This window comes from Antechinus flavipes, chromosome 4, assembly GCF_016432865.1.
Source record: "Antechinus flavipes isolate AdamAnt ecotype Samford, QLD, Australia chromosome 4, AdamAnt_v2, whole genome shotgun sequence".
Taxonomy (NCBI): domain Eukaryota; kingdom Metazoa; phylum Chordata; class Mammalia; order Dasyuromorphia; family Dasyuridae; genus Antechinus; species Antechinus flavipes.
This window is the reverse complement of record NC_067401.1, coordinates 414,390,716-414,634,508: the sequence shown is the minus strand read 5'-3', so window position 1 is coordinate 414,634,508 and position 243,793 is coordinate 414,390,716. Positions and strand designations below refer to the sequence as shown.

At 39.6% G+C, this 243,793-nt stretch overlaps 4 protein-coding genes and 1 long non-coding RNA gene across 6 annotated transcripts; 4 read left to right on the top strand and 1 right to left on the bottom strand.

Moving 5' to 3' along the window:
* Window positions 1–6,131: 6,131 nt before the first annotated feature.
* On the top strand, window positions 6,132–56,306 carry KIAA1614 (KIAA1614 ortholog). Its single transcript, XM_051998837.1, is given in 11 exon segments — window positions 6,132–6,294; window positions 14,013–14,969; window positions 15,884–15,947; window positions 26,653–26,802; window positions 29,477–30,414; window positions 30,417–31,046; window positions 35,957–36,113; window positions 36,440–36,710; window positions 43,739–43,863; window positions 44,740–44,924; window positions 55,668–56,306. Coding segments are annotated over 11 exon segments (3,795 nt in total). The 5' UTR covers window positions 6,132–6,170; the 3' UTR covers window positions 55,862–56,306.
* Window positions 56,307–71,298: 14,992 nt separating this feature from the next.
* STX6 (syntaxin 6) lies at window positions 71,299–126,925 on the bottom strand. Of its 2 annotated transcripts, none has more exons than XM_051998834.1 (8): window positions 126,702–126,908; window positions 111,110–111,279; window positions 105,611–105,705; window positions 102,395–102,457; window positions 96,387–96,509; window positions 95,097–95,203; window positions 81,970–82,064; window positions 71,299–78,158 (listed from the first exon to the last, which is right to left on the bottom strand). In XM_051998834.1, exons 1-8 carry the CDS (start codon window positions 126,734–126,736, stop codon window positions 78,082–78,084), a joined length of 765 nt encoding a protein of 254 aa, XP_051854794.1. In that variant the 5' UTR covers window positions 126,737–126,908; the 3' UTR covers window positions 71,299–78,081. The 2 variants fall into 2 exon arrangements, with proteins under 2 accessions (XP_051854794.1, XP_051854795.1); XM_051998835.1 differs by lacking the exon at window positions 71,299–78,158 and adding an exon at window positions 78,924–79,797 and having other exon boundaries at window positions 126,702–126,925.
* Window positions 126,926–127,108: 183 nt separating this feature from the next.
* On the top strand, window positions 127,109–137,891 carry LOC127562835 (uncharacterized). Its single transcript, XR_007953831.1, has 3 exons — window positions 127,109–127,189; window positions 136,264–136,359; window positions 137,443–137,891. It is a non-coding gene; the product is annotated as an uncharacterized LOC127562835 (long non-coding RNA).
* Window positions 137,892–143,042: 5,151 nt separating this feature from the next.
* Window positions 143,043–191,799, top strand: LOC127562831 (major histocompatibility complex class I-related gene protein). Its single transcript, XM_051998832.1, has 6 exons — window positions 143,043–143,317; window positions 162,628–162,891; window positions 170,454–170,729; window positions 185,863–186,138; window positions 186,374–186,478; window positions 188,994–191,799. Exons 1-6 carry the CDS (start codon window positions 143,263–143,265, stop codon window positions 189,032–189,034), a joined length of 1,017 nt encoding a protein of 338 aa, XP_051854792.1. The 5' UTR covers window positions 143,043–143,262; the 3' UTR covers window positions 189,035–191,799.
* A 29,851-nt stretch (window positions 191,800–221,650) lies between these two features.
* On the top strand, window positions 221,651–227,175 carry IER5 (immediate early response 5). The gene has a single exon (XM_051998833.1). The coding sequence runs from the start codon at window positions 225,420–225,422 to the stop codon at window positions 226,326–226,328; it is 909 nt and encodes a 302-aa protein (XP_051854793.1). The 5' UTR covers window positions 221,651–225,419; the 3' UTR covers window positions 226,329–227,175.
* The last annotated feature ends 16,618 nt before the right edge of the window (window positions 227,176–243,793 follow it).

The following is a 243,793-nucleotide window of genomic DNA, read 5'->3' as shown; positions in this document are numbered from 1 at the left end:
AGAATTATGCTTTTGGTTGTCCTTGGATACATGATAAAACCTCTCCCCCTTCCTTTATTTGCCTTTCCATAGGGGAACCTGTGTAACATTGTCCAACTTTCAATTTCTGGTTTGATTTATAGCAAGAGAGTCAAAATAAATTAAATTCCTCCAGTATAATGTCCAGTCACTGGATGAAGATCTCACACTAAGAATACTAACAGCTGAGTTAATGTGTATGGATAGCCTAAGAATGCATCCTTTGCTCTATACCAGTTCAAAACTGACCCTAAACTGAAGGATATGAGGACTAGACTTCCCTCTACCTGCTTGCTAGCTTATTGTCCTTATTCATTCTCTGAGACAATCAAGGAATATGTTTTGACATTAATTACTAAAGCTGCAAAATTCATTCATTAATTAGCTCATCCCTAAAACTAATTTATTGAATATTACTTATTGATGCCCTGGAGAACCTCTTTTCCCCAAAACTTTCTAACTCTATTTTGCTTTTTCTCTCCCTTTCTCTCTTTCTTTCTGTTTTTCTCTTTCCCTCTCCATCCCTTTCCTTTTTCTCTAATGATGTATGGTATCAAACTGCCTAATATTGTAGATGCAAATAAGCGTAATTTTTTATTATACTATTTATTAACAACATAACCAACAATAAAAAGATATTAATGATTGTTTACAATATACCAGTGTGAGAAGGATCACTGACAAAATCATCTTTAATCATTAACTGCAATTACTGACATTTCAACATTGGATTGTTGAAACATCCCTGCCTCACCATTTAATTGTTTTAAAATACTAATTGAAGTCTCTTCTCAATAATACTTATTTTTCTTGAAAATAAGAGTTAAATTTAGTTCTCCTAAGAAATAAATTTCTTGGTCTATTTCCTTTGACTTTTCTTTGGTTATCACAGTTAACAGTATCTCTCATACAACAATTAAAATCTGTCTTCTCATCTAATGAGTTAAATTGTCAGTCCAAGATGCCATAACTTTTTAAATGTGCAGTAACAGTACCCAAAGTGTTTGTGGGAAGGACTACTGAAACTAGTGTAACAGCTCTCCTTTCTACTACTATGTCATTGACACTATAAAAGCAGAAAGGACCGAGGGACACATGAATTTATTTCATGCAAAGCCATAGTTAAAGAAGTCATGACCTCATGGCCAACCTACTGATAATGGGCTTCTTCATACTTGGCTAGGCTGGCCCTCATGAAGCAGAAATAATCTGTTTTCCAGACCATCCATCCAGTATTCAGGATCATTTATATTCCATATCGGAATATGAGTTTATTTTGCGGTTTTCTAGTGTGCATGAGAAAGTGATTTCATAATTATAAATTGCTGTCTCAGTTTCCTCATCCATAAAATGAGGAATGAAAAATGAAGTTGAATTAAATAATTTCTAAAGTTCCTTTCAGATCTAAAAATCTAGGGAATCATAGATTCTCAGAGCTGGAAAAGGAACTCAGGCCTGAATGGATATCATCACATATCATCCCCAGAAAGAGGTCACCTACTGTACCTGAAAACTGCCAGTGATAGGAAACTCATCCATCATGAAATAGTCTAATCTTGTAAAAAAAAAAAAAAAAAGACTTTGACATATATCCCAGTCTTTAAAAATTATGAAGCTAAACTCCTGGGAAGGGAAGTGACCTGTTCAAAGTTTGATGGCTTGTTGGTGGCAAAACTGAGGTTCAAATTTTTGCTTCCAAGTTATTTTAACTGCACCAAATCGTTTCTATTTCTTGTAGTGTTAGTGCTCATATGCCCCTCTGGATCTTAATGAAGCTAGAATTCTGCTTGTTTGATATGAAATAGGGAATTCCAAAGAGATCCTATGAATTTTTGACACCAGGCAAGAAATTTCCTATCATAACAACAAGAGACAAAAGTGAGAATATAGATCAGTCACCTAAGGGCACTACTCATTACGATGCTTCTGGAAGTGATCTTGGATCCGTTTAACAATTGGACTCCTCCCTCCTTGCCTTCTGGGCTTTCACCTGATAGACAGATGGATGAGTTGGAATCTTGGTCTGGAAAAATTCCTGCTTAAAAAAATAAGCTCTTTTTAAAGTTGGCCCAAAAGAATAGGATGTTATTATTAACCCCGCAGGGAATGTTATCCTAGAGGGTAATTCCTAATGCCTTTGATATTTTGAAAGATCCTGGATTTTTGTAGATCAAAACCTCTCCCTCCTGCCTCCACCAAGCTAGTTGCTATTGTTCTTGTTTCCCCTCTTAAATCCTCCTTAGAGGAATGGGCAAATCTTAATCCCTACAATGGAAAATGTGTGGGAGGAGAGAATGGAGAAAAGGGGAGTGTTAGAAGTGGGCAAAAAGATCTGCATTTAGGGACCCTTGTGTTTAATTGAATGCACTGCTGTGGGCACTAAAATAAATGTGGGATTCAAAGTTTCGTGGCCGTACAATATCAAAAGGATGCCTCCCAGGTCTTGAGAGGGAATGCTTTGCAATGCCTGCCTTTAATATTCCTTTATAAAAGCTAACCCCCCACTTATAAAACACCCCACTTTAGCTTTTATAAAGGAATATTTGTGTGTGTGTGAGAGAGAGAGAGACAGAAAAGAGAGAGAAAGAGGGACACACACACAGAGAAAGAGAGAGAATGAGTTAAGGATAAGGAAAGAAATGTTGCAGGAAATGTATGAAGAAAGGCATTTCTTTCCAAATAGCTCTGACCTGTAGATTCTGCTAATCCCTCTCTCACACAGCCTTCTGTCACTAGATAGGACCATTGTTGAAATCTCTCCTTTGGAGAAGTAGTCAGTTCCTTCCTTCATTCACTCCCTCCCTTCTTCCCTCTCTTCTTCCCTTCCTCCCTTCCTTTCTTCCTTCCATTTTCTTCCTTCCTTTCTTTTTCTTCCTCCCTTCCTTCCTTATTCCTTCTTTCCTTCCTTCATTCCCTTCCTTCCTCCCTCCTTCCCATCTTCCCTCTCTCTCCCTCTCCAATCCTTCACAGGTTAAGTCAGTTTCTAGCTCAGGAAGCTCCAATGACTCACTCTTGCCTCTGGATAAAACAGCAAACTCCTCTGACGTTTAAAGCCCTCTAGAGATTGGCTCTAGCCTAGTTTCCAGATTTATTGAAACTCTCCCTCATATACTCTATGTACCTTCCAGCCAAATTAGCCTTGCTCACTTTCTTCCTCCTAAACACAGGATTCTCTCTCCTATTGCTGTAGGGATCCCTTGCCTGGCATTCACTCCCTCCTTACCTCCAATCTCATTTAAAAAAAAAAATCATCCTTCAAAATATAGGATTATTTCCTACAGGAAACCTTAATTGATTCCCCTCCCTCCCCCTTCTATCCCTGGAAATTACTTTGTATTCCTTCCCTGCCCATGGAACTTTGTTACCCACTAGAACCTATGGATCTGGATAGATGTGGCTTGAAGGGAGGCAAGAATAGATCTCTTCAGAGTCTCTTCTTCCCACCCTCTTCCAGTGGTTCCTGCCAGGAAAAGAAATAGGAATTTGAGATCCAAAACTGATCCCTCCGCTCACCCCAGAGAGAGGACGTCTCTGTTAGAATCACATCTATTTGCTCCCTTTAATATTATTAATATATATTAATGATATAATTTAGGTTCAATCTGAGCTTCTAATTGCTTTCCTTAATGGGGAAACAGAGCCTGGAGCTATATATCCAAGTTTTAACTGCACCAGAAGAGCAATGATTGATCGTTGTCCTTTCCTTGAAGAGGACCAAAATGACACTACTATTTAGGAATCGAGTTACAGTGTGTCCGATTGCGGCTGATCAGACCAGTACGAGCTCTGAACGTTCTGCAGCAGATCGGACACAGAGTCCTTGGGAACATTTGGGGTGCTTCTCTAACTTGCATCTCGAATGTTTCTTTCTGAGTTACTTCCCTTCTGCTTTGCTCATAGAGCACACACAGCACCTTCTCTGATGAGGGCACTCCATGCTGGGCAGTCCTGTGCCAGTGTCTCCCATGTCATACAATGAATTCTCAAGTTTTTAGGACAGACCTTGAGAATGTACTTGTATCACTTTTTCTGACCATCTTGTGAGCGCTAACTCTGTGTGAGTTCTTCCATAAAATAATCTGCTTGGCAAGCGTGCATTTGGCATTGGAACAACGTGGCCAGGCCAGGAATTGTGCTCTCTGCAGTAGAGTTGGAATGCTTGGCAGCTGAATTCGAGAAAGGACCTCAGTGTCTGGTATCTTATCCTGCCAGGTGATCTGCAGAAGCTTCCTAAGACAGTTCACTAAGACTCCCCACCAGATGCATAATGAACACGCCAGCAAAAGGGAAATAAATTCATTTATTCAAACATTCCTTTTCTAAAAAATTTCAATAGTATTTTATTTTTCCAAATATATTTTCCAAATAGTTTCTAACATTCATTTTTGTAAGACTTTGTGTTCTAAATTTTTCTCCCTCCCTTCCTTACGTCCCCCCTTTATCCCCCCTCATCAAGCAATCTGATATAAGTTAAATATGTGCAATTCTTTTAAACACTTCCATATTTGTCATGTTGTGCAAGAACAATCAAACCAAAAGGGGAAAAACCATGAGAAAGAAAAAAAAAAAAAAGGTGAAAATACTATGCTTTGATCTGCATTCAGTCTCCATAGTTCTCTCTCTGGATGTGGATGGCATTTTCCATCCCAAGCATATTTATCCAAACAGATATAAGAGAAGATATATAGGAGAATATGTATCACATAATACGGAGTTGTATCTCTTAGGGAGAGCTAACTCAGCTCAACCAAGAGAGAAGGTCCTAGGTCTCCACCTCCCATCCCCCACATTCCTGGGGCAGGGAGGGAGATGGAGAGGAAGTGGGGGAGGGGACAGAGATTCCCTGAAGTCTCTAATGTAGTCGGCAAGGAGGGACATGACAGAGAGAGTGGGCTCTTCTCATGTGGCCTTCTTCCTGGTCTTTCTCCCATCAGAGACTTGAAAAGACTGAAATGGCACATCTCTCAAAGCTGGAAGCCAAAAGGTTCTTTCCAGCTTTCCCCAAACTCCGCCCTTCACACAGGTGCAGAGCATTAAGTAATGAACCTCCATCAATGAAAAAAATAGTTTTAAGCAAATAGTCCTTGGAGCCAAAGGTTTTCTATATATATATATATATATATATATATATAAAACACTTAATTTTCTATGTACATCATACTTCTTCCCCTTGAGGACAGGGACTGTTGTCTTTGTACTCTTAGCACCTAAATTAATAGACAATAAAAATAAACAATAAGTGCTTGTTGAATTTAATGGGATTGAATTGAATTCTTTCCTTCCACAAAAACTATGTTGATAAGCACTCTGAAGGAAATAAATATAACACTAAAATAGCTACACAAAAATAATTTCTACAATAAATTAGCTGATCTGCATGTCACATTTAAAAGTTATAAACTGTTTTGCATCCATCAAATACATTAATTTGGTACAAGGATGTGTGATATCATAATAATCCCTCATTTTATGGCTGAGAAAACTGAGCCACAGAGAAGTGATGTGATTGATCCATGTTCTTACAATTTATAAGAGGTAGAACTAGGACAAAAATCTACTGCTCTACTCAGATGCCTTTCAAAGTCTTAAGTCCCAGTCCCTGTCTTCAGCTGGCTTGCATAACAATCAATATAAGAGAGTGAATGATTCAGCTCTGCATTCGTGTCCCTAGGACCCTCTTTGGAAGTGTACTAAGGGGGAAAAAAGAGACTCAGTTGGGCAGTGAAAAGAAGATATGTCCCTGGACAATGAGGGGCAAAAGAGTCCACAGCTTCTCCTAATGGTCCTGCCACTAGTTGATGGGACAAGTACAACTTGTGCTGAGTCACTGGGATTAGATTGTTCCGGAAATAAAGTGAGAGAAGAATGAGTCTTTCTGAGAAATCTCAGCCTCCAGTCTGGAAGAACTCAATGCAATTCTGGTTGATATTTTCGTTAGTTTTGCTTAATTGTGTTTCCTTCCTCCCCTCCGACTTTTTGGTCTTTGTTTCAATCTAAGGGATGATTCTCTGTAGAGTTGGCAGTTAGGTGTTGACGTGTCTGGAGTGCCAGATCTGAAGTCAGAAAGATTCATCTTCCTGAGTTCAAATCTTACCAGCTGTATGTCTGGGCAAGTCACTTAACCTGGTTGCTTCAGTTCCTTCATCTGTAGAATGAGCAAAACACTCCTGTACATTTGCCAAGAAAACCCCAAATGTGGTCAGGAAGAACTAGGCGCCACTGAACAACAAAATTTCTGTGCAGGGCAGAGGGAAAAGGATTTATTTGGAAATCAAGGTGAGTGAAATATTACTTATCAAGCACCTACTTTGTGCCAGAAATTGTTCTTAGGGATATAAGAACTTGTTGATATAGTCCCTGTTCTGAAGGGACTTTCTCTAATGAACACATAGGAATGGGGGGTTGGAATGGCAATGTCACCGAGTCATATATATTATAAGCCTAGTGAAGTCACAGAATTTTAGAGCTTCTAGTCCAACCCCTTTATGTTATAGGAGACTGGGATCTGGAGAAGTAAACGCAACATGAAAGCTAGTTTACAATCAGAATGAAGATCCACTTCAATGCTATTTTTACACTATGTGTCTGTATGAGGCTGAAATGTATATTGAAGAGAAGTGAGGGCTGAAACTTTGTGTTCAGTATATATGGGATTTATGGATATCTGACTGTCTTCCTTCCAGTAAATCAGTAAACAAGTATTTATTAAGCTATTATATTGAACTATACTATACTATACTATACTATACTATACTATACTATACTATACTATACTATACTATACTATACTATACTATACTATTATACTATTAAGCTATAGTAGGCTATGGGTTAGGCACTGGGCATTTAAATTCAAAGAACAACAGTCTCTGCCCTTAAGAAGCTTACATTCAATCCAGGAAAAGTCAGAACAGATTTCTCAAACATACAGTATGAATGACAGAGCTAGAAGACATCTAGAACAACTCTCTTTTTAGAAATGTGGAAACTAAGATTAGATGTCTTGTTCAAGGTAATACAGTAATAAGCTTCCAAAGCAAATTTGAATCCAAGTCTTCTGGTTCTAGAGCCAGTGCTGCTCTTTTCATTGTATGGCAAAGAGGGGCTTATCGTTTTAATGTTATTTATATTCTTCTTTCATCACTTCAAGACTCAGTTCTAGAGTCACAACCTCTGGAAGATGTTCTTCCTCCCCTCCCTTAATGCTCTTCTTCTTACTGAAAATAATGTTTTATTTGAATTGCATGTTTTTTGTCATGTGCTTAAGTGTACTTTTGTGCTGTTTCCTTAGCCCTTCCTCCACAGAATGAGAGCTCCTGGAGAGTTTTAATTGAATGATATAAATGTAAGCTATTATTATTGCTACATTCCTCAAATGATTTTCTGAAGGTACACAGTAATGATTGTGGAAATAATGTTTTAATAATCCATTATTATCACATATGACATATCATAATGATATAATCAACTTATAATAATCAATTATGGCATACACATTGATCTATATATATGATCAATGGAAAACAAATCATTATTACATATGATTGATATGTCATATGTGATACAATCAACTTATAAGTACCAATTATCATGTTAGTATATGGTGTGTTATATCATTAATGGATGACAATCAATTAGCACATGACATTGATGTGCCATATATGATCAATGATAACAAATTATCACATATGGCATTGATACAGCATCTGTTATAAATGATAATAATCGGTTTGTCAATATAACATTTCTATATTATATGACATAACTGATCATCAATTGTTATCATACATGGCATATGATAAAGCAAATTGACATAAATGGAGAATGGTCTATTTTATCCTTTATGACAAGATATATCATATAATATAATCAGTTATAATTATCCCATGTGACATGTGATACTTCATATATAAAAAAAACCCTTGATAATAATCAATTATTCCCATCCCCTATGAGTTAGGGAATGCCAGTGTTATCATCCCCATTTTATCGATGGGCAAACTAAGACTCTTTGGGATTACAAAGCTATCCTGTGTCAGAGGTGGACTTCGGATCCTGGCTAAAAGCTTCATAGAGTTGCATGAGGAAAGTACTCTGCAGCCTGACATAAATGTGCATAGCTGCTAGGAAGGACGCCAGAACAGTCAGCTTGCCCTCCCCGACTTCGGGCCTGTGGCTAGAAGGGAACGATCCCCACCCAAGAGGCCGGCTGCGTTCCTCGGAACAGGCTTCTTTCTCCCCGTACTTTCACTGCCAGACGGACATAGAGTTTAATTTTAGCTCTGGCTCTGATTATGCTCCAGGAACAGTCTGTTGTCTGGTTAGTCTACGGTGAGGTACTGGGGAGCCCCAAAATGCAGCCGCTTGGCAGCTGGGGAGACCCTAGCCGCCACCCTGACTTTAATGCGTGACCACGGAGGCAGGCGGGACCGGCGCTTGTGCTGGAGCTGGCTTCGGTCCTCCCTGCCTGCCACTTAGGAGCTTTGGTCCCGGGCCAGGCCAGTCCTTTCACTTGGAGGAGCCCGACCCGGTGACCAAAACGAGGTCCCTTCCAGGTCTAGCGCGTGGACGGGAAGTCCAGTAAAGTGGGGAGTGCCGGGGGATCCTCCGAGGGAGAAAAAGGAAGAAGGGGGCCGGAACAAAGGACATTCCTTAGCCACGGCCACAGAGGGACACGTTTCCCTCCCTCGAAGGCTCCCTCCGAGGCCCCGGTGTTTGGTTACAAAGAAGCCCCAGGAAGCTTCCTCCGCCCGCTCCTCCACAGATGTGCTGTTTGCTTAGCATTTGTTCCAGTGGAGCTCAGGGTCTCTCTGCCCAGTCATTCTGTGTCCCGGACATCTCCTCGTTTCTGCAGACGCTCAGTCTACCTTAGGGGAAAGGGGGTGTTGGAGGAAGAGGCGGAGGAGAAAGAGAAAGAGAAGGAGGAGGAAGAGGAGGAGGAGGAGGAGGAGGGTGGGAAATGATGAAGGCTATGATTTGGTAACCATAGTGACCTCCGGGTCTCTCCAAACACGTGCCTTCCCTTTTATAGTCAGCTGTTTCTGCTGGGAGGGGTCTGTTTTTGGTTGGATGCTCTGGTATGTAAGTGTGTTCAGCTTCCAACCTGGCCATCGGCTGCGGTGACTCTCCCGCTCACTTCTGGGGAGCCCTCGGACCCGACCGTGCAAAGAGTGAAAGCAAGGAGAGGGGAGTTGGGAGGGGAAGGGAAGAGTCAAGGATAAGGGGAGAGGGAGGGAGGGGGAGAGAAAAGGAAGGAAGGGAAGGAGGGAAAAGGAAGAGGAGGGAGGGAAGAAAAGTGTTGGGGGAGGGAGAGAGAGCAGGGGAGGAAGGGAGGGAGGCCAGGACAAGTCAGAGTGCGGAAGCCAGCAGCAGCAGCAGCTCCAGCCTTCCCAAACTTTGGGTCCTTTCATAATTTTTCTCTCTCCCGCCCCTCCCAGTGTCCCAACCCCCTTTGACGTTTCCGTCTAACTTTCTGGGGCCGCTGCTGCCGGGGCAAAGCCTCTTGGCTTTGGGAGCCCGCCGCAGACAGAGCTGGCTGGGAAGGCTCAGCGGAGCCCCAGCTGGGGAGGGAAGGAAGGGGGGACTTCCTGAAGGCTGGCCCCTTTATCTCGCCCTCCCCTCTCCTCCCATTACTCTCCCTTCTCCCATGCTGTTTCTCTACTCCCCTTTCTTCACCTCTTTCCCTTCTTCTAAGCTCTTCCCTTCACCCCATCTCCTTGACCTCTCCCCTCCCCCGTGGTTGGAAATGCAGCATGAAAAGATTGGGGTTTTGGCCTCTTCCCCTTAATGACGGAACCATGAGCTACAGGGGGATGGCATTTCCTTCTCCACCAGCACCCTCCCCACAAGCCTGACCCCCTTCCCAGCTGGGCCGGGAGCAGCCCCCTCATGTTGTCGCTGCTGCTGAAAACCCAGACCGAAGCCAACCGGGTGGAGCTGGTCCAGAGAGGAGCCGAGCTGTGCCCTCCACCATGGCCCCCTTCCCCTCCCCTTCTCCGGGTTCCTGAGTGAGAGTGGGGGCAGGCCTGCGGGACCCAGCCTGACCAGCGCTGGGCTCATGGGCTAGGTCTGCTCCCAAAGACTTTGGAGGCCTGGAATTCCAGGCCTGAACTCTCTTAGGTTTACTAGGGAGACAAAAGGTGTCCTCCTCCTCCTCTTCCTCCGCCCCTTTGAAGAAGGGGTCACTATTCCGCTGCGACTCTGAGTAAGTATTGAAGTAGGTCCATGCTTAGGGTGGGTGGAAGAGTTCTACGGTTTGTCAAGGGACTGCCAGAGGGAGTGTTGGGAACAGAGCCTCGGAAGGAGCTGGGAGGAGGCTGAATCCTGAGCCTGGGTCCCCTCTGGGGCTTTCTAGAGGCTGGGATGATAATAATGGCCTCTGGGGATTGAAGTGCTACTTTCTCAAGGACCAATAACTTTGCAAGTTGATTTCATTTTATTTCATGTGTATAAGAACAAATACAGGACTTTGTTTATAGAAACAAAAAATTATTCAGGGTGCTGTGTAAGCCATGCAGAGGGTCTGTCCCATCCTTAAAGATCTCTAGAGATGTGGAATCTAACACATTTCCTGATGACCTGAGTTCAAATGCAACTTTAGACACTTACTGGCTGTGTGAACCTGGGCAAGTCACTTATCACTATCTACCTTGGTTTCCTCTACTGAAAATGGGGTAATAATAGCATTTACCTCTCAGGTTGCTCACCAAATGAGATAATAGTTATGAAGTGCTTAAACTGTGTCTGACACATAGTAGGAGCTTTTGTTTCTTTCCTCCTCTCCTCTCTCTTTCCTTCTCTTCCTCCCTCCCTTATTTTTCAATCCCTTCCTTCCTTCCTTCTTTTCCTCCATCCTTCTCTTCCTCCCTTCCTCTCCCCTTTCTTCCTTTCATCCTTTCTTCCCTCCCTCCATCTATTTCTTCCTCCCTTCCTTTTTTCCTCCCTACCTTCCCTACTCCCTTCTTTCCTTCCTTTGTTCATTCATTTGTTTGTACCTTCCTTCCTCCTTTACTTCCTTCCTTCCTCCATTCTTCCCTCCCTCCCTTCCTCTTTTCTTTCTTTCTTTCTTTCATCCTTCCTTCCTTTTTCCTTTCCTTCCTTCCCTCCCTCAATCTATCTCTTCCTCCCTTCCTTTTTTCCTTCTTCCCTTCCTTCCTTCCTCCTTTCCTTCCTTTGTTCGCTCATTCATTCATTTGTTCCTTCCTTCCCTCCCTCCACCCACTTCTTCTTTCCTCCCCTCTTTCCTCTTAATGCCTTGATTCTAAAGATTCCACAATCAGGAATCTTTTTTTTTTTCTTTTTAAAATCTAATCTGTGTTTCAGCAGTGGAGAAAGCAGAAGACATGGAGTTGGAAGACCCCCATTTCAAATCATGGCTGTACTGTTTATTAACCCTGTGACTGGTGCAAAGTGTTATGGCACTTTTAGTTCTACCTTCACAGGGTTGTTGTGAATGTCAAATGAGATGCTATATATAAAATGCTTAGTGAGAAACTTAGAGCACCATGTAGCACCAGTTATTATTATTAATTTATAAGAGGGAGACTTAAGGGATAGAACTGGGATTCTTACCCAAGATCCACAAATTTCAGGGAATCTATGAAAATGGAAAAAATACATCCTTATTTCAACATAATTGATTTTCTTTGAAATTATGAATACTCTCTTTTATGCATTTAAAAACATGATTCTGAGAAGGGGCCCATTGGCTCCACTGGACTGCCGAAGGGATCTATGACACCAGCAAAGTTAAGAACTCCTAGACCCAAAGAGTAGTACTGATGGGTTACTGTCAGTCTGGAAGGAAGTATTTTTAGTTCAAAGCTTCTTAGACTGTGGGTCCCAACCCCATATGGGGTCATGTAACCAGATGTGGGTGTTGTGAAATTATGATTTATTATGTCTGATTTGTATACCTATATACCTGAGGTCACATGAAAATTTCTCGAGTGAAAAGAGATCACAAGTGGGAAAAGTTTAAGAATCCCTGCTCTAATCAGCAAACATTTATTAAGCACCTACTGTATGCCAGGCACTATGCTAGGTGCTGGGGATGCAAAGGTAAGAAAATAAAATCCCTGCCCTCAAGGCCTCTTGCTTGTGTCCTCAGCATAATGATCTATATCCTCATTTTATCATCAGTATCAGCACAGCTGTTTCCTCAGTGTGCTTTCAACACACTCACCAATCTCCTAAATCCTTAACTCACTAGCTGTCGATGAGTGTCCTGTCAGATCAGTTCTGTTCAACATTTCTGTCGATGACTTTCATGAAAATATAGATGAACTGCTTGTCAAATTGCAAATGGCACAAAGGCCAAAGGGATATTTAATGTTAAATAACAGAATCAGGATCCAAAAGGATCTGGGACAGGCTAGAACAATAGACCAAGCCTAAGGAAATGAAGTTTAAAAGGCAGACATAATTATCAAGTCGTATACCTTGGTTTCCAAAAATTACCTGACCATTTATGGAATAGGAAGGGTCAGCTAAATATAGGATTATAAGATTAGAAGTGGGAAGAAAGAGCTTTAGAGAGCATCGAATCACAAATCCTCAGTTTACAGATAAGTACACTGAAGCTCAGAAGAATTATGGCCAAGATCACGCATGCAGTAAGTCTCAGTGAGAAAGATTAGACAGCAGGTCCTCCAAATGTAGTATTCTTTCCATCACTTAAAGATAATATGAATGCAGTGTAATAGGACAAAAGAAATGATGAAGGGGATAAAGTTTTAGAGAAACCTGGGAAGACTTGTATGAACTGATGCAAAGTAAAGAGAAGCAAAACAGGACCCCAATTTATACTCTAATAAATACTATTATAAAAACAAGCAATTCTTGAAATTTGAGAATTCACTATGAATCCAGAGGATTCACGAATCCTTCTGATGAATGATGATTGATGTGACCCACCTTCTGGCAGAGAGGTGATAGACTCAAGGTGCAGAATTAGGCATACATTTTTGGAGATAATTTTGCTTGACTATGCACATTTATTACAAGATTATTGTGGTTTTTTAAAATCACAATAGGGATAGATATGGTAATATGGTGAGAAAATGAATGATTGTTATTTTTAAAAAGAAAAGTATTATGGGATTGTGGTTAGTATCCCAGATTTAGAATCAGGAAACCTGGTTTTGATAGAAAGTCACAATCTCCCAGATTTTTTCCATCTGCAAAATGGGGGGTCATAATAATTGTGTTTCTTATCTCAAAGGATTTTCATGAGAAAAGTAATTTGAAAACTTTATGTATATATCTATATGATTTCACATAAATATGAATAATTTTTAAATGAGTTATCAGGGTTTCTTATACCATTCCTCTTTATTAATGGTCCATTTGAAAAAAGGATTCGGGAATTTAGGAAACAAGTTCATTAATAATCATTGTCATTTAAATAATTGTATTTTTCAACACTTTAAGCTTTACAAACTGATCTCCTCACAACTAACCTATGAAGCAGATAGTGGAAAATGCTATTGTCCTAGTTTTATGGAATATTATACTACTCACACTATCCCAAGCTAGGAGTGAATAAAAGCAGTAATTTGTTTATTCTTTTTTCCCCCAAGTGTTTTTTACATACATTATTTGAAAAATTCCCTTGTGTGCAATACTTTTTTTGAGATCGTCTCCTAGAATGCAGGGCTCATACAAAGGAAAGAAAGGAAAGAGAGAAAGGAAGGAAGGAAAGAAAAAAATATTTGCTAAGTGCCTACTATGTGCCAGATACTGTGCTAAGTCCTTTATAAATATTGTTTTGTCCCCACCACAGTCTGAGAGGTAGGTACTATCATTATCTGTATTTTATAGTTGAGGAAACTGAAGCAAACAGAAGTTAAGTGATTTTCCCATGATAGTTCCATGGACAAGGAAGACCTGGGGCTTGTGGCTGGCTACCAGTAAGGTGTGAACTCCAGAAGGTTAATGCAGCTTGGGCTGAATCTCAGTGGTGATTCTTGCTCTTTCTATGATCTTTCTTCCAGGCTTGGGAACAGAACCAACCATCAGCTCCATGGAAGCAGTGACACCTGTAGAGAGGAGGTGGTCTGGAAAGGGCCTGAAGGAACACGGGGGCCAAAAATCTCATAGATCCCCACTTCGCCCCCAGGAAAATAAAGAGCCTGGTGCAATGGCCGCAGAACCTATTGGGGGGTGGGCAGGCCAGCCCCATGGGCCCTCTGTGCTGGAATGTAAAGTAAGAGCCCTGAAGGAGAAGAGGATGTTGTCAGAGAAACAGGCCCTAAGTGCTGGCCTTGTTTCCCAAGAGCGACCCTCCCAGAAGAAGTCCAAGAACCGGAGGAGTAAGCCGGCTGCGGGCCCGCTGAGTGCTCCTTCTCAGGACCACGTGGTGGCCCCCCAGGCTCAGATGCGCACTTACCTGACAGACAGATTGTTGGACAGTAGTGATGACCTGGAGCAGGGGCCAGTGCACAGCCCCCCTGCAAGCCCCAAAGGCACCCAGTTTCCAAATCAGCTCAGTTTAGGGAAGGAAAGCCAGAGGTTCCCAGAAGGGGTATGGAGGCCTCCTGACTCAGGTCTATTGCAAGAGGCCAGTTTTTTCCAAGAAAGCCCAATTCAGACTGCTGGTCTGAACAGGTCAGAGATCCCAGGGCCTTGCAGGGATGTGGCCCAAATGCTTTCCCTGGACAATGGGAAGTCGGGAGCCCTTGTGGAACATCAGGTCCAAGTGGGAGTCCTGGACGAGAGGTCTCTGGCCGTAGAGGGAGAAGACCCCATTTGTGCAGCCACCTTGCAGGGACACTTGTGGAAAGCGGACAGTTGGGATAGTTTGAGGAATGGCAGCCATTCCTTGTCTTTAGCTGACCGGGTGGAGAGGAACCGCCTTCTTCTGCAGGAGAGGAGAGGCCTGTCTGAACCCAGCTGTTCTCAGCACCACCAAGAAGGACCCCCAGCCAGAGCCCCGCGGGGGACCACACCAGGTGAGAGCAGTAGATAGGAGGCGCAAAGTCTGCTCTGGATCAGCTCTTCTCTGTGGCAGATATAGGAAGGCTCTGACAAGAGGCTTTGGGTCCGAATCTTTCGGTGTTGAATTTTCTCCCCAAACATCAGAGAATTCCCCAGCACCATCATTTGCTGCAGTCCTAATGTGAGCTGTAACCAGCTGTATCACAACCAAAAAGCCTCACGTGGTTGATTAAAGGGGAACAGCAGATCTGTCAGCAGTGTCCCTTCTTAAGCATTACTATGGCCATATCCCTGTTTGAAATATCCATGAGCCTCAAGCTGCTGTGAAAATCCACAGCCCAGGCCAGTACTTGATCAATTTTGCTGTCTCGAATAAAGAGAAAGCAGCTCCAACCCATAAAAAAGTCCCAGGGGAACCCTTGTCCTTTCTTGTATATTGTACATTGCTTGTATATTGCTGCTTCCCTATTACCTTAGGAACAGGGTAAAGAGGGTAGGACCTCTTTACCTCTCTCCTTCCTCCCCTTCCTATCTTTATAGATCTGTCTTCTCTGAAAGTCAGTTATCTTTGTGATCCTTAAAAAAACAACATCCTTAAAAACTTACTTTTACTTCAGTATCATTAGTACTGAGTCTCTGCCCTAAGCAATCTCTTTTTCAGGCTACACAACATGGGAGCGCAGCCCGTTGGCGTTCTCTGCAGGGAGATAATTGTTTCAGAGGGCATTGTTTTCCTTCCTTCTCCAAATGGCAGCTGAGGATGCTCCAGATTGTCCCACTGGTGGCAAGGAGAAGAGTTTAAGTGGGAAAATGTAGTCACACAAAAGGGAATGTGTCATGCGCTCTAAGCAGATTAGTGACCAGGAGACCTTAGGCTCCTGGGTTTTGCAATGTTGTCCCTGACCTCTTCCTCTGTTCTGGATTCCAGAGTTGCCAGGGGGAGACCTAGATTGGGACTCAGGAGTATCCTTGCAGGACTCTGATGGGTGCAGGTAAGAATTCAGAGCTCATTTTTTCTTTTCTCCTTAGCTCCCTATTCCCTGTCCTCTTCCTCCCCCACCCCCATCTCACATCACAATTAGCACTGGTTTAAATTACCAGTATTAAAAATGAAAAGGGTGAAATTACCATCAGTGAAAAGGAAATTGAAGCAATTAGGAACTATTTTTCCCAATAGTATGCCAATAAATCTGACAATCTAAGTGAAATAGATGAATGTTTACAAAAACATAAATTATTTCAGATTAACAGAAGAAGAAATAAAATATTTAAATAGCCCCATTTTAGAAAAAAAATTGAATAAGTCATCAGTGAACTTTCTAAGAAATAATCTCCAGGGCCAGATGGATTTTATAAGTGAATTCTATTAAACATTTAAAGAACAACTAATTCCAATACTATATAAACTATTTGGAAAAATAGGCAATCCCAAAGAAATCATAAAAAAGAAAAAAGGACCCACATATGCAAAAATGTTAGTAGCTGACTTTTTTATGGTGGTAAAGAATTGGACAACGGGCAAATACCCATCAGTTGGGGAATGGTTGAATAAGTAATGGCTGAATAAGTTATGGAATAGGAAAAATAAGTGAATCCTACCAGATTCCTTTTATGACATGAATATGGTGTGGATACCTAAATCAGGAAAATCTAAAATAGAGAAAGAAAATTATAGATCACTTTCCCTAGTGAATCTTGATGAAAAATCTTAAATAAAATATTAGCAAAGAGATTATATGAACTTATCACCAGGATAATACACTATGACCAACTAGGATTTATACTCAGAATGCAGGGCTGATTCAATTTCAGGAAAACCATCAGCATAATTGACCCTATTAATAACAAAACTAACAGAAATCATGATTATCTCAGTAGATGTTAAAAAAGCATTTGACAAAATATAACACCAATTTCTTATAAAAACACTAGAGAACATAAGAATAGATGGAAGTTTTCCTTAAAATGATAAGTAGCATCTACCTGAAGCCATCAGCAAGCATTATATGTATTGGGAATAAAATCTAGAAGCATTCTCAGTAAGATTAGGAATGAAACAAGGATGCTTATTATCACATTATTATTAAATATCATCCTAGAAATGTTGGCGTTAGCAATAAAAGAAGAAAAAGAAATGGAAGGAATTACAGTAGGCAAGTAAAATTATCATTCTTTGCAGAAGATATGATGGGATATTTAGAGTATCCTAGAGAATCAACTAAAAATCTACTTGTGAAATAATGAACAACTTTAGCAAAGTTGCAGGATATAAAATAAATCCACATACATCATCAGCATTTCTATATATCGCAAAGAATAGCAGCAAGAGACAGAGAAATTCTATTTAAAATAACTGTAGACAACATAAAATATTTGGGAATCTACTTGACAAGACAAATCCAGAACCTATATGAACACTAAAATGAATTACAAAACACTTTTGACATAAAGTCAGATCTAAACAATTGGAAAAATATCAATTACTCATGAGTAGATCAAAGTAATATAATAAAAATGACAGCTTTACCTAAATTAAACTACTTATTCAGTACCAATCAAACTGCCCAAAAATTACTTTATAGAGCTAGAAAAATAAACAAAATTCATCTGGAAGAACAAAAGATTGAGAATATCAAGGGAACTAATGGAAAAAAATGCCAAGGAGGGTGGCCTAGCTGTACCAATTTAAAATATATATAAAGTGATGAGGAAGGAAGGAAAGAAAGAAAGAAAGAAAGAAGGGTCGAGGAAGGAAAGAAAGAGTCTGCTTCAGTCTACATTCAAACTCCGTCAATTCTTTCTCTAGAGACAGATAACATTTTTCATTGTGAGTCATTTGGGATTGTCTTGTATCATTGTACTGCTGAGAAGAACATAATCATTCACCATTGTTCTTTGTGTAATGTTGCTATCATTGTGTACAATGTTCTCTGGACACATTTTAAAGTTTAATCTTCATTATTAACATTTTCTCCCAACACTTTCTTAAGATGAAGCAATCAACAAGATAATAAATCAAGTCCTAATCTGTAATATAAATGTCACACTGAAAATTTAGCAGTTGGCTCTTAGAAAGGCGCTGGAGCTTGGCTCCCACACACCTCTTGAGATAGGATTCTCAGACTGGATTTACCACTTCTCTTATGAGTGTATAGCTTTGAGCTAATCATTTAACTTCTGTAGGTATTTGTTTCCCCATCTATAAGACAATAACCATTGTAAAGTAATGAAAAATCACTGAACTTGGAGTCAGCAGTCCTGGCTTTTCCATTTACTAACTGTATGACTTAACAAGTCAATTATTTTTCTGGACTCAGGTTTCATAGGGTCATAGCTTCTCAGAATTGGAAGCGCTTCAGAAATTATCATCTACTTAAATCTGTTTCTGAGCAAGCATGTCTTCTTGAATATCCCTAAGCCTGGTCTCCACTTGAATTTCTCCATAGGAGACTTGGCCCATTCCACTTTGGGGCAGCTCTAATTGTTAGAATATTCTGAAATCAAGCTGAAATTCGCCTCTCCTAGTTCTGCCCTCTAGAGCCAAGCAAAAATAAGTGCATTTTTATTTTGACAGCTCTTCACATTCAGAAAGAAAAATTCACATTCTCGCCATCTCCCCAGTAAGCCTTTGCTTCTTTAAGCCAAATAGCCCCGATTCCCTCAACCAACATTCATGTAGCACAGTTCCTAAGCCAGCAAATGAACAGATCCCCAGAATAGAACAAAGTACTCCACTTGTGGTCTCACCAAGTGTGAGGACAATGGGATTACAGCCTCCCTCTGTTAACGCAGCCACTCCCTACACATATTCATTTGGCTTCCATAGACACCATTGACTCATATTGAGCCGGCGTTCTGCTAAAACCCCAGAATATTTTTCCATGTCCTTGTGAAATTGATTTTTTGGACACCAAATAGAGAGATCTTTTGGGATTCTGATTCTGGGTTTCCTGTTATTTCTTCTAGTTTCATGTCATTAATAAGCACTGAACCGTCATTCAGCTCAGTTCCACATTTAAGCACTCACTATGTAAACAATCTCTTGTGAAAAAGAAAAAAAAAAAATCTTTGCTAAAAAATTTTGAACGGGATATAGCCCATGACACCTCTGAGGCACCTTGGCAGACATCTCCCTTCAGGTAGAATTGGCTCATTAATGACTATTTTTTGTTTCTAGTCACTCAGCTAAATGATCAGTGAATCATCAAGCATTTGTTTAAGCCCTTAGCATATTCCAGCACTGTGATAAGCACAGTGGGTCCAACAGCCCTTGTTCTAGGCTACCTGAAGGGAGAGTCTGCGCTCAGGTGCGCTTTCCAGGTCAAAGCTGTTCTGCTTGCAAACTAGGTCATCCCCAGCCCACCGGTGAGTAATTGCAGGCTGAAGAGTAGTTCCATGCCAGATACCTCACAGCTCCCCGGGTCCAGACCGAGAATTCTCTGTGGAGGCGGAAGCTGCCAGATCTGTTTGCAGAGATGTGCAGAGGCAGGAGCTCCTTCCACATCTCAGCAAAGGAGTGCCTGGAGGCTGTGTGTAGATCTGAGCTGATATCCCCGTGGGGAGAGGAGGCAGAAGCTGGTTTGCCTTCCTGTGGGTCCCAGGACAGCTGTGGGCCGGGTCTGGCCCACCTGGAGGGGTGAGAGCACAGCAGCATCCATCACCACCCCCACGGGACAGCACGTACCCCACCTGTTTCCGCAGGAGCTGCTTCCATTTTTCCAGCTGTGCAGTGGTCTCACCCCTCCTCGGTGTCCTGTGGTTTGTGCTGAGGGCTAAGGTCGACATTACTGGCTTCCATTGTCCTCCATTCAATATGAAACCTGATCTTTCCTCACACCCTTTGTCTCTACAGACAAAGAGCAGGTTCTCCACCCCAACATCCCAGACTTGGCAAAGATTTATGTGCAGAAGAATAACATGAGGAATATCATTCTGGCCAGGATTGGGATGGGGGGACAAGGAGGGGAAACAGAAGTGGGGAAGGTACAATGGTCCAGATCCATTTAGTGAGACACTGTACTAGGGGCAGAGCTGGGGTAGGGAGGAGAGAAGGGGAGAGACAGGGGAGATGTTAGTGGGGTAGAATTGATAGGACTTGGTAACCGATTGGATGTCTGAATGAAGGCAGAAGGCAGAGTCAAAGATAAACCAGTGGGACAGCTAGGTGGTGCAAACCCTAAAGTCAGGAAGATCTGAGTTCAAATCTGGCCTCAAACACTTCACTCTTCCTAGCTGTGTGACCCTGGGCAAGTCACTTAGCCCCAATTGCCTAAGTAAGAAAAAAAGATAAACCAATGGCTTTGAACCCAGAAGTCTGGATGAGGAAATAGTGATGGCAAGAGGAAGACCAAGTTTAGGGGGGTAAAATAAACAGATTGGTGGGTAGGAAGTGTTGGTAGGGGGATCTATGAGAAGGACAGGGCTGGCTTAGAATCACGAATCTCAAAGTTGGAAATGACTTTATAGATCTTTGAGTCAAATGAAGTCAACAAGCTTTATTAAATACATTTATTTTATTAATTGTATAATATTACTTAATATTAAATATGCCAAGTTCTGAAGATATGAATAAAGGCAAAAATAGTTCCTTCTCTCAAGTAGCTCACAGTACTGGGGAAATGACATGCAAATGATCACATACAAACAAGATAAATTGGAGGTAATGAATAGAGAAAAGGCACAAGAATTAAGAGGGATTGATAAAGAGGCGTTCTGTAGAAGGAGAGATTTTAGTTGGGACATGAAGAAAACTGGAGAAGGGGATGAGGAGGGAGAACATTCCAGGTAGAGGTAGACCACCAGAAAAAATGCCTAGAGTCCAGCCCATATCTAAGCAATAATCTCTTCATCATTAAACTAAGGAGACAGAAAGAATCAATAGAGAGAAGGTGGATGGAGAATCAGGAAGATGTGTTGTCTCTGAAGAGATGGAATGATATTTGTCATAGATTGCTTTGATTCCATGTGACTCCATGTCCTCTCTTCCTTCCTTCTTGTCTTCCTTTCTTTACTCCTCCTTTCCTTCTTCCCTCTTCCCCTCTTTCCTTATTTTCCTTCTTTCTCTTTTCCTCTCTCCCTCCCTCCTTCCCTTCTTTTTCTTCCTTGATTTCCTTCTTCCTTCCTTCCTTTTTCCTTTCCCTCCTTCCCTTATTTCTTTTCCTCCTTCCTTTCCTTTTCTTCTTTATTCTTCTGATAAGCTGTTTGTTTATACCTCTCTTGGGCCACCCTAGACCTTCTTTGATTCAGAACCAAATCCAATAAGGCTTTCCTTAGATTATAAAGGTAGATAGGACAACAGCGCTAGGAGACTGAAGTGCAGATGGTCACAACTGAAAGATGTCAGGAGGCAGTAGGAGGGCATGTAGCCTCCCATCCCATCTACTCAGCAAGGAGGGAAGGTGTCCTGATGATGGCAGGTCTTTCTTCCACCTGACTCACCTGGAGGGAATATAGGATTGCTCTTGTATGGGGTGTGTGATGGCTTCTGGATGAGAGATGGAATAACTCCTGCATGGGATGTGAGATAGATCCTGGATGGGGTGTGGAATGGTTCCTGTAATGGGGTACAGAATAGCTCTTGCATGGGATGTGTGATGGTTCCCAGATAGAAAAGGAGGTGAATGGGAGGAAGGTAAAAAGAAGTGTGGTGGTGGCAGATTATTGAAGCACAATTGGACTGGCCGTAAATAGCATTTTGTTGTTGTGGTTGAGTTGTTTTAGTTGTGTCCTACTCTTTGTGACTCCATATGGCATTTTCTTGGCAAAAATACTAGAGTGGTTGGCCATTTCCTTCTTCAACTCATTTTACAGATGAGAAAACTGAGGCAAACAGTTTTGCTGTGGCTTGCTCAGGGTCATCCAGATAGTAAGAGTCTGAGGCTGCATTGAACTCAGGGAGATGAGTATTCCTGACTCCAGACCCAGTGCTCTGGCACTCCTTGTGGCTCCAAAAAATTAGCATGGTCTTGGGTAAATAGCATGGCAAAAGTAAATAACAGGTCCCCTCTCTCCAAGACAGAAAGACCATTCCATAGACAGCAGATATTTCCTCCATTCCCACAGAGGTGGCTGCCCTCAGGGCTACAGTATGAACCATTTATTCATGGGACCCTTAAAGCTTCCATTATCCCAAAAGATGCTAGAGACACTACTAAGCAGGAAGCCTTAAATATTTAATAAATGGGCTATTTTTCCCTCCAGGATGCTGTAGTTGTTGAAAATCTGGAAGGTATTAAGTTTTCTCCTCTTTAATCTTCCCTTGGAACTGAAAGAGTTAAAGTCTAGTCTCATTTAAGCTGATTATTTTCACTGGCAGGAGGAACGCAGCTGCCCAAGTATACCAGTGGGCTGTCTGCCCCCTTCCTGGAGGGCAGCAAGGTCTGAGGTGGGTTTGGGCAGTTTCCTATGTGAGACCCGACTTTCGCGACTTTGGGAAGATGCTGAGGCTAAAGAATGAGCTGTTCAGTCCTGGCTTCTGGAGGCTGGGGAGGAAATCCAACCCTGGCTAAAAATCCACGTAGTAAAGCAGCTTAAGGTGATGGAGGAAGAGGAAGGGAAGGAAGGAAAGAAGGAAGGGGAAAATGCGGGTGAGCAAGAACCAGCCCATAGTTATTCTCAGAGGATTTGAGACTGAGGCATCTGGAGCTCAGACACCCGGGAAGCTGGAATGTTGTGCTCCCAGGAGTCTGGGATCCATATTTAGAATAAACTCCTCTTAAAAGGAAGACTGCACCTAATTTAATTTTGTATCTCTTTCCCCATCTCACTGTGCTCAATATATTTTTAACCGAAGTGATTTGAAAGAAATTAGGATTAGATATGGACTGGAACACACAGCTACCACATAAACTTACATGTACACCAGACACACACCCACAAAGGGACTCTGCATGCACATGCACACACGACCACCACACTGCTCCAATGCGCACAGGTCTATGTGCACAGTATGTGCCATGTGTATGCACAGGTGACCCACAAATACACACATCGGTACCATGCACCACACACACCATGTGTACACACCCACTCCTCACACCCATACACGTCCCTCACATATACGTGGTACACATTTACACGACACACACTGTGCACACACACACAGAACACATCACACACAGCCGCTCCCTCTGAGAACCCCCCCCCCCCCCAGCCTCTGTCTTTCCCTTCTGGAAACTCTCTAGATTTCTTTTTCCTTTTCCCCTTTTTGGGGCAGCAAACAGGCCCCAAGGATGGGCTTGCTGCTTTTTAAGGGTGACTGGCCCCTCGTCCCCCTGAGTCGCATCATTGAATCCCCTTTTCTTTTAATTGCTTTTCTCAAGCACGATTTTTTTCATCCTTGTCATTATAACTTGCCTGCAGGCTGCACAGAAAAAAGGGGGAAAAATACTTTCCTAATCAATTGAGAGCCTGGCTTTGTTCACGGCTGATGAAAGGCTCGCCAGCATGTTGCAAGCGGAGCGGGCAGAATGGTGATTACAGAGCAGGGCAGGCAGGAGGCTGAGCAAAGCGGAGCCGGCTGCCGGCCCGGCAGCATCAGGGGCACCAAGGCCCGTGTCTTCACCAGCGGGCTGTGTGATGAATGCCCCAGACGGCGGGGCTCCTTGGGGCTCTCGATTGCCTCGGCTGGCTGCCAAAGGCCGAAAGCTGGACGCGGCATCTCCCCGGGCTGGCTGTCCTGTCGGAGCTCGTCCCCTGGGGCACGCAGCTGTCCTTGGCAGAGCTGGGGAGAAGCTGATTGGCACGGAGGAGAGAAAGCCAAGGATGGGGAGGGCTGGGGGGCTCCTGCAGAAAGCATCGGTGCTGGCGGCAGACCCGGGGCTTTCATTTTCACACCCACGCAATCTCCTGCCTGCCAGGCTCCCAATTAAAAGCCTGCCTGCCTAGAAGGCACCCCCCAGAAAGCAGCATGTATTGACAGGAACAGAGCCATAGGCCCAGAAGCTGCCTCTCTCCCTCTTCTATGAGCTCATGGAGCAAGAATAGAAATATAGTATAGGGAAGTTTACTCTTTCCAAAGCACCAACCTCAGCACTGTTATATTTAATCCTCAAACAACCCTGGGGAGGGACAGGAGAGCAAGAGATATCCAATTAAAAAAAAAAAAAACCTGGGCCTCAGAGAACTAATGTGACTTTTCCAAGATCATAGAGTCAGGAAATAATAACAGCGCTGGGAATAGATTCTTAGTCTTCTGGTTCAGTCTATGAATGGATAGAGGGAATAAAAAAGGTTTTATTTGGCATTCACTATATGCAGGACAAAAGATGCACCAACAGGAAAGCAGACCCTGCCTTCAAAAGGCTCCCATTCTAATAAAGGGAGACCACCCAGAAAAGGGAGTTGAGGACCGCAGGGACAGAAGAAACAGAGACAGAAGCAGAAGGCAAGTGATGGACAGCTCCTTTCCAAGAATTGTCTCCTCACTGACGGCTGCTCTCAGAGCTAGAATTGAAAGATGATCAGTGTGAGGGACTGGGAATCGGTGAGGGTGAGAGAAAGTGAGCCCAAGCCACTGAGCTTGAATTCTGAGTCTGAAAAGTAGGCTGGCAACAGGCACCAAGGCATGGAAATGGCTGGAAAACCTCAAGAGTCCTGGGGTCCTCAAACTTTTTAAATAGGAGGCCAGTTCGCTATCCCCCAGACTGTTGGAGAGCCGGACTATAGTAAAAGCAAAAACTTTGTTTTGTGGGTCTTTAAATAAAGAAACTTCATAGCCCTGGGTGAGGGGGATAAACACTCAGGTGCCATATCTGGCCCGCGGGCTGTAGTTTGAGGACCCCTATGTCAAGACCTTCCCTTAGGACCTTTGCAAATGGACCACTTGCTAGGAGGGACTGACTCTCCCTCCAGTACCAACCCCCTACTCTGTGTGCTCTGGGGAACTGTCTTGGTGCTTGTAGCAATAAGAGGCCCTCGTTGGTCCAAGAGCAATATCTGGCGTAGAGTAGGTGCCTAAATGCTTGTTGTATTTAATTGTACCATAGAGATAAGTCTTTTATTTTTCTTCCTGGGAAAGGTGAGCTCAAACCAGGACTGTTAATACAGCATGAGGGTATGAGAGCAAAGAGGGAAAAAATCGGAAATCTGTGGTGAGCTATGGCCAGTCATCTCTCCAAACTCCTCCTGATTGCCTTCCTTGGACTCTCAGACCCACAAGAAGCAGAGCTCAGTCAGCAGAGCCAAGATCTGGCCAGAGGGACTCTGAGGTCACTCTCCAGCAGTTGACCATCACACACAACCCCCAGCAGTCAGTGAAAAGGGCCTTTCATCTGTAGCTTCCTATTGTACCTAGAATTAATCCTGGTTCTTACCTTGCTTGCATTTTATAGCCCCTTACTTCATTCACTTGTTCCTGATCTTCCCAGTTGTAATTCAGATTCTTAGATCTATACTTACCTCTTAACTTATATGTTTGTGGCAAAATGTAAGCTTCTTGGGAGCAGGGACTAGTGTGTGTTATTTGTCTCTGTATCCACATACATCTGGCACATGATAGGTGTTTAATCCATGCTTGTATAGGGAATGGAACTGGAATGGTGCAGGAAAAGGGGGCAGGAGAGCTGTCCTGATTCACCTTAACCTGCTGCATCTTCTTCAGCTGCTAAATGAGGAAGGCCCCCTGATTGCCAAGTTTGAGACCTTGAACTGGAAAATGTTAGGAAAGAAAAAGGTAGTCAATCTCTGAATATCTCTATTTAAGTCCCACCTAAAAGGTGGACCTTATACAGGAAGCCTTCCCCCACATTCTGAATTCTATTGCCTTTCCTCTTTTAATTATTTCCTTTCTATTCTGTGTATAGCTTATTGGTAGATGTGTTTGTGTGTTGTCTCCCCCATTAAATGGTAAACTCCTTGAGGGCAAGGACTGGCTTTGGCCTGTTCATTTATACTCCTATTTTTGTAGCCACAAGACCTGGCATATAGTAAATGCTTAATAAGTGTTTACTGATTGATTATTATCTGTTATCACTGTTACATAGGCTATGCTGATAATCCAAAATCATTTCCAGCATCTCTTTAGTAGGGAGTCAGTGAGTGAGCACCTAGGTGCTTAATAAGTGTCTGTTATCACTGTTACATAGGCTATGTTAATTATCCCAGAGCATTTCCAGCATCTCTTTACTAGGGAGTCAGTGAGTGAGCACCTAGGTGCTTAATAAGTGTTTACTGATTAATTATTATCTGTTATCACTGTTACCTAGGCTATGCTGATAATCCAAAATCATTTCCAGCATCTCTTTAGTAGGGAGTCGGTGAGTGCCCTCCTAGGTGCTTAATAAGTGTCTGTTATCACTGTTACATAGGCTATGTTAATTATCCCAGAGCATTTCCAGCATCTCTTTACTAGGGAGTCAGTGAGTGAGCACCTAGGTGCTTAATAAGTGTTTACTGATTGATTGAAAACTACTCGGGGTTCTGCTCCTGGCCCCAGCGGACCGTCACAAGGCTTCCCAGTGCACCGGCTGCAAGGAGCCCAGGGTCACCCACCCGGCCGATCTCCCCTTCCCGAGTGACCCTGTTCCCGGTTCCTCAGGCGCGTGTGCCCTCTAGTGAGGGCTCCCAGGAGCACAGCAGCTTGGGAAACACGCAGGACCTGCGCCCAGCCAGGACCTTGTCATTGTTAAACCACTTCTAATCCTTGTTATTTTCCTCTAATCCCTCCGGCCCCCTCCCGCGGCTCGCTGCCTGCTCCAGGGCCTTTGTTCCCAGCCAGGAGCTGCTGCTGAGCCCCAGGCATGAGCAGGCCCAGCGGCTCCTGCATCAGGCCCGAATGAAGGCCAGGACCAGCCCTCTCCGGGCCAGCCATGACATCGTTCCGGCCGTGGCCGCGCGGCTCCCTGGCAGGTGAGTGGGGACGGAGGGGCCGGCGCTGGCCCTCGGGAGGGCGGGGACGGGCGCTGGGCGGCTGCCTTCTCCTGGGCTCCCTGTCTCTCATTGTGCCTCATCTACACATGGAAACCGGCCTGTGGCGTCCTTGCGTCCCCCCTTCACAGCCCCGCCTTCGCTGGAAGCCCCCTCGCTGTCCCGGCAGCCCCTCCCTGACGGCGCGTGCTCCTGGGGGATAATACGAGATCCCTTCCCAACACGAGCGTCCACAACCAGGACCCCGAGAGGACGTGGCTCCCAACCTGAATGAGATTGACTTGGGTTTTTTCTCCTGATAAATAAACCCACTGCAGGGCCATCGATTTGGAGATGGAAAGCCCTTCCAGGCGAGTCCCTTCAGTGCACATTGAGGAACCAGGATTAAGTGGCTTGTCCAGGTTGTCCAGGCCAGCGTCCACGCTGGGCTTCTCTCCTTTCAGGCAGTCTCAGAGGAAATAGCCAACTGTTAGAGAATTCCCCACTTGGGGGATTTTCCCCAAAAGGTCCACACTCAGTTCTTCCCTGGAACAGTTCGTGAAATCACCAGGGATGCTGAGCCACGCTTGACAAGGACTGACCGAACACCTGCGGTATCCAGCCCTTTTCCTTCTTCCCTTATATCCCTATATATCCCTATATAACCAGAGAAGGAGGAAAACAAGCCTGCCCTTTCCTGAAATCCCCGGCCTTCTGGGTGTCCCAGAATCTAAGCTGATCCTTTTCCCTCCTCCAGGACAGGCTCAGGGCTTACTTAGTGCAGTGTCTTAGGAAGTAAATTTAAGAGCACTTGTTAATTTGTTGACTTGGCTGGATACAGAGATCTGCTTATTTTTCCTGAAGAGCAGTCTCAGATTCTGATGTTTCTTTTCCTCACCCTCCTGGAATGGGGACAGAAGGGGAGATGCCCTCTTTTTATTTAAGGACCTCAAAGACACCCCTCCTTTTTAATCCCACTCCTTGAGGGTCAAAGGCCCCCTTGGAATGAAGCTTTCCTTGGTGCTCTCAGCCAAATGGAAGGTCAGCTCCTTGACCCTTCTTTTGTCCTGCTGGGGATGCTCCTGGGCTTTGGCTCATAGCTCCTGCCCTTGTTCACTTGCCTTGTTTTCCCTGTTAGGGCGCAAGTGCTTGTATTTATCCTAGATTTCCCATGCTGCTCCTCAACCATACTAAATGTGTTGGGTTAAATTGTTCTTTTGGGGAAGATACCACAGCTACATATATCAATATACTATAAAGTAATGGACAATGGGGTCATCATCAGAAGAGCCAGACATACGAGATATGATGGTCTCGGGCAGCCGTGTAAATTCACACAGGCTCTTGTTGACAACCAAGGGCTTCACTGTCTCTTTGAACCCCAATTTCCCCATCTGTAAAATGGAGATAACAATACTCGATTTACCAGTCTCATAGGTCCAGACGTGCTTGTGAACCCCAAGTATTCTAGTAATTGAACAGCTAGTAACAGTTCCAGTGCACATGACAGACGTCTAATGTTGGCTGAACTGAATCGAATTGAATTGAATCAGACATTAGTAAAGTTTTCTGCACACAGTCAGATGCTCCCCCCACACACACACTATACATTGACATGCATTTTTGCACCCTTTTCTAACAAGTGCACACATATGCATCGGCACAAATACACAGGTTGTCTTTCATTTCCACTTCTGGGCAATCATCCAGATGCAGAAAGAAATGTCCTAATGACTGCATCTCCAGCTTTTTTCAGCAGAATCAGATGGAGGAAGGGTGGATGAAGAGGAGGATGTTGTAAGAATAAGAGGAAATAGGATTATATGTACAAGTTCAGTAGTATATATGTTATCCTAGATGGAATAGAGAGTCTGTATATTGGGGCTAAGGCTGGACAAGTAGATTGAGGCAAATTATGGAGGCTCTTAAATGCCAAACTAAGGAGCATGTACTTGATCCTATTGATAGTGGCGGGAGCCACTGGAGCCTCCTTCAAGTGCTGGATTTAAATTCTGACTGTCACTTACTTAACGTCATCTTGGGCAAGCAACTTTGTCTCTCCTCACCACAGTTTCCTCAACTACAGACTAAATCAAAGCTTCTTAAACTGTGGGTCAAGATTCCCTATGGGGTCAAGTAACTGAATGTCAGGGTGTGAAAAACGTGGCAACAGTAAAAGGTTTCTGAATGCAACGGCTAAAAATTAATTTAAATCAAACTCACAATGCGTCTGAGAGTTTTCTGGCAGTTCTTGGAGTACTTGGCAGTACAGCACGCACACTTTGCACTGCACGTGCACAAACACTGCCAGAAGTATCTCGGATCAGATTCGAGACGGGGTCGCTGGAAAAATTTCTGGGGCAGAAAGGGGCTGCGAGTGGAAAAAAGCTTAAGAAGCCCTGGATGGGATGAGCTGTAAAGTCCTTCTGGCTTTATATGTTTATTGATCCTATGATCAATGTCATGACATTTCAGATTAAGCCAATTTGAGCCAGAAGGACTTCCATCTTGTCCAGTTTGGGGTCCCTCTGTGGTTTGGTGTGAAGTCACTTAGCCACTTTGTGGAACAAAGCCCCACTTTGGGAGAGTGAGCTTGTGGTCCTAATGATCTCCCCCCAGTTTGCTCCATCACCTTCCCTGTGACCCTCATCTCTTCTTTGTTTTGTCTCTAATCCAGCGATGCTGCATGTGGGGTGGGCCAGAACCCCAGGCTGACCCTCGCCCCCCGAGACGGAGACGCTCCTTATGGGGGGAGCCTGAGTGACTCTTCCAGTGGGGAGTCCAGCTGTGGCCAGAGAAGGAAACGAGGGCCCTCGCCCTCCAGAGTCCGCTTTGAAGATGAGTCTGCCCAAGATGCTGAGGTCCGGTATCGGGAGAGGTCGCAACAGCCTCCAAAGAGGGCTCTGGACTCGGTGCTCCGGGCCCTGGGTCAGGGACCCCTGGTCTCCAAGCCTGACCTCTCCAACTACATCAATGGGGACTTCCAGGCCCGAGGGGCTCCGGGGGACGAGGCCTCCTGGGGATCACCAAGCAAAGGAAGCGCAGGGGAGCTGGGCAAGAGGAACCTCCCCGGGAAGATGGCCGAGCTGACCGTTGAGGGGACGTGCCATGCGTGTGGCTCCTACCTTCAGGGGGTGCCTCGAGACCCGGGGCTGTTTCCTGCGGAGAGGAAGATGCCCCTGGGCAGGAGCCACAGTCGGGACAGGGAGGACGCCCGGGGTGGGAGAAAGGGTCAGGGGGGTTCCCCGCCAGAGCCCTCTGCGGCCCGGGGCCTGGTCTCCCCGGTCTGGATCCTCCCGTCCCGGCAGCGCCTCCACACGGAGCACATCCGAGAGACGTACATTGGACGCGTCTCCTTCCCCGACGAGGCGGACTCTGCCCTGGACAGCACCGACACCTCCGACAGCTGCAGGACGGACAGCGAGGAGGCTGGGACCCCTCACCGCAGGAGCAGGGGCAGAGCCCGGGGGAGCGGCCCCCCGAGGGGCCGCAGGGCCACAGGCCCGCAGAGACAGGGCAGGGAACCCCACCCGGAGAGAGCGGAGGCGGGAGGCAGGTTCCAGGAGCCTCGAAGTGCCCCCGAGGGCTCCTCCCTGCCCAAAGAAGACCCTGGCCCCCGGTTCCTGTGCCCGAGGCCGAAAGCATCTCCAAAGAAGTGCGGCCCCCAATAGTGACTGCCGGACAGAGCTGTAAGTGGGCCCCCCCAGGAGATACTCGGGCACCCTGTGGGGCACTGAATGCCACGGCCTCCTGCCAGCAGCTGGCGCTGTCTGTGCCAGCAGGGGAAGCCCAGATTTCAGGGAGCCAAGAGCCCCTCAAAAGTGCGGCAGCCTCCCAGCCCCCCAGTCACAGCAGCCCAACAAGGAGACCCAGTCGTGGCTCCCCGCAGCAAGCCAAGAAGGCCGCCCAACCCTTCAAGCCAGGAGCGTGGGTCCCTACTCCTCCTCCTGCGAAAAAAGCCCCCTCACCCGTGCCTTACAGAAAGGCCCTGCTGGCCCGGAACCTTGGGCCAGACGGCCAGAGGAGCCCGGCCGAGGCTCAGCAGCTCTCCCCGAGAGAGGACGGGGCAGGGGTGGGGGGCGAGCCTCGAGAAGGGATCCAGCCCGGGCCCCCCAAGATCAAGGAGCTCCTGCTGGTCCCCTGTCCCAGCACTGGGCCCGGGGAGCCGCGAGACAGCCCGAGAGATCGGAAGGAGACGGGCCCAGCCCGGCCGGAGTCCGAGCCCTCCCCAGAGAAAAGCAGAGACGGTAGGAGAGAGTCGGGGATTTCACACAAAATTCTTCAAAAAAATATTGGACCAAAATCGTTTTAATTTAATTTTAATTTAATTTAGTTTTAAATAACTTCCTTTTTTTTTTTTTTTAAAGACCTGGTGTGTGAAATAAAGCACTAAACTTGCAGTCATGGGTCTGAGTTCTAATCCCAGTTCTGCCACTCGCTGCCTCTGTGACTTGTCACTTCATAGCTAAGGGCCTCAGTTTTCTCATCTGTAATATAGGGGACTTGTGATACTGCAGGAACTCTGAGGTCTTTTCCAAACTCTTTGATCTTGTAACTAATTAATCTAGGTCTCGGTTTCCTCACCTGTCAAAGGGGAGGGAGTTAAATTGGATGCTCTTGAAGGGCCCTCCCAGCTCTTAAGCTGGATCTTTTTTTTAAGAATTGGAGATCATTTAATTCACTTTCTAATCAATTAATTTATTATCATTTAATTAATTAAGGGCTTCCACTCTTGGCAGTCAGAATGAGAAGCCCACCTCTTCCTGTTTTATATGACATTGTACATATGTGTATACATACACATTGCACATGACTCTGTTTTTATTTAAAATAAATTAACTTATTATCATTTAATTAATTAAGAGCTTCCTCTCCTGGCAGCCAGAATGAGAAGTCCACCTTGGTCCTGGGCTCTTCCTATTACACAGGACATTGTACAGATATATGTGTACTTACGCATTGCATATGTCTCTGTGCCCAAAGGATAAAGAATCATCACTCCGAAAGTCTGATTATTACTGAGTTTTATTTACAGCTTCTGGAGCTAGAATCTCTGCATTGCTCTTCTCACTCCGTTGTCTTGGAGTTTTAGCCGGGACAGTTTCTCAGGCCCCTCAGAGGCAAGCAGAAGGTGTCCTAGAGGGAAGGGAGGGCAGAACACAGAATGTGGCCCCCGGTGACCTGAGCCTGCCTCTGGCAGCTACTTGATATTAGGTGGAGAAAGAGAACTCCCGGTCCCTGCTGGGGAAACTGAGGCATCTGCAAAGGCACTGAGTTTTGTGGTTGTTGGAGTCACTTATTATTAAATCAATCTCCTTTGCTGAAGGAAGCCAGCTCCAACATGCCCAGGAGAGCTGATTGTTAAATTTTCAGTCAGCATTTACAGCTCAGAAACCAACAAGTACTGCAAATCAGGACTTAATATAGTGTTTTGTTATTTGTTTGAACTTAAGAAAATAATAGGAAAATGTTAATAATATGGGTTCAACTTGAAAATGTATCAACCTTATTCTTCCCCAACCCCAAAAGAGCTGATTGTTATATATTTACCATTATACAATCCATGCAGCCCATTCACTTTTGACAAGGAAAAAAAAAAAAGCACAGTTGTGCTGTGTTCTATCCCCCTTTCTAAATGTAATTCAACAAGTTTTCTCAACTATCAAATGAAGGGGAAAGAGTTGAAGTGCATGCCCTTAAAGAGACCTTCTGAACTAGAGCTATGATGATCCTGTAGTACAGTTAATATCTTTAATATCTTAAGTTTAATAAACAAGCATTTATTAAGTGTCTACTGTTCACAAAGCACTGTGGGAGGTGCTGGACATATAAAGTCAGAAATGAAAAACATTACTCTAAAAGAGCTTGTATTCTGCTGGATCATTCAGTTAATGATGTTCTGAAGTACTTTATCAACCAAAGATCTCTGGACCCTTTTCAGAACAGAGAGAAGTGAGCAATCTGAAATGATCATTTCCAGTCTTTGTAGAACAAAGATAAAATTTCACACCAAAACAGAACATTTAAAGATAGAGAGCTGCTTTGGACAATTCCAGCAATGACAATATGATCTATTTAAGTGAATTGTGAACAGTGAAAAATGAAAAATGAATAAGACAAAGATATAGACCTTTATCCTCAGGTGGAGATTAAAATTATCCCATGTACAATAAGACAGGCTAAGACAGAAGTCTGAGCCAATGGCACTTTATTACAGGATCATGGTTCCCTCTAATAAGTGGATCTCGGATCTCCCTCATGATCTGAGATGCCGTCTCCTTCCATTTTTATATTAATTTTTTTAATTTTTTATAAGCCCTATTTTTATAGAGCAAGATGTACAATCATTCCAGAATAGCTATACCAAATACAGAACAATTCCATTAAATAAACAAAATAATGTCAGCAAGATCACAAGTTGGGTAAAGTAAGGAATATCTCCACATAAAATGGACAGGTTTCTCCTTCATTTGGGCAGAAGAAAATAATACACGCTAACACAGTCAGTGGCCTAAGTGGTAATAAGGTGGTTGCCTGTTCTTATTGGACAAGCGATTCCAGAAGTATAAAACTATTTTGGGGGACTTTCCATGTAGTTGTGATCTCTGCCACACTGGGCTTGGTCACCATCACAAGGCAAGACAAGGATGGAGGACTTTTAGTTAACTTCCTATAGTTAAGCAAGTACACTTAGAATCTGCAGCTCACAGCTTTGGGAGCCTATGTACAGAACTTTGATATAATTCTCTTAAATTGATTGGTATTGATTGGAACAGAGTAGGGGTCAAATAAATTATTTCTTTCATTCACCATTGATGGAAATGTCTCCTTTCAAGTTTTTATATAGTCTTTATAAGAATAATCTACATATATATTGAGGCTTTTCCTGGTGAAAACATGAGGAGACAGTAGGTAAAATTTGGCAGATGATTTTCTGCATTCTGCCCAACAAGTTAAATACAAGAAATGGAACAAATCAAAACTGATTAATCTGTTAAATTAACAGTAATAAGAACAATAGCTATTATTTAGTTATTTAAGGTTTGCAAAGTGAGCCTCACAACAAGATTGTGCGATTTCAAGATACCACCTCACACCTATCATATTAATTAATATGACAGAAAAGGAAAATGATAAATATTGGAGAAGAAAGGGGGAAATTTGGACACTTACGCATTGTTGGTAGAGTTGTGAACAAATCTAACCATTCTGGAGAGCAATTGCTCAAAGGACAATCAAATTGTGCATACCCTTTGATCCAGTAATATTTCTGTTATTTGTGTGTCCCAAAGAAATCATAAAAAAGGGAAAAGAACATGCATGTAGAAAAGTATTTATAGCAGCTCTTTTTGTGGTGGCAAAGAATTGGAAATTGAGGGTATGCACATTGATTTAATAAATTGTGGCATGTGACTGTAATGCAATACTATTGTGCTATAAGAAATGATAAACCAGATTTCAGAAAAGTTTAAATGAAATTGTGCTGAGTAAAATGAGCAGAACCAGGAGAACTTTGTACTCAGTAACGTCATTGTGCAATGATTAACTGTAACTGACTTACCTTTTCTCAGCAATATAATGATCCAAGACAATTCCAAAAGATTCATGATTAAAAAAAAAAAAAAGATTCATGATAAAAAAATGCTATCTGCCTCCAGAAAAAACAAAACAAAAAAAACAACAACTATGGAGTCTGAATGCAGATCGAAACATACTATTTTCACTTTATTTTTTGATAGTTTTTTTCTTTTTGTTCTTTCTTCTTTCACAACATGACTAATATCTGTTTTACATGATTGAACTTATATAAAAGTCAGATTCCTTACCATCTTAGACAGAAGGGAGGGAAAATAGAGGAGACAAATTTAAGGTGCAAAATATTATTAAAAATAAATGTTAAAAATTTTCTCTACATGTAATTGGAAAAAATAAAATATGATGTTAAAAATAATTACATTATGAGGTAGATATTATGGGTATTGTTGCCCTCATTTTTCAGATTGAGGAAACTGAGGTTCAAAGGGTTACATAATTTGCTAGTTAAGTGTTGGAGGTTCAAGCCCAGATTTTTCTGAGGCATTGTGGTGAATCAGGACCTAGATGGAAATCCTGGCTCTGCCTTTTCTATCAGTGTGACTTTGGGCACAGCTGCTTAGCCCCTGTGGACTTCAGTTTCCTCATCTGTAAAGTATAGAGTTTGACTAAATGACCTTTAAAGTCTTTTTCAGTTAGATCTATGACCATACAACTTTCTACCACCACGGTGGGGACATCACACATATGGTCAATGAAGCAGATCCAAAATGGAATAGGAGGAAGAGAGCAGACTGGATCACATTTTTAATAATCTCAAGCTGCTCCTTGGCACAAAGACCTATTATTCAAAGACAAATGTTCTCCCAGGTATTTCTCCTAGTGGTTTTAATCTTGGAATGATACAGTCACAGGAGCATTAGGGTTATGGGTGAAACAAGGGACAATGGGAAAAGTTATGGTGGATCCAAGGGGGCTGATCCATATTTTCAGGGGTAACTACCCTGTTTCTTCTAATCATATATTTCTTACATGGTCTCTTTCTTGTGTAGGGGCAAGTAGTAGGCAAGATTAAGGGGTAATAGATAGACAGTCTTAGGAAGTCACTGATACCACAAAACATAGCAAACCCTAGAGGAAGGCCTTCAGAGTGGGACCTCTGTGGAGAATCCATGGAAGAGCATGGACAAGAATGACCAGATGAGAAGGCTTGAGTAAAACTCCCAAAATCCAGACCCACTGGGGTATTTGAGCATCATTTGCATATAGTACCATTTTCCCAAAGAACTCAGATTCTTTCTCTCTTCTTCTTTATATCTCTGTGACATAGGGATGATCATGATTGACTTTTGGTTATAAAAATTAAATTTTTTAAGAGAAAGCAACCCTTTTTTAATATGATTAAGCCAATTTATCCATTCCAGTCTCGTCACCTTACCAACTGGATGGCTTCACTTGCTAAAATCACCACTATTCCACTTGAAGTATATTAAATTATGTATACTGTATTTCCTCACTACCCTTTTCACTTGTTTTTAGTAAAAAAAACTTGTCTTCTTTGAGGACGTGGAAAATACCAGATATGGATGCTGGGACCTGCCTGATGTGTCTGTGATTGTTGCAGGTGGAGTCTTGGGTCTTTCTGAGTCAGCTGTGACCAGCAGCCTCAGCTCCACAGGCCTTACGGTCTCAGTGGCAACAGAGCAACCCCAGTCGAGCAAGGAGATGGAGGACAAGCTCCAGAGGATAAAGCCAAGCTCAGAAAAAACAGTCTCAAAACGGTGAGTGACTGAAGGAGGGTTTTCCTGCCTAACTGCACAGACAGTCCCACAGTGGGGATTATCATGGGGCTTCTTGAATTGCCTTGAGAATCCTGGGGGTCTCTGAAATCCTTTCAAAGGGTCTACATATTCAAAATTAGCTTTTTAAAAATTCTATTTTATTTTAAATATTTATAATAAAGACTTTTTGGACAGATCCTCAATGATTTTTAATAGTGTCAAGACAAAAGTTTGAGAAAGTTTCTCTCTGCCTCAGAGTCTTACGCCAGACCAAGTTTAAGTTGCCTTGTGTAGTATTTTCTCACCAGCTGACCAACATATTTCAGAGCATCACCAGGGTCCCCTTCAGGCCCCAGCATCCCTTCGACCGTTCCAGCCGGTGGCAGCAAGAAAGGAAGCAGTATCTCTTCGGCACTTGGGCTGAAGAAATTCTTCTCTCTCTTGGGCCAAACCACTCGCCAAAAACTGGGCAAATTCCGATGCTACAGCATGGAGCAGATTCCTCCTGCAGCCTCTGACCAGGGCCAGCAGAATGAAACCCACCAAGGCCCTAGCTCCAAGATGAAGAAAGCACCTTCACTGCAGTCCCTCCAGCCGGTGAGTCCCAAGGGGCCATCATCACCTCTGGAAGGTTCAGCCCCTTCTTTTTGTGGTTGCTGTTATCTTAGATTTGGCCCCAGGGCCTCTTGCTGTTAGAAAATGAGTATTCTGGGACGTTGACCATCGCAAAGAAATGGACCTATCTATGCTGACACAACCAAAGAGAGTTGGGTCTTAAGTCAGGGAGATCTGAGTTCAAATCCTCCTCAGATATTTTTATTAGTTGTAATGGGTTTCAGTTTCCTTGTCGATAAAATGAGGATTTGCGTTGGACTCGATGCCTTCCAAAGTCCTTTTCCAGCTCTGTGCTCTTATGATCCAGCACAACTGGTTGGGCAATCATATTTCCCTACCCTGAGATGCCAGTGGGTCCTCTTGAACATAGGACAAAGTGGACCATGGCCCAAACTTGTCCTCTTTAAAAAAAGGAAGCTTCTCCTTCATGATGCAGTGCCCAAAGTCCTGAATTTAAACAGAAGAGATCCACGTTTGACTTTACCTTTCATTAGCTGTCTGGCCATAGGCAGGTTATTGTGGATGCTGGATGCCGGACTGGTTTGCCATTTCCTTCCTAATATGGACTAAATGACTTACCTAGGATTATATAACTGGTGAATATCTGAGGCCAGATTTCAATTCAGGTCTTCTTGACTGTAGTTTTAGCTTCAGTTTCATCATCTGTTAAAATGAGAAGAATCATATTTACACTTCTTACCTTTCACAGGGTCACTGAGAAATTGCTTTATAAAATACAAATTACTATCATTTTGCATTTACATGATGCTTTAAAATAAGAAAAAATACTTTACATATGTTATCTCATCCAGCCTTTACAACAATCCTTTGATTTAGATGCTATTATCCCCATTTTATAGATGAGAAAACTGAAGCAGAGAAAAATTAAGTGACTTCATAACCTAGCCCCCTACTGCCTTTCCAAGTATATACTTATACCTCACCTCCCCCCACTCTTTGACCCAGTGACGCTGGCCATCTTGTATTTAGTTTATACATATTTGTTTGCTTATTATCTCCTTAGTAGCTTATGAGCTCATGGAAGCCAAGGGCTGTCCTTTGACCTCCTTTATATTCCTCAGTACTTAGCACAGTGACTGGTAAGGACAAGGCATTTAATTGCTTATTGACTGACAGACTCACAGACTTTCTTGGGGTCCCACAGCCCTTCCTGCTGCAGAGAAATCCTTCTCTTTTTCCTGAGTGAGTCTTTACCACACTCTCCATAACAGTTATTCCGGGTTTTCCCTTCCTTTCTCAAACATCCTACAAACTGTGTAGCCCTTCTTTCTCAGTGAAGGGAATAATGTCTTATAGTCATTGAAATTTGAGTGCATCTGCCACATTTCCTATTCCACATCCCTAAACCCCTCTATGTGATCCCCCTTCCTCGCTTTGTCCTCCGTCCTCCAGGAAGAGGCTGCCCTTCTTGCTGAGTCACTCTCCTTGTGGCTCTGATTCTATCCCATCCTGTGTCCTCCAGGGGCCTCTACCCTGTTTAATACCCTTTTTTCCTCTTTCATTTTTTATAACCTACTGCCTCCCTCCATGATGTCTGCAACCATGGTTGGATTTCATCTGCTTGTCAGAAATTTCCCTTTGATCTTGCCGTTACCTAGAGCTGTTGTCTCCACCTGTCGTTTCCATTTCCTGATCTCCCACTCACTTCTCCACCTCTGGCTTCAGATCTTAGTCTTTGACCCAAACTTGAGTGGTTAGCAGTGATTAATTAGCTGCTGATTTGGATTAATTATTCTTTTACAGATATCTCTGCATCACTTGATGCTATTTGATACATCCTTCTTTTCCCTAACTTCTTTGATTGGGTCATTTCTGCTCAACCTCTTCTCTTGGACAATCATTCATCATCCCACTTCCTCCCCTTCTTGGACCTCAGTTTCCTCATTTGTAAAAAGGAGGGCTTGGGCTCCATCAAGAATCTAGAGCTGTGAGTGACTCAGAGACCATCTGGTCTCATCCCCTCATTTTATAGATGAAGAAATCAAAGTGTTTGTAGCTCACACAGGTAATAAACATCAGGGTGAGAGTTAAATTTATGATTTCTACCTCCTCTTTCTGGATGAGATATTGAGCAAAAAAACAGTGTCAGGAAAACATAAATAGTAGAACAAAGGGAAAATTAATCTGGGGAGGAGATGGGGTGGAGACAATGGGGAGGCAGTGGGCAGGGAGGAAGAAGGAAATGTTCTGTGTCTGTTTGTGTATCCCTCTCTGCTGGCACCTGTGTTTGCCAGCGTCTGTCAGCATTATCACTGACACCGTTTTCCCTGGGGGTCTGGCCTTCATTTTGGAGTCAAATTTATACAGTGCATACCTAAACCCTGTTCCTGGGAGATAAGCTGAGCTTGTGCCATATATGTGCTTCAAGGGAATGGTGCCATAGTAAAAGGGCGGAGGAACAGGAATGGGAGAGGAGGATTTGTTTGGAATCTAAGTAGAATTGGAGGCCAAAAACTCAGCAAAGAGGAGGCAGGGCAGGAGCAGGACCTAGGAGGGCATTTGGAGGGGCTGAAGCAGATGGAAAGAGGGGATTGGCTGCCCACCTTAGAAGAATTTATGACACATCTCTGGAGGTGAAGTTCTGCTGTTTCAAAGTCTTGTCTTTTTAATCTTGTGTTTCTATGAAGTGAATACGTGGAAGAGTTGGGACCCAACTAGACAGATGTAATCCCAAGCTGTTTTATCCATGGTTGTTCTTGGGTAATTACCTGTCATCAGCCCTTGGGGAATCAGGAGATGATCCCTCAAAATCTTTAGGATTGATGGTTTTTCTTTCTTCCTATGATGGTCTCCCTTCTACAATGTCCCTTGAGGACACATGAGTCCTATTTCCAGAGCCTAAATGTCTTTTTACAATGGAAATTTGGAGTAAGGGAACTTAGATTTTTTTAATAATAGCTTTTTTATTTTCAAAATATATGCAAAGATAGTTTTCAACATTCACACTTGTGTTCCAAATTTTTTTCCCTCTCTTCTTCTCAGCAAGTAATCTAATACAGGTTAAACATGTGCAATTCTGTTAACCATATTTCAGGGGGCTTAGATTTAAACTTTTCCTGTGTCCTTCTATCTATGTGCCTTGGGCAAAAAATGTAACCTCTGTAAAATGAGGCTGGCTGGGTTCGATGACCTCTGAGAGCTCTTCTGAATGGGATCCTCTCATCCTATGATCTCTGAGGTCTTTTCTATCTCCAGAACTATAATCCTGTGATTGGATCGAGGTGGGATATAATGAGAGGAGAGATCAAGAATCAAAGATGATTACCTGACTATGAGCCAGAATGACTGGAGAAATGGTGGTGCCATAAACAGAAACAGGGAAGCGGGCCAGATTGAGGAGTGCTAGAGCCAGCTGAATTAGATTGAGAGCCCATTGTTAAAGTTTCCATGTGAGCATTGATTTATAACTTGAAAATCAGCAAATGCTACAAGTCAGGACTTGATTTTTGTTTTGTTGATTGTCTAGATGTAAGAAAGCAATAGAGAAAATCCTAATAATTCAGATTAAATTTAATAGTGTGTCATGGATATACCATATTCCCCAGTAATCTGTCTGTTAAGCATTTACCAGTATGCCTCTGAATTATTCTTAGGAGTCAACTTCTTGTTATTATGTAACTCCTTGTTATAGGTTTAAAATGATTGTTCTCGTTCAATCTGTCCATGTTCACTTTCCTTTCCCAGCTGGGGGCTCCTCCTTTAGCTTCCACCCTGGGGTCCCTGCCATTTCTTGCTGCTTCAGACAAGGGTCTTTTTCTAACTTATTCCAACTTCAGTTGAACAAGGTTGGGCCCAGGGATGCTCAGCTGGAAGAGTGGAGGAAGGTTGAAGGGATGAAATTGAGAGTATTTGGAGCTGATTAGATATGGCCAGTAAAGAGGAAGAAAGTTCCTTTGCTGCTTTGGGGTTCCTCCTCCACACCTTCCTTCCCCAGGAACCTCATTCTCCAGCAATTACCACCTTTCTGCATATATTTTCCACAGCTCTAATTCCAACTGACTTCTCATCTGAATTCAATCCAGGTCCTTATTTCCTATGGAACATATATAGAACATGGTTTTCTGTTATAGGAATCGTTTCCTATAGGACATCTTCATCTAGATTTTTTTTATCATCACCCTCCAAATTCAACAGCTTAGCTTGATATCTTTGCACCTAAATTTGCTCTTGCTCCTACTCCTTCTGTCTCTAACACCCTCCAGCCTGGACTATGGCAATAGCCTCCTCATTAGTCTTCCCTCTATTCAAGTCATCCTTCTCAAAGCTGCCAAATTTATATTCTTAAAGCACAGGTCTGGGCATGTCATAATCCCTCAAGAAATGGCTGAATTTCTAAGTATCTAAGATATAAATTCTTCTGTTTGATACTGAGAACCCTCCACAATCTGACTCCAGACTTTTTAGGTCAGTCACACAGCAGATACTCCTCTTTCCTCATAGGCAGTCCGCCCAAATTGGCCTTCCACATACAGACAGACTTTCTTTTTTGTATTTACACCCCAGAAACTAGCATAGTGCCTGGCATTCCTGGTACCCCTGGCACCATGTAAGGTGCCATTTCCTTTGAGAGGACTTTCTAGATTCCCTTAATTGCTCCTGTTCCTCTTCCTCCTCCTTCTCCTCCTAATAATTGTGCATTTCCTGTATTTATGTGTCTGTGAACATGTCACACATCTTTACAAAAAGGTAAACTTCTTAAGGCAAGGACTCTTTCTCTTTTGTACTTACATCCCTCCAAAGTAGCATAATCCCTGGTACGTGGTAGATGCCTAAAAATGCTTATTCATGGATCGCCACCATCATTCACCAAATCTGCTGCGTTTGAAACCTTGGTCTTACTTTTTGTTTTTTGGGGTTTTTTTTTTACTCTTTGGACATTCAATAAACATTTATTAAGCACCTACTATATATCAGGCACTGTGCTAACGACGGGTAATATGAATACAAATAAAAAGAAAAGTAGTTTCTGTTGTCAGGTTGCTTACACAATCTAATAGGATGAGGAGAGAAAATAAGATATAGTTTCTGTTGTCAGATTGCTTACACAATCTACTAGGATGAGGAGAGGAAATAAGATATAGTTTCTGTTGTCAGATTGCTTACACAATCTAACAGGATGGGGAAAGGGAATAAGATATAAAAGGGAAAAGATATAAAAATTACTAGGGATGGGATGTGATGGAGCAATCCAAAGAAGTCCAAAAGGAATGTGACTGGTGGGAAATTGGGAGAAATCTCTTGGGCTCCCTTCTTAGATGGAGGTCCTGGAGCTCATGGCGTGGTCCTCAAGTCTGAGTCTAATCTAAGGGGCAAAGAAAACTAATGAGAGATGTGGCTAGGAATGGGAAGGTAGGAGTCTTCTGCAGAGACTTTATGATGCCTTTGGTGACTCCTGGAAAAGCACCAGAAGGTCTAATGGAAAAGATCATTTCAATCCTTCAATAAAGGAATAGGAGGTGATAGGTGATTAGTGCCTGTTTTTTGGTGAACATGGAAAGGGAATGTTACATTATATTACATTGTATTGTGTTATATTATATTATGTTATGTTATATTGTATCATTTGTAGAAAAAGAAATTTGTTCCATTTCAGCAAAGATCATTACAACCGGAAGGGAGTTTTGCAATTAGATGATGAAGAGCATCAACCCTCGAGTCAGGAGGATCTGAGTTCAAATATGACCTCAGACACTCACTACCTTTGTGATCTTGTACAAATCACTTAACCTCAAATGCTTCCAAAAAAAAAAAAAGATATGATATATTCAGGAATATATCTTGTCCAGAAGGAATAATTTGTCCAGAGCAATGAGGCTAGTTAGTGGCAGAACTCAGATGCCCTAACTCCCCTCTTTTCAACAACACTAACCTGGGGTCTGTGACCTTGGGTTTTTAAATGTTTTAAATTTGTTTTTAACTTAAGTACAAAATAAGAAAAGAAAAACTTGCCATATGCATGGCAGAACATGAGAGGATTCAATATAAAGCAATAAATTTCCATTTTAAGAAATCTATATAATAAAAACTATACATTGTTTTCAAAGCTGCCTATCTATTCTTTGCTTCCCTGTCAGTTTTCTTTTATTCTCTACTATGCCCTTTTTACTTTATTTTTTCCCTTTCTCCCCCATCCTCCAAAGACGGCTACAATTAGTCTTGGATACATACATACACACACATCTCTCTCTCTCTCTGTATATATATATATATATATAAAGATAAAAGGATAAAGAAAGATGGATAGCATCTTTCTTCATGTCTTTCCATGTTTTTCTGAATCAACCAGCTCACCATTTCCTAGACCATATTTCAATCCATTCATATTCTGTCTGAGAGACTGTCTACAAAAGTTTTTCCCATTTTTCTGTATTTCTTCCATTCTTGGTTGCATACATTTTATTTCTATAAAAAGCTATAATTTAAAATAACCAAAATTATTTATTTTATACTTCAACAATGCTCTCATCTTATAATATGGTTTAAGGTTAGATACTATTGCTGAATCTACTTGTTTTACATCTTTTTTCCCATGGTTTCTTTAAAGTCCCCAATCTTTTGTTTTTCTAAATGAACTTTGCTATTTTTTTAAATCAGTAATTTGTTTAAGTAATTTAATGGTATTTCATAAATACATTAGGTTAAATTGTCATTTTTACTATATTTGTTTTATTTACCCATGAACAATAAATATTGCTTCAATTATTTAGATCTAATCTTATTTGTATACAAAATGTTTTACATTTATTAATTTATGCATTTAAAAACTTTATTCTGAGAAGAGTCCATAGGGTTCAGCAGTTTGGCAAAAGGGATCTGTGACATATGGAGATTTTTCTAAATAGTTCTAAAAGTCGGGAGAATGTTTGAGGGCCCTTGTACTAAGAGTCAAGGGAATGGATTAGCAAACTTTAAAAAACTCTTTTATAGTCTCCACCATCAGCTGCTTTCCGGAATTTTTCTCACCTGCAATACTGGATCTTTCCCACCAGGTGTCATCCTCTCACCAACATAGAAAAGCTGGCTCAGTTCAAAATCTCCATTCTCTACTAGGCAAAGTGGACCGTTCCAGCAGTTACCTGGTAGGGGATCCAGGTGAGCCCAGAGCGTCTGACAGGTAAGATGGGGCCAGAGCACTCTGTGACAGAATGGCTTGGGCAGCCTACTTAGGGTCTATCTCCTTCTTGGTCACAAGTGGGGAAGTGAAGGAGTGGGCATCTTTCCCCCTTTCAGAAGGACTTTCACTAAATTGAAGAAGTCAGTTTCTGATTAGCAGATCAATGGGAAATTGGAGGAAACACCATCAGAAGAAAGTTTGAAGGGGAAAACTCTTAGAGGGATATTTAGAAAACTTGCTGCAGTTTAAGATCTTTCAAGAGCTTTGAAGAAAAAACTCATGATGGAAAATGTTGTCCACATCTAGAGAAAGAACTATGGAGTGTGAATGCAGATCAAAGCTATTTTCACTTTATTTTTCGTGTGTTTTTTCCCTTTTGTTCTGATCTTCTTTACAACATGACTAATATGGAAATTTGTTTAATGTGATTGTACATGTATAGTCTATGTTAAATTGCTTGCTGTGTTGAGGAGAGAGAAATTTTTGGAACTTCACATCTTATAAAAGTGAATGTTTACATGGAATTGGAAAGAAATAAATACTATTTACTGGGGAGGGGGACGGGAGAAAAGAAAAAACTATCTGAGAAACTCCAGGGAATGCTTCTTGGACCCTTGGATTGTCATTTGGTCCAAGCCTGGATTGATTTAAGGGGTCCCCAGAGAAATCCCCAAACTCCCTGATGTGGTTCTGGGTGGGACATCTCTTTAGCAGAAGCACTAGGGAGACCAGGAGCCGGGTCACTGATGGTTCTAGAGGACCAGGACTAGCTATGATCATACTCACTATTACTGATAGAAGAACTAATCCTAGAGAGATGCCCTACAGTGCAGGTGAACACTAACACCTTTCTCACGTTCCTTTCCTGGCCTGTAGGCAAGCAGGTGTCACTCCTAGGCGCTCCCTCAGCGTCGACGATATTGGCGTTCCCAACCTGGTCCGGTCCGTGGGTCGGATAGCAGAAGTATTTCCAGATGGGACCAGCCAGTTGGAGCTTCGGCGTCCCCCAAATGGTACCTTTGGCTTCTGTGTGTCCTCAGGGAATGGTCGGCCTGATTCAGGTAATTCTATCCCCGTTCATAAAGTCCCCAAAGAAGTCCCTGGGAGTCACCAACAATACTGCAGTCCCAGCTTCTGGGGCTGCGGCTGGTGGGTCTCAGGGGTTCTGCTTCAGTGAGCTAAGACGATCAGGTATTGGTATGCAGGTGCACCGATAGGGTGAGCTCCTGGAACAGAGGGCTGCTCGATGGCCCAGAGTGGGACAAAGCAAACCCATCTGGGTCAGAAACAGAACGTGCGCCAAAGCTCTCAGCCTAATTAGTCAGACAGCGCTTTATGAGTAGTCAGTGTACTTCCCCCAAGATGAGTTGTAGAGAGATGAGAGGGAGAAAGAAAAAGAGAGGAGGGGGAGGAGAAAGTGGGAAGGGAGGGGAGGGAGATACAGAGACAGAGGAATAGAGGAGGCACAGTGGGGAGAGAGAGACACACAGAGAGAGACAGAGAGAAAGACAGAGACAGTGAGAGAGATAGAGAGAGACAGAGACAGTGAAAGAGAGAGAAAGAGAGATAGAAAGAGAAAGGGAAGGAGGGATGGAGGGAGTCAAAGAGGGGATGGAAGGAGGAAGGGAAAGAGACAGAGAGATTTGAGAAAGCTCATTTTGGGGCAGTAGCTTTTTAATCAAACGGCCAAGATCTTCACCTTTGCGGGCTCTCCTATTTGTATCTTCACCCCACCCTCACCAATCTCACTTCTCAGGAGCATTTAAGGTGTATTAGAAAACATGGGCTGTTTCTGTTTGAAAAGCTTAGCTAGTTTAATTCCATCTGGGGACAAGTTGAAACAGTAAGACACTGGGGGAGGCCAGTGTCTGGCTGGGGTAGCATCCAGGCCCAAGGTGGCAGAGAGACTTCGAGCGAAGGATGCACAAACGGACTTGCCTTCTGGTGTCGATAGTATCTTGAAATCAGGTTCTTAAAATCCTTCCTTTGGGAATGCAGCCAGAGCTACAGCGCTTGTGCTCCAGGCCATCACTGGAGTGAAGCTCCCAGGTGCCTGCGGGAGAGGCGGCCTGGATGTTTTCCTTCTCTCTTCCCTTGCCTGTGCCTACACATGTGGACAGTTTCCTCTCCTACTCCCAAGGCCTCCCACACTTGTTTATGGTGGTTTACTGCTTCCCTCACAGCTGCCCGAGATCTGCCCTCGGGCTTCTCTTGTCTGAGGCTTGTCTGGGTTGGGCAGAGAGTGGTCGGTCATTTGGTTGGACGCTGCGGGCGACTGTAGCCTCCTGCTCATCCTCAACTGCGCCTCAAAAGTGCTTGGGGAAGCGGAGGAGAATCGGGGCGTGGTCCTTTGGGGACAGAATGTTTTACTGAGAACCTTTTTCAAGATCAATCTTGGTGCAAATGAAACTTGAAAGATGGGTAACAAGCAAACTGACCCCAACCAATGCAGGGAGAGTACGGCCTATTCCTGCCGGGGTTTGCTCCTAGTGACTGAAGTGCCTCCATCTCACTGAAAAAAAATCCCCTTTCTTCTTCATTCAGCATTTTGTTCACAAATCACCTCAGGCTGAAGTTTGTATTTTAAAAACATTTCAATGCTAAATTTGGGAGGAGGGAAGAAGATTGAAAGAAAAAAAACTCCTAAAAACAATCTTTGCCTTCAGATAGTTTATATTCTAATGTAACAAACACACAGAGACTAGGAATATAATGTATGTAGATTGACTGTAACCTTAAGGGAAGTGAGAGACTGAGGGAGAGAGAGAGAGAGGCAGAGACGGAGAGGGAGAGGGGGTTGGGGGAGAGAGAGAGAGAGAGACAGAGGGGGAGGGGAGAGAGAGAGAGACAGAGGGGGGGGAGAGAGAGACAGACAGAGAGAGAGAGAGAGAGGAGAGAGAGAGAGAGAGAGAGAGAGAGAGAGAGAGAGAGAGAGGAGAGAGAGGGAGAGAGAGAGAGAGAGAGAGAGGAGAGACGAGAGAGAGAGAGAGAGAGAGAGAGAAGAGAGAGAGAGAGAGACTGAGAGAGACAGAGACAGAAGAGAGGGAGAGCGAGAGAGACAGAGAGAGAGGGGAGAGAGAGAGAGAGAGAGAGGAGAGACGAGAGAGAGAGAGAGAGAGAGAGAGAAGAGAGAGAGAGAGAGACTGAGAGAGACAGAGACAGAGACAGACAGACAGACAGACACAAAGAGAGAGACAGAGAGAGAGAGGGAGAGAGAGAGAGAGAGCGCGCGCATGTCAGACAGGCAATCTGAAAGTTCAATATCTCATAAAAACTCATAAAAAGCAGGAGTGAGACATAAGCATTTAACTCCCAACAGTTTGTCCACACTGGGAAAGAGATTCTTTTTAATCCTTCTCTCTCATAGCAGCATGGATTTTCGCAACAACATCCTAAACCCACATCCCTAGGGTGTCTGGATCCAGAACCGCTCTGGGTCCTGAGTCTTATTTTTATCTGTTGCTGTATCCCCAGCCTTGAAAAGAGGCAATGCTTAAAGCCAACGGCCGACAGCAACGTCCGGGGCTCACCACCTGTCGAGTCCTGGCCCCCGCCAGCATTTCTTTCCCCTCCAAAATTCCTGCGTCTTGCATCACCCCGGGGCTGGCCAATGCAGGAATTACTGGCATTAAGGCCGGAACACTCTGTCTCAGCAGACATATCCCCCTGGGACGTTACCACCGAGTAGCTGGGAAAGAGAGAGACTGGATTTCCCCTCTGCTTCTGCCTGGGTCTGAGGGAAACCGTCTGACGTGGAAGGGATGGATATCAGGGGAACGAGGAGAAGGAATCATTCCATCCACAAGCAGCTGTGGATACAAAGGCCATCTCTGTCTTTAAGAAGTATACATTAAATTGGGAGCGTCAAATTGTACATGGAGAGTGAGGAGGTCTTATTTTTAATTTTATTTTCAATTCCAAAGATCAATGACACCATAAAGATAATGTTTTGACTTGCTCGGGAATTGGATTTAAGGGAGACAAAGACAAACAACATCCCTCTTTTCTCCTGGGATACTGAGGAATGAAGGACAACCAGTGCAGACTCACCAAGACTAAATAGAGTTTTGTGTCTGAGGAGCAATAAGATTAGTTTGAGTGGCTTGTTGAGAGTGTAAAAGGGCAAACTATGGAAATTATGCCCCCAAAGCTAAGTGTGATAGAAAGGAAAGTAGGGACAAGCAGAGTTTTAATTACCAAGCAGACACTGATAATAAGGAATCTTTGTGATTTATTGAGCAGCAAATGAACAAGATCAAGCCTACAATTTAGGAAAATCTGTTGGGGAGCTGTGGGGAGGATAGTTGGAGAGGAGAGTCTTGAGGAAGGAAGGTCAACGAGGAGGCGAGAAGACAGAGGATAAAAAGTATGACTGGGGCAATGTCAGTGGGGGAGAAATGACCATTTTCCTTACGATGTCTCAACCAAGTCTTTTCTCTTTTTGAATTTCAAACTACCTATTAATAAAACCTCTTTCCGTTTCTGAGTACAAACGTACGATAGGATAACATCATCGTCCTGACCTTCAGTTGGATAATGGACTTGACTAAGGTCAAGGGGAGCCTTTCTGTCCCTTCCAGCTCTGAGATTTTAACGTTTTTATTTGGGTTAAACATGAAGATCCACATCCTTGTCAAAAATCCTTTCCACTGGATTAAAAAGTACTTCGCATAGTGATCTTTTTGTGCTTTTTATTTTTTACAAATGATTTTTCTTTAGAGTTCTGCCCCAGCTCCTCTCCTTCCAAAAGGTCTGGTTTATATCTGGGCTTGTTCTTGTGGGTCTTATCTTCACTTACCACCCACACATTCCAAAACTCATCAGGCTTTTCTCTTGTTTAGACAAAGCCTGCCCCAGGCCCCTCATTAAGCTTTATAGCTTACCTCAGCAGTATTCTAAAGGGATAAAGGAAACCCAGAGTGGGGGTTTAAACCAGATGAATGAGAATGAAAGCGAAGGGTGTAGCAAAGAACCCATAAAAGAGAGAGACTGGGAAAGCGAGAGCTGGCTCTGAGCTGGTAGGTCCTGAGCCCCCACCTCCAGGACTCTAGGTTTAGATCTGCAGAGTACCTGAGAGGTCATTTAGCCAATAGTCTAGGATCCTGGAGATCTTAGAAATCATGTAGGCCAGCCTTATGTTTGACAGATGAGGAAACGGAGGCTCAAATTCACACAAGGAGTGGAATTTACTGGAATTATAAGAAAGAGCAGAAAGTGGATGAATAGGAAAGATAGGGTACGGACCTATATCACCTGGTCATGAGTGAGAAGCTGATATGAAAACAAGATTTCCCATTGGATACACTGATTTTGTGGTCAGGGTAGTATTAGCAGTGTTGAAAAAATTTCAATCAAAAGTCAGAGAGGTTGACTTCCTGGAGTCCAAGAAAAAAAAAAAAACTGTATTTTCCCAGAAATTGGAAAGGGGGCCCTTGAGGAGGCAGAGGGTGGACAAAAGTGAATAAAGCTAAGCAATACCTAGGAACTTTAGGTATCAAACTGGCTGCACTTTCACCATCACCCTTCTCTGCTCCCCACATCCAGTTTGCATAAAACCTAGACATTGCCTATAATTGGTAGCATTTTTTTTTCCAGGATCAAAGAGATTTTCAGAGTTGAAAAGCATCTATCCCTATAGACAGCTAAACCAACTCAGACCTGAAAAATAGACTCTCTAGTTCAATTTATCTGAAAAGATCAACTGACTTTTGCTTGATTATCTCCAATAAGAGAGCCCTGACTCCCCTCTGAGGCAGACCACTTCACTTGGAGAGAACTCTCATTTGGAGGAAATTAACTTTTTTTTGCCTGTTGTTCCTAGTTCCAAACAGAACCATCTGAATCTTATTTCCATTTGATAGCTTTTGCTGTAATTCTTAAAGCCAGCAATTGCATCTTCCTTAACCCTTCTTTTCTCCAGGGTAAACATATCAGATTCATTCAACTGATTCTCAGATGACATGAATGCAAAGGGCCTTCATTCTGCTTGTTGCCCTTTTCTAACAGTCTTCAGTTTTATCAAAGGCCTCCCTGAAATGTGGGGCACAGAAAAGGACCCCATTGTCTATGTGGAGTCTGACCAGGGCACAACACAGCAGGACCGCCTCATTCCTGGACACAACATCTCTCTCAGTTCAGCCTAACATGTCATTAGCTATTTTAGCTACCATGTCACACCACTGATTTATATTGAGATTGAAGTCTGCTAAAATTCCCAAATCTTTTTTTTACTATATTTTCTCCATCACTTACTTGAATCTAGATAATCAACAAAACAATAAATCAAGTCCCAATTTATATCAATTTTTTTTCCTTTTGTGGTGTAAATGCTCACACAGGAAATTTAACAATCAAGCTTTGGAGCAGAATGATCTGTCTCCTATAGAATCCTCTTGCCTGCAGCCAATGTAAACCTAGCTATATATTTCTCCATTGCCCTTTGGGTTACCAGAAATGTTGATTCCTCAGAGATTGTCATTTCCCATAATTCATTCATTCAACAAGCATTTGTTATATGCCCACTAAGTGTCAGGTACTTCTCTAGAAACTAGAGACACAAAAACCAAAAAACTATGGGATTCTGCTAGAGAGATGTGAGGAGGGATGGCATTCTAGGAGTGATGGACAGTGGGTGAGAGGGAAAATGGAACGTTGTCTTCCAGGAACAACAGCAGGCTGGCTAGTTTGGATGGATTATAGCGTCTGTAGGGAGGAGTAATGTATTTATTATCAGCCTAGGAAGAAAGTCTAGAGCCAGGTTATAAAGAGCATTCAATGCCAGAGGAGCTTGTGTTTTATCCTACATACAAAAGAAGAGCTACTGAAGCTTCTAAAACAGAGAAATGATGTGGCCAGACTTGGAAGAGCAGGTGACCTACAAATAGGCTTTTGCAATAGTTCAAAGGAGAGAGATTATGCCTTGAACTAGGGTGATGGAGGGAAGAAGAAGGATGAGAAAAATGTTATGTATGCTAAAAAAAAAAAAATCTAACCCACCGGCATTTATTGAGTGTCTATCATGTGCCAAATACTATAGATTACTATGGATATACATTATTTCCCTCTAATAGAATGTAAGGGATTTATATTCTCTTGGGGCGGGCAACATGCACAAGCACACAAAACTCTAATAGTTTAGAACATACTCGGCCTTTTGGAGCACCCTGTATAAGCATATACAAAATACATACCAAAAATATAAGAGAATTTCAAGAGAAGGAAGGGGCTGAGCAACTGGAGGGGCAGCTGGTATCAGGAAAGTCTTCATGTCTGGAGAAATGTTTGAGCTGAGCTTTGAAGAAACTAAAGCATATCAGAAGTGGACATGAAAAGGGAGAAAAGGGAGTACATACCAGCTGTGGGGGACAGTCAGGAGCAAAGTTTAAAGATTGGAAAGGTTGCGTATGAGGAATAGAACTGTGTAAAGGTGAACACTGTATAATAAGCCTGGAAAGGTAGTTGGAACCCATTATAAAGGGCTTTCATTGCCAAACAGAGGAATTTGTATTTTTCCTAGGGGTAAGAAGAAATCACTGGCATATATTGAGCAATGGAGCAATGTTCAGACGTGTGTTTATTGAGATCTCTTTGGCAGCTGGATGGAAAAAGAAATGGAGAAGGGATAGTTCTTCTCCATTTATCAAGTTGTTGTAATAATCCAGGCTAGAAGTACTGAGGGTAGTGATTGTGTGAGTGGAGGATGGATGCATTTGGGGAAGGAGACTTGATTGTTGATTTGGTATGTGGGGTGAGGGAAAGTGAGACATGAAGGATAGCATTCAAGTTTGGGAACCCCAGGAATGTGGTACCCTTAATAGAAATAAGAAAATTCAGAAGAGGGCTAGTTTTGGAAAAAAAGATGAGTTCTCTTTTGGAACTTTGAAATGTCTATGAAACCTCCAGTTCAAAATGTCCAGTAGTTAGGTGGTGATATGAGCAAAATTCTGCAACTTGAGAGTGTGATTGGAACAAGCATATCATGGGCAGGTTTTTGGAAAAGGATGAGGAAAAGATGAAGAGCAACCCAGATTTCAATTGCAATCAAATAAAGAATGTGTTTGGGAGATAAGATGGAGTAGAAGGTCAAATAGAAGAATTTCATAGTTCTGGGTTGTGAAGACAAGATCTTCCTTATGTATGGCTGCATTAGAGTGAAGGGGATGATCATATAAATTGAGGTTCATAAACCAGGGAAACAAATATTTGAAGAAACAACAACATGCATAAACAGGATCTCCAGATTTAAGGACAGAGGTTGGAGTGGAAAGGAGAGATTGAGAATCATGTGCTAAAGTCCTTGAGAAAGGAAGGAGAAGGGCTAAGATGTATCCCTACATGATGGTATCAAGATATTGGAGAACATAAAAAGTGAATCTGTTATAACCTAGGATAGAAAAACAAGTTTGTTTTAGAAGTGCTGATAGACTTGTATAATTTGTCATCTGTTTGTTAGTTCTTCCAGTTTCTATAAATGTCCTTGAGTGATCTGATTTAGAAAGGTCTCGCACCATGTTTTTTCCAGACTTGTTTTTCCCTGTACTGCTCCTTACTACTTTGGAAGGCAACATTAATAATTTCCCACCATCTTCCTTGCAAATGAGTTTATATTGTAATTTAGCATTTCTCTCAAATGCCATGTCTCTCCACTTGCCAAGGAGATGAAGAGTTTCTGCTGTACCGTGGCTTCCATTTTGTGGAATTAACATCAGTTAAACTGGTGTTAATAATCAGAAATATTAGTAATTGGAGTTAATGTTTATTGTCATTAACTTTGTCCAATTCCCATTTTCCAGAGTGAGTATGTCAGATTGGAGCTGATAAAGAAGGGTCATTAGCAAGGACATCATAGCATTTGGCTCCTATAGACATAACCCTATATATCTATATGGAAACAAAACTAGTCAGGAGAACAGGGTGTTAGTTTTTAGATGTTTCCAAATTAGAGCCACAATAAGCTCAGGCCTGAGCCCAAATTAATACTCCTAGGTGGCTAGGAAGCTGCAGCAGTCCCGCTAGAAATCACCAGGACACTTTGCCTGATTGGTGACGAGGGTTGGGACCAGAGGCCAAGCTGGGCATCCCTTGGCAAAGTGTCTGTACCCTCATGTAGGGTAGAGAATGCTGACAGGTATTGTCCTATCACACAATGTATCTATTACATTGTGGAAGGCAGCTAGGTCGTTCAGTGGATAAAGTGCTGGTCCTGAAGTCAGAAAGACCTGAATTCAAATCCAGACTCACATACTTCCTAGTTGTGTGATCCTGAGCAAGCTATTTAACTCTTTCTACCTCAGTTTCCTCAACTGTAAAATGGGGATAATAGCACATAACCCATAGGGCTGTTGTCAAGATCAAATGAGACATTTGTAGAGCCCTTATGCCAGTGCCTGGCTCATAGTAAGTGCTTAATAAATATTTCCTCTCTCCCTTCTTTTTGACTGTCTTGTTGAGGAACATATTTATGCCATCTCTATTACATATTATTTTCAGTTTAGCCCAACATTCTACAGGCTGTTGAGATCTCTTGGTATCCTGTGTCATCCAATATGTGAATTTCCCTCCTAGCTACAAATTTGTAAATTTGATAAGCATTCCATCTACCCTCATCCAAGTGACTAATGAAAACTGTTAAACTACAAAGGGCCAAACACAGAATGTACCTGGGGCAATCCACTCTAGAGCCCTCTTTCCAATCATTAATGAGCATCAAACCATTAATGGAGGCTTTTTAGTTCCAGCCAATCAGCCAGTTTCAGTTACAGCTAATCATCCTGTGGTACAGTCTGCAGTCTTCCCACAATAATACCAGGACAGACTTTGTCAAATGCTTTGCTAAATTCTAGGTTAAACTTTAGTTACAGAGTTCTTCTGATCCATCAGTCTGGTAACCTTTTTTTTTTTTTTTTTTTAAAGGAAATTGTGTTAATTTACCAAAAGTTTTTCACTAGCCATACTTTTAATAACACATTCCAGAATTTTGCCAGGAATTGAAGTCAGGTTCCTAGTCTATAATTAACAGACTCTACTCTTGTCCTTTTTTTTTTTTTGGGGGGGGGGGGGGGAGTGAGATATTCTTGGTCATTCTCTAGTTCTTTTACTTCTTCCCTTCTCCACAATCTTGCACAAATCACCAGTAGTGTCTCAACAAATCACACCTGCCAGTTCTTTCCATACTCCAGGGGCATACATAGTTCATCTGGGACATAAGTCATCAAGGGCAGCTGGGCACCTTCTCACCATTTCTGTATTTATATTGGATATCCAATCCCCATTAGTCATTTTTATTCTCCCCTTTCCAGCTCAAAAATCTTTCCTCCTTGGAGAAGAAAACAAAAGAAAAATAACAGTTGAGAAGCTCTGCCATCTCTCCATCAAGCTAATTCTGAGCACCAATCCTAGCACTTCTTTTCCAAAATAGACCTGAGATTTTTTGTTGTCCTAAGTTTTTCTTACAAGATACAGCTATGTGTCTGAGCCTTAGAAATTCTGGCACCAGTCTTAGTTCTTTTTTACCTATGCTTCCCACATAAATCTAAATTTCCTTGATGCCCATCTTGTTCCCTTTTCCTCCTCATCTTCTCAAGAATATTATTCTGGAAAACTTCTCATTCTTCTGTTAGCCCATGAGATTCTATTTAGATTTCCTTTCAACCTTTTGAAACCTGCTTTCCCAAATCTGATTTTCTGTATCTTCTGTATCACAAATTCTAAAACAAAATTGCAATTTCCCTCCCAGTCCCAGCCCCATGATTCCCATCTTGGGACCAGTCACAAGTTTCTGTGGATCGATAACAATCAAGTTCAGATCACTTTCTCTTTGTTCTCCTAGGACAAGCCAAGAACTTTTTAGTTTCCTTCCTTGGGGCAGAGAATGAATTGAATTAAATTATAATTTCTTACTGCTATTCTATCAGGTGTCTGAAGTAGGCTGTTATCTATTTCCTTTCTTTCCTGGTTAACTACAGCATATGCCCAATGAGCATATCATTTCCATTTTTATTACTGTTGCTGTTCTTCACTGAAGATATCTCCATCATGCTTTCATCCTCTGGTTCCTAAATTTCTCCTAGAGACAATAGCTTCCTAATCAGTGATGCTGTTTTGTCTTTTGCCTATCTGGTTCCTTTTGAATAAGCTATTGCCTTCTAGAACCACATTGGGACAAATTTAGTGGTAGAGTAGACAGAGGTTGCTTCTTGGATTTAGGATTAATTCCAATCTTGTGACAGCTGGGTGATCTTGGGCAAGTCACTTAAAATTTCTCAGCCTCAGTTTTCCCATCTGTAAAACTGGGATAATAATGGCACTGTCTTTGAAGGGTTGTTGTGAGAATCAAATGAGATAACACTTGTAAAGTCTTTTTGCAAACACTAAAGAGCTATTGCAAACTCAAAAATGATAGCTATTAAAGTTAATATCCTTTTTTAAATGGTGTGAATGCAGGCTTGGGATCAGAACAAGGATCTGTTCACTAGTTAGGACTTCAGGATAATCATAAATGACTGTTGGCTGGGGGTGGGCTGAAGGATTTTAGAATGTTTGTGAGGATGAAGAAGATATGAGTCTCTCTGAAGGAAAAAAGGATGGGAAGAAGGGAGGGAGGGAAGGGGAAATAGAAGAAAAAAGGAAGAAAAAAGGGAAGGAAGGAAACAAGAAAATGAAAAAGCAAGAGAGAAAGAGATAGAAAGAAGGGAGGAGTAGAGGGAGGAAGAGAAAGAAAAGCCCCTTGCTTTCAGTAATTGCTCCATAAATATGTACTGATTTCACTTTCAGGAGTATTCTAAGTTCCCTGTTTTTCTTCCCAGGGTTCTACGTTCAGGAAATTGCAGATGCCAACACAGCCAAATTGTACTCGGGGCTGCTGGGAGTAGGGGATGAAATCCTGGAGGTGAACGGGGCCAAGGTCACGGGGTTGGGTCTGGCCCTTGTCAACCAGCTCCTGTCCCAGTCGGAGAGCCTCTCCATCCGAGTGCTGAAGCAGAGAAGCCCCCGCCGGTGACCCAGAGGGCTCCACCCCAGCTGTCCTGGGCTCCCTGACAAGGAAGGCTCCATAAATTGTGGAAGCTAACTCCACAGACTGTAGGGGGGGTTCTGGGCCAGCTCTGGCATTCGGGGAAGGGTGGTGGGCCAAGAATTAATGAAATTGTGGGGAAGCCCCCATGAGTCTCTTTCCTCAGGCAGAGACTCTCAGGGGATGTCTGTAGCTGGGTGCTTTGTCCTAGTTGGAAGGGGTGAGCCTTGGCCCTTTCAGTAGGTGAGGGGGAAGTCAGCCTCAAGAAGTAATTAGCCTGATGGAGACTGGCTTTCCCAACTCTGAATCTCAGTTTCCTCATCTGGAAAATGGAAGGGTTGGGTATTATGACTATTAAGATCCTTTCTGTTCTAAATCATTGAGGTCCTGGGCCTTGAGTAGACAATGACCAAAGAAGCTCTTCAATACTGAATTAGTCCCTTGTCTTTTTTTTACCTCCCCCCAGATCCTTTTTTTCATCCTCGGGGAGTCTTTGTCCAGAAATAAAGGTTCCTTTTGACCAGAGCCTCTAGAGCTCTTCTAGGCCAGATAATTGAGGGGTCACATCCCTGGACCCTGCTTGTCAGACCCTTTTGTAAGAGAGGAGGGAGGAAAACCAACAAGAAAAACTGGCAGCCCCAGCCTAATTCTGCATGTCCTCCTCTGGTTAATGATAGAATTGGACCACGGTGCCAGCCCAGACAACCTGCTTTGTCTCTAGGGCACAGAACTGGCTGCCTTGTGTCCAGAACATTCAGGCTCTGTGCCCGGGCCTTTTCTGTGAGCCTGAGATAGATGGTCAAGTTGGAGCTAGAAAGGTGCCAGGCTGGGCTCAGAGCTCCAGGCCCTGAAGGGATTGGAGGATCCGGATGGGGAATGGGGCAGGGAGGAGGGAGGAAGGGGGGTTACCCCCCCAGGCTACTCATCTCCTTCAGGGGATGCTGTAGGACTAGGAAACCTCCTGGTTCCAGAGATGAACCCTCGGGCTTTCTGCATGGAGGGGACTCCCCATAGGGAGGGGAGAGAAGTGATTTCTAAGGGTCCTGAAACAGCTGGCTGCAGTGAGAGAACACTACATGTATCCTAGGAAGACTAACTACCAGACTATGGGCAGATCACTTAATCTCTGAGCCCGTGCCTTATCTGCAAAATGGGGACAATAATAACAGCGAATAGTGATGTTACACTAATTTACCAGATGCCTTTTAAGGTTGCCAGGTAAGTGCCATGATTGTTCTCATTGCAGATGGGGAAACTGAGGCCAGCAGAGCTTAAGTGGCTTGGCCCCCTAATTAAACCTGAGGTTAAATTTGAATTCAGGTCTTCCTACCTCCAGGCCATCTGGGTGAGTCCTTCATTTGGAAACAGAACTTATCAGATTCACCAGAGGCTGGGCCCGGGCTATCTTGGACACTAAGGTGCTAGGACATGGTTTGATTTGGTCCTTTTAGCCAAGAGAACATCCTTGGCTTGCAGTGGGGCTGGATATATCTAGGAGAGGGGGCTCTGCTCCAGGAAGATGGGAACAAAGAATCTTGCCCTTAGAGAATCACCATGGTGGGCTCAAAGCTGGGGTAACAGCCCCAAGCCTAAGTGTGATTTTGGATAGGTTCCCTTTCTGGAAGGCAAAACAAAAGGATTGGGATCCATGGCTTTTAAGGCCCCTTGTCCTTAAGGGAAACTCTGTTCCCAGGGTCTGGGAATTCCAATGAAATTGGGGTTTGAGGAAGGGGATGTAAAATGGCATTGTTAGCACAGAGAATGAAAGATTGCTGTGCTACAGTCGGGGAGATCCCTCAGCTAAAATGTAAATCTCTTTGCCAAATCCTTTGCTTCTTAATCAGTCTCTTCCAATTTTAGTTCTTAAAGCCCTGCACCTCTGGGTAGGGAAACTCCCTGCTGGAACAACAGCTCGGGGCGAACAGGTGCTCCTTATTTACTCCACACTGCCAGGGCTGCAGGCTAGTCGGGGTGTTCGAGAAGTCCCAGCTACACATGAATCCTGCCTAATAAAAGGACTATAGAAAAGGCCCAAGAGCTGGGAGGGGTCAACCTGAGAGGCCATCTGGTCCGGGTTTTTTTTGTTTCAAAAAGGCAGGGATGGAAACGCAGAGGTCATGTCACTCACAAGGTCACACAAGCGCCAAGGACAAAGTCTTCTGGCTCCAAAACCAGGATTGGGGTGGAAGGCTCTTGTTTTGTTCTGGCTTCTTATTGTCATCTGTCCTTCGCTCTCGAGAAGATGTGGACGTCAGGAAGGTGACCCATGACCAGCAAATGAGTTAGACTGAAGTGAGGGAGGGCCCACAGTCACTACTCTTCCTTTGTCCCCCGGAGCCATCTGGGTACAATGCCGTGGAACACCTCGAAGCTGAGGCCTTTCCCAGGTCTCAGGTGGCTGAGGCTGTGCCCTTCAGGGATTAAGGCCAGCTCATAAAGGAGGCAGAGAATGAATGGCCTCTTACTAGTCGGGAAAAAAAAAGTCTGAGATCAGGGTTTCTGGGTAAAAGAAACAATTGCTATTTACATTCACTCTGAGCAACCAGGCCCCAAACAATGATCCCTGTGGGCTTGGGTTAGCCTTATTGCAAGCCCATCAGGGAGAGCTTGGGTGATTTGGGTTTAAAGCACCTTCTGTAGGAAAGACTGTGCAGGTGATAGAGGCTACAGCCCTCAGTCCACAGAGGACCAGGGCTTTTAGAAAACCAGGTCCAGTGGTGGCAAACTCCAATAGGATGGAGCCGCTAAACTGCCCACCACCGACTTACAATAGAATATAATGTTGATTTGTGGTTTTCTATCTCATCTATTTTGTTAATATTTTGTATCCCATGACATTTTAATTTGGTTTGGGTTATTGCAGCTAAGTTTGAGGACTCTAACCCAAGGAAAATCCCAACTTTAAATCATGCTTGTCAAGTGGGCAGCCCAGTTTGAGCCGTACTTGGCGATGGGGTATGGGTCAGTGGGATTGAGTTGTCTCAACACAAGACCCTCACCCAGATGGTGTTTTCCAGGCCCCAGTCTTCCCCTGCTCTGAGTGGGGTATTTAAGGAGGACTAGCCCCTCTGCTTGAGCTCAGGGCTGCTCATCCACCTCTGGTTCCATCTGTCCGCCACTCACTCTTGCCTGTGGCTCCCACCCAGCGGTCACCCCCGTGGTAGAACCACCTGGGCAGATGGGATAAGCCAGTCTGAGGGTAACCAGCAGGTTTCTGCCTCCTTGGTGAGTTAGAGAGGTGTCTGCCCAAAGCACGTGAAGGCTCCCCTCCCAGAATGGGTCCTTGAGAACAATCTGTTCCAACAGACCCAAAGGCTGAAGCTTAGACCTTGCTCAGGCACCAAGGACCTGGAGGCCATCCACTCGGCCCCAGGGCCATTGCCAGACCCCCTGACTTTTGTCTTGCCACTAAGGCTCCCTTGAGCAGCTCTGCCATACTTGAATACAATTCACTCATGAGTCAGCACATCACCCTTTGATGGCATTGCTCTACTTCTAAGCAAAGAAAGAAAGAGCATTTGCAATGCATGCATGTGACTGGATATGATTTCCCCCTCGCTGTCTTATACTGAGTGTGTGTCACTGAATTGAAGGGAAGGCTAAGAGGGCTCACCAGGATTAATTTAGTCTGTCTTCTTGCCTTTGCACCACGCCTATACACCTTACCTAAAGCTATCCCATGCGGATTATTTTCTCACCCCAGAGGTGACCAACTCTCACAAGGAAATTCTTTCTTGACCATAAAACTTAAGTAAATTATGGAGGGCTTCGGTTTCACTCCAGCCCGCTGCCCTTTTGAGATTTCTTGCTCTTTCAAGAGGTCCAAGAGAGAACAAGAAGCCCCTTTTCCTGAACACAGACCTTGTTTAGAAAAATGTCAAGGTCCTGGAAAGGAGGGGAGGGAAGGCAATTAAAACAGCCACACGGCAAATTGATGATTGTCTCACTTCCCCCGCTGCTGCCAAACCGGTCCTTCGGGGGTATTTTATCTTCAGCGCTTCTCCTCTTTCCCCACACCCTTCTTCCCCCTTTTACTTGGGGTGGGGATGGTTAAGAGGAGGGGACCACGGGGAGTCTGGACTGGCCTGCCCGGCCGAGCCTCCACAGTTTGCTCTGCCAAAGGAACAGAAGGAAGGTGAGGGTCAGAGGTTGATGCTGGAAGCCAGGAGTGGCAGATGGATAGCCTTGGGCCCCAGGTGCTAGCTGAGAGAGGGGTTCAGCAATCCCCGCTTGGAAGGGCAGATCCCCCGCCCCTAATGCTGTGCTGCTCACCCCCTGGGTCCAGTTAGAAGTAATGGAGGGAGGCAGATCCCCTCAACTCCGACGGGGGTGTGTGGGGGGGAGACCAGTAGGATCAGAGCAGGAACTGCCTCCCCCCACTCACTCCAGGCTGCAAGCAGCCCCTCCCCCCTCCCCCCGGGGAAAGGAAGGTCGGTGGATTCCCTTCTCCCCCCGCGCAGGCTGGAGGGTCTGGGGCTCCGGTCTGAGTGGGGCGGGGGGAGGGGAGCGCCGCTTTCCTGGATACAGATTAGCCGCCTGGAGGCGAAGTCTTTTCAGTCCGGCTTCCCGGGAAGCAGCCAAGCTCTATAAAAGGAAAATGCGAAGCCTTCACAGCTGGGGCCGCTCCAGGCCTTTCTGCAAAAGCCTGGCCTGGCCCAAGTCCAAGCGGCAAGCCTCAGCGGGCAGCCGGGGAAGGGGGCCCGGCCTCCCCGCCCCCCTCAGCCCCCGCCCCAGCCGGCCGGGGAGGTAGCTGCAGAGGCTCTTCCCCGGCGCGCCGTCCCGCCCCTCCCCCCGTGGCCCCGGAGCCAGCTGGGGCCAGTCGGTCCCTACGCTCCTCCTCCCCAGGGCCGGCCCGAGGGAGCGCGGGCGCCAAGCTCCCGCCCGGCGGTGCCGGTCCCTCTCCTGCTCCCTCCACTACCCCTCCCCTCTGCGTCCCACCGCCTTCCCGCACCCTCAGACCCCGAGTCTGGAGGAGCGGGGGCCGGACCGGGACTGCAGCCCGGCTTGGGGCTTGTAAAAGTGTCAGGAAGGCTAGACGGCCCAGCCAAGTTCCTGGGGGGAAGGGAAGGACTAGGAGAAGTCAAGGTCCTCCCACACTCTAGCTGTCGCCTCCCAGCTCTCCCCCTCCCCCCCCGGTCCCCAATCAAATGGTCCCTTTGTTCGGGCTGGATTCTAGACTTAGGTGACCCCGACCCAGCAGACTCCGCTCGGCCTCCCCCGGGGCTCGGAGGTCGTCTAGCCTCTGCGTGAGGGGCGGAGTCGGGCAGCCCAGGACCTGAGGGTGGGAGCTGGGGGAGGGGAGAAAAGGGCTCTCGGCCAGCTGGCCCCATCTGAGCTGGGACGAGGAATAGCGGCTGTGGAGCTGGGGGCAGGCCGCCGGGGTCCCAGACTGAATGAAGGGGGAGTGACACCTTACTCCGGGCCGCCCTCCTAGCTGTGGGAGAGACTGGGGACCCGCCCCTGACTCCGGGGCTTTCAGCGGCACCAGCTAGGTTAGTCCTTGGTGTTCCCCTCCCCGCATCTCCAGCAGGGCTCGGAGGGCTTGATTTGGAGGTAAAGTCCTGGAAAAATAGCCCGCTTCCCCGGACAGCAGGCGCGGCAGGGAGGGCCCCTGTCATCCCACCCCCCCAACTCCCCACGGGTCTCTCCGGGTTGCCGCAGTCAAGAGGCGGAGGGACCCCGCTTCCCGCCAGCGCAAACAGCGCAGTCACTCAATCACTGCAATCCCCGAACGGGCCCGGGACTGCGGCCAAGAAACCTGAGACACCTGTGCAGCTGTGTGTGTGTGTGTGTGTGTGTGTGTGTGTGTGTGTGTGTGTGTGCGTGTGTGTGTGTGTGTGTGTGTGTGTGTGTGCGTGTGTGTGGTGTTTGTGTATGTGTGTGCGTGTGAGCTCTGGGTACGTCTGTGAATCTGGGAGGGGGCTGTGTGAACTCTGGGTGTGTCCGTGTGTGAGTTCTAGTATGCATGTGGAGGTGTGTGTGTGAGCTCTATGTAGTGTGTGTGGACATGTGAGCTCTGGGTGTGGGGGTGTGCGCGTAAACTGAGTGTATGTGTGTGAGCGCCTTGGGTATATGTATGTGAGGTTTGTGTGTGTGTGAGAGAGAGCCAGCGCGCTCCGGGGGGAGTAGGGGTGCGTGGGGGTGTCCCCCTTCCCGCCGAAGCTTTTGTCCCCCCATCCATCCCTTTTGTCTTTGCTTTTTGTTCTCCAGCCTCCCCCCGGAGTTTTCCGAAATTAATGATTCCAGGGTGTCTGGACAGATTGCCCGGGGCTCTCCAGGGAGGGCTGGGAAGGCGGGGGGAGGGGCGCTAGGATGGGGGCTTTTCCGGGAGGGTCTGGCCACAGTAACCATCAGCTCCCCAGCCCTGTTCTCCCGACTCTGTGGCCGCCCTCCCGATCCACTGAAGGAGACAGAAGGGGGGAAGGGCTGGAGGGGAGGACGCTCCGGCGCTGCTGCTGTCTGATTAGTAACCAGAGGGAGGAGGAGGGGACCGATTTCAGAGAGGTTGTCAGACAAATTGGGTTACCTGGTGATTTCTGAAAAAAGGCAAGAAAGGCGGAATCCGGATTAGGGCACGATCTGCGGCCCGTCACCCCCGCCCTAAACTCCCTCCTTCCCCTTCCCCTCCCCTCCCCGCCCCCCAGCTCTCGCCCGGAGAGTGCTGCTCGGGATGGGGTTAACAAGCACGCCTCCTCCCGCAGGAGGCCGGGCGCGGGGGCTGGGCTGGGCCGCACGAGTTTCCAGCGTTGGTTCGCCATTGTCCCTTTCCCGGGCCAGCGCAGCGTGTGTAGCCACCTAGGGTCACTTTGCAACCGAGGCCCAGAGTCACTTTTCTGAGGCTCCGCGGGTTGGGTTCCCGGCACCCTGCAGGGGCTCGGCCAACCTTTGGGTGCCTCTGTGCACAGCGCCTCGTTGGGCCCGGGAGATATAGACATTTTAAGTCTTTGAAGTCCCACTGGCTGATAAAACACACCCCAAAATTTTAAAGGCGCGGGGTGGGTGAATGTAGGTTTTCCTGGGCGAAACTTCAGGGCACGTATCTGCAACTTCTCTGTAACGTGTAGTCTTAGAAAGGGAGGAAGGCAACTTGAGAGCGCTCGCTTGGGGACCGAGGCTCGGAGCCCAGCTCTCCGGTCAATCTGGACTAGGATGCTCCCAATTTCATGGATAAATAACGAGATTCCACGACAAACGCACCCGATGCAATCCGAAGTACTCAGCTCGAAGTGCTCGGTCCGCAGGATTATTACCAACAAAGCGATTGCTAAACCTTTAAAAAATGGGCAGGAATGGGAAAGGCAGGAAGGATATTTCTACTCCTTAGGGGATACAATTGGGGGTTTGGAGTTAGGAATCCTGCTTCAGTTTCCTCATCTGTAAAGTGGTGATAATAAAAATCACCTTCCTCCCAGAGCTGTGAGGATCAAATATTAATAAACCATTTTGCACTCCTGATAAAGCTATACAAATGCTAGCTGTAATTATTAACTAGCACGAGCAAAGGTGAGTCAGTAGTCTCCAGAGCGCAGGATCCGCTAGTGAGAGCCAGCACCGTTGAGTTAATTTGAAATTTAGGAATCCTGGAGGGCGATGTTTGAAAAGTCTGAAAAGGTCAAGATGTTTTAGAATATGGAAGGCCTCGAATGCCAGGCAGAGTTTCAAGCCATTTAAAGTAACTTCAGGGAGGACATGCCTACAGAAGATGATGCTAATAGAGGTATGAGGAATAGGAGGGAGGTAGGAGAGGAGGAGGTCTACAAGGAGACTATTGGAGTATGGTCAAGGGGGTGGGAATGAGGGCTTGTACTAGAAAGGAATAAAAAGGAACCAGGAGGAGATCTCCAGCACTTGTATTGGAACTACAAGAAAAGCTACAAAAGATAAGCCTAAAGTTCATGTGTGGAGCCAGTGAATGGTCAGCCCACAGTTATCATCAGCCTTGGGGAAAGTCTGTTTTCTGGGGAGGTTCCCTCAGGTTTTGGTTTGGGGTTTCTTACTCCATCAGCCAGGCAACCAAATGGTGCCATAGTGCTCAGAGCCTTCCTAGCTGGGTGACTCTGGACAAGTCACTTAACCCTGCCTGCCTCAGTTTCCTCATCTGTAAAATGAACTGGAGAAGGCAATGAAAACCCCTCCAATATCTGCCAAGAAAACTCCAAATGGAGTCACAAAGAGTAAGGCAGACTTGAACTGAACAAAGCAGAAACATCCGGCAGTGTTTGGAACCTAGCCATCCAGTTTAGCCCTTGGAAGGGAACTGGGGAAACTGCTCAGGCTAGTTTGGTATGAATTTCTTTGGAGAGGTAGTATGGTAATGTTGAAAGATGTGTCTCTGGAGCCACAAGTCCTGGGTTCAAATTCTTTAACATTTGCTCTCTTGAGCCTGTTTTGTTTTGTCTTGTTTTAATAAATGAGGCTGAGTAAGATGAATTATGGAATGCACAATATTATGCAAAGTACTGGGGATACATATGGAAAAGCACTCCTGTTGTGGGGGAGCTTCCATTCTAATGGAGGAGAGGACACATGGAAGGTTTTAGCTGCAGGTCAGATGGAAAGATCCCATGGTCCTGAGGGTCAAAGCAGATAGTTAAACCTCTTCTCCTTTTCCATTGAACCACTTGACCTCAGCAGTTAGCACAGAGCCTGGTACATAGTGGCACTAATTAAATGTTGACTGGGGAGTACAGGGATGCCATGTCCAGGGTTCCTGGGCCTTTTTGCCCGATGGATGATGTCTTGGTCAGCATTGATTGCTGCCTCTGGTGAGGAAGATTGATTCCTTTTCATGATGATTTTCCCCTTAAATGAAGGCTCTACTATTCTCAAGACAGGCTCAAGTCCCGGGCTGAGTGTATAATGGCTCTGAGGGGAAATGGTGGTCCCTGTGCCTCCCCTCTTTACCTCGAAGTGCCTTCCTGCTCCAGCTAGGCTGGCTCCTATGATCTTATGATAAGTTGAGTTTAAAGTCATAGGTCATTGGACTCCAAGTCCTTTATCTACTATACCATGTCCTAAGTGGAGATCATAGTATGATGAAAGGGACCACAGAGGTCAGCTAGTCCAACCCTTTCCTTGTACAGAAGAAGGACTTAGAGCAAGGATGTGACATCATCTGGCAGCTTTATGGATCACAGATTGGAGTGGGGAGAGCTGGGAGCCAAGGAGACCATTTGGAAGCTATGGCAATGACCCGGGTGAGAAATGATGAGAAGTCTGAGTTGGGATGACGGGCCCACAAGAGGGGAGAGAAGAGGAGGACTGCAAGAGCTGCTTTGGAAGGAGAATTAACCACACTGGCAGCCGTTCTGGGGGAAGAGTGAAGAGTAAGTGAGAGATTAAGCAGCAGCTTAATTTGTGTAGCCTGAAGACCTAGAAGGATGACTACCCTGTGAAGGAAGGAGGAGCAATGGGGTTGAGCAGAGAGAGAAGGATTTTTCTGTTCTGAACATGCTGACTCTGAGATTTGAATAAGTACAATGGGCCAGAAATAAGCATTAGGAGTTCTGGAGCTCAACAGAGAGATAAGAAACTGGGAGAGACACAGATGAGAGATTCATCTTAGGGTGATTTTGATGGAGAGACACATGAGAGATTCATCTTTGGGTGATTTTGATTGAGCTCATGGAAGCTACAGGGATCACAGAGAACAGGTATCAGGAAAACTCTTAGGAGATGGGAATATAGCAGAAAGAAGCATCTTTTAATTTCTTTACCTGATACTTTATCCTTCCATCTTATAACGAGATTCCACGACAAACGCACCAGATGCAAACCGAAGTTTGACTGAAGCAGAGGTTGATCCCTAACCATTCTCTTCATCCTTAACTGTGTTCTTCCATCCCTGAGAAAACTCCTCAGTTTTCTTGGTTCTGCTAATTTTATTTCCCCTTTTACTTTCAAGGGGACCATTATCTTCCCACTCACTGAGGCTCACAACGTTGGTGGTCTTCTCAAATCTTCATGGGCCGCCACTCTACATATCCAGTAAATTTCACTGTTTTGTCTCTACTTTTACATCTTTTACATATATCTCCTTCTCTCCACTCACACAACCATTACCTTTTACGGGTCCTCATCACCTGGAATACTTTTTGGATTTTTTCCCCCTATCTCATTTCTCCCCAGCACACCACACCATCACTCCCCATACCTTTACTCAAATACCGGTGATTTTCCTAAAGCACAGATCTTGTCACCCTCTCTCTCTACTCAATAACTCCAGTGACTGTTATCTTCAGGATTAAATAGAAAACACTTTTCAGCATTTAAAGTTCTTTTATATCCTGGCTAACTCAGGAGGAAACATTTCTGGTGAATTGATCAAACCCAGAACCAACAAGTCATCAAAGGTAGGGCTAGGAGTAATATTAATAACAGTTAACATATAGCAATTTAAGGTTTGTAAAATGTCTTAATTGTATTCCCCCTATAGCTATGTCCTCATATTTATTTAGTTATTCACCAATTAATACTTATTGTATTTCTAACTTTTTGTTACTATAAAAAGTACTGCTGTAATTCTGACCTTATTTTCCTTCCTTCAATTTAATCTTATGGTTGCCTGGTTCAAATGTACATTATCCTCTCTTCATGATCCTTTGCTCTCTCATTCTATCTCCATTTTTATCCTATCCAAACTCAATGTGCTACAAAAGATTTATGGAGAATGTCCTGCAAAGGCGCCAACTGAGTTCACTGCAAAATTGATGTTTTTGAAAGGCAAACAGGCCCTCATTCCTGCACAATGATGCTTTTGTTGAAAATTTCTCCTTGATTCTCTAAAAAAATTTTTCCCATTTTTCTTTCTCTACAATCCCTTCATCAAGCAAAAAAAGAAAAAAGAAGAATCCTCAAACAAAAAGAAAAAGTAGAGCTCTTAGTACATAAACACATTGTCAGCAAAATAAATTTCCACATGGTTCATGTTAAAAATTGCACCTGTCTTCATTTTCAGGTTCATCACTCTCTGGCAGGAGGTGACTGGTGTCTATTATCTTCATTCTTTTGTCTTGGTGCTTTATCATTGTGTTGAGCAGAGACCTAAAGTCTTTCAAAGTTTTGTTTTTTCCCCCTTCCACAGTGTTACTACGGAACACAATGTTCTTGCTCTGCTCACTTTGCTTTGCATTAATTCAAAGAGATTCCCCAGCTTGCTCTGAAACTGTTCATTTGTTATAATTTTTTAGAATATGCCATTCTATACCACACTTCGTTTAGCCATTTGCCAAGAATTTCACCTCCCTTAGTTTCTAAATTTGGCTGCCATGAAAAAAGCCAAGATGAATTTACTGACCAGTAATTAATTGCAGTTTTAATGCAAAAGCAAGTTTCCAATTAGACATACTTGGCACCTCAATCTTTAACATTTCCCAGTCCATTCACAAGTTAGCCCAAATTCAGTAATTCAACAAGCACTTCTTAAGTATCTAGTGCAGAATCTGCCTGAACCCAGTCTTCTTTTTCTACTCATTATTTTCTTTCATCCCTCTCTTACCCCTTTCCTTCTTTTATCTCCACTCCAGCTCTTATACCCCCACTCCCACCTCATCAGAGCAGGGAGAGCAGCACCTGCTTGAATGTGGCAACTGCCTCTGACACGAGTCTCTGGCTAGCTTCAGAACCCATCAGCTTGGCCCAACCAGCAGTGGACTAGTAGAGAAGTAAGTCCTTTGATGCAGTTGGTTGACAGCTAGGGTTGTTATCAAAAGCTGCCTGGCTATCCTCCAAGACAGAGCAGGAGGTTTGACTCCCATGTGGCAGCTGGCATAGATTTGCCCTTCATGAAGTCCCTTGGCTTGTGGTTCCCTTGGCCCCAAGTCGATTTCAGAGTGTATTCTCCATCATTTGCATTCCAGTATTAGATGTTTTGTATTTAATACCATAAATGATGTTTTATATTCAATAGCTTTCTTTTTTTTTTTAAATAACTTTTTGACAGAACCCATGCCAGGATAATTTTTTACAGCATTATCCCTTGCACTCACTTCTGTTCCAATTTTCCCCCTCCCTCCTTCCATCCCCTCCCCCAGATGGCAAGCAGTCCTTTATGTGTTAAATAGGTTCAGTATATCCTTGATACAATATATGTGTGCAGAACTGAACAATTCTCTTGTTGCACAGGGAGAATTGGATTCAGAAGGTAGAAATAACCCGGGAAGAAAAACAAAAATGCAAACAGTTTATGTTCATTTCCCAGTGTTCTTTCTTTGGGTGTATTCAATAGCTTTCAAAGCAATTTGCCTAGAGGTGGTGGTGATAGTGTTGTTAGTCAATCCTGTCCAACTCTTCATGACCCCACTTGGGGCTTTTTTGGCCCCATTTTACAGATGAGGAAACTGAGCAAAAAGGGTGAAGTGATTTGCCCAGGGTCACACAGCAAGGAAGTGCGAGGGCAGATCTGAATTCAGGTCTTCCTGACTCCAGACCCAGCATTCTACCCACTGCACCACCCCACTGCCCTTTGAAACATTCCCTATGTTTCAGCAAAAAGTGATTTTGTGACCTCTTAGAGACCCTTTTAGAAGTCACATTTCTGGCACAAAGAAAGACACCGATCTTAGCATCCCAGGTTGAACTTTTAGAACAGAAAAAACCTGAAGATGTTACAGATCAGATCTTTCAGGCAGTTATCAAGAATTAACTTCTATTAGATTAAGGCCTCGTAGTGGATTTAGGAAGTTTAAGATATAATGGAGAGCCAATCCTGAAAACAATAGCATGGAAACTACTCCCCTCCCCCTGCATTTCTCATATTTGAGAGCTTGAATCAGGAAATTAATTATCATATGTACAACTAAATTGACAACATCCCTTCTACAGTTATCAAGGATTATCCAGTTTATTAAAGCAGCTTAATAGCATAATTACCTGGCACCACTAAAATCAAAGCAGCCATTTTTTACTGAGAAGTTCACACTCTTCCAAATGCTAGCTGAACATCTTGTGGAACTTTGTATTTGGCTTCTGAAGTGAGATAGGGAGAGAGAAAAGGTTTTCAGAAGAGTAACTTGGCTTTGGGAAAATGTAGTCTACCTATGGTAACATTTAGAGCAGAAAAAACATCTCCCGAGAAGGTCTTGGTTTCAGGACTGCATAAAGGATCCAGTATTCCTAAGGAGCAATGGCCAGAATGGACATTTGGTGATACTTGCTCCTCTGTCATATCCAAGGATATGACATGTTTCAGGTACAGACAGGAAGCCATATCACTGGGCGCTCATCATCTGTGCCTTACCTTTTTATTTCATCCGTAGAGAATTCCTAAAATAACCACATTCAGTGAGGAGTTCCTGAATGTCTCTGATCTGTAGGCAGATGACTTACCTTCATTTAAAATCTTTCAAACTTACCATGTAGGACCTTTTTCTGGGTCTCAATTTCCTTACTTGTGAATTGAGAGAGTTAGAATATAAGATCTCAAAGATCTCTGTCAGTTTGCTTTGATTCTTTGATCCCAAACTTCAGGCAGGTATCATTACCTCAGCAACCAATACGGAAACCTGTATTGCCACAAATAGATTTCTCTATGGTCAAAAATGCACTTTTCATTTGTACTGCTTTTATCCATTGAGAGATAACTATCCTCTTCCTCTCAAGCTCAGCCTCCAAGCGTGCAATTACCTATACACAGATGCATGCTGGTTCTGCAGGTAGCACCGCTTTCCATAGTCCTAGGGTCTATCTTATACTTACATTTCTGATGGTCTTCGTTAAGGTCCAGAAATTTAAACTTTAATGGAATCTCTCCCAGTTTAAAACCTTAATTCTTTACATTTTTGGACCAAAAATAAATTAATTTTTATCCATATAAAGGGAGGCACATAGACCTGAAGGACTGGATGGAGGTGATTATTCAGTGGACAGTAAATAGCAACTCCTGAAGTAATTTGGTAAACTAAATTGTTTGGAGATATTCAGAAATGCAGCTTAGTTTCTAAAATCAATCTGTCAAATCCACCCTTTGGTTTCATTAGGCAGAACTTCAGAATAATTGAATTTGTTTTAGCTGAAGTCAACTGAATGCATACTTTGGCATAATGCACATGTGAGATATTGCACAATGTGGCAACATCAGCTTGACTGACAGCTTGTTTTTTCTTCTTAGGTTTTCTGGGAAGGGGGGATAACTAGCCAAGGATTTTCTCTAGAAATATGGCTATATGTGAATTAATAAAAATAGCCAACACTTATGCAGGATTTTAGAATTTTAAAATTTACCCACCTAATATTTAATTTTATAATATAATAATGTATATCATTAGGTGACCTAATAAATAAGATTCCACGATTTGAAACCTCAATACTGAAATTGCTGATCTTTGACTTAAAACATGGCCTCCTTACAAATGGTGAAATCTTGACCAGGATAAACTCCCACTTTCACTAGAGTCTCAGTCTCCTTTCTGAATAACAAGTAGTTCATGATGTCATGCTGGGTCTCAGAACTCTGGTATGATCACATACACTGTGGTAAACCTGGATGTTCTTCAGAAAGAAGCTAGCCTCAATCTTGTCAACCACTGCTTCAGTCAAACTGAGAGCTGGGAAAGATCTTGGCTTAAAGAGGCCAGGTCTCCCATTGCGTGCAAGGCCTTCTGGGCCCACTCTGGCCACCGGGCCTAGATGGCTCTCCGGGGGAAGCTGTGACTCTGCAGGGCCCACCCCAGTTGTAGACAGGAGCATTCAGTTGACAGAGTCCTCTGCCACGCCTGGCTTTTCCTTTTGTACTTCTTGTGGTAAAAGGGAGTCAGGTCGGGCAATGGAGCTAACAGAGAATACTCCTCGTGGAGAAACCTTCCCGTGGGCCCAAATGAGGGGAGCTCCTTGTTAGGTATATAGGATGAAAAGGCTCTGATCTCTTGTGGTTAGCTATTAACTGAGACCATTAAGAAGTTTCTGGGTAACTTAATCATTTCATTAAGGCCAGTAGTTATTAATAAAAGGATGGTCATCTCTTTGGCCCACCTCAAGACCAAAAACCTTTCTATTTAATTCCAACACAACCATTTATTAAGTGTGTATATGAAGTGAATGAGGACACAAAGTCAGTGCCATTCGTCGAGGAGTTTGTATGTATGTACAGGGACCAAATAGCAGAAACAAAATCAATGAATTAAGCTCAAGGCTCAATTACTTTTTTCTGCTGGCTTAAGGTTTTAAGGACAGGGAAAATAAAGAACTGAAACTGTGTCTTTCTTTTTCTCTCCCCACCCCTCAAAAAAGATCACTAAGAAATTGCCCTGGTATTCAAGTTCTCTTCTGAACAAGATAATAAGATCATAATATCAAAGAATGGGGTCTGAGAACTCGGTGCAAAGTCTGTACTTTGCAGGGAGCTTAAATAACCAGCATTCAAAGTCTGCAGCAGGCATTGGGAAGGTCTGGAAGGTAGAAAACACTGTAAAAACCAGACAAGAGTTCAATGTCTTTTCACGTGACTTTTAATACAGTACAGTCTTCTTTATACAATTGTATGTAACATGACTCCAAGAGAAGAAGTCGGAAATACAGCAGGAGCTGATAGATCTCGGGGGATAAAAATGCCAGTAAGAAGAGAAAATTCCTAGGATGGCTACTTGAATTGATAATTTTCTTCAAGAATAAACAGTAAGCATGTTTTTCTGATTTATGGTTATCAGTGGTTCTGTCCGTTTTGGTGCACACTGCATTTTATTCCGAGGAAATGGACATCCCTAAACATGATTGCCTTTTGTTTATTCCATAGGAACCGGTCAATAGCTAATATGCCCAGCCACTCCAGTCTAGCAGAAACAGACTGCTCAGGGGTATCAGCTTCTTGGACCTGCCTGTCCTGCAAACTATAAAATGTCATCAATGGATAGACTACCTGTCATTAAAAACTTGGATCCTACTTTTCTTCATAGCTCGGCCTTGAGTATCTTTAAGTAAATTTTTCTCTTCTTCCCATCAAAGAATGGGTAGTTTTTGCCTAAAGTTGCCATTCTCTATGTTAAATTTTAAATATAATACATAATAGTTCATGGGGAAAAAAACAAGGCTTGGCAACATTTTGTTTATTCAGACTTTATGGTTAATCTTCACTTTTCCATTTCCTTTCTCTCATAAATATGTCAAGTTTACAGTTTCAACTTCCTTCTCTTAGATTGCTTATAGACAGACAATTCCCTTAATCTATCTAAGTTTGGGGTTTTTATCCCTCAAACTTAGTGTTAATGATAGGAAATAATCACTTCAACCCCCACCCCCACCCCCCAAAAAAAAATATTCCAAAAAGCATTAGTAGACAGTGTGGCTGTCTCTTATTTGTCCTCACAGGGATAATTAAAAAAAAAAAAAAACTAAACAATTATTTTAGTCTCATGCAGACTAGATTACATATATTTCACTGTTTATAACATTACACCAGTACAGTGCTTCTCACTAATGGGTGTGCCAGCATCCCAGGTAACATCAGCAATCCTCATCCTCACACACCCACTTTACTGTTAATTTACAACCAAGCTGGTGTATAACACTGGAGACTTTGTGGCATACGGAAGGTAAGGGTAAAGCAACTAAGATTTGTTCCTTTATCCATGAAACTTAATACTCTAGTAGTCCCACTTGAATAATTCAGTGACTTTTGAGATTTCAGTAATTCACAAACCAAAAGGAAAAAAATAGAAATAATATCATCTGTATCCCATTTAGACCAGATCAGCTATGGCTAGCAGAACTGGTCATCATGACACAAAAGAAGAAGTGTATTCCATGGTCAAGCTGCTGCTGTGAAGAAATTGGTTAAAGAGATGCATGTCCTTAAGTGGTATTATATTAATATATGCTATTAATAACCACCATGGTCAATAAGGAAGAACATTTCTTGGGGGGGAAAAAGTGAAAAACCAATCATCAATTGATGTCAATCACTGATAGCACCAGGTTTTCAAGTGATGAGGGAACCAACTTTTTTCTAACTATATCGGGAAGAAATTATGGTAATAAAATAAATAGTCCCACAATAGCAGGACCATTTATAGGATACATTAGATGGACATAAAATATCAATATTTATCTATAAAAACAGGACTATTTGTAAGATCTAGATTCTATTGTGGTTGTGTGTCAAAATTAAAATGCTCCTAACAAAGTAATGCTAATATAGTCATTATTATCAATAATAATAATTAATAAAGTCAGTTCCAAATGATTAGTTTTGCACAATTTTTTCACTCTTCGGTGAAATCTCTTTAGGCAAATGAGAGCAAGTGCCAGTTCTAAAGAAGCAAAGGCATTTTACTTCCTAATCACAGATTCAGTCTCTGGTGCCTGCCTCAGTTTCCTCACTTGTGAAAATGAGAGCTGAACCACACAATCTCCAAGATCCTTTCCATCTCTGAAGTTTTAGGATGGTTTTCTATATCCAGGATGGTTTAGTAGTTTTTTCTGTATCATCGACATAATACCAAACTGAAGGCCAATCACTACACAACAACTGTCTTGAAATCCCAGCTGTTTTAACAACTCTCAAAGATTAAGAGTCAGAAAGTTAGCCTATTCAGGACTGAACACCTCAAAATGGTGCATACTGATTTTTATAGTAATGAGATGGCATTTAATAAAGTCAGAAGAGACTTTATTCCTATATAGCAATGACCAAAGTTGAAAAATGCTTCATAATTTGTTGTATCTTATCACAGGTAGTTCAAAAAATCAAACTAGAGATGAGATGAAATACAAGGTCTTATTTTAAAATACGTAAAGTTTCCAAGGCTAGGGTGAAAAAAGGCCCAATCCATTAAATCACAATATTTCTTGGAAGGAGATTCAGAGGTCACTGCTTCAAAACCACAAATGCAGTATTCATAGCTTCCTAGACTAGCCAGATTGTTGTTTCCTGTAAACCTAAATATAAGCAAAGGTATTCAGAGGAATCTCTTCCAATGGAACACTGCCATCACTTATCAAGTGTTTATAGTCAGTGTTGGTCCATGAAACCTTTGGTTTTATCTGCTCAACACTGATGATATAGGCTAAAAAGTGGTTTCTGATATTAAAACAACAAAAACAAATTTTAAAAGGTGGAATTTTAAGAAACTCGCCAGTAAGATTAGAAGTAGTACCTTCCCAGCTGCCAAAATACACAATATATGCTATGTTACCCATTCCTGTTGCTACATATGATTCGAAGTTAAAGTACTTTGCACATATATATATATATATATATAAAACACATTTAAAGTACACACTTACATTTAACATACAATTCACAGAACTCCAAATGAAATGGATTCTTTTAAGGAGGAAGACAAAGAAGCTTACAGATGTCTCTTATTAATGGAAAAATCATTTTGTAGCCAGAAAGAACCCCCCCCACTCCCATTTGGCAATCACTCCTTCACTTGCAGAACGTAAAATACTTAACAGAGACAGATTTCAGTTACAGTTGTCAACTAGATTTCTCTTCACAGTCCTTAAAACCTCCTAAGGTAAAATGGAGTAAAAGTTGCCAAGTTGTTGGCTACCAGACTCATCAGTCTGTTCAATTCTGGGTAAAAGCAGAACTCTGGAAGGCTGCCAATTTTCCCCTCCTCTCTCCTGCTCTGGCAGGAATTCTAAGATTGTACAAGGCCCATAAACACACACACACACAGAACACCCAAAGCAACATCCCACTGTACTGCAGCGCAGAATACACAGTGTAATGACACCTCACAATCCACACTAAGACACAATCAAAACTAGAAGCACCGCCCGCTTTTAGTTCTGGGTTTAGATTCACACTGTGACAAACATTCTGGGTAGTTTTGTGTTGCTCTTCCCATGATACTATTATCACCTGTGGCCCACAACGCCTTCCTAAGAAACACTTATTAACCTTTTGATTCTCATACACCCTACTCCACAAGTTCCTTAAAAAATGGCCCTCAGCCTGGATGTGTGAGACAATAAAAGGAAAATTGAATGCCGTACCAAGCCCACAGGTCAGATGTCGGTTGCTGTTCTTACTATTCCACAGGCAATGGGGTTAAAGAGAAATCAGAGGGAACCAACCAAGTTTTCATTAAGACCTCATTAACTCCGGTGAACTAATGAAGAGCTCTTTGGCACTTCGAACCCCCAAAGCTTCCAGCTCTGTGGTTTTTCTGAGGCTCTGCAAGTTCACACCCGTCTCATAGGGACTGATTGCACCAACAGCAAAACAACATGCTCTATTTAATTTGGCCAGAACTGGGTTTGGGGGAAGGCCTGGATCTTTCATTCATTCACTTATTTATTTTAGAGATGCTGATTAATAAAACACAGCTCCTTAACAGGCAGGGTCCCTGAATTAACAGTCTTATTTTAAACCAAGGGACTCCACACTAGCTAATTTTCTTCTTCCCCTCAAAACTTAACAGGCAATGGGTTAGTTCTGTCTGATTGTGTTTTGGGGCGGCTGCTGCCAGTCAGTGAGGTCAGGCCTGAATCCAACCAGGCCAGAGCTACCTCCAAAGCATGGACTTTTAAAGAGAGACTTTGGTAATTAAGAATGGTTTGTTCTCGCACTGTCCATCAATGAATCACTCGTTGTATTCCCTTTTGAGTTTCTGTCCCAAGTTTCTTTTGTAACTCAAGATGTGCAATTTCTATTACAACTAAAGAGAGGTACAAAGCCTAGTTCCTTCTTGCCATCTAAGCACTAGGCCCTAGGTGTGGCAGGATGGCTTGGAGCTGGCTTATTTCCGAAAAGCCTTCAGAGGATTAGATATGGCTTTTGCCCAATGTCAAAACTTTTAAAACTACCATGTCTTGCTGTCTTACAGAAAACTGCCCTCTGTGACTGGCAGAAAAAAAAAAAGAAAAACAAAGATCAAAAGAGGAACAAGTAAAAATGGATGTAGGGAATCAGAACACCATATGGAAATTTGGGCTCCTAGAGAATCTTCAGAAGAGTACAGGGAATCCTTTTTTTTTTTTTTTTTTTTTTTCATTTTAAAAATTTCTCAGCAGTGAGAAACATTACTGAGGAGTGATTCCAGTGATTCTGTATGCACGTGAACATCCCGAGTTAGCAGTATAGCCAGCAGTAGCAATGACCACATGCTTATCTTAAGACACTGATTGCCTCTTACAAGGCAAACTTAGTGGTTAATATTTCTCTAATGTGTCAGTTACTTCTTTTGGAGACATTTTAACCAAATGTACCCAATGAGGATTTATTTCATTGCTTTGAGGACTTTCCTTGTCTCAATGATGTATGTATATGATGTGTGTGTACATTTGTGCATACCAAGACAACCACAGAATTGATTTTCTTAGAACCTTATAAAACTGAGTGGATTATAAGTGAAGCCACTCAAGATGATCAGAATTAATTTTTTTGCTAATTTAAAAAAACAATGAAGAGTAGCCAGACATTTGTAATATATAAAAAGTCAGCTAAGTAAGGAGTGTAAACAAAGATATCAACCATCCCTTTTATTTTATAAATTCATTTTTTAGTATCCACAGAGTTAAGTTTCCTTATCTATCATGATCCTGGGAAGAAAAAAAAAAAGGATGGCATCCTTTTTTGAAAAGAATTACAAATATTCAGTATTAAAAATTGCAATTCAAAATTAGCCTGGGCCAATACATAATTATGGTTGATGAAACTGGTGAATACTGAGGAGTGACCCAAAAGGACAAGGACAATCAAGGTAAGGTCGAAGTTCCATTTCAACATTCGGTCCTCTCCACAGCCCACCTCTTTTGGACCATTCCTTTTCTTCAGTGACCCCGTAATTCCATCCATGTGACTTCTCCTTCCCACTTCCTGAGTTACTGTGGCCAAAGCAATTCATCCCAGGGGAGCCAATGTCAGGTAATTTAGCTCACTGGCTAATGCTTTGGCTCATGCTTTCCTAGAGTGGCCTTTGAGAAGCCAGGGTCACAAACTGCTACTTTAATAGTTTATTCATTAAGGAAGGTTATAAAAATATCCTATTTACATGTGCATGTATTTGAAGCATTTGAAGCAAGAAGCCTGACGTTTAGTCTGTCAGCAGTCTGGGTTTCCATGAAAATTACCTTAAACGAAGTATGACAAAGCATTTGTCAGTTTCATTTGGAATTGGCTCAGTTATTCAAATGGAAGAGTGATAAAAATCAATTGCTTCCTTAAGCAAACAAATAACCAAAATCTCCCAGCTACCCTCGTAATTATAAACAGATAAGAAAAGTCTGGTTCAGGGCAGAGGTCTAGCTTGCTGATTTTCAGCCTTGGAATGAATAAAATAGCGACAAATTCCCTCTCTTCCCTGCCCCACTTCCCCAACAAAATAAAAAACAAAAAAACTAACCTAAATAAAAATTAACGGTATAGAGTAAAAACAAGACAACTCCTGATGAGGCGGTCTATACAAACTCTTTCAAGTAGTCCATGAAGTGCTTTGCAGTGACAGACTTAGGGGTACACGTGACAGGCATGGAATGTGTCCACTAGGTGAAGGCTAAGGTTAGTAAGGGGGCAAAAGCCGCTGCCGAGCACGTTCGACCTGGGCCTGTGGTCTGGCCTTCCGCTTTCCCTGAAGCACTCAGCACGGCTCGCCACCTGTTTTATCCCAAATAGTGTCTACGTGGTCAGTAAGTGCCATTTCCACCAAATGAAACAGGACTTGGCAGGGAACTAGCATTTATCTCTTTAGTGGAGTCTACATGAAGTGACCCTTAGCCCAGGACTCAATGCATTTACTATAACTGGACATGGTTCCAGGGTCTTCTACCTTCCTTAATGACCAGCAAAGGTGGAGGTGAAGCACACCCTGCAGCAGCCCAGCTTCCACAATAGTTTGTTTTAGATAAGACAGTGGCATTTGATAAAGGGAAAAGAGCTTAAGAGAGAGAAAAGATCCCCCAAGAAAAAGGAGGAAAGACCTGGCAGAAGCAACATAACCAACATTTGCTGATGCGTTCCCTGCACTTCCGAGGGAGCAGAAACAGACAGCAGCTGGCTGTGTACACAGCAGGAGTGGCCATGTGCCCCTGCTGGGAACCACCCTGCCTGGGCAGGAGTCCGGCTTCCACGTTCCCTCCAGGGCTTGGTAAAGGCAGATCCTGCAATGGCAGCTGCCAGGAGCTCTGATTCAGAGAGAAAATCAAAGTCTGGGGTAGGAGTTCTTCGGAGCAAAATAAAAAGGATGGCAACATGAACCATGCTGACTTTTCCCGTCTCCCCTCACGTTTTCTTGATGGGGAATGAGCAGCATTCAAAGCCTCTTCCATCACAGCACCAGAAAAAGAATGAGCACTACCAGTAAGATCCCAAAGAGAACGATGATGGCACACCACTGCCGACGATCTGGAAGGCAGGGAGACGTGGATTAGCTTCCTTAACAAAATGAGCTAATATTCCTGACTTTGTTGTCAAAGTGATGACTGTGGGCTGTCAAGCAGAGGCTGGATGTAGATGCTTGGGGCAGGGGGACTTGGGGACCAGAGGTCCCCCCAATCTGGAACTGCTACAAAATGTCTGAGATAAACCAAACACCAGCAAACTTGTACCTACAGTCAATGACCTTCAGACAGACATTGCTTCTGGTCTGAAGTGCAAGTTCTGCTGATCCCTAGAAAGGTCTTATCATGATTTAAGTATTTATTTGCTTTGTGTTTGAAGAATCTCATTAAAACCTGAACTCAGCTTCCTGCTGCTTAATTACTGTATTACTTTAAGAGGAGGGTTGGTTCTTTTTTTTGCTGATATTAATGTGACAAGAGGAAAGACCATGTGTTTTAATTATTCAACAAAAATCATATTAGTAAAACTATTAACTAATTCCTTTTTTAGGTGTTAATGGAAAGTAGAAGAAAAAGATGGTTTGAGATGGGAAGAGGGAATGCCTAGAGCACGAAGCTCCCTAAAAAGACACTATATGTCTTAATTCTACATAGCACCTTTTCAATTTTTTGATGACTATGAGTTTAATAGTAATGTTGCAATAAATTTATATATATACATATATGTACATATATATATATATATATATATCTCCAAGAATCTCCTTCTTCTTAAGTTCTCTGACTTAGCACTAAGAAGCAGTGAAGAAAAGTAAATTGGTTAAAGTGGATCAGTTTACCTATATTAACAACTGAGATATTTTTTTAAATGTAGCTAGTGCCTAGAACATTTTCATAAACTCAGAGTACTTTTTTGGGGAATGGAGGTAAATTTCAGGGTTGGTTATTCTTGACTTTCACAGAAAAGTTTTGAAGTATATAGGCTGTATTATGTGAATCTGGATTTGGAAAAATGTAGAAGAAAATTGGGAAATTTTTTTTGTCAGCTGAATATATGGGAGGTATTAAAAATCAAAAATGGGTCCTAAATGGCAAGGGGAGGGGGGGGGGGGGAGATGTGTGAGGGGGATGGACACAACATAAATCTTACTTATTTCCACAATCTTTCTAAAGTAAACCTGGGCTATGTAAGAGCTGGGCTAGATTCTAAGCACAAATTGATGCCCTTGAACTGAATATGCTGCTAAAAGTACAGATATTATTTTTCAAATTAAAACAATCGATCTTCAGAATACAGGAAGGGAAAAAGAAAGTTTAAATCCTTCTAAAAAGTTCTGCATTAATTAGAGTAAAAAAATTTAATTTTCATTATTATTTTATTTGATTAAAATGAAGTCTATAGAGATATTTAAAACAGGCCAGGAAAACAAATTATGCCCTCCACCCCAAGTATAGCACAGTTCTTATTAGACAGATGATTTAGATCAAATGTTCAAAATATATGCATCTCTATTATGAGAAAATTTTCAAAATAGTTAAAAGTGAACAGGACTGCTCTGAGGCAAGTGATAGCATTCTTAAAGTTTTGTTTATCCATAGAAACTTTCACAAGTATTTGAAAATGGATGTTGGCTATTTATTTTTAAAGTTTCACCTTAATGTAAAAACATAACCTTTCTCAAGACAAATAGTGGATATACTTCCTGCAAAAAACAGAGAAAGGAAGCCCATAAGCACACTTCCTGTTTTTTATTACCCCTGACATCCTGCTATTCTAAGGGCCCCATAGAATTCTAGTATTGTATATAGCTTTTCCATGAGTCTTTTCTTACTTATCAATCTCCTCTTCCCTCTCTTCTACAGTTGAATTTAGTTGGGATTTTTTAATCAAGGGAAAAATGTGTTATTTCCAAGCTAAAACAGGTAAAGAATGTTCTTTTTAAAAGTAATTTTCCTTTAAAATTGTAAATTGCTTCTGTGCATCATGGACTGGCAACTTTATGCATCTGCTACTTTTGTAGACTTCTCATAACCACTTCCTGTAAGTATGAATATTTGGAGCAATAACCACACTCCTTTTTGACCTCAGGTAATCAGTTTTAATTATCTAGAGATAGATGCCTAACTCAACCATTTAGAGAAGGAAGCAATACAGAGAGAGAGAGAGAGAGAGAGAGAGAGAGAGAGAGAGAGAGAGAGAGAGACAAACAGACACAGAGACTCCTCCAGGTATTTTTTTTTCAAAGGGAAAATTGAATAACTGCATTTTGAATTGATGGAAGAAGTCATTTACCAAGGCTTGGTTGGTAATAAGTTTAGATTAAGTGGAAAGATGGTTGATGCCCTTGAAAATTATAGGAAAATTTGAAGGGGAAAGTTTGAAAGAGGTGGGAGGAAATAAGTCCTGTTTCACAACATGTCCTGAGTTAGATGCCCATGGAACATTAAATGGCGATGCTCAATAGGTAGCTGGTAATGTGAGACTGTGGCTCAGGAGAGTCTAATACTGAATATAAACTGGCAATCTGGGATAAAACTGAATCCATGGGAACTGATATCACTTCAAATGATAAAACAAGGGGGTTAAAGAGAAGACAGCCCAAGTCAGGCATGGTCAGACAAGTAAAATAACAGTTACCACAAAAACACTGAAAAGAAAAATTATCCAGGAGATGAACAACAGAATGAAAGAGAAAAGGAGGATGATAACTGAGAAAAGTGATAAATTTGTAGAGGGCAGTTTCAATTGAATGATGAAAACAGAAAGTATGGAGGGTTAAAAGAAGCTAAATCTTATCTCTCTAAACTTCAATCTCCTTTTCTGTTCCCTACTTATATTTCCATGTATCGTCTATTCTCAAACCCCCCTTATTCATCTGATTATTTCCAGTCACTATAGTCTAATTTCTCCTCTTCTCTAACGCTAACGTCCCAGGAGTAACAAGAACAAACATTTATTAAGCATCCACTTTTGTGCCAAATATCATACTAAGCACTTTACAAGTATTTCCAAGAGTATCAATATCACTTTGAAATTACCCTTCTATAAAACCATATGTAAAATGTATTGATATTTGTTTCAAAAAACTAATTGAGCTTCTATTTGTCACAAATTTAGTCAAGAAGGAAAAAAACAACACAGGACTAAAAGGACAGGTTGAGGATGTCTCAACCTGTCTTGAGACAATTATCTCAAGGGCCAATGTTAAATAGAGGGCTCTCAAGACAAAATTTAAGTTTAAAACTCATATTAACCTGAAAAATACAGTCTCTAAAGCATCTCTGGGAGAAGCATATGTAAGCATAAAATAAGTGCTGTACTTTCAAAGAGGCTAGAAATCAAACAGGCTTTTTCCATCTATTTATTAACTTAAAAAAAAAAATCTGTCCTGCAAACCAACTGAACCAATTTGTTTAAATATTTAATGACATTTTAATTACAACTTTAAATGAAATTAATCTAGACTTTGGAAGATCAAAGAATAGGCATCTACTTTTAGGAAGATAAATGTTAAGAGACAAGTGTGAGAAGGGACAAGAAAATCTCTTCTTTATCACTTGTTTTAAATGTTATCTATTTTGGCAAAGGTAAATGGAAAGAGAGGGAAGATTTTTGTGGGTCATTGTGTAGAAATTGCCTCCAAATAAAAAATAGCCATAAAAAAGGAAAAGAGAACTCCTTTTTTTTTTTTTTTTTGCCAAGATTATATCACAAGACTTCCAGACTAAAATGAAAAGTTCTCCTTCCCTCAACATACATATAAAAACCTGAAAAGTATGAGACAGAAATATAAAAACCAAGATCCTATGGCAACCAGCATTTCAAGGATTGTAAGAACAATTTATCTCTGATTCTCATTAAGATTAATACCTACCGCTGGTCATATGGGAAACTTTTGCAAGTTTCTTCATCACGTTGTCTAGCCGAGACTGTGTGCTGTCCAACTCATGAGAGAAGTCATCTAACATTCTGGGTAGAGAAGTAGATGGAAAGCACATGGTAAAAAACACAAAGAAAACCATATTGGTATAACTCACCAATTAAAGGCAAATACCCAAATCATAAGAAATCTAAAAGTCTTTATGTACTTTAAAGGCATAAAATGATTTATGTTCATGCTACAAGAGACTAAATCCCTAAATGAGTCTCTTCCTTTCTCACCAGAAAAAGAAAAAAAAAGTTTTAACAAAATAAAATTGATTCACCAAAAGGTCAAGAATTTCAAGGGAATGAATAAAAAAAAATCAAATGAAGGTAGCCTAGCTGTACTAGGTCGAAAACTATATTATAAAGCAGCCAAACCATTTGGTTTTGGCTAAGAAATAGAGAAGTTGATCAGTAGAAAAGGTTAGGTTCACAGGACAAAATAGTCAATCTAGTGTTTGACAAACCCAAAGACCCTAGCTTTTGGGATAAGAATTCACTATTTGACAAAAACTGCTGGGAAAATTGGAAATTAGTATGGCAGAAACTAGGCATTGACCCACACTTAACACTGTATGCCAAGCTAAGATCAAAATAGATTCATGATCTAGGCATAAAGAATGTTATAAATAAATTAGAAGAACTTAGGATAGTTTACCTCTCAGATCTGAAGAAGAGGAAGGAATTTGTGACCAAAGAAGAACTAGAGATCGTTATTGATCACAAAATAGAAAATTTTGATTATATTGTTAAAAAGTTTATGTACAAATGAAATTAATGCAGACAAGATTAGAAGGGAAGCAACAAACTGGGAAAATATTTTTATATTCAATGGTTCTGATAAAGGCCTCATTTCCAAAATATATAGAGAAGTGACTCAAATTTATAAGAAATCAAGCCATTCTCTATATGATATGAATAGACAATTTTCAGACAAAGAAATTGAAACAATTTTTAGTCATATGAAAAGATGCTCCAAATCACTATTGATCAGAGAAATGCAAATTAAGATAACTCGAGATACCACTACTGGCCTCTCAGATTGGCTAAGATAACAGGAAAAGATAATGACAAGTGTTGGAGGGGATGTGGGAAAACTGGAACACTGATTCATTGTTGATGGAATTGTGAACTGATATAACCATTCTGGAGAACAATCTGGAACTATGCTCAAAAGGTTTTCAAACTCTGCATTACCCTTTGATCTAGCAGTTTACTACTGGGTGTATTTAGCAAAAAGATCTTAAAGGAGGGAAAGGGACCCACATGTGCAAGAATGTTTGTGGCAGCCCTCTTTGTAATGGATAGAAACTGGAAACTGAGTGGATGTCCATCATTTGGAGAATGACTGAATAAGATATGGTATATGAATGTTATAGAATATTATTGTTCTGTAAGAAATGACCAACAGGATGATTTCAGAGAGGCCTGGAGAAACTTACAAGAACTGATGCTGAGTGAAATGAGCAGAACCAGATCATTATACACGGCAACAAGAAGACTATACAATGACCAATTCTGATGGACGTGGCTCTCTTCAACACTGAATTGATTCAAGACCAGTTCCAATTGTTCAGTAATAAAGAGAGACATCTACACCAGGGAAAGGACTATGGGAACTGAGTGTGGACCACAACATAGTATTTTCATTTTTTCTGTTGTTTGCTTGCATTTTATTTTCCTTCTCAGATTTTTTTTTCTTTCTAGACCTGATTTTTCTTGTGCAGCAAGATAACTATATGGCTATATATACATATATTGGATTTAACATATATTTTAACATGGAATACCTGTCCATCTAGGGGAGGGGATGGGGGGGGAAAGGAGGGGAAAATAGGGAACAGAAGGTTTTACAAGAATCAGTGTTGAAAAATTACCCATGCATATATCTTGTAAATAAAAGGCTATAATTAAAAAGGAAAAGAAAATTGATTCACATAAAATTTGTCAGCATTCACTAGTTGTAGTACAGCTGAAGAATTAATACAGCCCAGTATATTTTTCTGTGTTTTATCAGTTTTCTTAAATTCTGCCATCCCTTCTGTCAGGCAAATAAACTATGAAGGGCTACAGTAAAAAGGCTTCTAATTATTATTAGTGGTATGTTTAAAAAGCAAAACAAAACAAAAACCACTGGACACAGAACTATAAGTGCTGGATTTGAGATTCAGTTAGGCCACTTATTGGCTGTGAGCTTGAACAAATCACTATTTTCTGAATCCATTTCCTCATCTGAAAAATGGGAATATTTGTACTTCCCCCCTCATTAGGCTATTAGGAGATGCTCATGAAAGCCCTTAAATAGCTGTAAAACATCATTATAAGAGTGAGCTCTTATTCCAAGATTTGGAAAAGGCTCGTAGCCAAACAGCTGGTGGTAGAATATAAGCTGGTGATAGAGAAGGGCTCCACAACTCATGAAAGAGCACATGTCAATGAAGCCCATGTGAGTCATCCACAGCCAAGTTGGCAGACTTCTGGCCTGCAGACTGCAAAGAACAAGCTAGAACAAGATTAAAAACCAACTTTGAAATGTTTGACAAAATAAATAAAAATACAGTAAGACAAATACTGTTAATCTATGGTTTTCCAAGTTAATATTTCTATTTGAATTTCACATTGATGATTTAAAGGAGCTAAAAGTTAACTATGTATCACACACAGTCCAACACAATGACAGGACTTATGTATTTACTATTATCAGAATCTCCTAGACAAGAGGCAGCATATTAGAGTGGAAAGAAATAGGTAGGAAACAGGATAGGTACCCATCAAGTGGCAAAAAGCTGAACAAACTGTAGCACATGGATGGAATGGAATATTAATGTACCCTTAGGAACGAAATGTAAGAATTCAGACACCCAGGAAGACTTGTGTGAACTGAAGAAGTATGAAACAAGTAGGACCAGAGCAATTTACATGATAATCATAATAAAGTAAAGGAAAACAATACTTAAAGACTTGGGAATCTTGATCAATGTAGATATATCTCATGGTTTCAGAGGCCTGAAAATGAAATTTGTTCTGGCCTCTAAGCAGAAAAAAAGAACTGATAAAGATTTTAGTGCAGAATGAGATGTACATTTTTTGACCAGGTCAATGAATGGGTAGATTTGTTTTGGCTGATTATGCTTATTTATTATAAGACTGGGGAGATGAGTTATTAAAAACTGTTTAAAAAAAAAAAAAAGAGAAAGATGTCAATTTGGCATGAAAACCACAGAACCAAAAACTTTATATGGGGACATAAGTTGGGCAGTTTCATTACAAACTTTTAAAATGTAATGTATAGTTGTTGTTATTGTTGTTTTGGGGGGAGGAGGAGGGAGCAAAATAAATTACATGCACCAGAAGTTTAGTTTCTGTTCTTTGTAATGTTTGATGAATGCAGTCACCTCTGGGCTGTGAGGGATGAGATAATACTTGGAAAAACACTTCAGAAACTTTAAAGCTTTAGATAAATGCTAGTTGCTATCATTATCATCATTTGTACAAAAGAAAATGTTTTTCTAAAAAGAAAGAAAAAAAGAAAGCACTGATCAGACTTTTATCATTGCAACTTAACACTGATGACCAGTGGGCTCAACTGCTTTGAACCTTTGTTTACTCATGAATAAAAAGCTATATCAACAATATATTTCCTTAAATGCAGCTGGTACCTAGAACCTTTTCATAAGCTCAGAGTACTTTTTGGGGAGGGGGGCATGGAGTGAAAAAGTTGGGGGTTGGGGGTTATTCTTGACTTTTACAGAAAAAAGTTTTGAGGTATATAAGCTGTAATAGATGAATCTGGGTTTGGGAAAATGTAGAGAAAAGCTGGGAAATAGTTTGTCTCCTGAACATATGGGAGGTACTAAAAAATCAAAAGCAGGTCCTAAATGGCGAAGGGGGGATGATGAACACAGATCTTACCAGTTTCTTCAATCTTTCTAAAGTAAACTTGGGCTATGTGTGCTTTTAGTTATAGAAAAGCTGGGCTAAATTGTGAGCACAAATCCATCCTTTTAACTGAATAGACTACTAAAAATGCAGACTATTATTTTCCAAATTAAAAAGATCTGGATCTTCAGAATACAGGAAGGGGAAAAAAAGGTTTAAATCCTTCTAGAAAGTTCTACATTAATTAAAGTAAAAAAATTTTTAATTTTCATTATTATTTTACATGATTAAAGTGAAGTGGGTAGATATGTTTAACACAGGCCAGGAAGACAAATTATGCCTTCTCAACTATTTTGAACCTTTGTTTATTCATGCATATAAGGAGGAGAAGGAAATCAATTCCTTACAAGATGAGGATTAATGAAGGTGCCCCTGAAGTACTCTGCAGACCTGGAAGGCCAAAACAAATGTTGTCCCTACAACTAGATCTGGATTAGTGCCAGGACACATCTCTGAGTTTGCCTGATCCAAAGTTACAGTCAAATAAAATATGCTCTCTGGCTACAGCCCAGTAAAAATAAGCAGCATTGAGTTTAAATAATGTGATCTCTTCAGGGGAATTCAGATACCATACTACAGCTAAGCCTTTATTGGAGATGTGTATGTGTGTTGTGTGAGTCTCCCCATACTCCCTCCTCAAACAAACTGCCCAGCACACAGCACAGTTTCTTCCACAATGAAGGAAAGGAATAAAAATGTTTGGCAGCTTTTAGACCTTAATCCCCTTACTAGTCCAGTCCTTTAAAGCTAAAACATAAGTGGAGGACTAATTTTAACACTGTGTCCAATATTACTTTAATTCACTGGGAGTGGTGAGAGAGGTAGTGTTGGAATCTTTACAAACTGTTAAGTCATTAGAGTTGATAGAGACAATAATTATCTAATTTAGCATGGTTCAGTATGATTGAGCTGATCCTACAAGGAGATGTTATGGGCCAGAAAAAACAAGGTACTAAGTGTAACTGATAGAAACAATGCTTCTGTTCACACCTTTAGAGAGCTCATATAAGCAAGAAGTATTTAAGTACTCATTGGAGTTCACAAGTATGGGAGATTCACAAAGTTAACTTTGTAACTTTGTGAATTCACACTTCCCTTGAAGCTCTTAGGGCCAGAGAGCACTATGGGAGAAAATCCATAATCCCACCCTTGTATCCCACAATCCCGCTCTCAGAGAAGGAGCATAAATAGAGCTTCAGGGAGCCAGTCAAGTTAGTTCACTTCAGAACATTGTCAGGGGTTGGAGAGGAGCACTCTGGGAGATTGAGAGCCAGAAGCTCTCTCTTGGAGGCAAGACAGATTCATTTCCAACTTTCACTTTGGGTGCTGGCTGGAGGCTGAAGAAAGCAGAGGCAGAAGCAAAGGATAAAACTGCAAGAACTCTTAGAACCAAGGAGAGAGAGAGAGGCCTCTAAGAAAACTAACCGGACTATATTGGAGACAATAAAAAATCTGAATTTTTAACACCTGGCTGCATTTGGGTGATTATTACTTTGAACTGAAACTAAGACTGCCTCCCGAAAACCTCCCTAAGAAACCTGATCCCAGAGAGAACCTTTATAGCATGAAAGGAGGGATGGGGAGCAGTGAAGAGAAAAAACAGTGAAAAGTGTCCTGAGAGATAGGCAAGCGCCATTCCGAAGGGACGGGCGATGGCCTCTGTTGCCCTCGGCCGATCGAAAGGGAGTCGGGTTCAGATCCCCGAATCCGGAGTGGCAGAGACGGGCGCCGCGAGGCGTCCAGTGTGGTAACGCGACTGATCCCGGAGAAGCCGGCGGGAGCCCCGGGGAGAGTTCTCTTTTCTTTGTGAAGGGCAAAAGAAAAACTTGGTATTTTCAGCTGCTTAGAACTTTTTGAAAAAACAATAAATTAGAAAATTTAAGGGGAAAACCACATTTCACAGAGCTCAAATGTGCATGACAGAAATGGAATCATCTTTTTAATTAACAATTGTTCAGCTTTTACTTTGATTAAAACTTTTAAGTAATTCTTCACTCGTGAAACCACTAGAGTAAGACAGGATATTCTCTCATATATTCTGGGACACCTTTAGCTCATAATTAATTTTAGAAAATGAGACAGTGAATAAGGATTCTATAAATAATTTGCAGAAAGTTAAAATGTACTTTCCAGGTCACAGGTTTGACATGTATGCAATGTCCAAGAACACGCTCAATATGTCACATCTCTATGTGTAAGGGACAGAAAATGGCCATTTAAAATTCAATTTAAGTATTTTTTGGGGTAGTTGATTTATTTAATATTTAATATTTTCCCCAGTTACATTTAAAACAGAATTTCTTTTTACATTTGTTTTTAAAATTTGAGTTTTAGGCTCTCTCTTATCCCCACCCACAATTAAGAAACCATACATGAAGTCATGAAAAACATTTCCATAAAATTCGTGTTGTGAAAGAAAATAGATCTCACATCCACAAATAAAAACCCTCAAGATAAGTTTTTTTTAAAAAAAGAGAGAGAATAGAAAATGCTTCAATTTGTATTCAAATAAAATCATTCCCTTCTCCAGATATGAATAAGATTTGTTCATCATAAAACTTTCACAATAATCGTGGATCATTACATTGCTGAGAACAGCAGTCATTTACAGTTGGTCATCCCAGAACACTGCTTTTAATTTGTATATAGTACATTTCACTTTGCTTGAATTTATGGAGGACTTTCCAGGACTGTATTTTTTTTCCCCCTGACAAAATCCTGTTCATCATTTCCCATAGAACAATAATGTTCTATTACAAACACATACCACACTTTATTGAGCCATTCCTCCATTGATGGACATTCTCTCAGTTTCTTTTTTTTTTTTTTTTTTTTTTTTTTGGCCCTAAGAAGGGAGCTGCTATGAATAGTTTTTTTTGTTTTTTTTTTTGTTTTGTTTTTTTTGGGGGGCACATATAGGTCATTTTCCTTTTTTTTTTTCCCTTCCTCTTAAATCTCTTTTGGTATTCATACCCTAGTAATGGTATTGCTAGGTCAAAGGATATTCGTGAATTTATCATCTTTTGGGCACAGATTATATCTTTTGATCATTTATCAATTGGGGCATGGCTCTGATCAAATAAATTTTTTAAAGTACCTTTTTGTGCAAGGGACAATACTAGGCAGTAGAACTAGAAAGACCAAACCTGAAAATTCTTTTCTCAAACCTTGTCATTCTTGAGCTCTCTGCATCCCTTAACATAATGATCACTCTCTCCTCTGTATACTTCTCTCTCTTCTGGTTCTCCTCTAACCTGTTTGACTATCCCTTCTAAGTCTCCTCTGGTAAATCTTTACTCAGATTAAGCTTCTTAGTGTCCAAGGACATGTTCTGGCCCTCTTTCCTTTTACCTGGTGAACTCAGCTCCCATGCATTCAATTACTGCTATGGAAATGATTTTCAGATCTATTTATCCTGCCCTTATCTCTCTCCAGTTAGTTAATAGGCAAGAAATATTAAGCATGTAGCATATGCTAGACACTGCATTAAGGGATGAGAACATAAGAAAGGCAAAAATAATCTCCACCCCTTCACATTCTAAGAAAGACAATATGTGAACAACTATGTACAAACAAATTATGTGGTAAATAAATTGGAGGTATACAAAGATTGAAGTCATTAGCACTAATGAAGACTGAAAGAAGCTGAGATTTTAGCTGAGACTTGAAGGAGCCAGAGACAAAGATTCCAGGCATGAAGGATAATCAGTGCAAATTCATAAAGTCCAAAAATGGAGTTTCCTTGGGTGGGCAAATGCAAGAAGGCCAGGGTTACTGCATCAAACAGTATATATGGAGAAGAGATGAGCAGGATGCTCTCAGAAAACCCTGAATAGACTTACATAAACTGATACCAAGTGAAATGAGTAGAGCCAAGAGAATATTGTACACAGTAATAGCAATACTGTATGATGATCAATTGGCAATGATTCAATTATTATTCCCAGTAACACAATGATCCAAGACAATTCTGAAGGATTTAAGATGGAAAATATTATTTATCTCTAGTGAAAAAAGCGATGAATCTGAATGCAAATCAAAGAATGCTTTTTAAACTATTGTTCTTGAAATTTTTTCTTTTAGTCTGTATTTTCTTCATAACAAGACTATGTATACTTGAAAATAGGTTTGCACATGTATAATCAGAAAGCTTGCTTTTTGAAGGAAAGGGGGGGGGGGAGAAGAAAGGGAGAGAGAGAATTTGGAACTAAAAATAGGAAAAAACAGCACAAAAAACGACTAAATATCAAAAATCGCTTAAACATGTAATTGATGAAATCATTAAATAAAAGCCTCTCAAAGAGAGGCTTAGGGAATTGGGGGGAGGGGGAGAAATTTAGTTCAATTTTGAACATGTTGAATTTGAGATGTCTGTGATAATCAAGCTGAAATGTCCAATACTGAGATTCAAGACTAAAGGTCAGATGAAAGGAAAGAAATGGATAAACAGATTTGAGAATCAATTCAATCCATAGAAGCTGATGAAATTACCAGGTGAAATAGTTGCGAGAGGTGGAGCTAACATGGCAGAGAAAAGGCAGCCACTTATCTGAGCCCCCTCTCCCCCCCCAAATCCTTCCAAACAATTCTTGGAGTGGTAGGACCCATAGGAGGACAGGGTGAAATAATTTTACAGCCAAAGAAACTGAGAAGGAAAGTTTTGTTACACTGGGCTGAGAGTGGAGCACAATCCAGGGCAGACCAGGCCCTAAAAGCCAGGAATAGGCCTTGGGAATGTCAGAATCAGCATCAGCAGCATCTGCTTCCACAATCTGATTTGAGTTGAACACTTGGAGGCAGGACACTGCTGCTTTGCCCATACTCAGATCTGGATTGCTCTCCTGGGTGGCAGTTCAGGCATTAGGACAGAGATTTTGAGGCCACAGTGGAGCAGGTACCTTCTTCCCAGTCCCAAAGCAGAACAGAGTGCTTGTAGTCACTCACAGACCAGGTGAATAATAAATGCACCGCTCTGTAGATCATATCACCTTGAAAGAACCAAAAACTTACAAATCCCTAGAAGTATCTCTGAAAACAGTAGCACAAAACCCCTAAATCTTGGGACAATGGCCCCACTTTAACCAAGCTTTTTTAAAAGTCAAGAAATAGAACGGAAAGATGAGCAAACAACAGAAAAAAATTCTGACCACAAAAAGTTACTATGGTGACAAGGAACATCAAAACATATGTTCAGAAGGTAATAAAGTCAAAACTTCAATATCCAAGCCTCCAAGAAAAATATGAATTGAAAGAAAAAAAATTGGGGAAGAGATCTGAGACTGATACAAGAAAATCATGAAAAAAGTCAACAGTTTGATAAAGGAGACACACATATGCACACACATAAACGCTGAAGAAAATAACACTTTTAAAAATAGGTCAAATGGTAAAAGAGATACAAAAAGTCAATGAGGAGAAGAATGTCTTGAAAAGCAGAAATGGTCAATTGGGAAAAACAAACAAACAAAAAGACATAAAAATTCACTAAAGAAAAAAACTCCTTAACAAAGTACAGTTGGCTAAATGCAAAAGGAGGTACAAAATCTCATAGAAGGAAAAAAGTCCTAAAAGTGGGCAAATAGAAGATAAGGATTTTATCAAGAAATCAAGTAATAATAAAACAAAACCAAAATAATGAAAAAATATATGAAATATATCATATTGATGATTGCTACGTACTGAATTCATTGAGAAAATAACTGACCTGGAAAATCATGGAAGATCAAAGAGAGATAATTTAATAATTATTGGACTGCCTGAAAAGCCATGATGAAAAAACGAGCCTAGACATCATCCTTCAAGAAACTGTCAAGGAAAACTGTCCTGATATTCTAGAACTAGATGGCAAAAATTGAAATCTAAAGAATCCACCAATCATATCCTGAAGGAGAACCCCAAATGAAAACTCTCAGGAATATTATAGTCAAATTACAGAGTCTATGAGAGAGTACTGCAAGCAACCAGAAAGAAACAATTCAAGTACTATGGAGCCATAGTCAGGATAACACAAAATTTAACAGTTTCTACATTAAAGGATCAAGAGGGCTTGGAATATGATATTCTGGAGGGCAAAGGTATTTGGATTACAATCAAGAATCAACTCAACAAAAGTGAGTATAATCCTTCAGGGGGAAAATGGACATTCAACAAAATAGATGCAATTGATGAAAAGACCAGAGCTGAATAGAAAATTTGATTCAAAAGAAGCATAAAAAGGTCAATAGAAAAGGGTACTTAATAAGGTTAAACTGTTTACATTCAATACTTTTAACTCATAAAGGCATTCTCATTATAGGGCAATTAGGAATATATGACAGAGAACATAGGCATGAATTGAATATAAAGGAATGATATGTAAAAAATAAAATTAAGGGATGAGAAAGAAGAATGCACTGAAAGAAAGGGAACAGGAGAAATAGAATGGGGTAAATTATTTTCTCTAAAAGACACAATAAAAAGCTTTTATAGTAAATGGAAAAATGGGAGGGGTGAACCTTACTCTCATCAGAATTGGCTCAAAAAGGGAAAAGAACACATTCAATTGTTCATAGAAATCTATCTTAACCTACAAAGCAAAGTAGGAAAGGAAGAGGATAAAGAAAAAAGGTAGCTGTGTGTAACAGAATGGAGGGCAGTCTGGAGGAGGCAGTGGTCAAAAGCAAAATGCTTTTGAGGAGAGATGGGGTGAAAGATAAGAGAGAACAGAATGGGTAGGAGATAAATAGGATGCAGGGATATGCATTAAGCAATCATAACTATGAAAATTTTTGAAGAAAATTTCTATGATAAAGGCCTCATTTCTCAAATATACAGAGGACTGAGCCAAATTTATAAAAATAGGATATATTCCCCAATTGATGATCAAGAGATTTCAAATAAAGTAATCAAAACTATCTATAATAATATGAAAAAGTGTTCTAAGAGGGCAACTAGGTGGTACAGTGTGGATAGAGCACCAGCCCTGAAGTCAGGAGGACTTGAGTTCAAATCTGGCCTCAGACACTTAACACACCCTGGGCAAGTCACTTAACCCCAACTGCTCAGAAAAAAAAAAAAAAAAAAAAAAAAAAAAGTGTTCTAAGTCACAATTGAGAGGAATGTAAATTTAAACAATTCTGGGAAACTGCCAAATACATATTAGGTCAGTTAATAAGACAGAAAAGAAGAATAACAGATGTTAGAGGGAATATGGGGAAAATGAAAAATTAATACATTGCTGGTGGAGTAGTGAGCTGATTCAACATTCTTTACAGAAATTTGGAGCTATACCCAAAGAGCTATAGAACCACATCCTTTGACCTAGCAGCACCACTACTAGGTCTATTATCAAAAAAAGAGATAAACACACACACACACACACACACACACACACACACACACACAGAAAAGGACCTATAGGTACAGAAATATTTATAGCAGCTCCTTTCTGACAGGAAGTTAGAAATTAGGAGATGGTCATCAATTGGAAAATGGCTGAACAAATTATGCCATGTAATTATGATGGAATACTATACTCTAAGGAAAAAGTAGGATGCTTTCAGAAAAATTTGGAAAGACTGGAAAACTGATACAAAATGAAATGTATTATATACAAAACAACAGAAATATTGTAATATCACTTGTGAATGACTTAGCTATTTTCAGCAATACAATGATCCAAGACAACTCTGAAGGTCTTGTGATGAAATAATATTATGAAGTACTGATGACGTCTGAATAGACTGAAACATACTTTTTACTTCCTTTATTTTTGAGGGTTTTTTTTGGGGGGAGGGGGGTATCTATGTTTTCTTTCACAATATGACCTATGTGGAAATTTTTTCATGACTACACAAGAATAATCTATATTGAATTGCTTGCTCTTTCAATGAAAGGGGTGGGGAGGAAAGAAAAGAATTTGGAACTCTTAATGTAATTGGGGGAAAATAAAATACTAAGAATCAAAAAAAAAAAAAAAAAGAAAAGAAAAAGAAAAAAAAAATGAAGGGACTAGATCAGAGCCACAACCAAAAATTGCATAATATAACCTAGGTGAAGATCTAGCAAAAGTGATTCAGAAGGAATGGAAGAAGGGAGGAAAAACGTAGGTGATGTACCAAAATAACATGTCAATAAAGATAAACTAGTACTTGGTGTCTGATTGAGAAAACAGATCATTACAAAGGTTTAAGTGAGAAGTGAGGAAGGTCTGAACGAGGATGGCAGCTGTGTGAGTGAAAGAAAGAGTTGGGTGCAAGAAATAAGGAAAGGGAGGAAGAAAAAAAGCTCATTTCTAAGACTCTCTCCCTCGTCAAGAAGCTTCCAGTTGTCTCTAGGATAAAATACAAATTCCTGTTTGACATTTAAAGCTATTGGCAATAGAGTTCCCTGAGCTCCCTCATCTTACACACTGTTCCTTTTTATTTACTCAGTGTTTCTCACATACAACATTCCATCCCCCATCACAGCACCTTTGCCATCAATGCCCCCATGACTGGAAGGCACTCTCTCCTCACCTTGAATATATATTCAAGACTTATTTCTGTGAAAGGTCAGCTCAAGTATCAATTCCTCAGAAATTATTACAGCTATATTCTGAATTTACTTTCCTGGTTCCCATTGTTTTCTCTCAATGGCATGCAGACTCTTTGAGGACAAGAACTGTTTCATTCTTACTTTCCTATCTCTGGCACCTCGCCTACTTTGCCCAGCACATTTAAATAGGAGCTTAATAGATGTTTGCTGAAGGAAGTGATCTCACTTAAGAGGTTTTTGGTTGTATGGGGGAGAAGGGTGGAGAAGAGGAATCAGTCTCATCATCTCTACAATGAAAAGGCTGATCCAGATCATTTGGGAGGTCCCTTCTGGCTATCTACGTATACACATATCATAAAGAAGCATCCATTTTTTTCTAATGGCATATTTTTTAAAATGCCAAAATCACATGGATGGTTTAAGTTGCTGAATGTTTTGAGTTTTCCATTAGTTCCAGTTTAGAAACAGTAGTTCCTAAGTAAAAGATTTAATGTAAACAAAGTATCTCTTAACATTATCTGCTATGAAACCACCAGTCACTGCTGACCCATTTCACTGGAGAATGGCTTCTCTCTTCAACCCACCTTTTTTTCCCTAGCAGTGGGATTATTTCTCAATACTTACACTGCCTGTTCCTCTAGCTCCCCACCAATGCGCTGTGACATATTCTTCAGCACCCCAATGCTGCCAGAGACCAGCTCTAACTGCTCATCCTGCTGTTCCACAATCAACTAGGGGCAAACAAATAGTTAAACCAATTAAAAACTATTTTACCTGATTCAAAGCTCAGGCCCTTAGTTGTTGCTCTGCCACCCTCAGTTGGATGAAGTTTAGAAACAAAGATTAGAGATCAGGGACCCAAATCTCTCCCCAAAGAATGCATGACTTGAAAGGTTCAATTGTCAAACAACAGGGATCATCTATAACAGGGAAACAAATTATGAGTCTAGCTGTAGAGTTTAAACATTATCCAGAAGGACACTCTTTTAGGTACTTTGGGGAAGAAATGGCCCCTTGATAGAATATTCTTAATGAACACTAGAAAGAAAGGATTATTACAGAGTAAATGCAAGACTCTAGCAACTATGTGTAGTTACCTCTGCAAACAAAGAATTTCCCCTTTTCTTCAGGGACAAACTATGGATGCCACTATGCCTACATGTTACAATGACACCCCCGGCTACTAGTCTATTTGTTTTTCCATTCTGTAATCACAATCTTTCCCATATTTGTCTTTTATCAATTTGATGACTATCAAAAGTAAATCAAAAGTAACTAAGCCAACTCATTAATGGCAACTAATAAATTTCTATAACTTTAATGTACATAAAATAGAAATTAAGAAATTATCTTTCAAATGTAATCTCATTTACTAGAGATCAAATTTTTTTAAGTATCAACTGCATTGTTAAAAACAAAAAAAATGATATGATCTCCTTTTCCTTGTTTCTTCTCTCCTCTCCCTGCCCTCTTAAAAGATCTACCATTTGAATATACAATGGTACCAATAGATGACTTTTCAATAAAGAAACAAGAACTCAATTTTTCTAAGAGTGTCTTTGTCTAAATGAACAAACAGCTAAGTGGCTGAGTGGGGGTTGTGAAGGACATTTTCTTTTTAAATGCACAGCCTTGTCTCTTATTTCTGGATATATGGCCTGCTTTTCAAGAGCTACACACAGTCGTAGTCCTCTTGAAACAAAATAGCATGCTAAAACAGGCTTATACCCCTTAACTACAACCCCAAACATCAAGAAAACAGCCCCATCAACCACAGGAAAAGACCTACTAAAGATCTATTCTGAGGTTTACTTTCACTAAGAAGGTGGCTCTTAATCAGAGAAAGCTAAGTAGATTGTGTTATCCTTCATTCTTCCCTTGTTTAGTTAATCTGGAGGCTCTCTGGTCACCCACCTGTTGCTGGGCCTGCTGCTCCTCGATGAAGTGGGCATTAGCTCGCTGCAGTTCTCGATCCAGACGGCCATATTTATCTGCCCCAGAATTCCAACTCTGACCCCCACTTTCTCCTAGCAGCGCCTAGGCAAACAAGGTCGAGAAGAGTCAAAACTATCAAGGCTTTTGTATATTAGTATTTGATAAAGCCCAAACTCCAGTTTCTGGAAACACTGTCATAAAAACTGCTGGGAAAACTGGAAAATAGTATGTCAGAAACTCAGCACAGACCTACATCTCACACTCCATACCAAAACAAGGTCAAAATAGATGCCTAATTTGGGCATAAAAGGTGATACCATAAGCAAATTAGGAGAATAAAGAATAATTTACCTATCAGCTTTTTGGAGAAGGAAGGAATTTATAACCAAAGTACTAGAGAACAAAATGGACAACTTTGATCACATTAAATTAAAAAGATTTTGTACAAAAAACCCAACAGAAACAAGATTAAAAGGGAAGTACAAAACTAGAAAAAAAATTTTATAGCCAGTAGGGTGATAAAGATCTCATTTCTAGAATATATAAAGGACTGTGTCAAATTTATAAGAACATAAGTCATTCCCCAATTGATAAATGGTCAAAGGATAACAACAGATAATTTTCAGATGATTAAATCAAAACCATCTACACTCATGAAAAGAATGCTCTAAAAATCACTACTGATAAGAAAACTGCAAATTACAACAACTCTGAGGTACAACCACATACCTCTCAAATTGGTTAAGATGATAGGAAAAGATACTGACAACTGTTGGAGGGGATGTAGGAAAACTGGGACATTAATGCATTGTTGGTGGAGTTGTGAACTGATGCAACCATTCTGGGGAGCAATCTGGAACTATGTCCAAAAGGCTATAAAACCCTTTGACCCAGCAGTGACACAACAGGGTCTGTAATCCCAAAAAAATCATAAAGAAGGGAAACGGACTTACATGTGCCAAAAAAAATGTTTATAGCAGCTTTTTTTTGGTAGCAAAGAACTGATAGATGACCATCAATTGGGGAATGGATGAATAAATTGTGGTGTATAAAGGTAATGGATTGTGCCATGATCAACTATGAAAGACTTGGTTCTTCTCAGTGGTTGTGTTCCAAGGAAATCCCAATAAACTCTGGATAGAAAACACCATTTACATCCAGAAAGAACTAAAAGAGATTGAATGTAAATCAACACACAGTGTTAACTTTTTTTTTCTCCTCTCAGGTAGTTTTCTCCCCTTTTTCCCCCCTGATTTTTCTCTCCCAATATGATTCATAAAAATGTGTATCAAAAAAAGTTAATATACATGTGTAACTGGGGAAAAAAAAGATAAATCAAAACAGAATAAAATATTGTATGTCTTCCAAATTGTGGAAGATCCAAGTTGTACAACTCCAGAAGTCATCCTGAATGAAATACTTTCAGCTTTTGTCCCCAAGAGACCTGCTGCTAATATAAGAATGTTTTCATTTTTTAAAAAAGTATTTGTTCTACTTAGCCAAATTCTACTTCCTTTCTTTCCTCTTCTTCCCCAAACCCCTTTACAAATTAACCCTGTAGCATCATTCAAAATCAATTTCCACAATGGCCATGCTTAAAAAATATCTGTTGCATTCCGAGTCCTTCACTTCTTTATTAGGAGGAAGGCAGCCTGTTTTACCATTAGTCTTCTGAAATCTTGGTTGGTTATTCCACTAAGAGATTTGCATACCATAACTTATTCATCCATTCTCCAATTTGTGTGCACTCCCTCAGATTCCTATACTTTGCTCTATTTTATCTCCAAAAGAGATAAAAATATTTGTGTATATTCTTTGTTTTGCTTAGAGTCGGTCCTTTCCTATTCTAATTCTCTCTCCTTCCTACAAAGAGCAAGAACTTTTTCCTTTCCTATTTTGTGTGTGTATGTGTTTTCTTCCTTCTTTTGAACAGTTTAGGTGAGACTAGGTTCAAATGTCAGCTGTCACTCCCACCTTCTTGTTTGTATAGATCATTACATGTGTATCTCTAACTATATGAGATAATTTTCTCTATTCTTTTTTCCTTCTCTAGTGTATTCTTTGTTTGTTTTCCATTTATTTCTTAATATCATTAAGATATAACATAATCACTCTCAGACTTGTCTAATTCCTTCTAAGACCCCTAATGATAAGAGTTCAGAGGAGTATGTATATCATCTCCCTGTATTTGATATAAGAAGTTTATGTTAGTCCATCATTGTTCATTAGAATTTTCTTTATTAACGCTTCTATTTATTGTTATTATCTATTATTTATTAATTATCTATTGTTTAAATTTTAAAGTTTCTCTAAAGCATCGATCTTTTCATCAGGAATATTTCATTAAAGAACCTTACATTCCTGCACCACCACACTTCCCTTCCTTCTCTACAACCTTTTTAATACATATTCAGTTTTGCTATTTAAATTATTCTTGACTATAAACCCACATTCTTTGCCTTCCAGAATATTGTTCCAAGTTTGCTGTTTTATAATGGTGATTGCTAAATCATGTGTATTCTGATTCTGGCTCCTTGATTCTTGTAGATTTTTTTTTTCTTGACTGGAAGCTCTGGACTGTGCTGTGATGTTATCGGGAGTTTTCTTGGAAAAGATATCCAATGGATTCTTTACCTTCTGGTTCTAAGAGATCTGAGAAATTTTCTTTTAAGATTTCTTGAAATAAGATGACCTGGAGTTCATATTGTCTTTGTTGTTCAGTTATTGGTTCTGATTCTTCAGAACTCTGGTTGGACTTTCCTTGGCAGAGATGCTGGAGAGGTTTGCCATTTCTTTTTCCAGCTCATTTTACAGATGAACAAACAAACAGGGTTAAAAATGACTTGCCCAGGATCACACAGCTAATAAGTATCTAAGGCCAGATTTGAATTCATAAAGAAGAGTCTTCCTGCCTCCAGTATGACATGCTATTCACTGACTGAAGGAAAAGTCTGATCACTGCTCTCCTGGTCTGAGCACTGCAAGTTCTTGATCTGGATTTGTGTCTATGCAAGAGAAGGCTGCAATTAGATTTCATGCCATTAGACAGCTGGAAAACTGCTGGTTCAAAGAGGAAGAGTTATAGTCTCCCCTTTGGTCCAAGTTTCCTGCCCTGTTTATTTCTTTGCAGGCTAGGCTAGAAGCTGGAGATGAGATATTGGGTTAACTATGATGATATGTTAATTGTTATGACATGATACTACAAGGAAGCCACCACTAAAACCAAAATGGTGAGCCACCATTGCTGCTGCTGACTTCTGGATTTCCTTTCTTGGTACGCTGCCTAAAGGCTTCATACCTGGGGAAGTTACTGTTCTGAGAGGGCTGCCCCAGCCTGAGTTGGTGATAGCCTAAGTGGCAGGATGTTCTCCAGGCCATGTTTATGCCTTGACTGAAGACTGTGTGTCTTCAGACTTCCTTGTCTATCTTTCTTTGCCAACTTGAACCAGGCAAAGGATGCACTGTGACTTTTTCAAGATTTCTCCATCAGTATTCACTTAGTCTATTTTATAATCTGAAGAAGTTGTGGATGGAAGCTAACTCAGTTTCTTTCTATTAATTCTGTCCATTTCTTTCCAAACAATGGAATTTTTAAATATGAAAAGTCTGATAGGAAGAGGCTATAAGTTTATAGTTCCTTAGAACCACCACCAGCCCCAAGGAGAAGAGACAGGGATTATACAGAGAACTATTGGGCCCTTGGTGGATGGAGACCTTGTGCTTGCTGATGCCTGGGGTCTTGGGGATTCATTTTTGTTTTTTCATAATATCCTTAGGATGGGATAGTTAATAAAATTAACTCTTTAGTATGAAATTGTCAGACTCTATGAATGTGATAGTGCAGGACAAGTTTTACAAGAGAATTTAAAACAAAACAAAACAAAACAGATCCATAGTAAAGCTGGCCTGAAAGGGGTACCAAAGCCGGGGAACACTTGATTATAGACATCTAAGGTGTAAGTATTTAAAAAAAAAAGAAAAGAAAAGAAACAACCTCAGCCCTAAATTTTTCTTTCAAAGTTGACAGAAAATGAAAACCAGGAAACATAACCTACACACATCATTTTGTTTACCTTGTTTTCTAAGAAATTAAATTATTTTACCCAAATTTATTTCATTTACTAACTACATAACTATCTATCAATCAGCAATTGATTTTCTCTCCTTCTCTCCCTCACCACTATAAAAAAGCATATAATATATATTATCAGGTATTGCATTATTAGTCATATCTCAAAAAACATGGAACAACAGTTTATATTTTTAAAAATATGTAATGCTGTTCTTTTTCAATTCCCTGAAGCAAGACTGCAAAGCTACAAGCCAAGGATGGCTCAGATATGAACTAAAGAAACAACCTTGTATGATGATGAAGATTCAGATTTTTCCCTATTTCTCTAAAAGGTGACTCCTTCAAAGAATATCAAGACTTTTTTTTTTTTAATTGCTGAACTAAGGCCAATTTAGATGAAATATAATTATGAGGATATATATGTGCTTATCATCACAACTGGTTCAGGTATTGTTATTCAACTTCCTCTAAAATGAGATTGAAATGAAAAAACAAAATGAAAAAGGAACTCTAAAAATAGCCTGGTTATGGCTATTCACTAGCTCTGAGAGCTGCTCCAGGACCTAAGGGAAAAACTGGGGCAGGTCAAGGTAGAGAAGAATTATCTTGAAAAAGAGATTTTTGAAGGGGAGCTAATTGGTACAGTGCATAGAGCATCAGCCCTTTAGTCAGGAGAACCTGAGTTCAAATCTGACCTCAGACACTTAACACTTTCTAACTGTGTGACCCTGGGCAAGTCACTTAACCCCAATTGCCTCAAAAAAAATAAAAAATTTTGATAAGATGTTCTGAAAAGGTTTACTATCTCTTTTCACTACAGTATGATAGCTTTTTCAAAAAAATAAGTACAAGCTCCTAAGAATTACAGTACAAATTACTAAAAGTTATAATTTTGTAAGGACTTAATACCTAACTTATTCCATAAACTGGGCTGATGAGCCAATTTGACACAAGAAGCTGCCAGAAAAACTATTTTACTGTAAAATAATCTTGTTACAGATTAAAGAAGTCATTTAAATCAAACAATATCTTGGGAATGATATTTGTAGCTGCAGAGCCCAGGCAAAATAAAATATTACATAAAATGTTTTAAAATACCATATAATAAACAGGATAGCAATAACAGAATATAACCCTGCACAAAAAAATTAACCCAAAGTACTTCCATCACATACTGAAAGCATATAAAAAGCATTTAATATTTTTGTTGGATCTAGAAAAAGGTTCCAACTTCTATATACCAAAATACTCACTTTAACTTATGATTTTTTATTTTTATTTTTTCATCACTTTTCATTCAAGAATTTACCACCTTACTATACCAACTACAGATCTTCCATCCTACCTACTCATACCTTTTTCATTTTATTTTTCATTTCAGTCTCATTTTAGAGGAAGTTGAAAACACCTGAACCAGTTGTGAGGCGTGTATGTATGTATTACATGTTACAACAAAAATGGAGGTGTTTGTGGTTTTGTTATAAGTGTATGAGTGAAGTGAAGCAGTTCAACAAACTAACATATTGTCTGAATCTAACAGTATATGCAACCATCCATACCCTCAATTCCCCCTTCCCTCCAAAAAATCCACATATACAATTTTCCAAGGAGGATATAAGAAGTTCAAAATGCACTTTTTTTTTTAAAACAAAGATGCTTAATGTAGAAGAACATTTCATTAACAAAAATATGTCAAAATCTCACCAAAGTTTTAATAGCAAAATGTAAGGGAGAAGTTTGCTTACAAAGCTTTTGGAGAATTTTAGAAGTTATTGCACTATTAATTTACACATATGCATTTACTCTTAGAGAAGATTAAAAGCTGCATGAAGTGAGCAACATAAATAACTTTAGACGACTTACACTTCATTTACCTTGGGCTATTTTTTGATATAATATATCATCTTTTTCTTACCTGTCTATTTTTTCTTTCAGTTAATGCCTGAACTGAGGAACTTGACATTTGATCCTTCATTTCCTGTGTAATGAATAGGATACAAAAAAAGGTAGAAAAAAAATTATTAGCTTAAACTGAAAATTATGGTCTGATATTTAGGTCATTCACACACAATGTTTTTCACCAACAAAAGAAGTCTATCTTTTCAAAAACAAAAAATAATCACTATATCTAGCTTTTAATTGACTGCTTCATAAATACATTGAGAATACATTAAGTTCCCTTAAAAAGAGGGAACTTTGTTAAACTTTAAAATTCATCATATCTTGCTATCTGTAGAATTTTCATATAAAAAAATACATTCTACAACAATGTTAGGTATAGCATTTACCACTAAGAATATCCAAACCTGTGTGCTGAATTTTGAGAGCATAAGTCACCTTACTCTTTACTGTTAAATCAATTTTATGTAGTCTGAACTTATTTTATGAAGACTTACTGTCTCCCCTCTCCAGAGCAGAGTATTATATAGCATGATTTTCTAGAGCAAAATTAATGCACCATTATCTAAAACATTCAAATGTTTTCCTTTGTACATATTTGTTTCCCTTCTCATAATTCTTCAATGGCTCCCTATTTCTTTTATCTTACAGGGAAATCTCAGCTAGGAATTAAAAATCTCAATACGACACCATATCATTCCAATCTTGTTGAATGTTATTCTTTTTTATCACACAATTCAATCAAAATTAACCTTTTGGCTAGACCTTATACATAACATTTCACCTTCAGTCTACATGCTTTCATATTTTGATGATGTCTGGAATGTACTGCCTTCTTACCTTTGCCTCCAAGAGTCCCTAACATCCTTTAAAGCTTTAAAGTCTTTGTTTCATCTATATATGAGTGTTGGAATTAAAGACAATGTCACTACATATTCTAAAATCAATATACCTTTTTTGCATCTATGTAAAAAACCTCAGCTTTGATCTCCTTTTTTAATCACAGAGTTTAAAACAAACAATAAAGAAGTTGTCAATCCCAACAGAAAATGTCCCAAATACATTGATAAGTTATACCTGGGTTTACACTATGATGATATGTTAATTGTTATGACATGGTAGTACAAGGAAGCCACCACTAAAACCAAAATTTTGCATGTATTGCATCGCATAATTTGTAATATCCAATGTCATCAAGACCCTTTTTCATAATTTCAATGCAATGTATCTTGACAAAATAATTCCTGGGTTAACCCAAGGTGTTTTTGTTTGTTTGTTTGTTTTTTAGCAATAATGATAAATCTCTTTTTGAGCTAGACATGCTTTAAGTGAGATAATGTCACAGCTGGAAAGAATCTCAGAGATGATCAAGCACAGTCCCCTCTCATTAGACAGATGAGAACAATGACATTCAGAGAACTTCAATGACTTCCCCAACATCACAGCAATAGAGCAAAGCCAGGAAAGTCAGACCTAAGCTGCCTGACTCCTAATGCAGCCATCTTTCTACTACATACCATAATGCAAAATCTAAACATCTAAACTAATTCCATCAATTTTCTAAATGGGGAAACAAACACAGAGGCAAAGGAGTTGCCTAAAATCACATGGATTCTAATTACAGGGAGAATTAGGACTTTTGTCTCCAAAATGGCTGCTCTATACCCTGCCGCCTTCACATGAATGAAATCCACAAATCTAAATTGGACAAATGCCTCAAAAGTGTTAGTGATTCTTCCACTATAAAAATACAATTTAGTGTTAGAATTGACATATGAAATTTAAATCTCAGTTCACACAAGGATATTAATATTTTGAAATTCTGATTTAAATAAAAAGGCATTTTTTTTCTTTGAAATAATGTGAAGATAAAGTTTTTCCTAATGATAAACAAAGAAGCCAGAAAATGAATACTCAATTCTATTTCTAATCATGAAAGCAAAGGGCTCTTAGACAATGAATTTTGCCCATAAATTCTGACTTTTCTTTTCAATTACCACATAGAATACTTAAAAATAGCTTTATGCAACCATTGGTTTTCCCAGCTATGTATAACAAAAATGGAGATTATCTGCTTTATGATGGATTATTTTGATTACTGAAAAACATTTAATAAATTGATAGAATTTTAGAATTGAAAAGAATCTTTAACCTTCACATGTCCTTCCCCCCATTTTACAAATGAAGAAACCTGCGCTCCAAGGAGTGATTTACCTTGCCTGAAGTCACTCTGTAACACAACAGGGACTAGATGCCTCTTAGTCCAGTCTTCTTTCTATGTATACTACATTCGAAAAAGAATTTTACTCATTTCATTTCAGGAATGCAGAGCCAATCTATTATAAAGCCAATTATAACGGTATCTGAACATTTAAAATTTTAGCAATAATCATCACTATAAGTACACAGTAAAAGGAGATCATATTCACCATTTAAATTGTGTGGCTCTGATAATCCTTAACACTGAAAATGTCAACTGTCAACTCTTTGCCCAAAATGACTATGTCACATTCAGAAGTCCTGAAATAATCCTAAATTATTTTCAAGGGAAAACTTTCTAAAACATACTTAGTCACAGTTTTTCCCCTAACAAATTGAGTATTCCCCAATAAACTAATATACTTAACCATATAGTTTTACTCAACTACGAAAGTATATGGCTAAATAACCACTAGACCATTTAAAAATATCACTTGCTATTGGGTCCTTCAGTATTGGGAATTACCCAATTCATACTAAGTATGAACTAAACAGTTTGATTAATTCATTGTTTTCCTCTACTGCTCTAAAATAATTGTTTCCTAAATGTCACTAATAAGGATTTCCAAAGTAATTTAGCTAGAGGAAAAAGCTGCCAATAGCAGTCATCAACAATACTAATGTGATTTTTCACTCAATGCAGAATACAACTGTGGTTTCCACAATCCACATTTCCATTGTTCTGGACACAAACAAGAAAAATAAATACTCTAACTCCTTTAAAGGAAATTTTCCATATCTAGCAAATAGATCATTACCTAGAGTCTTTTCTCTGGTCCAGGAAATAAATCTGATTTCACTAAAAACAGATGCCTTTTGTCAAAGAAACATATTAAGAAGATTGGCATTTGTTAGTAATCTGGTTCAAAAAGAAAAGTGATTTCAGATCTAGAACTATTAACTTTTGTCTAAGAGGAAGGTATTCAAGATATTACCTGCTCCCAACACAAAAGAACAAGATCATGTTCCTTACCCTGACAACTTGTCGTGTGCTTGTAATGAAGGCTTTTCTTACACCCAGTTCAGTTGCATCGAGGTTGAATTTTCGAGGATTTGCTTCAACTATGCGTAGGTCAGCAGTCAAGATAAAAATAACTTCATTGTCATCAAAACTCCACAAAACTAAATATCTTAATTCTCCCCTCCTTTTTCCCCCCTTAATAGTATTTTATTTTTCAATCACACATAAAGATAATTTTCAACATTTTTATAAGATTTTGAATTCCAAAATTTTCTCCCTTCTTTCTCTCCTCCCTCAAGAGAGCAAGCAATGTGATATAGGTTGTACATATATAATCATTTTGAATATGTTTCTATATTACTGATGCTGTGAAAGAAAAATCTGAATAAAATGGGAAAACCATAAGGAAAAAAAAAAGTGAAAATAGTATGCTTCAATCTGTATTCAGTCTCTATAGCTTCTTCTCTGGATGTGGATAACATTTTCCAAGTCTTTTGAAATTCTTTTCATAATATCTTATTTCTTAATGTAAGTAATGTCTCATATGAATAGTAATATAAATTCAGTGGAATTAAATTTGAATTTTTAAAAATATAATCAATCCATGCCAAAGATTTTCAAACTTTTCATAGCCACAATTTAATTTTCATAAGCCACAAATCAAGAATTCCTAAAATCCCTTAAAAAGAGGCTAAGGGGATAGCTTATAAAAGCTAACTTTGTGACTAAATGGCAAAGTGATGGTACAGATTTTGGCTAAAAGTAGTCCCCAAGATCGGTCTCTGATCTGATTAATCTAGAATGTCAAAAAATTCTGAGGAATATGTATGAAATGTTACAGATTGAAGAGCAGAAGCAAAGAAACAACACATATTGTCCACAACGATATAAAATCAGTAATGCGAGTCAACAAAATTATAGTTAAACAAAAAATGTTAATATTTGCACAATGTCAAAATTAAAGGACTCATTCTTTCCACAAAATAAACAATTTTTAAAACCAACTTAGCAGGACTGTATGTTGTAGGAACATATTTTCTGGGAAGTATTTGTTGAGTCAAACTTTAAAAATGAAAAATATAGCCTCATACCAGTAACAACATTATCAAAATGACACCATGGCATCTTTTAACATTATGTAATTTGACTGAATACCTGTCTGTTATATTAAGTATGTAAGATAATATGTAAGTGGTTTTTATAATTTTTTTCTTCAAATATTTATCCTTTTAACCTTCTCCTTTATTTTCTGCTACTAAACCTAGTTTTCACCTTCATCTAGACGTTCAGGACTAATGGATTCCTCCTATTCTTCAACTTGGCATTGTTTTAGATTGCACTGCTTAACTGGCTCCTCTAAGTAGCCATTAAAAGCAATGCTCTCACTAGCATCCTACTATCCCATTGCCCTTTGAATTTTTATTTTCACTCATCTTATCAACAGCAACTTCATCATCTAGTCTCTCTGCTAAACTTTGCTAGAAAAAGTGTGGCACAATCAGAATCAACTATGTTCTCTCAGATTAGCTAACATGATAGGAAAAAATGATGATGAATCTTGGAGGGGATGTGGAGGGAAAACTGGGTCAATACATTATTAGTGGAGTTGCAAACTGATCCAACCATTCTGGAGACCAATCTGGAACTATGCTCAAAGGGCTATCAAACTATGCATAACTTTTGATCCAACAATATTACTACTGAGCTTATATCCCAAAGAGATCTTAAAGAAAGGAAAGGGACCTGTATATGCAAAAATGTTTGTGGCAACCCTTTTTGTAGTGGCTAGAAACTGGAAAGTGAGTGGATGTCCATCAATTGAAGAATGGTTGGGTAAATTGCATATGAATGTTATGGAATATTATTGATCTGTAAGAAATGACCAGCAGGATGTTTTCAGAGAGGCTTGGAGAGACTTAAGATGAACTGACGCTGACTGAAATGAGCAGAATCAGGAGATCACTGTACAAGACAAGATTACATGATGATCAATTCTGATGGCTGTGGTTCTCTTCAACAGTGAGATGATTCAAGTCAGTTCCAATGGATTTGTGGTGAAGAGAGTCATCTGCATCCAGAGAGAGGACTGTGGGACTAAGTGTGGATCACAACAGAGCATTTTCACTTTGTTGTTTGTTTACATTTTGTTTTCTTTCTCACTTTTTTTCCTTTCTCATTTGGAGGGACTGGGGGTAAGGGAGAGAGGAAAAAAAATTTTGCAACACGAGATTTTGCAGGAGTGAATAGTTGAAAACTATCTATGCATGTGTTTTGAAAATAAAATGCTTTATTTAAAAAATTAAGGAAAAAAAAAAGAAAAAAACCAACTGTGTTAAATGACTTCCATAATAGTAACTGGGTTCACAAAGCTAAACCAAATTTTCTCATTGTCACTTTCCTTACCTATAAAATAGGGCTAATGTTTGTATTACTCTCCATCACAAAACTACAAGGAAAAGTTATCTAGTTGTAGACGCTTTTTAATAAGTATCATGACTGCTTAGCAACTGTTTTATTGAACCCTCTTGCTTACTCCTAACAATAGTTCAAAATCTTTTCTATATTCAAGCCCCCAATCTTACTCCTATTACCCTTTCATTTTAAAAAATAAGCCAAATTTTAGTAACTTTTAGCAAATGATATTGCCTTATCATTTGCTGAGATTAAATCCATCTTAAAGCAGGCATCCTCAATTTCTCTCTTTTCTACCCTGAAAACATATCAAATGTAATTTGTATCTCATATTTTTATTTTACTACCTCCTCTTAACTTCTCTCAAGATTACAAATATATTGAGGAAGGGGGACAGAATAAGAAGAAACCTAACCTATTACCCATTTTTACTAATTCCTTTCTTTGACCATTAATTTCATAAATAGTTCCTACTTTTACAATTCTGTGTTCTACTGAAATTTGCTCTTTAAAAGATCGCCAATGATTTCTTAATCCCCAAATTTAGTTACCCTTTCTAGGTCCTTTATAAGGATGAGTCAATACACATTTATTTTGTTGTGGTTATTCAGACATGTACTACTCTGTGACCCCACGCACCACAGGCCTCCAAGCTCTTCTCTACTTCACTATCTCTAGAAATGTATCCAAGCTCATGTTTGTTGTTTCCTTGATACTATGTATCCCTCTCATTTTCTGCTATCCTCTTTTCCTTTTGCTGTCAATCTTTCCCAACATCAGAGTCTTTATCCACTGGAAAAGTCCTATCTTCTCATTAATTGACCAAAATATTTAAGCTTCAGCTTAATTTCTGACCAAGGATTCTCAAAAGCCTTCTCCAGCACCACAATTTGAAAACTGATTCTGTAGCACTTAATTTATCTTATAGTCTAATTTTCAATGACATAGATTGCTACTAGAAAAATCATAGCTTTGACTATGTGGACTTTTTTTTTTTAATAAAGCTTTTTATTTTCAAAACACATGCATAGATCTAGATAGTCTTCAACATTCACTCTTACAAAACTGTGTTCCAAATTTCTCTCTCTCCCTTCTTTCCTCTCCTTCCCCCTTCTCAAGCAATCCAATGTATGTTAAACATGTAATAATTCTATACATATTTCCACAATTCTCATGCTGCACAAGAAAAATCAGAACAAAAAAGGAAAAAAAATGAGAAAAAACCAAAGCATACATACGACATGCATACAACAAAAATAGTGAAAATACTATGTTTGTGGCCCACACTCGGTTCCCTCAGTCCTCTCTCTGGATGCAGATGGCTTTCTTTATCACAAGACCATTGGAACTGGCCTGAATCACCCTACTCTTGAAAAGAGCCATGTCCATCTGAATTGATCATTGTATAAATCTTGTTACCCTATACAATGATCTCTTGTATAATCTTCTTGTTGCCATGTACAATGATCTCTTGGTTCTGCTCACTTCACTTAGCATCAGTTCATGTTAAGTCTCTTCAGATTTTCCTGACATCATCCTGCTGATAGTGTCTTATAGAACAGTAATACTTATATGGACTTTTCTTGGCAAGACAAGGACTCTGCTGTTGAAATTTGCTATAGTTTTCTTTCCAAGGAGCATCTTTTAAATTTCATGACGTCACTTATCACCTCTAATGATCTTTGAGCCCAAGATTATAAAATCTGACACTGCTTCCATTTCTTCCTCTTCTATTTGCCAGGAAGTGGCAAACATTTAGCAAATGTTTGCCAAGATGTTAAATTTTTTGGATGTTAAGCTTCAATCCAGCTTTTACACTCTCCTCTTTCACCCTTAGCAAAAGGCTTCTTAATTCTTCTTCACTTTCTTTCATCAAAGTGGTATTCTCTGCAAATTTAAGATTGTTGATATTTCTCCCAGCAACATTTAATGAACTGTTTATTATGGAACAACCCTTGTACGAAGAACTGAATTCACAAAAAATGGCAAAAACTTATCTCCTGCCCTCAAGGAGCCCATGTTCAAATGCGCAAGAGATTACATGCACAACTATGTCCATACAGAAATACAAATACAATGTAAATAGGAAGTAGTCTCAAAGGAAAGGCCCTAGTACAGAAAGACACAACAGTCAGATAGGTGTATTTGAAAAAGTCTTAAAGGATGCCTAGAAAACAAGGAGGAAAAGCGTTCCAGGCAGAAAAAGGAAAATTATGAAAAATTATGAAAATATAGAGTCCAGAGATTGGAATACTATGCTTGAGGCCAGTGTTACTGAGTGGGAGAGGTAGAGATCATTAACCATAAGTGGTTAATGGCCAAACCAACCCTTGAAGCTTTGTATTGTTCATGTGCCTTCCCTCTCCTATAGGTCATCACTCACCAAATCCTGCCAGTTTTATCCATGCGAAAGTCTCTTGAATCTGTCCCAAATAGCAATACCTTAATTCATAACCTAGTTTTTGCCATCTTTACATCTTATCTACACTATTCTGATAACCTAAATGTCTTTTCATCTAAAGTTATTCCAGTTTCCAATAAAGAGGCAGATGTTCCTAAAGGACAATTCTGTTCATACCAGTCTCTGGGTCAAAAACCTACAAAGCTTAATGTGTTAGGACTGCCACTGACATTACTATTATAGCAGATGAATGGGGAATATTTATTATGAAAAACATTTTTGTTAAGTGCATAAGATTTAAAATGAACACCATCTTTTTTTTTTAAACACTGTATTGACAAACCATATGCTACATAATTTTAAAAAATAACATGTATTAGTAGTCACAAAGTAACATGAGATTTCTTTCCCTACTGGATTTTTTTTTCATAGTAATAGATGGAAAATGAAGAGGAAAGTAGAAAAAAAAATGAAAAAATCTTTTTGAATTGTTCAATTATGAGAAGAATACTTCATTTATAATTAATGAATGTGATTATTGCTAATTACTTAGCTCACCATTTTGGATTGTACCATGCCAAAAAAAAAAAAACAGTAAATCATGGGACATGGAAGGAAATTTAATTATATAATTAAGAAAATGATTAGAGAAAGATTTCTGTATTAGTAAACCACTGGTAAAAAATATTAAAGGATATTAATAGTTTCATCCAGATCTTCTAGGTCCCATTCTATGCTTCGCAAGTTGTTCCTGAGCTCATTGGTAGTCCAATCAACTTCTTCTCTTGTTGCTACAGAAGGATCCTGAAGGAGTTCTGTCCATCTCTGGAATAACCCTTGAGCAGTATTGACTGCTTTCTGTACCTCCCTACAAAAAAAAAAAAAAGAAAGAAGATGAAAGAATGAAATAAACAATACAACTATGAAAAAAAAAGATTATTCTTTTTCTAATAAAACACAAGATAGAAATTTTAAATATTCAACTTCAGCAAATTTTACACCCCAAAACATTTTTAAGGTCCCACAGAAAAGAATTCTCATTGACTGATATTAAATTTGATCCCTTTGTGCTTTAAAAAAAAAAATTCTCATATGTAAATTGTCATTGTTTTTTTTTTTAATTTTTATTTAATAATTACTTTATATTGACACTCGTTTCTGTTCCAATTTTTTTTTTCCCTCCTTCCCTCCACCCCCTCCCCTAGATGGCAAGCAGTCCTTTATATGTTGGATATGTTGCAGTATATCCTAGATACAATATATGTTTGCAGAACCGAACAGTTCTCTTGTTGCATAGGGAGAATTGGATTCAGAAGGTATAAATAACCCGGGAAGAAAAACAAAAATGCAGATAGTTCACATTCGTTTCCCAGTGTTCTTTCTTTGGGTGTAGCTGCTTTTGCCCGTCATTTATCAATTGAAACTCAGATCTCTTTGTCAAAGAAATCCCCTTCCATCAAAATATGTCCTCATACAATATCGTTGTCGAAGTGTATAATGATCTCCTGGTTCTGCTCATTTCACTTAGCATCAGTTCATGTAAGTCTCGCCAGTCCTCTCTGTATTCATCCTGCTGGTCATTTCTTACAGAACAATAATATTCCATAACATTCATATACCATAATTTACCCAGCCATTCTCCAATTGATGGGCATCCATTCATTTTCCAGTTTCTAGCCACTACAAACAGGGCTGCTACAAACATTTTGGCACATACAGGTCCCTTTCCCTTCTTTAGTATTTCTTTGGGATATAAGCCCAATAGAAACACTGCTGGATCAAAGGGTATGCAGTAAATTGTCATTGTTAAATTGAAGGTGCTAACTGTATCAAGCCCTGAATGCTACATATTTCATTAAATAAGATCCACAATCATACAAAGAAATCATCCTAACATTTCAATTTAACTCAAAAAGAATTTATTAAGAATCTTTTATGTGTCAAGCACCATGCCAGGTACTGGTAATACAAAAGCAGATAAAATAGCTCTACCCTTATGTAACTTATATTGTATTGGAAGAAAACGACATATACCCCCCCCCCCAAAAAAAAATTAAATACAGTCAGCTTAGTGGACCAGATTTGAGTTCTTATACACTTATGTAACTATGTGATTAGGCAAGTTACTTAACCTCTCAGCCTCAGGTTCTTCTTCTGTAAAATGGGAATAATAAAAACATATGGGGACAGTAATAGATCTTAGTGAAGCATTTTACAACTCTTAATGAGCAATAGAAACACTAGTTGCTATTGTTATTCTAGAGGGGAAGATACTTGTAATTGTTTAAACTGTTAGCTTCCTGGAGATGACCTCAGGCTGGGCTTTGTAAAAAAGCCAATGATTAAGTGAAATGAATGTAAAGGAGAGTATATCCCAAGAATGGAAGGATGTCTATGCAAAAATATGCATAGTGTTACTGAGTGGTAGAGCATGCCATAAGTGGTTAATGGCCAAATCAACCCTTGAAACTTTGGTATTGTTCATGTGCCTTCCCTCTCCTCTAGGTCATCACTCACCAAATCCTGCCAGTTTTATCCATGCGAAAGTCTCTTGAATCTGTCCCAAATAGCAATACCTTAATTCATAACCTAGTTTTTGCCTAGTTTGAAGAAGAATTAAGAAGCCTTTTGCTAAGGGTGAAAGAGGAGAGTGTAAAAGCTGGATGGAAGCTTAACATCCAAAAAATTAACATCTTGGCAAACATTTGCTAAATGTTTCCCACTTCCTGGCAAATAGAAGAGGAAGAAATGGAAGCAGTGTCAGATTTTACCCAAAAGGAATTCCCGATGGGAGAAGGCCATAGATCATCCAGAAGTAATATTTCAGTTTAAGAGATATTCCAAAGCTGCAGGTATTGAGGATGGTTTCAAATTGAGAAAACTGCAAAACATGGGTTTGGAAGCCTCGAAATCAGGAAGAGGTCAAGAGGGATATAAGGAAAAGTCTGATTTAGTCCTCTTGAAGTGAAACTTGTAGAAGATTAAGTATTTTGAGAGTAAAAGATGGAAAGGGAGTGAATTCAAGGTATGGGGACAGCTAATATAAAGCATAGGAATGGGAACACAGAGCACCATTGAATCAGTGCTTCTGAATTATGGTACTGGAGAAGACTTGACAGAGTTCCTCCAACAAGGATATCCAATTAATTTAATAATTAAATTAATTCAACTACTTATTGAGGGGACAAATTACTGAAGCTGAAGTCACAAAATGAGAAGACAGAACTCACTGGAAAAGATTGAATGTGAAAGGAGAAGGGGATAATAGCTTTCTTTTCCTTTCCCTCTTTCCTATGCTATCTGGAAAGCCTCATGAAATAGTCATTTTGCTTTTTTGCTTTTCTTTTTCTTCCTTCCTTCTTCTTCTTTTTTTTTTTTTTTTTGGCCTCTGGTACAATATTGTGAACTTCTATCTATAGTTCTTCAGGCATTTTTTTCTACCGAATCTAATTCTTTAAATCTTTTCATCATTTCCTATTCATAAGGAATATTATCCAGGTCACATATATATAGTTTAGTTCATCATTTCATTGAGTTATATAAGTCTCTCCATCACAATAAGACAGTAATCCAGGAGGGTAAAGGACCTTAGTGACTAGTCCAAATCTGTCATTTGCTAAATGAAGAAACTGAGATCCAGAGTGTTAAATTTGGCTGTTTGACAATCCTAAAGTTACAGAGGTAGTAAGTAGCAGAACTGAAATCTGAAGTCATAATTCTTCCAATTACACAACTGTTTATTTGCAGTATAAAGATAAAAAGATCTAGGAATCATTTCTACAAAGGGGATAAAGCCATGAGAGTCAAGGAGATCACTAGAAAAGAAAAAAAAAGATAAATAGGAAAAACAAACAAACAAACAAATAACTCCTCCCAGCTGCCAGAAGACAAAATTAATTAAATGTAGAATTGACAGAGAATAGGTTTGCACTGAAATAACAGGTAAGACTCAGTGAGAGGTTTTTTTAAAATTATAACTTTTTATTTACAAGATATATGCATAGGTAATTTTTCAGGATTGACCCTTATAAAACCTTCTGTTCCAACTTTTCCCCTCCTTTCCCCCATCCCTAGATGGCAAGTAGACCCATACATATTAAATATGTTAAAGTACATGTTAAATACAACATATCCATACAGTTATTTTGCTGCACAAGAAGATTGGACTTTGAAATAAGGTAAAATTAACCTGAGAAGGAAATCAAAAATGCAAGCAGACAAAAATGGAGAATGGAAATGCTATGTAATGGCTCACACTTGCTTCCCAGAGTTCTTTCACTGGGTGTAGCTGGTTCTCTTCATTATTGAACAAATGGAACTGATTTGGTTCATCTCATTGTTGAAGAGAGCCACGTTCATCTGAATTGATCATCATATAGTACTGTTGTTGAAGTGTATAATTTCCTGGTTCTGCTCATTTCACTCAGCTTCAGTTCATGTAAGTCTCTCTAAGCCCCTCTGTATTCACCCGGCTGGTCATTTCTTACAGAATAATAATATTCCATAACATTCATATACCACAATTTACCCAACCATTCTCCAGTTGATGGGCTTCCATTCAATTTCCAGTTTCTAGCCATTACAAAGAGGGCTGCCACAAACATTTTTGCACATATGGGCCCCTTTCCCTTCTTTTATATGTCTTTGGGATATAAGTCCAATTACTATTGGATACTGCTGGATCAAAGGCTATGTACAGTTTGATAATTTTTTGAGCACAGTTCCAAATTGCTCTCCAGAACTGGCTGGATGTATTCACAATTCCACCAATGATGTATCAGTGTCCCAATTTTCCCACATCCCCTCCAACATTCAGCATTATCTTTTCCTAGTCAATCTGAGAGCTGTGTAGTAGTATCTCAGAATTGTCTTACTTTGCATTTCTCTGATTAATAATGACTTGGAGCATCTTTTCATATGGCTAGAAATAGTTTCAATTTCTTCATCTGAAAATTGTTCATATCTTTTGACCACTTATCAATTGGAGAATGGCTTGGTTTGTAATAAATTAGAGTCAATTCTCTCTATATTTTGGAAATGAGGTCTTTATCTCACTGAGAGATTTTAAAGCTAAGAAATCAAGCAACAGATTTATAAAGACTAGATCAAAGGGAGAAATTTCTTCTTCCTTCTTTTCCTCTTAAAAAGTACAGTAAAGGGAAAAGAAGATCTTTCTTCATCCCTTCACCATCAGACATATCATCTTGCCACAGAAGCACATGTGGAACTATGTGTTGAGTTTGGTATACTGTGGAACTATGGAATTGAGTTGATTATGAAAGAACTGTCATCATATTTGTAGTATCACTTTTCATGGCAGCAAAAATCTAGATACAAAATAAAGACAAGTTGAGGTACATTCAATTTTTTTTATGTCCAAGAGTCAACTGATAATGGACTAGAATTCAGGAAAGAGATTAAGACTTACTATAGAAATCTGAAAGTCACATCCATAAAGATAGTAATTAAGCCCAAGAAATCGAATGTGATCACCTAGTAAAAGAGTGTGAAGAGAAAAAGGTGATCCAACACAGAACCTTGAGGTACTTACAGCATGGAGATGTGTGATATTGATAGGGAGGCTTGGGAGTGAATACCTGGTTATAGGAAAACCAAGACTAGGTGTCACCAAAGCTCAAAGAAAAGAGTATTGAGGAAGGCCGGACTGCCATCAAGGTCAAATACTGTAGGAGGGCAACAAGCATTCATTATGGGCTTACTATGTGCCAGGCACTGTGCTATACAGTACAGTAGTAGAACTGATATTCCTGTAGATAAGAATGAGGAGAACTGAGAAAAGGCAAGTGATCTGGCAATTAAGAAACTATTGGCAACTTTAGAAAGAGTAGTTTCAGCTGGTTGTAAGTCAGAAATTGAAATCTAATGGTCATTTCTCAGTTCTCATCCAGGTTACCCACTAACCATGAGCGTCCCTCAAGACTCTGTGCAAAATTCTCTTTTCCTACATACAATTCCACTTCATGGTCTAATCAGCTTCCATAGTCATTATCTTTATGCAATGTTCAGTTATATTTGTCTAGTCCTGACCTCCAGTACCACATCTTTTGCTGCCAAGTGGACATTTTGAACTGGATGTCATACATATGTTAAACTCAACATGTCCAAAACTGAACTCATTATCTTTCTCCCCAAATTCTCCTCTGCTCATTTCACTATTTATTGCTATAGAGGACAGCATCATTCTCTCCCAGTCATGCAGGCTCAAAACCTAGTTCTCAACTCCTCATTCTCTCATCTGCCCTCCCATACTCTAGCTGTTGCCCAGTCTTGTCACTTCCACATTCATGATAATTTCTCATATATGCCCCCTTTTATCCGAGATTGCCTTCACCCTGGTGCAGGCAATTGCATCACTTCACAATTGGAAGGCAATAAGCCTTCTTCTTGGTCTAAATCTCCCTCCACTCAAGTTCATCCCTGACTCAACTATTAAATGGACCTAAGTTTGACTGTCATCTTCCCACATTTTAGTCATTCCCAACCAAAATACCATTTCTAGGTTTTCAATACTCCCCTTCTCATACTCTATTGCCCAACCAAACCAATATTCTTGCCATTCAACATTCTACTTCTCTTCTCCTTGACTTTGTACAGGACAACCCCCATGCCTAGAATGAGAATTTCTCATTCAAAGGTAAGTTTAAGTGTCACCTTTTACATGGGGCTTTTCCCAAGTTCCCCAACTGCTATAGTATCTGGGCCACATGGCTGGTTGGTATCATCAAGGGCAGCTCAGAATTTCTTCTAATTACCAACATACTTTTAGCTATTTTTTGTTTTAACCTTTCCAGTCCCAAAAGACTAAATTGTTTTTTCCTTGGTGGAAAAAAGAAAAGGCAAAGAAGCAAAGAAAAATATCTCGTCTCCATTCCAAGCTACAATCCTTTCCCTTCCTTTGACCTCCCCCCATCCTAACTTAACATTAAACCAAGTCAAGATTTAGAGGTGAAAAGGACCAGAGAACATCAGATGATAGATGAGGGCAATGAGACTGAAACATTAAAATAATTTGCCCAGGGTCACATAGCTAAGTAAGTGCTTCAAAGAGCATTTGAACCAGTCTTCCTAACTCCACTGCTCTAATCCATTATACCATTCTCCCCGTCATCCTTTGCTTATCTTTGGGGCCTCAACTTATTTTGAAGTCCTGGCCCTGTTCTTATGGAATTGCCTGTGCCACAATTTTGATCCATCTTCTACTAAGTGTCCCTGGTTCTCTCTTCTATCCATGTCTTTCAAAAGTCCAAATTGATTGCTGAGGTTCACATATGTCTGTATCAGTCTTTCTTTCAGCTTATCAGCTTAGTAGATATCCCCTTTCTTTGAGTAATGATTATGCAGCATGGAAGTCATTTTAAAAAAAATTGATACATACATAGAATGTATGCTTCAAAGATATAGAATGAAACAGTAGCTAGAAGACTGGCTGTGCAGTCAGGAAGATCTGGGTTCAAGTACTGCTTCTAATATACACAAACTAGCTGTGTGATTGTAGTCAAGTCTTAAACTCTCAAGGCTCCAAACAACTCCTTAGGATTCCAAATTACAAATGAGTTAACAGTAAGTTGCGATGGAAAAAAAAATCCCCCCCAAACTGATATAGGTATATGCATGCATCTGTCACAGCCTATATGTGATTTGGATGTTCCCTCCTTTACAGGACACATATTTATCAATGCTGCAAAGAAAATATAAATTCCCCTTTGAAAAAGAAGCCTTAAGAAACCTCTAAGTTGGCATATTTCACGTATAAGTTATTGGTATATATTGGCCCTATTAAAACTCAAGATATATGTGAACAACGGTTCTGCAAACATTTATTGTATCTAGGATATACTGCAACATATCAAACATATATAGGACTGCTTGCCATCTAGGGGAGGGGGTGGAGGGAGGGAGGGGAAAAATTGGAACAGAAGCGAGTGCAAGGGATAATGTTGTAAAAAAATTACCCTGGCATGGATTCTGTCAACATAAAGTTATTATTAAATAAAAGAAAAGAAAATATTTAAAAAAAAAGAAAGAAAGAAAAGAAGATATATGTGAACAATTGCAAGAAGAAATGTGCGTCAAGTCATATAGATAGCAGTATATTTCAACATAGCTTTACTGCAGCTACTGGAGTGCTCACATTTAATCTGAGCCCCAAATCACACATAATCTAATATCATCATAAACACTGAAATCAGAAATTTTTCAAATTCTTCATTCATCAAGTTTGCCATGCAGTTGTAAAGGATTTATGCTGATCTAGGCCAACTCTTTACAATTTCTCCACTAACAATTAAAAAAGAAAAAAAATGTGCCAGCTGAGTAAGAACTCCAAGGCTCTGAAAACAAATAATGCTGATTTAGCTGGGGCTAAAATATACAACTTTGGGCCTCATTAGCATTGTGCTTTTAACCAAAGAGTTGAGTAGCTACAAGCAGTAAAGACTATCCCGTTTGTTCTTATAAAAATTCAAGGTATTTATTCAGGCAAACCTTGTAGGCTTACTTCTTTTAGCTAATCTTTCAAATTAAATAACAGGACATGACAGGTACAACCAACCATGGTAGAAAAACAAATCAAGTTTGTGTTTCTAAGTTTGTGCCACTTTGCTGACAGTGAATAGATTGAATGTGTAAAGAAATTTACTGTGCTTCACATTTAACAATGAGCAGCAAACCAGTCGATGTGCTAATAGCTAGTTTATGGCTTACTCAGGATCTTTGTTCTATTCATTACTATTCTCTTTTGGAGATTCTAATAGAAATGTGCATCTTTACCTAAAAAGTAGGAAAAAGAATTAATTTAATTGCATTAATTTTAATCCTTATTAGAATCTTTGATCAAAGGAAGAACTGAAAGCTTTTAGTTAAAAGGAAATATGTGAAATGCCAGTAGATCTAAAGAAATTTAAATCAATCCAAATTAACCACAAATTAGCAAAAAAAAACCCATTCCCTCTTTAACAGGTTTTTAAATTATTACTTCTACAAAGGATGTACAAATTCCCTTTTGTAACAGAAGCCTTAAGAAGCATCTAAATTGTCATATTTCACTTAGTAACATTATCAGCTTTCACTAGTTCTACTAAAATTCAAATCTATGAAGACACTGTAAAGAGTGTCACTCCAGGAAGAGATTCACTCTAGGCATGTGAGGAATGCCTGTGATTTGGGGAGTGAAGGCAGAAGGGAGATCTAGAGTACAGAAAATGCTTTTGTGACTAATAGAATATTCAACATGTGATGGATCAGGCCATTATTTTTAATGCCTTATATGTCAATTTAGTCTGTAGATTATTTGGAAGGGGGACAGGGGATTTTCACTTAACCTTTATTTCTATATACAATTATCACTCTATTACTCTTCACAGAAAAACTTTTCAAATAAATCACCGTATTGGAGTTTGGAAGAGGGATTAGAGGGAAAGAGAATACCATAACTCTAAGCCTTAAGAACCTTGTAGTCTAGTTCTGTCATTATAATTTCACAAACAATATTAAGGACACCAATGACATCTTTTTAGTCAAACTAGATGGCTTTTATTCATTCTCCTTGATCACATTTGGCAGTGCTGCTCATTCCCTTCTTTAAATTTAAAACGTCTTTTCAAGATTTTATGGATGGCACATATTATTACATTCTCTATGTGTCTCTGGCTTGCCTTCTATTTAGTCTCTCACTCTGGTCCTCTCCCAGAGCTAAAGTGCTTTCTTGAACTCATCTCAACTGCTGTCTCTAAAATAATGCATAACTCCCCAAAATATATCTGTAGTCCATCTTTACTATTCAATTCTCCCATTTAAGATCAAATTCTATATTTCTATTTGTTTTCATGACCTCACCCTTTGTTTTAAAATCACCTTCCAGACTGCCTAGCACAGTGACTTGTATATTCTGTAATTGTGTTCTGTGTATTGTGTGTTCTATAAATAGTGGCTATCAATTATTTCCTTCGAAAATCAGCTTCTCTTTTCTAATTCCTGCTTTGGCCATCAAAACCACCATTCAGCTATTAACTTTGGAATAAAAAAGTATTCTATTTGTTTTGTACTCCACTGATCTCATGAAGTTCTCTCAGTTTTCATCTGTAATGTACAAGATGCTTTTCTTCACTCTACTGCCCAAACCAGCATATCCCAGATCAAAGTCATCATTACACAATATTATTACAAAACAATGAGTCTTCAAGCTTGTAATCAATAACAATAATAATGGACATTTATATAGTACTTCAAGTTTAATTTTGCAAAATACAAACATCTTTCTTGAGCCTTACAATTATTGTATGGCAAACCCTATTAAGTTCTAATCTCTATTTTACAGATAAGTAATTTAGCTAAGAAAGGTAAAATAACTTGCTTATTATCTCCACAATTATTACCAGTGGGAGGATCGCGAACTTGGCTCTTCCAGATTCTAAGTATGGTACTTTATCATGCACACTTCTTCCCAATTAAGCTCAACACATTTTTTGTCTATCTGTTTTGGGTTTTTAATGTGACCTGTGATCTAAAAAGCTCATCTATTAGGTCAAGTTTTACCCAAATATTGGTATAAGGTCCTCCAACAATGATTTCATCTTAACTCTCCAGGTTAATCTTTTGTCACTATTTATGGTAGAATCAAACCCATATCTTTAGTATACCCCTTGCTAAGGCTACTTTGCCCAATTCTTTCTCCTTATTGAAATCTGCCTCCCCACACAAGGCCCCATTTTCAGTTTAGTGGGAAAGGTGTACAATTAATGTGATACAAATCAGATTATAAAGTATTATGTGACCATTTATGGGAGAAATTACTTCCAGTTTGAGAGGTGGATTCCAAATGAAACTTCACAAGTGTATTTGATCCTGGACAAGACAGTTTCCATAACCTATAAAATGGAGACAACGCTCTATCTACTAGGTGAGATTGTGTGAGGAAAATGCCTTATAATCGATTAACACACCTCTGTCATTGAGATTTTTATTCATCCAGGCCCGTATTTATTTCATGGTACAGGTTAAATGTTTCCTGTTTCATGCACTCTTTCCTGAATGACACTACTACCCAATTATCTTCCCTTCTCTTAACACATCTAGGGGAAGCTTGTAACAGAGCAAAGGGAACTAGGTTTGGAATGAAAAAACATGGACTGACAGATTTCACCTCTCCAAGCCTATTTTCTCATCAGCACAATGACCTCACAGGGTTTTTATAAAAGTCAGCGGAACTAAAAGGTGATCTGTAACAATAAAAATAGTAATAATAAATATAAGCTAAGATTGCTACCACAATTTCATATTATTATATGAGGTTTGAAGGAAATGGGAATGTTTAGCCTAGAAAATAGTCAAAGGGAACATGACAGCCATCTTCAAGTTTTTTGTTATGTTGTTACATGTAACTAGGATTATTTTGTTTGGTCTTAAAAGGGCAAAAAATTATCAATAGATAGAAGCTACAAGGAGATAAAAATTTAGGCTCGATGTCAGGAAAAACTTCCTACAATTGTACAACTGTCCAGATCCCAAAAAGAGATGACTTCCCTTTTCAAGCAGAGGTTGGATGATACTTGTCAGGTATGTTACAATGGGATTCCTTTCTAGTAGCGGTTGGAGTACATAATCACTGAAGTCATATTCTAATCAAATCCTATGATTTATTCCTGTCTTGAAAAGTTCTCTAACTGCTTCATACAGGTACTTAAGATCATGGATTTAGAATTGGAAGGAACTTTTCCAGTCACAGAAGTAGTAAATGGCAGAGTAAGTGCTTGAGCTGGTTCCTTCTCTCTCAATCTAGGGCTCTTTCCACTGAATCATGCTTTTCTGTGCTATTAGCAGTCATCTATGAACCAACCACTTCACTTTACAGAGAAGAGGTAAGTAACTTTATATGAGAACTTAGTTCCATAGCTGGGTTTTACAAGCTCTTCCTAAATAATCTGTGTACTACTTTTGTAACCTTCAAGGAGCCTAGCATAGTGCTAGGTAGACTGTTTCAATACATGTTTCCTCAATTATAAAATAAAAGGATAGGATTAAAATCAGTGATCCTAAAACCAAACTACACTTAAGAGAAGCCTATACATTTGAAAGTTTTCATAAAAATCTTTGGGTTAAAACCCAAGTTTTTGGGAAAATAACATCAGTCAACTTTCCTCAAACAATTATTCTATAAAGCAAGAGTTTCTTTCACTGGACTGTACTTAATCAAGTACTCTGTGTAGAGAGAACAAGCTTCTTTCTTTTGCTACAAACGATCTGTTATTGTATATGCATAAAGAAATGTTTGTTGTTATAATCAAGATTCTGGAAAAATATTCCTTGGTGAAGGATGAATCATTAAGGAGAACCTAGGGAAGCAGAGAGCAGAGAAGAACTGGACTTGATCAGTCATTGAAAATCTATATTCTGCTCTGAAATAACATAGTTTTAGAGGCATACCAAGTTGTGGCTAAGGATAGTTCAGGGTTAACAAGTGTTAGAAACAAAACTCTTTAAAAATATATATATATATAGCTAAACGATGTTAAAGTGAAACAACACTATTTAGAAAAATTTTAATTAAGGCTGTTTGTTTGACATGGTACTTTATCATTAATTTATAGAACCACTTTTTTCTTTTCAACCACCCCATGAAGTAAACAATGCAAGAACTCTATGCTTCATTTTACACATGGAAAAACTGAAATTTGGAATGATAAACAACTTTTCCAATAGTCCATAGCAAGTTATATAGGTCAAAGTTAGGAATGAAGCCAGTTCTACTTATTCCAAATACAGTGTTCTTTCCACCAAATTGCCAGAAAACTAGGGATGCTTCCTCAGACACAAATAGGAATTTAGTGAGAAATACAAACAGAGAAGTTAACAAATCTCTGTGTTTTGTATGAGTCACAAGACCAGAAAGATCTCCAGAAATAGTGAACGGGGAAATGGAATATTAGATTAGGATGATCTGAAGCCCAGGGGAGTCATGTTCAATTCAAATTTATTAGGACTAAAAGCTCAAAATGTTTGATTTAGCTTTTAATTCAGGATAAGGTATTTAAAATTCCAGGACAAGAACCAAAAGAGGGGTCAATGAAAACAGATTAATAACTGTGAGAATTAAACTCAGTAAGGACTAGTAAAAGCTAGTATTCTAGGTTTTAAGAATTTTTTATGATTAATTTCGGATTTATTTTAAAACTTTCTGATTCCTTGAAATTTCTATGAATTAAAAGCTTTTAAAAAAATAAGAAAGGGCTGTGCTTCCACCGAAAGCTGGGTGGGGGAGAAGTTGGGAACCTATATTCCATTTTGCATTTGACTCTGGGAAGAGGAATTCAGATGGAAGACACCAAATATGCCAAATCTAAAAAGCATTAAAAAAGAATAAAGGAAAGCATACTTTACTTCCTATTCACCTAGGAGATTTAAACTTCCATACTAATTTGAGTGTTAGGGAAGCAACATTTAACACAATGAAAAAAAAAACATTTCAACTGCACATAATGTTGAATTGTATTTTCATGTGTGTTAATTTCTTTTCTACGCCACTCATTTGGATTTAACCATTCTGTGTGTACATGTACTTCTGATCTCCTCAATTTAAGAAGCAGAAAACATATTTTCTATCTCATTCAATACCCACCACATATGAATCTCTCTAATAATCTAATACTTGTTAATCTAAAAATATGTGTTGAATGAATAAAAAGAAGTTCATCAAACTACCACCCAATAACCAATACAAAACCTTAGTTTTAATGACAAAATCCATTCCCTTCATTTTTCCACAGCAAAAAAAGCTAAATGCCTTCCCACTGAACACTTCAATATCACAGGCTTGAAATAATGAATTAAATAAGAAAAAAACTGCTCGATATTCCACTTTTGAAGTTTTAAATTTCTATCATTATAACTATATTGCATGACTAAACACAATGTGAAGAGGATATAGCACTTTGTAGCACTCTGAAATTTATTCAATTATTACACACTTCTCAATTATGAAAACTGCTAGTTTCTACTCAAGCATCAAAGATGAGAAACAAAGGACTTAAAACAATCTATTCCAAATAGCAGAAATCTTTGTGGAGAGTGTACATTTCCTAATTCAGTGAACTAAATATTATCCTTAAAATTTGAATGCTAATAAAAGTAGAATACATATTTATACATGCATGTGTATGTATATATATTTACATACACATATATCTATCTTTACTGCTGCACATGTGTGTATATAATATAGAAAAGCACATTTCTTAAACAATACAAAATGAAGGATTGGAATAGCAACAGTTTAGCTTAACAGGTTTTTCTACTTTTATGAAACAAAATTAACTAAAGAGAAAGGAGGATAAGCAGGAGGATAAATTTACTGCACTGTAATCTTCACAAGAATTACAATTACTAAAGTGTGCATTAGAGTAAAAATATTTACTCCTGCTAGAAGGACAACCTCAGTTAGCTTTGCTCTCTACTGTAACTGCTGATAATAACTAAGAAAGCAAAATAGCATAAAAAATTAACTAAGTATCTTGAACTTTGGGGTCCTTTAGTTTTTCAGATATTCTTGTCCAAGCAAGAGGATCTGATCTGCAGTTGAAGGATTTAAACTCAAATCCTGTCAAGACTTTGGCCAAATGATTTAATCCAATCTTTGTCCTTCACTTTGACTGTAAAATATAGGGATTTTTACCTTTAAAGCATCTGGCAGTTCAAAATTTATGATGCTATTCTCACCAAAACCATAGAGACTAAATCCTAGCAGCATGATTTATTTTTTTTTCCTCCATGATGAATGACTCTCTCTACCAATACAGGATAGCACATCAAGAGATTTTTCTAGAGGGTTATTAAGGCCATTACATGTGGGGGACAGGGTAGCAATCAAGATCTTCCTGGCCTTCTCCAGATCAGTTCTCTAGCCACCAAACTAAGCTGCCTCACTAATATATAACCTCTCTCACCGAAAACAGAGATTAGATATTAGAAGTGTGATTTCTTTATTTGTTCCCCTCTGTGATGAAGAACTCTCACCAATGCTGATCAGAACATTGACGGAAAAGTGATTTTTCTAGGGGTTATATGGCCATTATATATGGAGGGGAGGAGGAAGGGGAGGAAAATCAAGATTTTCCCAGGCCTCCAGACTGGTTCTCTGGCCACCAGACTAACTGCCTCTCCAACATATACGTCCTAATTAAGTTGTCAGTGAGAAATTACAATCGCATTCTCCTTTTTCTGCCATTTGCTAAAGGCTTCAGTCAACTCAAGAAAATGGTTTATGTCCCCTTTGAACAAAAACAAAGAACACCCCCTCCCCCACACTGGGAGAAGATGACAACTAATGGATTGAGACACTTAAACGATCAATCCAGGTGATGACTAGGAAGGCAGAAAAAGCAAATGCAGGAGGGACATCTACAACTGAAGTAAACGTTTTAAAAACAATTTTCCTTCAGAAGTGTGTGGGGGAACTCGCTGCTGCTGGAAAGCTGCAAAGTTTGGTTTGGCTGGTTTCATTCTGTTTTCTTTCCAACATCATTACTGAGTATGAAAGACTTTTTCTTTCATCACATTACTCAACATACTTAAAAAAAAAAAATCTACTCCATCAAATTCAGTTGCTTGCATTCCCTCTCCCTAGAGCTGTATCAACATACCCGCCCCACGCCTCCCTCCAAACAGGCTTCAACACTTCTGGGCTGTCTGTGGTCTCACCAAGACTCAAAGCTGAAGACAATGGGAGTTTACCCAAGTTGAGTCAATCTAGGGGCTGGATTGGTGACTCTACAGGTAGAAGAAACTCCCGGGGGAGGAAACTCATTCCACCAAAGCAGTCCGTCGCTTCTCCGCAACTTGTTGCCTGAGAATGGCCCGGGTCCCGGGAGCTTACTTGTGTTTGATTAATATTGCTCCCACCCCAGTTTTCCTGCACCCCGTGCGGTGTCGCGGGCTGACACAGGCCTCTCCTTTGACGCACAGAATGGCTCTTCCTTCCATACATGGGTAACCCACGCAGGATAGTGTCCTCCCCTCTCCGAACTTCTTCATCCCTACCCCGTCACCGTTCCACGACGGCACAGTCCGGGCCTGACAGATCAAGTGAGTTCGGTCTCAGGGAGTTCATTCGGCTGGGGTTCAGGAAGCTCCAGCTCCCCAGCAGCGTTCGACCCCGAGGAAGGGCCCTCGGGGCTACTCCCGACCAGGCCGCCGGGCTCCGGGGGTCCATCCCCGAGGGAAAGAAGCCACCGTACTTGACCGCGCGCCGCGGGCCGAGCCCCGGATCGCCATACTCACCCTTTCACCACAAAGAAGGGGTCCTCCATGGACATGGCGTCCCGGCGGTCGCCCCACCGCAGCCCGTCCGCACGCACCGGCTCCCGCCTCCCCGCCGAGGTTTAAGGGCCCTGAAGAGTCGGCGGCCCAGCGACGGGTGCGCGCGCAGAACCTCCGACGCTACAGCGTCTCAGGGGCGGCCTGCCGTTAGGAGAAACGCAACCGAGGCGGTGGCAGGTCCCTCAACTTGATCCCCGCCTGGAGACTACGAGACTCCCGGGGCCAGCTCCCCCCATGCCTCCGCCCCTAGCCGCCCCGCCTCCTCGAACCTGACCAATCATAAGCACACTTCCCAAATCACCACTTCCGCACTCCACTTTCACGTGACACAGGCAATGCCCGCCCCCTCCTCCTATAGAAGTGGTGGGTGTGTGATCACGTGACGATGGATCTGGGGCCGCCAGGAGCTTCAGGAGTTGGAGGAGGGGCTGCTTTTCCCTCGTCACACGGTAGGGTGCCAGTTTCTGGAGGAGGGATTGGTCTCCAATGATAAATGTTTCCTCGCGCCTAGGGGTGGGATCTTTTCAATCCCGGTGTTGCTTTTTCAGTCGCCTCTGACTACTTTTGACCGCATTTGGGGTTTTCTTGACAAGGATACTGAGGTGGTTTGACATTTCCTTTTCCGGCTCATTTTATAGATGAGGAAACTGAGGCAGACAGGGATGAAATGAGGTTTCTGGGACGTTGTAGAGAAAATCAGGAAGAAACGGAAGGGCAATCTCCCGCCAACTGATGGGCACTCCCTGGAGCATTTTTTTCGTATGATTGTTAATAGCTTGAATTTCTTCCTTTGAAAACTTTCTTTTGATGTCCTTAGCCCATTTATCTGGGGAAAGACAAGTCCTAGTATATTTAAATCAGTTCCTCTGCATCTTAGATTAGCAAATTATTTTTCGAGAAAACTTGCTGCAGATTTTTTTCCCTAGTTAACGGTTTCCCTTCTAATTTTAACTAAATTGATCTTGTTTGCACAAAAAATTTTAAATTTCATATAACCAAAATTATCTAATTTATTTCCCCTTTATCTCTGGTTTAATTAAGAACTTCTTCACACCCATGGTTTTGAAAGGTACCTCTAACTTTACTCCTAATTTGTTTATGGTGTGACTTTTTTATGTTGAAGTAATGTATTCATCCAGAGTTTACTAGGATATATAGAAGAAGGTAATAATCCAAGTCTAATTTTAAAGACAGTCTAGATCTTTCCAATTTCTCTGGGAATTTTATTAAATAATCCTTCCCCTTATATTTGTAATCTTTGGGTTTAACAAACTATGTCTATTTCTTTTTGTATCATATGTACCTAATTTGTTCCAGTGACCAACTTTTCTATTTTTAACCAGTGCCATGTCGTCTTAATGATTGTAACTTTGTAGTATAGTTTTTAAGATATATTGCTAGGCCTCCTTTTTTCTGCTTTTTTCTTATTGTGTTTTCCTGACATTCTTGGTCTTTTGTTTCTTCAGAGGAAAATCATTATTTTTCTTCTAAATATTTGGTAGTTTGAACAATGTAACACTGAAGATGCAAATTTAGTTAGTATTGCATTTTTATTACATTGTCATGACCCAATAATGAGTAATGAATATTTCTCCAATAATTTAGAGGACATTATTTGTATGCCACAGGCACTTTGTAGAGAATATTTTAAACAAATAAGTTTCACATGCAAGTTTCTTAATGCAAGAGTGTGTGAGGGCTACTACTAATGCTGGCCCATGGGTGCTCTTTCACTTTGTCTATAGTAGTGTTATATCCTGTGCTTTGGCGAGGTTTCAGTTCAACAAGAACTAGTGCATTTAAAGGAATCAATAAAACTTGCCAACTAGGTATTTATGCCAGAATTCAGTGATTACTTTTCACAATTGCTGACCCTATAAACATTTATCCCACAAATACTTATTAAGCCCCATGACAGATACTAGGATATAAATTAAAAAAAAAAAAAAATCTCATCCCTCAAGTAACTTATAATCTACTAAAATCAGAACATTCATTATCATAACTTTTTAGGGAAAAAAGTTGCAAGAATAAGTATTCTTAGGTGATAATAAGGTTAATTTGATATCTTTGAGGAACCAAAAGGGTTCTGCCCTAAGCCTTATACTTCTTTAGTCTATATTAGCTTCAAAGGTACCAGAGGTTCATCTTGGAACTAATTATGAAACTTTGTCCTTTGTCCTCTCATTACTTGTCTTGAGGCAAATGGATTTAAGTGACTTGCCCAGAGTCACACAGATAGTAAGTGTTAAGGGATTTGTCCTTCTGATTCCAGGGCCAGTGGTCCATCCACTTCACTAATTGCTCCAGTTCTCATTACTTTTCACAGTTTTCCTGACACAACTTGAGCTTATGCTGATCTTGCCTGTTGATCACTTTTTTATTCCCAATTGGCTTTTTATGCTCAGATAAGCACTTAATCCATAACCTTTTCTCCATCTTCTGTCAAGCCACCTTAACTGATTGATCTCTGGCATCTTCTGTCTCCTTACCTTCCACAGATACTTCCACTTATTAGAGATTTATTTACCTGTGCATTTCTGCTGGGTTTATTCATCTATTCTATCATCCTCCAAGTCTCAATTTAATTAATCATGGAGATTTTTGAGTGTATGAGAGAATGGGAATGGAGGGTTTCACCATATTCCTAGATCACTACTTAACTAAATAAGTATATAACTTTCCCACTACTCAGGGCAGGAAAGGGATATCAAGAAGGATCACATGATTAAACTTTATCCTGTCATTAAAAATAGATCACAGATTTTCTCCAAAAATTGCCAGAAATATCATGGAACAATTTACTCTACCCAAGCACTTCTTTATAGGAAGTCTTCAAGTTAAAACACAAATCATTTTTGGTATTCTGAATTTCTGAAAAGTGTTTTGCTTATTTTTAGTTGAGTATCATCGGTTGGATTTTTTTGAGATTATGTATTCATTTAGAGCTTACTAGAATATATAGAATAAAGGTTAGAAAATCCAGATTCTTATTCCAAACACTGAAAATTCAAAATGAAAATAATGAATCCCTTATCCCCTTGACCTATCACCGTATCACAATGCTGGAGAACTCTCTTTCTCTCTACCAACTTGCATCATATTGAATGCTGTCTGGAAAGTCATATATCTCTGCCATTTGTGACCCCAGCAAGTAGTCTTCCAATCTTCCCAGAGCCCATGCAGCTGAAACTCAATCCTTTGATTCATTCCCTGATGACCCTGACAAATCGTAAAACCCCACAAGAATAATAAAGTTTAAAAAGAATGATTCAATCTACATTCAGATTCCATCACTTCTTGCTCTGAAGGTGGAGAGCATTTTTCATCATGAGTTCTTGGTGGTTGTCTTGGATCATTGTATTGCTGAGAACAGCTAAATCATTCACAGATGCTCATCGTAAATTATTGCTATTATTGGGTATCTTGTTGTGGTTCTGCTCATTTCACTTTGTATATCTATACCATTTCTAAACTAGTTTGTGGTATATATAGAAGAGTTCCTCAACTGATTTTCTACAGTTTGTAAAAAGAAGCTGTTTGTCTTTCTTTGTATCTGACAAATGGAAATAACTTTAAATTTTTTTTTTAATTTTTAATGATTTTTTATTGATAGAACGCATGCCAAGGTAATTTTTTACAGCATTATCCCTTGCATTCATTTCTGTTCCGATTTTTCCCCTCCCTCCCTCCACCCCTTCCCCCAAATGGCAAGAGTCCTTTACATGTTGAATGGGTTGCAGTATATCCTAGATACAATATATGTGTGCAGAACCAAACAGTTTTCTTGTTGCACAGGGAGAATTGAATTCAGAAGGTATAAATAACCTGGGAGGAAAAACATAAATGCAAGCAGTTTATATTCATTTCCAGTGTTCTTTCTCTGGGTGTAGCTGCTTCTGTCCATCTTTGATCAATTAAAGCTCTCTTTATCAAAGAGGTCCACTTCCATCAGAATACATCCTCAAACAGTATCATTGTTGAGGTATATAATGATCTCCTGGTTCTGCTCATTTCACTCAGCATCAGTTCATGTAAGTCTCACCAGTCCTCTCTGTATTCATCCTGCTGGTCGTTCCTTACAGAACAATAATATTCCATAACGTTCATATACCACAATTTACTCAACCATTCTCCAATTGATGGACATCCTTTCATTTCCAGCTTCTAGCCACTACAAACAGGGCTGCCACAAACATTTTGGCACATACAAGTCCCTTTCCTTTCTTTAGTATCTCTTTGGGGTATAAGCCCAGTAGAAACACTGCTGGATCAAAGGGTATGCACAGCTTGATAACTTTTTGAGCATAGTTCCAAACTGCTCTCCAGAATGGCTGGATGTAATAACTTTAAATTTTGAATGCAAAGTTATCAATGATCCCTAGATGACATCTAGAAAATGTCAAATTTGAATGATGTTACAAATGATCCTAAAGTCACTTTAGGTCAACAATTATCTCTAGCCCCTTAATTCAAGAACAGTATTTAAGATACTGGACCATAGAAATGTGAAACAGCAGAAAATATCATAGTTGTAGTATAGGATCCAAGACATGCCAGAGATATCAGAATGGTTTCAGTGAGAAAAAGAAACACAGGAATGGAACACTGAAATATTAGATGTTTATGTAGTTAGTTTTGCTCAACTGCTTTAAAAATATTTTTTTAAAGGACTGGCTCTCTCATTCCCTAATTGATATGAATATTATAACCTGGATATGATACAGGATACAAACAGAAAATTTTCAGACTAAGAAATTAAAGCCATTTCTAGTCATATGAAAAAAATGCTCTAAATCACTGATTAGAGATTTCTTAATTAAGACAACTCAGAGTAATACTTCATACCTTTCATATTGACTAATATGACAGGAGAAGATAATGACAAATGTTGGAGAATATGTGGGAAAACTGGAACACTAATACATTATTGATAGAGTTGTAAAATGATCCAAACATCCTGAAGAGCAATTTGGAACTATGCCCAAAAAGCTGTCAAACTCTTTGATCCATCAGTGTCTCTACTGTGTCTCTATCCCAAAGAGATCATAAAAGAGGGGAAAAGATCCACATGTGCAAAAATTCTTATAGCAGCCCCTTTTGTAGTGGCAAGGAACTGGAAATTGAGTGAATGTAGGGAAATGACTGAATAAGTTATGGGATATGAATGTAATAGAATATTATTATTCCATAAGAAATGATGAACAGGCTGATTTCAGAAGAGCCTGGAAAGACTTACCTGAACTGATGCTAATTTTTTTCTTTTTTTATTGTAGTGAGTTTATTTTTAATACACATTGCTTTATGAATCATGTTAGGAGAGAAAATCAGAGCAAAAGGGAAAAACCATGGGAGATAAAGAAAATCAGAAAAAAAGAAGTAAACATAACATGTGTTGAGTTACATCCATAGTTATCTTTCTGGATGTAGATGACATGTTGCTTTGGATCACTGAACTACTGAGAAGAACCAAGCCTTTCATAATTGATCATTGCACATTATTGTTATTTTGTATAACATATTCCTGGTTCTGTTTGTTTCGCTCAGCATCAGTTCATGTAGATCTTTCCAGGCCTTTCTATAATCAGCTTGTTCATCATTTTTTTATAGAACAATAATATTACATTACCTTCATATACCACAACTTATTCAGCCATTTCCCAATTGATGAACAGCTACTCATTTTCCAATTCTTTGCTACCACAAAAAGAGCTGCTTTAAACATTTGTGCACATGTAGATCCTTTTTCCTCCTTTATGATTTCCTTAGGTACAGACCCAATAGTGGACTGCTGGGTCAAAGGATATGCAGTTTTATAGCCTTTGGGCATAGTTCCATGTTGCTCTCCAGAATGGTTGGATCATTTCACAACTCCACCAACAATGCATTAGTGTCCCCGCTTTCCCACATCCTGATAACATTTGATGCTAAATTGATTGAAGAGAACCAAGGGAACATTGCACATGGTAACAAGATCTTGTAATGATCAACTAGGATGAACTTGGCTCTTTTCAAAGACAACTTCAATAGACTTCTCATGGAGAGAGCCATCTGCATCCAGAGAACGGACTGTGAAGACTGAATATGGATCAAAGCATAGTATTTTCACTTTTTTGGTTGGTATTGTTTGTTTGCTTTTTTCCCTCGTGTTTTGTTCCCTTTTGATCAGCTTTTATTTGGACAGCATGACAGATAAGAAAATATGTTTAGAAAAATTGCATATATATCTTACATTGGATTGCTTGCTGTCTAGGGGAGAGGGCAGGGAGAAAGGGAGAAAATTTTGTAATACAAGATTTTGCAAAGATGAAAAAATAAGTACTTTCTTCTCCCTTTTTTCGTTTCTCCCTTCCTGTCTCTGTCTATCTCTGTCTGTCTCTTGTCTCAGAACCTCTGGTTCATTTCAAATGCCATTTCCTAGAAGATTCCTTTCTAGATTCTCCTCAGTCATCAGTGTTCCCTCCCAAAATTACTTGGCATAGGCAGCTAAGTGGCATAGTAGAGTTCAAAACCTGCCTTAAACACTTACCAACTATATGGCCAGTACAGATTCCTCATCTGTAAAATGAGCATAATGATAACACCTTCTTCCCAGAGTTTATTATGAGGATAAAATGAGATAAAATTTGTAAAGCACTTGTAAACAACTATTGTTATTATGTTTTGTATTTGCTTATCTATGGCAATGTTGTTTTCTACTAGTAGAATGTAAATTCTTTGTACAATTTTTTCATTTTTATGTTTGCATTCTTAGTACCTAATAATGCTTGGCACATGTTAAGAACTTAATAAAAAAAATCAATACTTGGTGAACTAAATTAAATTGTTTTTCCCTCAAACCTCCAGCAGTCTCAAAATTCTGAATTCTGTGATCATTTCCAATAGAAGTGATACTACCTTGTCTATCTGTTTGGGGGATTGTGGGCCAATGGCCAACTGCCATTTGCTGTGGGTTTGCCTTCTTCTTGGCCAAATAGTATGTGGATGGACAATGTGGGAGTTTCTTTAATATCTATCACCCCGAGACAAACTTCCTTAGGAAAGGCAACCTGATGCCAAAGAATACAGAACTACTTCCTATAGCAACACCCATACTGATAGCTTTTGAATGACCTGCCATTCTTCAATTTCCATGTTATGACCAAGTGGAAGTTCAAGAAAAATGCTGTACATCTCCCCCAGCCTACACTCCCCGCCACCACCAACCTGCCTCCATTAATTGAGATTTAGTTATCACTACTGTTGATCAACTGTATTGGAACGGTCTGATGTTTTCCAAATCCAAGTTAACAATGCACTAAATTGATAACTCAAAATGAGACATTCTCTTACCTTCCAAATGCCAAAAAGTCTGCAGTCCTAGGAATCCCATAAATTAGATTGAGAGCAGGGCTAACCACTGTCTGAAGGCTGGAGCCAGTTCACAATTAAATTTTGATTGTGAGCATTCACACCTCAGAAATCAGCTTTGATTTATCCTTTCCTTGATAATCTAAACCTAAAATGGTGGAGAAAATGTTAATGATGCAGATTATCTTTAGTTACTTCCTCTCCACCCTCACTCCATCCACTTATTAAACATTTTCTAGCACATTGCTGGGTCTCAGGCAACAAATCTAATCACTTCTCCTTGAATAGGAGGCGTTTGGGTATTTTATGTTTTGGTCCACCAAGATCTGCACAGATGCAGCTGGCAGGCAAGCAAGAATGGCTCTCTCTAACATCTCCTCCCCCCCAGCCTTCTCTGAAGAAGACTTTGATTCCTGAGCCAGGAGAGGAGGCAGGAGGTTGGGGTCAGAGTCTGACTGCTCTGCTCTCCTCAGAGAGAGGTGGTACTAGCTAGAATCATAACCATTTTTTTCCCTTAAATGCCATTAGTCTAGGGAAAGTAATTTTAGGTTTAAACTAAAGTCTGATAACTATTCCTTAATAGAGACAGAGTATTTCAAGTTCTGTCCAAGGCTTGATGTCTTTCCACAATCAATATACATAGTAAACAGCAAAACACACACACACACAAAACCTATTTTTTTCCTGCTTATATAAAACAGAAATCAGAAAAAGTCTGTTACCTGGGAAAATATACACCATGTAATAAAGAGTGAAAAGGCTTTCCCCATTGGAAGGGAGATAATTCAGCTCTACTAAGAGAAAGTCCCAGGTCTCACCAAGGGGAAATTCCTCAAAATCTTTAGTGTAATAATCTAAGAATAAGGGCATGATTATATGTCAGCTTCTTCCTAGATTCTCTCTCTTCACAGGCCAGAAGAGAGATTGGAATTTTATATCTTTTCTCTGAGGACTCTGGAAGCTGGAATGAGAAGATATCTTTTCTTTCCTGGATCTCAGCAACTCTCCTCTCCTCTCACTGAGTAATCAGTCTCTATCAATGGGCAAAGTTTCCCATAAAATTAGCCCTTGAAACCAAGATTTACATTTCTTCAAATACTATTTGAAGAAGACAGCAATTCTGTTCCCCTCAATCTTTCCTTCTGAAAGTTAACTGTGCCCAATTTCTTTAAATGATTCTCATCTGCCAGAGACATGTGGTCTTTCAATCTCCACTATTCTCTAGACACCCTCCAGCTTATTAATATTCTTAAACTATGGTACCCAGAACTGAAGATAGTACTTCAAATGAGATCTGATGAAAAGGCAAAGTATTTCTGAAAACTGTGACTGATCGTAAAGGCCCCATCAAGTAGAAAGTATGTCAGACTAGCTTTATTCTTTTGCTGTCTATGTCACTAAACTCTTAGATCAGAGGAACCAACAAGCTCTTACAATGTCAAGCCCTGTGCTAAGCTTTATAGACATAAAGAGCAAAAGTAAATAGTTGAGAGAAATTACCCATTCATAAATTAATGCAAAATAAATATGAAGTGACCGAGAGATGGTTCTAACCACTGGTGGAGTCAGGAAAGGAAGGGGGGTGGCATTTGAGTTAAGACTGGAAGGGAGCTAGGGCTAATAGGACATGAGGAGGGAGAACATTTTAGGGAGAAAGTACACAGAGTGAAAGGAGAAGTGATTGGATAAGAACAACTGGGAGCTAGGCTTGTTTGGCTGAAGCATGAAATTAAGGGACCTTATGGCCTATTCTCTGGTCTTGAATTTTCCACAGTTAGTTGGACTGGTCCTTAGAAAACACTACGATTGCATTATAATAACAGGTAGCATTGCAAATTCATAAACTTCCAAGGGAGAAAACAGCTCCTGCCAATTCTGACTGTCACTTTCTTGAAGACATTTATAAGAGATTTAAGTGACTTGCCCAAGTCACAAACCTAGCAAATTCCAGATGTGGGACTTGAATCTGGACCTTCTCACCATCCCCCCACAGTTGAATATGATCCTTTCTCCCTCAAATTTTCCTAAAGGGCTTTTTCTGGATCTCTCTAAGAGGTCTCATAACTTGTACCCATCTTCCTGACAAGATCACAAGCTCCTGGAGGGTGGGGGCTGCTTTGTTTCATATTTGTATTTCTAATTCCTAGTTCATTGACTTTCCTCTATCGTCAAGGAGGAATGCTGATTCACTGCTGTGAGCATAATCCCTGGAGTGAAGCTGTCTGCTGTAAGGACACTAGGAGGGCTTCCACCAGCTCTACATAGGCAGGTGAGAGCCAAAAATAAGTTTGTGCTTCCTAGAAAATTGTCTTCCAAGGCATCCTGTTCTTGGAGATATCAATAATCCTACAACTAAATACCTAAAACTATTGCTATGATTTAAATTTCTCTAATGATAAACAGCAGCATATTTTAAGTTGACTTCATAGACTTCTAGATTCTATGCTCCCAGCATAGGGATTGCCAACCTTGATACTAATAATCCAAGACAACTAAAAATACTATGTATATTAGATATATATAAAAAAGGAACCAAATTTTACTTTATTTTTAAATTTTATATATAATTTATATATTATGTATATAAATTATATACAATTTATTTACAAAATTACTTTATTTTTCTTAAATTTTTTTTTGGGGGGTCTGTTTTCTTTCACAGCATGAGTATTATAAAAATGTTTTGCATGATTACACAGATATAACTTGTAACAAATTGTTTGCCTTCTCAATGAAGGGGTGTAAGGAGGGAGGGAGGAAAAGAGGGAGAGAATTTGATACTCAAAGTTTTAAAAACAAATGTTAAACATTATTTTTACATGTTACTGGGGAAAATAAAATGCTAAGTAAAATTTTCCATAATAATGCTGAGATTTTAATTTCTAAATTCTAATATTTATGTATGCCAATAATTTTTATATGTAAAGAGGTCTTTATAAGGAAAGGTTTGAAAGCCACTGAACTACCCTGTCTTCATATCCCTAGTAATGAGGTAAAACATAGTTTTAAGGTCATTCTTCATCACATATATTATGCATGAATACAAAAGATAAATAATTGATGCATTATTGAATTTGGCTAATTCCTGATGCTATGTATTGAGATGAATTTTTCTAATGGGAGGAGGGGCAGTCAATATCTGAAATATTTTGGCTCTAGGAACTCCCAGCAATTCTTCCTTAATATATTCTTGGACAGTTGCCAGGGGCACTCAAGAGTTAAGCAATTTTCCTATGAGTACACAGACATAAACTTATAGAAATCCCCATATAATTTAATCTTTCCCAAGAACAGAGAGAACAAATCTAAATTAAAAGAAAACAAGACCTAATATCATGCCTCCTCTTCTCAGTCACCGTTTAGCTCTGTGAATGCAGAGAAGATGAAGATCGTTGAAAGCCTCTTCTTCCTTGTGTACTATTTGCCTGTTACAAAGCCTTGCGTGGAATTTCCCTGGGACTTGCCATTATTGTAAGAATGCTGATATTTTATCTCACCATGATAAGATCAGGTTACTCGTTCCAGTAACCTGGACATGGGCTGCATTACGTCAAAGTTCATGTGCTTCTTCTTCCCCAGGGGAAAGAAGTTAGAGACAGTATCATCTACATGGCTTCAGAAGCTGTACAGTAACGACCTGAGCCGCCTCTTGTTTCAACTCTTGCCCCATGGGAGAATTTGGTAAACTGCTAATGGTGTACTCACAAATCAGATGAAAAGAATCTGATACAAGATTTTTAAAATGCCTAATTCTACCTACTTTAATGTTAATAATATGAAATGAATATAATGCCAATATGCTATAATTACCATATCATAACAATTAAAATATTAACATAATGTTATTAACATAAAACCTGTCTATGAGGATTTTTTTTGGTTGTTATTTTGTGAATCAATCATATAAAAATTTATACATTAAGCTTATGTTTAAGCTCCAGTTTAAGGGCTACTTGCCTTGGTTTGGACTCCTTCAGAACCACCTTCAGAACCTCAAAACTGTCCTTTGTTTTCATCTATTTAATAGCTAGGATGGTCCCTTATTGAAGGGAGGAGTTCCAAAGGGACCTTTAATATTTCAGTCTTCATAATGATATTATAATGATAGACACAAATATTTCAGATCTTTAAATCAGATCCTTAAGTAAACCTAATTACTAATAGGAACAGTAAGACATAGTAGATAAAGAGATGAACCTCAGGTCAGGAAGCTCTGAGTTCAGATTTTACCTCCAACACATCCTGACTGTGCCTCTGGGTAAGTCCCTTCATCTCTCAGGGCCCCCATGAAGCTTTCTAAGGTTATATAGATTTATCTGCATTGGTAGAGGAAACGCTAGGGTTGCAAGGGAAGGAGAGAAGTAAGAAAAGAGTGAAAGAAATATTCACAGTATTCCCTCTTCCCTCATGTTAGAGCTTTGAAGTGAATTGAAAGTGAAAATGAGATTTGGGGACTCTTTTGTAACCCTGCTGTATTGAGAAACTCATATGGAACAGAGGATGGTCCACCTCTTGCAGAAGCAGCATGGTTGTGGAAAGGGCAATGGACTTGGGAGTCAGTTTATATATTAAGTACCTATGTGATCTTGGGCAAGACACACCATTTCTCTGAGCCTTAGTTCCTTCATCTGGAAAATGGGGATGAAAAATACTTCTTACCAATTTCCCAGGCTTGGGATAAAGGAAGAATTTTCAAGCACTTAAGTTGCCCTAGAATGGGTCCATTTAGGAAGTCCATTAAGTTTTTAGAACTAAGAGGCTCTTTTTGACTATATAATGGTGGAATGGTGAGCATACACAGCATGCTTGGCTGCTATAATCCTTATGTAGAGAAGAGGCTACAGAGAGAGTTTTTAGAAAGGCACAAATACATGTAATAAAAAGGTCCTGCTCCCCAATTTGGAGAATGCTGACATTCAAGTATGACTGTGTAATAAAGAGAAACTGGTGATAAGCTATAGAGCTGGAACTATGTTTTTTTTTTTCCTGACAGTTCTAAAAGGCCAAACTGGACCTGTATCTTAATTTTTTTATTATTATTATTAAAGCTTTTTATTTTCAAAACATGGACAGATAATTTTTCAACATTGACCTTTGCATAGCCTTGTGTTCCAAAATTTTCCCCTCTTTCCCCCCACCCCTCCTCCTAGATGGCAAGCAATCCAATACATGTTATACATGTTAAAATATATGTTAAATCCAATATTTATAAAAACATTTATACAATTATCTCGCTGCATAAGAAAAATCAGATCAAAAAGGAAAGACAATGAGCAAGAAAACAAAATGCAAGTGAACAACAACAAAAAGAGTGAGAATGTTATGTTGTGATCCACATTTAGTTCCCACGGTCCTCTCTCTGGGTGTAGATGACTCTGTTCATCACAAGATCATTGGAACTAACCTGAATCATCTCATTGTTGGAAAGAGCCTCATCCATCAGAATTGATCATTGTATAATATTGCTGCTGCTATGTACAATGTTCTCCTGATTCTGCTCATTTCACTTAGCATCAGTTCATGTAAATCTCTCCAGGCCTTTCTAAAATCATCCTACTGATCATTTCTTATAGAACAATAATAATTCCATAATATCCATATACCCGAATTTATTCAGCCATTCTCCAACTGATGGGCATCCACTCAGTTTACCTGGATCTTTCCTATCGAGCTTCAATAGCCTGCTGAAAAGGAGAATGATGTAAATGTTCCCAAATGGAGAAATGGGTCTTATCCCTTCTCTCTCTCCCCACACCCTCAAATGGCAGTCCCAAATGGCACAGGAGCATCTTTTGTTTCTTCAACAGTTTCTAAGTAAAAAAAGTATTGGAGACAGCTATGTATAAGAGCTTTTGAAAAGTGGCTAAGGACTCTTAAAAGTGGGCTGCCTTCTTCAATTAGTCATTCCAAGTTTATGTTTTCTATAACAGTAATACCTTTTCTTTTCTCTGATAATTATTAATCAATCCCCTCCAAGTCTGTTCAAATTAAACTGAAGGATTATTATAAGGTAAATATCTTAACATTTGTCTAGAGAATTCCCTCAATGGGTGGGTGATACTGCTGCAGTGAGGACTAGAAGCAATTGAAGGAAATCTAGGGAGAAAGTAGGTGTTCAGTAGCTAAAGAAAAGGGAAGGCTTCCAAACTTAGTGCTGACACATCTGAAGCCCCAGATGCTTATTCAGCGTTCCATTCACCAATAACCATTCTTTTGGCAGGACTGCGGGTCTGCCTCTTCTGTTGAAAGTGCCAGTAGGTATGCCTTTCAGACTCAGCTAGGAACGTAAGCCTTTTCTGGACATTAGCCTATCTTTCCAGCATTCTTCAGAATGGGGGCTCTAAAAGTTAGTCAAGTACCTCTCTTGAAGTGCTTCTCTCTCCCATCCATAAGGTGACATGTATGAGACCTGCTCCCAGCAGGATAGATTGTACTCTGTGTGCCCAGAGAATGAGCTTGTTTTTTGAGGGTTCCCTGGAATCTGGGAAGTCCTAAGAGGAATTTGGACCTGGTCCTGAACTAGTTAAGCCACCATCAAATTACCCTAGAATGAGAAGTGTCCAGTCTTTTTTTCTCCCCCTGAAGCAATTGGGGTTAAGCGACTTGACCAGGGTCACATAGCCAGGAAGTGTTAAGTGTCTGAGATAAAATTTGAACTCAGGTCCTCCTGACTTCAGGGCTGGTGCTTTACCCCCTGCGCTATCTAGCTGCCCCAGACAGTCTTTTCTTGAATACTTGGGATACTGATTGTCTACATTAACCCACCAGTAGAGGGAATAAAATGGGGCAAAATTAGCACTTGCCAGGAAGGGACAGAATGAGAAAGGAGGGGAATATAGACTGGAGTTGTGAAAAAACCTAGAACTTTTAGAATAAGGATCTTAAATTCACTATATGGAACTGTTTAATCCTCCTCTTCAGCCCATCTCCCAAAGTCTGACATCAAGCTCTTTTTCCTTTTGCTCAGATGAATCAGATGAATAAGTCTGGAGGCATATCAAGCCTTTTCCCTTTTGGAAATAATAAATCATGTTTTTCCTTAATATTTGTCTAAAAATCTTTGTTTTCAATTGAATGAGAATCTTATCAATTTTCCCTTGAATAAAAGATTTAATGTCAAGTAAACAGTGTCTGAGTTCTTCCTGTGGCTCCTCATGACCCCTTTTGGGGTTTTCTTGGCAAGATATTGAAGTGGTTTGCCATTTTATTCTTCAGCCTATTTTACAGATGAGGAAATTGAGAGCAACAGGGTTAAGTGATTTAAGAATCTGAGGTCAGATTTGAATTCAGGAATAGAGGTCTTCCTGAGTCCCAGTCTATCCACTGAGTTGCCTCACTACTCTTAAAGTTCCCTAGCTTCCTTCTTATCATATATATAACTAGTTGCTAAACCTGTATATTCTGAAAGCGATTATAGTAATGATCAGGCTAAGGGTATTACTAAGATATTAAGGCTTCCCTCCCTTTGGGTAATGCAAGTAAGAGAAAACCCTCTTGAATTCACTGTTTGTCTTTTATACTTAGGGATTAGAAGTATAATGGGAGCCAGTAATTGAAAGGGTTGTTTTGGGAGACAAGTTCATGAAATCACATATGTGTAGGATGCTAAAGTGCTGTTTAAGTACCAGGTTCCTAGATCTAGAGCTGGGAAAAACCTCAAAGGCCATCTCATTCAATCCCTTCATTTCACAGAGATGGAATGATATCAGATCGTTGAGTACTTGTAGAGCAAAGAAGAGACTGCTTTTTATTTTTATTTCTGTAGGATAGTTGGTAGAGTGTTAAATAAAATTCATTTGCTTGACTAGGATCACTTTTGCCTTCAAGAAAAGGGGGAAAATTTCTTTTATTTTGAATGGACATGTACTTCTGCCCCTAGCACTGAAAACTCAAGCTGTAGTTCTTCCTGAAGAAACTGCAACTGAGTCAACAGCATGATTTGACATCTAAACCAAACCAAAACATGCTACACTGGACAACATAGTCCATTAAGGGAAGGATGTCTTTTAAGGAGAAGAAATTCCCCCCTGTCCCCTGTACTGAACAGACTACTTCTAGAGGCTCTGGGCATTAATCTTGATAATCTGGAACGTGCAGAGGAAGGCAGTCTGAATGGTGAAGGGTATTGATTTTGTATCATAGAAGGATTGGTTGAAGGAACTGAGGCTGTTTATCCTGGAGAAGACAAGACTGGAAAGGGTGAGTGTGAATAGAGATATGAAAGCTGTCTTCAAATGTTAGAAGGACTTTCACATGGAATAAAAATGCACTTAAATTCAGATTGTAGAACCAAAAACAATGGATAGAAGTTTTTAAATAGCAAATTGAGATTTGGTATCCTGAAAAACTTCTACAATTAGAGCTGTGATTGTGTTTTATTTTAATTCCTATCCAATCTAAATACATCTTTCTACCTTACTAACTGGTCAAGTGGTCAATGGATGGTGTATTGGGCCTGGAGTCAGGAAGACTCATCTTACTGAATTCACATCCAGCCTCAGATACTTACTCACTGTGTGACCGGGTGTAAGTCACTTAACCCTGTTTGCCTCAGTTTGCTCTTCTGTAAAACAAGCTGGAGTAGGAAATGGCAAACCACTGCAATATCTCTGCCAAGAAAATCTCTGCCAAAGGAGGTCATGAAAAGTTAAACACCACTGAAAAGACTGAACAATAACAAAGAAAAAAGGGAAAATTGGGCAAGCAGTGGGTAGACCTTGGAATCATTTCCTGCTGTGACTCTCTTGCTGTTTTTCAGAACATTGGGTGATTTGCATGAAGTCTTCTTATTGGATCCTGTTGTGATGGGAAAAGAGAATGAGGATCATAACTCTTAGGCACAATTTAAAAATATACCTTTAAGGTTCTGAGAATGACGAAAGAGGGGTAGAAGTTAGAAAAAATCTCCTGGGATGTAAGAGAAGTGAAACCAAAATCACATTCAGTTTGGCTTGCAATTTAGGATTTTTTCTTCGCTTCCTGTAATTCTAGGTTTCATTTTTTATTTCTATAATCTGCCAAGCAACTGATGCCATTTGATACTCCCCTTCCTGCCCACAGGAAGAGGTTTCAGTTCCTCATTCCCCAAAGCTGGTGGAGGAGTGTCAGATCTCAAGAAGTGCCAGAGTAGGACGGAGGGTCTGGAGAAAGAACGTGTTAATTAAGCCCTCAGATGATCTTCCTTCTTCAACTCCTCATGACAGCAGCCATGCAAGGAGGCCATGCCAGTGAGTACCCCAAGTCAGGCTCTACCCCCACTTCCCCTTTAGCTATGCAATGGCCAGTCCAAGAACTACAAGTTTTCTTCTCAAAACATGTGATGAAATCGTGGGCTGGCAAGCCAGTGCCAAGCAAGGGTATTTTTGGTTTACCCAGTGTTTGAGGGAGGAATAGAACAGTTTTTCCGTTCTTTTGGGGGAGGATTTAAATTTCCTTTTGCTTCCGAGTGGGTGAAAACTTCTCCAGAATGCCTTTCATAGCCCCCTCTTCTCTCCCCTCCCCACTTTGCTGCTCCTTTCCCCCTTCTTTCTGCCTTTCTTTCCTGCCCTTCTGGCCTGGATGTGTGCCTGACATTTAGGGTTGAGGGATGGGGAATCATCCCACTTCGTTATTTCCCCTTCAAGCTGGAGTTAGACCAAAGGACCCAGGGAGAGACTATAAGATACAAAAAGAGGTTAGGAGCATTGTGAGAGGCAGCAGAGGGTATTTTAGGTCGATGGAGAACTGATATGTCAAAAAAAAAACCCAGGTCCGGTCCTGCCTCTGACCCAGGTGATCATAGGAAACTCTTTTAACCATTTCAACACTCCAGGACACCAAGGTTCGGAAATGTCCCAATTCCACACTAGAATTTCTTATAGAAATGGAAATCACAGGTCTGTCCCAAAAGGGAAGGAGACTTTTTTGGAGGCAGAAATCCTTTCTCCTTTTTCCTCTGGAAGAGATGAGGGAATTACATTCTAGGAAACAGAAATATCCATGATTTGCTCAAAACATGTGGAAGATAGAATGAGCTTGTTCCTAAAAAATGCTTCTCAGTCTGGTGATCTCAGGGAAGAAGTAGAGAGGAAGTTCTCCAAGTTTGCTGAAAAAAATTTTTTTAATGGCTTAAGTCTTTGATTTCTAAAGGAAAGTCTCCTGTAGGGAATTCCAAGTTTGGAAACTGTCTCCATGAATATTGATCTCAATCTAATCTGTATGTGTAATCTTAGAGTTTGGTGAGAGTGCTGGGAAGCTGATTTCTCCATGATCACAGTCACATTGCTCGTATGTGTCAGAAGCTGGATTTGGTCTGAACCAATTTACAGATGAAGAAACTGAGGCCAGAAGGAATGCCTGGTTCCCTTAGATAGATTAATTGGCAGAGCCAGCTCCTGAATTCATTTGGAGTCTTTTGAATTGCTTCTTTAAACTGCAAGATTCTGAACAGCATTTAGTGGTGAGGAAAGTTAGCTTTCTGCCTGGCTGGACAGGGATGGCAAAAATTCTGGGCTCCTTTGTATTTATTATCTTTCCTGTAACTTAAAGATACCAATGGGGAAATTAGCTGGGAGAAGGCTAGGTCTTTCCCAGAAAAGGCAGCACTAAATTTGGAGTCAGGAGAGATCTGGCTTTAGATCTCCATTCCCATATTTACTAGCTGTGCAAATGGATATTTACTGATATTTAGAGAAGTTAAGTGATTTGCCCATATTCAAATCATATCAAGTTTGTGTACAGTGAATACAGTTCTTGGCTTAGAGTCAGGAAAGCCTTAGGTACCAACTGTGTGATCCTGAACAAGTCATATCACTTCTGCTCTCAGTTTCCTCAACTGCAAAATGGGAATAATAATATTACCAACTTCAAATAATATTTGTAAAAACATTTAGCACAGTACCTGACACACAGTAGGGTAACTAATAAATTCTTTTTCCCCTGTCACCTTATTCTTAAAATAGAGATCAATAAAAGTTGTGCTACTTGGGTCCCAGAATTCTTATGAGGAAAGTACTTTCTAACTATCTAAATGTGAGTGACTTCTACTTAGAGATGGGTAGGAGGTAAAAAGATAGCACAAAGGAACAGCTGCCCAAAGTATCTTTTCTACCAGCCTAACATGTCCCATTAGTGTCATGAAAGGGTTAATTAACGAAAGGTGGCTCTTTAGAATATAATATAACAAAAGGTGGCTCTTCAACATGGAAGACCTGGAGTCAAGAAAACTCATCTTACTGAGTTCAAATCTGATCTTAGACATGGTCTAGCAGTGTGATCCTGGCCAAGTCACTTAACCCTGTTTGCCTCAGTTTCCTCATCTGTAAAATGAGTTGGAGAAAGATATGGCAAACCTTTCCAGTATCTTTGCCAAGAAAACCCCAAATTGGGGTTATGAAGAGTCAGACGTGACTGAAATGATTGAACAATAACAGAAAAGAAATGTTGCTACCAGGATTTGACTTTGTTCCCTAGATAGCGCTCTCCAGTAGATTGCTCACCATTAATTTCTTGAATTATCTGCTTCCTACTTGGAGCCTAAGGGAAGAGATAGAGGGAATAGTCATTTATATGATTCCTCCTCTGTTTCACCCTGAGGTAGGTGCTGTTACTATGCCCATTTTACATTTGAGGGACTGAGGTGAAGTCTTGGGTGGCAACAAGTCAGCATTTGTTGAGCATTTACTTTGTGCCAGGTACTGTGCTAGTTTAGATACAAAGAGAACCAAAAAAGAAACCATAATGCCTGCTCTCAAGGAGCTTAAAGACAACACATAAAAGGAAGCTGGGAGAATGTGAAGGAATAGGAGGTACCCTGGAGGAGGAGGGGAGAAAGTCCTGAAAGGAGGGGAGGGTGAGTGCAAGTTGGAGGAGAAGGAAGGAGTGAGCATAGCTGGCCTGGGCCCTTCAGGAGAGGAAGCCTGGCCAGGGGGAGGGAGCTTGGAAGGTGAGAAGGCTGTGGGGAAGGAGACATAGGAGCTCTGAAATTTCATCTGCTTTAGGACAGTTCTAATGGGGAGTCTTGAAGATTTGGGTAGCAAGGGTAATGAGAAGAGGAAGAGTCACTATGGGAACAAGCTTTGGTTGCCTGGCAGAAGTCTCCAGGGCAAAGTGGCACCTGCCATTCCTCTTACCTGCAGAATTCTATATGCAGAAAAGTGGGTCACACTTCTTACAGTTAACCTTGTTTCCTTATTTCAGGCTGCACAAAGCCATGCGCAGTGGGTGAATCTAGGACAGCAGCTTTCTCCCATGTGTTTTCAGAGTGTAGGTATGTGTTCACTGTCAGAGGGCATCCTAAGAAGCAGCCCAGTGGTGTAGGGAATAAAGCTTCTGGCCTGGGCAAGAAGACCTGAGTTGAAGTCGAGCCTGAGACACTGACTAGCTGTGTGATCTTGGACAAGTCACTCAACCCCTTAGGAGCTAGTTCAATGGATGGAGTGCTAGGCCTGGAGTCAGGAAGATTCACCTATGTGAGTTCAAATCTGGCCAAAAGAGTGAGTTTGCAGTCAGACTCCATGCTTCTTTCTCTGGATGGGGAGAGCATCTTCCATCATGCTTTTGGAATTGTCTTAGTTCATTGTGTTGTGGAGAAGATTAAGTCTGTCATAGTTGATCATAACACAGTGTTGCTATTACCACATACACTGTTCTCCTGGTTTGATCCAAGGAAGACCTGATTTCAAATCCAGTCTCAGACATTTATTAGCTGTGTGATACTGGGGAAGTCTGTTTGCCTCGGTTTCCTCAAGTGTAAAATGAGGATAATAATATCACTACCTCCCAGAATTATCAAGAGGATCAAATATTTGTAAAGCATTTATCACAGTTCCTGACACAGAGTAGGATCAATATAATCTAATTTTTATGATTATGATCATCCTTGTAAAATCTCTCCTCTGAGAGAGAAATTAGATCCATAAGGATTCCAGTCTACTTCTGATAGATCTAGGAGTGAGCAGGAAGCAAAGTTTTTGCTTTAAATAAAAGAAACAAGACTGCTATTTTTGGTTTGTACAGTTATCTACCATAGGATATTATGGATATATACATAGCATCACTGTATTGTGCCAACAGCATTGGAGTTGGGGTTCTTGATATTAAGGGCTGTTTCATATTTTACTTTTTTAAAAGTATCCTTTTATCTAACATAATGCCAAAGGTACTTAATGAATAGTTGCTTGCTTAACTGATGGAGTTGTTATGAGATCTAAAGTTGATATCTCTTCAGCTGTAAAACAAGATGGTTAGGTTAGCTGGGCTTTGAGGCTTCTTCTACATCTAGAGCTTTGATCCGTTTAAAAAAATTAATTTAAATTTAATTTTTCCTCAATTACATATAGACAAAAAATTTTAACATTTTTTTAAATTTTGAGTTCCAAATTCTCTTCTTCCATCCTTTTTTCCCTCTTTGAAAAGGTAAGCAATTTGATATAAATTATATATGTGTAGTCATGCAAAACATTTCCATATGCTGTTATAAAAGAAAATGCAGACCAAAAATCCCAAGAAAGTTTTTTTTAAAAGAATGCTTCAAGAGTGGATGGAGCATCAGTCCTGAAGTCAGGAGAACCTGAATTCAAATATAGTCTCAGACACTTAACACTTCCTAACTGTGTGTCCCTGGGCAAGTCACTTAACCCCAATTGCCTCAGCACAAAAAAAGAAGAAAAAAAAGTATGCTTCAATATACATTCAATAAGCCATTAGTTCTTTCTCTGGAAATAAATAGCATTTTTCATCATAAGTCCTTTGGAACTTTCTTGTATAAAACATTGCTGAGAACATCCAAGTCATTCTCAGTTGATCATCTCATAATACTATATTACTGTAATACACTGTTCTCCTGGTTCTGCCCATTTCACTTTGTATCAGTTCATGTAACTTTTGCCATGTTTTTCTGAGAATTAAGATTAAATCAGGTCCAACTCATCATTTCTTTCAGCACAATAGTATTCCATTATATTCACAAACCACTTGTTAGCCATTTCTCAAATTATGGGCATCCCCTTAATTTCTAATTCTTAGCCACAAATAAAGAGCTACTATAAATATTTTTGTACTTACAGGCCTTTTCCTTTTTCTTTAATCTCTTTGAAGTAGAAAACTGTAGTATTCTAGTTAGCTTTCTTGAGGGCTAGCTTTCTGGAGATCTCAGGACCAGCCTTGTTTTCAGCAGAATAATCACCACGAGAATAACCAGGGATAAAATCCAAAAGTCTTTATTGTCTCCTTCATAGTCTATCTCCTTGACCTGGGGCTAGCTTCCTGGAGGCCCTTCAGATGGGCCTTGGTCTCAGTGGGGAAAGCAAGAGAGCCACCACAAGGCTGATGAAGATGGAATGTCTCTCTCCGTCCGAGAGCTTGAGCTCCAGCTTATATACTCTATTACAATCACATCATTATAGTATACTGAGTATAAACCAATCATATCACTAGGGAACCATTAAGTCATAATGATTAAATCATAAGATTTATGTCTTATAAGATTAAATCATAAGATTATATCATAAGATTAAATCAATCAGACTGAACTAGAGAACTCACATGCTTATCAATTGTCTTATCAATACCATTGAGTTAATACCTTGTTTAAAGCCATCATACTGAACTTTAAGTATATTTCTCCAAAGTTCCTGCCCTTACAGAAAACTAGTAGTACTATTGCATCAATATATATATATACAGATTTACAGCTCTTTGGATATAGTTCCAAATTGTAGAGCTAAGATCCTTTGACAGCTTCTTCTATTTACTAGTTGAGTGACATCAAGCAAGTCATTTTACTTTCTCTCTTTTTCCTCTTCCATAAAACGGGTTAATAAAAGTTAGATTATCTTCCTCAAAGAGCTATTATGGGAATTAAATGCTGCAATATGTAAAAGTGCTTTGTAAACTTAAGGCTCTGTACAAATATAAGCCATTAGTCATCCTCTCTACCACCTACAACTCCTGCCTAACACTGTTGTCTTTGTTCTAAAATGAGGACTGAGGAAAGGTCATTGGATTTAGGTAACCTTTAAGAGACAGTAGAATATGTAATTTATTATAATCATTTTTCTTTAGAAAATAGGGTCAATATGAAACTTGCAAGTTTTGGGGGGTCAGAGGAGAAATTCAAAATAATTTCTCCCAAGGCCAGCAACAGCCTCTAAAATTCTCAGTTATATCTTTTGGAACCATGTAGCATGGCGGTTATCTTTACTAAGTTAAAGCTTACTTTTATGGAAGGGATAACACCTTCACTGGGATTTGATTCATTCTGATTAATACACATTACATCCTCCTGAAGAGTAGTAAGGATGTACAAAGGAGGTAGAAAAGATAAAGAGCATTATCGGAGTACCTGAATACTCAAAGGCGTTGGACACATGGAAATATGAGGTGACAATATCTATTACAGGGGAAATAAACCTAGAACTAAAGAATTGGTTTGAAGGATACCAAAGACCAACTCTACATACTTCTCATTTTTGGCTAGGCTAGATTTGACTGTGTATAGTTATTCAAGGGAACATTGGTGTAATAATGAATTGTGTAATCATGGGATTCTTCTGTTTATCTATGGTTTGGGGGAGGAAGAAACCTGGCATGTTGGAAAAGAATGCTAGCAGGCTTGGATGACTGAACAAGAATAAGATACTTGATAAATCTTCCTGTATTGGCTATTTTATAAATCAATTTTCCTCTCCTATTTTCAGAAATTTTAAAGTCCCACTTATAGTCTGCTTGATTCAACTGATATATTCTTGTACCTATACTATGCTAAGAATTGAGGGGGATTCAGATAAATTTGAGATGCTGACCAAGATCTCCAGAAATTTAGAGCTTACAAGGGAGGATAAGACAAGCTCATGAATAGCCATAGTTACAAATTAATGTATAATAATTACCATAAAAGATGTATTTTTAAAGTATTACAGGAGTTCAAAATAAGGAATCCCATTTGCTTACCTGGGAAGCCTTCTTGAAAGAAGAGACATCTGAGGAAGAATTTGATAGTTATTTTGAAATAAATTTACATTTGGTAGAATGTATGAATAGAATATCTGAAGTACTCAGAATTCAAATTCAGCCTCATTCATTTAGTAGCTGTGTGACCCTGAGCATTTCACTTGACTTCTCTCGGATTCAGGTTTCTCATGTATAATAATAATGATATCTACCTCTCAGGATTGGCAAGAGGATAAAATGAGATAACATTTGTAAAGTTCTTTGCACACCTTAAATGCTGGCTATTAATGTTTAGGGCTAAAGGAGGAAAAGGAAATGAGAGAACCCTGATAGAGGCAGGAGGAAAACCAGAATGATAATATAATAAAAGCCAATGGAGGTATGAATTTCAAGAAGAAGTCCATGGTCAACATGATTAAATGCTGCAGAGAGATTGAGATGGATGTGTTCTGAGAAAAGGCTGTTGAATTCTTTTTTCCAAGAGAGAGTTGGATGGGAAGAGGGGGGAAGAAAAGAGGTAGATATCTACAAGATAGTCTACAATTGGGAAATTGTGATTTTTTTAAAGAGCATTAATAAAAACATTTTATTTCAAAAGAAAAAAAAAACTATTGGATTTAGTGATTAAGAAGAGATTACAGGTAATTTTCAAATAATCAGTTTTAATAGAGTAGTAGGAACAAAAGCCAGTTTGCAAATATGATAGGTGGAAATGAAGTAGAGAGTACAGTATTACTAAATTACTAAATCACCAGTATTATGGAAATGACTTAATTATTTTGTAATAGGGTTACTAGTATGGCAGTATTATATAAATGACATAAACATATAAATGATATAGAATAGTATATGTAATCTACAGTTAAGGATCTCTGTTCTGAGTTCAAGTGGAAGGGATTCAAGCATGGGAGCTTCTCTCTCTTAGTAATGTTAATGGCTCAGCCTCCAACCAGAGATTCATCTCCTGGAAACATCTAAATTTAGCTCATGTCTCACCCTTTCTCTTTCTAAAGATGATGCTTCTTTGCTGTCCTATAATCACCGGAATTTATAAAACATTTAACAAGAACAGGATTTTCATGGAAATACATTTTGATGACCATACATATATAACCTATATCAAATTGCTTGTTTTCTCAATGGAGGATTTAAAAAAATGGATGGTAAAAATTGTTTTTATATGTAATTGGAGAAAAAATAAAAAAATTAAAAAAAAAGAACATGTTTTCAAAGGCAGGAATAAAACTCACATAAAATAGAAATATTTTCCTAAGAATAAGTCTCCTTCCTACCTTGGATTTAGTATCCCTCCTCCAAAAATTCATAATCAGCAATTAATTTTACTGGAGAAAAAGCCTATTTTCTTTGGAGTCCATTTGCTGCCTTCCCTTTATTGTTTGTTTCCCTCTATGCTGGACACCCTAACTTCCTCCCAGTCAGCAGTCTCTGAAATCTATTTTCTGAAGGTTGGCTCTCCTTTGTTTTATGGTCAGCTGATAGTATTGCTGCAACTCCAGGCTAGTTCCTCTGGGACTTTGTATGGAAGTTATAGAGATAAAGATTTAAGTTCAGTTTTACTTTTATGAACAATAAGAGCTCGATTGTAATGTGACAAGTGTCCAACCAGTGATTGGATGATTTCATCTGTCAGAGATATTTCATATACATATAATAGTTGTGCATGTATAGTTTATAGTGTATCTCTCTATATACATATATGTGTATGCATAAATGTGTTTCACCAGACTGCCAAAGGGATCCCTGACACACATACAAAAGGTTAAGAACCCTTAATTTACACTACAAAGAAAAACTCTCAGTGGAAGTCAAAACTGCTTCAACCTCTAAAATTTCTCCCAACTCTATGAGTCTTACTCTTTTTAAGGACATTTGATCCTACCTTGGGTAACAGTTCAGGAAAAGAATTTTGTTGTTTTAGAATAAAGAACAGAGTATATTTGTAGGGAAGGAGCCAATAGAGAGAAAAAGACTGAAGATAAAAGAGAAGGGAATGAATCCCAAAGTCCCAGAAGAGGTAAGGGAATAGGATCAAATCTAGGTGGAAGGATTATCCTTGCCAAAGACAAATAGCTTATTATTCTGAGGTTAGAGTGCAAAAGATGAAGAAAAAAGAGATTCTTAGGTAGAAAGGGAGAAGGAAAATTCTTTATTGTAAGGGATGGCTCTCTGGGAGAAGAAAGAGAAAGGGGAAATTTAGATGAAAAAACACAACAAAAAATATCAACAAAACTTGTTTTAAAGAAAGGAGTTTATAGTATTATGAGATTTAGTGCCAGAAAGAACCTTAGAGATGATCTAATTCAACTACCTCCGTTCATTTGATAGCTATCATGGCAGAGTGGAGAGCTGGATTAAAAATGAGAATTGGATCTTGGGTCAAGTCCTGGATCTTCCATTTACTAGCAGTATGCCATAGAACAACCATTTTTCAAGGATAGTTCAAAATTTGTGATTCTATAACCTTAATTTCCTCATCTGTAATACAAGTTGGATTAGATGACCTTGAAAATAGAAAAGATTAATTAATTAATTAATTAGAATAAAGGCCAATAGAGAGGGCCATGATAATTATGGATGGGTTGTCACCCAGAACCAGTGAGGTACCTGACAGGAGTGAAAGAATTAATAAGAGAAGATGGATAAGAGCAAGAAGATAACAGGTGGTCAGGATAAGTGCTCCTCTGATACCTGGGGATGGTAAGAGAGAAAGGGAGAAAGGTACATTGGATGGACTTCCAATGGGGCACTTTGGGGAGAAAGTGGACAAAAAGATCACAGTATTTGCAAATATGGATGGGTTAGGATCAGTATCTTGGATGAAACTCCCAAATCAAGTAGATCATAAATCCATTTGAGTTTTGACTATATATGTGGATCTTATCTTTCCTCCTGCCTCCATTAGAATTTAAAATCTTAGAGGGAAAAGAACCATTTTGCTTTTGTCTTTGTATACCCAGCACAGTGTCTGGCATATAATTGATGCTTATTAAATGTTTATTGATTGATATTCTTGAAAGGCTTAAAGAAAAATTATTAAAGCTATTTTTAAACCTATAAAAATCTACTAAAACTTAAAAGCACACTATGACTTTTAGGAGACAAGGTGTAAATAAACCTTAGGTACCATTTTTTATTAACTCTCACTTAGTCTTGAGTACTGATTGGTCTGTACTGTCTGATCTTGCCCATTCCCAGTTTGGGATAGAATGAGCACACCATGAATCTTGCTTCATTTGTTTGGGATTTTTCAGTGACTTTGGTTAGCCTGATCACATATTTATTACAAATTTAGCAGTCTTTTTTATTCATTAGGTTTTCATCTACTCTATCTTCATTCTAACAAAACATCCCTGACTACTTCTTGCTTACATGTTCAGGGGCAAAGGCCTTACTTTTTCTTTTAGATTCCATATTCTCCCTCTTCTTTTCAGAGTTCAGAATTGGAAAACAAAAAACAAAAAAAAATTATACAGCTTTAAAAAAAAACCTCCAACATGATCCTTTTTCAATCAGAAGGAAATCTCACAGATAGTTTATAAATTTTCTATAAGCATTCCCTTGGCTATCAGCCTCTTAGAAATTTACATACACTTAGTCCCTTCACCAGTGGCACTTATAGGATTCATCTGTTCCAGATGGCCTGCCTTACTGGAAAGAGAGTGAGTCATTTTTAACAGAATTTAATTTTTAACATATATTTAAATGCCATATAAAAGGGTATCATGGATTGTTGCATGGCTGTGAAATAAGAGTCTTGGGAAAACTGGCAATAAAGTATCACAGGGCAGTAGAGAGCTCACTCATAGTGGCTATGAGTTTGATTGCAAGAGAAGGACTTCAGAGGAGAAATGGAGTAAAAGATGCCATCGAGGAAACATACTGTATTTCCCCGATAATAAAACTGTCTTATTATTTTTTTGGACAGAAAAATACCAGAGGGCTTATTTTCAGGGGAGGGCTTATTTTAATGAACATTGACAGCAATGCTCCCTGAGTGCTCCTTCTATCCTCCATGATGGTCCCTGAGTTCTTCTTTTATCCTCCATCATGCCCCCTCACTCCTGCTTACATACCGGGTTTTTATGTTGTCCTGCCTCAGCTCTCCTCCACGGCACTGCTCTCAATAGTACCAGCAAGCAAATCACTGAGGAAGAACAGGATGACGCCCTCACTGCTGCAGCTCTTATTGGATGCAGCTCGGAGTGCGGCGTGCGTTTCAGGGAGCGGGGGGGGAGGACGGTGCATACAGAGGGTACCGTAATGTAGCATGTAGTGCAGGGGATCACCTTCACTACAGTAGCAATCTCAATAGGGCTTATTTTCGGGGGAGGGCTTATTTTAGAGGAATCTTACACAGTAAGGGGAGGGCTTATTTTCGGGATAGGTCTTATTATCGGGGAAACACGGTAGGAGAGAAAAACAAGATGAACCTGTCCTAGCATCAAGGATAAGAGATGGCTGAGTGCCTCAGTCATATCTTCAGGTTATCAGAAGAAAATCAGGAAGGTGAAGAGAGGTATCCAGCAGGAGTAGACATGGATAAATTTCAGTTTGTATTCTTAGAAGGAATATTAAGTCAATGAGATCACACATTTCCATAAATGTAAAAAAATCCCCAAAATGCATACATATATGAAGCTGTTTCTTTAGAAACACACACATTTGGATATTTTTCATTTTTTAAAATCTGTATTTTTCTAAATTATTCAATCAACAAGCATTTAAGAATCTACCCATGTACTAGGGTGCTGGATTGGGAGGCTTTCCTAATCCTTCTTAATTGTTGCATCTTTCCTCACTTAAATTATTTCTGATTTACCTATATATAGCTAATTTGTACATATTTCTTTGCTTGTTGTCTCCCCTAGTAATCTGAGCTCTCTGAGGGCAGGGACTATCTTTTACCTCTCTTTGCGTCCCTAGCACTTAGCACAGTGCTGGGCACATAATTGGTGCTTATAAGTGACTGACTGACCAATGTATCTTGTTAAGTGCCAGCAAATGAAAAAAGCCCCAAATGAACCAGTTCCTGACATTAGAAGTTTGCCTTTATGGGAGAGAGCCAAGATGCACATATGTGTATCTATAGAATGAATATAAGATAATAGAGTCAGGGGGAAGGTAGAAGGCAAGGAGAAGGAGCTCAGGAAAGGCTTCCTGTATCAAGTATTGTTGGAAATGAACTTTGAAGGAAACTAAAGATTCTAAGAGGCAGTAGTGAGGAAGGAGTACATTCCAGGCCAGTGATATCACCAGCATCTGTATGAAGAAGGATGGATGAAAGAAAGAAAGGAAAGAAACTAGAGGCTGAAAGGTGAGAGTCAAAATATACCTGAACAAGGTGGTGTGAGTGGAGGGAAAGAATAAGAGGAAAGGTCTTAATCCACTGACAGTGTAGATGTCATAGAGGGATGGAGAAGGGAAGAAGGAAAGCAAGGGATAGGTAAAAGGAAAGGGGTTTGGAGGAATAAAAGGAAAGAAAAGCTTGTCTTGGTTCTAGGTGCTGAATTTTTCATAGCTTCCTTTGACTTCTTCATGTTAGGTGTGCTCAGGACTTTGGAATTTTCTGCTTTCCATTTTCAGGGTTGAGTCTTAATCTGTCAGCTGATAACAAAAAGTATGATATTCATTTTCCACGTGCGGATATGCCTTCAGAAGGGTAAAATGACTTTTTCCACAGTCACGGGAGTAGAAATGCAGGATTCAAACCTACGGCCTCCAATTCCAGGACTTGCCCCTCTTCTAAACCTGTCTTTATGTTTTACCATAAGACCTCCTATGGAGGAAGAGAGTCATTCTTTGGAGCTCTGTCCTGAGGTTGGCTTGTCCTGATAAGGGAGTGGGTGAGTGGATAAGTGAATGAAAATTCCATATCTAGAAAGCCCCAGACCAGCCTTGAAACCCTAACCCTCCATCTATCCATCAGGATATCCTCCTATCCAGCCATTTTGCCATCTGTCCTGCTACAATAACATGCTTCTCACCACTCCCAACCTTTCCATCTTTTCTTCTAGCTCTGGGACAGTAAATGAATCAATACTATCTAGAAAGGGGAGAACAATCAACTATTTATTAATAATCTTTATGATTATTATTACTGTCAACCAGATTGATGGTCCTCTAACTTATGAATGGCCACGCTCTAACTCCCTCTGTATCCCCTGCCGTTATCCAGCAGATTAACCCTCCATCTTCAATATCTCCTCTGTAATGTCCCGGCTAGCTTTCGATGGGTTTTGGTCTCAGCAGGATAGTCACCACAAGGATGGTCAGGAATAGAATCTGAAGTCTTTATTGTCTCCTTCACAATCTGTTCACTCTGACTGACTATGTTCCCAGTTCTCTCAGCCCTTAAATACTCTATTACAATTAAGTAATTACAGCATACTAAATATGTGTGAACTAGAGAACAATTATATCACCATACAAGTAGTAAGTATATGTAAACTAGAGAACCATTATCTCATCAATTCCACTGAGTTAACACCTTGTTGAAAGTATCCTTGTTTCAAGTATACTTCGCCAGAGTTCTGGCCCTCTACACTCCTCAACTATTGCTCTTTTTCTTATTGCCAACAAATACCCCCATGTCTCTCTCACTCTTTAAAAAAAAACAAAAAAAACTCTTGTGAGATCCTATTATTCCCAGTAGCTATCACTCTATATCTTCCCTTTTTCAGACAAATACAATGAAAACTTTTTTACTCTCAATATCTCCACCTCCTCTCCTTTCAGTCTCCTTTAAACCGTCTGCAATATGGCTCCAACTTTATTATTCAAACACTGAAACTGTTCTCTGAACAAGCAAGCATCTACAAGCAATATCAACAATAGACCAAACTTAACTGTTTCACAGCTGAAAGATAGAGAAAATTTAAGATCCCATTTGTATTTATCATTTGTTGATTAAGACATTTAATTTGGAAGAACAAAATGCCATCTCAGAGATTATTTTATATGATGTCTCCTATCTGTACTTTGAGATACTCCAAGATGCTTTGGAACATGTATCAACATTGTTCAATGACCCTCAGGGAAATGCACATTCACCAAAGGCACATTCATCATTGTGATGGAGATCTAGCGTGGACCCCTGGTAGAAGATGGGATTCCCTATGGACAGGGAGGTTCTCTAGCTGCTCCTGTTTGATTGCATCAATCCCTAGAATTTTGAATTCCCAGAATCAATTTAGAACTTCTAGAAGAGACCTATCCTTTGGTTGATTATTCAAAGGCGCTTCCATCCACACTGACAAGATCAGCTGGATAAAGATTCTCTTGCCCAAATTTCAGTGAGTATCTTGGACACCAAAAGAGCTTGTCCAATAAATACTCTCTATATTTGGGATAAATTATATTCAAGATAATAAATATGAGACATGATTTGGGTTCAGTATTGAACAGGGGGAGAAAAGTGCTTTTGGGAAACTGCAACCTGCTTTTATTGACTCAAAGCATTCCATGAATGCAAAAGTCCTCCTTTGTCAGTACTAACATTTTTATTGGTCTTTCTATATAGCAAAGAAACAGTATGGCCTAGTAGATAATAACAGCTAGCATTTATGTAATGCTTTAAGGTTTTCAAAGCAATTTCCTCTTGCTATTTTATTTCATCCTGATAACAAATCCTGTGAGGTAGGTGCTATTATCCCATTTTACAAATGAGAAAACATTAATAAAATTAATTATGCTTAATAAACGTGGACGCTTGGACTGAGAGAAAAATTGATAGTGATTTGCCTGGGGTCACAAAACTAGTTAGTATCTGAAGTAGGATTTGAACTCAAGTATTCTTGACTCCAAGTCTAACATTCTATCTGTTGACCTGGAAGCAAGGAGGATCTTTATTCAAGTCTCATCTCTGACATATACAATCTTTGTGACTTTAGGCAAGCCACTGTTCCTTTCAATACTAAAGTTTAAATAGTCTTTAAAACTAAACATTTCTGGGAAGGAACCAGCCTGTATGGGTAGAAGGACTTGAGTTTTCTCAACCAATGAAGTCACAGATCTAGTCTCTCTCCTTGTTATACAGTAGGGAATACCATTATCTCCAGTTTACTGAAGTGCAGTTATCCTATAGAGAGGCCAATAGAGAGGGCCATGATAATTATGGATGGGTTGTCACCCAGAACCAGTGAGGTACCTGACAGGAGTGAAAGAATTAATAAGAGAAGATGGATAAGAGCAAGAAGATAACAGGTGGTCAGGATAAGTGCTCCACTGATACCTGGGGATGGTAAGAGAGAAAGGGAGAAAGGTACATTGGATGGACTTCCAATGGGGCACTTTGGGGAGAAAGTGGACAAAAAGATCACAGTATTTGCAAATATGGATGGGTTAGGATCAGTATCTTGGATGAAACTCCCAAATCAAGTAGATCATAAATCCATTTGAGTTTTGACTATATATGTGGATCTTATCTTTCCTCCTGCCTCCATTAGAATTTAAAATCTTAGAGGGAAAAGAACCATTTTGCTTTTGTCTTTGTATACCCAGCACAGTGTCTGGCATATAATTGATGCTTATTAAATGTTTATTGATTGATATTCTTGAAAGGCTTAAAGAAAAATTATTAAAGCTATTTTTAAACCTATAAAAATCTACTAAAACTTAAAAGCACACTATGACTTTTAGGAGACAAGGTATAAATAAACCTTAGGTACCATTTTTTATTAACTCTCACTTAGTCTTGAGTACTGATTGGTCTGTACTGTCTGATCTTGCCCATTCCCAGTTTGGGATAGAATGAGCACACCATGAATCTTGCTTCATTTGTTTGGGATTTTTCAGTGACTTTGGTTAGCCTGATCACATATTTATTACAAATTTAGCAGTCTTTTTTATTCATTAGGTTTTCATCTACTCTATCTTCATTCTAACAAAACATCCCTGACTACTTCTTGCTTACATGTTCAGGGGCAAAGGCCTTACTTTTTCTTTTAGATTCCATATTCTCCCTCTTCTTTTCAGAGTTCAGAATAGGAAAACAAAAAACAAAAAAAAATTATACAGCTTTAAAAAAAAACCTCCAACATGATCCTTTTTCAATCAGAAGGAAATCTCACAGATAGTTTATAAATTTTCTATAAGCATTCCCTTGGCTATCAGCCTCTTAGAAATTTACATACAATTAGTCCCTTCACCAGTGGCACTTATAGGATTCATCTGTTCCAGATGGCCTGCCTTACTGGAAAGAGAGTGAGTCATTTTTAACAGAATTTAATTTTTAACATATATTTAAATGCCATATAAAAGGGTATCATGGATTGTTGCATGGCTGTGAAATAAGAGTCTTGGGAAAACTGGCAATAAAGTATCACAGGGCAGTAGAGAGCTCACTCATAGTGGCTATGAGTTTGATTGCAAGAGAGGGACTTCAGAGGAGAAATGGAGTAAAAGATGCCATCGAGGAAACATACTGTATTTCCCCGATAATAAAACTGTCTTATTATTTTTTTGGACAGAAAAATACCAGAGGGCTTATTTTCAGGGGAGGGCTTATTTTAATGAACATTGACAGCAATGCTCCCTGAGTGCTCCTTCTATCCTCCATGATGGTCCCTGAGTTCTTCTTTTATCCTCCATCATGCCCCCTCACTCTTGCTTACATACCGGGTTTTTATGTTGTCCTGCCTCAGCTCTCCTCCACGGCACTGCTCTCAATAGTACCAGCAAGCAAATCACTGGGGAAGAACAGGATGATGCGCTCACTGCTGCAGCTCTGATTGGATGCAGCTCGGAGCGCGGCGTGCGTTTCAGGGAGCGGGGGGGAGGACGGTGCATACAGAGGGTACTGTAATATAGCATGTAGTGCAGGGGATCACCTTCACTACAGTAGCAATCTCAATAGGGCTTATTTTCGGGGGAGGGCTTATTTTAGAGGAATCTTACACAGTAAGGGGAGGGCTTATTTTCGGGATAGGTCTTATTATCGGGGAAACACGGTAGGAGAGAAAAACAAGATGAACCTGTCCTAGCATCAAGGATAAGAGATGGCTGAGTGCCTCAGTCATCTTCAGGCTATCAGAAGAAAATCAGGAAGGTGAAGAGAGGTATCCAGCAGGAGTAGACATGGATAAATTTCAGTTTGTATTCTTAGAAGGAATATTAAGTCAATGAGATCACACATTTCCATAAATGTAAAAAAATCCCCAAAATGCAAACATATATGAAGCTGTTTCTTTAGAAACACACACATTTGGATATTTTTCATTTTTTAAAATCTGTATTTTTCTAAATTATTCAATCAACAAGCATTTAAGAATCTACCCATGTATTAGGGTGCTGGATTGGGAGGCTTTCCTAATCCTTCTTAATTGTTGCATCTTTCCTCACTTAAATTATTTCTGATTTACCTATATATAGCTAATTTGTACATATTTCTTTGCTTGTTGTCTCCCCTAGTAATCTGAGCTCTCTGAGGGCAGGGACTATCTTTTACCTCTCTTTGCGTCCCTAGCACTTAGCACAGTGCTGGGCACATAATTGGTGCTTATAAGTGACTGACTGACCAATGTATCTTGTTAAGTGCCAGCAAATGAAAAAAGCCCCAAATGAACCAGTTCCTGACATTAGAAGTTTGCCTTTATGGGAGAGAGCCAAGATGCACATATGTGTATCTATAGAATGAATATAAGATAATAGAGTCAGAGGGAAGGTAGAAGGCAAGGAGAAGGAGCTCAGGAAAGGCTTCCTGTATCAAGTATTGTTGGAAATGAACTTTGAAGGAAACTAAAGATTCTAAGAGGCAGTAGTGAGGAAGGAGTACATTCCAGGCCAGTGATATCACCAGCATCTGTATGAAGAAGGATGGATGAAAGAAAGAAAGGAAAGAAACTAGAGGCTGAAAGGTGAGAGTCAAAATATACCTGAACAAGGTGGTGTGAGTGGAGGGAAAGAATAAGAGGAAAGGTCTTAATCCACTGACAGTGTAGATGTCATAGAGGGATGGAGAAGGGAAGAAGGAAAGCAAGGGATAGGTAAAAGGAAAGGGGTTTGGAGGAATAAAAGGAAAGAAAAGCTTGTCTTGGTTCTAGGTGCTGAATTTTTCATAGCTTCCTTTGACTTCTTCATGTTAGGTGTGCTCAGGACTTTGGAATTTTCTGCTTTCCATTTTCAGGGTTGAGTCTTAATCTTCTGAGACCAGCAAGAATCTGGTGAAGACCATGGGGGACTAGAGACAGAAAATGGGATTTGGCTTTGTCTTCAGCATCAAGTCACAAGCTACTCAATAAAAATTGGCTCTGCATATTTGCCCAAATTTTTCTAACCTCAGTCTGCAGTCAAAGAGGCAGGATAACATGGTGAATTAGGGCTTCTGGCCTTTGTCAGGAAGACCTGGGTTCAGGTCTTGCCTTTGACATATGCACTGTGTTACTGCAGGCAAGTTATTTAATTTCTCTGTGTCTCAAGGTACTAAGACCATACATTACAGAACAGCTGAACATTTGTGTCAATGGGTTCCACTCTGGATGTTCTCTTCAACAGTGAAATCATGTTTCCAATCTGATAATAATCTAAAGACAAGGGAATTTAGTTACTGGAATTTAGAAATTATTGTCTCTCATCCCTCTCTAATATCCTTGGATGGTTTATGAATATAGGTGGGAAAACAGAGGAATTTTAGATAGTATCACATTAAAGTTTATTTTATGGACATAGTCTATAACTCTAAGTATATTTTCTTTTTAATAAACATCTCCCTATCAGATTGGCAAAGTTGACAAAAAAATGAAAATGACAAATGATGGCAAGTGTGAAGGGGAAAGGGCATAGTGATCCACTATTGGTAGAACTGAGAACTTTGTAAAGATTGTAAGGTTCTTGAGGAGAGTAACTGACTTTTCTTCTTTTGGTATCCCTTTCACTTAGCACACTGCCAGGCCCATAATGGGTGCTTAATAAATGCTTCACTATAATTAAATGATTGAAAGTAATTTGGGACTATGACAAAAAGGTACTACTATACTATGCCCGTTTGTTGACAGAATAATATCATTACTAGGTCTGTATCCCAAAAAAGATAAAAGAAAGAGATAAATGTCAGGGTCCTATATGTACAAAAATATTTGTGATAGCTTTTTTTGTAGCAACAAAGACCTGGAAAGTAGTGGGAGTTATTGGGGATATCCAAACAAATTATGGTATGTGAATGTAATAAATTACTATATAAAAATGATGAAAGAGAAAGTTTTAGAGACATCTAAGAATACTTGTTTGAACTTATATAGAATGAAGTGAGCAGAATCAGGAGAGATTATATGGTAATAGCAGTACAAAGGGAGACAACTTTGAGAGTTAAGAACTTAAGATCAACACTGTGACAACAACAATTTCACAGGACAGATAATGAATGCTTCCCAGTTTCTGAGAGAGAAATGACAGACTAAATATGCAGAATAAGATATCCATTGTTTATATGGCCAATATGGGAATTTGTTTTATTTGACTATGTATATTTATTACAAGTATTTGTTTTTCTTTTCCCAGTGGAGAGAGAAAGGCAAGAAAGAGAAAAAAAACAATTGTCTGGTTCATTGAAAAATACAAATAAAAAGATCTCTTTCTTTTTTTGCTTCTTCAGGGACTCATTCTCTACGATATTTTCGTCTAGGGGTCTCTGATTCTACCCAAGGGATTCCTGAATTTATTTCAGTTGGCTATGTGGATTCTCATCCTATCACTTCATATGACAGTGTCAGAAGACAGAAGATGCCCCAGACTTCTTGGATGGAGGAGAATTTAGGATCTGAACACTGGGAGAAGTATACTCAGCTTTTGAGGGGCTGGCAGGAGACATTTAAAACGGAGCTGAAGGTCCTGCAGAACCACTACAATCACACTGGAGGTAAGGAGAATAAAAGTCATAATGCCTTTGTTCTGGGAGAGCATTCTTCAAGTACAGATTCTAAAAGGAGAAGGAGCATAGGACAGTTACTGATGGGGACATGTAGTTAGAGATTAGATAGACAAAGTTGGGAAGAAGAAGACTTTCAAGCTAACATCAAGATTTTAAAAATAATGCATAAGTGAAAAGATCATAGAGAGAAAGGTAAAGTCAGAAGGGGAAGCATGTTTGAGGAGCACATCTTGAGTTTGAGGTTGAGAGAGATCAGGCAAAGCAGCCTCATGGACAGACAGGTATGGATTTGAAGTTCAGGAAAGAAAGGAAAACTGAAGACATATAGAGGTGACAGCTGAATATGTGGAAGATCATCAAGAGGAAAGATCATTAATGGGAGGACAAAATCTTGGGGTGGGGTATACTTAAAGGCCCCAGAAAGAGGATAAGGAACAAATGAAGGACACAAAGAAATAGGTAGAAGCAAGAGGAAAATTCAGCGAGTTTGGTGCTTTAGGAAAAAAGATTCAGAAGCACGATGCAATATATAGTGCTATAGAGAAGTCAAGGAGGATAGACTATTTTTTTTATTAAAATAGTTTTTTATTTTTCCAAATATATGCAAAGATAGTTTTCAGTATTCCCCTTTGCAAAAGTTCATGTTCCAAAGTTTTCTTTCTCTCTTGTTCCCTCCCCTCTAGACAGTAAGCAATCCAAAATAGTTTAAAAATATGCAGTTCTTCTAAATACATTTTCATATCATACTGTGCAGGAAAAATCATGTCAAAAGGGGAAAAAACACAAGAAAGAAAAAAAACAAGCAAACAAACAACACAAAGGTGAAAAATATTATGCTTTGAGAGGATAGACTTTTAAAATACCAATAAACTTAGAGAGTAGAGGGTTCCTGGTGATTTTTGAGAGCATTTTCAGATGTGAAATGTGAAAGTTAGAAACTAGAAAGTAAGATTTTAAGGAAAGCGTGGTATTTAGAGAATGTTTTCAAGATTTATTTTATTTAGTTATTTTGGTATGAATATAAGTTTGGCTGCTTTCTGCATGAGCTCTGAGGTAAAATGATGGGACAGGCAAAAGTTGTCTTTGATATCTTCCAACATTCTTTTTCTGTGTCTTTTCCCTTCCTTCCTCCACATGCTTTATTCCCTACATGTATCCTCTTTCTAAAACCATTACTTTCCCCACCCTCCAACTCCAAAGCAACTTAGAATCTCCACAGTAAGCTAACCTAAATAGGTTTTCCCTATTCAGAACCCCGAGATATAACTCCAAATCTCCCAACACCCTGAGGAGACCCTGACCTTACCTTATACCCCTTCCCCTAGCAAAAGCTTGTGTTTCATTTCCCCAGGGCTTTCCTAGTTGATTGGCCTATTACCTGCAACAAACAAATTCAAACTAAAATAGACAATAGCCACAAAGTTTGCTAACCTTGCTAATTGTTTTGAGTGTTTTGTTTTTTTTTTTTTTTGGTTGATTGTTCAAGATTCTCTAAGGATACTATCATATCATCTGCAAAGAATGATAGTTTTATTTTCTCATTGCCTGCTCTAATGCCTTCTTTTTCTTTTCTTATTGCTAGAGCCAACATTTCCAGTATAATATTGAAAAACAGTGTTGATAACAGGCATCCTTTTGTCATCTCTGATCTTACTGGGAATGCTTCTGGCTTCTTCCCAATACATAAAATGCTTGCTGATGGTTTTAGATAGATGCTGCTTATCATTTTCAGGAAAAATCCAATTATTCCTATGCTCTCTAATGTGTTTAATAGGAATAAGTGTTATATTTTGTCAAAAGCTTTTTTTTTTGCATCTATTGAGATTATAATATGATTTCTGTTAGTTTTGTTATGATACAATTATACTAATAGTTTTCCTAATATTAAACTAGTCCTGTATTCTTGGTATAAATCCCACTTGGTGATAGTATATTATCCTGTTAATAGGTTGTTGAAATCTCTTTGCTAATATTTTATTTGAAATTTTTGCATCAATATTCATTAGGGAGATTAATGGTTTATTCAATGTCTTTTTCCTAAAATGAGGTTATTTAAGTATTTTATTTCTTCTATAAATCTGGGCAATTTATATTTCTGCAAATATTTATGTATTTCAATTAGATTGTCAGATTTCTTTGCATAGAGTTGGGCAAAACAGCTCCTAATTATTGCTTTAATTTCTTCTTCATTGGTGGTAAATTTATCATTTTCATTTTTGATGCTGGTAATTTTCCTTTTTCTAATCAAATTACCAAAAGGTTTATCTATTTTGTTGGCTTTTTCATAAAACCAAATTTTAGTTTTATTAGCTCAATAGTTACTTTGTTTTCTATATGATTCTTTTGATTTTCAGAATTTGTAATTTGGTATTTAATAGGGGAGGCATTAATTTGTTCTTTTTCTAGCTTTTTTAGTTGCATGCCCAATACAATAACTTTTATTTCTCTCTTTTATTCATGTAAGTATTTAGAGATATAAAAATTCCCTTAAGAACTGCTTCAGCTGTATCCCACAAGTTTTGGCATGTTGAATCATTACTGTCATTCTCTTGGATGAATTATTGATTATTCTATGATTTGTTGTTTGATCCATTTATTCTTTAGGATAAGATTATTAATTTCCAATTGGTTTTTAATCTATCTTTCCCTGGCCTGTTACTGAATGTAATTTTTATTGCATCATGATCTGAAAAATGCATTTATTATTTCTGCCTTTTCTGCATTTGACTGTGAGATTTTTATGCCCTAATATTAGGTGCCACTGAGAAAAAGGTATATTACTTACATGCCCATTCAGTTTTCTCTAGAGGTCTATGATATCTAAGTTTTGTAAGATTCTATTAATTTCCCTTATTTCTTTCTTGCTTATTTTGTGGTTACATTTATCTAATTCTGAGAGGGGGAAATTAAAGTCCTCCATTAGTCTAGTTTTGCTTTCTATTTCTTTCTATAATTGGCTTAACTTCTCTAAGAATTTGGAGTGTTGTACCATTTGGTGCATATATGTTGAGTATCAATGCCACTTCTTTGTCTATGATACCCTTTAACAAGATGTAGCTTCCTTCTTTATCTCTTTTAATTAGATCTATTTTTATTTTTGCTTTATCTGGGATGAGAATTGCTCATGCTCCCTCTGATTTTTTTTTTTTTTGCTTCATCTGAAGCATAATATATTCTTCTCCAGCCTTTTACTCTTACTCTGAGTGTATCTCTTATTTCAGGTGTGTTTCTTATAAACAACATGTTGTAGGGTTCTTTTAATCCACGTTGCTATCTGCTTCCATTTTATGGGAGAGTTCAATCCATTGACATTCACAGTTATGATTATCAGCTGTGTATTTCCCTTCATCCTATTTTCTCTTTCTATCCTGTCCCTCCTTAGTAGTGTTTTGTTTCTGATCCACTCCTCTCTCAATTTGTCCTCCCTTCTATTACCTTTCCTCCCTTCTCTTACTCCTTTCTCCTTGTGTTTCTATTCTCCCTTCTATCTAGCCTCTCCATTTTCTTTCCTCTTTCTCTCACTTCCCTATAATATAAGATAAATTTCTATATTCAATTGAGTGTATATGTTATTCCCTCTTTGAACCAAAGTTGATGAGCTTAAAGCTTCAGACAATGCCCATTCCCCCTCTTCTTTCTAGGTCTTTTGTGTCTCTTAATGTGATCTAATTTTACCTCATTTTATTTCTCCTTTCTTCTCCCAGTACAATCTTTTTTCTCCCCCTTAATGTCTTTTTCTTTAAAATCTCACACTTTCAGAATCAATTTATATCATACTTTTTGTCTATGTATACCCCCTCTAAGTGCCCTAGTAAAAGATAAAGATCTTAAAAGTTACAAGTATCATTTTCCCATGTAGGGAAATAAAGTTTAACCTTTAAATATTTTTTCTTTCCTATTAACCTTTTAATGCTTTTCTTCATTCCTTTGTAGATCAAATTCTCTGTTTCTTTCTGTTTTGTTCAATAGAAATGGTCGAAAGTCCCTATCTCCTCCCTGAAAGATGGTGCTTTGTCTTGCTGGGTAGTTGATTCTTGGTTGTAATAAAAGTTTCTTTGCTTTCTGGAATGTGGTATTCCAGGGCTTTTGATCCTTTACTGTGGATACTGTCAAATCCTGGGTAATCCTGGATGTGACTCCTCAATATTTAAATTAGTTTTTTTCTGTCAGTCTTCATTATTTTTTCCTTGAGATTATAGTTCAGAGTTTTGCAGTGATGTTTCCTGGCCTTTTTCTTGTGAGACTTCTTCCAGAGGTGATCAATAGATTTTTTTCAATTATTGTTTTGCCCTCTGGTTTTATTTTGTTTTACTGGTTCTTGATGCCTCATAGAGTCATTAGCTTCCATTCGCCCAGTTCTAGTTTTTAATGTATGATTTTCTTCAATTAGTTTTTAATATCTCCTTTTTCATTTGGTTGAGTCTACTTTTTTTTTTTTTTTTTTTTTTTTTTGCTGAGGCAGTTGGGGTTAAGTGATTTGACCATGGTCACACAGCCAGGAAGTGTTTGAGGCCACATTTGAACTCAGGTAAATAAATAAATAAAATTAGAATCCCATGTTTCTTCACCTCAAAAGTGAAATCTACATACTGTTGGAAAATTCAAATCTGATTTCCTTGGTGACTAAATAATACTCCAGTGATCAGAAAGAATTAGCTGCTTTCTAACAGGTGTCGCAACATGACTTGAAAAAAAGGGAAGAAGAATTTTGTTCATCTTTAAAGATAAGGAAATCACTTACCTGAATTCAGGGCTGGTACTGTGCCACCTAGCTGCCTCTAAGTGTACTTTTTTTTTTTTTTTTTTGTCTAAGTGTACTTTTAAAAATGTTTTCTTCAATGGATTTTTGTTTTTGCATTTGGCCAATTGTATTTTTTAAGGAATTATTTTCATCAGTCAATTTTTGTCCTTTCTTTTCTAAGTTGTTGATTCCAAGTTGCATATTTCTCATTTCTTTTCCCATTTTTTCTTCTACCTCTCTTATTTAACTTTTAAAATCCTTTATGAGCTCTTCTAAGAATGTTCTTTGGGTTTGAGACCAGTTCATAACCCCCTTTTAAGTTTCACATGTAAGCCTTTTGTCCTTTTCTGAGTTGGTCTTTTCTGCCACCAGTAGCTTTTTATTATGGTCAAGATTCTCTTTTGTTTCTCTATCATTTTCTTTCTTACTTTCTTTCTTTCTTTCTCCTTCCCTCTCTCCACCCCTCCCCCTAGCTATTTTATGACTTTTAAAGCTAACTGCTCCAGGGTTACAGGGGAGTTATCCCAAGCTTCTTGTGAAGCTTTGAGTTTGGCTTTGAGCACAGGGGCTCTTTGTGTTTGGTCTTGCTCACAGAGCTAGGAGTAGCATGACCTAGTCCCACCAGTTGTTGCCTGTTTCCCTAGGCTGGCAATTTTCCTTCTGTGCTGGGACTGGAGAGTACTCCACTGATTTACTCTGCTACTAAGCTAAGACTGAGGGTCTCAATTGTTGATCCACTTGATTAAGACTCTCCCACTGGCTTTCCCAGAAACCATCTGAGCTGGGCTGAGCTCACCTTTCATCCCAGTAAAACTGACTTTTCTTGAAGTTCTTCTGAAGCTTTTCAAAAAATTTCATTCCATCACTTTGTAGACGCTATCATTTCAGACCCTGTACAGAGGCTTGGTTTCATGTGGTTTTTGAGAGAAACTGGGAAAGCTCCTACAGCTTCCTGGCTTCATTCTGCCATCTTGGCTCCACCCCTATATTTGGATTTCTTTTTCTTTTTCTCCCTTTTTTTTTTGTCTCCTGAATTAACTTTTAAACTTCAAAGGATGGAAACAACTCTCATGATTCCTTTGCATTCCCTATAGTTATTTACACATAGAATAAGAGGCATCATGGCATAGTATATAGGCTGTTGATATTTGTATAAGTCATGATTCTGATCTTTGGGAGCTATGTAACCACAGGCAAGTCAACAACCTCTTTGAGTCTTAGTTTCTTCAGCTAAAAAAAACTACACCAATACATGGGTTCAAGACAATCCCAATAGACTTGGAATGGAAAATGCTATCTGTATCCAGAGTGAGAACTATGGAGACTGAATGCAGATTGAAACATAGTATTTTCATCTTTTTTTGTTTGCTTGCTTTTTCTTTCACAATATAACAAATATGGAAATGTTTAAAAGGATTATTATATATGTATAATCTATGTTAGATTGCTTGCTATCTGGGGGGAGAAGGAGGAGGTAATAGAGGAAGGAAGAAAAAAAATTGACACTCAAAATCTTACAAAAATGAATGCTGAAAACTATCTTTACATGTAATTGGGGAAAAAAATAAAATAATATTGAAATAAAAAAAAGTAAAACTAATAATATCTATAGAACTAACCTCAGAGTTTATTGTACTTCATTGGATGTGTGTGTGTGTGTGTGTGTGTGTGTGTGTGTGTGTGTGTACTTTTTGTTTTTGTTTTTTGGAAGCAATCATGGTTAAGTGCCTTTTCCAAGGTCACACAGCCAGAAAGTAAGTGAGGCTAGATTGAACTTAAATTCTTCTGACTCTGGGCCAATATGCATTGTACCACCTAGCTGCTCTTGAGATGCCTGATGTAAAAGCTTCTCCTATTGCAACTTTCCTACACTTAATAATCCAGAGTTCCTTGGGTAGTTGTAGGTCCCATCTGCCCTCCAGTGGGACAGAACAGCCCTTGAGCTACACCCCTCAGACTGTAGCCATGAACTACCTTTCTTATCCCAAAAGCATCCAAGACAGGACTTGAACCCATGTCTTCCATCTTCATGGTTGGACTTCTGTCTATATGCCAAACTGCCTATCACAAAATTATAGGGGACTCACATGATAATTTTCCTGCAAATTTCATTCATTTATTTATTTATTATAGCTTTTTATTTACAAGATATATGCATGGGTAATTTTTCAGCACTGACCCTTGCAAAACTTTCTGTTTCAACTTTTCCCCTCCTTCCCCCCTCCCCAGATAGCAGGTAGACCAATACATGTTAAATATGTTAAAGTATATGTTAAATACAATATATGTATACATATCCATACAATTATTTTGCTGCACAAGAAGAATCGGATTTTGAAATAATGTAAAATTAACCTGTGAAGGAAATAAAAAATGCAAGCAGACAAAAACAGAGGGATTGGAAATGCTTTGTGGCGGTTCACACCCATTTCCCATAGTTCTTTCGCTGGGTGTAGCTGGTTCAATTCATTATTGAACAAATGGAACTGATTTGGTTCATCTCATTGTTGAAGAGAAGAGGGTCACGTTCAACAGAACTGATCATCATATAGTATTGTTGTTGAAGTATTCCATGCAATGACATAACTTTTTGTTAGTTGGTTTAATAGGGATTACTTGTCAAAAAAAACAAAAAAAAACCCAAAAACCTCAAAGAAATAAATGAACATTTTCATTGGTAGTTGTAGGTCCCATCTGCCCTCCAGTGGGACAGAACAGCCCTTGAGCTACACCCCTCAGACTGTAGCCATGAACTACCTTTCTTATGAATTTACCTTTCCTCAGCCTTGACTAGACTTGTGAATTTCAGGATTTCACACCTACCAGAGGATGATTGGCTGTGAGTTGCTGGAGGATGGGAGTACCACGGGATTTCTCCAGTATGCATATGATGGAAAGGACTTCATCATTTTCAATAAGGACTCGCTGTCTTGGATTGCCGTTGATAATGTGGCTAGACTAACCAAGCAGGTCTGGGAGACCAATCTGAATGAGTTACGCTATCAGAAGAATTGGCTGGAAACAGAATGCATTGCCTGGCTAAAGAAATTCCTGGACTTTGGAAAAGATAGCTTCCAACGGACAGGTAAAGAAAAGAGGTTAGATTAATATTCTTTGACCTTTCCTGAACTTTATAATTTGCATATTTATAGCAATTTGAAAGAAATACTGGGCAGATAATAAAAGTATTAATAATTTCTTCTTTATAGATGAGGAAACTTGGGACCAAAGAGGTGACTTGACTAAGCTAACCAGACCGTGGTAGGTCTGGAACTCAAACCCAGGGCTCCTCTGTAACTTCCTCTAGCTTACTTCACACTTACTCCTAACACTGCGCTTCAGTCAGACTTTCACTATTGTCTGTCACTGCCTATAAAGAGTTGCTTTTGTTCTGAATTAGAGTCCCCCCATCCAGACTGAATCATTCAGGTAAGTGGTTTCCTTATCTTTAAAGAAACAATGAACAAAATTCTTCTTCCCTTTTTTCCAAGTCATGTTGGGACACCTGTTAGAAAGCAGCTAATTCTTTCTGATCACTGGAGTATTATTTAGTCACCAAGGAAATCAGACTTGAATTTTCCAACGGTATGTAGATTTCACTTTTGAGGTGAAGAAACATGGGATTCTGATTTTATTTATGTGAAAAACTTCATTATGGAAACTTCCTGCAGAGACATAATAGCTCCTCCTAACATATACTAGGGAAGCTAGGTGAAGAAGTAGATAGAATACTGGATTTGGAATCAGGAAGACTCATCTTCATGCATTTAAATCTGGCCTCAGATATTTACTAGCAGTGTAACACAATCACAGAGGAGTCCCTCTCTTAGTCATTGCCAGACGGAGTTCTTCTTAATAGGCTTATCCTTTATCTGGAAGATGATCATCTACCTGAGAGCCATTGTGATCTCAGAAAGGGGCCAAGGAATGGCAAATGTGGTGTTTGCAACTCAAAAATTCCAGGAGAAATGCCAAGAACAGAACAAAAGTCTGTGCACAATGTTTGTCAATCTAATGAAGGCCTTTGATACTGTCAGATGTGAGGGTCTGTGGAAAATTATGACAAAATTCAGTCGCTCAGAGAAGTCTGTCAGTATTGCATGCCATTTTCATGATGGCATACTTACCCAGGTTCTGGATAACAGACAATGCTTTCAAGCTTTTCCAATCACCAATGGAGTGAAATAAGGCTGTGTGCTTCCTCCCATGCTTTTTAATATAATGTTTTCTGCAATGTCGTTTGATATTTTCAACAAAGATGAAAAATAGTATCAAGGTCAGCTATGGCACTGATGGTAAATTATTCAACTTGAAAAGGCTATGAGCCAAGACTAAAGTGGAGGGAGAATTGGTGCATGATGTTTGTTCACAGGATTATATTTTCCATTCAACCTCTGAGGCTGAGATGCAATGGAGTATGGATAAATTCTCTGCCTCTTGGGCAAATTTTTGCCTGACAACACCAAGAAAACAGAGACTTTCCACCAACCATTATAACACTATACATATGTGGAACCATCAGGTACAGCAAATAGGGAAATTCTGAATGATGTGGTTAAGAATACTTGGGATATGTACAGACAGATAATGAGGTTGATGCAAGCATTTCTACAGCTAGATCAGCATTTGACAAGCTCCAAAAGAATTACCAAACTGAAGGTCTAAAGAACCTCTCTCCTAACTTCATTGTGGTTTGTGTATGAAACATGGACCATTTACTGAACAGGAAACTGAAGTATTCCCGTTTGAAATGTTTAGAAGATTGTGAATTTCACTTGACAAGTTGAGGCACTGGACACTGAGGTCCTTTCTCGAGCTGACCTGTCAAGCATTCCAACTCTACTTCAGGAAGTGCAACTCTGATGGGCTGGCCAGGTTATTTGAATATCCAAAGTACATTTGCCTAAAAGACTACTTTATGGAGAACACATAAAAGGCAAATACTCATGTGGAAGTCAGAAGAAGTTATACAGGGACCCTTTCAAGGTCTCTCTGAAGAACTTGGAATCAATTATGACATATGGGAGATGCTGGCAAAGGACTGCTTGCATTAAAGAAGGCATTGTTCTATGAACAAAGCAGAATTGCATTAGCTCAAAAGAAATATGAGATGTGCAAATTTAGAGATATCTCTAGTCCAAATGTTCATATGAACTCTATGCTCCATCTGTGGTAGATATTGGCCTGATCAGTCACAATTGGATATATGCTACCTTAATCCCTAATATAGCAATGATATTTTGTTCCTCTTCAAAAATGTACAATAATCAACCAGCCCCAAGCTATGTGACCATGGGCAAGTCACTTAACCCTGTTTGCCCCAGTTCCTCATCTTTAAAATGGACTGAAAAAGGAAATGGTAAAACATTCCAGTGCCCTAAATGGTATTATAAAGATTCAGACATGACTGAAATGATTTACTAACACCAACAAAACTTATAATCTTAGAATGCTAAAAGCACTAAGAGGTTAAATATTATCATGATCTGATACATGTAGAAATGTGTTTAGAAGAACTGCACATGTGCAAATATATTTGATGACTTGCTGTCTAGGGGAAGGAGAGGCAGAGAGGGAGGGAAAAAATTTGGAATACAAAGTTTTGCAAAGGTGGATGTTAAAAACTATCTTTACTTGTATTTTGAAAAATAAAAAAGTTATTATTATTTTTGAAAAGTATTCTTATGATCACACAATTAATATCACTGGCAGCACTTACTTATACCTAAGTCTTCCAGGTTCTTGGAATCCTATCTTGCATTCAAATATCATTTCTATGCAGGTGACTCCCAGCTATATCCATCTAGTCCTAGCTCTCTCCTGAGTTATATAGCCAATCATGTATCACCAACTGCCTTTTGGGCACCTCAAACTAGATATTCCATTGACATCTCAAACTTAACGTGTCCAAATCAAAACTCATTATCTTTCCCTATTACTATTGAGGATACCACCACTTCAGCTCACAATCTCATTGTCATCTGTTCACCCCCCTCCATATCCAGTCCATTGCCAAACACTGTCTGCTTCTACCTCTGTATCTGTCTGTGTCCTGTTCTTTCCATTCATATAGACATAACCCTACTTCAGCCCCCAATACCTCTTAATTGTATTATTGCAATAGACTTTTAAATGGTCTGCTTGCTTCAAGTTTCTCCCTACTATTTGATCTATCCTTCACTCTATTACAGGAAGGCTTTTATTCAAATAAATTTTTATTGCTATATTTTATTTTTTCATATTCTAAATTTCCCCATTTCCCTTTATCTACCTCCTTCCTAGAGAGCTAGTTCACATAAGAAAGAACTTTTTTAAAGAGAAAGAAAGGAAAAAAGCAGCAAAACCAAGTGATATATATATATATAAACATCAGAAAATATATGCAATGTACTATATCAATGGATCACCCATTTCTGCAAAGGAGTAGGGGGAAGTATCTTCTCCAGTCTCTTTTCTAGGTCATACTGCATTAATTTTTTTTATGGCTTAATCATTGTTTTCTTACTTTTGCTTACTTCACTTTGTATTAATTCTAAGTCAAAGTTTTTCTGTATTCATCATATCCATCATTGCTTGTAGAAGAATAATTTTCCATTACAGTAAAGTACCACAATTTGTTGGTTGTCGTTCAGTCACATCCAACTCTATGCGATCCCATGGATAAAATCCTTGGGGTTTTCTTGACAAAGTGGTTTGCCATTTCCTTCTCCATTGTGAACCCATTTAACAGATAAGGAACTGAGGCAAAAAGGGGTTAAGTGATTTTTCCAGAGTGAATTTATTTAGTCATTCTCTAATTGGTGGGAATCTACTTTACTTCCAGTTTTTGTGTGTGTGTGTGTGTGATGCTATCAATACTTTGGTATAAAGGTAGACCTTCTTTTTAATTAGTGATCACCTTGGTGTGAATGATTGGTAGTGGAATCTTTTGACTCAAAAGGACATGAACTTTTGTGCATAATTTCAAATTGTTTTCCAAAGTGTTTTACTAATTCTGAGCTCCACCAACAATTCATTAATGTGCTTATCTTCCTACGACCTTCCTAAAATGATTATTCCCTTTTTTTGCTGCATTGACCTTACAATTGTTTTGTTCTGTTATGAGCTAGAACTTGAAACAAGGTGATAACTCACTGGAATTGATAGAAACAATGCTTAAGTTTACACCTTTGAGAGTTCACAAGTCTGGGATATTCACAAAGTTACACCTCCCACAATCCTACTCTCTCAGAGGAGGAGTCGACCTTTGGGTTCACACCTTTAAGAGATCATATATAAGACACTCTTAGAACCTCAGTCTGGAATCAGTGGAGGAGTCAGTTCGGGAGATTGACAGAGCCAGAATTCAGTCGGGAGATTCAGAACCAAGATTCAGAGGGAGCTGGAGGGTGAAGCTGCCAGAGGCAAAGGAAAGCTGCAAGAGTTCTTAGAACAAGGAGGGAGATAGGCCTCTAAGAAAACTAACCGGGCTATTTTGGACGAGACCATAAAGGATTTGAACTTTTAATACCTGGCTGCGTTTGAGGTGATTATTACTTTGAACTGAAACTAAGGTTGCCTCCAGAAGCTCCCCAAGAAATCTGCTCCCAGAGAACGATCATAATTGAGAAAAGAAGAGAACATCACATTGTTCTGCATTTCTCTTATTATAAGTGATTTGGAACATTCATGTGTTAGTTGTTTGCAATTCTTCTTTTGAGAACTTCTGGTTCATATTCTTTATTACTCTTTAGTTGTGTCCATCTCTTTGGGACACTATTTGGGGTTTTCTTGAAAAAAGATACAGGATACAAGGATACATTTCCTTTTCCAGTTCATTTTACAAATGAGGAAACTAAGGCAAATGTTAAAAAGGTCACTCAGCCATGAAGAGTCTAAGGCCAGATCTGAACTCGGGAAATTGAGTCTTCCTTATTCCAGGCCTGGTGCTCTATGCGCTGTGCCGCCGGCCATCTTTCATATTCTTTGACTCCTTATCAATTAAGGGATTTGGAGTCTATAGGTTTTGGATGGTTATTTTTCTAACAAGTAGGTCTGACCTGGTCAGCCTTCTGTCATTTAAGTTTTAGTGACTTCCTCTTACTTCCTGGATCAAATATAAGCTCAGTTTGACCTTTGGAGCATTTCATAACTTGGCCCCTTAGTTTTCCAGATGTGGGACACTTCACTCATCTCCACAGACTTCAATCCAGGGTCTGCTTGAAGTTTCTTGAAAAGGACAGTGGGTCCCCAGTCTTTGTGGGGGAGTGCTCTGCTTCCTTCCCTTGAGTTTCCCTGGTTTCCTTGCAGACTCAGCTCGTACCCTGTCTCTGCAGGACACTTTTTCGTACCCTTCCACTGATCTCTGTACATACCATGTATGTATCTATTTACATATCTGCCCAATTAGAATGTAGTTCTTTAAGAACAGACTGTTTGGATGAGGAGACAGGGAAGGAAGGGAAGGGAAACAATAAGCATCTATTAAACACCTTTTATATGCCAAGCACTGTGCTCAGCCCCTTATAAATAAGATCTCACTTGATCCTCACATCAATCCTGGGAGGTAGGAGCTATTATCACCACCATTTTACAGATAAGGAAACTGAACTTGTGATTTGTCTGGGCTCACTCAGCTAGTCTGACGCTGGATTTGAACTCAGGGGTCCTGCCTTTAAGGCCCAGGACTCTATCTTCTGCTTAGCTTAACCCAATGTCTGGCACCTATTATGGTTAATAAATGCTTGTTGACTCACCCTACTCAGCTTCTCATCTAGCAAATCTGACATGTGAAAATTCAGTTTTACAAAAAAGACAAATTGGGGAATTACTCTTCACTTTACTAAAGAGTCTTTAGAATTCCTTTAAGTAATATGCTCCTAGTGCATTTAAAATATCATTTCATGTTACTTATATTTTAACCTATAGGCAACTTTTCTAGAACAGGTCTTTGAGCTTGTCATAACCTATGTGTTTTTTTTAAGCTAGGTCTTGAATGATGGCTTTTCATCTGCTTCCTTTACCAAGTTTAAGATTTCCTTGATAATAGTTTAATCTTCATTCAATACTCCAGTTCAGTGATTCAGTACTTGAATCTGTGGTTTTATCTAGGTGGGAACTCCTTCTGTAATGCTGGAGAAACTGAGTAAGACAGAGATTAGAGAGCAATTTAATAGTTTATTAAATGGAGAGATTTACTGGGACCAAATGGATCTTGGTCCCAGGATTGGACGAGACTATCATCTTAAAGAATCCAGCACTAAGTATCAGACAGCAAGCTTTTTTATAGGATAACAAGAACAAGGACATAATGGGGGAGGTACCTGGATGGGGATGACCTAATGGGGGAGGCCCTTAGGATGACATAATGGGAGATATTGGAGAGGCTCCAGATATTCTAATGATATCTAAAATAGATAAAGACCCTTAAAATCCCATTGAACATTAAGAGGGAATAAGTATAGCCTAAAGTCTAAATAAGACCTTTATTCTATCAAACATTAAGAGGGAATGGTTATAACCTGAGGCAGATAGGACAATGGGGAAACTAGGTCAAGACATCAAAAGGCAACTGTGGCACAGCACTTCCATCACCAAAATTATAATTCACCCATGCTTTTTCCTATCCAATTCTTGTCTTCAGTCTCTCCTAGCTCCTCCAAAGGGGCAGATGCTGGTGCAATGCATAGATCTAGGAACTTGGAGTTGGGAAGAACTGAATTCAAATGGGACCTCAGACATTTAGTAGCTGTATAACTCTGTGTGACCTTGGGGACCCTGTCACTCAAGTCGTTAATCTTCTTTGTACTCATGTTCAAAATGGGGATAATTATGGCACCTAGCTCTCAACATTGTTGTGAGGACCAGATGGCATCATATCTATAAAGTGCATCACAAACCTCCAGGTGCCAGTGTAAATGCTAGTTATGGTCATTATTATCATTATAATCCACTCAAAGCTCCGGAACAAAAGGGTTACATTTCCAACAATAAATAATCTACTTTAATTTAATTTAATGTGAAAAGACCCAGAAGTCTTAGTGTGTTAAGTGCCTTAGTATGAGGCTGAAATCTGTTTTTGTTTTTGTTTTTCCTAGATCTTTAATCCCTAAAGCATTTCAGACTGAGTTTCCCTAGAAGATCAAATGGGCTGTATGATAATAGTAGCAGCTATCTCACAGGGTCATGTGACAATCAAATGAACTACTATTTGTAATATACTTCTGACAAAGACCTAGGTCTTCATACCTAGAAGGTAGTTTCAAAGTACCTTTTTTTCCCACCATTTAAGAGTTATTTCTAGCTCTCCATTCTCATCCCATTGATCAAGTGTACAGACTTTGTTTACCAAGAGAAGAATATTAATATTGACTGGACTACTGTCCTCTCTGAAACAGGTCATGGGAAAGCAAAAAAAAAAAAAAAAATTTAAACCACCAGAAAATAGAGACTCTTTAGAATCATAGACTTTGAGGGGTCAGGAGGACCAAAAAAGCCACTGAATCAAATTCTCTTGTTTTGTGGATGAGGGAACTGAGACCCAGAGAGGTCAAGTGATTTGCCAAAGATCCCACAGACAGCAAGTTGGATTATTCTTATTATTATATTAAGAATAAATTATTCTTACTATGGGAGAAGTGATAGTGATGTAAAAAAGAAACGAAGCATTTGTAAAACCTAAAGAAGTACAAAAGAAAACAAGATGTTTCAGGAGGGGATCACAGCAGCATTTTATTACTACTGGCAAATTTAGTGATCTCTGTGACTGACTCTTAATAACCCTGTGGAACCCATTCATGGGGTTTTCTTGGCAAAGATTCTGCTAGGGATTGCCATTTCCTTTTATAATGGATTAAAGTAAACAGGTTAAAGGACTTGCCCAGGATCACATACCCTAGTAAGTGTCTGAAGTTAGATTTGAATTCAGGTTTACCTGACTTCAGGCCTAGTGCTATATCTACTGAGACCTCTGGCTCTTCTGGTATATTTAGTAGCTGCTTTTAAAAAATAAACTATGTAGAAGAAGTTTTCAGTTTTGTATTTTTACCTTTCTTTTATCCTTTATACATCATGGTATGTGCATTGTTGATGATTAAGTTCATAATAAAGAAGAACATTTAAATTATAAAGAAAGAAAACAAGAGATAGCAAGGAGGTAGTTGGTGAAGGAAAGATAGAGTGGGTGCTAAAAAATTGTGTAGGGAGATGAGAGAGAGAGAGAGAGAGAGAGAGAGGAAGAGGAAGAAGAAGAAGAAGAAGAAGAAGAAGAGAGAAGAAGAAGAAGAAGAGAGAAGAAGAAGAAGAGAAGAAGAAGAAGAAGAAGAAGAAGAAGAAGAAGAAGAAAAAAGGGAAGGGAAGGAGAAGGGAGGGAAGGAGAGACAGAGGGAGAAAAAAAGAAAAACCTAGCAAGACCCAAGTCAAATAATGCCATACAACAATCATCACAACTCATCAGTTTCTTCTTTAAATCTTTCCTTTGCATCTCTCTTCCATTTGCAGGATATTAAGGTGTTCTTCCTCTACTCCTTTACCTAAACCTGCTTTAAAGAAGCATCTACTAGTGGCTATTTGCAGGATCTGAACATCAGTAGCAGTGGGTCTTCAGAGTGCAGCTCGAGATTTCTGTCAGCTGGAATTCAAGAGATGAAAGAGAACAAGTTTAATGAAGATTCCCTTTCTTAAAGGGATTCTTATTTGAAGCCTTTATTTAAGTCTTAAATGAAAAACCTTGTCCCTTGTAAGAGATGTTTGAGGCAGCAGGAGACAGGCACAGAGAGCCTTTTGTGGACAGGGTGCCCTTCCTTGCTGCCAAAATCACACTATGTAAGTTGCCAACTATTCAGTCTCCGGGGACTAGGGCTCTGCCATATAATTTTGGAAATCAGCCATAAGCATTCCTGCCAAACTACAATCATGGAGCTCTGCAGATTTGACATCTGGATATTTCCTGATTTCAGGGAAAGTAGATTTTAGAGATGGTACCTATATAAGATATGTGCTGCTACCCATATAGGATGCGTGATGTCTAAAGGTATAGACAGGTCATGGGAAGGAGGCTACCCTGACTTAAGAGGAGTGAAGTGATGTTTTGTTCTCTGAGTGATGGGGAATTAGACTGGAATTCTATCCACTATGCCCCTAAATCCTGCGGGTCTACGACCATGATTGGTTCAGAACAAAGTCTCTGACTCCCCCTGGTTGCCTCTCTTGAAGGGGGAGGGGACTTAAACCCTCTGCCTTGTCCCCTTTCTGGCAAACTCAGATTGTATAAAAGACTATGACAAATAAAGCAGAGAGCAAACGGAAATTGGAGACGACTACACAGGATGAATGCATTCTCTTGCCACGAGAGCTCATCTGAGAGAGGCCCCAATCTTTCTCAAAGAGAAATTCACAGAAGTCTGGAGGGAAGTAAGCTGGAAATCAGAAACATGTTGACCAGTTGACTTTGCCTATATGTCTGCAAAAGTCTCCCTGGAGTAGGGGCAGAAGAGAGTCTGGAACCCTGCATGTCTCTTATGAAGAATGATGAAGATCCTTAGGTAACTTCACACAGCTGAGACAGCATTTATGTATTCTCCAGGATTGATGAAAACCTTGGGTAATACTTACTATGTAGGGCTAAAATACCAGCATAAAAAGAAGTATCTGAAAAAAGCAGTTTCTATGTTATCAGAGTCTATCCCCGTGAAATAATCTCTGTGTTCCTTCAAACAATATCGTTCATTATAGATTCTCCCAACAGAGTAAGCTCTCTGAGGGTAGGACTTGTCTCATCTTTGTCTGGGTATCTCTTAAATCTCCTACAATGATATAGTAGTCATTTCTTTTTTTGTAGCTGAGTTACAACACAGCACATACTTTGGGAGTAGAACTGAATGAAAATATCTTTACTATCATTTAAAAGCATCTAGTTGAGAATCATTGCTCTTAAATTCTTTTTTTTTTCTTTTGGCCTTTTTAAATTAAAACTTTTTATTTACAAAGCATTTGCATGAGTAATTTTTCCAATACTGACCCTTGCAAAACCTGTTGTTCCAAATTTTTTACTCCTTCCCCACACCCCTCCCCTAGCTAGCAGGTAGTTCAATACATGTTAATTATATTGAAATACATGTTAAATCATATATATATATAGAGAGAGAGAGTTATCTTGCTGCACAAGAAAAATCAAATCAAGAAAGAAGAAAAAGAAAAACTGAGAAAGAAAATACAATGCAAGCAAATAACAACAGAAAGAGTGAGAATGCTATGTTATGTTCCACACTCAGTTCCCATAGGCCTCTCTCTGGGTGAAGATGGCTGTCTTCGTCACTGAACAAGTGGAACTTTTTTGAATCGTCTCATTGTTGAAGAGAACCATCAGAATTGATTGTTGTATAGTCTTGTTGTTGCTGTGTATAGTGATCTCTTGGTTCTGCTTATTTCCCTTAGCATTAGTTCATGTAGGTCTCTCCAGGCCTCTCTGAAATCATTCTGCTGTTCGTTTCTTACAGAACAATAATATTCCATGACATTCATATACCACAATTTATTCAGCCATTCTCCAATTGATGGGCATCCACTCAGTTTCTAGTTGCTAGCCACTGCAAAGAGGGCTGCCACAAACAGTTTTGCACATACAGGTCCCTTTCCCTCCTTTAGGATCTCTTTGGGATATAAGCCCAGTAGCAATACTGCTGGATCAAAGGGTATGCACAGTTTGATAACTTTTTGAGTATAGTTCCAAACTGCTCTCCAGAATGGTTGGATCTGTTTACAGTTCCACCAGCAATGTATCAGTGTCTCAATTTTCCCACATCTTCTCCAATATTCTTTATTATCTTTTTCTGTCATCTTAACCAATTGGAGAGGTGTGTAGTGGTATCTCACAATTGTCTTAATTTGTATTTCTCTGATCAATAGTGATTTGGAGCACCTTTTCATGTGGCTACAAATAGTTTCAATTTTTTCATCTAAAAATTGTCTGTTCATATCCTTTGACCATTTATCAATTGGAGAATGGCTTGATTTCTTATAAATTAGAGTCAATTCTTTATATATTTTGGAAATGAGTCCTTTATCAGAACCTTTGACTATAAAAATATTTTCCCAATTTATTGCTTCCCTTCTCATCTTGTCTGCATTACTTTTGTTTGTACAAAAACTTTTCAATTTGATATAATCAAAATTTTCTATTTTGTGATCAGTAATGATCTCTAGTTCTTCTTTGGTCATAAATTCCTTCCTCTTCCACAGGTCTTAGAGGTAAACTATCCTGTGTTCCTCTAATTTATTTATAATCTCATTCTTTATATCTAGGTCATGAACCCATTTTGACTTTCTCTTGGTGTACGGTGTTAAGTGTGGGTAGATGACTACTTTTTGCCATACTAGTTTCCAATTTTCCCAGCAGTTTTTGTCAAATAGTGAATTCTTATCCCAAAAGATGGGGCCTTTAGGTTTGTCAAATACTAGATTGCTATAGTGATTGACTATTTTGTCCTGTGAACCTAATCTATTCCACTGATCAACTTCTCTGTTTCTTAGCCAGTACCAAATTGTTTTGATGACTGCTGCTTTATAATATAGTTTTAGATCTGGTACAGCTAGGCCACCTTCATTTGCCTTTTTCTTTATTAATTCCTTTGAAAATCTTGACCTTTTGTTCTTCCAGATGAATTTTGTTATTTTTTCTAGGTCAGTAAAATAGTTTCTTGGAGTTTTATTGGTATAGCACTAAATAAATAGATTAGTTTAGAGACTATTGTCATCTTTATCATAGTCACTTGACTTATCCAAGAGCACTTGATATTTTTCCAGTTGCTTAGATTTGACTTTGTTTGTGTGGAAAGTGTTTTGTAGTTTTGTTCATATAGTTCCTGACTTTCCTTTGGCAGAGAGATATTCCCAAATATCTTATACTATCAACAGTTATTTTAAATGGAATTTCTCTTTTTATCTCTTGCTGTTGGATTTTGTTAGTGATATATAAGAAGGCTGATGATTTATGTGGATTTATTTTGTATCCTGCAACCTTGCTAAAGTTGTAGATTATTTCTAATAGTTTTTCAGTTGATTCTTGAGGATTTTCTAAGTATACCATCATATCATCTGCAAAGAATGGTAATTTGGTTCCTCATTACCTACTCTAATTCCTTTAATCTCTTTTTCTTCTCTTATTGCCATTTCTAGCATATCTTGCCATATAGCATTTCTAATACAATATTGAATAGTAATAGTAATGATAGTGGGCAACCTTGTTTCACTCTTGATCTTATTGGGAATGGTTCCAGTTTATCCCCATTATATATGATCCTTGCTGATGGTTTAAATAGATGCTACTGACTGTTTTAAGGAAAAGTCCATTTATTCCTATACTCTCTAGTGTTTTTATTAGGAATGGGTGTTGTATTTTGTCAAATGCTTTTTCTGCATTTATTGAGATAATATTACAGTTTTTGTTAATTTGATTATTGATATAGTAAATTATGCTAATAGTTTTCCTAATATTGAACCAGCCTGGCATTTCTGGTATAAATTCTACTTGGTCATGGTGTAGTATTCTGGGAATGATTTTCTGTAATTTCTTTGCTAATTTTTTATTTAAGATTTTTGCATCAGTATTCATTAGGGAGATTGGACTATAATTTTCTTTCTCTGTTTTCATCCTGCCTGGTGTAGGTATCAGTATTATGTCTGTGTCATAAAAGGAATTTGGTAGGAGTCCTTCATTCCTCATTTTTTCAAATAGTTTATATAGTATTGGAGTTAATTGATCTTTAAATGTTTGGTAGAATTCACATGCAAATCCATCTGGTCTTGGATTTTTTCTTAGGGAGTTGATTTATTAGCTTGTTCTATTTCTTTTTCTAAAATGGGACTATTTAAGTAATTTACTTCCTCCTCTGTTAATCTGGGCTGTTTATATTTTTGTAGGTATTCCATTTCACTTAGGTTTTCAAATTTATTGGCATAAAGTTGGGCAAAGTAATTCCTAATGATTGCTCTAATTTCCTCTTCATTGGTGGATAGTTCTCCCTTTTCATTTTTGAGACTAACAATTTGATTTTCCTCTTTCCTTTTTCTAATCAAATTAACTAAATGTTTATCTTTTGTTTTTTTGTTTTTTCATAAAACCAACTCTTAGTTTTATTTATTAATTCAGTAGTTTCTTTAGTTTCAATTTTATTGATCTCGCCTTTTATTTTTAGAATTTCAAATTTGGTATTTGATTGGGGTTTTTTAATTTGTCCTTTTTCTAGCTTTTTTAGTTGTAAGCCCAATTCATTGATTTTCTCTTTCTCTATGTTATGCAAGTAAGCATCTAGAGATATAAAATTTCCCCTTATTACTGCTTTGGCGGCATCCCACAAATCTTGGTATGTTGTATCATTATTGTCATTCTCTTGGATGAAGTTATTGATTGTGTCTATGATTTGCTGTTTTACCCATTCATTCTTTAGGATAAAATTATTTAGTTTCCAATTACTTTTTGGTCTTTTTTCCCTTGGACTTTTATTGAATGTATTTTTATTACACTATGATCTGAAAAAATGCATTTACTATTTCTGCCTTTCTGCATTTGATTTTGAGGTCTTTACGTCCTAATATATGGTCAATTTTTGTATAGGTTCCATGAACTGCCGAGAAGAAAGTGTATTCCTTTCTGTCTCCATTCAATTTTCTCCAAAGATTTATCATATTTTTAATATGATAACTTTTAAACTTCTTTCTTATTTATTTTGTGGTTTGATTTATCTAGTTCTGAGAGTGCAAGGTTGAGATCTCCCACTATTATAGTTTTGTTGTCTATTTCTTCTTGCAACTCTCTTAACTTCTCCTTTAGGAATTTAGATGTTGCACCACTTGGTGCATATCTGTTTAATATTGATAATTGCTTCATTATCTATGGTACCCTTTAGCAAGGTATAGTTTCCTTCCTTATCTCCTTTAATTAGATCAATTTTTGCTTTTGCTTGATCTGAGATAAGGATGGCTACCCATGCTTTTTTTTTACTTCACCTGAAGTATAATAGATTCTGCTCCAGCCTTTTACCTTGACTTTGTATGTATCACTCTGCTTTAACTGTTTCTTGTAAACAACATATTGTAGGATTCTGGCTTTTAATCCAGTTGTTATCTGCTTACGTTTTACAGGAGAGTTCACCCCATTCACATTTACAATTAAAACTACTAATTCTGTATTTCCTGACATCATATTAACCCCAAATTATACTTTTCTCTTTCCTTTTCCCCTTTCCCTCCTCTCCAGTATTTTACTTATGAACACTATTTGCCTCAAGCAGTCCTCTCCTTTTAGAGACCCTCCCCCTTGCTTATACCTTTCCCCTACTATTTCTGTTTTCCCTTCTATTTAGCTTACCCCTTTTCTTTTGCCCTTTCCCCTCCCACTTTTCTGTAGGGTGAGAGAAATTTTTCAGCAAAACCAAGTATACCAACATTCTTTCTTTGGACCAAATCCCATGAGAGTAATATTCACACAATATTTATCACCTTCCTTCTTTCCCTCAATTGTAATAGGTTTTCTTCATCTCTTCTCGAGATGTAATTTCCCTCATTTTACCTTTACTTCACCCCCTCCTTTTTTTTTCTGTTACAATCCCCTTTCATCCATGGCTCTTAAATTCTAATCTCAATTTTAGTAACAAACAATTCTAAAAAAATCTTACCTTTATCTTTATCGTAGAGAATTGTTTTTTCACATAACCCCATGAAGCAATATAGAAGGTATTATCCCTTTTTTACAGGTGAGGAAATTTAGGTTTAGGGGTAAGGTTTTACATAAATGGAGACCTGCAAGATCAATGATTTTTTTCAATCATGTTACCTTAGCAACATAACAGTTCCTTAATACATATTTTATGAGGTGTAATGAAGATTTGCAATACTTATCAAGGACTTTTCAAATGCCCATAGCCACATTGTACTGGTCCTTTGTTTAAAGAATCTGACTGAGTCCCAGCTGCTGGGACACAGAGCTTTCAGAGTAGGTTTGGGATTAGTGAGAAGGACATTCTTTGTATACTTTAAAGCACTATAAAAATGGGAGTTATCATTACTAAGCAGTCAAATGTTTGATGCAATTTTACCTTGGTTTAGGGTCCTTGCTGGTGATGTATTTCCTTTGATATGATTGTCTAAAAGCTGATGAAGAATGGATGAGAGATAGTTGAATGTTTTATAATCAGCAAAAGGAAGAAAACCTCCTCTCTTTTCAAATTTTTTTTTCTTTTCAGAAAACCCACTACTCAGAGGAAGCTGCAAAAAGTCATCTATTGGAATTACAACTCTCATCTGCAGAGCCTACGGTTTCTATCCCCCAGAGATCACCATGACCTGGATAAAAAATGGGGAATTGATAATCCAAGAAATTGAATATGGAGACATTCTTCCCAGTGGAGATGGAACCTATCAGACCTGGATATCAATAGAGGTTGATCCTCAAAGTAAAGACCATTATTCCTGCCAGGTGGAACATAATAACTTCCTTAAGGTCCTCCATGTGCCAGTTGGTAAGGATATAGTGAGATTTCTTAGGGAGAAGTTCTTGGGCTGCTAGAGGGAAAATGGAATATTGTTTTCAAGCCAATGCTCTGTAAAATTTCTTCTAGTTTTATTGACTTACAAGAAAAAATGATAGTGAAAGAATAACAGAGGAATAATCTTGATTTTTCTGATAGGTCATAAGAAAAAACTCCAAGTGTCTGTAAGGGGGTGTATGATTTTCTTCATTTGTTTTCATTTCAGAGCCAAAGACTATTATTCCATTTGTGAAAATTATTTCTGGGTTTACTGTCAGTGTCTTATTCCTGATTGGTTTGGGAATTTTTGTTTACAGAAGAAAACAATCAGGTAAAGTGGAATGTGAGTTGTTCATGACCCCTCTCTCCATGACCCCATTTGGGATTTTCTTAACAAGGATATTAGAGTGATTTACCATTTCCTTCTTGGCATCATTTTACAGAGAAGAAAACTAAGGCAAATAGGATTAAGTGATCTGTCCAGGGTCATAGAGCTAGTAAGTGGCTGAGGCCAGATTTGAACCCATAAGGGCCCAGCAATGTATCCACTATGCACTTAGTGAGTAGCTCATGGCAAATGGAAAAAAAAAAAAAAAAAAAAAACTTTTGACTATATGACCCTCCAATATTTCTCTTTCCCTCCAAAGATCCCCACATTAAAGCCCTACTTTATTCAGCCACCATTATCCTGTGGCTGAATAAAATCAATGGCTTAAAGACTTGAATGGCTTTTAAATTTTTTTAAATGAGTGACTATATCTTTCATTCACAGCTTTACTAAGAATAATATAATTTCAGACCCAGAGATGACTTTAGAGATCATTTAGCCCAACTCCCTTCTTTTATAGATGAAAAAATTATGGTACAGAGAATTTAAGTAACTTACCCAAGTTTCACAATGAATTAACATCTGGGAATAGATCTCTTTACTCTTAATCTAATATTCTTTCTGCTCGTTGTGAGTTTCAAATCATTAAAGTTTCCTGAAGTTTTCCACTAGCACTTATAGGAAATTCCTTCTTTCCCTATGGCTAAAGCTTACAGACACAGTTGCCTAGTAACTCAATATTGCCCAGAGCTGTATTATTCTTATCCTTCCATACATCAAGTTGTCACTCCTATGGTCTGGATGAGGAATGTCAGAGCAATTTTGTTCCTCCTTTTTCTAAACTCTCATTCCTGCCATTATCATCCATTGCTTGACTGGAATTGGTAAAGCTATAAATACCCTTCCCCTTCAGACCAGTAAGCATTTGTTAAAGCCAGTATCTCTCCTTTTCTCTTGAGTCAATGAGATAATTATATTTTTTAAAAAATGTAATGATCATATAAAATTTTCTGTACTTTTGTCAAGGTTTTGTTTTTGTTTTCTTTCAATTCTAATATTTCTATAGCTGGTTTGTTTGGTTAGAGAATACCAATGATAATATTAGGCTCATGGGTTTAGATTGCTGGTGTGGGTCAATGACTTAAGCTTTCTACTGCAACCAGCCATCCTGCAAATGTTACTATTTAACCTCAAGGGATATTGGGTAAGATAGCTGGGACATTACCAGAAAAACATCTCTAAGAGCATACCTTCCACTGAGGGTTAAGTCAGCTGTATAGCTGACTTCATATAGATGAAGACCATCACTGATTCTGGTTCATATGCTATACTATGACTGACAGAACCATTTTAAAAACTGTCATGGCCTTCTTGTAATGTCCTTCTCTAAAGTATAATCTTCTCTGGGAGCAGGTTTCCTGGGGGGCTTTGGAAGCAGCCTTCAGTTCACTTCAGTGTAATCACCCCAAATGCAGCCAGGAGTTAAAGTCCAAATCCTTTATTGTCTCCTTCAAAGTCCTGTCTCCTTCCTGGGGCCGGTTAGCTTTCTTAGAGGCCTGTCTCTCTCCTTGGTTCCCAGAGCTCTTGCTGCTAGTCCTTTGCCTCTGCCAGCTTCAGCCTCCAGGCAGCACAAAGGTGGAAGATGGAATGAATCTGTCTCCTCCCCCAAGAGCTTCTAGTGGGCTTGTCCTCCATGGGCTTGTCCTCCTGGCCCTCAGAGCTTCTAGTTTATATGCTGTACACTGAGTACACACCAATCATTATATCACTAGGAAATTATTATTTGCTGTAGGATTAAATCAATTCTAAACTAGATTTAACCATTGTCTCATCAATTCCACTTAATACCTTGTTTCAAGTTCTGGCCCATAACATCTCCTTGTAGGATCAGATCAATCACACTGAACCATGCTAAATTAGATAATTATGGTCTCTATCAATTCCACTGTCTTAGCACCATGTAAGAATCCTAACGCCTTCTGAAGGTCTTCCATCAAGGGCATTCATCTTTATTTGTTTGCTAATGAGGCAGCTAGATGGTACAGTAAGTGCTGAGCCTAGAGTCATGGGTTCCAGTGTGGACCCAGACACTTATTAGCTTGTGACTCAGAAAAGTCACTTAACTGCTATCTACCTCAGTTTCTTCAACTATAAAATGGGGATAATAATAATATTTATCTCCCTGAGTTGTTGTGAGGATCAAATGAGATAACTGTAAACTGTTCAAAATTTAAAACAGTACATAGTAAGTGCTTAATTAAGCACTCAATTAAATAGGTGCTTGTTCCCTTTCCCTCTTATCCTTTTATTCCTTTCTCCAAGAAGTTGACATTATTGTAAAGGATATAACATTTAAAATTATAAAATACTTTGGAGAATCTTGGAGGAAACAATAAAAAATAGATTATTTCCTTCTTTGAGGATTGTGCCATCAGATGGATAAAAACTCTTTGTTTCTGTATAGCAAGGAAAGGTTTAGAATTAATACCTGTCTGACTATAACATTTTCTCTTTTCAGGTATCAAAGAAGTCAGTTATATTCCTACACCAGTTAAGTGATTTGAATGCTACCTTTGTATTCCTCTTTGCTTCCAGCCATCACAGCCTCTTCTACTATGGACTGGGATATAGTAGCAGAAAATACCCGACTAATCCTTCCCAGAGAATATTGGAAAGAGGTGGTATGGTACAACTGATAGAGCACCAAACTTGGAGTCAGGAAGATTTGACTTCAAATCTCACCTCAGATACTTATTTGTTAAATGATTCTGGGCAAGTCACTTTTATCTCTTGGTGTCTCCATTTGCCTATCTGAGAGGATTGGACTAAAGGTGTGAATAAGAGACCTTCTTTGAGCTCTAAATCTATGACTGTGATATAATAGAAATTTTCGAGATATTGGAATTGAAATCCCATAATTATCTGGTTATATCCAAAACTTAGATCTCTGAAATATTGCCATGTTAGGGTACTCTAACAGGTTCTTTCACAACAGTGAAATTTGGGATGAATCATACTCTGCCTATTGGATATAACCTCTCCCTAGATCTTATTTTTCAATGGATTTTGAACACTGTTGTGAGAATCATCTCAGATGCCATGGCAAATGTAGAATTGACTCTATAAGCAGTGTTGGAATACCCAGGATTTTCATTGCGGGGTATAGGCTGAACTTCAGCTTTTTATGGGTTCCCTGTAGCTGAAAAGAAGCTCTAGTAGTGATTCAGGCTAGTTCTGATAGACTTGGGATGGAGAAGGCCATCTGCATCCAGAAAGAGGACTTTGGGGACTAAAAGTGGACCATAGCAACGTTTTCACTTTTTTTTGTAGTATGCATGCATTTTGTTTTCTTTCTCATTTTTTTTTCTTTTTGATCTGATTTTTCTTGTGCAGCTTGATAACTGTGGAGATATGTATAGAAAGATTACACATGTTTAACATATACTGGATTACTTGCCATCTAGGGGAGGGAGTGGGGAGAAAGGAGGGAGAAAAATTTGGAACACAAGGTTTTGCAAGGATGAATGCTAAAAATTATCTATGCATGTGTTTTGAAAATAAAAACCATTAATAAAAAAGTAGCTACTGGAGCTATTTTACATATTAGAGCTATATGTTATTATATTATATTAATATATATTAGATACATTAGAGCTATAGAGAATTTTTCTGGTAATGTTGGCCAGTAGCCAGGCACTGGTGAGACTTTGCCTGGCTTAATCAGTGGGCATTATCTCAGATTGATTTAAAGAAAAGTTGGGTAACAATCAAAATCTCCATTACTACTTCCAATAGTAACATGAAGGCCTTGATACAAGCCTGGCATTTTGATGCCAAAACTATAACTATCTATACACATATACCTGTGTATAAAAGAATTTCAAAAGGGCCCAAATTCACAATAGGGTGCAGTTTTCATATCTCTGATTCATGGCCTCCAGCCAGAAAATTCATTATCTGTTATCATCTAGGATACTATCTCCTCACAAATAGAGTTCACAAAATGAAAGAAAGGTTTTATTGAAGGATCAAAGTGAACATAAAACAGAATACTCAGAAATCAAACTGCATATTTTAAGAAGTGATCATCTCCCAAAGGTCTTTATAAATTCTCCATCAGAGACAGAGCTAGATGAGAAGATCCGTTACTGGCTAATTCAAGCTTGATTCTTTTTGTTTTGCAGCTAGTGCCAAGTATTGCCCTAAAATAAAACCAAAATCCTCTTCTGAAACAAAATTTCTTCTGTCACGGAGTCCCTTATTAGCTCTAAGAAGAAAGCCTCAAGTGTGGCCCTGTCTGGCAGGTCTCCTATAGCAGTGTGATGATGCAGGGTTCCACTAGGACCTTTCTCTCACTGGAGCCTCTTTAGCATCCACTATTCCTACTACCAGCGTCCAGTCTCACATGAACTTGCCAAGGGAGAGGTGTCGTTCTCTAAATTAAAACAAAATCCCAGTCACAGACTCTAGATTCGTGAATATAGTAATTATATACCTTGATGTCCTAGGTAATGCAGTGGATAGAGTACTGGGCCTAAAACCAAGAAGATCTGAATTCAAATCCAAACACTTATTAGCTATATGACTCCGGCCAAGTCACTTAACATCTGTTTACCTCAATGTCCTCAACTGTAAAATGGGATGAATAATGTACCTACTTGCCAGGGTTGTTGTGAGGATCCCATGAAGTAATATTTGTAAATCCTTTAGCACATTGTCTCACTGTTATGGCTGTTGTTTTCAAGTCATTCTGATTCTTCCTATGTTTTCTTGCCAAAGATATTGGGATGATTTGCCATTTCCTTCTCCAGTCTGTCACCTAACAGATTTAATAAATACCTGGTCCCCTTTCCCCCTTTAATATCCTGCACAGGAGTACTCTTCCTTCAACTCAACGAACATTTCTGAGTGCCTACTCTGTGCCAGACATTAAGTTAGGTACAGGGGATATAAAGACAACAAAATACTACAACTTCCTCTTAATTATCTCTCTCTAAATACTGAAGAATTTAGGTGAGATTACCCAAACCACCCTGGATTGTTAGCAGTCCTTGCTTTTTGTCAGCCATTGCTAAGGAGATGTAGGTAAAAGTGGGGGGAAACTAAATTCTTCAAATCCTCCAGCCTCTGTTTAAGTCAGCATTCAATTGAGAGTAGGGCAGATGACAAACTCCCAGCATTACTCTTCCTTTTTTTTTTTAATTTAATTTTATTTAATAATAACTTTGTATTGACAGAATCCATGCCAGGATAATTTTTACACAGCATTATCCCTTGCAATCACTTATGTTTCGTTTTTTTTTCCCCTCCCTCCCTCCTTCCTCCCCCCCCCCAAGATGGCAAGCAGTCCTATATATGTTAAATATGTTGCAGTATATCCTAGATACAATACATATTTGCAGAACCGAACAGTTCTCCCGCTGCACAGGGAGAATTGGATTCAGAAGGTAAAAATAACTCGGGAAGAAAATCAAAAATCAAATAGTTCACATTCATTTCCCAGTATTCCTTCTTTGGGTGTAGCTGTTTCTGTCCATCATTTATCCAATGAAACTCAGTTAAGTCTCTTTGTCAGAGAAATCCACTTCCATCAGAATACATCCTCATACAATATCGTTGTCGAAGTGTATAATGATCTCCTGGTTCTGCTCATCTCACTTAGCATTAGTCCATGTAAGTCTCGCCAGTCCTCTCTGTATTCATCCTGCTGGTCATTCCTTACAGAGCAATAATATTCCATAACATTCATATGCCACAATTTACCCAGCCATTCTCCAATTGATGGGCATCCATTCATTTTCCAGTTTCTAGCCACTACAGACAGGGCTGCTACAAACATTTTGGCACATACAGGTCCCTTTCCCTTTTTTAGTATCTCTTTGGGGTATAAGCCCAATAGAAACACTGCTGGATCAAAGGGTATGCACAGTTTGATAACTTTTTGGGCATAATTCCAGATTGCTCTCCAGAATGGCTGGATTCGTTCACAACTCCACCAACAACAGCATTACTCTTTCAACTTAGCCTTGGCCTTGAGGTCCATGGCTGGTGAATTCCTATTATACACTTTTATAGCACCAGAAAAATGGCAAAGTACAAATTGCTTTATTGTTGCATTGGCCATGGGTTTTTTTCTCCTTTGCTTCAAATTGTCCCTTGAATTTAATTCTATTTATTCTAAATCAGGATGTATAAATGTTTACTGCTAGAATAGTATTTTCTACTTTAATTCTGACTTAGTGCAGATACTGTGGGGGAGATATTTGGCCAGCATTGCACAAGTCCTTCTACCAATGAATCATATTAGTAAGACAAATACTCTTTCCAGTTGCATACATTACAGCACATCTTTTCACTTTGTGTGAATCTAGTCCATGTGTTCCTGTTAGTTCTTCTCAGGATATCCACTCAAAATTCCAGGGGCCTTCCCCCACATTACAGGTTCTTAGTCTTTTTTGTATCCTGGACCTCTTTGGCAAGTCGAGCAATACGGACTTCTTAAAATAATGATTTATTGCCTATTTAGAGGAAAAGCTAAACTTTAGTTAGAAGTGAGTGAAAATGAAGATAGAATTCCTTTTCTGGATAAGTTCATGAACTTTCTGAAACCTATTCACAGATCCCACAGGTGAAGTCCATGGATCCCAAGTTAGGAATCTTAGCTCTAGAATTTGTGACATCAAGAACAGTGGAGCATGTGAGCTCTAGCGAGAGATTACTGCTTATCTTCCTTTCTAGTCATAATTTTCTTTGACAAAATCATTTATGCTACTTCTCCCTACACAGTTCTTTCTGGGTCATTTGCTTTATTCTAATATAAAAGAGCAGTGTGAGTGTCATTGAGTCTGTGGGTCAATTATTCCATCCCACTTAAAGTGAAAAGATATTATACTCTGATACCTTAGCCAGGCATGAACATGATCAATTAATCAATACTTTAGACTTGAAAACTATTATAAAGCACTATGCCTGGCATATAGTGAGTGCTATGTAAATGTTAGTTATTATTATTATGAGAATTAGATGTTGCAGAGGAAAGTTCCAGTTGCTTCACCAGGTCCACAGGATTTGGGTTTTCCCATCTTCCCACCTGTGTCCTAGCATCCTCCCTTGGAACTGCATCTCTGGCTCCAGATCCAGGTAACTGGACCTGAGCTATGCACGTCACATATCTCCAAAGCTTGAACTCATTGTCCTCTGGACTTTGCCCATACTGGTGGGAAAGTAGGGCATGGACTCTGGGAAAGATATTTTGTACCGACTGTTCTTACTGTATCACTTTAGTAAAATGTCACTTTCTAAAAACTAATTAAGCCTGGCTGGTCTACTTGATATTATCTAGTAGTTATCAAAGTAGGGATGATTGGTAAGGATTCATGAGCTCTGGTACTAGAAAAGACACCCCCAATCCCTCAAGGTTAACTTTAGAGACTTAAGGGTAGTAGTTGTCATAAGTTGATCCATGTTTACATAAAAGAATGCCTAAAACAAAATAGATTCTGATTCTTTCTGAAGTGAATCTGATAGAGCGTTACTGGTAAATTGTGGGTTTTTAAGAAGATGAGTCTTTGGTGCAGTAGAAGCTTGGGATAATTTTTAAAAATTCTCCATCATTTTGTTTTCCCCACAATAACATGTAAAAACAATTTTAACATGTTTTTTTTTTAAATTTCAAGTTCCAAATTCTCTCCCTCCTCCCATTGAGAAATCAAGCAATTTGATATAGTTATACATGTGTAGTGATGCAAAATATATTTCCATGTTAGTCATGTTGTAAAAGAAACTACAGACCAAAAAAGAAAACATCCCAAGAAAAAAATTTTAAAGTATATTTTGATCTGTATTCAGACTCCATCAGTTTTTTCTCCGGGCATGGATAGCATTTTTCATCATAAATCCTAGCTAACTCATTCACAGTTGATCATCCTTACGATATTGCTGTGTACAGTGTTTCTCTTGGTTCTTCTCACTTCATCATTCATCAATTCGTGTAAGATTTTTCAGGTTTTTCTGAGAGTATCCTGCTCATAACTGATTATGTGTTTCATCACAATAATATAGCACAGCTTGTGTAGCCATTCCCCAATTGATGGACATCTTCTAAATTTCCAATTCATGGCCAATTCCTGGCCCCCAGAAAAGAGCTGTTATAAATATTTTTGTACATATGTGTCCTTTTTCCCTTTTTTTTTTTAACCTCTTGGGAATACAGACCTAGGAGTGGTATTGCTTAGTTAAAGGATATATATGTACAGTTTTATAACCCTTTGGGCTTAGTTCCAAATTTCTTTATAAAGAAGCTTGAGTTCTTAAAAGCAATGTACAGTTTCCCATCCTGTTCTCTTCCTTCTCTTCAATTCTAGATCTAGTTAATTATCACTAGTTAATTAGCTCTATGGACTAATGTTCCAATCTCATAGCTGGACAATATTCTTTCCCCAAGGGATAGTCAGGCTGAATTAGAGTGGTGATGAACCCTAGGGAGCTGTGAAATGTTCTGGGCCTCAGTGCAGTTAACCCATTGCCATCTGTAATATTGCCATCTCCTGTCATCAGGAGAACATCACTATGCACAAGGGAATCCCTACCCCAAAAGCAGCTAGATGGTGCCATAGTGCACAGAGTGCTCATCCTGGAGTCAGAAAGGCCTGAGTTCAAATCTAACTTCAGACTCTCACTAGCTGTGTGACCATGGGTATGTCACTGAACTTTTTACCTCAGTTTCTTCATCTGTAAAATGGGAGGGGGGGGGGTGTGAGGATCAAATGAAATAATGCATGTATCCTTAAAGCATTACACAAATTCTGCTTGTATATACATATATGTATCTATAGAGACATACAGAGATATATATAGACATTTGACATATATGTCACCAGATTATAAAATCTTTGAAGACTTTTACTGTCAAATCTTTGTATGCTAAGGGTCTAGAAAACTGCTTTCTATATAATTGGTAATTATGACAGGAAGACTTATTCTGCAATTCATTCGCTAGGGTTAACTTCCCCTACTGGATATTTTTATACTAAAAAGGAAGTTCTAGGTTTCTTTTTTGGGTAGACAGGAGGAAGCTGGGATTGGCTAGCATTTATATAGTGCTTTAAGGTTTGCAATGTGCTTTATAAATGTCTTATTTGATCCTTTTGACAAGCCTGGAAAGCAAGGGCTGTTATCCCCCATTTTACAGATAAGGAAACTGAGGCAAATAGAGATTAAGTCAATCAATCAACAACCATTTATTAAGTGCCTACTATGTGCCAGGCTCAATGCTAAGTGCTTGAGATACAAAATGGAGCAAAAGATAGTCCTTGCCTCAAGGAGCTTACAATCTGAGTGAGCCGTGGTCATACAATTTGTAAGATCTGAAGCAAGGTTTGAACTTGGTAGTCTCACTGATTCCAGGTCCAGCACTATATCCTCCATTCTACCTAACTGCCTCTACATTTTCCTAGCTTCCAGATTTCAAGAAGTATTAAGCACTTAAGTAATGACTATTCAGCTTGACTTAATTTTGTTTCTTGATCATGTTAGTGCTATCATCCATACACAAATTTATTCTAGTCAAAATGGAAGAACTCCTGACATCCCCCACTGGTACAGGGTAGGGTTGGGGAGGCCAAGGGATGGAATATTTTGGAACAAAAAGTTTAAGGCAGTTGGAACTTGGTGGTAAGAATTTGAAAAAGATAAATCTTTTACTTCTCGAGTCTTTTCTTAGAGATTCTTCAGTACAATTTTCTGTGGGTCCAAAGCCTCATTATCACTACCAGGGGTTTAAAAGGTAAGAACAATAAAGATTAAAAAGATCTGAAATCACAACAGTCACTTCCATTGAGTCTCTATGCTTTAATGGATTTATCCAGGCCCTGTGATCCCTGATCCAGTTCCATGAGTAAATCCGCCAAAAGCAGTCTACTCAAAAGCTTGAGGTCAGGTGCAGGGGTGTAAGGGAAAAGGCTCCCTTTAGTTTTCTTGACACTTATTGCTCTTCCAGTTAATCATCTCTGAAGAGATCGCTCATGTAGCTCCCCTCATACACTTCTTGATTGATAGTACATCTCTATTTACTCATACTTGTCACTTGTTTCTCCATCACCTTTTAGATGATCATCAACTTAATTTATCTGAGTGATATTCCACATGTCAGAGCTGTAAAGTATTCACAAAAGATATTATTGTTAAAACAGAAATTTGTTTTGGGAAGAAGTTTGGGGTTATTAAAAGAAATGTGTAATTTTCCAAAAATAATTTGGCCTATATTCTTTCTCCTATTCATTTATTATATCCAGTACAGAATTCAAAAGGCAGAAAAATCTAAATGGGAGGGTATTTTTTATTTGTGAATGATATTGTGATGATTGTATCAAGTCTAAAAACATGTAAAGGCCTCCTAAATTGTACCTGTAACCCCTCAAAGGAGTTTGATCTAGTGGAAAACTAAGTAGATAAAAAATACTTACTATATAGCTCTAGACTTCATTAGAGCTAGTCCCTGGTGGGTGTGTGTGTGTGTGTGTGTGTGTGTGTGTGTGTGTGTGTGTGTGTATGTGTGAAAATATGTGTGAACAATGATCTGGATCTATAATTGAGTTTTCACATTTTACAAAAATACCTGAAGTACATATTTCACATTAAATTCATACACAAATTAAATTAAAAATAATTAAAAATAAAAAACTTGGTTCTACTTTTCTTATTTTCCATGGTTGAATATATGTACTTTCTTTATATATTAGTCCTTAATGATTGAATGAATCAGTGATCCCTGAGGACAAATGGAATTCAAGAATAAAAGCAGGTGCTCTGGTGAAGGTTGGGCCTTTGTAACATTAAGTGGGATCAGATTTCAGGGAAATTTTAAATTGGTGCAGCTTTCAGAGCTGCTATCAGCTTACAACAGGTCTAACTTAAAGACTACATGCTAAAACTTGTGTGAATCATTCCCTGCTTTAAAGGATTATTGATGACTTTGCACAGTATTAGCAAGTTATATTTTCATTTAACTTCTCAGGTATATATAAAGGGTAATTTATAGTTTTTGTGTTATAGCTAAATAGTAGATGCCCATTGGTTGGGAAATGGCTAAACAAATTGTGGTGCATGAATGTAATGGAATATTATTGTGCTGTAAGACATGGTGTGTGATGAAAATGTAGAGAAGTGTGGAAATATCTCTATGAATTAATGCAAAATGAAGTGAGCAGAACCTACAAAATAACATACACAATAACTACCACAATAGTAAGTGGAAAGACCAAAAAAAAAAAATGTAAAAATTACAAGAACAAATGGAGGGGACCAGCTAGATGGTACAGTGGATAGAGCACTGGCCTTAGTCAGGAGAACCTGAGTTCAAGTCAGACCTTAGATACTTAATATTTATGAGCTATGTGGCCCTGGGCAAGTCAGTTAACCCAGTTCCTGCATAAAAAATCAAATAGGATATGAGAAAACACCTTCAATCTATTCCTTTGTGGAGATAGGAGGTCTACAGAGGCCATACATTGCATGTTATGTTGACTTTTTTTTCCTCTAAAAAGAATACTATTTGTTAGAAAGGTTCTTTGTAAGGAAGAAAAGGAGGAGTATCTATAATGATGCAAGAAACAGAAGATAGGTATCAATAAAAACATTTAAAAAAACAATATTTCTAGAAAAGAACAGTACCTATGAAAAGGATTTTATATTGATAATCAGAATGCTAATGATCTTTTGTATTAACGAATAACAATTCATTTCAGAGTGAAAAATAAATTGCATACATTCTTGTTTTAGGCCATTTAATCCAACTCCCTTATTTTACAAATAAAGAAATCTAACTGTAAGGAAGATTAAATAACTTAACCAAGGTGACCCAGAGATCATAGAATCAAAGGAATCCTCTATTCCAACTCCCCTTCCTCCCATTTTAAAGAGGAGGATACTAAGCTCAGATAGCTTAAGTATCTTGCTCAACATCAGAGGTAAAAAGCAAGGGAGACAGGATTTGAATCCAAATCCCTTAACCCCAAAGACTCTCCACTCATTGCACCGCACTATAGCAGGATCATGCTAACATTTCATAAAGTGCCAGAGGGGGAAAAGAAGAAATAGGGAAATATAAGCTGGAGAAAGCATCACTAAAATAAATGCAAACATTATTCCAGGGACAGAGTAGTCTAGTCCCGAACCACCAGTAGCCATGTTGGTATCCTATTTTGTGGGTTTTTCCTCGGGGGAAATCTCATGCCTTGGGCTTTATTTTAAGTCAGTGAAAGAGTTAAGTCCACCATACACCTGAGGAAGGACAATTGCTCAAGCAATTAACAATCATTGCATAGGTTCCTCCTACTCTTGAGGAACTCTGCTGAGGATAGAAAGACAAAAGGGAGGCAGTCCTTGTTCTCCATTTATGTTCTACTGGAAAGACTCAACACAATACCAGTGAACACAGGATAGATACATCATAAATATGCAATGACTGGGGAGTGTGGCAAAGGCAGGGGGATCAACAACTGGGGGAGCCGGGAAAGGCTTCTAGAAGCAGATGGCACTTGGACCACTTCTTAAAGAGGCTAAGGTTGCCATGAGGTGGAGGCCCAACCTAGGATGGAAGTGAGCAGAACCAGGAGAACATCGTACACAGTAATAGCAATGTTGTCCAATGAAGAACTCAGAATGACTGGCCTCTTCTCAGCAGTGCAATGACCCAAGACAACCCCAAAGGACTCCTGATGAAAAATGCTAACTACCTCCAGAGATAAACTTGATGTTGTCTGAATACAGATTGAAACATATGATTTTTCACTTTTTTTGCTTGAGTTTTGTTGGAAATGTTTTACATGCATGCACACATACAACCTATGTCAGATTGCTTACCATTTCAGGGAGGGGGGAGGAGAGGAAGGGATAGAATTTGGAACTCAAAAAATTACCCAAAAATGTTAAATATTATTTTTCCATGTAATTTGGGGAAAACTAGGGAATGAAGGAAGGAATAGATATTTGTAAAGCCCTTAGCACAATGCCTCATATAGCACTTATTAAATGCCTGTTTCTTTCCTTCCTACACTTTAGGAATATTAACCTTACAGCTGTATAGATAAAAGATTGAAGAGAGGAGAGACTAGAAACCAGTAACAGTCCAGGACCCAAGTGCACATGGTGGCTACATGAACAGAAAGGAGGAGATGTGTGAGAGATATTGAGAAAGTCACCACTGATCGGCTTTGGAGGTGGGGACAGGTCTAGGATGACTTCAAGCTCCTGAATCTCTACAGCTGGGAAAATGGTAGTGGAAGGGTGGATTTAAGGAGAAAGATACCGAGATTTGTATTTGATATCATAAAAGTCATAGATTTAGGTTGATGGGACTATCCTCGTCCAAGGTCCTCATTTTACAGAAGAAAAACTGAGGCTGTACAACTAGTAAAGGTCAGAGATGGGATTTAGACCCAGGTCTTCCAGAACACAAGTCTAGTGCTCCATCCACTAGACCATGTACCCAATGAAGATGTCCTGAAGACTGTCAGGGAGCATTAGAACAGTGGAGGGAGAGGAGGATTCATCTGCACACAAACACAGTGAAAACCATGGGAACAGATGAGATTAGAGAAAGACAGAGACCGAGAACTAGAGCCTGTAGAAAGACGAGAAGGCCCAGGGTAGAACACTATCTTCCACCTCACATGAGGGGACAGAAGATGGATGATGCTGATCATGCAAAGGAGACCCAGAAGGGTCAGTCAGATAAAAAGGAAAAGAACCATAACGGGACAATGTTCCAAAGAACCAACAAAAACCAGTGGGGAGAGAGTATGCAGAAAGAAGAGACAGTCAAGTGTTAAACAGTTAGGAGAAGTGGAGAAGGATGAGTGAGAAAAGGATATTGGACTGATCAATTAAGGAGATTGTTGATGACTCTAGAGAAGGCAATTTTATTTACATTGATAAGGACAGATTATAAGGGATTGGGAAATGATTGAGACATTAAAAAAAATAGAGACAGCAAAAATAGGTCTGAAACCTGACATGTATAACCTATTTCAGATTGCTTGCTAGCATGGGAAGAAAGGTAAGGGAGAGAAGAAAAAAAATAGGAACTCAACATCTTGTGAAATGAAAGTTGAAAACCATCTTTACATGTAATTAGAAAAATAATATACTATTAAAACAAAAAAAATTTTAAGTCATTTCAAAAAAAGATTTCTATAAAGAGAAAATATAGGATGATTGGCCTGAATAAGTGATAAAATCAAGTAAAGGATGTCAGAAATCTTGACATATCCTTAAGCAGGAGAGAAAATCCAGTAGATAAGGAAAAGTTGAATATTAGGAAGAAGGGGATGACTGGTGTATAGGCTCCTGAAGGAAATGTGAAGGGATATATACATGCCTTTTCATTAAGAAAGGACACAAACTAAAGAGGCAGTGGGGCTTGGAAAGCAGAAAGGCCTGAATTCAAGTCCTATTACTGGGTAAATCATGTACCTTTTCAGGACTCCAGGCGATTTTCTAAAACTACAAATGGCAGAACAAGTACTGATCTGCTTTGGGAGAGTTTTCCTCATCAGGAGATCCCTATATTAATGAAATCTCAGGTCCAAAAAAAGGAAAGATTTTTTTTTTAAATAGTGAACAAGAGTAGTTATATGTGCTATAAGTAACAATCACCATAAGACTCATTTTCTTTAACTTTTTTTTTTTTTTTTTTGGCTGAGGCAACTGGGGCTAAGTGACTTACCCAGGGTTACACAGCCAGGAAGTATCAAAAGTCTGAGGCTAGATTTGAACTCAGGTCCTGCTGACTTCAGGGCTGATTCTCTATCCACTGTGCCACCTAGTGCCCTTCCCTTAACGTTTTTAAAGGGAAGATACCATGAGGAAGAAAATGACACTTATTGCAAAGAGATTATTTTATCAAAATTATATTACAAAGTGTTACAATTTTTTCATAAAAATAAAATCAGGCTTATCGTCCTTTGCAAACCCTTCCCTGTTTCCTTTTTTGAAAATTGGGACAATTGTTCTTTTCCAGTCCTGAGTACATTTCCCTTTCTGCAGAAACACTGACAACTGGTGGAGCTGTCAATTGACACAATAAAAATGACTCAGTGCAATTCAAAATTTATGCTTTAAAAAACTGATTTAAAATGTTAACCTTTGACCCAGAACTTTCATTGCTAAGTATATTCTTCAAAAAGAGTAAAAGAAACAAAGAACACAAAAAACAACCTACAAACTAGAAAGGTCCTATGTCTATACCGACAGTTATATATACTGAAAGTTTCCTAAAACTTTCCTTTGGAAATGGCAAACTGGAAACAGAGCAAAGTGTCCAACAAGTGGGGAATGACTAAACAAATTGTATATAATATAACGGCAAATATAATGGCATATAACTATACCATAGGGAAATGTGGATATGCAGAATTCAGAGAAATATGGAAAAATTCATTGAACCAATGCTTAGCGAAATAAAAAGGACCAGGAAAATCATGTAAATGGAAATGAATGCTCTGTAATAATAATGCTCTAGAGAAGAGGTTAGAAAATGTATCTTCTCTCCTTATTGGGATGTGGGAGGAATGGGATAGGGAATAACGGGTACAGAATATTGTACATAGAATCAAATATGGTTAATATTTTGGTTAGTTTTGCTCAATTGCTTTTTCCCTACTTTAAAAATCTTTGTTACTATGTCCAAAGGGCTATCAAACTTCGCATACCCTTTGATCCAGCAGTGTCTTTCCTGGGTCTATATTCCAAAGAGATCATAAAAAGTGGAAAAAATGTGCAAAATTGCTTGTAGTAGCTCTTTTTGTGGTGGCAAGGTGTAATGTGGGCTAGCTTTCTGTCATAGTCAGACCCAGTTTCAGTCTGACCCAGTCTCCTCCAGCAGTCTGCCAGTCTGCCAGTCTGAACCAGTCTCCCTCTGAGTCTGACTTTGTCCTCAGTTCTCCTCCTTAAATAACCTATTACAATTACATCAATACAGTATACTGAATAGTGTCAACTAAAGAACCACTATATCACCATCCTAAGTACTAAGTATATGTAAACTAAATAACCATTGTCTCATCAATTCTGAGTTAACTGAGTTAACGCCTTGTTTCAAGTATACTGTCCGAAGTTCTGGCTCTCTACAGCAAGGAACTGGAAACTGAGTGGATGCCCATCAGTTGGGGAATAGCTGAAGAAGTTATGGTATATAAATGTTATGGATTATTGTTGTTTTTATACTTATTGGTTATTATTGTTTTATAAGAAATTATCAGCAAGATGATTTCAAAAGGAACTGGAACTGTAAGTGAGCATTGTAAATAAAGCTAAGCAAAGTGACACCCCTTTCCTTTTCTTACTTTTAATTTGTTATCACTTCCTCCATTTTGAGAAAGGATTTTCTTCTTTGACCTTTCACTTTAAAATCCTTTTGGTTGTCCACATTCATCATCAACCTCAGCTGTTCATATTCTTAGATACAAAGTGGGCTAGCTCTTTCCTAGTCATCTTATCTGTCTTTCAATTTTTTACACAAGACTTCAAAAAATGAGTTGGTCAGTGTAGAACTCATTAGTATATTTAAGCAGAACCACTCTTTCCTCTAAAAAAAATTGTTTCTTTTTGAGTTTGCAGAATTTTCTTTTCAAGAGCTTCCTTTTTAATTGTAGTAAGTTTATATTTAATACACTTTGCTTTATGAATCATGTTGGTAGAGAAAAATCAGAGCAAAAGGGAAAAACCATGGGAAAGATTAAAAATAAGCAAAAAAAAAAAAAAGTGAACATAGCATGTGTTGATTTACATTCAGCCTCCTTAGTTTTTTTCTGGATGCAGATGGTATTTTCTGTCCAAAGTCTATTGGGATTGCTTTGGATCAATGAACTCCTGAGAAGAACCAAACCTTTCATGGTTGTTATTGTTATTTTGTGTAATATATTCCTGGTTCTGTTTGTTTCACTCAGCATCAGTTCATATAAAATCTTTCTAGGCCTTTCTAAAATCAGCTTTAAATTTGGGAGAGTTTTTCTCATCAGGAGATCCCTATATTAATGAAATCCCAGGTCCAAAAAATTTATTATTTTTTATAGAACAGTAATATTCCATTACCTTCATGTACCACAGCTTGTTCAGCCATTCTCCAATTGATGGGCATCCACTCCTTTTCCAATTCTTTGCTACCACAGAAAGAACTGCTACAGACATGTTTGCACATGGGGGTCCTTTTCCCTCCTGTATGTTTTCCTTAGGATACAGACCCAGTAATGGCATTGCTGGATCAAAGGGCATGCACAGTTTTATAGCCCTTTGGGCATAGTTCCAAACTGTCAAGCGCGTCCTATCCCCAGCGGTTACCTGTCCCGTTTAGGACGTGGGCTCCTATCTCTTTCTTTGGCATGTGTTCTAAGGTCTAGAATATATGTCACATGATACTTATCTCCCCTCTCTCCATCATGGATTCCAGGTTTTCCCACGAGCTCAGCAGGACCCAAGCTTTGCCTAATTGGTTGCTCAGTTACTCACAGTGTGCCTTAGTGACCTTCAGCCCATGGCCAAGGAGATGTGTACTGCTGCCTCCCTAGGGCCAGGACCGAATCCCCGCGTGCCCCAGAGCTTACACTGCTCTGACTGCTGTCATCCTCTGAGCCCAGAGGTTTCTCTAAGTCCCTCTCCACAGCTGCCATACGGCTGAGGGCTATGGCTCTCACATTCCTAGTTCCAGCAGCTGCTGATAGCTGCCTCTTTTAAAAGGTAAAGTAGTCAGCTCCTTTTTATAGGTCATCAAAAAGTGGCTAACCAAGAAATCTGAGCCAACTCCTCTCGAAGTTGTTTCCAGTCACTGAGACTTAAACAAGTGTTCTTAGGCCGTTTACTCAGAGTTGATGGGCATGTCCACATCCTCCATAGGAGGATGCTTTAAAAATGCCCCCCAGGGGCAGCGAGGTGGCCCAGTGGATAGAGAACGGCCCTGGAGTCAGGAGAACCGAAGTTGAAATCCAGTCTCAGACACTTAACACTTCCTAGCTGTGTGCCCTGGGCAAGTCACTTAAACCCAATTACCTCAGGGAAAAAAACAAAAACCCAGTGAATCCTTGCCTGGTAAACTCAACAGCCTGATAGAAACTTCCTACATAAACTTCCACATAAACAGCTGCTAGTCTTCTAGACACACACAGATTTCCCTTTCATTCCCCCTACCACTCCCTAGCAAGCTCAATTAAGGATATATTTGTGTGTCTATATATTCACATACACACACACACACACATACACATATATACCCCACATACACACCTTTCCTATCCTTGCCAACTCTCTCATTAAATTCTGCTCCATAACTTGGCTATTACTTAACCTCCCCCCAGGGAATCCCTCCCTTCTCTTCTTCCCTCACCCTTTGCTTCCCCATCCTCATTCTTTCCCCTTATTTCTTTATAGATTTTGGAGGGTGTTTCTTCATGGTATATATGTAGTGTTGCCTATTTAAGTCATTCCTGCCGTAACTAGGTTTTCAGAAATATGAGCCATCTCTCCCCTCCCCATTCTTCTGTGTCTATTCTTCCTCTGCACCTCATTTGTATAACATGATTTCTACTTTTACCTTAACTCTGCCAATCTTTCTTTTGAGCTTCTCCTATTGTTGATGTAAATCTTAAACATAAAATATACATTTCCCCTGTAAAAAACAAAACAAAACATAAACAATTTGTCCATGTTTAAACAGTTGGTCTATATTAGTACCTTAAAATTGCTCTTTGATATTGGCTCTTACATGTTAAATTTTCTAAGTTTGGTTAAGGTTGATAGAAAGTCCTGAAAATCTGCAAGTTCGTTGAATGTCCATTTTTTTCTTACTGAAAATTGTAATTTTTCTGGATATAATATTTTGGCCACAGGCCTAAACCTATGGTCTTTTATTGCAGCTTCTGATAAGTCTTGCACTATTCTAATTGCAGCTAATTGTTTTCTTCTTGTTTCTTGCAAAATTTTCTCTTTATTCTGGGGTTTTCAAAATTTGGCAATAAATTATGTGTTTTCTACCAAGGATCTCTGTGAGGTAGTGATCAATGGATTTTTTTCTATTTCTACTTTTTCTTCACGCTCTATCACTCCAGGACAATTTTCTAAGATTATTTCTTGTATTATTGTGTCAAAGGTTGTCTTTTTGTCAGAACTTTTTGGTAGTCCAATTATTCTTATATTTTCTCTTCTTGATCTGTTCTCCAGATTTGTTGTTTTTCTTATGAGATATTTCACATTCAGTTCTATTTTCTTATTCTTTATCATCTGTTTTATTTCTTGGTCTCATTGCTTCGTTGGCTTCCTCTTGCCCGATTCTAATTTTCAAAGAGTTATTTTCATCTATGAGACTCTGTACCTCCTTTTCTAAATGGTTAACTTCCCCCCCCCCCCATAATCTTGTTTTTCTTGGAAGGTTTTAATTTTTTTCTTTAGTTTTCCTCAATATCTCTCATTTGATTTTTGAATTCATTTTTGAGTTCTTCTATAAATTCTCTCGGAGCAGGGAGCTACTTCATGTTGTTCTTTGGGGTAGAAGCTTTTTTTAACTAAAGTATCCTCTGAAAAGGAATCTTGGTCTTCCCTGTTCCCATATGTTTCAATGGTGGGGTTTTTCCTTCTTTGTCAATTCATTTTTTAAAATGAATTATTAGGGTCAGCACCTCTAATCATGAGTGGGGGGGATGGTGCCTCAGTTTTTCCTCCTGCTTTCTTCTCTGACCAGGAACCCCAAACCAAGAGCTCCACCCTCCTGCAAGTGCCGGCAGCGAGCAGTGCCCCTGCCCCGATGCTTCTGCAATCACCAGGTGCTAGCTCTTTATAGTCTGCTAGTCTAATTTCATCCTTCTGCTGCTAACTCAAACCTGACGGATGTAACCTCCTTCAACCTCCCCTCTGCGCTGATTGGCTAGATGGATGAAGCTGGAATACCAGACTCCTCTCAGTGCCTTCCTTTATTGAGGGCAGTAACTGGACTTTGTAGCTTACAACCCGTGTTGTTTCCACCCTGCATTTCCTGACTCCTTTCACATACTGCTTCTCCCTGGTAGACTGCAAGCTCCTTGAAGGTGGAGCTTTCTTTTCATTAATTGTACAAATAATGCCTGACAAACTCAAACACATAGTGCAGTCTCTGTAGGCCCTGCAGCCCCTCACCCCCATCCCCCACCTTGCCATCTGCTCTTCCTTAATGTGAGGGCTTTGGTCTGATTTTATTCTTGTTGGCAGCTTTCATGACTAAAGTTTGTGGCTAATTTGAATGGCTAGATCTGAAAGCAGGCTTTTGGGTTGTCAGGCTGTGGTCTCTTGAGTAGTGCTCACTTGATTTGTCATACTCTTTTTACTTTTCTAACGATGGGGACTATTCCATTCAACTCTGACCATTGTCCCTCTCCTTCCAAGCCCTCACACAACCAGAAGCTGTTATTACTCTGTACTCAGGTAAATTTCATTAAAATCTCTTTTGTCTTTTCATAACTTACCTCACATAACTCACTGGACTTCTTTGGTCATTTCTCCTCTGATCCTTAACCTTTATATTTTTAATGATGATATGCTGTGTTGCCAATCATTCCTATTTTGTTACCATCAGATATTAAAGAAAAATTGTCAAGGGAAGTAATGGATGGAGAAAAACAAGTATCTTTCCATACTGAATACATTTCCAATCACTCCTTAGAGAGATTGTAATCCATGGATAGTTAACCTTTCAATGATGTTACTTAAATCTAAAAAATCTTGCTGTATCATCAATTCTCTCAAGAAAATATAAATTCAAAAAAAAAATTTAATGCTTCAACAAACTTACAGAATTTCCCAAGATTTACAGTTGTGGGATATTAGCATATGGGAATATTTGATGCAGAATGTAAAATTAAAAGTCCTTCAGCATATTACCACAGTCACCTCATACAAACTAATGGGAGGAATAGTAGAATTGAGAGAACCTTGAAAATCATATTGAATATTCCTTACTTTACAGATAAAGAAACTGACATCCAAAGTATAATTCAATTGTCCAAGGACATTCATGGAACATGTTACAAATATTGTATCTGATTGATAGATCTTAGCTCCAGCTTCAGTCCTATCATTAGCTAGCTGTGTGACCTTGAACAGATCACTGGATTTCTTCATCTATAAAATAAGGGGACTGGAATCTAATCTCTAGGTCTCTTGTATCCCTGAAGTCACATGATCCTATTTGATATGAAGGCTATGGGTCAGTAACACATCCTGGTAACACTAGATCCAGCCTAGATCCAACATATTGACATAATTGTATACATCTCTATCAGTCACATAAAAGAAACATTTGAGGATTCCAACCTATTAAAGTAGCCTGTCTCTATATGCTTCATTTAGGATGGCTAGGTTGGCTCAGTGGATAGAGCACAGGGTCTGGAGTCAGAAAGAATTCATGGATTCAAATCTGGTCTCAGACACTTACTCCCTGGTGATCCTGGGCAAGTCACTTAGCTCTGTTTGCCTCAGTTTCCTTATTGCAAAATGAGATGGAGAAAGAAGTATCTTTGCCAAGAAAACCCTTAAGTGGGGTCGAAAAGAGTTAGACATAACTAAACAACAAATATCCTTCCTTTACCCCTCCAAAATAGCAAGAATAGCAAGAATAACTTGCTATTCTTTTCTTGTCTCACTTATTTAGGAAAGCAAGTTTTAAAGTTTAAATACCTAAAATAGCCTATCAGTGCTACAGAATAACAATGGCTTATATATTTACCATCACACGTGACTTTGTTCTGATCAATGTTTCTCAATAAAACCAAATTCTCACCATGAATTTGTAAAGCCACCTTCAGTTCTGACAGGCCCATCTAGTTCACTCTGCCAAAGCCCAGGGTGATGGGGCCAGCTGGCTTGTGAAAGGCATGTTCACTCACTGTGAATATGAGCACAGCAAACATTCCTCTCCCAATGTCCTGCCAGCTGCTCCAGTCCAGTTGTTCTGATATGGGCTCCTGAGACTGTCCAGTTCGACACTGCTCCACGATTGCTCAGAACTTCTCCTCAGAATGAAACTATGCTGAGTTTCTCCTCTAGATGTTGTGCTTTGTCCATTTCCTCCATACATCCCAACTCCCAATGTATCTGGCAGGATGGAGACCCTCTCTTGTCACTGGCCAAAGCCAACTTCATTCTTCGTGTTCTATTTCCTAGGATCTTCCCCAGGAGGAACTTTTGTTCTTTTGTATCTCCTCCCTCAATCTCTGTATCCCATTCCCCTGATTCCTCTGAGAGTGAGCATCTCCCCGGTTGCCATTCTTCTACCTGTGACAGCTTTCTCTGGGCCATTGTTAGGATCATTTGGCTGATCCTTCCCTTAGAATATCTAGCCTTTATACAGTACTTGAAGGTTTATAAAGTGCTTTATGTGTGTTTTTGTTTTATCTTTATAACTATTTGAGGTAAGGACTATTATTATCCCCATTTTACAGCTGAGGAAACTGAGGCTCAGAGAGGTTAAGTGACTTGCCCAGATCACCTAGATGCTGAGTTATGAGGCAGAGTATGTATGAACTCAGATCTTCCTGATTTTGTCACCATAAAACATAGAAGCCATATAGAATACTGTCTGATTTTGCCCTTTATGTATACTGAACACCAATATTCTGCTATAATACCATATTGCCTTTAAGTATACATAAAGGGCAATTTTATTTTCAATTTACTAATTAGCTAAATATATAACAGATTATTGTCATTTATATACTAATTGACAAAATTTGCTAATGCAAAATTGACAAAAGGAAGTAGATATAATTTGGAAGGAGGTAGGACTCTCACACAACTCACTCTGACTCAAGTTCATATCCAGGTAAACTCTGGAAATGTCAGTGCTTGACCCATTTTGCTTCATCTAAGAAAGAATCTCCAGTTCTTTGCATACAGACAGGCAAATATGACACCAGTAAGAGGGAACATTTACTTCCATCTGGAATGCAGAATGGACTTGGATAGAAGCCCTTTGCTTATATATTTATTTTTTCATTGTAGAGGTGGTCTCTCTGCAAAGAGAACAACTGTCACCCTCTGAAAACTATGTTAAGAGCTAATGTAGGTGAACTCTCATTCAGACAAGGACATTTACCTGTTAGCACTGCTGCTGCCCTAGTAATTTTAAAGTCCTGGTAAATGTGAAGAGAATAGAAGAAAAGACTGTAAGATGTGATATTCTTCTTTAAAATGTAATCCTCTCTTGTTGGGGTTTTCTTGGGGTCTCTGGAGGCAGCCTTCCTTTCAGTTCAGTAATCACCACACCAGGGGTTAAAGTCCAAAACCTTTATTGTCTCTTTCCAAGTCTTGTCTCCTTTCCTGGGGCCCGGTTAGCTTTCTTAAAGTCCAGATCTTTTATTATCTCCTTCCTGGGGCTGGGCAGCTTTCTGGAGAGCCTTTCAGTCTGGCCTTGGTTCAGAGAGCTTGAGCTCCTGCCTGCCTTCTCTGGCTTTTGAATTTCCCTGGCTGAGGCTCCTAGCTTATATGTGCTCTCTTATCAAAGATGTGAATCTTGTAGAACTATAGTAAGTATTAAGTACATGTACTGAACTAGAGAACTGTTAAGCACCATGCTAAATAACCACAGACTTAGCACCTTGTTTCAAGTTCTGGCCCATAACAATAAGAAGCACAGACAAGCAGGACAGCTTTGAAACCTTCTAGTTGAATTTTATGTCTCAAAAAGTAAGTTGTACATAATAGAAAATCTCCAGCTTCATGTATAATTTTCCCCCTATTTTACTATCTACATGGAAATGCCCATTTTGTGTGTTGTTTACTAAGTCCAGGATAAAAATAATTTAAAAACAAACAACTTTGAAATCATGAACTTGATTCAATGTCAGAAACAAGGCCAAGTCTGTGGGACAGTTGTTGTCCATCCTTTATTTTCTTTTTTCTTTTTGCTGAGGCACTTGGAGGTAAGTGACTTGCCCAGGGTCATACAGCATCCTTTGTTTTCAAAGAGGACCAATGACATCATGATGTTGTGGTCACGGTATGTTTGACTGTGCCTGATCAGACCAATACAAACTCAGATTTTTTTATAAGACAGGCACAAATAGTCCGTGTGAATTTTTGGGATGGAGATGTCTCTAAATCTGCATTTCTCATGTTTCTTTCCAGCTACTGCAATTTGTTTTACTCAAATAGTACTGGACCTTCTTTGTTATGTGCATGACACGCTGGGCAGTCCTGTGCCAGCATCTCATAATCCTAACTAAGGTTCTTCAGTCCTTGTATTTGAGAGTTTCCTTGTATCGCTTCTTCTGCCTTCCAAGTGAACACTCGCTTTGTGCGAGTTCAACACAAAATAGTCTTTTAGGCAAATGTATTTTGGCATTTGAACACCCTGGCTGGGTGGGTGCCCATGGAGCTCTCTGCAGTAGAGTCTGAACACTTGCTAGTTCACTTGAGAAAGGACTTCAGAGTCTAGGACTTTATCTTGCCAGACGATCTTCAGAATCTTTCTAAGGCAATTCAAGTGGAAGTGATTCAGTTTTCTGACATGAAGCTGGTTTCACAGGCATATATACTGAGGTAAGTATGAGGACCCTGCAGACTTTCAGTCTGGTAGGTAGTCTAATACCTCTCTTCTCTCACACTTTCCTTCTGAACCTCCCGAACCCTGAGCTACCTCTAGCAATGTGTGTGTCAACCTAACCACCTGTGTGTACATGCTGGGAAAACAGACTGCCCAAGTAAGTGAACTTATCCATGTCATCCAAAATCTCTCCGTTTACTGTGACTAGTTCCATATGTGAATGGTACAGTGCTGATGTTAGAGAGCCTGTATTTTCTAGGTGTTAATTTGTCAGGACAAAATTAGCACAAGCGGCAGAGAACTGATCCATACTCTGGTGCATCTGTCTCAGAGGCTGCATTGAGATAACCATCTGTAAACAGAAAGTGAAGCACCAGCTTTCCCTCCCTTTTGTCTGTTGGGACAACAAGGATCCACTATAAGGAGAACTCCTAGTGACCAGGAAATACTCAGTAGAGGGGTGGAGGGATGACTTGACAGATTCCTCTTGATGCCTGTTCAGGCATGCCGACTATACTCCAATAATTCCAGATTCTCTGATCCTATTGGCATGGGTTAAACATGTAAGATTTAACAGTAAACACTGTCCCCTTTTATATTTAGTATTGAATTTCCATTGATTAGAGTCCCATTGGGGAAAAAAAAACACTCTAATCCTTACTTTGGCTGTGTCTGTCACTGTCCTTTGTAGTTTGAAGATGTTGCTCCAACATGATCACTCTCCACGGCTAAAGAGAAGGCTGTGTGGTGAGCAGTCCTTTCTACAGCCCACACTTGTGAAGATTGTTCTTTTAACTGTGACTGGCTTCTTTTTTCAAGTCTAGCAGCCAGAAACCACTTTTAGTTCTGATTCTGGCCACCAGGCTAGTCTCTGAGGCTGTTTCCTAACTATCCAGAGCCGTATCGTCAGGCAAACTACAACATCTGAAGTATATTGTCTAAGCTCAATCGTACAGTACATTGAAATAACTGATTATTTTTCATATCCAATTCAGCCTGTATCATAGATATGATTTTATTTTGCTGACAAATCATAATTTCAAAGATGGAAGAAGCCTCCAAGGCTACCTTGTTGCTATTTGTTCTTTGTTTTCAAAAAGGACCATGACATCAGGAGAGGATGCCATGACATGCAAGTGAACTGGATTGAACTGAGGGAGGGCTGGGCAAGGTCACCTGTCTCATGTTTCCCCCTAGAGCCACCTGGGTCTGTAGTGCCAAAGAAACTGAGCAAGACAGAGGTTAGAGACCAAATTCAATAGTTTATTAGATGGAGAGAGATACTGGGACCAGATGGATCTTGTTCCCAGGGCTGAAGACTATCATCTCAAAAATCCAGCCCTGAGTACTGGGAGAGCAAGCTTTTTTATAGGATAACAAGAACAGTGACATAATGTGGGGATAACCTAATGGTGGGGGAGGCCCCTAGGATGACACAATGGAGGGAGGTCACTGATATTCTAATGACATCTACAATGGATAAACCTTTATCATGTCAAACATTAAGGAATGTCTATAACCTTATAGAACCTTCATTTCCTCAACCATTTAAGAGAGAATGATTATAGCCTGGGGTTTTGGGGCAGAGCAACTGAGGTAAAACCTTTATCTCAACAAACATTAAGAGGGAAAAGTTATAACCTGAGGCAGAATAACTAAATAGGACAATTGGAGAAACTGGGTCACGACATTAAAAAAGGAACTTTGGCACTACAGGTCCAGGGGCCAGATATAGATCAGGACTGGAGATGGCCCTGGATGCAATGGGAGATCTTGGTCTTTTTAAACTAAGGTCTTCAACAGGTATCAGTTTGATCAAGGCCATATCTCTAAAGGGTCTCCAGATATCTTGGGGTTTACTGGCTAGATTTCTTAAGAATTATGCCTGAAACTAAAACCACTCTGATTCTCATTGATTGGCCTTTAATAGGTCCCTAGGCTAAGCTGATTGACTAAATTCTTTCCATATCATGCCATATAAACAGATAAGCAGTCTATCTTTGACTATGAGACTAGATAAGGCAGTTAACATGTTACTACATTATTGAGCTAATATCTCTGTTGTTACTTCTAACATAAATTGCCAGGGAGAATGAATGACTTAGAAGACACTCCCACTTCCCTCAGGTGTTTTTCTGCCTCCTCTAATTTGGCAGATGTTTATTGCTTAGCTACTGAAAGTCTCTCCTATTCCCTCTTATACAGAATTGTAGAGTCCTCATCATGACTAATTGGAGATTCACAGAGGTTAAATGACCAGCCACAGCTGGCTTGAGAGCAGTCAGATCTAGAACCAAAGTGGTCTCCCTCACTGAGTCAGTGGATTTGCCAACCATACTGTGCTGCCTTTCAAAAAAGAAGCCAGTCACCCCTTTATTCCACACCCACCACTCCCCCCACAAACAAAAAAAAATTTTTTTGGCTGAGTAGGGATGGAAATTGCATCCTTTGTTGATTCAAAGTGATTATTTTCAGAACAGCTGCCATGGTTGAAATACTGGTTGCTGTTATTGTGTGCTTACCAAGGAAGCAAAGAACTGTGAAGATTCTCACATAAACCACAGGGCATCTAAGCAGGGAAGAAGTGTTTTGGGCACACACATAAATCTTTTATTTCATCTTTATATCAGCTAAGATCATGTGGTACAAAGGATTTTTGATCCAGGGATCTTACTTGAGGATTCTAGACAATTTGATTCTTTGTTGAAAAATTTCCATATCTTGCATATGGTATGCACTTTATAAATGCTGGTTGATTGGTTGAATTAAAAACTGTATTCCACAAGGATTCAGGTTATTAGGAAACCCTAGTCAGCAAATAGTAGACTAATGAGTAATGAGGTGATAAGGGTTTTGTCCAGGATTACACTCTCACAGAGGCTAGCAAATTAAATGTCTGATGATATTTTTCCCATACATATTTATATATTTGGAATCTTGGAGACAATTTTTCTATCTGAATCTGAGATGTTCCTTGCCTTTTAGCCCGCTAAAGATGAATAAATGAATTGCCACAGAGCTGGATTTGGCTAACAAATCCTGAAGGTCAGTTGTCAGGCTAAAAACTGGTTCTCCTGTGTATTCAACCATTCAATCATTTAACAAACATTTATTAAATAAGCCTTAGGTTCAAAGCAAAACTACTTTATAAACACAAGCTGAATTGGATTAAAAACTAAGGACACTGGGACAAGAAAGGGAATAATTCCTGCTTTTGAGGGACACAGCTTGGTGACCTAGCCCAGAGCATAGAACACTAGGTTTGGGTTCAAAGAGTATTAAGAATATATGTTCAAATGTTGGCTGTGGGTCATAGGGCAGATCACTAAGACTTTTCTGGTTCCCAATTCCCAGATACAGACATTGATGGGATTGAACTAGATCAGAGGTTCTCAGTCTGGTCTAAGACCCTTTCAAGGGAGCCGTGAAGTCAAGACTACTTTTATATATCACCAAAGGGTTTTAATTTCAAATCTCACAAATACCAACAGATATAAATCAGATAAATAAAAGCCTGGGGTCTTCAACAATTTTTTAAAATGTAAAAGGGTCTTGAGACCAATAAATTTGAGAATTGCTGAACTGGATGTCTCACGTTCTGAAATGATGAAACACACTTCTGGGTCTTTTTTAAGTTCTTTGCTTCACACCTTTAATAACCATCTTAGATTAGATGAACCTTTTGAAAATAACTTTGGATCTGGGCAATAGCAGGCCAGTCAGGGCAACAGGCTTTACCAGTTTCTGATTGCTTGGGCTCAACTCAGTCCCCTACCTGCAGCACTCATCTATAGCTGGTGACAGTCTATTGTGATGGACTACAAAAACAGTAAATAATGTGAATGATCAGTGCTATGTACATTTAGAAGAAAGTTTGCAATTAGTTGAACAGTGAGAAAAGGTTTTAAAGAAAAGGTTACATTGGACCTGAGTCTTGAAGGATGGCCAGGCCTTTGGTAAGCAAAAGAGAAGGAAGGGTCTTGGAAGAGAGGAGTTGAAGGAGCACAAAAATCATTGGCTGTAGAGGGCCGCAGAGAGTGGGGGAACTCTGGGTAAGGTATAAGACCCTTTAGCCCAGAGGAAACACACTGACAATATCTGGTTCACACCTTCTCCTGAAAAGTCAAGGAGGGCAAGACCACCTGTGTTCTACTTGAAGCAAGGATACCTACAGCAGGGTGTTTATTCAGTGTGATTGCTGAGATCATGGTTATCGAGTTCGAATATACTTAGTGTGATATGATGATATAATGGTTATACAGTTGGCACATGCTCAGTATGCTGTAGTGATGTCATCATACTAAGGTATTTAAGGGCTGAGAGGACAGGAGAGTGGGAGAAAGTGAGTGAGAGTGTATTCCCTTTTATGTGACATTTTCCCTCATTAGAATGTAAGCTCTTTAAGGATGGGGACTATCTTTTATTTAATTGTTTTGGTGTAGTGGGGTGGGAATAGAGGAGGAGGAGAAAGGCAGGGAATATTCCCAGGGTTTAGTACTATCCTTGGCATAAGTAAAATCTAATGAAAATTTGTTGCCTGATTGACTCCCAGCTTCAAAAACTAGCATTTCCCCCACAATTCTGCCTTTCTGGTGTCAGAAAAAAGCTTAATGGCTTTAACCTGCACAAAGATTTTTGGGACACACTATTCATTATTTTTTTTTGTCAGGCAATTGGTGATTAAGTGAATTGTCTAGGGAAACATAACTAATAAGTATTAAGTGTCTGAGGCTGAATATGAACTCAGGTCCTCCTGACTTTAGGACCCTGTGCTCTTTCCAGTGTGCCATCTAGTTGCCCCATTTAACTTCATTATAAAGCAGATTGAAGTATTTTTAAATTTGCCTATGCGTCTTTTTAAATGTCCATCCCAGAATGCTAGCAGATTTGATAAACAAAATGTATGGATTCTTAAACAAAGCCCCATATACACCAAGGTTTTAGTAGATTTGGTCTGTTCCAAAAGCATGAGAATTAGCTGAGATGCTCTAAAATAAAACATACATGTTTGGCTATTATAATATGCCATAATTTCTCTGAGGAGGCTTAGCTTTTACTTCTTCATTCAACAGCACAAGAAGGCGGGGGAAAGTTATTTGTTCCACTTGTTTTCTTATAATACTCTTACCTCATCTTGGAATCAATGTCTTTAGCAATTATCAACTGAGAATCAGAAATAAATGATTCATGGGTCAAATCTTTTTGAAATGAGAATTTTGTTTTCCTCTTTATATCTTTAGATAAGCAACTTTTTTTCTTTTAAAGCGGGATTCAATAGTGATTTGACAGGAGCTAACTTTATCCTATAATGTAATCTGGTTTTGTCACGTGGTCTAATTTAGCTTGCATCTTTTGCTCCAACTTGCTAAAGCTTTTCCATCACTCCACTCCCTTTGTTTGTTTAGTATTTGCACCTTACCCTTTAACCTTTTATTGACTCCCCTCACACACCCATTCAGATAAACCCAGCCACTTTTGAACTGCTCCAGTTGGGATACTTGGATGAAAGGTGAGCCTTGTTCAAGGGAAAAAAAAAAAAAAGAGTGAGGGAGAATAGAGATGTAACAGGGAAAAGGTAGAGAAGGGCAGGGGGTTAGGAAAGGAAAAGCAATTCCCCAGGATCTGATGCTGAGCGATTTCTGACCTCAGCGGAGGCTTGTGCTACATCTTGCAAATATGGGGAGGGGAATAAGGAATCGAAGATTCCTTTTCTAGTTCCCTGTGGAAGCAAAGCAGGGAGACTTATTCGCTAAAGCCAGAGGGAAAGAAAACCCCAATCAGTATCCCTACCCAACACGCGGCTTTAAAAAAAGAATTACTATTTTTGCACACAAGCTGTTTCCTGTCTTTGCAGGCAAGTCTCTCGTTGCCTTCCAGGTGGGCCCAGGTCTTCCTGCTAATTTGATCTCCTGGGATTTACCCCCCCCCCCATCCCTCCAATCCTCTCTCCCCTTCTCCGCCATCCCTCCGATCCAGCCCCACCCCCCGCGCCTGGGAAATCCAGATGGAGGTTGTGCAGCTGATTCAGGCTACTCCGAAGAGGCCGCCTCCTCCCCGCACCCCGCCCACCCTAGATGCCTCCGCTTTATTTTGGGAAACAGCAGCTGAGAGGGAGGCTGGTTAATTGTTCGTCTAGGCTTCCCGGACCAGTTAGAGCAGGAGAAAAAAGGGACAGCACCGGGTAATACCCTCTCCTCCGGTCAGGGAAAGGAGCTTCCCGAGCCTCCTCCAGTCTCCCCAAACGAAAACAAAAAGCACCGACTCAGACCCTGCCCGGACGGGGGACAGACCCTGCCCCGAGCGAATCCAAGCGCCGCCGGAAACGGCCCCGCGAGCTTCACAAAGCACGGCCGCCCTCGGGCCAGCAGACGGGTCCCGGCTCCCCCTGGCGCTCCCCCCACGGCACGGGCTGAGAGCTCGGGCTGTCCTCGCCAGCCTCCCAGCCACGAGGCTGCCGCCGCCTTGCCCTGGCCGGACCCCGTGAGAAAGGCGGCTGTCTAGGCGGCGGCGATCCCCCGCGGGGAGCGAGCGCCTCCGAGACCCCCGTCAGGCGGGCGCGCTCCCCGGGACACGCTCCGCCCGGCGCCCGACCGAAAGCTTCCTGGGACTCTGACCTCAGAGGCCGCCATGTGACTCAGTCTCAAACTTAGTAAAGGCATTACATCAGCCTGGGAATGAAAGAGAGACCGGAGGGGGGGAAACCACACAACTAGGAACCAAAATATTGGCCTTCTTAAAAGGGCGATGCCGCCGAGCTTTTTCCCTAAGACAGACGGGCTTCTTGTTAACCAATTCTTTCCTCGAGGCGGGGAGAAATCTTGTTCTGACGTCCTCATCTCTTTCTTCAAGGAACATGTACCTTTTAATATCTGACCCCAAACCCTGTATAATACAGGCTTTACCTTTGGAAAAACAAGGCGATGGCCAGACAAGTGCCACAGTTTTAAGGGGGGAGGGGGAAGTGTGGAGCGGAGAGAAGGGCGTTAGAAGGAAACTCAAAGACCCGAGTCCAAATTCTGACTGATATTTTGTGGCAGGAGTCTGGACAAATCACTTATGTGGCCCATGGGACTTAGTAGGTAGCGCTTGATCTTCAGTCATCAAGGAAGCTGCGGAGAGAATCACTACTTTGGTCATCAGAGGTCTTTTAACACATTTGGTATAATCCTTCAATATTTTGAAGGACACCCTGAAGTTTTCAAGAGCTGTAACAGGCTATGAAAAGCTTGGAATATAGGAACACTGTAGACTGTAGATCTCCATCAATCAACAAGAGTTTATTAAATGCTTCCTATATTCTAGGGATTGGGCTAGATTCCAGGGATAAAAAGAAAAGGAAAAAACAAAACAAAGCAAAAATAATCAAGAAATGTGGTACTTGCTCTTTGCTCATATTCTTATGAGATGAAACATGCAAACAACTATAAACATAAAATATATACAGGGTAAGTAGGAGGCAATCTTAGGGGGAAGGGGGAACCAAGATGTGAAGAGAAGTAAGATTTGAACTGTCTTAAAAGAAACCAGGAAAGGCAGGAGGCAGGAGGAGGGGAGAAGGGGGAGCATCTTAGGAATGGGAGCAGCCAGTGAATAAGCATATAACTAAGAGATAATGTGTCATAATGACAGGAAAAGCAGAATGAGTTACTAGAGGGAAAAACCTGACTTTTGCTTTCAGTGTTTAGCACATAGTTGGTGCTTAATAAATGCTTACTTACTGTCACTAGATCACTGAGTACATTTGAGGGGAATAAAATTTAAGAAGTCTGGAAAGGCTAGCAGGGACCATGTCCAAACAGGAATTTATATTTTAATCAGGGAGGTCAAAAGGAGCCTCTCTAATTTGTTGGGGAGAGGAGACAACCTTTAGGAAGATCACTTTAGCAGCTGAGCAGAGAATGGGGTGGAGAAGGAAGAGACTTGAAGCAAAAAGACTGAACAGCAGGTTACTGCAGTATTCTACATCTACACAGATGAGGTGATGTGCCTGTATCAGGGTGGCAGCTGTGTGAGTTAGAGGGATGGGGGTAATTGTGAAAGTGGAAAAGAGAAGACTTTGCAACAGATTGGCTAAAATCTGCAGCAAGAAGAGTTACAGATGACACCTAGCTTTCAAGTATAAGGATCCTCCTTTGGGCAATATCTAGATGAGGAATCAGCAAAATGAAGAACTGATTAAAACAGGTAAGAGAGAAGTGTCACAAAAACCTTGAAAAAGAAAATACAGAAAAGAGTGTTCAATAGTATCAAAGGCTGCCCAGAGAGGTTAAGATGAGAATTGAGAAATAGTCACTAGATCTGTTAGTTAAAAGATTGTTGCTGATTTTGGAGAGAACAATTTCAGCTGAATAATTCTTGGAAAACATTATAGAGGGTTTAGAACTGACTGGGAGAAGAGGTAGAAATGATGATTGTAGACTATTTTCTCAAAGGGTTTAGCCAAGAAAACAAGAAGTCTAGTTTGTAATGTTCTCGCCAAAATGTAATGTTCTCTGTGGAAGTTTTCTTGGGGATCTCTGGAGGCAGCCTTCATTTCAGTTTAGTAATCACCATAAGTATAGCCAGTACTTGTGTTAAAGTCCAAATCCTTTATTGTCTCTTTCAAAGTCTTGTCTCTTTTCCTGGGGCCAGGTAAGCTTTCTTAGAAGCCTATCTCTCTCCTTGGTTCCAAAAGCTTGAGCTCCTGCCTCCTTCTCTGCCCTCTGAATCTCTCTGAATCCAAGTTTGTGCTTCAGTCTCAGCCACCACAAAGATGGATGATGGAATGAATCTGTCTCAGCCTCCAAGAGCTTCTAGTGTGCTTGTCTCTTCTGGCCCTGAGAGCTTCTAGCTTATATGCTCCACACTGTGTATACACCAATCATTATATCACTAGGAAACCATTATTTGTTGTAGCATTAAATCAAGGCTAAACTAGATTTAACCCTTGTCTCCTCAATTCCACTTAGTACCTTATAAGCATCCTTTATTTCAAGTTCAGAGTTCTGGCCATAACACTAGCTAACAGAAATGAACACATCAAGTGAAGATTCTTTGGGGATGGGGAGACATGAGTGTTTGGAGGCACCAGGGACAGAGACAATAGATAGGAGAGATTGAAAATTAGGCTGGAGATGCTAGAAGAGGCAATGTATTGGACAAATGGGAAGGAATGAGATCAAAGATGGGGTGGAGGGATTTGCCTTGGAAGGAGAAGGGCTATCTCTTCATGAGATTCTAAGGTGAAGGAGAAGATAGTGGGGGAAGATGGTTGAACGATGTAAGAGTTGAAGAGGAAGCTCTTACAAAACAGATTTAGTTTGGAGAGGACCATCAGCCGTGTCACAGGTCATTGAGGTTTCAATTAAATTTTCAGTCCTTTTTATGAGATGATAATCTCCTCAGATTCTCACAATAATCCTATAAGGTAGGGCAAGGTTTATTTATGATTGCAATTCAATAAATGAGGAACTTGAGGTTGAGAATTTAAAACCTCTAGTTCAATGATAAAAGCCCAATAAATAGTGGAGCTGGATCTAGAATCCCAAAGGTCTTCATGAAGCAACGATTGATTAAATTATAACAGCTAGCATTTATATAGCACTTTAAGGATTGCAAAATGACTTACAAATATTATTTTATCTTCACAAACCTGGGAGACAGGTGCAATCAAAATAATTGGACTCTTTTTCCTAGTCACTTCATTTAATAAAACTTCAAATTGTTCTATAAATACTGAAATTCTGACAGTTATACTAAGTATTGATACTACTATTTAGAGGGTACATTTATAGGTAGGGGTGCCTTTTATAATTGAAGAATAGACAAGCAAAAGTGAAACTGTTATTGCTTTTATGTATATGGATAGAATAAAGATAGATCCTAGAATTTCATATCTACTTAGTTTATATTGCTTATTTAGATAACTAATAATCTGAATAAACTTGTTTATAATAGCTACATTATTTAGAATTGGGGGAGGGAAGAATTTGGTAGTGATATAAAGATTTATAGGTTTTCTCTTAATTAGGTGCTAATATTCAATGAAGCATTTTGTAGATCATTGGCACTCAATAAATGTTTAATTGTTAAAGAATAGACAATAACCTTTTTTAAACAAAAAGGTTCACAAATAGGCTTTGAAAAAGAAGGTAAAATAAATATATATCCAAGAAGCAATTTCTATCCTATAAAATCCCTTATTCTTATAAGGCTGTGGTATGGTTTTGAAGCTACTGTGATACTTAAAAAGTTGGAATAACTTTCTGGGTAATTATTTTATTAATAATACTAGCAGTTTATTAAGAAGAGAGCAGTGGTACTCTTGAATGCCAAAGACCATCATGACTGGCTGTGAACACAGTTTATATGCCTTTGGAAGAGTAGATAGTCCTGAGAGCAATCAACTCTGATTGGTTAATAATTAATAAGAAAATGAATTACAATAAGAATTGCACTCACTCTAAGGAGAGGCTGAGTGATACCATGCCAATATTTTAATTTGAATTTGACCTAAGTCTTGTTGTCTTTTCAGACTGCCTTTATTTGTATTGTTGAAGACATTATATATGTTGTTCTTTTGACTATTCTATAGTATGCATAATTTCATACAAAAATAACAGCTGATATTTTTATGTTTCTTTCAGGTTTAGAGAGCACTTTACTTACATCATATCAGTTGAGTCTCATAAACATCCTGTGAGTCAGATATTATCATCACCCTGATGTTACAGAGAAGTTAAATGACTTTCATGTGAATGCAATGGAATATTATTGATCCACAAAGAATGACAAATATGAACACTTTATACAACATGGGAAGAGAGGCAGCACTGCATAATAGATACTGGGCTGGGTTTAAATCCTGCTTCAGTCCCCTTAGCTATTTAATCATGGCAAGTCATTTATTTGTTGTTGTCCAGTCATGTTGTATTCTATGTAATCCTATGGACAAAGTTCATGGGATTTTCTTGGCAAAAACATTGGAGTGGTTTACCATTTCCTTCTCCAGTATATCTCCATTTTATAGATGAGGAACTAAGGCAAAAAGGGTGACTTGCCCAGGGTCTCACAGCTAGTAAGCGTCTGAGGTTGCATTTGAATTCAGATCTTCCTGACTCGAGGCCCTGTGCTGAGGCTCTGTGCTCTATCCACTATGCTACCTAGCTTCCCCATTGCATTCACATGTTGAAATTATTTAGTCTTCAATGATTATATATTTGTTTTTTTCTATTTATGTAGTGTGTTTCTCATTCTGTTGCTTAGACCAACTCATTTCAGGAATATATCATACTATATTCATTTTTAATTTTAGAAAAGTGTTTTTTACTGAGGGACACATTCTTCTTTGAAGATGAAGAAAGGATATCAGATTGAAAAAAGCAATCAATCTATGATACCTTTAAAGTAGGAAACAGTTCAGACACAGCTGTTTATAGATAGTTTAAAAAGGGAAGTGGAGACTGAAGAAAATGCACCAGTATTTTAAGAGGAAGGAGTTTTGGGTCCTCCTACAAATCTTGAGCTAGCTCAGCTTTATAATACTGTTTGAAGGGAAGGAAATCCTTCAGGAGGAGAGCAATCAACAGGGAAAAGAAGTTAACATTTTGGAAAGATGTGGGTAGCAATGGAAAAAGTAATTCAGAAAAGTGGGTTTGGGGGTGAGAAGATAGAAGAGGTAAAACAAATGTCTCAGTTTATTTCCTTTTAAAGCTATTTTTCCTCAAAAAACTCTTCCTTTCTTTTTCATTATTCTTTTTAAAAAATGGGTCTATAAGATTTCTTCAGATAGGAAGGAATATTTTTAAATAGTATTAATTTTTCTTCAAAGATTCTAAAAACATTTATTTATGGTTATTTAGAAACTGACTTTTAAAATCATCTAGCCCAAGCCTTCTTCCCTTAATTTTATAGCAGAGGAAACAAATCCAAAGAAACAAATGATCCACCACAAGTCACCCAGCTTGAGAGTTAGGATTCAAATACATGTACCCCTGTGTTTGAAACTTCAGATCTCTATTTCCCATCAGGCAACACTCAATTTGAAGTTCTTTAACTTTAACAAACTCTCCTCTTTCCTTTCCCCTTTAGTTTTCTTTTGCATGTTGTCTGCCCCCAGAGGATTATAAACTCCTAGAGGAAAGATCTTTTCCAAATTCTGTATTCCCAGGCTTTATCTTCTTGACCTCTAATAGTATTGACTATTTAAATATAAGAATTACCTTAATTCAATTCTGATATTACAGATATTATCACCCTGATGTTACAGATAAGTTAAATGACTTGCATGTGAAGTAGATACGTGTGTGTAGGGTATTTATCAGTTTTATTAATTAGGATCTCTGATTTAGAACTAGTAAAGATTACCTTGGAGGCAATCTAATGCAATCACCGGTACTTTACAGAGGATATGTTCAACTCACATCTATTAAAAAAGCAAAAAAAGAATCCAATAAAGCTGTATCTTGTTTTTACTGAATTGGAATGGAGATATGGAGGCAGAGGAATTGGGTTTGAATTCCAGCCCTCTCCTACCTGAGACTCTTCGAAGTGCTAAATCTTATGAAATCTCCCGTGTGTTAAATGTTTTGTGTAAGGAAATCTTTATATTTTGAATGCACTTTGGGGAATTGTTCTTTAAAGAGAGACTGTAAATAAAAAGCAAAATATAACAGTAATTGTTTCTAAATTTGCATTTTGGCTTTTCTTTATAAAGGTATAGCTGTATCTTAAAATGACGTGTTTGAAATGTCATTTGTGTTTCGAACAGTTCAAAACCCTTTCACGAACTTCCCCTACCTACATAATCGTGCTAGTAAAAAAAAAAAAAAAAAAAAGTAAAATTGTTTCAGTCATTTGCCTGCAGTCACGTCCGAGTCAAATTAGCCCCTCTCAGATCTCCTTGAGGACAGTTCTCCAGTATATACAGCAATGATATCATTTAGGTGTAGAATCCGGAAGAGATTTACTGTTCAGAAAATTCTAGGACTGGCAAATAACCCCAAAGTATTTTGGTCTTCTGACACATCAAACCGTGACGCTCCACACTACGAAAACAAGACTTCTCGGTACGAACAGTGGCTCCTGCACTCTGGGCTGAACCGCGGTCGGACGCCGGGTCCCCTAGCCCAAGAACTCTCCGCCTCGGTGGCAGGCACAGCGGGGCGACCAGAAACGGACGAGAATTTTGCTGGAGAAGCCAGACAAGGGATTCCTCCCTTTCCCCCGCACACGTTTGCGGGATTCACCCAAGTTAAGGGACTAGTTGTGTGCACCTGGCCAAGAGCCTGAGCCTGACAGAGAAGGGGCAGAGGAATAAATACTACGGGCAGAAGGGTTCCCACGCCTCGGACCAGCGACCCCACCTACTTAGCCTCTCTTAAAAAGGAATTACTGCCCCAAGAGGCGGGGAGGGGGGAGGGGAGAAGGGAAAGGGGAAGAGGGTGGAGTAAGAGGGAAAGGGTGTGCGTCCCGGTACACAGTGCGGGGGAGGGGCGCACTCAGGAAGCGAATCCTAGCCCTTCCTCTAGAGCAGGAGAGGACCCCTGAGGCCCAGGAGGCCACTCCCTCTTTTACTGGGGAGGAAACTGAGGTCGCGGAGGGTCGTTTCTGCCCAAAGAGCCAGACCTTCTGGCTTCTCTGCCTCCAACGCCCTTTCACTAGCCTCCCCTCCCCGGCAGTCCCTTGGAAGGCCACTTACATATTGCTGGGGGGGGGTTAGTAGAGGGGGGGTCGGATAGCGGCGGCTGAGGAACCCCCGTTAGGAGCGCCAGCTTTGGCTCCGGGAAACCAGCCGTGTCCAGTACACACCTGAACACAAATCTCGACCACACAAAACAGCTAAACAAAGGGATGGGCCGGCGCCGGCTTTTCCCCGCCTCCTCCGAGAACGCCCAAGCTCCCAGAGAGGTGACACCTAGGGGACTTTGCCTTCTCACTCCCCTCCCCCTCTCGAGAGCCGCTTCCTCTTCCACGCTGTTTCCCCCTTTAAGAGAGGGCTCCGCGGGACTAACGTTCGAATCTGCCCTGTCTCCCGTCCTCGGCTTTTGATTGGTTTATCCGGGCGCACGAGGGAGCGCGAGCTCTCCCCGAACCGGTCGGAACGGTCGCTAGTCCCTCCTGATTGGCTGGCGCGAGAGGGCTATATAAAGCCGCCGGGTCGCCCGTCTCCTCTCAGTTAGCGGCGGGACTGGTTGCTAAGCTGCTGTGTCGTCTGTCGTGGCCGTGAGAAAGGGGGTCAGAGCTCGCGTCGCCGTTGTCCTGGTTGTTTGTTCAGTCGGTTTGGGCTGAGGGAGGAGCTGACGCGTCCCCGCCTCCGGCCCCACACCCTCACCGTTGACGGGACGAGAGGGAAGCCCCCCGTGAGTCAGACGCCTTAGAGCTGCGGAGGCGCCGGAGCGAGGGACGATGGAGTTCAAACTGGAGGCTCACCGGATCGTCAGCATCTCCCTGGGCAAGATCTACAACTCGAGGGTTCAGCGCGGCGGCATCAAACTTCACAAGAACCTACTGGTGTCCTTGGTGCTGCGCAGCGCCCGCCAGGTCTACCTGAGCGACCCTTGTCTGGGCGGACCCGGGGCGGGGGGACCCCCGCAGTCCCCGCCACCGCAGCAGCAGCAGCTCGCCGGGGAATCGGGCTGGGGAGAGCCGCTCCCGAGGGACAGCAGCATGGAGCAGGACCCGGAGCCCGCCAACGCCTCCCTGGCCGCCTCCGAGCTGCCCTCCTTGCCCCTGGCGCTCGGGAAGCGCCCGCCAGAGGGGTCGCAGCCGCTGAGAGCCGAGGCTGTGTCTGAAGCCCCGAGGCGCCGCGTGGAGGCGGCGGAGGCGGAGAGAGGCGGAGGGGGGGAAGGCGCCCCGGAGGGGCCGCCTCGGGCGCGGCACTGTTGCTGCCGCCGCCTTTGCTGTCCTCACAGCGCCCCTCGGGCAGACTGCGGCTGCCGCCAGCGCCAGGACGACGGGGCGCCGCCACCGCCCGTCTGTCCCCGCAAGAGGAGCGCCTCGGGGGTAGGGGGCGGCCCCGCGGGGTGCCTGGCTTCGGGTGGCTCCCCGGTGAAGAAACCCCGCCGGGACTCAGAGGAGCAGCCGGGAGAGGAGGAGGAGATGGAGACCGGCAACGTGGCCAATCTCATCACCATCTTCGGTTCCAGTTTCTCCGGACTCTTGCGTAAAACCCCCGGAGGCGGCCGGGAGGACGAGGACGGCGAAGAGGAGGAGTCGCCGCGCGGGGCGGAAGCGGAGGAGCCCGGGCCCATGTACTGCGATAAGCCGGTGTTAAGAAACCTCAACCCCTGGAGCACTGCCATCGTGGCCTTCTGATCGCCCGGGGCCGGGGCGGGGGAGGGGGGACGGGGGGCGGAGCCTGGCGCAGTCCTGCCCCGCCCTACTTCGGTGCGGCTCCACCCCCGGCCCAAGGCGACCCCCCCCTCGCCGCGGGCCGGCCAGCTGGACCTGTGCGGGGGGCCGCCGGAGCAGGACTCGGCCACCCTCGTCCGGCCCCGACAACACGCGGGGGTCTTGTGTTATAAAGCTGTTTTTTGTAAGTTTATTGTTGAAGTAAGGCTTTTTTGTCACAGGGTTTCTGGTCTGGGCTCGAGACGGGGGAGGGCGTGGAGCCGGGACTTTCCTCGGCGTCGAGAAGGAAGCGGCGCGGCCCAGGCTGGGGAGGCCCCCTGGCCCCTGGGGGGAAGGGACTTTCTGCACACTCCTCCAGGTCGCCCCCGGACCTTCCTCGTGGACTTCCCGGAGGACCGCAACCCGGCCTTAGCGCTGGTGCTGGGGGGAGGGGATGCCATTAATTCCACCCCCCCCTTGTCCCTCGGCGATTCCACCCCAGAAGCAAGCTTGAGGAGCTTCTTAGAAGAGATCAAGCTGAGAAATACCGAGTTTGTGAGGAAATATATATACAAATATATATATATTTTTAAAAGCTCTAGGTCAGAATTATTACACAGTGCTTTTAAAAAGTGTTTAATGAAAAAGTTTACAGATGCCCTAATGGAAAGGCCTTATGGCTTAGTAGATTTGATTACTCCCGTCTTTGTTGTATAAAGGCTGGGGGAACTTGTAGAGTTTTTGTACAGTATTTTCTTCGTGTATTGATTTTTTTTTTTTTGTATAAAATGTAACTTTACGTGTCTAACACGTATTAAATATTTTGAAGCAACTTCACTGTGTCCTTTTCTGTAATCACCTACTTGGGATGGGGGGGGGGGGTGTCCTACCTGGCTGGGCAAGGAAAAGCACGTAGTTCTTGCTAATGAGCCTCCCGCAGACCATAGTGATATGTTGCCTGCTCATTCTCCGTGAAGTAAAATACATTTGTGACCCGAAACAGATTTAAAACTCAGACTACTGTGGAAGAGAGGAGAAACAACCAGTGTGGGTTGCACTAATTTTCTTTTATGCCTGTCCCAAGGGGGTCTACCATCAATACTTCTGCTGTAGGATTTCTCATTAGCATCTTTATCCCTTGCACTAAAATGTCTTTACCAGTACTATGGAGTAGAATAAATAGATTTATGGAAAAACTACACAGCCAGTTATAATATGGTTCCTGAAAATTAGTTGACAATCTGTTACCATGTCTAAGTTAACTTTTAAAAATTTGTGTTTAGTGGGGCCAGTGTTGGAAGCTTTTCAGTTCAAGAGGCAATTGAAATCTACTCTGGAATGTAAAAAAAGATCATTCATAAAATGATCCACTTAAAGTGGGAAAAAATTTGGAATGAGTTTTGTTGCCGTTTTGTATCTTGTTAGAGGTATCAAAACTATCAAGGGATTCATAGATCAGATGAGGTGGCCATGGAAGCTAAATTTAGGCAGATTGTAGGAAGTTTACTTAATAATAGTAAACCGACTTCCTGATTTTAAATGCCAGTTGGTGACTTTAGTATTTGGGTTATGTGGCCAACAAGTAATTTCAACCAAAAAACAATTGCCTCCTTACTAAAACTAGAGCTAACTGCTTCATGTAAGTGAGCTTTTTGTTTAGAACAGTAAAATCCAACTATGAAGAATGCAATTTTTCAACAAGCTCCTATTATATGCTAGGTATTCAAGATATAAATGCAAATCTTCCCCTCGAGTTTTGCTCTCAAAAAGTTCCTATTCTAATTGATTAAATCCAGCCCCCAAAATTATGTAGATTAATTTGCCAGGGGATATTGGGATGGCCTTCCTTTGATATTGAAGCTAAGCTTGAATCTTTCAGTAAACTAGATTTCCAATGAGGAGGGAATGCATTCTATATATGAAAAGATAATTTGAGAAAAGGCACAGAAGCTGGAGTGTTATGAATGGAATAGCAAATGAGACAGTTTAGTTGGACTCTATTCTAGAGATTAATGTGCATGAAAGCTTAGAAAAGCTAGGATGCAAACAGATTGGGAAGAGCTTTAAAAGCCCAACAGAAGGGCTTGCAGTTGATTCCAGAGGCAAGAGGGAACCACTGGACCTTCATGACTAGGGGAATGACATGATGAAGCTTCTGCTTTAGGAATATCAATCTGGCAGCTATGTTTAGGACAGATTTTAGTAGTGAGAAACTGGATACAAGAAGACCAATTAGGAAGCTATAAAAATAATCTAGATGAAAGAGGATGAGGGCTTTAATTTAGAGTGGCTGTTGTAAATGAAAAAGTAGTTTGAAAATGAAAGTAATTTCAAAACATTCTGATGCTTTAATGTTTTAAGTACACTATGCTATAGAAATAGATAATAAATTATAGTAGATCAAAGGATTCTGAACTTGTTACAGAAGGAAGGGAAAATGGAGCAAATTTCAAAAGTCAAGGTGATAGTTTGGTGATGGATCATAGTATTATAGTTCTAGATCTATAAGGGTATAGAGAAGTTAAAAGCTGAAGAGAGTGACTGGTCCAAGAAAAATACAGATAGCCAGCAAGCTTCAGGTGGTGATTTGGAGCTAAGATTTCCCAGAATATTATGTATGCCATTATATATCTTTAGCATAAAAGTTTTAAAATGTTAATCTGTTTTGTTACATCCTCAATTTTTTTTTTTATGGGATCAAATCTTTTTAAGATGACTTTTTCCTAAAATTGACCAAGGCCTGAGAAATCACACCTCAAACTATTAACAGTTTAAAAATAATTAGTTGCTTAACATCTGGTGACAATTTTATAAACATTCTTAATTGTGAGAAAGTGAATCTATTAAATTGAGGCCACTTTCTCTTAAGTGCATTTTTATATGTGAAAGGAGTTAACAATTGCTATTTTTTAGGCCCAAGTATACACAAGGCAGAGGTGATTGTTTAGACTGAACTTCCCACTCTACATTGTGGTCACCAATTATCAATTAACATGAGAATTTAGAAATTGTACTGACATCTTTAAATATTTAGTCCCAGCTTACACCACTTGTGTAGTGGTTACCAAGTATGTCGGCTTCTTTGTTCAAAAATAAGATCTCTGGCAATAACCAAAGAATATTGTGTTTTTCAAGTGTTAATGAATGTGAGGAAAAGTCTTGGTATATTTTAAAATGATTCTACTTTGTAGAATCTAGAACTAGGCTTTGAATTTAATCCCAGCTCTTCTATTCACTAGCTTTCTGATTCTGGACAAGTCACTTACTATGAATGTTTCTTAAGCTTTACAATTTGAGGGTATCACTACTTACATTCTTTAGGTGAGCAGTAGCTAACTAGGCCTTAGAGAACTGGCTTGGAATCAGGTTGAAGGGCTGCCTCTGACAGGTGGTGTCTGTCCTAGTTGTGTGTTCCTGGACAAGTCTGGGTTAACATCTCAGTGAGCAGGCAACACTCTGGAAGTCCAAACTGCAGGTGTGCATGGTTAGAATGGTTCCCTGCTTCAATGGACTTTCAGGTCTGTTTATCAAAAACTGACCCGACAGAATTGTTTCAAGGAAAACACTTAAAACAAAAAAAACCTCCAATAACCCTTAAATGCTGTGGAAGTGAGTTGTTACTAATGACACTTGGAAGTAATCAGTCCTTTGAACATATTTTTGGCTGCTATTTACTTCTCTTTTTGCCAACCTGGTTGCTTTCCAGATTATATCAAACAACACTCTGCACAGATGAGTAATAAGCAGCAGAAATAAGAACATACCAAGTGCAAAGATCTTGTGTGTTCACTTTCAGAAGATAAGGAAGAGCAAATTAAGACTACATGGTTATGCTATGGCATAGAATGTTTCTCAGATAATACTATTGATATCCCATGATGGCTTTAAGTTTGGATACGCTACAATTAAGTTTTGTGACTAGAAAGCAATCTACAACTTAGCCAATTCTTACTGAATTTGCTGGGAGACTTGTCTGGCCTCTCAAAAGAATTAATTATAGCCCTGAAAAAGCCGTTTTTACACTACACTTGTCTTTTAAGTATTTGGGGCTTTCATTGACCTCTTAGAAAATGTTGGCTTTCTCAGTTTAATGAGAGTTAAGGCATTATTATTAGCTGAGTACTCTGCTAAGGCAAGGGGAGATACACAAGTCTTTGCCCTCTTGGAACTTATATTCGAATTAGAGGATGACATACAATTTTCCAAGTTTGCCAGAAGAGAAGGTCATCTGATTCAATTCCTCATTTTACAAATGGGGAACTGAGGTCCAGAATGGTGAAACTGGCAGAGGATGAATATATGAATGATAAAACATATTAAAGCCCTTACTATATGTAAGGCACTGTGCTCATTGCTGGGGATACAAATAGAAAAAGTAAGGCAGTCCCTCAGAGCTCATTCTAATGAAAGAGAATACACAGGAAATTTTGGGGGGCAAGTCAGAGGCAAAGGTTCAGGGATTCTTAGGGTGTAGTGGTAAAATAATATATTTTCTTAATGTCGGTCCCATTGATAAAATCCTATCTTTTCTGATGTTGAGCCACTTGATGATACCAAGGACTTTGGTGGTGAGAAATTTCTTTTTTGAGTCTCCAAACTGAGTGGGAAGAGCTCTAAATGTGATTCGCACCGGCTGCTGTTCTGGATGCTGGAACTATAGAGATTGGCTGGAAATAGCCAGTATTCTGGGGTTATTAGGCTGATCTTGGGACTTTTGGTGAAAGGGTCCTGGCCTATCATTACATACCTCTGGGGGGAAGGTATGGGAGAGGGGATTGACCTCTTGTTCCTTTAACCTCTCTTTCAGGACACCTTACTGATTAACATGGTAAAGCTATTAGTAACTGGAGGCTTTAAGGAAAAAGTCAAGAGATGACTGATTAAATTTAGAACTTTTTTTTTTTTTGGCAATGATAGATGTTAAAATTTAGTGTTTCTAAAATAAAAAGCTTTAATAAAAATAATTTAGTGTTCCTAAATTTTAGCTTACACTTCACTTAATTTCTAATAATCATATTTGGTGGGGAAAAATCTTTGGGCCCAATTTGTAGTCTCCTAGATTTAGTTAGTGAGATTAACTCCATATATAGAAATGGAGGCCCAAGGACTTAAAAGCTAATTAAGTGGCGATCTAGATTTGAACCCAGGTTCTCTAAGTAGAACTAATTTTGAGTAACAAAAACAAATCGATTTTGATGATTCCTAAAAGATACTGTTTATAGTAGACTTCATCACAGTCTACCTAAATAGACCTTATCTATCTTAATAGACTTTAGATTGTAATCTTAAGAAGGTGAGGGAGAGCTGGATTCTAGAAAAGTTTTTGAAGAGCATTTATGAGAATAAGGGTGTGGTTGCTCATTAACTCCAATAAAACTCAATCCTTTATCTTGTTGGATTCAACTCTTTCAAATTTGCTTGACTTGTGTACTTTGTTTAGGACTTGTAAAAGGATAGAAGGAAGGACTAATAGCAACAAGGACTTTGGACAAGATTGGCAACAATTTTTTTTTTTTCAGTTTAAAAGAATTTTTTATTTTTTTGATAGTTTGCAGAAGAGCCAAGTCTCATCGAAAGAGAAACAAACATGTTACTTGGATCAGTTGTATTTTTTTCTCCAAAATTCAAAATTACAAATTATTCAAAAATTCTGTTTTTGAATTTTCATTCTACTTGGGTTTTCCCGGAAGTTATCAGAGGGGATTTGAATGATTGGGAGGACCAACCTAACCCAGGCTCTGAATGGTTCTCTCTATATGAATGGGTTCTTTGGCAAAGTCATTCCTCTTTGGCGTGCTTTAATGGAGGTTAAATGTTATTACCAAATATTCTTGGTGCTATTGCTATAATAAACAGTTGTAGCTCATTGCCTGTATACCATTGTGCTCATTTAAAACTTTCTTTACATTGGAACTCATAAGAACAATCAAACCATCATTGACCGAGCTAATGCTAGGAACCCTTTCTTTTAATTCGTACTACATGACTATCACCCAGAAACAATTCCCTTGAAGCTGCTAAGCAGAGGGGAAGGAGTAGAGAGAAAGGTGAAAGGAGGAATTAGTATACAATCAGACTTTGTGAAAGTATGAGCTGTTGAATGTCTTGTTCCCAATACAAACACCATTGGGATTTTCAGTGGGAATGAGGACATGAAATCCCTCCCAGGCAATTCCTCTTGCCCCAGAGGAATATGGCCGGAGACTCAGGGTAGAGTATCCCTCTGATTTGTCTCAGTCTTCTGGAATCCTGCTCCCTGGGAGAGATGCCTCTGGGGGCTACATTCCTTACTCAGCCCCTCCTCTCCTTCCCTCCCTTTTCTGCTGAAGTCACCACTGCAGGCAGTCCACTTAAGGGCATCTGTAGGAGGAAGCCCACACTGGGAAAGAGAGTTTATTTCCAGAGCTGTATGGGGGGAAGGGACCTGACCTTGTTAAAGTCAATGTTACATAGCATATTTATCAGATGACCTTTTAAGAGAAATGTTTACTTATTTGCCTTAATATTCTTTGAGACTGTTTCCCTTTTGTCTGACAACTTTTACCTTCTGCACCGTAACATGAGACGCTTTCGCTTTGAAGGAATACACATGAGAAATCAAGTTCTGTCTACCAACTTTGTTTTCCAGTTGACCCCTCTGTTTTACCCCTGTCCATCCTAATGTGAATCTCTGCTTTATAAAATATTTCTCAAGCTGATTTATTCCAAGGGCCTAGGATTTCTATCCAAATCTCACAGCTTGCCCTTTTCATTTTTTCCCCAGGACACTTTGGTCCTAAACATCACCAAATATTCTCACTTCTTCCCTCTCTGACTCATCTAACTCCCTTTGGGAAATAGATGTCAGCCTTGTCCCTTCCATTCGAAGGGATCCCCAACTGACCTATTTCCCCTTTATAGCCTCAAGATTCATCCTGGAATAGCTAGAAACTTTCACACTTTAAATGAAATAGTATAATGTCTTTTTTGAAAAAAGAAAAAAAAAAGCATTGGTTTTAGTAGAACCAGTTAAAATAGAGTCCTGACCCTGCCACTCACTGTGGATATATTATTTCATTTCTGGACTTCAGTTTCCTCATCTGGAAAACCAGGATATTGGACCACTGTTCTCTAGTTCCCTTCTGGCACTAACATTTTGTAAATCTATCCCACAATTTGTAATTGGGGTATTTATACCTATAAAAGTCTTATGCTCAGACTATGTTCTCTCAAAGCACTGAGTTTCTTCTCATTTCTTGTTTAATATTTTCCCTTTAACTCCTCCTGTGCCTTCATAGGCCTGTTTTCTGGGTCCGTAGACTTGGCTTCTGTGAACATCCTTCCTTCAGGTCTGTCTCGGGCTGGTCCAGACTGCCAGCTACAGAGGATATTTCCAGCCCTGTGTAGCTTGGGGCACTTCCTTCAATGTAGCAAGTTCTCTCTTGGACTTCCCTTGTTTCTCCCCCCAAACCCCTTGATTCCCCCTCCGTGGCTCCACCCTCCACACTACTCCTGGGGACACACACAGGCTCATTGTTTGGGAGACGAAGTTGATGGCTCAGGGAGGGGCCAGGAATGGGAAGGGGTGGGAGTGGGGGCCTGGAATAGGAGGGGCTGGGCAGGCTGCCAGTGGGGTTGGAGAAAGGGTTTGGTTTCCTGATGACTGAACTTGCAAAGGAAGAACCAGCCTTGAAGAAATGAAGAGGTGGTTGCAAGGACAGGTAGTTGTTTTAGATAATGAGGAGTGGGGATGGGGTGGGGAGTTGGTTCAAAGGACAGCTTCCCCCCCCCCTTTTTTTTTTAAGTTTCATAAGAGGGGGATGGTAGTCCGGGAAGTGATTGGTAGAATAATTTCTGGAAGCTCCTTAAGTAATTGAAAGCCAAATCAGCTCCACAACCAGATGGAGGGTAGGTGGGTAGAAGCCAGGATAGCAAATAAACTATTTCCATGTTCTTGTTTCAATTCCAGCCTCCAAACTTGGGACACAAAGCAGTTCTTCCCTGCCTCCCCCCTTGGAACTGAATGTGCAACTTTCCAGAACAAATAATGAAATGCAGAGCTTCTTAGGTTTAAAAAAAAAATCCCCAAAATGTTTCTCTGCTTTGCATCACCCTCTAGGGTTTGCTTTAGCAAGGAGATCTTTTTTTTAAGTGTTAAAAACTTTTACTAGAAGTAGTAGTAGGGGGGGGCGTGTCAGCCCCTCCCTCTTCTTGTCCCCTCCCCCCTTCCTCAGGGGATCCGGCCTGCCTAACACCAGTATCCTACAAAGGATATAATCTAGAATTGTTGAAGCACAGAAGCTTAAACAGATCCTCTCCCCTCCTCACGTTCCCAACAAGTGGACAAACAGTATCAGATTAAACAGTTCCAGGGGAGGCACTTTATACCCTCCCAGATCTCGAGTAGGCAGGCTTGGCTTTGGACAGCTCTCCTGGTTAAGAAGCCTCCCCTTACCATCTCAAATCGGTATTTGTGAAGACGTACGGGAGAGTATTTCCATGCCGAAGAGCAGAAGCCAACATTGGAGAAAGGACTTTTAGCCACTCTCCCCACCCCACCCCCCAAACTGCATACATACTTCAGGCTCTAAGCTATCCTTTGCTGCAGGCTGGGTGAATTCAGGACAGGAAGGGCCCCACCCTTTGCTTTCATTTTCCTGGCTTTTGTCAGCTTGCACCACAACCCCTCTTTTCTTTAATTTTTCAATTTTTATTTTTGGACTGAAGAAAGGGTGAAAGCTTTTTGGCATCTGTAGTTAGCAATGTTTCTTTTTTCTTGAATCTGTATGACCTACTTGAGACTCTAGAATGCCTTTTATTATTTTTCCGAAGCTAGAAGTCTCTGAACTCTAGGAGATGCACAGGGCACTATCCTGATGATATTTCCCTCTGGCTTCGTGTTTTCTCCCTGAAAACATTTCTTTAAAAGACACTATTTGGTGTGTGATTGCTGGGAGCAGCTGTAAAGAGGAAAAAGTGGGGGCTGTCCTTTCATTGTGGGCTATATCGGCAAGCTGTTAACAAGCCTTAGGGGCTTTTTGCTAGTGAATAGGGTAAGAGTCCTCTTCTCACTCGACTTCTTCCTAACTTCTTTTTGTCAAGGAGCTCCAGGCACTTAAAGCCCCTTAACTTTCCCTGCAAAGGGTGAGGATGGGGGCTTTCCTTTTTAATGGAGGAAGGGGCCTGGAGGCCCAGAAAGGTTAATTGGGAAGCTCGTCCAAGTTCACGAGGTATCCAACAGTACTGTTATTTTGGATCATACAACGCAGGACCTCCTTCCCTCTTTAGAACCCTTTTAGGTAAGAGTGTTTTGCTGGGGAGGATCTGGAAATGCGTATCTTGGCTTGCATTTCAGCTCCTGGTTCTTGTGATTTGTGTGACCCCTTGTCTCCAATTGAGGCGTGAAGATGAGTTTGTGTTTCCCAAAAGAAGCCCGAATATTTGTCTCCCCAGTTGACAGCTGCAGTCCCAGTTATCTTTACCATTGTCTGCCTATGTGGCCTGGGCTAGGCAAATACATGGCTCCTGTCCTCAAGGAGCTTGCCATCTAGTTTGGAAGAGAAGAAATATACCTGTGAAACACAATTTATAAGGATATAGTTAGATATTCTCGGTCTCTTTTCACACACACACACGGATAGAATTTAAGGATACAGTTAATATAATCCTAAAGTCCTTAAGGAAATCAAAAGATAATAGATATAGAGCTAGTTAGAAATTTAAAAGTCATACAGTCATGTTCTTTGATTCTAGAAATGAGGAAACCAAAATAAGACAGATGATTTCCACCCCACCCCCCCTAAAGCCACACAAGTGGCCAGGTAGTTTGATGACCAAATCAAATGATCTTTTCCCTCAAAGGTTAGGCACTATGGTGGACAGGTGATGCTAGAAATGGACTTAGGAAAACCAGAATTCCACTCTTGTCTCATAGTATTGCTACTTTGAGCAAATTACTTAAGCTGTCAGCCTCAATTTCCTCATTTGCAAAATGGAAATAGTACCCACTTCACAGTGTTTTGGGGAAGATCAAATCAGAATGTATGAAAAAATCTGTTTTACAAATGTATCACAGATGTGAGCTATTATTGAAATAGGAGAGAAATCTTTGGGTTGTTAGAGGCAGTTTCGTGAGAGATGGAACTTGAGCTAAGTCTTAACTCATTAATATGGATGGGCAAATGGGAAAGAATTTTAGATGATAAGAGGGAATACTTGTAAAGTCTGTCTCCAGGCAGCAATAAACTTAGTTTTATTTATGGGACAGTGAGAAGACTAGTTTGACTAGAACATGGAGAAGAAGGTAGGATTGAATGATTTACTTTATCTAATAGGGTCAGACCAAGAAGGGGAAGTGGAGACAAGTATTAAGCACCTACTATATGCCATGCACTGCAAGCTAATTCATTAGTATCCTACGAAGGTTATCCACTGAGCCTTAAGCTCTTTAATGTTTCATGTGATCCCTATTTTACAGCTGAGGAAATCGAGGCAGATAGATATGTGACTTGAACAGAATCACATAGTGGAAGAAAAATATGAACTCGGGTCTTCTTGAATCTGGGCCCAGCGCTCTAATCACTTTGCTGTCTAGCTGCCTCTGACCCATCAGAAAAGAGAAATTATATAATAAAACTCATATGATTTAAAGAAGAAGATTAGTCTGGCCATAGTAGATATGCTGGATTGGTGTAGAAGAATCCCACACTAGGGAGGGTATCTGTTTAGTTCTGAGGCTAGAAGGGCCCAAACAATGGGTGTAATAGTGGGAATAAAAAGAAAGGAAATCTTAAGAGAGACATTGAGAGGGAGGATTGACAGGACTTAGTGATTGATTGGATATCATTAAGAGCCCCAAAGCAAGGATGATCTCAAGGTTTTGAGCCCAGGTTGGGAGGAGGAGGATGCTGACAACAAACAAACAACTTTTGAGATAAAGAGAACTGGTTAGAGGAGGGAGGACAAAGTCTCAATTTAATCAGTCTTTGCATATTAAACTGAAAGTGACCCGAGATATCATTTAGTCCAATGCTCTAACTTGATAAATGAGAAAACAAACCCCAAGGGTTTAAATGACTTCCTTCAGTAAGGTTAATTTTGGGGCCAGGGTGAGGCATCCAAGTGAAAGTGTTTGGGAGGCAGTTAAAGATAAGGGGCCCAAAGGAGAAGACCGGACTTTAGTGATAAGTTTGAAAGTCATTATCAACACAAAAAATGATAACAGAAGCCAGGAGCAGAGAGAAGGTTCCAAGGAATAGTTAGAAAAGGAGATAGAGACATAGGCTTAGGATAGTGGACCTGGCAGGTGAGTATAAAGCACTATGGAAGAAAAACATGAGATGGAGAGATAGTGGGAGAACCAGGACAATATGGCATCAGTGTAGTCAAGAATGGAAAGTTCCAAGAAGAGACAGACTCTAGCTATCAAACGTAAAGAAGTCAAAGCAGACAGAGACGACAGAGGGGCAAAAACTCCATCAAATAAAGAGGTCACCAGCAACTTTGGAGAGAGTAACTTCATTAGAGCCCTCAGGATTGAAAACAATAAACAGTGGGTGTAAAGCCTTTCTTGAAAGGTTTGACATCCTGGATCACAACATAGCATTTTCACACTTTCTGTTGATGTTTGCTTGCATTTTGTTTTCCTTCTCAGTTTTTTCTTCTGATTTTTCTTGTGCAGCAAGATAACTGTATAAATATGTATACATGTATTGGACTACCTGCCATCTAGGGGATTTGAAACAGAAAGTTTTGCAAGGGTCAATATTGGAAAATTACTCATGCATATGTTTTGTGAATAAAAAGCTTTAATTAAAAAAGGAAAGGTTTGACATCCAAGGAAAGTGAGAAATAGGATTGGAGCATGAGCAAGCAGTAGGGTTAAAATGTCTCTTGTCTTCTCCCTCTCATTTGAAAACAGCTAAAAATATAGTGGATGATGAAAAGGATTATAGACAGAGATGGAAGGGAATTCAGAGCACATCTGATCCATGTCCTTCATTTAACAACTGAGAAAACTGGCCCAGGAGTCGACGGGAACTGAATTATTCCAGATCCAGTCTAAGAGTCTGGAATTCTAGCCAGGTCCTCCCAGTCCAAACCCAGGCCCTTTTCAACTACCTCCTATTGCTTGTTGAGAAGGAATAGAGCTCAAATGTGTAGAACCCCGAGTATTGGTTTATTACCAAGAAGAATAAAGAATTTCCTCTCCTTCTGTCAAGTAAGAGAAGACCTGGGATGCTAATAAAGCCCTCCAGGGACCTTGTTAGCATCAGCAGCCCTTCCTCCCTCGCTACGGTGCCAACCAAGATTCTCGCAGCATTAACTCCCTTGTACCAGTTGGCAAGGTAACAAACTGCTTTGGGATTCTGGGGGCTAAGAGGATGGTACCCCTAAACTCTAGAGATGCCTGATGTTTGTCCTTTGGGAGCCCAAAGATCCCTGATGTAGGCTCTGTTTTAAAGATTAATAGGGAAATAAAAAGTGGAATGTAGTAGTATGTTATGGGTAAAACAAGATTTTGGGCTGTTGCTATCCTACTCTTCCCTCCTTCCTCCACCCCCCCCCCCACACATACAGAAACAGGCACAACCGTCTGTTATTCCCATTTGGAAAGCTGGTTATGAATGAGAGTGGTTTCCTGGGGAAAATTTTTTTCCCTTCTCTTCTCACCACGTCTGACCTCATCTGTCATTTTCAGCGTAATGGAGGATTAATCTGGGCCCAAGGACAGGTTGAGACTTGTACAATAAAGAGAAGCAGCCGGGAAAGAAGGCAGAGGGCTCTGGCTACCTCCAGGCAGCCGACAGGAAGGTGGAGGTGGAAGGAGAAATGCCAGACTGATAACATTTGGACCCAGAAAACAGGAAGAATGTGGGAATTGGGGAAAGGAGGCCCACTTTTGAGAGGCAATCCCAAAAGAAGGAAGAACGTTTGTCCATATAAGAAAATCCCGTGCAAACCCCGAAAAAGCAAAAGGCGGAGGTAATTAAGGATCATCCCTTTGTCCTGGGACCGTTAAGGATGCTTTACAAAGCAAAATGCATAGCCGGGTCCCACGCGAGAGAAAATGAGCCCCGGAGGAAGCTGTCCAAGCTCACACAGACTGCAGCCGCAACCCAGGATCCCTGCCTTCTGCCTTCTTGCTGTCATTACTCGCTGATGCTATTTCCATGAAGCGTAATTGGGCTGGAACCAGGGAATGAGAAGAGTGAGAGAGAGGGACAGACCTTCAAGCAGAAGGCTAGCGCTTCCTCTGCCAAAACAGAGAGGAATGTGTGGTTTCTTTCACTTCCCGCCCCTACCCCCCAACGCTTCCCGAAGCGGGCTAGAGTTCCCTCTCCAGTTTCTCAGAAGTTTTCTTAGCCATCTCATTTCTGGAGCCCCCAAGGGATTCGGGGGAGGGGGAGGGGGGGGTGTCCTATCTCCGCAAGCTCCCACTCCTCCCTCCGTGAAACAAAGCAGTCCAAAGAACAGTGACCCAAACAAAGAGAATCTGGCTCCTGCCGTTCACCTCCAGGACCCCCTCTCATACCCAGAAACCACTGGGAGATAGAATTTCACTTAAAAAAAATGGAGGTAGGGGGTGGTGGGAATTACATTGGGATGCACTGAAAAGATGGGGAGAGTGGGCGGGGAAGGGAGAAATCCTTCCAGTCAAAAAGTGGAAGCAAATCATTTAAACCGATTCTCACTTTACCCGGTCTCCCTTTTCAGTAATTGCTTGTTTACTCACTTCTCAGCTCTCTGCTGCTGGACTCCTGCTGCTCTGGGGACTGTGGGCTTTTTTTTTTTTTTTAAACTTTCCTCCCTTTCCTCCCCTCCCCCCTCCAATGAGACAGCGAAGGAGGAACAGAAAGACCAGAGGTTCAGATCCTAATGAGGTCTCTAGTGATGTGAAATAGTCTTCACACGGTCCCAAGTGAACGGACGTCTAGGTCTCAGAACTCAGCCTTAAATTGGCTACTCACCTGAATCCTATAATGAATACCCAGGGTTCCACCTGAGGAAGATGATGACCTCGGCCTTCTGGGGAGGGGGCTCCCCGGAACGGAGAAAACAACCGCGGAGCTCTAGTGGACCCAACTAATGAGGAGCAGGTGCTATCTTTCTTTTCACGCCCTCCCGACTCTCCATCACAGAACGGGGAATTTGGGGGGGACACGCTTGAAGCCACGACTAAAAGACAGCCCAGGTTACAAATGTAGTGAATGTGAACAAGCACAAGGCAGAAATGCTGTCAGCTAAATGAATCCTTTCCTCTTCATATCTAGATATAATTATACAAAGAGATAGGGACTAATTTTCCCTGAGGGGGAATATATGTTAGTAAATTCATTCATTAGAATCTATGTAAATTTATCGGGTTTAATGCGAAATTAATACATTACTAGCTTAAGTAATAATCTGATTTCCAATGAGAATTTCAATTTTAAAAAATGCTGTTTTCTTTTTAAATTTTGAGTTTCAAATTCTCTTCCTCCCTCCCAAACCCTCCTCTACCCACTGGGAAGGCAAGCAATATGATATGAATTATACATGTGAAATTGTGCAAAACATTTCAATTTTTAGCCATTTTTTTAAAGCAAGAAAAAGAAAGTGAAAAAATTATACTTCAATTTTCACTCAGAGCTCTGTTCTCTCTCGAGATGGATACAGGTTTTTTTCATCTTGAGTCTTTTGGAATTGTTTTGGATCATCCAATGACATTTATTGAAAAGGTGGATTGAGGGTGGAGCACAGTTAGGAAGTACAATTCACAGACTTAAAAAATTCTCTCATTGCCAAGACTTGACTGAATAAACTAAGCCTTGTGAGATCTAGTTCTTGAGGGGGAATGATTACCCTGAATATAGAAATGCAAATGACCCTATGAACAAATTGGCTAATATTTGTTCCCTTTACAGATAATTTTTTTTTAAGCCCCAACAAAAATCAAAAGTTCACTTTTCCCTTTTTGGGGTAAGGAGGGAAGAGTGTGTGTGTGTGTGTGTGTGTGTGTGTGAAGGAGGGTGTTTAAAGGGAAGGGGTTTCTGACAGACTTAGGGATATTTCACTGACAGGTCTCCTTCAAGGAGGCCCTAAAGTTAATGTGAATCTCTGGTTCCTCTTTTTTTTTTTTTTTTTTTGGTCCTTTGGGATTATTCACTCTGTGTCTTTCTGATTATATTGAAATATCTGTTCATTTAATACTTGTCTGTAGTTTTAATTGGAGCAGATCTCCTCACTTGTCTTAGTTAAACTAGTTATACTAGTTAAGCTGAGTTATACTTAAGAGCAGGCTGCAGAAGAAAGTTCTCAAGGTAAGAAGAATTGATTCCAGCTGTGTCTGTTCGATAGCCACTGATGATTTATGACTTTTGAATAAGCTTCTCAGTGTGTATGATTTAATTCTCCATATGCAAAATAGTTATATATGCAATAATATCTCAGAAAGACTGGGAGAAATAATCAACAAAGTCTTAAGAAAGCATTTCCTAACTATTGATTCCTGTTACAAAGTAAGAACATAAAGTGATATTTGCAGTGAGGTGTATCAGAAAAGTGCATTGAATTTGGAGTCAGAGGTTTTGGGCTAGGAACCTCAATCATGCTGAAACTTCATACTGAAACCAGTAAAATGAAGGAGACAATTCTGCTTGTATTACCTAGCTCAGAAGGCCATTCTAGTATCAAATGAATAATCTGTATAAAACATACACATAATTATGAATATCTATTTTTTAAGAGGGATAACAATGTCAAAGAAAAGAATGTTGGGATAGAACTGGGGAGGTTGTCCTCTTTACTCCCATCCTGTGACCATAAATAAGCCTCTTCATTTTTTTTTCCCATCCAAATGAAAATACAATGTATTTCACCCTACTTTCTTTTTTGTTTTACTACCAAGCTGAAGGGAATAATATAAAAAATGGTGAATGTGCAGATCCATGACATTCTGTACCACAATGTGCGAACTTCTGTTGTTGTACACTTGTTTCAGGTGCACTTGACTCTTTGTGACCTCATTTTTTTTTTTTTTTTTTGTGGGCAAAGATAGTGGTATAGTTTGTCATTTCCTTCTTGAGGTCATTTTATAGATGAGGAAACAGATGCAAAAGGGTTAAATGACTTGCCTCCAGAGTCACCAGGCAAGAAAATATCAGTTTGGATTTGAACTCAAGATGATGAGTCTTCCTCACTTCAGCCCTGGTACTCTATCCATTTTGCCTCCTAACTGCCTTTTAGGACATTGCTTTGCTTATAACAACAAAAATCTCCTTACTTGATATCTTTAACACTTGACTTTTAGTCTTCTCATCTCAACTGCTATCATCCTCTTCTTCGTTATACTTCATTATACAAATTAAAGGCCCTTTCAAACAATATTCCGGCCTCTTAATCTTTCTGTCCCTTCAGCCCCCCATAACTTTCATCTCCTTTTTAAACCTTAGATTTCCCTTCTCTCAACCTCATTGCCTCTGAGATCCAGGACTCTGAGACCCTTCCCTTAATGGTCTGTCCTTTCATTTCCATTACTGCTCCAACTCTTCCTGGACTCTCTCTTGACTCTATGACCTTTGGTCCTTCTAATCTTTCTTTTTTGGTTTCTAACCTTCCAATTCTTGAGCCTGGAGTCAATCATTTCAACAAGGCACTGACCTTTACCCTAAAAACTCTTGTTTCCTTCTCTAATTCTAACCCAACCACTACTCTTCATTTCTGGCTCACCCTAACCACCCTCCCTTTCTGCTCCCACTCCAGATCTGCTGAGCATTGCTAGAGGAAGTGATGAGACTAACTAAATCCATTACTAATTTATATACTACTTTCAAATGGATCTTCTGCTCCCCACTACATAGCCCTACTTAAAAAAACAAATCAACTTTCCATTACACTCCCTTTAGCATACTCAAAAATTCTCCCAAACTGCCCTCTCCCCTATCTTCCTCTTGATAGATGATCTCACTTCCTATTTTACTGAGAAGTCTGATGTCATCTGATTTGAACTTCCTCATCATCTTCCACATCTTAAAATTTCTCTTCATACTCCCCTGCCTTGTTCCAATCCCTAGGTTGAAGTTGCCTGACTCACCAAGATTAACACCTCCACTTATGACCTTGGTGCCATCCTGTCCCATCTCCTCTGATACCCTTTTTCCACTCTTCATTCCAACTTTCATCTTTGTTTTCTTCCTAGTTATCTCTTTCCCCTTTGCTTACTAATATGCTTAGCCTAAGCTTCAATCTCTCACCCCTCCCCATCAAGCAAACAAACCTTTCTTTTAACACTTTTACTGCCTCAATCTAGTATCTTATTTCTCCTTTATTTGGATGTAGCACATTTCACCCACTCTATCAGCTCCAAATTTCCCAGTTTCCTGCCTTCTGACCCTACCACTCTCCTATCAAAACTGCTAAAGTAGCCAATACCCTGCTAGTGGACAAATCCAATAGCCTTTTCTTCCCTCCCATTATAATCTCTTTCTATG

Coding starts and splice junctions, on each gene's coding strand:
- IER5 (XM_051998833.1), top strand. CDS start 225,420: ATGGAGTTCAAACTGGAGGCTCACCGGATCGTCAGCATCTCCCTGGGC.
- STX6 (XM_051998834.1), bottom strand. CDS start 126,736: ATGTCCATGGAGGACCCCTTCTTTGTGGTGAAAGG. Junction 105,706..111,109: donor AGATCTGGATGAAACTATTA/ATATCCTTTAAT, acceptor CTGCTGACCTAC/GCATAGTTGAAGCAAATCCT. Junction 82,065..95,096: donor GAGCTAGAGGAACAGGCAGT/GTAAGTATTGAG, acceptor TTCTCTACCCAG/AATGTTAGATGACTTCTCTC.
- LOC127562831 (XM_051998832.1), top strand. CDS start 143,263: ATGATCTTCCTTCTTCAACTCCTCATGACAGCAGCCATGCAAGGAGGC. Junction 162,892..170,453: donor CCACTACAATCACACTGGAG/GTAAGGAGAATA, acceptor TGTGAATTTCAG/GATTTCACACCTACCAGAGG. Junction 186,139..186,373: donor GGTCCTCCATGTGCCAGTTG/GTAAGGATATAG, acceptor TTTTCATTTCAG/AGCCAAAGACTATTATTCCA.